The sequence below is a fragment of the Frieseomelitta varia genome, unplaced genomic scaffold (assembly GCF_011392965.1).
Source record: "Frieseomelitta varia isolate USP_RPSP 00005682 unplaced genomic scaffold, Fvar_1.2 scaffold_285, whole genome shotgun sequence".
NCBI classification, from domain to species: Eukaryota; Metazoa; Arthropoda; class Insecta; order Hymenoptera; family Apidae; genus Frieseomelitta; species Frieseomelitta varia.
Window position 1 is genome coordinate 1,137,484 of NW_025110018.1, and position 288,320 is coordinate 1,425,803.

Here is a 288,320-nt window from a genome sequence, read left to right on the forward strand (position 1 = left end):
CACAAATGAAAATACCACGGTCGAGAAAGCCAAATATTTTATTAGATTTATAGTTTTTCATTTTGGCGCTAACCAGATTGGACATAGTGGAGAGAAACTACTGTACATAAATTCTATCATTCTGAAATGAAAATTTTCATTTTCTCCAGAATATTCAGGATCTATATTTTAAATCACCATAATCGTCTCGTGGTTCTTTTTTTTTTCTATGGAGTAAGTTTTGCCATTCTAAAGTGTTGAATTACAACATGAGCCTTAATTAAAAGCAATAGCTATTACCTTTTTGCGGAATCAACCTAATGAGAACCAACGTTGTGTTCACGTAATATTTTAACTAATTTACTTAAATTAAATTCTATTTTTAATAGCGTGGCTGTAAAAGGAGATTCGAAGAAGCCATTTAATATTTCCTCATCTTTATTTAGATTTTGTAATTTTATGAAATTTAGAGAAATACATTTATGGTACTGCGATAAATTAGATGAAAATTATTCATTGAAATCTTATCAGTGATGTAAAGTTAAATATTTCGTCCAAAGAGTTCAATGCTTTTAAATGTTATTGAATTAATCACAATTTGAAAGAAATTGATTTTATCAATAGTTTTACGAGAAATAAATTTTTTAAATAAAAAAAAAAAAAAACTGGTTCATGATAGTTGGTACTTGTAAATCCTCCGACTGCATATTCATATACAACAGTATATAATATGATTATTTTATAACATTCAAATTCTTAGAAATATCGTAAATTGAACGCAGTCTTCGTTGAAACTTTTTATTTTTTAATTTATAATTAAATTGTGTTGGATGCAAGAAGAGTTTCAGTCAAAGGGAAAACACTGTTTGGAAGTTAAATATTTCTTACACGCAGTGAAGTTATTGCAAGGCTACTTACAATGTTAAAAAATTCAATATTCCTTCTCAATTTCATTAAGACATTTCGAATTACTGTACCACAAGATATTACAATAAAGTACTATAAATATATATAATATAATATGTATTTTATTCCATCACTCTCGCATCAAATGCGAGAGTTCCGTCGCACAAATAACCAATTCAAATAACAAACGATTGCAACAAACGCCGTGAGACTAAACTACTCTGCCCATCCATTGATTAAAGTTCCTCTCTCGCTGCTGAACAACGAAATTGTCGAACTTTTCAGACAGCTTGAGCAACTTGTAAAAAATTACAATGGCTGTTAAGGGAAACAGCGGCGAAGTGAAAAAAAAAAGAAGAAAAAGAAAAAGAAAAAGAGAACGTTTCAAGATTAAAGCAATTACCGCGACAAGATACGCGCCATTTTCGCGAAAACGGCCGGACTCGTATTAAACGAACACCGTCTTCCCCGCCGTGTTGGAGCAGCGTTGAATTATATAATCACCGAGATGCTAGCAGTTAAGAAGTGTAACGCGTTGCGCGAAATCTCGAGGGAGTCGTGGCGTTGACGATGGTGAAAAATGACCGAGTTGTCACGTGCAGCGCAATTTTTCCCTGGGCTTTAATGGGATATTCTAATGTGAAGTGCGTGTTTTTTTTTAACTTTGTTAGGGAAATTTTTTCAAAGAAACTGTTACACCTTTCGCAGCCAAGTTGATAAGGTTTATTTGTACGTATTTCAACGACGTTTCAAAATTTTTTGGGACAAAGAGAATTAAAATTAGTGGCACTGCATACTCTCAAACATAGTCGCTTTTAAAGTAAGTCGTCTCACGGTGTCCGATGATTCCGGCCATTCTGCTTGTCGGAAATAAAAAAAAACGTGAATGTTCCTTAATTAGTATGAGTTTGGCTACAGTAGGTACCAAAACAAAAGAAAAAGGTCGGCAATTAAAAAAGTGGCGATACTTTGAAGTTCGATTATCGATTTTTGCATGTTCTTGTTAAACTTCGAAAGCCTAGAAAAATATAAAAAATAAAATTTTTTGATCGATTCTGGTAGGGGCTATAGCCACACATGTACTAAATGCGTACTTAGAATTTTGAGTCAATTGGTCAAGTAGATTTTGAGATATCATGGACACCGTTCTGAAAAACATAGTTTCCAGAAAAATGCCTTTAAAGTTTAATACTGCAGTAACAATAATGCTGGTCGTCGCGTCCTTCAAACAACCATAACTTCGTTAATTTTAGGAGTTCACATGGTTACAGAGATTTATTTTTGAAAATATGTCCTTTAAGAATATGTAAAACAAAAAAATCGATTTTTTTCAAAAATTCACACTCGAACACCCTTTAACGCGACAAGACGAAAATGACGTGATAATAATTGGCGAAGCGATTGTAATTGTTATACGATTGCTTGAGAATGCAGTGGTATAGAGACTAGAGTATTTAAAAATGCGTATATAAGAATTACGAGATATTTGTTACAAATTTATATTTAATAGAAAATATAAAGCATGAACGGTAATTTCACCACCGTATCGCGTTGAAAGTTCAATTGTATCAAATGTGTATCTTTCAAATTTGTTTCAACCTTGATTATAGTGCAGTTCTGTAGCAGTGTTAATGAAATCTCAAAATATACACTCGTAGAAAAAATTCAAGCTTGATGGACAATAAATTAAATTTAAAAAAAACAAAAAATTTGTTATAAACTATCTGCATTTAAGGTTAAGAATGTTTCTAACAAAATCTGTGTAATTTATCTAAAACACACTCTCTGTTTAAAACTAAGTTCATTAGCAATTTCAGAAAAGATACTATATGTGCATACTTATCTAACACTCTCTGTTTAAAACTAAGTTCATTAGCAATTTCAGAAAAGATACTATGTGTGCCCAAAGATATTTTATAGCGATGTGAGAGAACAAATTTAATTAGCAATTGAATCGTTGAATCGTATGATACGTAAGATTAACTGTTTTACATCATACACGTTCCGTCAATATTTTATCTTCGATCAATTATCGATTGTCCACTCGTTACACGGGATCAGAGCTATCTGTGGAAGTCAATATTACAGCCAGCGCCAAGCAAAGAGAAGATTATTATACTATTGCGAGGTGAGTGCCTGAACAGGAACAGTTGATTTCACTGGGATGCAAGATTCAGTTCTCTTACAATCGCCAAAAATTTAAACCGATTATTCAGTCTTTCGCCAATAATAATGCATGTGAACTAACATGTCCAAATATGTCGTAGCTACCGTCGTGAAACCAATTTGTGAAAGCTGTTTATTAAGAATTAATCTGTCATCTTTCTTTTTGTCGCGTTCGATTAATTTAATTAATGTCAAATGACACGCTGCAATAATAAAACGAATAAGAAATTGCAGCCCACGTCGAGTCTTTAGCTAGAGTCTTGGGCTGCCTGACCGCTGTCTGTGTCCGACCGTAACTACTTGTCAGGCAATATCTGCCTCTGACTACTGTCGGATTACAGCTCCTTTCATATGCTTGAGTTTCTGCTTAAATATACATTATATACGCGCATTGTTATTCAAATTCGTAGGATTTCATCTGTTACGCTGTGTTATTCGAATCGCATCTACGAATCTACGAGAGCAAATTTCGGAATAATTAGAAAATGTGATGCACAAATTTGAGGATAGAATTATCATCATTCTGTCCTATTAAGTACAGTGGATTGAAATTGATTTCCTATAAAAGGGAGAACAATTTCTAATTTTTATTTCATTTTCAGTTTGAATTTCAATTTTGAGCTTACTTTGACGTATTATAGTATTATAATATTATAATATATTCAATATAATATTATAATATATTATATAGTATTATAATATTATAATATTATAATAATACGTATATATTATATTATTATAATAGTATAATAATAATACGTCATTTATATTATTATAATAGTATAATAATAATACGTCATATACTATTATAATATTATAGTGTTATAATATGACGTATTATATATTATATAATAGTATTAACGACTCGAGAATACGAATCATAGTACGATACAATTAAAAATGAAGATCAACTGTTAAATGCAAAAATATAGAAACTAGGAAGAGTAACATTTGAAGATTATGACAAATATATGTGTTTCTTTTTTTAATATTGAATACTGTAAATAAATACATATTTAGTATTAAAATAAATATATATTAAAAGTAATATATGCGAATGACTCAAGAATTATTTAATCGTGAAATGATTAAACCACTGTTTCATTTCACTTAAAATGACAGTTGGTTATTTATTACGTGGAACAAGATGGAAGATTATCTACTAGATACTATAATATATTTCCGACGTTCTCTATGCTTTTGCATCCTTCAATTTCTCACAAATGCATAGAAATCGCCGATCTAATTGTTCCTCGATAAACTCGAAAAAAATCTCAGCCACGAGACACTCGATGACACCAATTCGTTTTTCAGTACTTTCTACCGCTAATAGGAAGAAGAAACCGATGCAATTGCTGCCAGGGTGAGTCACGATCGATGGAATTTCGAGAAGGATAAACTTTCATCCCTCGAATGGAATTGATTGTGCAATTACTTATTTCGCTGTGCGCAGCGATGCGATCGATCAAAGGTAGGGTAAATGTCGCGTTTCCCGGTATAACCGGATGAATTACCATCGTTTGAGCTTTCTTGAAATTGCAATTCATTAATCGCCGATCTCCCCCCTCCTCCCTCTCCCCAGGATAAAAAGTACATCCATGTAAATTGAAACGGGTTGATTCGGCAGTAGCAATTAATCCTTCGTCGACGAAATAGTATTTAAGTGTGCGCTGCAGGCACACTTAAATACTCTTTCTTTTTGCCAATTTTTAAATGATTTTCCATATTCATTACATTTCCTATGCAGGTGTATACTTGAGTTATATGTGAAACATAATGCACGCACATTGCATAATAATATCTTTATTTTGATTCAGTATCTGGGATGGGATTATATTTATAATACAATCTAATTTGTAATATAATATAATAAAATATAATATAATATAATCTATAATATAATAAAATATAATATAATATAATCTATAATATAATATAATCTACAATATAATAAAATATAATATAATATAATCTAAAATAATAAATATAATATAATCTGTAATATAGATCCTCTAGATGTTATATTTGTAACTGGCATTTTTAAAAATAATACTGAAAAAAATTTTTTCTAGAAGTTTACAAAATACTGTAACAATACCTATTACTATAAACATACCTAAGAACTACGATATGATGATGCTGTCATGCTTATATTATAACGTTCCTTCCTTGGAAATATGGTTAATAAAAATAACGAGTTTGCCTGACTAAATGACTAACTATTATTATTATTATTATTATTATCATAGATACTTGTGCTTTTACGAATAATGATAATATAATAATATAATAATATAGTATACAATGTAATTACATGATGTAATTTATCACATAAATATATAATATAATATAATAATATGTATATAATATAATAATATACAATGTAATTACATTCAGTATATGATTATACACAGCAACCGAATTTCTAACGGAAGCTCCGTTTCTTCAATCGCGCCCCGCGTATACATGAATTTGCACAAACGTCTGCAAATGATGCTGGTTTTCGTTCTTAACAAAGACGCGTAAATTAACGAAAAACGCGGGGGAAACCGCTAATCTAATTGACCACTTTTCCCCAGCTGAGTTAAGGTGACGATCAAAGTTCCACCTCGCTAATCACGCCCGTGATTCAATCATCTTGGCAAAAACTAAATCCCAAGCGGAACGAGGGCCGCGCAGCGACGAGGGATTAAAGCGACTTCCTTTGACGAGGCGCCGCGCCGGCTAGAAAAACGGGAATCCGAAGCCGGAGCAATCCGAAGTGGTTTCCTTCAACTGATTTAACGAGGGAGGCCAAGTGCAACGCACCTGTAACGCGACTTCTTCGTGCCCTGTCGAACAATTACTCGACCAGTTACTCGGGAACTCGATCTGAGGAGGGATGAAGACTTTTATTTCTTCGATATCTTAGACACGTCCCTGTCAAACGCGGAATTTCTTGTGGAAATTCTCGACTTCTCTAGAAGACTACGAATTTATCTAATCGAGAACAATTAATGTCATCTGGACTTCTTAACAATTAAATAAAAACCTCGGTTTTTAAAAGGTTTCCACTTAGAAAATTTCTTTTCATTGGTAAATAAATTGGGATGTAACAGCGAGTGGTGTTTAAATTTTTTTACTTTTCAATTGCCGTGTGATTTATTGTTATGAGGAAAGTAATTAGTTGTGAATATTTTAATATTCTAATATTTCTAGTATTATCAGTATAATTCAGTTGTGAATATTTTAATATTCTAATATTTCTAGTATTATCAGTATAATTCAGTTGTGAATATTTTAATATTCTAATATTTCTAGTATTATCAGTATTATTTAGTTGTGAATATTTTAATATTTCAATATTTTAATATTTCTAGTATTATCAGTATTATTCAGTTGTGAATATTTTAATATTTTAATATTTCTAGTATTATCAGTATTATTCAGTTGTGAATATTTTAATATTTTTATATTTCTAGTATTATCATTATTTAGTTGTGAATATTTTAATATTTCTGGTATTATCAGTATTATTCAGTTGTGAATATTTTAATATTTTAATATTTCTAGTACTATCTAGTATTAACATAATATCTAATATTACAGGGTAAATAAAGGAATAGAATCTAAATTGCTTAAACTTTTTGACTTTTTAATTGTCGTGCGATTGCTTGCGTCACGAGGGATGTAATTAGTTGTGAGTACTTAAATATTTTAATGTTTCTGTGCAGATAAACAATGGAATCGAATCTAAACAGAAATTCGTTTTGTATGTTGTACGGATTTCTACATTAAATGTAAAGAAATTGGTAATCTAGTGATTAATATTTGAAGACTGCAGAATACAGTAAATGACACTTGCAGTTTTCCTTCTTCTAAAAAGTTTCTTTCAATTTTAAAATTCCACTAGCACTTGAGTTTGAGAGTGTTTGCCGAATTCATTCAGTTAGAAGAAATATAAAATTTTTAAATAAAATAAAAAAATGAATAAATATTAAATTGATACACAAAAACAGGATGATTAAATATCTATCAAGTAATATTATAGTATTTGACGGATTATTTTGCTTCCTCCATACCACATTATATTAATTTATTAAATAATTTACTTGTTATTAAACCACAATTAGTGTTATTACAAATATCACTATTAAACATCAATATTTATGAATCACCATTTAATATTAATTAATATCATCATAGTAAATATAATTAAATATTAGTATGTAGTAATGTAGTAACGTATTAAAATGTTGCATAGGTAATTCATATTTGCAGTAATTTAATAGTAATAAATTGGCGTGATACGATACGAGGGAAGCAAGCTGATAATCGAATATCCGTCGAACAGCTGGCTTCGACAAAAAAATTTACCCGATTCATTGCCGCTAAATAACAACGAACATTCCGTGCGCTTCAAGTTCCCGACAACGGGGTGATCAACATTAATTTTAATAGAAGCGGATATCAAAGCGAAAGGATTAAAATGATTTCGCCGCAAGATATTAATCTAGATTGCGTTTCAATCGAAAACACCAGGATTACCATTACCTTTACCACCGAGATTCCATTTTAAATTCAATCACGATCGAAGTTGCTCGCAATTGGAAAACATCGCTGTGGGGTTTCAGCGGAAGCAGTGCGAGCGTTAAAAAAAAAAAAAAAGAAAGAATAAAGAAGAAGAAAAAAATAATAAAGAGGAAAGGGGGAAGGATGGAAATAAAAACCATCAAATCTCGGTAATTTTCAATCATCGTGAAGCCTGTAATGCACACGGCCGTAAAAACGAATTCCTCGCGGAAAAACAACCGAATACGAGGAAGAATTATCTTCGTTCTCATTATTCCATGCATTATCGTTTCTCTTTCAGCTACCAGCGTTACATTGTTGTGCAAACGAGACGGCATAGACGATTTTTTCATAAGAGGCACCTTGAAAACGATATCAATCAAATTTCGACTCGTATAGATACGTCACTTTTGTTATATATATGTAATATAAATCGAAATGCTAATAAATAATTAAAAGTAGCATTTTCACCGACTCGAAAGGATAAACAGATCATGAGTCAGTCATCAGATAGAGACTGAATTACAGTTTGGAAAATTCAATTCTTTTGAACTGAAGAAGATGAAGATCAACGAACCGAAGGAACGTAAATTTTACAAACGACTGACAAATATTAATAGATATAAAATAGTCTAACACAACGTATTAGAATCACATCAAAATTATTACAATTGTAATTCAACTGATAATTATGTCACAGTTAATGCTTATTCAAAAAGAATCAAAAAGAAAATGGTAAACCAGGTATTTCCTACATCCCAATCGCACACCAAGACCTACTAGCTTCAACGACCAAAGCGGAAAGAGAAGAATGGAACAGAATTTGGACTACGACAAATAGAACCAAAAATACACGACATAACACACCTTTTTTCTATCAAAAAATACCAAACAACAATATAAGCAGAAAAGAAAGGATAGCTATGACTAGGCTTCGAATCGGACACTCCAAGATCACACACGAATACCTCCTAAGCAAAACAGAACCACCTTTCTGCAACACCTGCAACCAACAAATCACCACCCATCACTTGCTACATGAATGCAGAAAATACCAAAACATAAGAAGTAGATATGGATTAAACCAAAACACCGCTCTAATCTGCCAGAAATAACAAAAAAACATTATCAACTACCTAAAGGAAACCCAACTACTAGACCAGATATAATTTCAACACGTCGCTAAAGACCTCGTAGTCGATGCGATGCTAAACCCCCATATAAAAAAAAAAGAAAAAAGTATTTCCTACTCTTTTCTTTCCTTTTTTTTCTTTTTTTTTTAAATATTCTGTATATAAAGGGCAATTTTAAATATTTCTTCGTTGCACCATGTTCCCTCGTCTCTCCCCGGGGAATAAAATTTCATTCAGAAACGCGCGTGCACGTGTCGAATTTATATGCGCGCGCGCGCAGCGACATCGTTCAGTCTGCTATGTTTTACAATAGATACATCGCGCGATTACGCGTTTATACGATCTGTTACACGCGCAGCCGGCGGCGAAACTGCATTTCGCTAATTGCGCCCGTGATTTGATTGTCCGCCCGAAAAATGGATTCGGATAAACCTGCAGATTTATGTAACCGCGAGAAGCGCGGAAAGACCGCTGCCCGATCTGTTCGATGTCGTTTGTCACCGCTGTAAACAGGAAAGGATAACGATCGCAGCCAATGATGTTCCAAACGATCATGCGGGATTGATAAATCGAACAAAAAGATGATAAAACAGTGTACTATTGTGGATCAAAGTTTTCTTAGTTTTTAATTAATCCGTTTTACTCAATATCTAATCACTGTACCTTTTATACTTTATTTAATTTTTTTTTTATTTAATTATTTACAATAGAAGTATATTATATTATAAAAATTATAAAAATTATATATATTATATATATCATATTATTATATAATAGAAGTATGCCAGGTAAAACGTTTTGAAATCTCATTAACAGTATGATGAGACACAACTGTCACGATCGATCAAATTCAAAACCAATCTGAAAAACCTATGTATTTATCGTAAACATATATTTAATATTAAAATACCAATAACAAGTGTTAAAGACAATTTTATTGAATAACAAGACTTTAGTTCATAAACAATTCGCTGTTTAAACAATTTTGTGATATCTGCGAAATCTGACATATATCTGTATGAAATATGTTTTTAAATTTCTATAAGTATATATTTTTTTAGATTTGTTCCAAGTTGGGCCAATCATAATAGTTCATCCTTCCAAATTTCTCTAACAACATAATTGCAGCAAAAGTCGAACGACTTTTAATAAAAATTTGAAAGTGAAAACGACACCTAAACTTAATCTAAGCAAACAACAATCAAATTGATTCTAATATTCTTTCTCTTGCATAACATTTTCTTCACAAATAGAACAACAATTTTGCCTTCCAAAAATATTTAGCTTGAGAGTCAAGAAGCTAAGTAAGATCGGGGCGTGTTAATTAAATCAGACGCAGATCGAATGATCATGCGACACTGGCTCTCTCTTAATTACGCGCCTAATTCGATTGTCCCGGCGAGAAACGAATTCGAGAAAACCGATGTAAATAGGGTGTCCAAGACTTTGGAATAAATCTCGTAGCTTCGTGATTATTTTCACAATCTCGGTCTGACTAGATCCTAAATTAAAGAGTACCATTGAAGGTTTATTTATACCAGCAACAATCAATAACTAAATTAAATTTTAATATAATACGTATAATTATTTTGAAGCAGAAGTTTGAGAAAGAAATTTTCGTACTCTTTGATAAAATCTTAAAGTTAAGTCGGTCGAGATTGATTCAAAATGTGAAGAGGATAACGATTGAATCTTCGTGCATTTATAATTGTAATAATTACGCAACAATCACATTTATTATATAATTAGAATTATTATATATTATGAGAAAACAGTTCGAGAAAATTATTTGTAATTCGAAGTATATACAATAATATAACAATCGATTTGTAATTTGACAAAGAAGATGAGTTATTAATTTAAGAATAAAGAATATTACAAAATTCACACCTTGCCTCTTCATTTTGTTTTGTTTTGTTTTGCTTTTTAAGAATAGTGGATCAACCACATATATAAAACCAATATTTTTTCAGGTTTTTTGATTCTAATACGATTTTCGAGTTTTACATCCAGAAGAAGTGAAATTTCCTAAAATTTCGCTTTTTTTCCGCGATCGAGGAATCGAATTTCGAGATTCACTTGGCGATCGAAATGGAAGAGAATCCCTCTATTATCACCTCCTGTTGTTGACCATACGAAATCGATGGTTCGTTTCGTTGTTTCAACAGAGAATATTGAAAGAGAATCGCACATCCCGTACGATTCCTTCGTCGAATCAAAAAATTAGCCGTTTCTTCATCGAGGTCTCGAGTTTCTTCAGTTCTCTCCTGCGAAGAGAAAAATTAAATTCCTGTCCTGTTACACGAACGTCACCGTGCTTTATCCTCTCAAATAAAATCACCGACCCAGAACGATAAAGCACAGTAATTTGAAATTTCTTCGAGCGTTTCTCAGCTACTTCATGGGCCCGGCACGCTTTGTAACCGAGAGCCATGGAGAGAGCCTAGAGTGTTGGCGAAAAATTAAACGTTTCGATTCGACGATTATTACTTTTATTATTTTATCAAGTTGTAACGATGAAAATTATTTTCGTCTTTAAATGAAAGAAATTTCAAATGAATTTTAATTGCACTTCTCAATACACTTGGGTCGTCTGATCGGAACTTTCAATGCTTTCCATTTTTTCTTCAAATTTTAATAATTTCAATTGTTTATAGAAAGTATAGAAATATCCAAAGTGTAGTGCACATTTAATGGTGCGAATTGTTTACGTTGGTTTCATTTATTTAAATTATATTAGTATTTGAAATTGTATTTTGTCACAGCCTACTGATAAGAAAGTTCATTGATGTTTCATTTTCGATCTACTTTCAAATGGTCTGGGATTATACTACGGTACTTAAGAGAAGTTAAATTTCTTAGAATCTCTGTTGAAAAGGACCATTGATAAAAATTACGATTTCAAGCTAGAAAAAGTCAAAGGGAACCATCTTTCACAATAACGTCACACGAAGTAATTGCACTTCCTATTGATAACGCAGTACAGAATCAATCATTTATGTCTACGAGCGTAACGTGACTGGAACGTGGACTCTTATTCATTCAATTGCAAAGCTGAATAATCCTCGAACAGCCTGATCGAATCATGATGTATTGTCTGCTATTAATCAGAATTAATGACTAAACAGAAGGGTAGCAGAAACTGTTCAAAAGTATTTCAAATGATAAATTACAGTTGCAAATGTAATTGCCTGGCTTGATCATAATATCTTTACATGGGTTATAGTATGTAAAATAGAAGTATATATGATAAAATGGAAAATTTATCTTTGTGTGTAAAAGTAAAGCTCTGAAGCATTTACTAGACGAATATCTTTTTAAAATTCATAAGATTTATAAAATTCACAACATTTACAAAATTAATAAAATTCATAAAATTCGTAACACTTGTAAAATTTAAAAAAATTATATAATTAATTGTATGAACATTGACAGAATACTGTCAAATATACAAAGTTTACCGAACGTGACACTGAACCTAATGAAAAAAATATTCACTAGACGAATATCTTCAGAGATTCATAAAATTTATAAAATTCACAACATTTCCAAAATTAATAAAATTCATAAAATTCGTAACACTTGTAAAATTTAAAAAAATTATATAATTAGTTGTATGAACATTGACAGAATACTGTCAAATATACAAAGTTTACCGAACGTGACACTGAACCTGATGAAAAAAATATTTGCATCGCCTACAGATAGGTGCATAATTCATTGTAACAAACGTTATAAGTTAAAATTTCGTCTGGAACGAAAGGAAGAAGGAATATGCGCAAGTGTCAGGGACAGGGACAAAGAGAGCTCGACTCCTCGAATTAAAACGGACGTCTGCCTCTCGAGGAACAGAGGGCACGACTATCGAAATATTTTGATCGATAAACTGTCGATCGTATGGCGTTGGCGTGATAATGGCTTGTCACTCACACTCTGTCAATTTTCGTTACCAGCCTGAACATGCAAAGTTCAGTTCCTGCTGCGCTCAGTACTGTCACGAAGATTAGAATTTCGTGATTATACAGATTGAACTTGTCGCCGGGTGAACGGTGCCGTCGAGTAGTTCGTTAATTAAATTTTATGCCTGTTCCGCGGATAGCGTACGCTCGTATCGTCTCCTCCTTCGATCATTATTTCATCCGGTTCGTTTGCGCTAGAGTTCTAGGACAGCAAGACGAGGCCAGAGGTTGTCGAAGAAAACGATGAATTTTGTATCTCTGCAGCGAAGCTGTCATAAACAGCAGTATCTTTGTTGCTAATTACGATTCAGATAAGTATGTACATGTATAATACATTTGTAAGTGTTCTGACTGTTTGATGAATTGCTCTCATTTGCAACAGTTGACGTTAAATATTATTTTCGCGTTGTTAAATTTTCCACGAAACGCATGAAAATCTGCAGGGCAGATTTTATTTTACTATTTATCTATAAATAAATAATAATAAATAATTATTCATGATAATATAATAATTTATTTTTATAAATAAAAATTATTCATACATAAGTAAATAATAATTAATTATTAATTAAAATTATTTTTCTCTCACGTTTCTCGGCTCAAGTTTCTTCGTTGAATAATTTTTTCTAACGCTTTTAAACGAATGTTGTAGTCGAATATGAATGATTCTAAATTTTCATGAATCTCTGTTTTAAATCGTTGTGTGTTCTCTCATTGATGAAGCGCCACCACGTTCAATTCAATAAATCATTCTCGAAACAGATCTGGTGACACTGTCCATATTTTTTCTTGATTTCAATTCTCGTCATTAGTAATGCTGCGGTGGAAAATTCTGCCTGAATCGGCAAGACAGAATGGTAACGAGATCTTAAAGCCACAATTGTACGCAATATGCTGTGATACTAATTTATTTTTCCAAATGAAGCTACATACATGTCGGTGTTAAAGCCACGAGATACTGGATACTGAATATCGAGTGGTTCGCTTCAAGGCCCTCAGCGATCGATAGTGATTGGCCTAACGCGCCCGAGGAAGCGCCGCGTCGTCAAGATCATGCTACGTAGATGGAAAATTATAGTTTGCGAGAGCAACGGTCGAACCTGAGACCAGAGATGAAGCCAAGTCCGGAAGCTATGGCCCCTGTCATCGACGACATCCGTGTCATATGACTCGACACTGATGCTATTCGTGTCGCAGAAACTGATATCGGCGACCTGTAACACTCGACATGATCAACAATAGATTCATAAGACTCAATACTGATGACCGTCGTGAGAGTCAATGCTGACCATGTCAAGATGAGGGCACTTGGAAACGGGAATAACCAATAATTTCCGTACGATGGGATTAATGGTTGTGGGAAGTTCAATTGAATCGAATCGCACGTACGATGATCGGTTACAGATAATTATCCGACGAAATTACGCGCGTCGAGGATTACTCAAAATTAACAAAGTATCGTGAAGTATCGAGTTTGAACGTCTGCGCGGGAAATGTTAAATTTGCACGACAGATAGCTGAACCGCGGATGCTTATGGTATTTAAAGTTCACATCTTAACGAGCGTGTTGAAAAAAAAAAATACTTGGAAAAGAAATCAAATTGTTACGTTATCTTTTGGATATTTTATACGTTCATGTTCATTCATTTTCAAATAAATGCACGGAAATCCACTTGAAAATCAGAAATTTTGGCAAATTTACTATTTTTTAATTTATGTTTCGAATTTAAATTGTCTTTGAAAATTCCGCAAATTTTAATGATGTTTTTCTTTCTTTTCGGTTTCGAATGTGACGATAGCACTATATATATTGAATCTTTTCTGACTGTTAGATTTGCCATAATATTGTCGAGCTAACGTGAATACCAAATACGTACAGGACTTAGATACTAATAATTTCACGGTGTAATTCAAATGTGCAACACGTTGATGCAGAACGACAATAACGTATATTAAACCAATACTTAATACAGCTACTTATCCAAGAGTTAATGTAACAGTATCTTCTATAGAATATTATAAATACTGACGTTGCAAATAATTATATAGATATTATACATATTCCTAATTTCGTGTGGCCTCATTATTTTATTGTAATATAATTTAATGTAAACGATAGAAAAAGAAATCCTGAAAGAAGAATTAAATAACGAAATATCACAAATAATTAAGAGATATTTGAATTGAAAAGTAACATAAATACAAGTATAAAGAAATATAAATCCTCGTTCTCGTCTTTCATAATGAATCTTCTCGTCTAACATAACCATACATCGTAAAATAGTTATACTATGTCGAATGCCAAGAGTCTACCAAATACGACAAGCGTGTGTTGGTAACTCCAAGTATAAACTTATAATTGAATGATTCTTTGATGACGTTACCCTAATACGTATCTGACAGTAACACTATTATTCAGGGATCTGAAGCAGAAACCACGAATTTCAGTGGTTCAAGGTAGCTGCGTAGATGAAAGATAAAGCCACAGATTTTAATTGGCCCAAATCCCGATATTTCCTACGAAAATGATATTTTCTATTCTCTCATGGAAATTCCAATTAACAAAATATTCCACGTGCACGTGTGCTAAGTAATTTCTAGATTATTACAGGACCGTGGTCTATGGCTGTAAAGTAATTATGTTTGGTAACAAGGACACGGCCGCGTGTAACGCATCGAATTCGCAGGATCACGCGGACACCGTATATCCCGTGTAATTATTTCCAAGTTTATTACAGAGTTAGTATAAATCGGGATCTCCTGCAAACATATCGGGTGTCCAACAAGAAATCAAATGATGCGTCGTATTGGAAAGAAATTCGTTTAAATCGAAATCAAACCGGAATTATCTCTTGAAAGACATACGAGTTTCTGTGAAGAAAAGAACAATTTTCTCGAACAATTTTGTCGAAGATATCACGCGAATAAGTAAAAGAATTTTTGATCGAAGATTTAAGTAGTGAGAAAATTTTGAGAATTCGCTGAATATTTTATTTTTAAAATAAAATACAAAAGATCCTTTTGTCTGATGTACGTTTCTGATGTACGTTTAAAATGAAACATCACGTGTCATGTACTTAGGCAATGATTTCAACTACTTTACTTGTACACAAGCGAGTTCATACGAAAGAATATTAGTCGTAGATTCGTGATTTCTTTAAATAATTTATTCCAGTCAATTTTCTAAGAACTGAGAATATTTCTTACAACTGAGAACAAATTCCAAGAAACTAAGAACGTTTAAAAGAATCTCAACTATTATAATATATTGGTAATCCATTTGGTCAAAAACTTTTGCACGCTACTCCGCTAAGAAGTATTATATAAAATATAAAATATTAAGAAGTATTATATAAAATATAAAATTTGCACGCTAAGAAGTATTATATAAAATTATTTGTACAGTGTGCGATTTAATTTAAAGAACGAAATTCTTCAAACATTACTAAGGTACGGCATAGGCGAATAAACATCAGTAACAGAATTATAAAAAACACGACTCGATGATATACGAGATATAACTCAAGGAAACTAGTTGAAGCAATATACATATGCACATATACGTATATACATATGTGTACACGATGGAACAGGAAAATGAATAATGAACAAAGTTTTGTCCACTGTAAGGACGAGTGTAAGAGTTGTGGTTTCACCACCATATATCAAATGTAATTTCACGAAATTACACAGAAATTTATATTCGAAGTTACACAGCGAATACGAAAAACTACCACCATCAAATACGCATTCAAATACATCTTTAGATTTCGGAGATTCCTATGATCCGATCTGTTATTGATAAAGTTGTGAATGAAAGAAAAGGAAAAGACAACAAGTGAACTGACTACATTCAGGGATTTGTAAAATTGCATTAGTTGACACAGGAAAAGCCCATTACAAATTACTTTTCTACGTAAAAATATTCAATATACAATATTTCGTTGTCAAAACTTTTGGTCGAATGGTTATTAAATTAAAATAGCTAAAATAAATTAAATAACTGTTATTTGACTGGCTGTTATTCGTGAAAAATTCGTATTTTTGCGAATACAACAATAAGGTAAATAATGCTGCACATTCTACGCATTTTTATACCTCCAAATCTCCCACAAATGAAAAACAGAGATTTAACACTTCGTCGACTGGAAATTTTGCATCACGAAATCTGCATAGCATATAGATAATTTCGATTGTAATTTCGAGTTGGTTTCCGAGCCCTCTATATGTTATTAGTCCAATAATTGATGTCCGTAATGTCTCCGGACCCAAGTCCTGTGAACTCAGACGTAGATCTCGGAGACCTGGCACTTACAAGTGTTACATAGCTCCGTAGACACGTAGGATTTGTGTCTTGGGAACTTGGAACTAGTCCAGAAGGTTGAATTTCTCTGGAACCCAAAACTTGTAGCCCCGGAATCTCGATCTTAAAGGGACTGTACGATATTATGTCGTATTATTGTTTACAAGTGTCTCTATTACTGCGCGTTATTACTCGCCCATTACAGCTAACATTCGTCTACTTCGTATTATTCTTCTCGACTGAGTTTCTGTACAATAATATGCTTCTGTATGCATGATACACATGGAAAAATTTACACTTGTAAGTGTAAAATTTTTCACTCGTTGTTGACTCGCGTCGACAAGAAACGAGAAAGCGTGCAGAAAAGTGTAGAGGTTACAGGAGAAAATTAAAGCGCACAAACGAAAGGACAACAATTAAGTTTCAAAAGAGTTTGAAGAGTTGGTAAATGAAATTTAAGCTCGTCGCGTAAGCTGTTGGCCGAGTCGCAAGTTCTACATAGTTAATTACACGTATTTGCAGGTGTAAGATGGCAAACGGAATAGTTGAGCGCGTCCGCATAGTTTAATGTTCAAGTGCGTCAAAATTCAGGAGCTAACCGAGAATTGCTTGATGATACTTTTGAATGGAAGAAATAAATTGTCAATCAGTCTTCCGGTTTCTAGAGTACAAAAACATTCTACGCATCATTGTATCATTAGCTGTGACAAACAGATTTATTATAATCCTGAATAGCGATTCATTTGCACCATGCTGTTCCAAGAAATTTATCTTGTGAACTAGTCTGTCCTAATAATTAAATAATAAATAATTTAATAAATAACAAAACATAAAGAGCTAGTCAGAAAATTAGTCACCATGCTGTTGTAAGAAATCTACGTTGAAGGAGATTAGATTCGAAATTATTGGTGATACATCTCTGATAATTATTATTAGGTGGAGATGGATTTTGAACTTTGCGCAATTTTCTCTCAGAACGTAGAATCTTTCGTATTGGGAAAGTAAGGAAGAGGTGTGATGGACCAACTGCGTCATAGACGGGGTTTTCAATGTTTCATTTGCCAAGCGATATATTTGTGCTTACAGTTACGCATGAGTGATTCAACCAACGAACGTAACTAACCAATAAGAAATTGTCCCCTTGCTCACTGCTCCGTGATATTAAGAATCGATACAAATACACAGTTTCTTTTATTCGGAGCAAATTTACAGAATGCCTGTGTCTTTCCACCGAAATGAAACAGTTTTTCATTCTTTATACAAAAAAAAAAAAAAAAAAAAAAAAAAAACGGTACAAATTCTTCACTGTCTGTTATACTCAATTCTTATATTACCCAGTAATCTCAGTTGCGACTTGCTCACTCTAATTTATATTATTTCATTTAGTTTGCTAGTTTCATCGTCAATCATAAACGGTGTTGTAATTTCTAAGAGATTCCAGTTTGAATCGTTCGTCAGATAAAAATATATCTGCAGCACGATTCAATTATAAAATAATTTTCGAATTCTGCCCCGATCGATCCGAACTAAGGAGCAATAAATAATAGTTTAAGTCACTCTAACGAGATAGTTTGCCTATTAAAGTCCGTCTGGGAAAGTTCGTAATTTGGCGTAGATTAGAAATTCACGTTTCATTCGTGCACCTACGTACGAAGGCGACGAAGTTCTCGAAGTTTGCTGAGAAACTCTATAGCGATAGATGATTTCCGCTACTTTGTATAAAGATATGCAGAATGAATAATCCTCGTCCCCATACTTCAGAGAAAAATGAAATCGGATGAAAACGTGCGTTCTGCAAACGATATTTTCGTCGCCACTCGTTCCAACGTTCTTTAACGCGCTTAATCATCTTCAATTATAATTCTAATCCTATTAAATGCGCGAATGGAATGAAATTCGCCAGCCAGGTAGACGTTAGAACTGAAGCCAGAATTTATCCCAGACCGTGCACGGTAATGACGTCAAACTGAAAATTAGCTCCGGTGGAGATCTGGTTCGAAAATATCCGAAGAATTTTGCAAATATTAAATTTCCCTCCAAATTATAATAAATTGTAGAATATTTCGGAACACTCACTCGGATATTAAACTGCACAGTCTCTTACGAGACTCAGAAATATTAAATCGTACGTCGAATAATAAGTCGCTGGAATATTCGTGAGAATTGAGAATATCGTAAGAATTCATAGTGCAGATATTAAATTATCTTTCGGGTAATAAACCTCGGGAAATATATTTCGATAGATCGCAAATATTAAATTGTAGAATCATGTAGAAATGTGTAAAAATTGGATGTCATGAGAAATCCCGAGAGTGGATACATCGAAAATCCATTCGAAGAACGAACGTTCGCAGAAAAAAGAAAAAAATTCGTTGCGAAATTTTTCCCGTGTTAAAAATCTCGTGGAAAAACAACGCCGCTTTAATTTTCCACGGACTCGCATGTTCGCGAGTTATTGGATTCGTCAGTTAATTCCAGGTTTATTGTGCGGAATTAATCCGCCGATACAATCGCGTTCGATTACTGTTCGAATACTAGAATCTCTTAGAATTCATTACATCTATTGAATGTGAATATCATGTTCAGGAATGTTCATCTCGCGGAATGCTCGATGCTCGAAGGTGGATCGATATTCAGGTGTATGTATCGTATGTACAATATAGCCTGAAATGCGAATGGAAAGTGAATTCGGCTGGCACGGAGGCCCGGGATGCGTGGAATGCGCGTTTTAAAGTTGATGAGCATAGTTTTGATAGATCCATTAATAATTAAATAGTTGAAGTGGCGAACGATGTAAGTATCAAGAGAATAAAAAATGACTTTTCCAGCGTGAATGCGAGAGTCGACGTCGGGAAAAATTTTTCAAAAAAAGTTTCAGAGTGCGAGATAGAGGCGAATGAATTTATAATCGTTTTATTGCAAACTTTATTTCAGTTGTTCGAGCTATTCTGAGACAGAAATATAATTGCACGCGCTAAGAATAACCCAATAATTTACGAATTCTCGCGCAACTTTATGTTTCTGCTGTGTATGTAACTGAAGAAACGGAAATTGGCCAGAAATACCATAATGAGTTCTCTACATTCGACACTCTTTATATTTTGATGCTTTGTGTGTATTTTGTAGACTTTAGAAACGTTCATCCTCTCAAAAATGCATAAAAATTTACTGATTATAAATTACTAATCTGATAAGGAGAAGATTAATGAATGTTCCTCTATGTACGATTATTTCTGAAACGTTAAAGATGCAAACGATGATTAATTTAACAGAAATGTGTTTCCCTTCCGTGTTTCTTAATGAGAAACGACAAGAAACAACTTGAATTAATCTTGCTAATTGTTACTAAAACGTAGCAAGATGTAAGAGGAATTTTATGCTTAATTAGACTTTATATTACTTCCCTCTCTCTCTCTCTCTCTCTCTCTCTCTCTCTGGTATAATTGATTTTTACAACGCTAAATTAACTGAAGAAACGGAAATTGGCTAGAAATACCATAATGAGTTCTCTACATTCGACACTTTCTATCTTTTGACGCTTTGTGTGTGTATTTTGTAGACTTTAGAAACATTTATCCTTTCAAAAAATGAATAAAAATTAACAGTTCACTCCGTCAAACGGTAGTTTGTACATTTACTTTTATAATTACTGCTTCCAAGAAAAACGCAGTTATTATGTTCAACGTAATATTCAACGTTTCCTTCAGCAAGATTATTGAAATTGATTCATTCACCCGGTGGCATAGCGATCTGAGAAGCAAAAAGCATGTGACGGTACGTTCAATCACGAAATATCATCGAAATTATGCTGATACGCATTCTTTCGAGCGGGACACGCGTTATTCATTTGCTCGAAAATGAAATTATATTTAGAGCGAGACGTTCGTTGAGAGAGAACATTCGGTATGGTAATTTGGCTGGGATTAGAGCACTTCAGGATACATTCAGACGATTATCTGCGCGCCATCGTATACGCGTATGCATCGTAAATGGTCGGAAAATTGCTGCTCGCAGATAAGTTGGTTACTCGACTTGAAAGACGTGTTATTGCTAAGATGTACGTCGCTGATATGACAAGTACATGATTTCCTTCGTGTTTTACGCTTACAATTAGCATTTCCTCACTTGTTGATAATTAACTCCACTTGTGCAATACTGCGATCAAATGAAAGACGATGAAAGATGAATGTCTGTAGTTCGCATCGCAACTAATTCTTTGTGTTTGGAATTAAGTTTAGATAAGGTTTTGGCGTATTGCAAACACGAAGGAAAGGGAAATAATCATAATAATTTTACTAATATTAGCCATTTATATAATAATTTTAGCGAGAATATAAAATATTGAGATAGTTTATAGTTAAATTGTAAACTATATTTAGAGATGTGACATGTGTTTGATTTAAATTTTTATATATATTACAGAAAGCTATAATTATATTATAAAAGCAGATTACGGAAATGTACTTATATTGATTTCGTGTAAATTAAGCACTTTGAAATTCATCAGCACTGCTATATATATAAACTCTGATCATGTTCATATACGTGTAAGTATTAATCGGATATTACAGAACTTGAATATGAATCGAAGTTTTCATTTTATATTAATATTATAGTAATATTAAGAGTTGCATTTTTAACTTTATTTGAACGAAAAATTTTAAGTTACATACAAAATCGAAAAGGTCCTAATAAATTATTATTTAAAGATTTATTTCAACCTTTTAGTGATATATTAAAATTAATTTTTAAAGAATATTTTATTTAAGATTAATACACGGTTTAAGAACATTGATAATATATATATATAATATATTGATCATACAATATATATATCATATATTGTAAAATGTTTACACTTTCTGTCAGACAAACAGAAGATTTTCTTCAGCTTTGATAAATAAATGAACACTCAACTGTTACAAGAACATTACGTGAATAATTCTCAATAATTCTGGATCTACATCCTTAATTTCGTTAGAATATAGGGAATTAGAAGTTCCAAATTCTAGCTCACGCGTAATGTTACTAAAGCGCTTTGGTAATTATAGTTTCGGAGTGCTTAGCATAAATTTTCGTGCATTAATATTTACATTGACCAAGACGATGGGTCTGGAACTGAAAAGAAACTTAATTCTGGAAGATCAAGCTCAGATTATTATTAATTCAAAATCTATTGTTAAATATTGAAATATTAAATCAAATTTATATTTCAAATGGTACTTTCAAAAGTGAAATAATGAAAAATATAATAATATGAAATTTCTATATAATCTCTGTCGATCAGAATGCATTTACAAATTCCATTTGCAGGAATTATACTTTTATAAAAATCTGTGGATTTATACTTGTGGAAAAAAGAATTCTTGTATTTTTAAAGTTATTTCGAATTTCGAAGTGTTAATCTATTAATATCACATCTGCTATGAAATCCTTTTAAAATATTTGATCAAAGAGGCTAATGAATTTCTACGTTTTAGAAGCGTAATATGTAACTGTATGTTCAGGGATTAATAGCTTGCTTGCGTGTGTGAACAAAGAGGTAGATAGAATTAATACAGTAGACCTACATACTATTTATCCACTTGTGACATTAAATACTAAACATAAATCATTATTACATTAGATACAAATAATATTAAAATAGTTACAAAATATACAAAATATACAATATAACATCAAAGAAGCGTTGAAAAACTAGAGATAGAAGTTAATACTATTATACATGCAGTAGCTGACAAGAGAAAGTTTAAAAGACAAATGGCACGAGATAATCCATCACTAGATGGATCAATGACTATTATTCACATTGATAAAAAAATGTCTGTTTTAAGGATTAGTAATTCTCCATACGTATACATTGATAGCTAAAATTTTGGGTACACATTCTGTGTGTGAAATATATAGATTTTCTAACGTATATGCTGTTAATATCAATGTTGACAGGAGAAAGTTTAAAAGACAAATGGCACAGGATAATCGCCAGATGGATTGATGACTATTATTCACATTAATAAAAAATGTCTGTTTTAAAGATTACTAATTCTCCTTACGTATACATTGATAGCTAAGATTTTGGGTACACGTTCTGTGTGTGATAGATCTTCTAACGTATACGCTGTTAATATCAATGTTGATTTTCTTGATTAGAACATTTCGCGTATGAACGTTTGTCGTCGTATGTTTATACTCGAGAACTATTCAGAAATTAACGTAGTATTGTATCTTCACATAAACAAATATTAATTTTCTACTTTCCTCAATCGACTTTTATATATACTTTTATGTTACAATTTCAAATTGAATTTTATGCCAGATTAAGAACTGAGAATGAAAATGAAATCCATCTTCGAAACGAGCTCGCAATGAAACAGCGCGGATGAATCGTACCTACGATTTTCATCTCCTCTACTTGAAAAGCTCTCGAATCGATTCTTCGCAATCCGAACAAGGAAAAACTACGCGCATCAGGCGCTCCATTTCCGTTCAAATTGACAAACAGGCAAGCTCGATTCTGCCCTCGTGCCGGCTCGTCCGGATTTCCAGATTGCTGATTCACCCAGCTGGAAATTTACGACCGATCCAAATGTGTAGCTACGTTAACTTTATAATTCTATTCGTCGGATATATCGATTGCACGATTCGAGTGCCGACAGGGATGAGGCTGCTGCACGCACAGCACGACCTACGTTTGTAATTTCGCTTACGAATTAACGGTCCTCTCCATTTGCTTTTTTCTTTCTTTTCTCTTCTCGCATCGCGGAATTTTCAAAACGTGCGTTGCATGTGGGTCACGCGAAATGTCTGTTCAAAAAAAAAAAAAAAAATACTTCGTTTGGATTGATTCGACTGCCTCGACGAATGAAACGTTTCAGCATGTGTTCGATCGAAAAAAATTATTGTCTTTTAAATCTTTTCAATTGGAGAAGTTCGTTCCTTTTAACTGAAGAAATTACCCTTCTTTGAATATCTTCCTTTTAGTTAGTTAAATTACAGTTATGAACTAATTGTAATATGGATTTACACTATAGTCGAACTTGTAAATAAATTGTTCCCATGAAATTTTATGTATATTAAAAGTATATTTTAATATTAAAATTTAATGTTAAAGTTTCTTTAGAAATATCTTTAAAAATTCTGGCAATTTTCATTGACTCTTATGGTTGAGAAAGAACGAATTACGAGCAGTTTTAGAATTTCCAATTTCACTGAAACATGTAAATACGCTGGTACAAGCAATAAATTTGTTACTTCTCAGGATGCATGCAGCATAACAGCATGATATAAAGAGGATTATTGTTCGAATGGTTGCTCGTGCAGAGTGTAGACAGTTTTAACACGTGAATATTTATTACCTACTTCAGTGGCACCTTCATTGAATTATATGAGGAAATGCAGATGAGCAAAATCCAGATAACCATATTTTGCGATAATTAACATTTTATGAGAGAGAGAGAAAGAAAGAATTTGGATGACAAATGACAGAAAAACCAAGTATCAGATGGCAATGAAGATCGATTTATAAAATGTTCGTAGAGCTGAATAAAGATCATTATACTGCAGAAATAAATTATTCTTGTTTAAGTAATTAGTAAATTATTCTTTTTTGAAATCGTTATTCAATGGAACGGTCGGGTTCAATTTTTTTTATGAAGATAATCTGAAAAGAAACAAAATTTAAATAGGGAATTATTTTTATTAAATATTATAACGAATACTTGCATAAAATTATGATTATTGGTGTAAGTATTCAGACATAGAAACTTGAGAACACATTTTGAAGATCGTACGCTTCAAGAAAATACAACAAAGGGGAGTGAATATTTTTCGGCTTCCAAATAAAATTGCTACTTGAACGTCCATTTTACGAAGATCATAATCCGGATAAAGCTTTATTTTACTTTATACGATCAGTAGCTACATCGTGCATTCAGGATAAATTCAAGTGACAAAGGATTATATAGTATTTGGATCTCTGATGAAATTTCGGGACAACGTTCACCCAGCAGTTCCAGGCTTGCGGAAGTTGAACAACGAGTGGGCAGAATATTTTAGCATTAATTTCGACCAAGCTGGCCAGATCCTTAATGGGATCGTATCTCCAATCAACTGACACTAACGTCTAAATACCAAAAAGAAATTACTTCCCTCGTGATTTGTATTTCGTCACTGTTAAATCAAAAATTTTAATGCCGATGATTTCCAATCAGAATGTGTTTGTTTCAGGTAGTCGAAAGTGAAGTTGGTTTTACAATCTGGAGAAGAAATCTTATTTTCATATATTTGTTTGTCATAAGAAGAAGTAATGTTTGTAATTGTCATTCAATTTAATTATCAAAATTAACGTTGTTATAATTAATTTTAATTTATACAGCTGATCAAGAAATGAGTTCGAATATTCATAATATTTTTGTGAATATAATTTAAAGAAAATAGAATCTAGGTATTTTAAATATTAAAAGGAGCATTAGAATTGCATATTACGTGCATTATGTGCACTTTTGCGCCTCTATATTTTTCATAAAATCCCTACTGACGAGATTAGGTTCGTTTACAAGGCTCATAATTGGATTATTGATCCTCATTGACACTCAAATTTCTTTCAAATTTCTAATTCATTGTTTTAGTATGTAGGAGCACTTCTTTCGCGTATTAAACAACATTAAACAACAAGAAATCACCGCTCGTACGAAACCGTCGACTTTCGTTCTGAATTAACTGCATACACCCTGCACGATATTACGTCGAAGCGTCACGATCGCATATCGATGCACTTCACGGAGTGTCCCGTTGCATCTGACATTATTAGTACTGGGACCAAAGTGCTCTCTGTTCGATAAAACGCGTGTACGCGCGCACGTGAGATCGGATTAACCATCCAAGTGATATGGAGCCGACGATGGTCTTCTGTTCTATGATAATAGTTCGTTTCAACTGGCACAATGAGAATGTACAGAGGGCAGAAAAAGAGAGGAGCAGAGAGGAAGAGAGACGGACGAGTAAAAGAGAACTGAATCACAGATAATGGTCACGACCCACGACGCGGCCAGCACTTGTACATCCAACACTTGTTGCTGAGAATTTCAGTTGGATCGTCTCTAAAAAAAAATTGCCAAAGTTTCGCAGAGTTACCGACGATGATCAATCGGAAGTTTGTTGAAAAGGATACTGTTCCCTATGTGGTTTTGACACAATGGTGTTCACGTACGAGGTTTTTCAAAGGCGCGTTTTTTCGCTTTGGAGGAACGATGTTAATTGAATGGAAAATCAAATCAAACGTTACGCATAAATATGTATTTATTATTATACGTATTACTTGAACTGTATTTATTACCTAAACTAAGAGAATACTCCTGAAAACGAACAAATTCATTTTCCACGTAATTTCCTGAATTAAAATTCGATTTTCTCGAAAATTAAACTTTGGAGGGATAGAAAAATTTATTCTTTTACAAAGAATGATTTCCTGTTTGCTTGTACACAACTTTAGGCCTCCATATATCCCCCCATTTATATCACAGTAGCATGTCGAACGCAAAGTGCACGCACATTCGCGTTATAAAATGTTAAAAACTGCGTAATAATGTAATCGTTTACATTACGAGACTTCTCGAAAGATTTCGACGTAGCAAGCAACATTCATTGAAATGCAACAGTATCGGCCACCCTTTTCATGCTGGGAAATTACTTTCACCCTGAAATTATTCGGCCCGCGCTCCAGGCTATTCGTTTAAACTACAAGCGCTTCGGAAAAGTCGGCTACCACGTCTACGACTCGTTTTTGCGCTTATGGGGTGTTTCTGAATTTGTTGCCGACAATTTGGAGGCTAATTTCTGGCCAGATCGTTTGTTACCATAGACGGGGCTATGTAAGTACAATGAAACAGAAGGGAATTTGCGGATTTTCAACGACTCTGAATTAAACTACTCGGCGAGAAATTAAACCAGTATCTCTGGCTGGTTTAGTTTGTATTTCGAAAAAAAATTAGGAAAATAGAAGATAGGACGTAACATGAAGTGCAGACGCTTAATAATTTTGACCCTTCAGGACTTTTTGATATTTATTTCATTATCTTTGATGGAAAATAATGAATGCTAGATGAAAGTGTATCCATTGTTAGTCTGATTATCATGTGAAAAGTTTTGAAATATTCTCTCAATCCAGTATTTTGTTTTTAAAATAAAGACAAAAATATTGTTATATCTTTTATATTGTTCTCTTTTAATAATCCGCTCCTAAAACATTTTATTACCGTATGGATATTTTATGAACCTCATAAAATGAAATTTAATCTACTGTTAATTATAAACGATGTCGAAGTAGATTGTATAATATAAATCAGATATTTAATATTTCAAGAATTTACCAAAAATTTGAATAATACTCTTTTAAAATTCAAATGTACTGTAGAAAAGCGAACATTTATAGTCCGCAGATTACTGTCACTATTGATGTTATATTAACATTTGACAAAAAATCTTTTCAAATTATCTTCAAGATAATACACTCCCTCTTCTTCTTAATCGCAAATCATAGATCAAGTTTTATCATTTTTAGAAAAGATTGGTCTATTCTTTTAGCAAATGTAACATTTTCTTTTACTTTCACAAAAGGCGTGTATATTTTCTTAATAATTAACGAAAAGAACTTCTTCACAGCTCAAAAAAGATTCGTTCTTGGAACTATTAAGTATTAAAAAAAAAAAAAATGCACGTTGCGGCTAAAAAATCCTTCAACGTCGAAAATTTGCATTTTATCATTTGTATATCAAAGTACCATGCTTCGTGTATGCAATTTACATGTAGCAAGGGATCGAAATATTTCAAAGATTCGAAACGTTCGAACGGTTAGTCTGGTCACGATTTGTTGAATTACGAGAATTCGTTCTTCGGCACAACTTTCCCCATATTAAATTTCCTCGTCATTACCTCCATCTGCTAGTGATAAATCGGACCGTTAATAGTAATTTGAAGTCAAACGCATTGGCTGCAATCGGAGAAAAGTTTCATCGGTTGACCAGTGATTTAAATCTGTCTTCTAGTTTGTTTCGTGTCTCCAACTTTGCTTGAATAACTTTGCTTCTCAAAGTTATCCTTGCAAACTGAGTCGCAAAAACTGAACTTATTTTTCTGACAAAATGACTCTTTTCTTGCCTCTTTTCATTCCATTTTCTCGTGTTTAGGATTCAAATGTGCGTGTTAAATTACGAGAAAGAGCACGAAAGCATTCCTATCTTTGTAGTAATGGAAGTCTTTTCAAATTCATGTTAGTATTCATACGAGTTTTTTGAAATTTTTACTCCGTAAGTGCCATGAAACGACGTTTCATCCTCTGCCTGAAGCATTTAGTCGAAAGACATTGTCTGAAACTTTAGACAGCCGTGATTTTGATGATATACTACAGATTCTTTCTCTATTTTCACGTACAGTGCCATTTTTTAATAAATTTTTCTTTCAAAAATAGATTGTCCATTAGATATTATAGATATATTAATGGAAATATTATCCCGATAATCAAACTCAATATTGGGTTGTTAGTTGTTAGTCAAGCTTTATGTTTAGTATTATAATTTGTTATTAGAAACACAGAAGAATATATTTAGAAAAATGTATGATGATTTACGAAGATATTTAAATATTTGTCATGGAAAATATTTTATGAATTATTATAACAAGGTACATAATAAATTTTTATGAATTTATAAGATACATGATTATATTAATAAAATTTGAAATTAATTGGTATATGTATTTAGAAATTACAATTTATTTATTAATGAAACTGTCTTATAATTCTACACAACTATTTTCTTAGATTTATTTCAAATATTAAAAATATAATCATAATAAATATGTCTTATTGCAATGTTGATGAAGTTTCAAAATATGAAAAAAAAATATATATATATATAATGCATATAATTTTAAAAATTTTCTTTAAAAAAAATGCATATTATATTTCCAATAAAATTCCATGTTATTTTCTTTAAAAAAAACCCTATATATATTATACATGCCTCCATATTTTTCTTTTTTTTTTCATTAAAGCATTTCTTTGTCAGAGACTGAGTGTTGGTCCCCAAAGTCCATTATCTTCTTTTCCACTCTCTTATATTATTATGCCGAAAACTCACTTCTGCTATAAAAACGTAAGGGAGCATCAACGGAGCATCGGAAAAGCATACGATCGATGCGAAAGACTTGCAAGCTCTGTCCTTACCTACAAAGAAAACAGTTCCTTTTAATTAAAGTTTTGCAAGCTACAGATCATAATATTTTTCTACTTTGGAAATAAGAAATTGAAAATTAAAATATATATTTTTCGTTATTAATTAATTTTTATGAAATTAATTCAGTATTAATTTCATAAAAATTTAAACAAGTATACATGGCAATATAAATATGCTTGCAATCATTTTTTTAATATATTCTATATCAATGTTTTCTTTGTAGAAAAAATTTAATTCTTTCTGTGAAATTGAAACTAATAGATATAAATGAAACTTTTTTTTCAAAAATATATATGATTATTTTACATAATCTCAATTTAGCGATTTTGCAGTAAAAATTAAACTAGTTACTTTCTAGTAATGTTATTTGAAACTAATAGCGCGCGGTCACGTGACATATAGTCACGTGATCTAATACCACCGAATCTAGATGTGCATGAAGAGGTTAAGTATTTGAAATAACTTTCCTTAGGTTTCGTTTCAATTATTTGTATCATTAATCAATCGTATCAATGTTATCTAATCAATATGAAAATTCGATACATATCCAAAGTATATATTTATGAAGTAACTATCTTTTACTCACATTAGCTTTTTACACAGCGTCGAATTTCTTATGCAATTAGAATGCACGCGTACACGGCGTCTCTTCATTTAAGCCCCATTCGTATTCACTTACCGGCAAACTGGAGGTAAACATCAACTTCCAAACCGAGTTCGATAAATTTGCACATCAAACAGGAACCGCAGAAAGTTCCCACGCGAAACAGGAAAGGTTATTCACGTACGTACGGCCAGCGGATCAGGCGTTCCTCGTTCCACAATCCCGCGTTTTTATTTCCTTTTTGCTCTCGAATGTTCAGCACCGAACGCGGCGGTGTTCGAGAAGTTCGATCAAATTTAGCGGCGTGTGCGTGGCGCGAAAAATGCGTCCGCCGAACGGACGCACGCGGACGAGAAAACAACGGCGTAGGGCGTTACGATACGTTACGTCATGTCCCGGATGGTTTTCCGGATAGGGCAGTAATTTGGCGGCGCGGCGCAAGCGCCGCAAGGCGGGTCCAGGTCAACGGCAAGAACCCGGTCTAGTCGTACGACGAACGTCCAACCGACTTGTCAGCGTTCCGACGCTCCGCAAGCCCGCGAATACATTCGCTTCCCCCTCTCTCTCTCGCCAGTGCCAGCTAGGGAAGTTGAAGCAACAGGACGAAGCCCAAACGGAGACTGTCCGTACGAACTGTCCGCGCGAATCTTCTCCTTTCCGAATCTTGGTCGTGCAACCGTTATATTATCGATAACAAACGATACTTTACATCGTTCGGTACGAAGAAAACGGTGACAACTAGACGAAAGTGATTAAAGTTAAGAGACCAGAGGATAGGTTAGGGAATTCAACGACGGTAGGGTGACGAGTTTCGAGCTAGTAACTTTCGATTATCGATAGCTATCGATTTAGTGAATCGAGCGGGCGTCAGTTCCGTTGCAGTGTAACGGTCCGTTTCGGAGCATCGTGGACATTGTTGAAAGTTAAGAAGTAATTCGGTGTATAGTTGAGAAATAATATCGGTGCGACGCGTTAGAGGAACAACAATCGCGGAGTAATAACACGGGGTAGAAAAAAATCGTCGGTAACTTTCTGCCCTTGCGAGTTGTGAACAGAGAACAGCGAACAAAAGTAAGAAATCTTCGCAGAAATTTTCGACGCTAAGAATTCGCCGAACTGATAAACAAAAAGGTGTTTTTACTTTCTGTGCGTCTGTTCCCTCGTGTAAATGTTGTCGAACAACATCGTTGGAATGGGAAACTCGCGGAATTCGACATTCTCGTTCTGTTTGTCTCTCTGAATCTCGGCCCGCTGTCCGTCGTGAGTGCGACAAGGAAAGAGCGACGGGAGAAGCGCGAAACAGATACAGGTCGACGCACCTGTTTCGCTTTCGATCTCAAGTTCGACGCCAGTGCCTCGTCTTCTGGGCAGCTGGAACAGTGTCGTCGAAACGGTAATTAAACTGAAGTGATGTGAACACAGTTCCGGAGTGATATACTCGACGAAGTTTCCCCCGACAAGATAACCATGCAAGGATCGACGATCGATCGAGAGGCAAAGAAATCCAGCGGAAACTGTCGTCCTCCTGCTCGCTGTGCTTCGACGAGAACGTCGCGTGTTACACTTCGTATTGGTATGTGAATTCCACTGATCTTAACCTTAATGTTTCACGTATCATACGATCTTTAACCCTTTCGGGAATTATTATTTCTGCCAATGAAAATTAAACTCGCCTTTGTTATATATATATATATATAATCTTTGTCCTTTTCAATTTTCTATATTATTTCAATAAAATAAATCCGAAATAGATCTAAAGGGAAAGCTGCTAGCACCCTCTTTGCTCTTTTACAAAGGAATAATGCGAAAAGACGTAGATGTTCTGTTTTATGAAAATTTGTTCTCTCTCGTTCTTTTTTTTTTTTTTCAAATGTAAGTTGTGTCCTCGAAAGGGTTAAGGACGAACATAGTTAAGCTGAAATAGAATTGTGTTGGTTTGAAAGGTAAAAGGAAGATTGATGTGTATCGACTTCTCGTAGTTGTCGATGAATGCTCCATATACAGTGTGTTGAGAAAAAGTCGATCTATTGAAGTCGTTCGTTGTATAGAGGGAGAGCTTTAAATGAGTCTTTCGCGCCGATACGCGTCAATGTATGTATGTACATACGTACATACGTGTGTGTGCGTCACATCGGCGAAATTGGACTACATTTCTACGATAATCCTTTAGTCGACACTACTGTAGGGTCGAGACAGTTCCCAATGGCAACCTCGAAAGTGATGTCGAGGTCAGTAGCTCATTAGATGCACAGTATAGAATGTAGGATGCGATTATGCATTGAAGTGTTTGTTAAACTATAATACATTGACGTTACGGAGAGATATTTAGGGAATTCTTTCCATACATAGAGTGCTGTCTTAATTTTATTTATTTATTTCTAGTTTATTGTCTTCGCATAAAATTTATTCTTCGTTGCTTATTAATAAAGCGAGTTAATAAAAGTGTCGTTAACTTTTGCAACAGACTGGCATAATACTAGTTTTCATATCGTTGTAACAGACAATTATAGAGAAAATCAGAATTAACGTCACGGCGTTTAGTAGTTTAAAATTCAGCAGAGTTTAATTTCAGCATTTCACATGCAGTAATTTAAATTTAATATAAACATTTAATAGTCGGTGTATTAGGGTAATTTGATTAACATTACTAATTGTAAGCGTCTGCTGGAACGTAGTCTGGAAACTCAATTAAATCGAACTTCACTCGAGAAATAAGACGATCGATCAGCATCGACAGAGTTCTCGACACTACTAAGAAATATGATAGATCCTTTGATGTCATTATTTACCTGTAAAATTGTTTATTATTGGGAAAAAATACTTCAAGTAGAATTTACTCTCTCGAAGGAATAGAATATATTCTTGTATCTTCTGCATTTGAAATTGGTATCGTAGATGTCAATACTTGCACACTGTACAATAGTATGAGTGAACAGTGGAAGTAGTGTGAATCAATTGATAAATTTCGTTATTTTCTTACTTCATCTTGTGGATGTTCTATTTGAATAACCTTGGAAGTCCATGAATGAATTTATCAAGAAGTAGGTTACACGCCTAGTTAATCAATGATATGAGGTGCGATTAGAAAATCATCGGATTATTACTGTAACTTTATTCATAAAGTATTATTCTATGTTGTAATAATTGTATTTAAAGTAATTTCTTATGCAACATTTCCTCAATATTTTTAAAAACCAAGCTTTCATATTTTTTGCTAGTTTTTATATTTTTCTATTTAGAGAACAAGAATAAATTAGACAAATATGCTAGTTTATTGTTAGCAACAAATTAAAGAAAACATACATTATAGCGAGGAGTTATTGACTTGAAACAAGTAAGGAAAAAACGGTAATATTAATTTTGTCGTTATATAATAATTGAAATAGACTCGGCGACAATCAGTCTATTAAAAGTTTATGTATAAATACTTTTTCTCTTTCAACGAAATGAAATTTGAAAATCTTTGGAACATTTCCATCTAGACAAAATTTATATGAATCGTAAAATCTACTCCTCGAAACAGAGTAAACTCTACTTGAAGTATTTTTTTTTTTTTTTTTTTTTTGTTTTTTTCGGAGGATAGTTACGCGAATAGATTAAAATACGACACGTTGTACGCAACTGCAGCGCGTGTGGAAATATCTTCTGCGAAACAGTTTGAATTTAGATTAGCGATTTAATCATGCGAGGAACATGAATAGCGCGACTTTAACCCTTTCTGTGTACATGAGAGCTTTAAAACAAATGGAAATATCATGGTAATGTTCCGCTATCAATTATATCGCTGGTATAATCCGCACGCGACGGCTTCAAGGACTTTGAAAGCGTTCGCCGCCAATTCGTTGATTGTTCTTTACATTTTGTATTGACGAACAAAGTCCTTGAGGTTCTAACGCTCTTCACTTTTCCACGTTAGTATCGTTGGTATCGTTGTTGTTATCTAGATGAGAAATGGTAGATAGGATTGTTTTTACTGATCGTTAAACGTTGTTTTTTAGTATTTAATCATTTATTTCGTGGACAGTTTTCCAGGAGAAAGATTAATTTTCACAACAATTTTGGATTAAGATAGTTTAAAGTTACTTATCGGATAAATTGTTAAAAATAGGAAGAATCTATTAGTTTCTAAAATATATTTGATGAAATTTCGATGAAACTAAAGGCGATCTCATCGAGACAAGTAATATTTTTGTATAATTATATAGTTTGTTGGAGTAAATGATAATTCAATATCACGGCGAGCAATACTTTCAAAGTTAGAAAGAAGTTTTCAATTCCGAAATCAAACGAAAGAGCAGTTTTACCAACGTGGGGATTTGAAACTATCCTCCTGTAAGAAATAAAACATGCAGCTTACCGTCTTCCACCCCTGCATTTTTAATATCCAATCCATTTTCAAATTTCGAAAGGCATGAATTTTCGAATTTTCAAGTGAATGAAATAGCAGAAAGTATTTGTTTTTTTTTTAAATAAATATTTTTTAGAATTCTATTCTTGCCTTGTACAATATACATCCTTTTGAAGTCGGTAAAAGCTGCGAGTGTGAATAATTGACAAGCCAAGCCACGTCGAATGAAAGTCGGTAGGAAACAAACGTGGGAAAGGAAGGAGATTTTTCTTGCGAGGGTTGGGTTAATGCGATTTTATGAGCGATAAGGGATTATCTGGGCTGAAAGAACGAAAGGGACCGAATGAAATTAAAGCTGCTGCTTCTTTTTCCTTGCTTCGGATCGTAACTTTTTAAGACACCTCGACTCTTTTCAGAGATTTCCGCTTGTATCGCGCTGTCGTCTAATCACGCGATCACACCCACAGACTTACGCTTTCTCGCGATACTTTCCTAATTACAGAGATGTTCAATAGTTTTCTTCTTTTTCGGAGATAAATCACGAAATGATAATCGAATGAGTCGTGCACGATTCAAAGTTATTGGTATAAATTAAAAAAAAGAAAGAAAAAAGAAAATTGATTCAATGTACAAAAAGATGAGAAAATATTCAAAGTCGAATATGAATTATAACATTTAGGTTTCGTTTCTTTAACTCAGCTGCTAAAAATATAAAATTGCACATGTGAACTGACGTGAAATATTTCTTATATAGTTAGAAATATTTTATCATCGTGCAATTTAACTACTAGCCAGAAATTCGACTCAGCAATTCGACTTCGATTTTATTCTCCTTCAGAGATAAATTATAGAATAGTAATCGAACAAATCCACGATTCGTGAAGTTTCCTTTGAGAATTTTTCAACGTTTGCAGTACGACTCTGAAGTTGCCAGAAAACATCGCGGTTTTTATTTCTTTCCAAACCAAGTCGTTTCTTTCAGTATAATACATCGGCGACGCAATGTTGCAATTCCATTTGTCAAAATTATGTTCGGAAATATGAAAAAGTGTCCCCTTTTGGTCTGTAGCAGCGTATTACATTTGAAAAGAGAAATACTCGGAGCGCAATTCTGCCCGAGCATATTTCACTCGGCCATTTCTCTCATCGACGGGCACGCTTCCCCCTTTAAATATCATTTATCCCGCGATCTCTCGGCGAAACCTCGAAGAAAAAATAACTTTTTCCCTCCCATCTGTATCGCGGTAATCTTGCGCGTCTTCGCTTAACCGCCTGATGCGTCTAGTAACTGTTCTCATTTGTTTGTCCGGTTGTTTAATTTCACCGTGGGATGGAACACTTTCCAGGGTTGTGCGTTTGAAAAAGAAAGAAAATAAAAGGAAAGAAAGAAGAAAACGCGACACTGCATCGTCGAGCGTGAATTTAATACGCTTTAAGTACGAGGAAGCGGCATTTCGTGTTTTTTTTAACTGCGAAACAGCCGGAAAAATGGAGCGTAGATTCTCCGAGTCGGGGAGGACGAATTCGCGTGTCGGTGTTCGCGGTACAATAAACTTACCGCGGGCTTTTCGCCGGGGGAAAAGCGCATTTCACTCGCAACGCGAAAAGAATAATGGCCGAAACGGCGTGGTTAAAAGCGTGCCGCGTTTCTGACTTACGTAAATGCTTGCTTCGTTTATTTGAACATCCGCTAAGAGGGCGAGTTTTCGAGGATCTGGCGATTAATTTCTTCGCGCGATACGATGTATACTTTTCGTATACAAAATTGAAACGAGAAATGAGGATTTTTCATTATTGTAGCGATTTATTATTAGCGTCGAAAGAATGATAATTTATTAATAACTGAATTAAAGAACTGTAACCTTGGTAGGAAAATTTGTTTCACTCGCTAAATATTGTTCATGTTATATAATATAAATACATTCTATACAATTTTGTATTTTAAAATTTCTTATTTCAACGCGCGACAATTTGCAATTTCGTGGCCAGTGGTGGAATTTAATTATCTATTAGTTTGAACGATTGACTTGTCAATGAACCGATCAATCATTTTCATATTATTCTGCACATTTTTTAACAGCCTATCGTTCTCGATTGAAAGCAAGCATTGAAATTGTAAAGCGCGAAACACAATGTCCCATTTTTTTTTGATCGACAACACACCAGTGCCGCAAAGAGTGCGTATAGTCGTAAAACGATCTTTAGAATAAAATCATAAAATCTGCGTGATGTTTCATCGCGTAAAATGTGCACCGTTAAAAATAATTTTAATCGTAACGTTTCCATTAACTCCATTGATTCCTCCTGCTATGTTCGTGTTCACGCAGCGTTCACGTTCGTACATTTTTTTTTTTTTTTTAACAACACGTCAGCCTCGAGCACGGGAAATTGAAAAGTTCGAAACTTCCTTTCTCGATCAGAAAGAAATGCGCGTAAAGTGCATACGCGCATAAAATCATAAACATAAAAACGCTGCACGATATTATTCATACCATGGTGGTAGTTCATCGTGTGCGAAATATTGTCGCTGTAAATATCTATCGACAGCATGTTGGATGTCGACCTCCCCCCTATTAGTCACTAGCAAATGCACAACTGGCATTGCAACCACCTCCCTTTGGTTCACTCACACCGGGTACGCTACAGTCTTCCCATTCGTTTTGGTAACTGGTTTCTCTTTTAATATCGAGATATCGTGTTCCACTTCTTTTTTATTCTTTCCTCCTCTTTTTTTCTTCTAATCTCCAAAAACGCTTCCCGCTCGGCGTCGCTGCAGTTCGTACGTGCTCGCTGTTCGAATCGATTCCGAAATTGCGAAACTTGTGCTGATTGCGATGGGGGTTCTCTCTCTCTCTCTTTCTCGTTCTCTGCCTCTGTTGCTTCCTCATTTTTCTCATCGAAACTCTGCGTAATGCGTTTCCAAACGAGTGTTCATTCCAACGTGCTTACTGCGAGCTTTCTTGAGACTGTTGCATAGTTTGTTGCAAACTGGTCGAGAAAACGTGGAAAAACTTTATTTGCGCTGCGCGCGGAGGGTGGCGCCGGTTGTTTCAAAGATTTATACATGCACGAGGGTGCAGTAACGTTTAAGAAAAAAAATATGGAAAGAAGTATACGTATCCTTAGATATTAGGATAAAACAGATATATATATATAATGAAGTGAATATATTTAACTTTAACTTTAACTTTAATTGAGATCGTTGACTCATTTGGAATCACAGTGATTTAGGATTAAATTAGTTCATTTTGAAAGTTTTCATTTTCCTCAATTTTATGTTACTAATCTCTGTCATGAAGGGATACTCTGAATTTTAACGATCCAACGTAAATTATTATACTTATGATCCAAATGAAGTTGAATATTTAACGCGAAATAAAAAGTTTGTTTCATCAATGTTTAACGATAATTATTATTTATAATTATGTGTTAATACGACACAGTAAAATAAATGTAAAATTTTTCTCTTATTTTTAACGCATTATTCATTCCAAAAAAGAAATATTAACATTCTGTATGATTTATTGCTGTACAATGTCTGAACTATGAAATATTTAATGCTACTGTCAAACACGATATACGTATGCACGGTAATCTGTGCATTATTAAACATTATTCAATTATCTTCTTTTGCCATTGCCGGGCAGATTAAACGTCAATATGGCACAGCTGCATGTTAATCAACATTTAAATAGTATTGATTGTTCTTTTGGATTCGTTCTCTATTTCTCATCGGAATTGTAATACAATATTTTCATTTTGGGAATTTCAGTTTAACAGAAACGTATAATTTTTCACGTGTACACACTTTTCCTACTCTGTTTGCTTTATTATTTTTACAATTAAAACAAATAGTATACTAACACCATAGATCTGTTCAAAAAAAAAAAGAAAAAAAAAGAATACACCTTCAAAAGTTCGTTGAATTTTCAACAGAATGGATAAAAGATCGATTTCAATGTGAATTTTCGAAAGGTGTTTTCGCAAGTTAGTTGCACAGGAAATCGATCTCTCCAGTATTCACGTGTTCCGTAAATATTTTTACACGTTTAACGCTATTTCAAGGTGTACAGAATCTACCTTACGTAAAGTGGAAAGTAAATTTGTAGAATACGCTTTGCGGAAATAAAAGTACGATTCAGAATCAACAGTTCTTGCCATCTTGTTTTAGTTTTACAGCGATCCACGAACATATTGGATCGTTGTAAAACTAAATCTACTTACCATTAATTTCTTTCTCTTTTAATTCGTTTCCTACGGCATTTTCTTTTCGACAAAATTGAATTTAGAACATTTAGAAATTCCACGCCATTCGGATCATTTTTCGAGTATAAATTGTATATAACAATATCTGAGATACAATATCTGTTTTTTACAATTATAATTGTGTCCTATGTCGAACACAATGATAGTCGTGACCTCACGCTAAATTCACGTTGAAGAGCTAAGAACAATGGAAGTGCGGTAGCAAAAAGGTAGCATTCTTCTCTGATACAGTGCTTTTATCTACTGTAGAATCGGTAAAGATATTATTATTAAAAAAAAAAAAAGAAAAAATTACTCTCTCGTTACTAAGAAAGCTTTGTAATACTAAAAATTAATCATTTAAAACTTTAAAATCTTGGTACCTTACAATTTTTCTACGTCCCATCCACACAGCACTATGCGTGCATTCTGTTGTAAACTATTGATGCTCAGAAATATTTCCTGTTACAAGAATACTCATTATCGTTGGTACGAGAAGCTGGAACATCGACTCTTAGGTTACTAAGAGGATTAAAAAATACTTTTGTTACTAATCCTTTAAGGTTCACAGTTCGACTATATCTTTATTACACGTATAAAAAATACAAGTTCTTGTTTGGAAAGCGGTATTTCATATTACAAATTTAGTAAAACAGTATTCCTTTCTCACACAGTTTCGTAAAATTCTGCAAGCCCTTCGAGAGATCGATGGATCCTGCGGCCAATGCGTTATTCTTACAATGTTTCTTCGCAATATTATCGGAACAACGCACACCCACACGCGCGCCCAAGTCGCAAGACTTCTCCAAGACTGTTTGATATATCTTTTCTAAAAATTTCTTTACTTCTCTCCGCTCTCTCCTTTTCTCTGGTTGCATTCCATTTAGAATTCCAGTGGGTTTCTTGCGCAGTGTACTCGGCGTCCCGGATCGTACGGTTTCTCTAATTGTTTGATATATATCCTTGCGAAAAAAATTTCTTTACTTCGTGTTTCTCTGCTCTCTCTCTCTCTCTCTCTCTCTCTTTCCCCCGTTCCTTCTGGTTGCATTTCATTTAGAATTCCAGCGGGTTTCTCGCATTATCGCGTCGCTGCAAGCAGCACGTATTTCAAGTTTTATCCAAGGCAGTGGGTCTTGGTGGTGGTTGCGGCGTCACTTGTAACAGGTCCAGCCGACAGAGAATTTCTCACAATTCTTTTCTATCTCGTGTCCCATTAGCGTGATACATCCTTCCACTTCCGTCTGGCAATTATTCACCGTCGCGTTCCATCGCGTCGTTCTATCAGCCGTCGGCCGATTATTTCTTGAGCGCTATCAAGAAACGGCCCGACGAATTTCTTTTCTCCGGCAACGGGTTATCGTTACAGGGCGACGCGCGAATCTTATATTCTCAGGATTATCGCGACGCAGCCTGTCCCACTTTTCCGAGTGAGAGGAATTTCCGCTTTACGTTTCACGGGCCAAGGATGTATCTCTCGGTGTATCCTCCTTTCACAGCCTACTCGATATTCCCAGAAATATTCCCAGTTTATTCAACACGGTCGAGATCTGTCTATCCGTCTGGCGCGTTGGATGCTAACACCATTGATCCGGCAAGTATTCTTGCACGGAGCGGTTAGGAGAAATTGTCGAACGTTTGCTCATTGACATAATAAATAGTAATTTAATCGAGATAGATAGTACCACGGAGATAGTTGAATGACCAACCTCTTAATCTGTCTACGTTGCAATTATTTTCAATATTCTGTTAAGGCATTTCATCCTGATATTGGCTATTGCGTACGTAGAATAGAGAAAACAATATACAGTGTTGTTTCGTTCGACGAATTTTTATTCCTCACATCGAGATTGAAGACAAGAGACGTTCTATATAATTTCCTATAAAATCAATAAAAATTTAAATTATTAATAAAATATTTTTCTTACAAATTACCTTTGACATAAGACAGTGAGGAGTACGTCGTCATGTCCAACAGAATTATTTCTCTCAACGCAATAAACTTTTTCACTCCATGAAGTTTCGATTTTTCATTTCATCGAAACTTCTATCGAAAGGAATTCTGCAGGAGCGAATTTTCGACTCTTGCGCGATTGAGCACGAGACGATGGCAACGTCTGCCCGAATGAATGGCCCGAATGATCGAGATCAGAGTCCGAAAGAAGAGCTGCACGATGGTTACGATTCTTGCCTTTCGATCCGCAGATGCGTTCTTCGATTTCGAATGGTTCGTACGATTCGACGGCCCCGTGATTTATGACACGCCTGATACAAGGGATTCGCTGTTCCAGAATCACAGACATCGAGGTCGTACGGTTTTTGAAATGCTCGGGAACAGGTTGTCGACGTCTCCGATCATGAAGTTTAATAAACAATAATCTTTCCAGAGGTTCAGTGCATTTAGAGTCCCGAGGATGTTCTACGATCGGTTTGCTATGGCTCCGTGAATATAAAGTTTGAAACGCCGCGTCCTTTGACCGAATTTGGATAGATTCTTCGATTCTAACTTCTAAAAACATCGGTAGCTTCGCGAGCATTATTATTATTATTCATCTCCGGCTGTATTTCATGATTTTCACTCGTCGTTCGCAGGTTAACAACTAGATAAAATGCAATAAACACAATAGATACGTCTGGAACACATTTGGACGCGAGTAATACGAATAATACGGACAAGAAGTATCGTTTTCGAGTTTTATTTACTTGATAATTGCTCTCCTCTTTCTCTCTCTCTCTCTCTCTTCTTCCTCAGACGGTGGTGTGCAATTGTTCCACACGTGGTTGTGTCGCTTTGTGTTGAGTCTGCCTATCTGTTAATAAATATGGAGAGGAGATCCACCTTTTAATTAGCGCGTCCGCCGGATGAGATTTCATTATTCTTTCAGAATCGATCACGGATATTCGTTCGTCGTTCGTTGCTCACGTAGCCGTCGTTTGTTCTGCAATTATGCCCCCGGTCGACTGTTGCTCGTTAATACTGTGCAAAGCCGAAGCGTTCGATTGTTAGCTGTAAGATGCTCGTTCGTTCGTTCCCTCGAGTAATCGAGATACGTCGGCTTTAAATGAAGGACTATATCATTGTGTCGATTGGTTTAAAAAAAAAAAAAATTGAAAACTGTTCTCTACCTTTCTCTTTTCTCTTTTCTTTTCTTTTTTTTTTTTTTATTTTTAATACTAGAATTAGCGCGTAAGATTTACAATGGATTTATAGCGAAAATACGAACGATCTTTTTGTTATGTTTTTACTTTGTTCGCTTTTCTTTTTTATTTTTACTTTGTACCTGTTGTTTTATATCGAGACTATCTTAAAAATTAACGATCTTGCATTATAAATTATCTCCTGGATGATAAATTATCTCCTTTTCCAGATGTTTGAGAACTTGCGTCTTTTCCCGTTGTATTATAAATTTTTTCCTGTTCTTCGTACTTCAGCTTCTCCGACGTTTTGTATTTTAGTTGCAGATGGTTTTAGCGTTGAATGTTTTATCTGTGGAGTACTGTGCTAGGAGGATTATTTGAAATTTGAATAATTGACGAAGTCGCCAGAGCCAAGAATGACTTTCGTTTTGAAAGTTGGATAAAGATCGACGTGAAATTTTAAACTGTTCCCTTTTTTTTCTTCTGGAAATCATGTTGGCAGCCAGTGGCCAATTCGAAATTATTCATTCGTTAATATTATGAATAAAATTATTTTCAATGCAAGAAAGTTGTTTACAGAAAGAAATTTCCTTTTTCTCATGTTAAAACACGAAGCTTCCATTTTGATTTTGACTACGTTGAATTCGTGTTTTTTTTTTCCCCCCTCTCAAGATATTTTAACCATATCCAATTATGTACCATAATTGTCAATGAGAAGCAGGATTTCTCATTAAGAAAGACCATCTCTTATCATGGAATAAAATTTAAGATAAAAAATTAAACACAGTTGTCAGGACATTTCAATGAAGAAGAACTAAATTATTTGATGAGGATCGAGATTTTTAAAGTGTCCAACTTTTATGTGTCTGTTTCAACTGAAGTTATTATTATTTTTTTATTAACTTTTTTTCACTTTCGAGATTGATGGACATTTAGGTGTCAATAAATATTTACAAGAAAAAAGAAAACTGTCAAAATGAGAAAATTGATTTTTCTGTCGAATATCTGTCACTGTACGGAGAAACGTCGAACGCAAACGTGAATTCGCAGATGTTTCATTCGTCCAAAGTCTTTCAGGATTTTCTGTCAATGGAGAGCATTGAAACGAACCGTCCGCGTTACGCTCATTGGGATTCAATCCTACGTACTTTGGCACTCTCTTTGGTTCTGGCTAGTATTTCAAGTTTATCGAAGACCGCCTGTTAATCCAAGAGATCTCTACGACCGCGTTACGGGTCTAATTATTTAAAGCGCTCCCCCGGAATTTTCGAGCGAACGCGTTTGGAAATGCATGGGCTGACATTGCGAAGCTCGTGAGGCTCGCTGAAATCGCTTCAGTTAGAGAAATTGATGGTTTGCTTTCAATCAGAAAGATTAACGAGGAATCAAATATTTTTAATGAGGTCACAAAATGCTGTCACAGTTTTTAGTTATGATTTCTAACCTGTTAAGTAACCAATAACGCGACGTTTTATTCGCAATTCCTCCTTTCGATCAACTTATATTGTCAAATTCGAATTTGAGACTGTGAAAAGAAACTCCATGTAATACTAGATTGGTTAAAATAGCTTCTTTTTTTTGTAGAAATTTTGTAGATTCACAAAGCTGTGTTTTCGAAGATTTGAGTGATTCTTTTTTTTCGCGAAGAAATACAAACTCGTGGTTCTTAGAGACTAAGAAATTTTAATTTCTCTGTTACATAATTTTTTACTTCGTCAGCAGTGCCTACTTTTTAAATGCCTAATGATTGATTTTTAATTTCGAAACTTTTTTTAACCAATGCTAGAAGTAATTTTTCATTTTAAAATTTATTATTTAAAACTTCGCTGTTGCATAATTTTTTACTTCGTCAGCAGTACCTACTTTTTAAATGCCTAATGACTGATTTTTAATTTCAAAACCTTTTTAACCAATGCTAGGAGTAATTTTTCATTTCAAAATTTATTATTTAAAACTTCGAAACATTTTTTGCGACTTTGTGATTCATCATTGTGTGTCTACTGTTTCCTGGATTCTACAATTCCAAGGAAATTGATGCATTCGTAATATTACGACGTATAATGAAGTTCACGTGGCTGTAATATTTTTGAAACATTATTTAGTCGTATTGTTTAAGCGTAATGTAAATTTATGGAGAGCCGTCGTTTCAGTTGACAATATCGATTTGGTTGGTGTACAATTTGCGCACACGATCGAATCGCTCAATTTAATAATTCGTCGTTGCATTTCATCATTGCGTAATTTAATACCTTCAATGTGCCCGTGGTATGACGCGTATTGTCACTTGAATAGTATGCCTGAAGTGCCACAGAAGATATATATCGTTACTTCCGTAACACGTTGAACAAGTATTTGCGGATCGGTTTAACTAACACGTTGACAGATGACAAAGTGTAACTCGTTTTGCTGCAATGAACGTTCGTTTGCTTGAGAAATGAGCATGAGTTCTCCCATCATGAGTTCTCCAGAGTTCGAATCTCTCTCTTTTTCTGTTCACTGACGAATCGATTTGCTTATTCTCATCGACAAAATTTGAACGTTCAGAAAAATTTGATAGCCGACACTTTTACGCGTAACATCGACACTAGAAATAACTATAATTACTGGAATTACGTATAATGATATTTCAGACTTTCACCAATCCATCTAAAGTGATACAAACTAAACAATATTAGGTATTTTATATATTTTTGCAGATTACGCGAATAACGTATATTTTTACGCTTTTAATCTTGCAGACAAGAATCATTCAATCGAGATTGATTTACAAATAATAATGATACTAATTAATCGTTAATCGTTCTTTCCTTTCACGCAAGAAAATAATTATTTGAATAATTATTTGCTGAGGTTAAAGAAAATAATTGTTTGAATCAGAGAAACGTGTATCTCGTTGTTTTTCAATGCTCGTGTAATTTTGTACAGAGCTTTAAAGTACTGAGATCCGATCGCTGTAAAATGTAAATGTGAAAAATTCCGTTTAATCGAGCGAGCAACGACTTACTTTTGAAGATGCTATCGCGCAGCTGGCAATTCGACCAGAATCGCTCGGTTTGCGGTGGGATTGGGCGAATAATTTCATTACGCGAACGAAGAGCTTTCTCCGTTAGAAACTGCTTCAATCTTCAATTGTCGACTATCTTCTCCGTCTGATTATTTTAATCAGCGAACTGCGGATTTTTTCGGAAGTTTCAGAGCATAATATAATTGTATTGTACCAAATGTTCAAACTAGAGTACTTATCTTCAATTGTCGACTATCTTCTCCGTCTGATTATTTTAATCAGCGAACTGCGAATTTTTTCGGAAGTTTCAGAGCATAATATCATTGTATTGTACCAAATGTTCAAACTAGAGTACTTATCGCAATATTTGTTAAACGACATAAATTTAAATTTCTTATTGATATATATTTATCATATATATATTTTATATTATATTATATTTATAATATTATATATTATATTATATTTATAATATTATATATTATATATATTTATAAAATAATCTATTTATAAATATAATATAAATAGATTATTTTATAATATTATATTTATATTAAATATTATAATATTAAATAATATTTAATATTTAATATTACTATATAATTATAATATTATTATATAATATTTAATATTTAATATATTAAATATTAAATATTATAATATTATATTTATATTAAATTATATTATATTATATTCATAATATAAATATAATATAATTATATTATATTTAGATATCTTTTTGTAGTAGTTCTCATTTTCTAACTTGTAATAATTTTTCGAAAGGTAAATTTCTTTTATCATTTCGTATGATTGTTTATTAAAATAGAAAGTTGTTTTAATTATTACGTATAACGCTGGGTGGCAATTCTACGTATCTTAAATAATTAAACAACTGTCCACAATTGAAACCCTTCGAATAACATACGTAAAGTGACTGCGTTTCATAAAATATTCTGCAGGAATGCAATAAAAAGAATACTTCGTGCAAAATTTTACGAACATCAAAACGAGATACGCGAAACAATATAAATATCGAAATGGGGCGATTGCGAGAAGAGACGGTGAAATAATTAGGAAAAATCAACCGTTTGAAACGACGGAGGACGAATTGAAACGCGATAAATGTAAGGAGGGAAGTCAATATTATCACGATTGTACGTTTGATGCAAACGCGTCAAAGGAGTCGCAATAGGGTTGACGGAGGGATGTGCCTCTCCTAGTTAGTTGAAAACGCATTTCCGCCGCTAACGACTTTCTTTTAGAGCCTTTCAATCTCGCAAACCAATTTCCTGCACCACGCCAACTCCTGTTTCTAGCTATTTTTTTTTTTCTTCTTTTCCTTTCTTTCGCCCCCGCCATTTCCGCCGATTTTATTATTGTCAGCGGAATTCGGACAGCTGTCCTTCGCGAAAGAACGTCTCTTTCGCCGAGAACGAGACAGGAACATCGTTCCGTAAGAACGGAAGCCGTTTTTCGTGACTTTTAATTCTCGAGATTGTCTTTTCTTATCTCCGGCGTGGTGGGAATCATAGTTTGCGTCGCGAATTATTAAATTGCAACTTCTCTCGGCGAGTCTCTCCCGAGAGATTACTCCTGATTTTATTACGTAACGCCTTGGTGGACGAATTTACAATGTTATTGATTACGTGCGTTGGAATTTCGTCCTCTGGATAACAATTATTATTCATTCGGGTTGTTCGTTTGCAACGTTTCGTAACGAATTATTGTAAATGAATAATAAATAAATGATTCGAATCGTTGGTTATTCAAAATCATATTATACGTAAAATGTTTAAAAATGCACCATACGTTATGATATTTAGTCAACGAAACGTTCATTTAATTCACTGAAGTTTTCGAAATTGTATTGTTAAATTATAATGTTAAATTTAAATTTTTATAATTTTTATATAATATTTTTATTTTATTTAATTTTTATTTTATAATTTTTATGCAATTATATTTTTATAATTATGTTGTACCTTTTCTCTTGACTCTGTTCCATGATTCTCAATTGCTGCAAGTGTGTAATAATTTATTTTTCGTTTCCCCGCAACGTTTAACGAAATTCAACAGTAGTATTTCACTATACTGGTTAGAGGTAGGAATAACAATCTAGCTATTCATCCAGGCGTCGACTTTGTTTCAAGAGAATATAGACACGAGAGTTTAAATTCGAATTCATCCTGAATATCTCCTCACGCTTACTTTCGTTTCAAAGCTCACCGCTAATATCCAACTTCTGTCTCTTGGTTTTAATATCTTAATGTCGAAATAATGGAAACACGTAATTTGTTTATCACTTAAAAGATAATCTCTCTCTCTCTCTCTCTCTCTCTCTCTCTCTCTCGGCAAAAGCGTCAAAGCAAACATAAAATCAGCTAATCTCGCTATCATCCTTCAATATAATAAAAGATAATCGTCCTTCCAGCGAAAGCGTTGCAAAATAAAATTAGATGCTTTTGAAAATACGACGGGTGCATCTATGGATTAATCTTTGAATTTCAATCCGAATCCCAATTCATTCACCTTCATCCTCGTTATTTCGTTCCACAATTCGTAATTCCAGTTCTTTTCCTCGAACGCAAGCGGGAGAAAAGGTTTCACGTTTCGTTTCTCTCAAAGTACGAAGTTTTTTTAAACTATCAAATGGAAAGTACACTGATTGCGACCGATACAGCGTTCATATTTGTTTGGGTTTCGAAACGCGAGGAAAAGAACGTTTCTTTTAGCAACGGTGCTTTAATCAAGACCACTTGAAGGATTCTTGACGCTCGGAACACTCGAGCCAACACTTCTACGTGTACTGATCTCTCTCTCTCTCTCTCTCTCTCTCTCTCTCTCTCTCTCTCTCTCTCTCTCTCTCTCTCTCTCTCTGTCTCTTTTTGCATTCCAAGTAGATCTTCATCCCTAGCCGTGCAATTAATTATATCGCAGACGGTCGAGCTTTCCAACGTTTCTTTTACTCGGAAAAATTAATTAACGTTGAAACGACGAAATGTCGGATTAAACATTGACTGTGTTACGTTCGTCGATGTCACGAAGTGTTTTTGTATTTTATACTCTGCAGTTTACACTTTTGAATATGCGTATGTTGTTGCATATATTATTTGTATTTTTCCTTTGTCAGTGTCCGAGAGAAATAGTTATTCCGTATTTTGGGCAAAGTATGATACTTGGATATTTCTTCACTGTTAATTTAATCCTTTGTTTAATCTATTTATTCTTGAATTATTTCAAGTTATTTCAAAACAAATTCTCCTCGGAGTATCTCTCTATCTTTTCCTATTTTCTTTACTTTTTATTTTAGTATTCCAGTTACTCGTATAAAATATAAAATATTGATACAAATGATATGACATAAAATGATATAAACTCTATTATTGATATTATGTCATCAGTTCGATCGACGTATCAGCAGAGAAAATACAAGAAAAATCAGTAAAATCTGATTCGTAAAATCAGACACATTGACGAAACAGAAAATTTAAATTACTAAATTACAAAAGAACCTTATTCGTAGTATGATAAAGCTTCTCAAACGTAGTATGATAAAGCTTCCGTGTGTCATGGAAGAATTTACTCGGCGGAGGCGAAAGATCATTTGCATGTGTTTGATGAGACTTTAATGCGTCAAAGCCGCGTCGCATAATTGTAAAACGGATACGCGTTTCATTGCATTCTATCGGCTTCTAACGCGATCAGTGAATTTAGACGCATGGCATGCTTGCTACGCTCTCTCTCTCTCTCTCTCTCTCCTCTCTCTCTGTACCTTACAGTCGAGACATTAATTACTGTCGCCATCCGTAGCCTTAATCCTGGATCAGGTAATCCGTGGATTATGCGATACACTCCTATCTCGACTGTCCAAGCTACTGCGCATTCTCCTCGCTTGCCTGTTGTACGAAATTCAAACGGAGCTACTCGCTTAACGCTTGTGACCGCTCGACCATGGCAACCTCCGAGAGAATTGCTCGAGATTTGCCCCCTTCGAAAATTCCAAGCCCGGGGAACTCGTTGCCTTTGAATTTCCGGGGATTTCGCGAAGAATGGCGAAGAACGTTTCAAAAATTCTGGACGAGGATGAAGGCAGGACGTTCGACTAATCCTGGATTTGACGAAAGATTTCTCATTGTTTCTGAAAATGTGGAAGGGAAAATCGTTGCCGAGAGATTGGAAGAAAGAAGAACAAAATACACGTTTGTTTCGAAAATCCAGAGTGCCAAATTTCTCGGAAAGAAAATTAGAGAAACTGGCCTTTTAATTTGTCGAATCGAACGATTCCTCTTACAAATTCCGGCAGCAAAGATTAAAAGTAACTCAGACGTCGAATCCGACCTCGACCTTCCTCGACTATATTCCAGACAAGTTGCGACAAAACGTTAGATCTACTTCCAAAAGTAATTTGCCCACGAAAGTGAAAAGTGTGATATTCTGTGCGTCAAACCCTTGGAACGAAACCTCTCACGAGTTACGATGAACGTCGGGTTTTTCGTCGGGTGTGCCGAAGCAAAAATTTGCCGCGACACCGTTGAAAAAAATTCCTTCCAAAATTAAGACCTCGAACCGAACGGGCGGCGATAAAAATTGGCGAAACTTGGGACGAGCATTGGACCAGTTCCAAGGAGAATTTTTATTACAAGATAACTTCGTTATTCAAGGGATGGGGGAATCTTCGGAAGGGCGATGATAAAAACGAGGGGAACTTCGGTTGTGGGCGAGTTCGCCACGTTTTGTCGAAGCTAACCAGACTGGTACGAAACTCGCCGCGATCTTGCAAGAAGTGACGTCGATTTGTTGGAAGTTGGGTCGAATTTGTTCGAAACGTTCGCGTAAGACCCCATTCGCGTAAGGTTGTAAGTGGGTCAGACTCGGTTCAACTCGTTCAACTCGCTCCGACCTAGTCCTCGGCCTCGGACGAAGCCTGGCAAATCTAAATGGCAGAGCCACCGGCGTGGACTCCGCAATGGATCGCACAAAAGACGAAAAGACGGCGAAACGAGGCCGAGCTGGACTCGATCGAACTTCGCTTCCGCTCGCTTCGGAGCCAAAAAGAAACACGAGCACGTGCACGAGACTTGAGCGAGTCGATTCAGACAGCCGCTGTTTAGACTGGCCGTAATCAGCCTATCCTAGATTCAGCTAGGAAATCTACCCGGGCTCTGCGCTAATCTGTTCAAATCACGCCGCCGTCCTCTGAAGTCCGTCGGGAGTCTCTTGTAATTTCTGGCACCGATCAAGTTGGATTACAACGTGTCTCGCTGGGTTTTTAGCCTGTGAGTGTGGGCCCGTTTGAATTCGTGCAGAATATGTTCGCCGCTGTTGGATCCTACTTCGGATTCAATTACTCACGTTCGCTGGACCGACGAAGAATGCTTTCAACTGGTTCAAATTTTCAGTATAGGTTCTTTCGCGGTTTGACAGTTTTTGCAAATTGTAGAATCCAACACAGATTTTCAGTATGAAAATCAATCTTGAGCGAACCGAGTCATTTTTCGAGTGGCGTGATATCGTTTCTTACAATCGTAATTACAAAATTATTATCATAGAGATCCCAAGAGATGAAGACTCCCTGTTTGTTCATGTTTGAGCATGTTTAAGTCGCTGAATCTATTTCGAATCACTTGAATCGTTCTCACTCGTTCGTATAGAAAATGGTTTATTACAAAGATTTTAGGGAATTATAAAATTTAACATATGTTTGCAACGTATTTAGCGGTTTGACAGTTTTTGTCAATTGTAAAACTTAACGCAGATTCAGTATGAAAATCAATTCACTTTTGAGCCAATCGAATCATTTTTCTTCGTTCGAGTGGCGTGATATCTTTTGTTATAATCGTAATTACAATTATATTATTATAGAAATCCCTAGAGATCAAAATTCTCTGTTTGTCCGTGTTTGAGTATGTTTGAGTCGCTGAATCTATTTCGAATCACTTGAAATCTGGATTGAATCGTTCGTATAGGAAACAGTTTATCGCAAAGATTCTATGGAATTTTAAAATTTTAACATAAATTTGCCACATGCGAACTATTTAGTGCAAAAGTCAGTTTTTTTTAATCTATTTAAGTCAAAACTACATTTCAAATGCTCAGTATTCATTCTGTTACACGTAACTTTACAATGGTTCAAACAGAGGAGAGATGAAATATTATTCTATTTAAAGTTATAAAGTTATAAAGTGAGATGTTATTCTTCCTGATAGACACCATTTCACAGAAATTTCAATTCATTCCTCACTATAAAAAAATTAATTCTCTTCGTTTGTATCACTTTTGCTTTAAATGGCTCGTATATATATATATATATATATATATATATATTGCTTTTGATCTGAATCAAATGCAAAATGTAAAATATACAGGGAATTTTGCAAATGGTGGTACAGTATATCCTTGGTTATTAGAAAATCATGATTCATGACACGTACTGTTTGAATATAGTAAAGTCCCCTGTATCCGAATCGAATACTGTAATACTACTTTATTATGTGAATAGAGTACCAGATTGTTCGCTACGTGAGAAAGTGAAAAAACATTTAATAGTTAATTGTTAGTTTAACCAGCAGCTAAACGAAAAAGTGAAGTCTGTATAATGTATCGTTATACATAATGTTTTTGTTTTCATTACATGTAATTATTTGTAATTATTATATGTATTGATATTAACACGTTCTACATTGCAACTGATTACTATCAAAATCGAAGATCTTTCATCTTTTTATTATAAACCAATTCATTTGTTTTTCTTAATCATTCATAAAGTCAGACTCATTGGCAGTTTGTAGAGACAGAAAATTTAGTGCAAACGTGTGAAGGAATGCGTGAAAATTTCAGGCCGAACCGAGCAATTAATAACATCGAGTGCTATTTTGTAATTTCTGCTGCAGCGTCCTCGAGAAATTAGAACAGAGTGCTATTAATATTTGCCGCGTCAGGGGAATTTAAATTTTATCGCTGGAAAATTCCTTAACAATAATTACCACACGACATTATTATTATTACTCCGTTAATGAAACGTTAACTAAATATCATTGGTTAAAAAAAAAATTCCTTGTTCTCGCTATTTCTTACAGACGTGACAATTATTTCAGAAGGAAATTAGAACATCCTATGTAATCACTGTGCTGCGAATTTTGGTGTGAATTTATATTTTTCCGGATGCAATTGAATAAAAGAAAAATATGCTTGAAGGTGTGTAAATTTCGTTTCACCTGTGAAAAATCACAACGAAAACTCCATGTGGATACGTTTTCTATTTTTGTGTATTATTTCGTATATTCTTGCATCTCTAAATTTTACGTAAATTCTACGAAAATTCCACATTTTGGCGTGGATCACATATTCCGTGAGAAATAAGAGAGTATCTAATTCATTTCATTTTTCGTGGCAGTTGCTAACTCGCGCCACACATCGCCGGTATAAATTCACTCGGCACTTTCTAAAAATTTAGGAACAAAAAGAACAGTATACGCACGATGAACCGGTAACTTTGGGAATAGAGTTTAATTTCATTATAAACTTCGCTGGAAGTTCTATTAACTGTCCATTAAACAATGACATCGCGATTCGAATGCACTATGTTTCGAAATTATATCATACTGTATGAAACAAAGTTCCGTCCTTCGTCGTATCGTTTAATTTATAAATGTGACGTAGATTTTTGACGTTTCATGATCCTTCTATCTTTTCTCATTCTCAAAAAGAAAATGTGTAATTTAATTTATTGATATTAATTTATGTTAATTGATGTTTCGTTCATTTTAAAATTCCAAAACATTGCCACAGTTGATTTCATTTAAATATTATCACATTTATTATTCCATTCTACGAAAACTTTTTGAACAAAGTAGCAAATAATAAAATAATTTATTTTTGAAATATGTCATCACTTAATCTAATATTACTAAAATGTTTTTTTATTCCGTTTTGTTAATTAAATTTACTCGAATTTTCTATTTACTTGTATTCTTTCCAAAAAAATTTCACTGCTGAAAATATCAATTGTTACAAACAAAACAAAAAAAAAAAAAGAAAATCATATAAATAAAAAAGAAAGGTATGAGCAAATTACGTAGTAAAAATTTCATTTTCTCCTGATATAACTTTCTACTTTCAAAAATTTATACTTTATAATATTTTCTATTTTTTTTAAATCTACATGATATGTCGTTTTATGCAAAATTTATTTGCTTTCCCAAATTGTTCAGTGACGTTCAGAAATCGATGCAATGCATCACAAACGTAATAACACTAGATCTCTGTCACTGCAATATTTTTCAAATTACGTTAATAAATTGGATATTGGACATGAATGGTAGATGTCCTTTCCTATTTTATCAAGGAAACGAGAATATATAAGTGTGGTGGCGTATCGGCGAACTGATCCAATTCACCGTGCTCCATAATAGTCGAAAGAAATGAAAAGGCTTAGTTATCGATGCAGAATATCAAGCAAACTGGAGTAAGACTTGAGGAGCTTCTCACTGTAATAGCAACCTAGCCGTGCAATGCCGAGCCTAATCATTTCCATCTTTGTTCTATCTCTCGTGTATTTTCTTATCGATCATTCGATATGCATCGTACGTGTGTGTATATACAGCGTACGGTTCCGTGTAATGCAACTTAATGTCTTGAATACGAGTCAGCGTGCAATTCGAGATGCAACGTATGTAAAACGCATGGGTGAACTGAGTTGTAACGTGTAAAATTCGCTCGTGTCGCCTGCGAAATTTCTCACGCGTAAAAATTATAGAATTGTTCCATCGATTGTAATTTTATCGTCGTTCGACGATTGAACTCTTTTCGATTTTACTTCGATCGATTCGAATCTCGTCCGTGCAGGCACAATTTCATTTCGACGAATCTTTTTCACTCGTACTGCACATGCAGACCAGATATTTTTATATTTTCTAGACACGAGAAACAAACATCTGTAAATAACAAATTATTTTATATATAGTAATCTTTTTAATGGTGGAAATTTTCTTATCAGTTTTCAAGAGATTTTTCGTTTTTATAAATATATATATAAGTATAAAAAATATATATAAATATATATATTATAGTTTTATATATATAGCATATAATTATAAAATAAAATATATATGCATATAAATAATATAAAACATATATACATATATATAATATAACATATAATTATAAAATAAAATATATATAACATATATTTATAAAAACTATAATACATATATTATTTTTATAAATATATATAACAGTGCAAATATATATATTATAGTTTTTATAAATATATATAACAGTGCAATATATTATAGTTTTTATAAATATATATATATAACAGTGCAAAATTATTCTTCTATTTATTGTCACAGGCAGCGTTTGCTATCGTCAATTCTAGTTTATCTGAATGACCGTGGACATGAAACTCATTGAAAACATTTCTTTTCCAAAAATTTGATAAGAATTTATGAAAACTGCGGCCTTTAAAAATTATTACACACCGCAAAGAGTTCAATTCTAGTTAAAATCGAACATTACGAACCATTAAAAATCCAATATCATCATAAGAAAAAAAGAGACACACCTCGCATTAATCAAACGCGACGCGTTGCAAAAGCGGAGAAAAATTTCTCGCAAAAACATCGCCGCAAGGAAATGCGGAAATGATTTTTGATCGGCCGTGTGCACGGATGAGATGCGATTTTAGGTTAGATATATATTCTCTCAGTCGATTGGCCGCGATCATGTGACCCAAATCTATCCGCGGCGGATATCACGTATCCGATTTGTCGAAAAGGAAATGCTGGAAATATCCACGGCCGCGTATGGTTGTGCACACACGGCCGGTGTCGTCGTCGGAGAAGACGTGAGATCGGTTGTACAAACGTGCCAAAAATGGCGAAACTTTTTCGAACCGCGGATCCGTCTCGATCCGAGATTTACGAGCCTGCTCGATCCGGGAAGTTTTATCGAATCGGTTGTTTACGTCCAGCGTACGTACTGGTACACTCGCGTGTCAATGTGTAATAAGTTAAGTGAGCAAAGTCGCTGATTGAGATTGACGTTGCGTTTGTGCAAGTGTACGTTATTGTTCAGGCTAATATGCGAAATAAATTGCTTGGTTTTCAACTGGTTGTTAGTCGGGCATCCTCGAGTTTTCGCTCGCCTTTTTTTTGTTCAACATTCTGGAACGTTTCCTTCGATATTCTTCTTCATTCTTCACTTCTATGCAAGATCGATAAAGTAACAAACTGCAACTGGTTGCAGGTTTCTGTTAGATGGCCTATTTTTTTTTTTTTTTCGACTTGTTTCTCGAAAAGTAATTTCAATCGAATCATGGTTCGTCGGATTCGACACGTTTCGACCATTTGCGAGGCAAGACAGTTGCAATCAATCCTCTGTGGCAACCTTTTCTGAATTCTAAAAATGGCCACGCGATGTTCATACCAAAACTTTTGTGAATAAGTCAATCGACACGTTCAAATGTTCATGTTTAATGTTACTGTTAGTTGTTTCGATCGAAGATGAAAGTTGATCAGACAACAGATCGACGAAAGTCTAATCACCTTGCGTTCGATTAACCTCGTGCTCCGGATTGAGAGTTATTAACCGGAGAATGTTCAGGGAAATTCATTTTCTCCGAGTGTCACTCATTAATCGAATCGAGAGTGTTACAATTTTGTCACAGAGGGAATTTTTCTTTTTTTTTTTACTTTCGATTGTCAGCGAAAACCAATCCCTCTCCCACCCCATTGATAGTTCCCTAGCTTCGAAACATTCCATTTCGAAGCAATTTTCCGGCGGAATTTCGTTTTCCTAGGTTTGTAACTGCACTCTAGCGAAACGATAACGTGCACAGGCGAGGTGTACAATGGTAAAGCGATCGATAGCAGAGCGATCAAAAAACCGAAATCGGTAAGAGGGTCCGATTGATAGATCGCGCGATCGATCTCTCGCGTAGAAGCGCGAATTTCGTTGTTCGTTAATTGTAGTCGAGAGAAACCGAGTGAAACTTTGTGTATGAGCGCGGCACACGTTTCGCTGCTCAGTGAATTTATTATTTATTGCAATGGAATAAGTATGACTGTACTGAGAAATTATTGCAGCGGAATAGCAATTAACCTTTACTGATGTAGAAATGGTCAAACGATGTTGTGCAACTGTTTGCAATTACTTGTTAATGCCAGGTGTCGTTTGAAATTAAAAAAACACACGGAATAGTGCGGGCCATGATTATTCAATGAAAAATATTTAATAACATCGCGAAAGAGGGTACAAAGAGAGCGTGTGTGATATTCGTTCGTGATAATTATTATTTAATCTACGTACTTTTTGATTAACATCTTCTGGCTTACATTTGAAAGAACAAGATGCATTTATTTATAAATAAATACCGCGAGTTTAATTTCAAACGGATTTACACAGATTTTCAAGTTTTAAATTTTATAAATATTATTATAAATATTATTATTATTATATTATTATTAAATTTTATAAATATATCATTTGCTTAAATGTTACAATATTTTTTGATATCATTGCGGAGTTCTCTACGGACGTACGAAAACTCGCAGTACTAATTATCACTAAAATATTTAAGAGAGTGTAAATATTAAAATCACGCACACAGGCGCCTCAATAAACACGAATATGTCTGTGCAATACCCGAATAAATAGAACGATAACACTCGTTTAATAATCAATCGTAGTAAATTAATACATATTTTACGTGCAAATTAATTTCGTTAAAATACAAATTGTTTTATTATTATCAATAAATTACATTGATTAATATCCGCGCGTATCCGCGGATTTAACGGTTCGGCGAATGCTTCGCTATTACGCTCTCCTTTTCTACCTGAATACGTGAATTACGAAACATATTTAACGAATCGGGCAACTCGGCCGTGAAATCTCGGGATCGCCGAGAAACGAGATTATCAAGAAGTCTGATAATCTCCAATCTCTCGCGGGGACAGAACTATGGAATCTAGGTGATCTAGCGTGACTAGCGATTACCAAGGGCCGACTCAAACGAAATTAAACAGGAAGTAGGCAGAATGGCCTTTCTACTTTCATCAATTCTCGGCGCTCGAGTATTGATTGCACTCGAACGAGCTTGCGTTCCTTTTTGCAAGCAGTTCCCGACCTCTCCATTGATCCAACAACATTTACCGCCAAAGTTGCAAGGACCAGTTGAAAATTTAATGCCGGAAGGAAGCTCTGAAATTTTCGGGGGGAAACATTTTACACGTTTTACGCGTTCGACGCGCTGGTGTGAACTGGCGTGTGATTCGATCGTTTCGGCAGTGAAATTACATTCGCGAGATTGGCGAATTTTTATTGAATAATTCCGTTGTGCGTCGAGCAGCTTTGCCAGCTCCATTCGCACAAAGAACTTCTCGCAGCAACTTGAAAATCGATTCGAGTAGCTCCCGCGAGCTTATGAAGCACTCGATCTCCCGGAGATCGGGGGAGAGATTCCTTTGCTCGCAATTCTTTTCCAATTTCCCCGGATGGTGTAATGGTAATTGAGAAGTTCGAAAACAACGATCTTACATTCGTGGATGTACATCATCGGGTCTAAATCGCATTTACTACGAAAGTTTAGAAGCTGTTCGTGGTTTTCGAACGCCAAACAAAATCAGTTGAGGAAATTTTTGTTTATGTCATGGGTAGTAATTGTTTCTCATTACGCAAGGCAATTGCAGTGTCCATATTTTTCTCAGTACGTTGTACATTGTCAATTAAATTACCATGACAATTAGAGCAACATCCTACTAGGTTATCAGGCTAGGTTATCAGGCTACGTTTGAAATTTATTTAGATATATTTGTGTAGCTAATATTTATTTGAAAATAATATATGTTAATGATGATATATGTATAAGTAATGTCTTTCTTTTGCAAATTTAATAAACATTGTCATCTAGTGACGATAATTTAACTTATTATAGCATAACCTATATTCTAATGTATAACGTAACCTATAGTCTAGTTGATGTTTAATGCACTTGTTGTTAAACCATATTATAGATTAAAACTTCATCGACTCTTAAATGAAAGAAAACTTTATACAGTACCAAAAAACATTACTTATACATACTCTAATATCACTACAAATAAATATAATAATACTATATATACTAATATAGGTACTTATACATACCCTAATATAATATCATTACAAATAAATATAATAATATTTTAATAACACAGTAATATGCTCGATATCAGAAACCTGAAATTAAACTATATTACAAATACAGTACATTATAAAATTGTATAGTTCGTTAATATTAAAAATTTTCCACGCGATTCTCTGAATTCGCATCGTCTCGTCGCGTCCTGTGGATCTTCACTTCGAACGGACCTGCCTCCAATATTAAATTTCACCTGAAAATACAAAGTGCAAAGCCAACGGGATTCTAATAATCCCGCATCTGACGCGGAAAGTCATTTTTAGTCGCGAAGCGATTCCCCCGAAGTTTCCCAAATGCTTTCCAAGTCTCCGTGATTCGCGCGAACTTTTTTTGGGATCTCCCCTTTTTTGATGTTCGGCGATCGAATTTGCCGAAGAATCTGAAAAGAGACGAGGAGGAGGGGCGTGGAAACCCGTTTGAAATTCGTGCTCGGTTCGCGTCGAATTGAAAGCTCTTTTCGCCGAATCATCCCGGTATTGTTTCATTTTCCTTTATTCCCTGGTTATTCCCAGCCGCGCTTCGCGATTCATTCCGCGCCGCGGATGCTCCTGGATACAGCGTTATCGATCTTTTTTTCAACGGCGGTCGCGACAAAATCCGAGTTAACACAAGCAGAAAGTTCGTTGGAGCCTGGTGGAGAATTTACAGAGAAGAGTAATTCGATGCTCGTTTGTTTCTTTTTTTTCTTTCTTTCTTTCTTTCTTTCTTTCTGTGGAAAGAAATTTTACAACCATTTGGTAGTCGCGTGGTCGAGACGTCTCGTCACGCGAGATACTAGACTAGGGTCAACTGATGAGTATATATTTGGCGGGTCCTCGCGCGAATTTAGAATTTCTACAGAATTTTCTGAACAAAACGTGAGAAGAATGATTTTTCTGGAAGTAATTCAATTTGCCACGGTAGTATATTTCTAAAAAACCGTTCTTGTATTTCAGATATATCGTCATTGCAAAAAAAAAGAAAAAAAAATCGTTGGAAAAAATCGAGCGTCGATCAAGCCTTTCTTTGCTTCGTACTTCTATATAGGTTCCATGGAGAACGTTGAACGCTCTGCGGAATTAGTTGTCAAGTATCTGACACGTCGATTTGCAAGCGTGCATATCAATGACATTAAATTTCAATCAAGTCCAGCAATTTGCAAAGCCGCCAGTTCCGTGCCCTGTTCCATGTTTTCGCTATTTCTCACTCCGCGTCACCGTACTCCCTCTATCTCTCTCTCTCTCTCTCTCTCTCTCTCTTTAATTAACGATCAAACCAGCAACATGGTAATTACGTCGCGGTAATATTAACGATTTGCCTTACCACTTCCTCTCGCGTCGGTTTTCGCTGCCGTCGTTTCTCGTTGAAACGGGAATAACGAGCGAAGGAGTAAACAGGCAGGAATTAGAGACAAGATGAAACGCAAGTGATCAACAATACAGATGTATCGATAAAGGAGTAAATAAAATGGAACTCGAGCGCAGATTTGCATTGTCCAGAGACTAAAATAATAATAATAATAATGTATATCTTATCGATTAAAAAAATTAATGAAACAAGAACTGTCGAGCGCAGATTTGCTCTGTCTGTTAAAAATTATAACGAAGTCTCGTCTCTCGGATGTTTTTAACTTTTCATTCGTTTTAATTTTTACTTTGGATATTTTGCACACAAATTTCAAATTCTTCTACGTATCTTTCACGATTATTTTGTACAGTTTGTTTCACGCATTCTGTGCATCTCTGGTGTCTTTAAGTTTCTTATTGCTGATGCATCAGTCAATCTATTAACCAGTTGCGCTGGCAACTGATTGCGGACCATAACGAGTGGCCAAACTCGTATAGAATAATTCGTCGCTTTTTTTCTGAACTCGTCGGTATGATACCGGATATAAATTATTGAGATGTAACAAATTTATTATTTGTTTTGCCTATTTTGTTTTACTTAAATTATATATATATATATATATATATATATATATATATATATATATATATATATAAAACTGAGAAATAATTGCAATTTTGGAACAAATGATTCTTGACGTACGTGGCACGTCATTTCAGCGCAAGAGGTTAAAGACCCAACAATAATTTATCGAGACGTTACAAATCAACGTTACGAACAAAGTTTCAATTTCTTGAGATTTTGTAAAGTTATGTAATCTAAGAAAAAGATACCTAGATGATAAAAATACCTTGATATTAAGATGTAACCTTAATATTCATAACTTTGATATTAAGAAACGGAACTTGATTTTTATTACGATTACAAATATAATTTATATCATAAATTACAAGTTATACAAATTATTGATAATTACAAATTACGCTGCTAAATTGTACTGTACATTAACAATTATAAATTATAAACACGTTGACTCTCACTGCACGTCGACAGTCCTTGCGTTTCAATTAGGCTTTAGAAAATAGAAAAAAGAAACGGGCTTTTTCCACCGCAAGATCGACATAGAGACGACAACCGACCAAGTTAATTCCCCAGGACGAAGGATGCCGAGATATGACTTGAAGTTTGTCTTAGAAAAAATTCCATTGTCGATCGGATGATGCCGGGAGCGCGGGTTTCATCAGAGCCACGCTGAAAATGTCAGCCGACACCGCCAGCATCGTGGAAAAAGCAAAGGCTCAGGCTTTGTAAAAGACACGCGAACCCTTTTCTTCCTGTCGCGTTTACTCGCTGTTTAACCGCATCCCTGGATAAGTGGGACGAGCGAGGGACACTGGAATGACGTTCGGTTCATTATTAGGGTCGATGACGCATCAGAGGTGTTTGCCTCTCGGTTCTCGCAGATAATGTGATACGAAAAGTTGAAGGGCGAGAAATCGAGAGGAGAGAGAGAGAGAGAGACTTCGTGTGATCGCGAGATACCTCGCCTCGATAAGGATCACGTTGCTAAAGTGGAATTAAAATTTTTGTTCTCGATGGAGGACATTCTGTAGAAATGAAATTTGAAGAAAATTAAATGTTTTGTCTATTTAATATAGCCAATTAGGTGTAGAACTATTTTTCTTTATTTTTATTACTATTATTTTCTTTATTTTTATTACTATTATTTTCTTTATTTTTATTACTATTATTTTCTTTATTTTCTTCATTTTTATTACTATTATGTTCTTTATTTTCTTTATTTTTATTACTATTATTTTCTTTATTTTCTTCATTTTTGTTACTATTATTTTCTTTATTTTCTTTATTTTTATTACTATTATTTTCTTTACTATTATTGTTATTTTGTTATTTTTATCATTCTACATAGTCGCAGTAATTTTATTCATGCTTTTTGAAACAACGAACTGCGTTCATACAATTTAGGAATTATCTCGTTGATCAGTTCTCTTTCAAGTATAATTGTTACACTTATGTTTCAAAATCTAATGCAAAATTTTGTTATTCGAGAATTTGTTATTTTGGTTAATAGTCGTTGAAGAATGAACAGTATAATTCTTTCTCGTGTTGAGATCTTCCTCTATAAAGATCATTTTCGTCGTTTCTTTTTTAATGAAACGTTTCTATCTTCGTGAAGAATATTGACTATTGGAATATTTCGTGAAATAAATACATAACGATCACTGTCGATATCTAAAACCAATAAGCATTACATTACATCTGTGCTAAATATCGGACGTATTAATGCAAGAAACAAAAAGGCGAAATAGTACAATCATCGTACAATCTTTACAAAGTATGAAACATATTTTAAAATCAAGATTAAAGAAGCTCTTGAACTCTCGATTCAGAAATGTTTCCAATTCAGAAAGTTAAGTCTTCGTTCAGAAATACGCGTTGAAACGTATTTTAAAATCAGAATGAAAGATTCCAAGAAACTTTAAACACTTGACTTAATTAATGAAACTATAACAAATAATTACTTCCAAATTCCACGAAATTCCGTCTCTTTGAAACTTAGACGCACCGTGCGTGTATATTTCAAACACGATTCGTCGTCGAATGCGGATTTAATCAGGGAACGAAGTGAACAAGTGGGTATCGAAATGTAACGGTGGCTCTTTTTATAAAAATAGACGCGGAATGAAATATTCCAATATTCCAGCCACGATCGAGTGAAAAAGAAAAAAAAAAAAAACAGACAAAGATATGAATTCATCGAATTTTTATAATTTCTGACGACGTGTGCGCTGATATGAATAAAGAAGGAAAAATTCCAACGTAGAGAAAAGAAAAAAAAAAAGAGATGGAAAGGACCGAAGGAGAGTAACATCTAATGGAGGTATAATTTCCTTTTCATTCTCCTTTCATTTGCCGCTTCGAAGCCTCTCGAAGAATCACAGTCAACGATCTGCCGGATTATTTTGCTAATGTTAATGAATATTCAAACGTTTGACGTTTGAGTGAAAGACGAAGATGCGCTCTTTCTCTCCATGTCGATGAGAGGAAAAAAGAGGGGGAGGGGAGGGTGATATTTCCTATCTCTTCGTGGACGAACTCTATTCCAATAATTTCACGCCTTTCCTTGTTGAGCGATAATTTATTCGGCGGAATGAATTATCGCCGAATGAATTATCGATTGCTCATTTTCTTCTTCTCTTTTTTTTTTTTTTATTTTCGATATCGATTTTCCTGCCTCGAGTGTAAAATAATTTTGTAATACAAACGGGGGCGAGAACGTTTCCCATTCACGTTATCGTGAATTATCTTTCTGATATCTTAATTAAACTACTGATCGTGTTTGACGATTTCTTCGTGTACAAGCCGGAGGACAAACCGATTAACCCTTCGTTCGTGTATCTTTAAATTTCATTTCATTTCACATTGCAGCACTAACGAAATCTTAAAACGTTTTATACAATATCGGTAACGAATTTGTGTAAAGTTTCCATAATTGTGCTGGTGATTATTGAAAGTTACCTAAGTCCTGTATTTCTCGTTTCGAGATATTTAAAAGTTTGCAAATTAAAAAATAAAAAATTAAAAAATATTTTTATACCATGAAACAAAATATTTCAGGAAATATTTGTCTTGTAAGACAAAAATTTATTGTGCACATTATATAGAAATTATTTATTATTTATTAAATATTTCAATACTTTCACCTAAGTTCTATATTTCTCGTTTCGAGATATTTAAAAATTTGCAAATTAAAAAATAAAAAATTAAAAAATATTTTTATACTATGCAACAAAATATCACAGGAAATATTTGTTTTGTAAGACAAAAATTTATTATACACATTATATAGAAATTATTCATTATTTATTAAATATTTCAATACTTTCACCTAAGTTCTGTATTTCTCGTTTCGAGACATTTAAAAGTTTGCAAATTAAAAAATAAAAAATTAAAAAATATTTTTATACTATGAAACAAAATATCTCAGGAAATATTTGTCTTGTAAGACAAAAATTTATTATACACATTATATAGAAATTATTCATTATTTATTAAATATTTCAATATTTTCACGAACAATATACATGTTATTATTACATACTGATAGCGAACGTGTTAAAAATATTCATTGATCGTTTCAACATCCGTCACTGTATCCCGATCATTCATCTTCTTGTTCAAATACTTGGCACTTGATACTCATGGCAATTTTCTTTTCTCTTTTAACAATCAGCAGAGGTACTTTTAAATCTCGATAAATCCCTCAGCTCCGCGTCAGCGAGCATGTACGAGCGATTGATTTGCTTCACGCGGGCGTCGCGTCGCGATTGGTTATTCGATACATTGCGAATCGTCCATACGTCGACCAACACCATCGACGATAATGCATTCTCCGTCGCGCAAACACGTTGGAAAGCTGTCACGACTGTTGAGCGTTTTCTCGGCTGTAACGACCGGTGTCTCCTGAAAAGTAACGAACGACGAAGAGGAGGAGGAGGAGGAAAATCGCGGAATTAGGACGTGGGGGCAACAAGGTCGTATGGAATTTTTGATAGGGACTGGCTGCCCGTTCAACCGGGCCGAGATGAATCAGGGTTGGTAAATAAGTCACGACGCGCCCGGTTTTTCGGGCTGAAAATGATTTAAATCGGGAATGAGAGTGGAGATTGGTTTGACGATGATGGAATTTAAAAACGTGTAGAACAGAAACGCGTTAAAATTTGACAAGGTTCGAACCTCTGACGTATTAATCGTCCGAAATTGATGATAAATATTCGATGCTCTAATGCCTCTCGATGTTTAACCCTGTAATTAACGAGGCAATTAAAATTGAGCGGCAGACGAACGAAGATAGAAAAGAATTGGAAACTCTAAAAAAATTAGCGTCAAAATACAAATCGAGCTGTTCACTTCGTCGCGGCAATTTAAATTCAATCCCATTTTGTAATTACAAATATTAGATTGGCCGAAACGTGATTGCGTTTTTCTTTTCGTTGTTTTCTAAGATGGAAAAACATGTAGCACCAACTTCGTTTTAAACTAAAAATTCATTGTGCAATACCTGTGAGATAGTTAACAATTGTTCCCTTGGCGTCGATTTCAAACAATGCATGACACAAAATAGCATGAATTATATCAATATAAAAATGCATGATATAAAATAAAATATCTCTTTACTGTTTGCCATTTAAAATATTTCACCCAGCTCTGGTTGTCTCTCGATAAATCTTCGAACTCGGAAACGAATCGTACAGAAAAATTTTATTCCATATGCAGAGCAACAACCTCTTCCATTGATCGTTCTTTCCTGTCGCGTCTAGAATCAGCTGTGTTGGAATTCCGCGCGAAGGAATGGCACTTGTAGTTTTATTCCACGTTGCAACCGTGGTCAAAGATTACGTTACAATGTCTCTAGTCTGCTTCACGAAGAGGAGTGTTGTTTTTTGGCAAAGCAGCGTGGATGACCAGCTACTGGTATTTGCCAATTATTATGAACATGTTTGCACTTTAGGAGGACTATTACTGACTCAGAGTTAGCACTGAGCCAATATTGTCAGTCTCGGTGCAGGTTGGTTGGTCATCCAATACATCCCGATAAAACTCGATTTCATCGTAAGAAAAGAAAAAAAAAAAAAGAAAAACAAACAAACGAAACGTCGCGTGGAAAATTTTCACTCCTCTCTTCTGCTTTCCTTTTTTAAACGTAGAATCAGATTCGGCAAACACCTAATGTTGTATTAACGGTCTAAATTCACTCTCGAAAATTCCGTCCTCCCTCTTCAAACCGCGGCCCTCTCTCGGTCACAAGCCTGTTTGCTCTTAAGAATACTCGTCCCCTGAATACATACTTGGTGTTTCAACGGCGTGGCCACTCTAGGGCGACATGCACAGCCCTAGTCGAAGCTTCTCGTTATTTCGAGCCAGCCATCAAGGGCCGAGCAATCGGTCGCGACCATATGCACCGAGCTGTAAATTATTTATCCGTGCCGTCTCTCGCGAATAAACAACAATCGACGGGACTGCGCAACGCGCGATCGTTAATTACGCGAGCCGTGCTACATTATGAAGTATCATTGATGGCAGGGAACGAACGAGCGCTCGAGCTAACGAGAAGACGAGCCACGAGTTGTTGACTTTCGAGGTGGTTGATGAAACGGAGAAACGTTCTCGCCGGGCGAGAACTAACTGCGAAGGGTGAAGTTCCGCTTGTCGGTTATTACGGTGATCTAGGTACGTACGTACCTAGGCTGTGCCACATTTCAAATTTATAAATGCAATCGTCTTCGAAACGTGTTCGTTTAAAAAAATGTCTCGGACGTATTTTTTTTTTTTTTTTCTATTCCTTCGTTCCGAGAAGGCGGTCGTTTGGTACACTTTAGCGATAATTCGGTCGACTGACGTGAGAGAATTATATTATAATTATAATATTGAGGGAATAGTGGTGAGTTTCGTGTGTCCTAGACGCGTCTATCTAGAGACAAGTTAATCTTAAGTGTACCAAATTATTATTACCCTCTCAAAACAGAGAAAAATATGCATTTGAGACATTTTTTAAATGACGAATAGTTTCGGAGACAATTGCATTTATAGATTAATGTAAAATTTATTTATAGATTAATATAGATAGAAAATGGAACACCCTGTACGTACGTAGGTTTAAGCGCAATGTTTATTCGTTAATGTAAATCGAGTTTCCTTAATTTGTTTCCAAAAGGGCACGCGATAATGTAATAAAATTGACAAACGATTAAGACAATTAACGCGCAACGATATTTGGGTTTGCCGAAAATGGTAAAACCATCATGGCGGATTGTTCGAAACACGTGACGAAGAAACGAACGGGAGAGAAACGTTCGCTTCGCTGTGCGGTGATATTTTTATCAAAATGAACAACGTCCATCGGGGGACCTTTCGATTATTTTCGAGCCAATAAATTCCGATGCAGATAAAAATTGGACACCTCTCGGGCCCTCCGCGTCTACCTACCGATCTTCAACCTTACGTCTCGAAACCATAACTTCGGAATCCAGCGAACTTTTATCGCTGCGTGGCGACTTTCTCGAAAATTCTTGATCCGGCGGGCTCCTCTAACACGAAGAAAGTGCCGCGAATAACAAACGATCTCTCCCGCGGCTGGATTTACGACACGAGAGCGTAAAATCTGTTAATGGTCAGCTGATGTACACTCTCGTTCAAAGGTCTTTGGACGTTTGAAAAAATTGCATTTGCCGCTATTGGGCTGGGAATTTTAAATTTAAATTCATATACTAATGAATTACTAAATAACTATAGTAATAATCCCAGGACATTTGTTATTCTTTTTATACAGTCTGGATGTCTGACTGACATTAGACTGGGAACGTTGAATTCAAGTTTTGATCATTTTACTAATATATTTATAGTTTCACTTTGGACTTTAATAATATTTATTTTAAAATTTACTTAATTTATAATATTATTTTAATTTTATTGAATAAAATTAAAATAACATAAATTTAACTATTTTTAATTTAATTTAAATTATTAAACTATTCTTATTTAAATTATTAAATATTTAATTTTATTTGTAAAATAAATTTTAAAATAAATATTACAGAATAAAACTATTTTTATTTAATAATTTAAATTTATAATTTAACTATTTTTATCAACTATTTATTAACTTATTAATTTAATTATTTTTATTCTGTAATATTTATTTTAAAATTTATTTTACAAATTTCAGTGTAAATACTAGTGACATTAATAATATTAAGAAAATTATTATTAATATTTTAAATATCAATTAATCAATATTTAGTATTTATTAATATTAAAATATTATGATTAATCAATATTTAATATTTTAAATTATTAATAATTTATTATTAATATTGATACATCTATCGATGATCGCATTAATATTGATTCTATCCTCTATAAATACATAAATATACAATAATACGCTTTATTTTATTAATGTCAATTGTTATTATTATTTACTTTAGCGTTGTACGATAAAATGAACTATCGCAACATAGTTTGCCCGTAACATTTTTCTTCGATTTTGAAACAGGTACGACAAACGTCCAAAGATTTTTTGAATGACTTCCGTTCTCGCGAGTCTTCGCTCCTCTTTGTTCCAAATTGTACTTTCTCTACTCCTATGCAGAAGTCTTGAAAAAGATTTCGATCCGCGTGATTCAATTTCTGCAAATGTCCCGTTCTATACGTGTTTACGCGTTTCTCGACGTTACGGTAGATCGAGGACGAGAATAGGGGAAGAGTTCCTCAGAGTCCTGCTGAGTTGTAAAATGAAAAGTGGAGAAAACGAATCATCTGATCCTATTTTACGAATGTCGTTTCTCTGACTGATTTCACTGATGAAACTCGAGTCCTATTCTGTCCAATTTCAATTTCCTGGCATTCTCGAATTACCATTTTTTCGCTCTCAAAGTATAGTATTGGTAATCGCTTACGATAGTAATTATATACAGGATAAAAATCTAATTTGCGATAACGTGGAAATTATGAATCACGCGAGATTTTTTGATGGATAAGTTAATGAAATTGGAAGAAATTGAGTTCTAATACTGAATCAGTTGCAACAATAAAATAAAAAATGTGTAACTTTCTTAACATTATGACAGTCAGCCTAATGTAGCCTAGGTAAAATGACACTGCAACCATTCTGTAAAAACGATGTAATTCCCTGCTGCTGAAAATAAATTACTGAAGAAAAACGTAAATGAAATGTACATCATTGAAATAAATTATTGCCGTATTATGAAAATATATAACGATATAACATTGAATGATGTTAAATTAATACACTTAACGTACAATATACGTGAAAATACTAAAAATATCATATAAAAATAAAAGTAAAAATATAATATAATTATATCATCGATATCCCGATAAAGATTAATATTAATATTAATTCAGAGTAGCCCGCGTAACTCGTTGCAAAAAAGTTTCGTTTCAGTGATTTCGATCGAGCAAAAATTGCTCGAGCCTGTCTGCAATTATAATGACACGAACGCGAATAATTTATCCCCCCGGGACAATGAATACGTAAATGTACAATAAAAAACACAAACACAGTGTAATATAACGACGTCAGATACGTGATAAATAATCTTGGAATAATTCTGAATAAACGACGACGCCCCGGAGGGATATCAAGCTCGCTGGATTCGGAGACTGGCTGCTCCCCTTAGCACCTTTCGCACTTAAATTCGCCGGGATTCGTCGACTCATGACGTTTAATTTATTTATCGAAATAAGAGCAGAGCGAAGTTTAATACCTTTAAACCGATAGGCCTTCGACTTTGATGTATTGCAGTGGCGACGACGCGGCGTCGCTGATATTTTATGTATGACCCGGCCAGCCGTAGATGCGAGTCCGATAATACTTGAATTTCCGACAAACCATCAGAGCCTACCTTGACACACCTTCGATTTTAACACCGTCGTAATTCGAATTCCTTCGCTACCGATCGAAGGCTGGATTCCCCTCGGCGAACTTAATATTCGCTATTCATCGTGAATTGGAATTCACTTTGAACCGAAACGATCTTCTCTGTCTCTAACGGGGGCGATTCTTTCTCGTTAAATAAATTTTTGTTTTTTTGTTTCCCTTTTTTTTTTTTGATCGAATACATATAGAAGAATGTGACAGATCTTTAGTTGGAGAATATAATAGAATAACTAAATTATTCTCTGTGAAGGAAAAGGGTGTAAACTAGAGTAACACGGGGTTGAAGATCGATGAATTTAGAAAGTATTTTAACTTTGTGTTTTGTAGAACTCGTCGTGTGAAAATCGAGGAAGGCAACAAATCCTTTTGTCCCTGTCTTTCACAAAATTAAAATTAAGATTGAAATCTCTTTTAATTTAGTTCAGATCGTTACCAACATAGACAATTTTAAATCATTTCTCATTCGTCACTGTAGACGGAACAAATATTTGAATTGAAGAGATTTTTATTATAACGACAGAATGCATAAATTCTTTTATACTCCAGACGAAATGATAATTGCAGAATATTTACTAGATTCAACACATTTAATACATTTAATAATATTTTATATTATATTATATAAATTATATATTATATTATATTATATATGTATATTAAAATATTTAATAATATTTAATAATATTTTAAGCCTCCCTTAGTCTTTACAACGCCTTAGTCAACACATTTAATACATTTAATAATATTTTATATTATATTATATATGTATATTGTAATATGTTATAATATATAATATATAATATTTAATAATATTTTAAGCCTCCCTTAGTCTTTACAACGCCTTAGTCAACACATTTAATACATTTAATAATATTTTATATTGTATTATATTATATATGTATATTGTAATATGTTATAATATATAATATATAATATTTAATAATATTTTTGACTATCGATCAAAATCTTGGCTTTGGAATTTTAGTACCCTCAGAACCTTAGAACATTGAGGTTTCGTGTCTGCCTCACGATTTAGAAAATTTCGCGGCAAAAGCGAAACTCGCGTCTCGAGACATCTCGTGATCTGGATACACCATTGCTTAATGTTTAACGACCTTGGCAAGCACTTAGGCGTGATCACGTGTACTCTGGTCCCTGTGGATGTCCACTTGAGCGAAGCGAGCTTACAATCTAAGCAAGGCTTTGTAGAGCAGGTGTGCGACTGACAAGCTGGAGATTCATTTGATAAGATTCTAAGATTCTGCGAAGCTCTACTGTAATTCAATTTCGGCTCGTCTGTGTGCGTCGTCGTCTATTTTCGGGTGGTGTTATCCGATTGTCTGTCGTCTGTGAATTCTTTCGCTCAAGACCTAGCCTTTCTCTGGATATAACAGGAGAATATTAAATTATTTTCTTTCTCCACTTTCGGCAGCAGAGATAATTGTTGGACGCTAAAAGAAAAAAAAAAAAAAAAAAGAAAGAAAAAGAAACGCCAGACGTCGGTTCTTTATCAGCTTCTTCAGCTTCTACATATTTAATACTTTATTATTTTCAAAATTGTAGTGACAGCGAAGCAAGTTTCTAAAGTCAAGCATTAATCAGTCCGAACGAGTGATTTGCATTTGTATAAATTATTCAATCGTTTTGCCGAGTAAATTAATTGAATGTTAACTCTTCTCAGTGATAACGCGAAGAAATTTAATTTCTCCCTCGAGACGAGGCATTTCTCCGTGCGACGTATTTTTCACATTTTCGCTCGCAGAATTTGCAAAAAATTATGCCGGAGAGAAGGAAAGGATAGTTTAATACACGTTACATACATCTCGTCTGACAAAACGATTCGCTGGCGCTGAATTGTAGATACTCGCGGACTCCTGAAAGTTGCGGTACACGGATTATGATCGTAGTTAGCCTAAGTATGACGAGGGGACAGAGTGGCTAAGAGTGTGTACAGCTGCGAAAACGCAGTTAATTTGTGGGATCACGCTTTCTGGACGGTTTAACGCGGCCGTACATTTGCGACAAGGAAATTTGTTTACGTGTTTCCCTCGCGGTGGTGGACGTGGGCGACGTAAAGTCACGTTACGACTTCAAACCGCTCCCGCAGGAAGTTATTGCTGTTTATTAAATGACACGCCGCGGTATAATTCTTCCTACGAATAATTATTTCATTACTTGATAGATGCACGATAGGTGTACAGTCAGTCGTCGAATATTTGAAAAAGAACGAAGGGCTGTTCCGGACGTTTTACGACCCTTGCTTCGTTTGAAAGAACGTAGAAAGAAATTTCGATTTCGATGACAATCTGTATATATATCTAATTGTAAGTATAATATAGGAGGCGGGAATTTTTCGAACATTCTAACTTGACGAAATTTGCTTCGTCTACTCTAGTGTATTATAGTGTACTCTGCTTCGGATGTTTTTACACATTTTTTTTTTTTTGTGTGTTTTTGGATTATTGCAGAGTACGATAATGCAAAGGAATCAATATTGATTTTCCCGGATTCTCGTCCTTGCAAATAACTTTGTTTCAATATTTCTTACCTTCTTACTCGCTTTACGATATTCAATATAGAATTTTCTTGAATTATATACAATTGCAATTATATATGTAATAATTTATACAATTGTGTAATAATTGTATATAGAATATAATATGTGATATTTATATAAAATATAACTGTATATTATCCACAATATATATTATATACCCAACTATGTACAATTTCCTTTATTGCACAGGGATCTTGCTGAACAAAAAATATCAAACAGATTTCCACGGAAAACCAAAAAAATTCCTGTTTCGTTCATTCGCTCGTTGCCTTTATCAACACGAGCGTTCTCCGCGGTTCTAAAATTTTCATAAAATGCATTGTCGAATAGAAGTGGAGCGCGCAGATAATTTCTTTCACTTCTAGAAATGAAACTAACCTTCAAGAAAACCACGATATGACTACGCTGGTGATAAAAGCTTCCCTCTTTGCATTATCACTATAAAATTTTAGACTCTCTGAAAATCATGCAAATCGGACGCACGAAATCCCGGAAATAAAGAACGTGAATCAGAGAGAACGACTCTCTTTCTCCCTTCGCTCGAAACCAGACAAAAAGCGGTTAATTAAAAGTAAAAAAGATCATGATCCCACGTTCTTTCGTTTTCGGGGATAATTAGAATAATAAAGTAGAATTTTCTTGTGACCGGAAAGAAAATGTACGTCTGAAGGTTTAGGTTAGGTTTCAACAGCATTCAGTACGTAATTGAAACTTTCCATTTAATGGTAAATTAATTGTAATATTTTATTGATTGTAAAATAATTGGACATGGACGTGGTGTTTCTCAAACGTAAAGTTTCTCTGCAATGTAAATGTTGTTTTAATTTAATTAGTATTAGTTACTGTATGAACATTCGCGCGCACATATCTTTTTTTTTAAATTAGACTCCAAGTAAAATTGGCATTTTTTTTTTATCTTACAAGTATCAATAAACCACGTTAATATAAATTTTTTATAAAAAAAAATTCGAACATTATTGTTCAATATGATCATGTTACAGTCTATGAATACTTGTGATATTTATGGTACACGTTGTACAGTTGTTTGCACATCATACTTGCACACAATGTCGATTAATCAACGTAATTCTGAGTGATTAATGCAGATGACATGTAAACGTAGTAGATTCAATTGTCAGTCTTAAAATATCGCATGATATGATTCTAGTTTGTTTCAGGTTTTGCTTTCGTGTTGTAGATTAATTTTAGATCAATTCTCTGAATTTTTTGAAATTTCGTTTCTTGATTAAGAAAGACATAATTATAATTATAATTCCATATATTTATAACGACAATTATAATTGTACTTGTAATAATAGTACATAGTGGCGATTTTAATTAATAGTACATAGTTCGCGACAGATTCTTTTATCAATATGCATAATTCCGACAGACTTTAATAAATGATTTGACGCATAATATACTCAGAAAATTTTTCTACAATAAATGAGTACATATATTTACAGTACCAATATAATACGATATAATATAATTATAGTTATTAGCTATAATATTTATATTTATATATTATTGTTAATATATAATATTTAATATTTTATTTTTATTTTTATTTTAATATTTATTAATTGTAACATTTTTACTGACAATTATAATTATTTTTATCTACAATATACAGGATCTGTTCTGAAGATCCTTTCGTCAACTTTGACATTTAATAATCGCCTAATGAAATTTCAAACAGTTTCAGCTGACAGACATAATATATTCAGAATAGTTTCTTTTAACAAACAGGTGGATATATTTCAAGTATTACTTTCGTGAACTATTGTGGATATATAAAAATACATATAAAGTAAGCTCACTTATAGTAGACTACAGCCTATTCGTACATAATCTATAATAAAATAACCTTCATTATAGGTAAATTAATAATAACAATATTAATAACTTAAATTAATAATAATAAACTTTAATATAGGTAAATTAACAGTACAATAGATTATAAAATATTCAAAAACGGCACGTTCCTACGCAAACAACACCGTAACTGTCTCGTAAGTTCCGTGAAATTCCATCGTCAATGAATCGTACTGCGACGAACGTTTGTTACGATTGTTTCCTAACGTATGAAATAAAGCTCTCCTTTGTAGCGTTTCTCGTAGAACGGTAAACAATTTCAATGCAAAATGAAAAATTGAGGAAAAATTGAGGGAAGGGGGTTGCCAAACGGAGCATACCATAAAGTAGGATACCCTTTGTTGCATCGCGATGCACGGCGGGGAAAGAAAGAAAGAAAGAAAGAAAGAAAGAAAGAAAAAATAAATCGCGAAAAATTACAGGAAAAGTACGCGAACGATAGGAAACGTCAATTTTTCCGTTCGTTTGCTCGCGTTAATGACGGAAATGCCGCGGGTCCACGACAGTTTGAATGCATATTTTTCAGTCGAGTTATTAGAACATGAGAGATGGAATACGCCGTGGAAAATTTATTTCACTCTATACATACATACGTGTAACGTTTCCGGTAGAACAGGCATTCCGTCACGGTTTCATAGTAATTGTTATTGGCGAAGCCTTTTCCTTCGGAGTGAAAATTTGTTGCCTCTTGTTGTCTTTCGAACGAGGTCAACTATTTCCTTCGATTAAGCGTCAGTCGCAACGAAAGTGATTGATCAATTTGCTGGAATTTTCTCTTCATTTTGTATAACTGTGTACTCTGGCTAATATTTATCAGAAAGACGTGCAAGTGAAAAAAATTATTTCGTTTGTACAACGTTGGTCTTTAAGATGTTTTGTCATTATAAATGAATTTGTTGTAGTATACTGGAAGACTTGGATTTTCAAATGATAGTGAACAGTGAGATTCGAAGTTTTTCATCGTTTTTTATTCTTACATTTCAACTTCTATCATTGCCTTATTATTAATTAACTTTTGGAATTATCAAAGTGACTGGAGTTTACGTATTTTACGTATATAGTTTTTTATTAAAATGTACGAAAATAGGATAACATTTTTTGGAAAAATAGTTTTTGATATAGTAGAATAAAAACAGAAATGTTTTCTGTCGATAATTCTCTAAAATTCAGTGAGTCCTTGCAGGAGTCAATTATTATTACTCACTATTAATACTTTAATGCCGTGTATTTCTTCTTTTTTTTTCCAAAAATTTCGTGAATGAAAAATTTCGAACGTGCAGCGCGAAATAATATTGAAAAATAATCAGCGAACGTTATTTCAACAAACGTCAATAGACGTGTTCATTTCATTTCGAGGCGTACTGTCAATTAAAAGTTAAAAAGCTAAATAATTTGAAGTTCGCCCGTGAAACTTTTAATTAACGAAATTGAAAGTTAAAGTGAGTTTTCAGAATTGATCGAAAAATAAGCAATAAATCCGATATATTTTTGATCTAGGCTGTACCTGCAACGAAAAATACGCAATTTGAGTGACTAGAAACATTTGAGTGATGTCGCTAATAGTTAATCCTGTGTGGATTGGCTCGGTATTTTACGTTTCATATCGAACTGTATTTAGAGATTATTCTTCCGAACGAATTTCGAATTCGTTTTTTTTTTTTCAAGGCATTTTTATATCACGTAGCAAATGAAAAAGTGTTGTTTTTTTTTTTAATTCTAAAAATTTACACGTGTGTAAAAATACTGAAAAATTTTGTTTATGACTGAATTTATTACGGTCTTGAAGATAGAAATTTCCCACTCTGCGACTTTTTTCAAGTACGATTTTCTTTTCGTCATTTTATTGAACTTTGAACATCAGAAATCCTAACATTTCGTCGTCTAATCCTAACGTTGGTAGTTAAACAAAACGATATTTCGCATATATGTCTATATTTTTCATTAAGTCTTCATGAAATATTAAATAAATAACAAATAAATTTAAATAAATAATTGTTATTATCAGAATATTGATAGACAAAATAGTTTATCGAAGAATTTCGAATATTATTTTAATTAATAAGCGTAATTTTTAACCAATGAATTATAAAATTGATACTGTTTGTCAAAACCGATGCACTGTATTGCATAATTGTTATAAAATTGTCAAAAATTTAAGTGTGATAATTTAATGTTAGCAATAATTCAAAATAGCTGAGAATTTAGTTCAAAATTATTTTCAAGAATATTTATTAAAATATGAATCGTTCGTACCTAAAACCATGTGTCAATAATTAAGAAATTTTTATTTACCGCATATTTAAAAATCACGATAAATCCGCGAAAACGTGGAGCTCTTTCTGACATATATATATATATATATATATATATATATATATATATATGCAGTGAAACGATTTCGATTAGCTTCAACATTTCGGTATTGAAAGTTTGACAACACTGTAATGGGTTTCGTGTTCCTGGATCATTCACTACTTGACCAACCTGGATCGTTTTACTTGATGCAGTTCCCCAATTCACCGTTGTTTAAACGTTTCGCTAAAGAAACCAGTGATTCGGTTTTTAGTATGTCGGTAGTTTCAGGTCACGAAACCTCGTCGTAAGATGCTTGGTCTATTCATACATCTCGTCGAGGAGCCGGTTTTTGTCATTGTCGTCCGCCGGATATTTATTTTTCCCAACAGATTTGCCGTGTGTGCGCGCGGAATGCATCCGATGTCGATGCATCCATCCATTGACGGCGGGGATGGTTTTCGAAGTTTGCGGACCGTGGGAGTTTGCTTATGGCTTTTCGCCGTTCGTTTTAACCAGCGTGACGCGCGCAAATACAAATACTCTTGCGCGTTTGTTTAGAACCGTGGAAAAACCGTTTATTTAGAAAATGCCCCGCGCTGGAGAATCGACGAGCCGCGAGTTGAAAATTTCGCGAGCTGTGCTCGCGCGTGAGATTTGATAGATATTGTAGAAAAACATTTCTGCCGGATGTTAAATACACTCGCCCGTTCGCACGTGCACCTGTGTGTGTGTGTGTGTGCTGCCCAAAATGTTTCGCGACATTTTTAATAAAACTGTTCCCTCTTCTTCTTCTTCTTTTTTTTCGTTTCGTTTCGTTTTTTTTTTTTTTTTTTCATTTTACCGCGTAAAATCTTCGATTTCAGTTTGTTGCCGAATTCCGTATGAATTTTGATAGTGGCTAATAACAAGTAGTAATAATAGTAAATTGGTGATATTAGGTGATGGAACATTTAATGCAATTAAATGTATTCAGCAATAGGTCAATATTGCTTTGCACATAATACGTTAATTATGTTAATGTTAATAGTTAATATATCGATAGATAACGATAGATGTAAATGTACACGAGTATAAACGTAAAAACGTTCAACGTTGTATACTGAAACTATTTGAAGTTCTCATTCACTGTAATATTATTTACAACAAACCCAACGCAACAGAAGCAACATTTATCCCATTCTTTCAACAATTCTAACAACTGTGTTTATTAATAAAATAATATTAAAATAAAATTTATAAATCAGTTTAAATTATTTGTAACTATATTAATGAAATGTAGCAACGAATATATAATAAAACGATTAAATATCAAGTGATATGAAATAATGAAATACGAGAGTAAGAATGTGATACATACAATGTATACTTTCAAGTTACACGGTATTACAAAATATTATATACTAAATTATATGATATTCACGTAACGTAAATTTAAAAATATTTTATATTTTATATGTACAAACGTTATATTTCATTTATACTGCAATATATTCGTAACATATCTTATTCTATCAGTGAATTTCAAACTAACGAGTTTAACACGAGACGAGATAATCTTTCGCGATAGAGTATGTTGAATGCCATTTCGCATTTTCTTTCCATTTACATTCGTATCGATTCACGTAATAATTGTGCGGCAATATCTATTTGACGAAGTTTTAATAAACATGCGTGTAAACATTTCGGTTCGGCCGATTTTCCATCGGCTATAAATATAAATATATATATATATATATATATAAAATATGTATATATATATATATGTATTACAGAACAGAGGCTCGAATTTGATTCATTCAATCTGGAAGCGCGAAGTGAGCAATGAAATTGTCGGCTCGAATCGGCGGAACATATTGAAAAATGTTTTCTCACCGCTCTCGAAATGTTACAGATGCTTCAGCTTTTTCGTTTGGACCGCGCTAATGGCGTCTGTTTTTTGTCCTTTTTCTGTCTTTTTGTACGAATGAAATAGAGACGCGAGAAAGGAGATGTTTTTTGTTTTGTTTCTCTCGTTAGGATGGACAGAGTGTTTACACACGTACCGTTGTAAATTTCGAACTTTCGTCGAAGAGCTTTTAAGATAATCGATCTGTTAGAATATCGGTCACTCGATGGTTTGTGATTAGTAGATTTCTGTGCGTTCATGGGAAATTTAAAAATATGAAATTGCACTGAATGCATGTAATATAGAAAAATATACGTAAGATGTAGGCTAAAAGTTTCTTTCCATCTATTTTTTTTTAAATAAAACATCAGAATATAGGGTAAAACGTCAAAATATAAGGTAAAAAGTCATTTTATTACTTTTAAATTGAATTCAAGTTTCAAACATGATCTTTTTCATTCTGTTGTAAAAAATTATTTCTTTCGAAAAACAAAAATTCATACAATAAAGAAGTTACGAATTTATTTTAATTTATTTATTTTATTTAGTAAGAAATGATTTTGTATTATAAGATAAGATATCCAGAGTGTAATGTTTTTTATAATATACAATTTTCTATCCAGGTTCGGCTTCTTTTAATTATATCTCCAAAAATCATGATTTTACGTAAAAATCAGTCTATTTATGATGAATAATTTATAGAGAATACAAGAAGTACAACGTAGATTAATTTCCGTTGAATGATTGGTTTGAGTTGGACGAATGATAAAATCCAAAATCTGTCGCGGAACAGCAATTGTAAAACGTTGGATGGTTTTGGATATAACATGTATTGTGAACCAATTTATTGTTTTGAAACAAACTTGATGAAAGTCAGTAATCTTTGATTTTACATTTCAATTTCGTCGGGTCAACGATCCGGGACGAAAATATTCATACACTTACGGAAACTCTTTATGAATATCGATCCACGCCTCGTTCCAACTACCACACATTTTGAATGTAAATTAATTTTGAAATCAAATTGATATTCCGCTTCGTCCACCTTGTTCATCACGCTCGTTGCACCTGTCTGATTATTTTTTTATTTAAATTTGCTCTTCTATTACATTTGCATACATTAAATTTGTCTAAATGCCGCGAGTATTTTCAAGCTTCGTTGTGTTAAACGCCTTTTCTAAAAAGCCATTTTTAAAAATAAAAATATCTTAGCAAACGAGTGCAGAAAGAAGTAGGTATGCAAGAATTTACGTATTTCATTTTTTATTTTGCTTATGATCAACGACGTTATTACTTTTCGATTCGACGAAAATCAATTTCGACATATCTGACAGCGAGTCACGAAACAATCGGCATTAAAAAACGTCGAAAATGAAATTGTAAGATTGTGCAAACATTTCTATTTCTCAGCCTGTAAATAAAATTAGAAAGTATAATAAAATTGAAGTATCACTTGAATAATAAGCTAGATTTACAATAAAAATACGAATGTTTTCTTACTTTTGAAATACATACGCTCTTCTGATTCTGTGCGTTTTAATTTAATGATTTACAAATGAGCGGATATCTTTCGGTTGCATTCGATGTGTTACAAACGCACAAGGAACGTCCAAGGGAAAATATAAAAGTGCAGATGAATTTTTCATATCACAGACATGTTCCGTTATACAGTAGATCCCCTACTAGACAAAATCCAAGATATCGCTGAAAAATATATTACAGATCTTTTTCACATTTCATTCTACCAGCTATGACTCCTTAAAGAGGATATCTTTGAGGAAGAAAATGAAATTCTCAATTTACACACCTTCTTCTATTTCTAGACACGATACTCGATTATTCCGATAAATCTTTTCGACAAAAGTGTTCGCGTTTCTTGAAACAGCATTCGTTTTTTTGAATTGAGAATTATTATTTTTTACTTTGCTCGAATTTCGCGAAACCATTCTTTTGGAATTTTTGTACATATCTGGCGAGATCACGCAATACACGTAACAACTAGTATAATTAGTATAATTAACAGACGAAATAACTTTCCATCCAAGTTCTATTTTTTTTTTTTTTTTTAATTATCTTTACGAACGTTCTATTCGTGATCTAATGACAGTTGAACAGTTACTAACGCAGGAGTTTTTGTCTGAAATTTTGTCAAACCATATTTTTTTCCCCCTGAGAAAAACGCTGATTGAAATATATTCATTCAAAGCGTGTCGATGGATTAAAATTACGCAGGATATCTACTTTTTCCGCATTACTTTGCCCGTGTAATGAGAGTTTGACGTAAATGACGGTGCTGATATTTTCGAATATTTCGAACGAGATAGGCGAAACACTTCGCGTATTAACATTTCATTTAACAATAGAACCATGTCGATATTTTGATGAACCATTAGAGCATGGACATGGTGAATTGAGTGAACAAAGCGTACTTCGATCAGTCTCGATAGTATTTGGCGAACAATAGCGATGGCATGTTTAGTTAATTTAAAAAGATTACTAAAAGTTCTGCGTGTCAAACCTTACCACTACCTGTACGCGATGACGTGCTGTGTATATTTCTCAGAATTATTATGTGGATTGAAATCAGAAATATTAATAACTCGTAGTCACTTTTGAAATGGCAGAAGATTATCGAGATTTGAAAACAATTTCATATATTTAATTTGAAACGTTTCTGCTTCTAAAGTTCGTCAAGCTTCGTCTTCAAAGTTCCATCTCTCGATTCTAGAATTTTGTCCACGTGGTGAAAATGTGGAACGAAATTTGTTCGTTCAACGCTTCGTTTTCAAGAAAATAAACACTTCTAAGTAGTGTTACGTTAAAAATTGCCTGGGCGAAATTCTCGATAAATTTTCAAACTCGATTCACTCGTGAACGAAGCGCCTAATGCGAAAAAAATGTCACTTCTACGTTTCTCGACTCATTTTCACAGACAGAATAATCCTCTCTTAATTGTTCTTCTCGGTCAAGCTGAAGCACGCTTGAGCTAAATTTTCAAACTTAATTCTCTCTCTAACGACTTGAAAACTTTATACGAAAAAATTTCATTTGTTCTTTTCAACTTAGTTTCTTCATGTACAATCATCGCCTCTTCCAGGTTGTACTATCGATGCTCTCTGTATATTTAGTAAATAAGGATAAGGTATATTTTAGTAAATTTGTTACTAATATTTTAAGTATATTTTAATAAATTTATTACTAATATTTTAGGTATATTCTATTTACAATTTATTTTTAAATTTATTACTAATATTTTAGGTATTATTAATATTTTATTTATAATTTATAATATTTATAATTTATTTTTAAATTTATTACTAATATTTTAGGTATATTTTATTTATAATTTATAATATTTATAATTTATTTTTAAATTTATTTCTAATATTTTAGGTATATTCTATTTATAATTTATTTTTAAATTTATTACTAATATTTTAGGTATATTCTATTTATAATTTATTTTTAAATTTATTACTAATATTTTCGGTATATTTTATTTATAATTTAATGTTTATAATATTTATAATTTATTTTTAAATTTATTATTAATTTTTGGTATATTTTATTTATAATTTATTTTTAAATTTATTACTAATTACTAATTTATTTTTAAATTTATTACTAATTACTAATTTATTACTAATATTTATTACTAATATATTATCAATATATTACTAATATATTAATAATTTATTACTATTATTACTAATATATTACTATTTATTACTAATTTATTACTAATATTTTAGGTGTATTTTAGTAAACTTTCAGATACTTAGTAAATAATAAAGTTCGGAGTTGCGACAACAGGTTAGGTTTCAATCGAAATGATCCGTTCCACGGATCCACGAGTGCAGATCGTTCGTGTTGTCAGAGGAGTTTGACTATCGAAACAGAATCGTGTTTCCGTCTACAGAATCTCCTTTTATATCTAGACCGATTCAAACTACTCCTTTGTGGAGTTATATTCAAAGCTATCTCACATCGAAAGTTGTACAAACTTGTCCCACAGAGTGTTCGAGCTTGACAAACTGCTCGCTCCAGACTTAATACCAAGGACGACAAAGGGAAGTGTAATTTTCTATTAAGGGGTACATTAAGACCGTTTGTGAGGACTGACGATCGATATCGTCGAAAATTTTTCTGAAATCCTCGTCGCGAAGCTCGTCGATTCTATTTATTCTTTTATTCATTTATTTTTTGAAAAATCAACTATCGAGCCACCACGAGCCGATAAGTTTCAGTTTCATCAATCCAACGAGGATTCTTGAGCGAACGATCCGAAAGAAAAGATGGGGGACGAAGATTCTCTTGCTCTCAGTATTTGAAAACTTCACGAAATATAATTGAAAAGTGGATAGTAATTGAAAACAAGGGATTACAAATACAATGCAGATAGATTATGATTGATCCTTGAAGGGCATGTCAAGAAACGAAAATGTTTTCAATTCAATTTCGTCGGCTCGATCGAATTTATCAAGAAAATTCAATTTAATTTCAGCTAATTTCTGTTTAAGTTCTTTAATTAAGGAGTGACTTATCTATTTCTCCCGGGAAGAAATACGAATATTTCAATCACCGTATCGACACTCTGATCAAACGTTTACTTAAGAAATTCGCTGTCTCTTTGCGACACCGTCCAATGTGACATGATACTGCAGAGAGCAACACACAGTAGTAATAAATAATATACCGGAGGAATTTTTTCCCAGCGATATATCGGAGAAATTGGGCGATTTTCGGAGATAATTGTTCCAATGATTCCCGATAGCAAAATTTAGAGACGTTGGATTCGAACTGCGACGCACGTATAAAATGCGGTAAATATGAAATGCGGCGATCGTGACATTTGACTTTGTGCAAATGGGATTCGGATTATTTCGGTGATTATAGCACGGGTAATCGTGTTCGCGTAAAAGTGGTAATTCGATTGTTTGATACGTTAATAATGAGATAGAGTCGGGATTAGAGGGAGCCGTTCGATCCTATTTTCCTCTATCGGATTCCAATTAATCTCGCTGCCCGTTGATTCGTCCACCAATCGTTCCCGTTTCTAAATCAAATTAGAGAGGATACCGAGGCCGTGGCAGTGAGGTTTATGCGCCTGCGTTTTACAAAAATCAAGTGACATCCTTGAGCTGGCAGAGGTTCGAATCATTTCAGAAACTCTCGTTTCTCTGTTTTTTGTCCGGCAACGAATGAAGCCAAATTGGAAATCATGGGTTCCCGATATTAAATATTCGTTGTATTTCATGTTTCTCAACGTTGTACAATTCGTCGTAACGCGATATAACAATAGTTGTTCAATGTATTTAATACATTAATATTAATAGAATATAATGTAGCACGATGGGGATTTTATATTTATCCAAAACTGAAACCTTAATTTCACACTTGAATGCATAACGTTGTTGGGAATTCATCAACAATTTTATCAATCTGTTAAGTTTTGCAAACGTCTGGATTAAAGTGACGAGTTGTTAGCTATTAACGTTTTTTGGAAAAATGAAACTGTAATAAATGAGTGATATCGTAGATCAGGGACGCCAAATTTTCGAAAAACGTTGTGTGATCGACTTTAACTTAGAAATAGTATATTAACAAAAAAAAAAAGAAAAAAATGAAATTATTATTTACATCGTTATTGTTGTCATTATTGTAATTATTTTATTTATTATTTTCATCGTCATCTGTACACATGATCGTCGGTGATAAACATTCAACAACTCATGATACACATAATACAGTATAATATAATATAACTAACATTATTGAACAATACAAAAAATACAGATAGATATATAACATAACATTGCAATACCAGTATACAGAAATAAACTTTCAATTCTATTTTGAATCTTTCTATGGAAGCTTCGGTTCCAACAGTACCTAATCTAATAATTTCGTAAGATCGTGCATTCAAGGCAAGGGAGTTAAGTCGAAAGGTGGAAAACAATAACAGCTCGATCGAAACGCGAAAATGAAAGTAACCGCGATTGCTAATTATCGAGAGAGATAATAACATTTCGTTGAAAGCTGTTTAACTCGAAAGAGCTCGTGGAAGATCGATCGGCTGATCCCCGACCGACGCGACGAAATCGAGAAATCGAAAAACTCCTCCATGCTCTTCGACGTTGCCGAGGAATCTCTCGATCGACCGAGGCAGAGAGATTGCAATTAGTCCGATAATTACGGCACGTCGGGATGAAACGAAAGTTCCCTAGGAAAGGGAAGGAAGGGAGAGAGAGAGAGAGAGAGAGAGAGAGAGAGAGAGAGAGAGAGGGATAAAAACTAGAGTGAAAGTGCGAATGTCGAAGAGAAAAATCGTAGTGGCGTCGTATCGCGGCCAGGAAACACAATTACCAGCCGATATCCGAGAGATAGAAGTCAGGAATTAGCCTGATCGTGGCGTGTATTGAAAGCACGGCGGGAATGCGAGAGCTTCGTTGGTTGATGTAATCGACCGACACGAGAACAATCGTGAACACGATGCGCGATGTCCAACGTTGACGGTTTAGAATTTTTTGATCGTTCTCAAGGATTTGACAATGACGAGTTGGTGGTGATAATTGACACTGAAACTGGCTAGTATTATCATTTACGCTAGAACCAACACCGGGAATTAAAGTTTCCGTCAGAGATGTTAAAGTAGAGAAAGAAAATGATAGAAAATTGTACGAAGTACATAAGCTTTTGATTTACGAAAAATCATCATTTAAATCTCTGAAAATACGTCTGTAAAATATTCGACAAAAATTACAAATTGATCATTTTGACCATTTCGATAGTTCCAGTGTTAAGTAGGTTCAACGATGGCTTCACATTTACAAAGTATCCAATAAAAATTACAAATTGGTCATTTTGACCATTCTGGTAGTTCCAGTGTTAAATAGGTTCAACGATGGCTTCACATTTACAAAGTATCCAACAAAAATTACAAATTGGTCATTTTGACCATTTTGGTAGTTCCAGTGTTAAGTAGGTTCAACGATGGTTTCTATTTAAATGATGACTGTAAACAATCACGTGTGAATTCGTGAAATATGATTTTTCCCTTGCCTATATCTAGAATTACCATTTTCAATTCTGGCATTAACAGCAATCGCTGTAATCTGACGATAACAAACTGTTTGAAACTGTACGATAGTTCGTCCAGCTTTGCGATATCGTGTCCAACATGTTTTGTAAAATTTAAAATATTATTATGATTCACATGAAATATTGCAGGTATCAGTACCATTACTTATTACTCTCGTATAAAAGTTACTTGTGACATCTGCGTTATTATTATTTACATAAAACTATTACTAAACTGTTACATTATTATTAAAATAAAATTCACGAATAAAATTGTCTAAATAAATCGCTAAACCTTGGTTGCACAGAAGATGAGGGCCAATCTCATGAGTGTTGATTCGAAACGATAGCATTGGCGCATGTGTGAGTTTCACAATTGATTGTCAAGTTCGGTATCTTTCAGAAAGTTTGTGTTTTTGCTGCTCGTTTTTGTTCCTTCATTCGCGTACGCTTGAGCAAGTTTGGAGATTTTTCAACCAGCAACTCTCCGTCGCACGTTGTTGCTCGTTGTTCGTCCCTGGATAGAATTAGAACGCGCACGTTCGCGAATATTTCTCCCCCGTGTGGCCATTTCCTATCAGATCTCCTATCAAGTTGCGGCGACGACCACCGTTTACGCAAACACGTTGACCGTGGTTTCAGAGGAAAAATCGCAACGAGGGCAGCGCGTCCTTTTTTCTGAAACTTTATGAAGGCGTGGGCGCGATAAGCGGCGCGGTTACTCGGGATGGGTTCCGATAAAAATGCGAATGAATTTTCCAACACTTCTTTACCTTCTTTTTTACATCTTTCGTGTGTATGTGTGTGTGTGTGTGTACATATATATTGTAAATCGTAACGATATGAGAGTGTAGTTGCGAGCGTGGGTTTCGATGGGAATTGAATAGGATTTGTAAATGATTTCTCGGAAGAAGAACGTGAATATTTTGCACGGTGTACTTCGATTATTAGGTGAAGAGGAGTTGCTTGAGAAAATATAAAAAATTCCACGGAAATCATCGTTCATTATCGTTTATGCTTTCATGTATGCACGTGAATTCAATATAATAAATTGAAGTGGAACCAGCGTGTAATGACTCAGTCTTGAATTAATTATAATTAATTACTTTCATACTTTTTAGAATACGTGAGCGGGGAAGAATACTTAGTTTGTTTACATTTTTATAAAGTATAACGATACACAACCTTGTTAACTTGTATCATATTAGCTTATATAAGTGTTTTATACGGTCCCATTTATTCAAAACATATTTCAAATATAATAGAGATTAAATTAATTACATTGCGAAATATTTAATAACGAAACGTGCACAGATTAAGTTATTATTATTGGTGATTAAAAATTTAATATTTGAACAGTCGCGCATCTACTTCGAAAAAAAAAAAGAAAAAAAAGAAAAAGAAAGAAGGTTCGTTGTTCCAATTAGGTATATAACGAGAATGAATTTGAATCGTTGTTAATAGTATTCCCCAGAGTTCTAATCCCCTTAAGAATCATTTAGATGTACGTTACGGCCAATTATCCTTTTTTCCCCTTTTAGAAAGAAGTTAATCCGATTTAGGTTCTTCCCTTGCCGGCCAAGTGCACCGCATTTGTTACGATCAATCTTCATTAGCGTAGAAAACTTTAGACAAGATAAGACGCCGCCTCTTTCCGAGATATTATTGATTTATCACGATGCGGGAAAAGTTATAAGAATCATTATTCTCAATTCCGAGCAGTGTACAATTATCGCGCGAAGTGTTGTATTTAAGACGCAATGGAGATTTCTTCTTCTTCTGTGTGGTTCCTGTGATGTTTGTAGAAAAGAAGAATGATTAGTCAGAAGAAGATTAGTCAGAGATGTGGAGATTAAATACTTCTTTTAATTAATTTTAAAAGACAATTTACAAATCAGAATGTAATTCGAATGTTTGGAAACTTGGAAAATAGGGCGATTCGAAGTAAGAAGCATTGCAAGTTTGAAAATTCGAGGACGCGACGACTTGGAAATTTGGTGGATCAAGAGTTAATATGAATATTCGAAAATTCGGCAATTCGACAAACGAAGAATTTGGGACTAGAAAATTCGCGAATGAAGAATTTGAGATTCGAAGATTTAGAAAATTGATAAACACGGAAGCTTGAGTATTGAAAAATTAAACGAATATATATAAATACGCAAGACTGAATTTAATACATGAAAGATTGAAATACTTGATATTTGAAAATCTGTCAATTTGGAACTTTGAAAGTTCGACAATTTGTGAGTACGAAGATTCATCTATCGTTTCGTTACGATTAATTAACAAATTTATTGTAACACCGATTGTTGTTATTTGTTATTAATTGCTATTTGTTGATTAATCTTACCAACTTAACAGGGAAGGTTGAGTATAATGTTTAATATAACGACACGCTGTTGTCATATAAATTCTCATTAGACGCTCACTGGATACAAGTAGTCTGTGGTCTGTGGTAAAATGTTACCTACATGATGTAAAATTATGACGACAAATAAAAGCTAATGATTCTGTGCATTATCAGTGTATTCATCTTTAATGGTTTGCTTGAAAGTACATAAATGTATTATGTCGATTCAACGTGAACACAGATTGAAAATGATCACTGTCGTCGTGTTCCATTGCTGTTAATATGAAAATATATTTGATAAATTTTTTGAAACGTTAAATTGACTTTATAAAATGCTGTCGGCAATGTTATTTCATTTATCAACTTTGCCTGATTCGATATAAATAGTTTCAACTTTTTTTAGCCCTTTTAGCCTTAATGAAACGTTGAATTTTGTATATTCCGCGTCGCAACTGTCGAGAATCAAAATCAGGAATGTTTGACACGTTACTTATAAACTAATAACGCAGTGGAAACACACTCGTACCTTACGAACGACTAATTAAAAATTAAATTCTGCTCCATATCGTCGTTACTACAAATCAAAATGACATACGTATCAAAATTTCGTCTCAATCCTGGTGAAATTGAGCAATAAAATGTTAACAGTAATAAAGCGAACTATATTATATTACGACGATGTACAACGATATTATGCAGCAATAATCAATTCATTAATTTGTACAATTTGGACGACGTAACATTCACACATATTTTTTCGACACCAGCCAAGTCGAATTTACATTTACATTTAAATAAATGCCACGTTTATCGTTGACAAATTTTTCGAACCTTCCCTGCTACGAACCCGTTCAGTCATTGTTAACTGATCCGAGCAACGAGGCCAGCAATTTCACAACGTGACATTTTTCTTTTGGAAACGTCCCATCGTCCGACGTTTCCTCAAACAAACGGTCACCCGTTGTCGAGAATAACACTGTCGGCGTGCAGCTGCGTCAATCAATCACCTATCAATCGTGACAGCCAATTCACGTGTAAACTGCGTTTCGCATAATGCAACTAATTTACCATGAAACCGATTTCCGGGAGAACGCGGAACCGGATTTGTTTCGTCGAATGGTAACGCACGGTCTTGTCTTGAGTTAAGGGAGTATTCTAGTGTTTTCTTAACTTTGTTAGGGAATTTTTTTGCAAAGAAACTATTATACCTTTCGCTTTTTTTTGACAAGGTTTATTTGAACGTATTTCAACGACGTTTCAAAATTTTTTGGGACGAAAAGAATTAAAATTAGTGGCACTGCGTACTCTCAAACATAGGCGCTTTTAAAATAAGTCGTCTCATGGTGTCCGATGATTCCGGCCATTCTGCTTGTCGGAAATAAATGAACGTGAATGTTCCTTAATTAGTATGAGTTTGGCTACAGCAGGTACCAAAACAAAAGAAGAAAGTCGGTAATTAAAAAAGTGGAGATACTTTGAAGTTCGATTATCGATTCTTGCATGTTTTTGTTAAACTTCGGAAGCCTAGAAAAATATAAAAAATAAAATTTTTTGGTTGATTCTGGTAGGGGCTATAGTCACTAAGTGTACTAAATGCGTACTTAAAATTTTGAGCCAATTGGTCAAGTAGATTTTGAGATATCATGGACACCGTTCTGGAGAACATAGTTTCCAGAAGAATGCCTTTAATGTTTACTATTGCGGTAACAATGACGCTAGTCGTCGCATCCTTCAAGCAACCATAACCTCGTTAATTTTAGGAGTTCACATGTAAGGTTACAGAGATTTATTTTTGAAAATATGTCCTTTAAGAATATGTAAAACAAAAAAATCGATTTCTTTCAAAAGTTCACACTAGAATATTTCTTTAAATAATCGTAGAGTGGTTTATTTCTGTTCCGCGGGAATAAAGAGAAGAAAAACAATTTGGCTGATCTGTGACACAACTTCCGTACATTTATTAAAACCTCGCAACTATTTCGTCCGAAATTGAAACGAAAAGAATTCGTTCTCCGGGCCGTGTTCTTTCGTTTGGAATTCCGGCGAATTCCGTCGTTCTTCCCTCGTCTGCGATGATAGTACTACGCGGTGGTAGGCCAGACTAATTGGTTCCTGTTTAACAGTTTCGTGAGATTCGACGAGCGAGATAAATTGCAGGCCTGGCGAAGTCGTACCGCCTGCGATGGGAATCCTGTTCGAGCTAGGGCTAATTGAAAAAACGAATTACCCCGGGTGTCCCGCGAGGAATGCCTGCAATACGACTTCTCTTTGTTCCTGAAATTTTTAGTTTAATCGTCGGTGCACCGAACAACATTTTTATTTTCTCTCTCTTCCCTCCTGCTTTCATCCCTCCGGTGTTCGAAATTACCAAAAGTGTAAAAATTTAATAGCAAGCGAGGTGCATGTAACAAATTAAGAGCGTATATTTTTTGATATATTATTTTTATTTATATTAAATGTTATATATTAGTATATTATATTATTAATAAAGTTATATATATATTAATATATTATATATATTAATATATATAATTTATTATTATTATATATATAACTTTATAACTATATAATATATATTATTTATTATTATTATATATATAACTTTTATTATTTACTGTATAATATATATAATTTATTATTATATATATAACTTTATAACCATATAATATATATATTTATTATTATTATATATATATAACTTTTATTATTTACTGTATTATTAGTAGCATATATAGTAAATAAATCTGTTATTATAATGTGTATAGTAAATCTGTTATTTATTATTTACTATACTATTACATTTATTTAGTTTTGATATATTTATCAATCAGTAAACCAGTTATTTAATTATTGATTATAAAATTATTTGTACAATCGAAACACACGAAGGATTAATTATCTTTTTTTCTTTTTTTTTTTTTGATACTGATTTTTTCCCTGCAAAGTTATTTTTAGTTATTGTTATTTATTAATTCCGTTATTCATTTAAAGTCAATTATTCCTCGTACGGCATCGGAATCGATGAGAAATTCATTTCATGTTTTTCATTTTCGACGAGTTCATTTTGTTGAAAAATGTTTTTGCATCGTTTCGAAAGAGGATGAACAAAGTACTGTTTCTCCTGAAAATACTGCAAATTCAAAGGTCTTTACGAACACTGAATTATTTTCGTAATTAAATCCACCACGCTGAAACGATCCTTTAAAATTAATTGTACAATCTTTCCCCACCAAAATGACACTCGTTGACAGTTTAAAGCATCGAGAATTTATCGTCGAACATAGCCACATAGCTATGTATCGTAAATAATTCTGAATAAAAATTGATTCAAATATAAAACAAAGATTAAAACACTATTAAAATTACTATCTCGCTCGATAGTCAAACGACGAAATAACCCAGAGGGAAGATCATTTTCACGTTTCAAAAGAAACACCAACGTGCAATTAGTTCAAATTACATTCAGCTGTATGAGACAATCATTCCGCGCTTCGATCGTTTTTTGAAATATTGTTATTTAAATCAAAAACTAAAATCTGCAGTAACGTGAAACGTTCCAATCCATAGGAATTTCCGTACGGAACCGCGATTCGACAATTTCCTGTAACACACAGTTGAACGAAACACGCAGTTTATTTCATTAATCGATCAGAGCTGATACGAGTTCGGGGCTCGAGGAGCTCGAGTTGCTCGGTAAAATTCGCGTGAAATTGAAAGGTTTGAATTTCGCGTGTAATTCGAACGAATGAAGGGTGTACGTCGAGAATAGAATCGTCTTGAGACGATTCCCTGGGTTTGGAACGTCTTCGTCTTGGGTGGTTCTATGCGTTATACGAGCAAAGGCCAGTTTCGTTATTATAGAGGAATACCAGAACGCAATTACGCCGCAACGGCGCATGTACTCATCATCCAGCATTATGATCAATTCACATGATGCACGTAATGGGATCGTAGGTTGTAATGCGCAAGTACATAGATGGATACAATGTGCCAAACTCCCTTGGTTCATGGCGATGAACAATATCGTATTGTGTTGCGCGGCTCTAATTTCGAAAGAAATTGGTCCTCTATCCTATGGCTCCCTAATTGATATTCTATATTTAATTAATACTGAAGATTGAAGTCAAATGCGTCGAAATTTCTTGCCGCAAGTTTGAAGAAAAAAAAAAAAAAAAAAATAAAGAATGTAAATGTTTCGTGGCGAAATTCGATTTTTCTATGTATAGTATTAGGTCAAATGACGAAATATTAGCATCATCGTTTTTTGAAATAAGACAGTAGGTTAAATGACAGAATCAAAGTGGAAATAGTAAGAAATAGAGTAGAATTTTATGTAAAATAATGGAGCAATCTCTTTTTTAACATGATGTTTATATTTATATAATAAGTCTGGGCTAAGAAAATTGACAGTTTACTTAATTATTTATTTCAGTGTTTAAAAATATTACAAATTGTTGAATTCAATTCTTTTTTTATTCTTTTAGAACACGTCGTTTTTGCAATAATAGAGAAACAATGTACAGTTTTATATATAATAAGAGAGCAATCACTTTTCTGATATTTAATATGATATTCAATGATGTTGATATTTATGTCAAAGTTAAGAAAATTATCAGTTTAGTTAAATATTTACTTATTTACTTTATATATATATATATATATAAAAGTAATAAATAAGTATTTATAATTATAATTGTATATAAATTAATTTACCTCAATATTTAAAAATACCACATTTTGTTGAATCACTTAACTTTTTTGGTACAAGCAATCCTGTAGTATAATATAGTCGTATCAGTTTTGTGGTTCGAGTCGTTCAAGTCTCACGTCCTCATCGTTATAAAAAAAATTATACCCACATTCATAAATGAAGCGTTGATTTATTGCAAAGTTAAAAGTATAACCTCTTGTATGTTTCGCCAATATTGTTCTGTTTGAATCTTGGGTCTTACGCGTTTGAATAAATTCTCATTCCGGTTACGAAGACCGCGTCAGATACAATTTAGTACAAGGGAATACATTCATACATTCTCGCTCGGGTGTTGTTAGAAATTTTCGGATAACAGAGACTCGAATATGAGTGGTTTTACTGGAACAATTAATTAGGCACGTGTTTAATCGTCTTTAGCGAATTGCTGTAACCGCTTTCCTCAAGAAGCTATTGTTCATTCAATCTTCGTAATTATAGCAAATACACTATTTAATAGGATATTTAATGATACAAGTACAAAATAATAATTTATAATAATTAAAGAAACTTTTCTACAGTTTCTACAGTTTAATTTATTTATTTTCTCGCGTAGTACAATTAAATGAATGTATCGAACACGTGAGAATCCGCGTCGCGCGCAGTATATCAGATTCATGATCGTGTTTCAAATTTTTAATAACAATTTGTATTTCGTCAATTTGTATTTGCATTGTGTATTATTATTTTTTTTTTTTAATCAATTTCTGTATTTTTACATCATATTTTGCGTTTTATCAATAACATTTTTTTGTTTTTTTTAATCAACATTTTATCATACAACTTGTATTTCGTCAATATTCGTATTACACGTATCATTGTTTCTTTTCATCAGTTTTTCGTGTTTCACGTCATATTATTCATCTGTTATTCGTATTTTACATGTACACATATTACACGTTTGCGCAACAATTTCCCAAAGACATCAGCCACGTCACATAAACTCTCGTTCGCGAGTTTATAATAGGATCTGTCGTCAAAGAGATCTAGAAATTATTACCACCTAGACGATCTTATTCTCTCGTTACGAAACGTGTAACGCCGTCGTGAAATATATGCTTCAATTAACAATTCCGTAATCGGATCTTTCTTCGTTTCCACCCCGAATTAAGAAAATGTCTTACTTTCATTTCTGTAAATCCTCCTCCTTTTTCTTTCTCTCTGTCTCTCGCTGATTTCCCATCGTTTCGCGACTGCGAATATCACAACTCCCCCGAAAAATCGGCGAAGCGAGCCGATATTTTTGTTTCGCGTTTCCGTCATCCATCGTCTTGACTCCAATTCCCCGATTCCCCGAATTTTTCACGCCCGAGGAACGCGCTGAGATCGTTAAATCTCTCTTGGCCCGGCCGAGTTTCTTCTTCTCTTCGTCCGGAATACGTCGCGTTAATCCCTCGCCAACGAAGTGATCCAGCGATCGTCGAGCTCGAACGAGAGACGTATGTACGTGCACGGTGGTAGAAACTTCTCGCTCGGCGAGAAATCTCGAGGAATTTAGAAAATTGAGAAACTTGGGCGATGTGCGAGCTTCGTCCGAGATAATAACTGAACGCGGAGAAACGATAACGCGTGGATTCCGCTGGCAGCTAATTTGCGGACCGTAACGAGTGACCAAGCCGTATACACAGTAATTCGTCGCTTTATTTTTGAACGTTCGTCGGTACGATATCACTGGATAGAAATTATCGAGAGGTAACAATAAATTTATTATTCGTTTTATGCCTGATTTACACGCAAGTATACTTAAAACCGAGGAAATGTTGCAATTTGGGATAAAAGAAATTCTCCAGCGCAAGAGATTTAAATCGGACCGTAATGAGAATTTATCTACCTCTTCCCACCTATTTTCATTTTTTCTTTTTTTTTTTTTTTCTTTTTTTTTTTTAACAAAACATCGAAATATAAGAGAAGAACTTTATCAATTTTAAGCCGAATTAAATTTCAGTAGGAAGTGACTTTTAGCCCAGCCTTAGTACTCCCTGTTCTCGAACTCTCCCTTTGTTCCTCAAGTTCTTCAAAGTACGCGCACGAAATTCAGTCGTTCCTTTCTTCTTCGAGGAAGGAAACTCGAAACGCGACGGAGTCGATTGCTGCGCGACGATGACGGTGCAGTTCCGCGAAAGAAAATTATGCGAACCAGGGAAGCGGGGAAAAAAATTTGCAGAAAAGTGATAAATCACCGGGGCTGATTGTGCATTTCGCTGAAAGGAGGGATTCTCGCAGGCAACATGCAAGAAACGCGTTCCCTCCGCGTTGTTATTCCGGTCTCGCGGTCCAATTGGATTTTTCGAGGATGGACTTCCCTTTTAGACCAGGACGGACATGTACAAGGAGAAAGGGCTTTCTATGGACAGACGTAACTTCGCTTCCCGTTGGATACTGTGTAATACATTGTGGGTGGATGTTCGAGCGAATTACCGAGCAAAGGGACATGTTCCCGCTCATTTTGGAAACGTAAAGCGATTCCAAAGAATGGGGAGAGAACAAGGCGATACTTTTATCTTTGTTTCTCTCGTGGGAATTTTGCAAAGTAAAAATGTTTTTAGCGTCTTTACGATCATAGTTTGTGTCGAATATTTAATATTTAATAGTAACAATATATTATTAAACTTAAAATTATTTAATATTTAATGATAGCAGTATATTATTAAAATGATTCAAAATGGGAGGAGTATGAAAATATTATTTATTATGAAAATATTATATTTAAATATCGAGAGTGAGGTTAAGGGAATTTTGCAAAGTAAAAATGTTTTTAGCGTCTTTACGATCATAGTTTGTGTCGAATATTTAATATTTAATAGTAACAATATATTATTAAACTTAAAATTATTTAATATTTAATGATAGCAGTATATTATTAAAATGATTCAAAATGGGAGGAGTATGAAAATATTATTTATTATGAAAATATTATATTTAAATATCGAGAGTGAGGTTGAGGGAATTTTGCAAAGTAAAAATGTTTTTAGCGTCTTTACGATCATAGTTTGTGTCGAATATTTAATATTTAATAGTAACAATATATTATTAAACTTAAAATTATTTAATATTTAATGATAGCAGTATATTATTAAAATGATTCAAAATGGGAGGAGTATGAAAATATTATTTATTATGAAAATATTATATTTAAATATCGAGAGTGAGGTTAAGGGAATTTTGCAAAGTAAAAATGTTTTTAGTGTCTTTACGATCATAGTTTGTGTCGAATATTTAATATTTAATAGTAACAATATATTATTAAACGTAAAATTATTTAATATTTAATGGTGACGATTATTAAAATGATTCAAAATGGGAGGAGTATGAAAATATTATATTTAAATATCGAGACTGAGGTTAAGCGAATTTTGCAAAGTGAAAACGTTTTTAACGCCTTTATTGAAATAATAGTTTGCGTCGAATATTTAATATTTGACATTTAACGATGTATTATTAAACGAATATTATTAATTTACAAACTGGAGAAATGTTAGACAATTGATCAATCTTTTAGGTATTTTAGTAACTATACATTTTCAGTTACATTTGCTCCTTCTCGAAGTTTTTGATTTAAAACTAATTGTCGCTAATTATTTAAATTTGATATTAACAATTGTTACAAACTAACCGATAGTTCGATATTTCTCTATCGATTGTTCGACTTTCAAATTACAAAATGTTACAAAGCAACTTCAATTCCAGCGAAACTATCCGATTGTCGGCGAGTAAATTAATAGTATTGCTTTAGTTTCTCTCTTTAAGAAGCTTGAAGTGCAACGGCATGAAATTGGAGAATTAGTGAAAAGATCTCTGAAACAAGAATTGCACGATACAAAACGTACAGATAAAAAAAAAGAAATTGTAGAAAGTTAGCAACTCCGGTCACACATTCTGCTTTCTTTACGAAGATAGTAACGACCGATACGAACTTTTTACTCGAACACCTTCGTCGCCGTGCTCAAACTTCCGCGCGATATATTTTTCTAAACTTGGGAAACATCGTTGCCCTTTATGGATTCCATAATACGTTTTTGTCTCCGTATAAGATATTAATATGAGGGATTTTTTGGTGCTGCCAGATGAAATGCGAGCGATTGTTTTCAAATCCTTGTATTTTGTATTTCTGAACTTTGTTTTATATATAATAATATTCAGATGAAGAGATGAATTTTTATTGTATTTGCTTTTCTTGCTAAAATTTTATTTAACGTTTCCTCGGATCTTATTCAAGAAAGAGTTTCGTTTAATATCTAGTAAATAAAATCCATTCTCGTCTTTTAAAAGATCTTTTAATATTATTTTTTATTATTATTAAATTTTATTATTATTATTAATTATATATGTTATTAATATTATAAGTATTATTTTTATTATTATTATTATTAAAAGATCTTTTAATATCTATTTTTCAAACATTATTTTTGTCTAAATCTGGTTAGATCTGTAAACTTTCTTTTTATTAAAGTATTAGAATTTTCTTATGTTTTAACACCTTTTATTTACTGAAATGAATTTTATATTCTTTTATCGGAAAAAGAATTTCTCAGTCCAAGAATAATTATTTATTGAGAAAAGAATTTTATTTAGAATATCAATAAACAGAATCTACATTGAATTCCTTCATTCATTTCTTCATCCTATTTTTATCTGAATTAAAGACAAATTGAAATGAAGCATAAATATCGTACATAGTTTTTTTTTTTTTTTTTTTTTTTTTTTTTTTTTTTTTTTTTTTTTTTTTTTTTTNTTTTTTAGGATAAAGATTTAAAGGAAAATTTGTATTAACTAGAAATTTAATATTGCTACACTACCCGGAGTGAAACTTCATTCCGCGTAACAAACGAGCTCGAATATTTTCGAACAATTTTTTTTCTTCTTTTTTTTTTTGGTCTTTTTTACATATCAGAAATTCGTGCGCGTTTTCAATTTGTAATACAAAACAAAATTTATCGTCCACGTACTATAGATGAAAAGTCCAACCAATTAAAAAACCAATCAACTTTTTTCCTCGGGAACCTGTTGAAATTCTTTGTCAAATTAGAACTTACTGTTGCTTCACATCCTACCTAAAGGATTACACTATAATTGAATTTTTCACGGGATGTCACGTCCCGGGCACGGATTAAAAAATCAATTGTAATCAACTCGAGCAACTCCAGTGCCCAGAAGTAGTCCAATAAACTTTCTTTTAGAAATGCATGGAGCCCACCGGGTGAAAAGCGTATAAGATTTCAGTTATTCACGAAGACATTACACGTAACTCTGCAAGCCCATTTGAAAAATTTATGTCCGCGTACTCTGTACTACTGAAATCGTGTAACAATTCAAGTACTGAAGTCAAGTACGGAATGACGAATTTTGAATGACGAACAATTTTCGTTGCACGAATTCATCGATATTATTGACGACGTTTAAACGACGAATAATTGTCTTATTTAATAATCAAGCATAGATAATTATTCAATAATCAATAACATAAAAGAAGTGAAACTGTGTTAATCTGTTCTAATGATAACAGAAATATGTTCGACAAATATTTCTTAGATTTATTCCATTGTGTACGATTTTATTGTGTGCAGTAAGTTCCTTTTTCGAGTAAATTTCTTTTCTTATTTCGATCTTGAAGTACTCTAAACTGTTCTAAGACGCTTTTGTAATTTTATCATTCTGTAAGAAAAATATTTTATATACGTTACAAAATATAATATTTGAGATAGAATATAAGAATGTATTAATACGCAAACTTTTACGAAATATAAATAACATGTTATTCTATTAGAATATAGAATATATTTATAATATATAGTTATATATATTAAATATTTATATAGTTATAATATTGTATTTATACATTTATATAATATTATTAGTATATAGTTATATAGTATATACATATATTTACATATTTATATAATATATAATTATAAGGATATATTAAATATTTATATTGATGATCGATTAAATTTACGAATTTAATTGCTTTCTATCGAATAATTTCATATTGTCTGTATTGTAGGTAATAAATTTCTAAATATATTATTCTATATTTGTAAAAAAATATTTTATTATATAAGCAAGTATATTCATTATATGTAAGTATTTTCATTTATAATGTTTTATATTGTATTGCGTTATTATATTCAGCGTAAAATGTAGCTCAGTTCAATTATTTCAACCACGTTGAACTGCCGTGAGCATGATTCTTGACACTCTCTTTCTCTCTCGAGATGACCCTTTCAAGGCAGTCAGTCCGTTTTCCGCCCTCTTAGACAGATACGTCTGCACCCTTGTCTGAATCTGCGAATGTTGCCACTGTCAAGCAGTCACCTAGATTTACCTACACTGGCTGCGTAGTCAGGTTAAATTCCGACGACGTCGTGTTCACGGGAAATTAAGAACGAAGCTCGTCTCGCGTTTTTTTTTTTTTTTTTTGTTGTTTCCATTAACGCTTTTATTATAACGAAAAAGAAACGAGAGCGGCGATTAGTCGTCGAAGAGTGTTTATTTAAATTTTTATTGGATGTCTCCATTTTTTCTTCGTAGAAAGTTCTTTGAATATCTCCCGGTATCTATAACACAGTTTTTTATTTATTACATTTATTTATATTTATTTATATTTATTTATTACATTTATTTATATTTATTTATATTTATTTATTACATTTATTTATATTTATTTATATTTATTTATGACATTTATTTATATTTATTTATATTTATTTATTACATTTATTTATATTTATTTATATTTATTTATTACATTTGTTTATATTTATTTATATTTATTTATTACATTTATTTATATTAATTGTTTTTTCATGAATCGTGATTCAAAGGATGCAACATTGTTCAGAATTTGGGTATATCGTTGCAACCAAAGTTGTTAATTTAATTAGGAGGATTCTGAAATGATTTTTTTTTTTCTTTTTCTTTGTCACTCAAGTTCAATTTCAAATGCATCCATTTGAAAAATTTGCTAATTTGTAAGCTCGTAACGTTTGCAATGTTGCACGTGTATTCGGAATGAGATTGTCCATTATTCGACGCGACGTTGCGCTCCATTTATGATCGAAGTCGATCCCGTTTCGAAGAATCAACAACGTGTCATCAATTTGCAGAGATTAGCAATTCGTGAGATCATTTTACAGTGCTGTGTATTTTTCTCCGTATATCTCGTGATACATTATGTTCATATTATTTTCTTAAGAAATGAAAGTGATCTTCAACTTTTTAAATGGGATGCTTTCTTTTTATATTACAAGAAATTATTTTTTATTATATTTTTTATATTTTATATAATACGTAATAACGCATTAACTTAGCAGTTAATATATTTGTAAAAACGCTCCAAAAAAAAATTCAGAACAAAAAACAGTTATAACTAGAATGTTTACTGAAATTTTCACGAACATTGCTATAGAAATCAAATCTGGAAAAAGTTTTATTAACTACATTTATTATCTATATGTTCTACTTTGAACATTTTTGTACATGACAAGCATACGTTCACACGTTCATACAACTCTCAATTTTCCCCAAATGTATAAAGTTATTGAACTCGAGCTGTTTATTTAATTCGAACACTCGTAACGTCATAGAAATAACGACACGCTTAATTTCTACGACGAAGCATTTTCATAACGGGAAAACGATTTTCTGATAAGAGGAAATAAAAAGAACGGAGAGAGAGAGAGAGAGACAAGGAAAATTAGTTTGAATCAAAGGCATTCGTTCGTTTCAACTTTTGTTCACGCTCACTATCCGGTTGATGAGTGGGCGGTGGCAAGTGAGGAGGGGAAAAAAAATACAGGTTAAATTTACATGAAAATTTCTACCCGACGTCGGAGTTGTTATCGCGCGTGTCTTCGTTCGACAACGAGCGTTTTTAATTAATTCGTCGCTTCTGCGCGGCGAATGAAATTAATTTCACGTTCAAACAGCGAACGGGAAAATTTATGGCTGTGAAATGTATTTCGTCCAGTCACGGAACGAATCACCGTATCGACTGTTTTCAGTAAACCGGTGCCCCGACCCGTACGGATGAAACAGTCTCGTTTGTCCGTTTGCCTTCGATTGACGATCATCGATACTGTTGAACGACACAATCCCACGATCGGTTGGTAGATATTCTCTCGTATTAGGGAGGGAATTCTCTCAAGCCTCGCGTACACCTCGTGTAATTTGAAGATTATACATCATAGAATTGATAATTCTCACGAAAGTGTTTGAACGTTTTTCAATATATTCCGTGCGTCTTGTATGAAACATTAACACTGAATGAGATAGGATTTTCGTGATTATATTGTTATTATAATCAAGTTTAAAACAAATTTAAATATATGTAGAGAAATTACAGAATATTATAATACGAATATGTATATATATATATATATATGAATAAATATTACTATAGAAATTGCAGAATATTTATTGTAAAATATATATATATATATATATATATATATATATATTTTACAGACATCTGAATAAATATTACTATAGAAATTGCAGAATATATTGTATATATATATATATATTTTACAGGCATTATAATATATATATATATTTTTTGCAGACAACTGAATATATATATTTATATTTATTTATTTATTTATTTATTTTACAGACATCCGAATAAATATTACTATAGAAATTGCAGAATATTTATTGTAAATATATATATATATATTTTTTACAGACATTATGAAACTATTTAAAGAAACAATTACATGTTATATTTATATTAATAAGCCTCCATATTATATCAGTGACATAATTCAATGCGTATTTTACTAAATATATATATATTTAATATATATTATATATATTATATTTATTTGATAAATACACGTTGACTTTAAATATCAATGTAATTATGACGGTGTTGGTGAAATTTAAAAATGTTTCATACGATGTACACACATACACCTATAGTACACACAGTTAATTACAATGTTTAGTTTACGAATAACTTCAAATAATCTAATCTGATCTAATCTGTAAACATGCCAATTCCATCTCTCACCAACTAGACTATTTAGTCTACCGCAGTTAAACAATTGACACCGTTTAAAATTTTAAATTTTCTCTAAAAATCAAGCCCAATAATATGAATAACATGAATTTCATTTGTAGTTGTATAGCATTTCGAATATTGTGGATACCTACCATTCTTGATTTGCATCTTAATTTACGAATGTACATAATGTCAAACTGAACTAAATTACAACACTTGTATTACCAATTGTCATTTGTAACAGTGTATTGCAAAACTATCTGTTGCAAAGCTAAGAGAGCTCTACCAATTACACTTATCGATCGATATTAATTTTTTATCACCACTCGGTGAATAGAAACAGCCAATTTTCTACAAAATAAAAAAAACTCTCGAAACAAATACATATGAAAACACGTGACGCGTAATATTTTCTATCGAGAAACGCAGTGGAAAGAATATAGTGTCTGTAATAGTCGGTCGATTGCGAGTGGGAACAATTCGCCAAAAATCCAGCAAAAAGGACATTTGAACGATAAATTGGAATTGACTGGCTATCGACGTCAGGAGTTTATCCGGTGAAATTGAACGTGCAAGACTTGCCAATCGTTGAAATCCCGCAGGTTCGCGCATAATCAAGCGCGGAAAAACAGAAAGCGCCAGGTCACATTTAACGAAGATTCGATTATAAATTACGATGGCAATTCGGCTTTAGCCCTGTATCAAAGCGAACTTCGCGAACCATCGTGAAGCGCGTGTCCAACGAGATTATTCGCTTCTGATTATATTCCACGGGTATCGAGTTTTCGAATTCACGTCGGCCATATTGACGCCCGAAATTTCACCTGAACACGGAGATGCTTCATAATCGAATTTACGAAATTATTCCGACGACAAGATAAAATCAGCGAGAAATTTATTCTTTAAAATTTTGTTGAGCGAATGTGTTCCCTTTTTTTCTTTTTTTTTTAAATTTTTATGACGAATGAACGCAAAACAGTGAATAATGGATGTTTTTGCAAATGTTTCATATAATTTTTGTAATGATCTTTTTTTGATAACGAGTAGATATAAGGGGTAATAGTTTAGTGAAATATTTTATTCAAAAATAATTTATTTTATTGTTATATTTTATTACTATTATATTTTTATTTTATTTTACTTTATACCATAACATTTTATTTTGTACTTGTAAAAGGATCCCTTGAAAATTTTTCCAAAAGCGGAGACCATTTTATGTTGAAATTGATAATTGCCGAATTTCGAATTTGCATTTATAATTACTGAATCGTTGCATTTATAAAAATTTAGAAAAACTCATCGTTTGAGGTGCAATCGATTTTCTGAAACAGCGTCATCTTTTCTTGTTGCAGACACAATTTCTACCTGAAAGACCGATGTAACTGCAAAATAGGAACTCTCCCGAAGACGACGTAAAACGTTTCAGAGCCACGATCCATCGAATTCGACCAAAGGCGAAGAGATAAAGTCACCGCAATAGTGCAAAGTGTCGTTCGAAATGCGGAAATTAATGTCGTTGTTTCTGTAAACGCCGCGTTCGATTTTTCTCTTTTTTCTTTTCCTCTTTGAACCGCGAAGATTATTGTTTGGAATATCGGTCGTGACGAGCCGAAGGGATCCGATGCTCGTGTGATATTCATGCGGATCGATCGAGGCCTGCATTATCATGTAAAACGACGGTCGGACATGTAAATTTGGCGAGCCGGCGAGCCGAACGAAGGAGAACGTTCCGCGCGATTGGCCCTTATCATGGAGCAGAAGCGAACAAGCACGATCGATTAGACGCGGGATCCTCGCGTTCAAGGGGTTTCGACAACGCCGAAAAATGTCAATCGACTGTCACGAGTTATGGGTAAGTAAGAGATTGATGTGTCACAGCGTTTTTTGTTTTTTTTTTTTAAATACGCGCGAGTAGAAAACCACGGGTTTCGTTGTTGATCAATATCCCACTAATAAATCGAAGACAGTTGCAAGTTACTTGTAGAGTATTTTCTAAGACAGACTAATTTTTGTCGGGTATAGTAAAAGCTCGATGGAATAATGGGAAATACCTGGCGCGTTCTTGGACGCTACTGGAACTACCGACAAAAAAATATATAGTATAATATTTGTAGCAAATTGAAATGCAAAGTGCAAGAAAACGTTAATGATAAAATAGAGAACACAAGCTTTTATTAATATATTTTATTAAAAAAATCAAAATCTCGAGTATTTAAAGATACACTGTTATAAATGGATCAAGTTTCCATAGAGATTAGTCATTTCGAATACTTTGGTAGTTCTAGTGTTTTTAAAGCAGAGGTGGCTAACTGGCGGCCCTTGCCCCCACTCTCCTAATCGCTAAGCGCTATCCCCTCCACAATACTCGCATAGGTATATAAATGTTTTCTCTCCCGTAGCTGCTAAAATCAAAGCAAAAAAGGGGATAGAGTGAACAAATTAGGAGTTAATTTTCACGGTAAATTGTGCGATGGATAAAAGCTCGCCGTCCTGAATTTAAAGAATTTCTGTGGAAAATACTGGACGTCGAGTTTTCGAGGAGGAAACTGTTATTATTTGTTTAAATTTGCAATGTCCTCTCGCACGCAGAGAAGCAGAAATATGTTCCTTTATTATATTATTATCCTTTTTTTTCGAGTAGAAGGTATATTATTATCGGACTGGTCGAAAAGTAATTGTGTTTCTTCTTCGAATATGGACGAACATACGTACGTGTAACTAATTTTATTTTAAATCACAAGTTTATCGTGCAATCTGATACTCTAATTGTTCAAGTTACACCCAAGGTCACGTTATTAATTCGACTACGATGAATATAGATGAATAGAAATATAAATATGTGTAAAACGTAACAATTTAGGACGGTAGGCTCCGAAGTTTTAAAAAAAGAAATACAAAATGCAAAACAAAATCGAGCACACTAAATTCTAGCACAAACCGTTGCAATATTATTTTAGATGCTTCGATTTGAACATCAAACTCTCTCTTTATTCACCCTCCGTCGTATTTATTTTTCGCCAAACGGAAACGAACTTTTGTTTTGCCGAAACTCGCTGACAGAAATGTTCTTTTGTTTTCCAAAATCGTTGCACCGCTATTAATACATTCAGCCTCGTCGCTTCGCCATTAACTCCGTTTAGAGTTTAATCTCGCACATCCCGGCGCCTGTTCTCGCTCATTGTCGGTTTACTGCGATTACTGTCGCATAATTGTTACGGGTAGAAACACGTTGTCGGACGGAATACGTCCAGGCAACAGCGAGTCACGTAACTGGTACCGCTTGTAGCTTCCTCCGTTCGGATCGAAGGGAAACGGTTGGCTCGATGGGGCGAGTTCGGCCACGGGCGATCACTTAGGCTATTTATTTATAGCGTGCTGCGAGCGTTATAAAACATGGATGAAGGTTCGGAGGTGAATTTACCCAGTGAAGGGTTAGATAAACGGCGTCTGGCGACGCGATCGAGAGGGTCGTTTGAAAACGTGCATTATCGCTCGAAAAGTCTCGGGCTATCCCTCTTTACTCTCCAATTTATCCAGGATTCGTCGTGAATTTCAACTTGCGTCTGTGGTGCTTTACGGTCGTGTAAAATAGAAGATTGCCACCGTGTGCATTCCCGTTCGAACAAGAGTTGAAAGAGCTACGGGACGTTTGTTTCCTGCAGTGAAACTTTTACTAACTAACATCTACAAAAAGAAAAAAAAAAAAAAGAAGAAGAAGAAGAAAAAAATTCCCAGCAGATACCAACGAGATGCAATTCTCGAAATGAGAAGGAAGTTCGCGTGAACTACCGAATCGTCCCCAGAGAGAGAGACAGACAGAGAGAGAGAGAGAGAGAGAGAGAGAGAGAGAGAGAAAGCAGCGCGACAGGAAAGTTTCAGCTTTAAAAAAAAAAAAAGAAAGAGAAAGAGAAAGAGAACACTCGGTTAAAGCGTTGCACGGGGCGGCGTGGTTCCACGAATGGAATCGTCACGAACGCGCGCGGTGGCTCGAGGTGTCGCGCGAAGTTTATGCCGGTTGGCCGACGATTGCAACGAAGCTCGAACTTAAGGGCAGTAAAATCGCTAATTAACGTTGCCGAGTCACGGAACCACGGGACCACGCGCGGTATTACGATCGCTCGCGGCACGTAATACCGCGCGCGAACGCCGCGTGTACGCGAGTTGCCAAGCGAGTTTGAGAGCGTTTGCTTGCCGTTTTCTTTGTTGAGCTGTCGCGGTAGCGTTCCTATCATAGCGGCCGGCATATTTCGATCCGCGGCCGCGGCTAAATTCCCCGAATCGCAATTCGAACGGCTGTTACAAGCCGGCCGCAAATTTCCGTCTGTATCCGCGCGAGCCGCGATATTTCGGTCGATAATGAATTCACGGCGGATCTCGAAATCTGTTTCCACCCGTTCCGGTCGCCAACGAGTGAATTTTTCACTGTTTCTGTTTCTTTCTTTTTGCGTACGTGCTTGCACGTCGTGGACCGATGAAAGAGATTAATATCGTTGGGTGTTATTTACGAATGGTGAAAGATTTGGTTACTATGGATAGTGACAAAAAAAAAAAAAAGAAAAAATTGTGTATCCTGAACGCAAGAATAACGCGTAGAATGCTTTTTATACAGATTCGATTAATTTCTCTCTCTTTCTCTGAAATTCATAAAGAGGGATGAATAATTTGAAAATAGTAGTATCCAATTTAAAAATCCGATAATGTACAAAATACACGGAATATATTTATTTATTTGTTGCTATAATATCCAAGTGGGTGAAATATTTGAGTTATATTTCTTCGACTTTCAACTAATATCCTTTGGCCACTAGAGATTGTAATAATTTAAGAATAAATTATTTACAAATTTTTATAAATTTATTCGTTCTATTTACCTTATACTTAATTATTAATGTGTGCTTTATGTAAATTTGAAGTGTTCCTTAACCTTAGGAACCGCTTTTTTACTCGTGACAGAGTTAGTACGAAGACTGCTTCCACTTGCTCTCAGTCTTTTCGTTGACCTGTACTACTAGTTTTCCACAGTACCACTAGTTTTCTTTCTCTATTTTCACCTGTTCTGCAGCGCTAGAGGAAAAACGTGACAAATCGTATTTTCCATCTCGTACAAGAACTTTCAGGGCTAGTTTTAACTTTCTTCTACAAGGACACAAACACTAATTCTCATTCTGAAGAAGGAAAAGTAAGGTTGAGTTGTGGATTTCGTGCATACATAAAAATTATTGCATTGTATGTATGACTGACACTTGTTTTACGTTCTTCATGTCAAATTTTACTTTTAACTAGACTTCCTGGAACTTACTAATTTACTTTTAAGCAAAACTTATTAATCTCTACGCGTTTTTTATTAATTTTGTCAATTTCTTCTTGACCCTTTCTCTGCACAAGTTCATGTAAATTAATTGTCCTTTAATTCTTTTGAATTTTCTTCCAATATCCACCATCTAATCATAAAAAAATCCATTTATTATATCAATTTAAAGTTACATTAATTTTCTAATAATCTGTTTATTATTAATTTAAAAACACTTGTACTTAACTTACTCTTATTGTTAATCTTCTCTTCTTGAGCACAATTTTTCCTCAGCTTCTTAAATTTTTCTTTCTGAAATCAAAGTATCCTTCTTAATTCGCGAATTAATTATTTTTCTATTTAAACGACTGAATTAGCTCCCTTTTCCTTAATTTAGTCTTTCGTGAAATTGATTATTATTAATTTATTATTAATTTAAAAACATAACATTGTACCTAACTTACTCTCATTGTTAATCTTCCTTCTTGAGCACAATTTTTCCTCAGCTTCTTAAATTTTTCGTTCTAGAAACAAAGTATCCTTCTTAATTCGCGAATTAATTATTTTTCTATTTAAACGACTGAATTAGCTCCCTTTTCCTTAATTTAGTCCTTCGTGAAATTGATTATCCAGCAGAACCACTTGGCAACACGAATTCGTGCGAGTTAATTCCGTCGTTATCCGACCGGAAACCAGCCACGAAACTCTCTTAAAGATCCTCTTTCCCCGGTTTCGCCGTGGAAAAGGAACGGGAATTGCTAACTACGAGTCTTCACGAGTCTTCGCAGCACAGCCACGAACAACAGATACGTCGAGGGGCTAAGTGCGACCGCGATGCGAAAGATCGTGCTGGATCGATCCGTTGAATGCACAATTCCGCGCTCATGTATCGAATCCACAGTTCTCCTGCTTTCAGACGTCTGGGAATCATTTTCAAAGATCGTTCATATGAAAATACCTTCCACATGAAAATTCACTCCGTTCACCGAGGAGCTGGATTCACGAGACTGGTTTTTAACCGGTTCATTTTGGCGGGTCGTTCGATAGGTTTTTTTACGGCCAGGAGAAGGCGAGGCGATCATCGCTTTATCATCGTTGCAAGAACGTTCCACTCGTGTGGAGGATTTTATAGAAGCTCGTAAATTCCGACGGCGATGGTAGCTTTACAGTTTGTAAATGTTAAAGCGCAGAAAATGGAGTGGACTTAGGCTCGCTTGCGTCGCGATTAATTACACCGTGAGAACAATTAAGCAGGAATTTGTTTCTGACCCCACGGCTCTCGATATTTCAGACATATTTTCGCACGTTGCGCAGGAATTCCCTCTAATTTCAAATCGTCGAATGCGTGAAAACCCTTAATGCGATGTATTAATTATCAGTTCGTTTAATTTCAACAATTATATATGTTCTTCTAGCGTCAAATATGTCATTCTAGCGCAATGTTCCGTGTGCGTGAAACTCAGAAAAAATTCGATATTGATTCTTTCTTGTTTAACATTCCTTGAATGGATTGTTCGTTCGTCAATCAAGTGTTTTCTCAATTTTTTAAAAATATATTTAGCGCTTTTGTAAAGATGAAACACCATTCATCTTCAACGCTACGATTTCCAGTCTGTCTCGGGAAATTCTGTAGTTTTTTTTTCTTTGTATTTTTAAAATTTTCTCGCAAGCTCGACGAATTTTTTTCACTTCAAACTTGCCAAATTTTACACACTCTGTTTCCTTAATTTTCCACACTTTCTGTTCTCGTATCTTCAGTTTTTCTGAACTTTATAAACAAAATTATGAAACCATGGAATAGAAAATGAATCTTCCACAATTTCACCCGATTTCACCAATTCTTTTACACAACGTGAAGTATCTTCTCAAGAACAAATTGTCAAGCAGATTGAGAGTGTCTATTTTGAATTTTTACGAATTACGAGTTTCACCAAGTTTTACTCTTCCTCTCACGCTCGAATGATATTTGACTGGGAAATATCTACGAATAAAAGACAAATGTTTTCAATCGTTCTTTCTCCCCCCCCCCCTCCTCCCCTTCGAGAACGTTTTGATTAAACGAACGTTGCTGGGAAGTAATCACGAAATTTGACACGTACATACGACCCGAATAGAACATTCAGCAAGTTAGAAAATATGGAATATTTATTTGAAACGTTTAGCCAGCGACAGGCGTTGCGGTTGCACGGTGCACGAAAATGAATAAGCACGAACAGCCATTATTCATTCCACGTGCGCCTACTGTAAAGCGATATTTTACGGGACTACGCCGTGATGAAAATGTATGGAGTATAAAAAAAAGAGAGAGAGAGAGAAACAGAAAGTAAGCGAAACAAAACGAAGAAATGTAAAACAATTAATCTTGCTGCTTGCAAGGTGGGCGGGGAGGGTGAGATTCATTTCAAACGATAGATACGTCACGTCGAGTTTCTGGCTTTTCTCTTCGAAAGAATTTTTAGCACGCAAGGAGATTTCTAAATTCTTCGGGACGTATTTTCACAGATGTGACAGATCGATGCAGGTTTTCTCGTCGGAAGAAAAAAATAAATAAATTGCGGACTTGAGAGCGGCACTCTTTTTAAATACGTTTGTACTTCGGTCTGTTGGATACGAGCATGTGGTTTTTGTGTATTGCATAGTGGTTTGGAAAGTGACTCTGTAACGAAACTTAAAACCTACCTCGCTCCTGTGGGTTGTTCTTTTAATGAAAATGTAATTCGTGTAGCTGAGATAACTAGAGGGCGATAAAGAAATAATTTTTTTCTATTAATAATTAATATATAAAATTTAAAGATAAGAGTATTGATTACGTGTGAAAATTTTATATTTAATAATATAAAATAATTTTTTTTATATTGATAATTATTACATTAATATATAAAATTTGAAGATAAAAATATTAAGTACGTATAAAAGTTTTCTATTTAATAATATAAAATAATTTTTTCATATTAATAATTAATGTATAAAATTTAAAAATAAAAGTATTGATTACGTATAAAAATTTTATATCTAATATATAAAATAATTTTATATATACATATGAAAGTATGAAAGATATAAGAAATAAGAATTAGAGACTGAAAATGTAAAAAACTAAACTATAAGTACGAGAATTAATAACTCTATAGTGGATATTTTATTTTTTTATGGACATAAACACTAGAACTATCGGCGACTAACAATAAAGGACACAAACTTCTGTTCATGTGTTTCACAAAAGTCATTCAAATCTCTAAAAATGCAACGCTGTAAATCTGGAAAAAATTATAATCATAAATAAAAAATTATAATAAATTATAAATTACATAAATATTAACTACTAATTCATTTTGATTCCTTCAGTAGTTTCAGTGTGAACATATAATGAATGTTCATTCTCTATTACGTACATGATAACTACATTCGTCAAACATAATTCTATTTTATAAAGTTCAATTCGATTTCGACATTTGTCTTTGGACATTTTACAAAAGATCTTCGCCGTAATTGCGACTTTTGATCGTTCCTATAACACGTTTACGGTCTCGATACATTTACAGTTTGCAGTTCTTGTATTTTAATTTTAATTTTACGACGCGAATAATAATATTCCCTTTCACTTTCAATCCGCATACAAGCACGAAAAGCAACGACCCTGAAAAGGAAACTTTCTGTTACAACAACCGTTGAACGTAACACGCTCTATTCTTTAAAGTGTTTCAAAGTATAACAAACGCATATTCGAGCGCCAATAAGGGGTATTATCGACAGAATTACGCTTCGATATTCCACTCCTTATTCACTTTCCATGGCATCGTTCTGCTGCGTATTTACAAAGAACACACAACAGGGGAGGAGAAACGTGTAAAACGAATCATCATTTGTTCGACGCATATTAAAAGTACACACTGGAGAAATCCACGCACGTTCCATAATATCGTGATTATTTGAAAGAGCTCGCTTTCCAACGAATCACGAAACTCGCGATATCGTTGGTGAAATGAAAAAAAAGGAAGAGAGTTGTTGCAATTTTGTTGCTTTTGTTTGCTGTTCTTGTCATTAATGGGATTTGAATTATTTTAAAACTACCAGGTATTTAAATGTTTTAATCTGTTCGTTTATTTATTGCATTTTTCGTCCACACCACGGTGTGGTCAACTTATGAAAGCGACATAAAAATTCAGATATTATTTTCCACTGTTGAAATGAATTGTTACTTTATTGCCAGTGGAGAGTGGAATTTTAATTTGTCGAAATTTATTTTAAAAACTTCTAAATGCTTAAACGTTTAAGTCGATCCGTTTATTTGTCAACTTTCACCCACAATGGTGGTTAACTTGCAATTTGAAAATCCAGATATTATTTTCCATTGTTGGAGGGAATTGTTACAATTTGTTTGTTAATTTGCTTTTCGCCGTTTGTATTATTAACAGAGTTTTAATTTATTCATTGAATTATTTCAAAACTTGTAGATGTTTGAATCTATCTGTTTATTTATTGCAGTTCCATCACTTTTATCCACAATGTGATTAACTTGCATTATAGACATCAAGATATTTTTCAGATAAATTTATCTATTGATTTCTTGCATTGTCATTTCCTCTTTTCTCAGAATGTGCTTAAGAGGATGTTTAAGAGATTAAGCAATATTTGACAACAGCAATAAATAAATAGATTATGCACTTAAAAATTACTTAATCGATTACTAACAAAAATTAGTTAATAGATTACATACGTGCATGATATTCCTATTTTAAATTTCTATTTTCCAACAGCGAAAATGAAAGAAAATTAGGAAAGAAAAAATAAAAAATTAAATTTAATCTAATTAAATGAATTATCAATTTCTGTCATATTAAAAGGTCGATGTTCGAATTTGTTCGTCGCTAAGTAAGTAAATAGTTTAAAAAAATTATATTGAGCAATATGTCAATTTAGATCACTTTAACATCACATTGCATTATTTTATTTATTTATTATCGATCATCTTTTCCAACATTTATATCCATTTCTATTCTCTTCTGTGGTTCGCAGTATATTTCATACAAGTTACAGCAAGTTTCCTTAATATGTAGGTAATATAAAATAAAATTTAATAGATAATATTGACTCGTCAAAATTTGATCTGAGTAAATAATATTGCATACTTGTCAAGATAAACAATCTGATATATGTCGTTCATCGTACACAGAGCTGGGGAGTAAATATGAAATAGTAAATAGAATGTAAATGTTTTAATTTCCTCATGTGTGTAGTTACATATGGATATAGTATTGTACAATAAGTATTTCATTAAAATATAGGAAAATAATATTTCATCAAATAGGAATAGTATTTAGAATAATAGTATTGCAACTAATAGTATATAATTCTAAGTACTATTCTGTGAAATATTACTATTTGATGAAATATTATTTTTCTATATTTTAATGAAATACTTATTGTACAATACTATATATATATATATATATATATTTATATTTATATAGTATTGTGCAATAAGTATTTATATTATATATATAATAGAGAATAATAGTATATATATAATTCTAAGCACTCTAGTATTCTAAATATTATTCTGTGAAATATTACTACTTGATGAAATATTATTTTCCTATATTTTAATGAAATACTTATTGCACAATACTATATATATATATATATATATATATATATATATATATATATATATATATATATATACACGTAGCACGTTTATATCTTATACATTGGTATACACGTATTTCGTTTATATTTTCATCACACCTTGGACGCACCATACTACTCGTTCTCCTTTATCTCGTTCATCTTCTGTTTTCCCTAACTGCCAATTAAGCATTGCCAATGAAATTTTATTAAATTAAGCATAAATTTAAGCATTAAATGAAATAGTATTTCCAAATAGTATTTATTTACGCAAATATTTCAGTGTTTACTATTTTATATCAAATTATTTCAAATTTTCTCCAGCCCTGATTGTACGTCGCTTGCAGATTGCACATTTTATTTCGAATTCATCTCGAATCCGAAATATGGAACGAGCTGTGTGCCTAAGTTACTGCGAACTAACGGGATGCAAGAACATCCTGAACAAGCTTCGGCTGTTAGTCACTGCAGTTTAACGTGTATGATTAAACTTTAGGCAAACTTCCAACTCCGGCTCCGATACGGTACAAGTTAGCCTACGCTAAAAGAGACATCGAGCAATCTTCTGTCACGAATTTACTATGAAAAAAAAATACTTGATATCTCTTGCTATGTAATTTACCTCAGACCACTGTCAGACGATTAGTCCTTCCCTTTGTGGACATAAATGGATGGAATAGAATTAGAAAGCGCGAGGATACATAAAACGAAATCGAGTCAAATCTCTCTTGGTCGTTGAAACCGAAATGAAGTTTTAAAAAACGTGAGCGTACATCAATGAATAAGTTACGGGTTTTTTTTTTTATCTTTGAAAATATAGTTTGAAAAGTTGAATCTTCGTAAAATTGCTTTTGGATGTTTCGTGCATATTTTCGTATTATGCTATTTGTATTTTTCTGTATATGTATAATTGTATAATTGTATTATTTATATTTTTCTAGATTGTGTTATCATTGTATTATTATTGTATTATTTGTATTTTTCTAGATTTGTATAATCTGTATTTTTTTTTCTTTTTCTTTTGTATTATCTTATTATGCAATTTTACAAACCCCTAAAAATCCGCGATCTAAACCACGAATGTGTAAGATAGAGAGATGATTGTTAAGTACGATAGTGTTTTACAATTTTTCAGTTTAGTTAAGTTCCTTTTTTGTACTATTACGATGCCGTATTTTTTTTTATTCTCTTCAAAGATTGTTACAGCGTGTAGTTTGAAGCCTTTTTCATTATTTCTTCGAAATTCTCTGCAATTTCATCTGCTAATTTTATGGGATGCGCCAGTAATCGCGATGAGTTAAATCGAGCGAACGAGAAGGATATTTAGGAAACATTTCACGCAATACCGGCATTGTTTTCTCGCCGCGTGCAGAGTTATATCATCTCGTTGGAATTATACAGTGTTACAATCAATTCCCTTGTTAACAAAATCGGCACTGTTTTCTGTTAAAACCTTTGTAACATTGGTCGAAATAATCGACAGTTCGATTCAATTTTGTTTAAGAATTCTGTTTATTGTTCTAGTCTAAAAGTGTCTTATATAAGGCGCCAAGGTATGTAGAAAGTTTGAATGAAAACGCCACTGTAAGTTTATTCTAACTCTTCTATTTTAATCTCGTGTCATCTTTATTTTAATTCAAGTTCGATCTAACTTAGGTGCTATAAATTTCTCGAAAATACTAAACAATTAATTTGTTTCTCTTGCAATTTTTATATACAAGATGTTTGTAAATTAATAATAACGTGTTGTAATTTGTAATTAAAAATTTTCATCGAAATTAAATTTTCCTCATAATATAGTAATTTCAGGATCGTAAATATTGCAGAATAATTTATCTGCAATGAATTTATCATTAATTTTTTACAGAATCCTTTAATATTCCACGGATATGGAAACTCTGTACTTTCGAAATTGAGTTACGCTCGTGTAATTTACAAGATAGTTGCGTCAATTTCGAAAATACAACGAGCTGAATAAAAAATTTGCCAAATTATTCTGAAAATATTCGCGGGAATATTGCAGGAGGGTTGACAGGTCAGAGTCGACAAATTCATACTGTCTAAATTATAATTTCCAATTATTACAGAGACAGCAAATTATTACGAGTAACGTAAATCATTGTAATATCGACTTACGCGAGAATTTCGAACAAGAAATAAATATTTCGTTTGCGGAGCCCTTTCGATATTTGCAATGAGAGAAAAGTATGTCGCGGAGGAACATTCGAAGATTAGAAAGATAATTAGTAAACCTTCAGATCCTTGGTTGAAGTTTCATTGACAAACGAAACCAATTAAACGCGCGCGAGATGAAAAATTCTCGTTCTGAATAAACCGGAAGCTACGATGACGCAGCTGCGATTGATAGCTCGCACAACCTGATTCTCTTTAACTAGCACTTCGATATTTTTCTACGTGCTTTGTCGTTGCACAATTAAAGAAACAGATCGTTCACTTTGTTCCAAGATGTTTTTACAGCAGAAAGTAAAGTGAAATTGTAATTGTCGTGGTATGTAGAAACGTTGAAAAGTTTTCTTTGTCGCTGAATCTGTGATGTTGTTCCTCGTCAATTTCATTGGACTTTGAATATCATGTGAACATGTTGTTACGTAATTGTTACGATTTGTTTGAACAAGCTTGGCATTCAAAGTTTCGACGAAATGCCGAGAGAAAGATCGCACGTTCAATCTTCGTAGACTCAGCCGCGGGGAAACAATTTTTCCACGTTCCTGGAATACTGTGGCAATGTTTGTAATATTTTTCGAGAAGACAGATGTTTTCACTCGCGATGTAGAAGCAGTTTAAAAAACAAAATTCTTCGATAGTGGATAAAATGCTTCGAAGCTGCAGAAAGATCCCAAGTTTGTCGCACGATTTTTCACCAAATTTATTTACAAATTCTACTTGCACATATTTGCAAAATTCGAACATCTTCTGTCCAAGTTGCAATATCGCTGCGCTACACGCGAGATTCCATTGCCAAGAGATTCGTCCGCGTCTGTGAGGGCAGAACAGAAGAGAGCGCAGACAGAAAAATGTCGACTTCACAGACAGAAATGCGCGAACGGAGGAAACGGTTGCGTTCTGTTCCTTTGTTTCCTAGCTGGCAGATTATTTCGGCGATATTCTGGTCCGATCGATGGGAGAGCACGCGAAAGCTGCATTACGTGCCACCATTCGAATAAGAGGAACTCGTGTTACGGCGACACGCTAAGCAGTTCTAACGAACGTTCAACCTTTCCTGGCTCCTGCGTGTCCATCAGACCGAGAGACAGAGAGAGAGAGAGAGAGACAGAGAACCGAACATTCCGAGGGCACGGAAATTAGTTCGCCGTCGAACGGCGTTCTACGTTGTAAATTATGGCCGAGCTTCGGTCAACGTCAGATACAGATATCAGTAACTAGAATCTGGACGTTTGTGCATTTTTTGAAAAATTTCCACTCGCGTAGCCATCCGCGCGATTCTCTCACAAACTGTTCGCTACGGGAGAGAAATGTGTTTCGAATGAAACTAGGCGAGAGGGACATCTTGTGGGGGCGCCACAAGTCTTGTCTATGGCAGTCGCGCTTCCGAGATTTCAAGACGACCTTTTTGTCTTTTTTTTTTTTTAAATGGAACATTCTCGCAATAGAGCGATCAAAAAATATATTTTCATCGACGATTATGATTATGATCTAAATTAAAAGACAATTTCCGTTGTTAATAACCGAATAAATATTTCTTCCCATTGTTAATGATGCTTGTTGACAACCAGAGAAATATTTTCATTGTGTCAGTGATAATTCACAAAAACAAAATTAATTTCTTTTTATTTCATCTTTTTCTATCTTTCTTTGTGGAAAGTAGTGAGTTTCAGCCTAATTCGCACGCACGATAATCATAAATAAATAAACAAAGTTTCCAAATAATCGTAATATATTGTCTTATTTTAGGCATGCTTCGTTGTTTCCTCGTTTTCTAATCTTTCTCTGTTTCAACTTTCACCCTCTCAAGAAAAGCTCTCCCCCTAAAAAAGATCACTGTTCCGCGTTTCGATCATTTAGTAAGTAGTATCATTAGTAGTTAATTATTTAGTTATTATTAATTATATGTATATTATTATTATTATTTAATAATTATATTATTTATATTATTATTATTTAATAAGTATTATTTAGTATCATTTAGTTAGTAGTATAGATTATTATCATTATTATCATTATCATTATTATTATTATTATCATCATTATCATTATTATTATTATTATTATTATTATTATTATTATTATTATTATTATTATTATTATTATTATTATTATTTAGTTAGTAGTATATATTATTTATTATTATTATTATTTAATAATTATATTATTTATATTATTATTATTTAATAAGTATTAATTATTTAGTATCATTTAGTTAGTAGTATATATTATTATTATTATTATTATTTAATAATTATGTTATTTATATTATTATTACTTAATAATTATTATTTAATAAGTATTAATTATATATAGTATCATTTATATATATAGTATCATTAGTAAGTATCATTCTCTTTCTTTCTTTTTTTTTTGTCTTACCATCTTTTCCTGCCACTCTTCTTCTCTTGTTTTTTTTGAAACAAATTTCCATCGAGCAATATTCAAGCTCAGATCGAGTTGATTTGAAAAACGAGCGTGACCCCCCTAGAATCGTGCGTGAACGTTGGCTCGCGGCGAGATGTTGGTCTGTCGACTGAAATCAAGCTCGACGGAATTACGACTGGAAATCAGATCACAAACGGCGGAATCTCGTTTCACGTCGCGTAATCGCGCTTCATAATCGTTTTGTGCATTAGCTGTTGTAATTAGATGTTAAAACGGGCTCGGGCGGTACGGCAACGTTACGTTTGAACGACGAATTAACCGTGGAACGTGAAACCTCTGGAGCACCGGCGTTAATCGATGACGGTGACGCAGGGATCGTTTAAAATGTGTCGTTTCGTAACACGTCGATGCGAATAACATGTAACACTCGCGTGAAAAGTGCTTTCTTCACTCTCGATTTTCCCCTTTTTTTTTCGTTCCTTTTTTCCCTTCTCTCTTCTCTCGAGCTCTCGACGCGCGCCTCATGTTCGAACGATTTTCACAGGAAAATTCGCACGCCGCGGAATGTTGTTACACAACGATAAAGCTTGATCAAGGTTTTTCGTATCTCGGCTGCCGCGATCGTTGGAGGGGACGCTTTGATCCCTCGGTTCGTTCGTTTGCAAGTGTAATGGGTGAAGTTAAGATCGCTCGTTAATGGCACTGTCGTTGAAGAGACGTTGCCTCTCAGCTTCGCGCCGAGATTATTGAAAAGATCCGACGATGCTTCCGAGCGTGTTGAACGAACTTGTTATCCCCAACGATTTGATCCTGATTCATCGCGGAGAATATTGTTTCATCCGCGAACGAAAGGGATTTGGGCACAGAAATACAAGAATAGAATCTGCGGAGTTGTTTAAGATGTAATTAAACATGAAAATTACAATACAACGTCAGCGAATAATTTAGTAACCTCTATGCAGACGCACGTTTAGAAAATTTCGTTGTCACAGAAAGCGATCGAATGAATTTATTTCCGTCTCGTAAATGAGATATAATTCTCGTTTGTCGAAAATTACCATTTCAACACTGAAGGAACTACCAAAGTGATTGAAATGACCAATGCATTTTTCAACGATTTAAATGATTTTTCGTAAAATGTGTAAAAAGCTCACTGTCTATCATAAAAATTTTTCTATCACTTCTTTTTCTCTTTTATTTCAACACCTTTGCACGAAATTTACTTCAATCGTTGGCAATAGTTTAACGTTAAGAGGGAAGAAATCCACTTTTCTTTCGCGTTGAGGTTCGCCTTCAGGAAACGCGAAAGAAGAAATTTGTATGGCCAAGCAGCCGTTCGTCAAACGTGATCACACTAGCTAGCCAAATTACACACCGAAACAATAGCGCGGCAGCAACAAAAGAATCCACCGTCGGAAGATTTAACCGTGTGCCGTGAATTAGATCAGAATTTAACAAGCTTCTGAAATGGTAATTGTATTTCGCCCATTGTTCCGTGAAAATGTACAACGTCTTTGTTTTCTACGCACGTCAACGTGCATTAATCAACGAGGCAACGTTGTAATAATAGTATAAGAAATGTGTTATCGATTGAGCGTGTGTGAAACAGGTCAGTGGTGGATAATTGAGAGGCTTGGGAGAAAGAAAAAGAAACAGATCGACAAAATCTTCATTTCGTTACTCAGGCAGAGTTACGCTCCGATGTGAAAAGGTTTTGTTCGTCTGAGTCTAAATACTCGTGAAATAAATCGAAAACCTCGTACTATTTGAAAGAACAAATTAATGAGAAAGAATTGTGTTTTTTTTTTTTTCAATGACGTCAATACACATTTAATTAATTAAGTGTCTTTGGAGAAAAATCTTCATTTTGAAGAGTCTGGCAGTTACATTTCGATATAAAAGGTTTGGGTTAGGTTTGAGTTAGGTTACTCGTGAAAAAAATTTAAAGCCCTCTTATTGTTAGTATTTAAAAGAATTAATGAGAAATGAATTATGTTTATTTCAATGATATACATAAACATATGTTTCTCATGATTGAAAAATACTAATTTTTATTATATATTAATAGCATTATCGTATTAGTATGTACATTTATATTTTACGAATTTTATGGTGTGATATCGTCTGAGATAATTGCTCGAGCAAAATAACTTGAAACGCAGATAACAAGAATCGGAAACGAATTAAATAATTAAAATTAATTTTCCACTTTAATCTTTTTCAGTCAAATCGTTACAAAATAGAGTTACTCGCTAGTTCGAAAATTACACAACATTCCGACATCAGTAAAGCAAACATTCGAAGTGAAAAAAATTACCTAAAGTACAACAAACACGGTTCCCAAAATGTTCTCATCGTCGTAGAAACAGCAACAGTTTGAAACCAAAGAACTTTACTCTCTCACTACGATCGCTACGTTCAATGTCATTCGCTCGCAAGAAAAAAAAAGAAAAAAAAAAAGAAAGAAAGAAAGGAAACACAAACGAACGTTATTAATTTTCACACTTTCTCAAAGAGTCCCAACCTCTCGAATTCAGGTCAGATTCTTCGACGTCTCCTAACAAGAAATTTTCTCCCCCTTCCCGGCAACTTCCGCGATAACGTCAGATAACAAACAGTCGAAGCCCAAAACCTAATCAATGCCCGGTAGGAAACACACGGCAGTATATTCCTGTATCGCGCGAGTTTCGTCTGGTTCCCGGTTCTCGATGCACGTCCCTTCCATTTGCCGTAAGTGGCGGCGTATGCCGCCATTACGGGATCCGGTGTCGGAGGCATCCTTTAAATTGAAGATAAATTTCAGCTCGGTCGGAGGCGCGATCGAACTTAACTATCGGGATTGTTGCCAAATTAATGAGGCCAATGCAGGGTAACGGCTATCGATGCCAGAGTGGATCCCCCATTTTGGATCCAGGCTTTCGATTTCGGGCAACATAACCCAAACCTAAACCGTGGCGTGGTTGAACGCCATCTCGCGTTTCACTGTAATGGATAACCGGTTAAAAAGGATTTAGCCGGAACGATTACGTGACGTTTGCGTAGCTTAACGAGGGTAGCTGAAGAAGAGAGAGAATAGAGAGCGGCAGCTGGAGAGAGTCCTGCTGGATTTATCTCTCGCTCGTGGAATATTTTACTGGGTAATTTGAACGGCTAGAGGCGGCGGGAAGACGTTTGCCTGACGAAAACGCGGTTATGGCAGTTGGTCTGTGATAAGCCTCGAATATATTATCACCTGACCGTCTTAGGATAGCTCGCCCGTAGAATGCCCAGTTCCAAGAAATCTAAAGACGTAAATCAATGGAAGGAGTTAGTAAAAGTGTAACTTTCGTTCGGTGTTAGACGTTCGTAATTGTACAGTTAAATATGAAAATAAAAAATTGGAGATTGTAAATAAATGTTACACAGAACAGGCAGAAGCGACTTTTCTCGTTGAATGTTTTGCAAATGCAAACGTACCTGTTTGCTTGATATAATTATTACGATATTGACACCAGGACAATGAATTTTATGTCTATAAAATTTCATCTTTGAAACATGTGCGAACATACAAGCTCGTGCAATTTATTTTATTATTAATAAAATTATTACAGGATAAATATATTTCTATAACAATATATAATAATTTATATATTGCAAAGTTTTCCCATTTCTTTCGCTTTAACGTTTCTGATGGAAATTTTACGCTTTAGTTCGAGTCTTAAATGAGCTGTCCCATCGATCGAAAGTTTCGACGATGTAAAATATATTTATATAGACGTTTAACCGAAAATAACGTATCTTGGCTAGTTTCTGAGCCCTCCATATGATACTCTGCTAAATAATACCGACACTATAGTGTGGCAATCATAGGAAAATCCCTCGAGTCTCTCTCTCTCTCGGGTCATGATCGTCTAGGATCTCGGACCTCAAGTGCGGTTCCTGGCGAACGTGCTATATATTTCGTATCTTCTGGCGTGTATTTGCATTCCGTTTCCTGGATTCCATTTCGTGGCACGACGTACATTTCATTGAAGTTATTACGATTAAATCGCTGGGAACTAATAACCGTAGTTTCTGCCGGTGAAATTCAATATTGTAAGTGTACGTTCATATAGTTCGAAGTTATATATATATATATATTTACATTGCTTCAGCGGTTGAAGTAACCAAACAGTCGGGAGTGTGGACACGACGAAGTTCCTCCGGGCAAACGTCGTTGCTTTCTTTGTTGTTTCTCTTGTTCCTCCGGCGTTTTGTATAAAAATACAAATTTAAGAATCTGCAGTTGAATTCGGTGAATCAGAAGCATCGAGGAAAGCTGCCCCATCGTTTGGAAAAATGAAGGAACACGTTTCTAACGTTTCGTTCTGCCACTTGCGATTATTTATGTTTATACCGAATTAATTGACGATCTCAAAAAGTCGAGTGCTATCGTCGTATATCTAGATTAGTGGAATTAAAAAATTGACGAAGAGTGTAGCTTGGCTTTGTTACGCTTTAATTAAGCTTCGTTTAGAATTATGTCACTGTGTGCAATCTATATAGTTCGAGATTGAAATCTACGTCGACATTATTTCACATTTGTACTACTGAATTTTGGCCCCGATACTTATAATAATCAGAAAAATAATAAAATATAAGTACAAAAGAATGTTCTTCGAAACATCTAGTGAGTGAAATAAGTCTCCACGCAAATTCGATTTTTATAAATAATACGTTCGCAAAATTATAAATTTTTCATCAAGAATATGTCCAATTGTTGAATTTTGTGCATCGTATTACACCTGATTAACTTTCGTTGGAAGCTTTATTAAAAATTAAATCATTTTATCTGCAAGATTTGAACTGTGTCGAAATTATTTCACGCTTGTACTACTTAATTTCTTAACATGGAAATTTTGCCACGTATTACTCGTGAAAGTGTAATTTAAAAAAAAAAAAAAAGGAAGAATCTTTGATTGAATAATTCCAGCGACAATCAATCGAGTGATTTATTAGTTTCGTGTCTCTGCTCAATTTATATTTCGCGCATAATGTATTTGCAAGACCGGAAGCGTCTTAACGATGGCAGCGATGAAGCAATTAAAACCTTAATTACCCGAACTCGAGAATTAATTGCGTTCGCATTGCCCCTCTAATTTTCCTGTTTGTACTATTTTCTCAAATCGAATAAAGAGGGGTGTAAAAAAAAGGCAGAGCACCTAACCGTTTGAAATTGATCAAAAGATTTCGTTTGGAATCTCAGTATATTCATTTCGAATACTTGAAATAAATAAAAGATGGATTTTGGACATTTCGTGGACTTTGAATAACTATTTAGTTACAATTGGATCGTTTCTAGAATATTAACAGTCTTAAATGATTATATAAACTATGTACAATTATTATAAATACACTAGGACGAATGAGATTTATTCTAATTGTAATATCGTAGGTATAACACATTTTATACACTTTAATCGATATACAGTAATTCTATAGTAAACTATTCTTCTGATATCTTCTTCAAAATTTGTGTTTAAATCAATGAATAAATGCTAAACACAAAAAAAATCAGTGCTTATAAAATTCTCGAATGTATATAGATCTTCGTGACTGACTATATATTTGATCATTTCCGTTTCTTTATCTATTACATGATATATATTTCAAATAAAATCTTTTAATTCAATTTTGTCCTCCGATATTATCTCCAATTGTTATATATAATACCAGTAATAGATTATCAATATCTTACAATTATACAAATGAAACGATTACAACAGAGTTATTTAATAAGTTCAGCAACGAGCTCATTCCTTTTCCTCGATTTTCCAGTTTAACAGAGCATTCGATGTTATTTTGCTTTCAGCAGAGTAATATAAAAAAAGAAAATGTGAAGGAGTTAATTCGAATTTGACGTTTCTCTGTTAGTATTCTGAAATTATAAAGATAAACAAACAGCACAAACCAAATGCCCAAGCATTTACGGTACCGCTCTTTTTATTCGTCGTGTAATTTATTTCGCATCGTTTCACTCAATCGTATCTAAAATTAATACCGTACAAATTATTACCTATTAGTTACACTATTATATATGTATGAACAGCGCTGAATCACGCTGTGCATAATTATTCAACAGTTAAATAATTAATTGCACGAAAATCGCACAATAATTTAAAATATTCATCGCGAATTGTTATCAATTATTATTGTACACGGCAAATGTTCATACTCATACTCCAACTATACTTAATAACCATAACGGTGCACTATAACGTCAGTCGATAATACCAAACGATTTCCAACACTGGTACACGATTCCAACGATGTCCAAAGGAAGCTACAACAATCCGATACAATATAATTTTCGAAATACTTCTCGCAATACAGAAATTTCCTTTCAGCAACAGTCTTACTAATCTTCCATCATGCTTCGTACATTGTAACACGGAATAACTAGTCGTACTGAACACGGTAACATCGTCGCGAAATCCCTCGTCCGTGGTTGCGACGCGGTTAAACCCTGCTCGCCAAAACGCACCCACGGCAGTCGTTCGGAATTCCAGTGCCAGTCTGCAACCCAATTCCAATAACTCGTCTCATCCACAAGAACAGCGGCACACCGGGGTGACCTGACACCTCTGCACCCTCGTGCTCGTGCAGCAAACAGCACTATACACACCTCTACACCTACTCGATCTTTGCGGCCGATCGCGTAACCGCCATTTGAAATACTGATTTCAGATGTGGGAGAGCTGGATCGTGCGAGGCTAAGGCTAACGTAGGGGGTGGCAGCGGGAGGTCGTGGAATCGGTCGGAGATTCCCATGCACGGCCAGAGACTGCCTGGAATCCCATGGTCGAGAGGAGAGAAGGAGCATGACGTAGCCGTGGACAAGGGGGGCGCTTCGGATGCTCCAGACTGCCGATTAGGCTCGTATGGAGGGGAAGGACGCAATCACCACGGAAGGCACCCTGCTTCTCAACCTGACCACTATTGCCACACGAGACGCCGACGGCTCCCTCCGTGGATTCCCCGGCAAAAATTCGCCATACACGGTCACGCAGGTAGGACGGTGGTCCTGGTCCTTTTGAAAATGAAAAGCAATCGATTTCACACGTGCTTACTACACTCGGAATATATAATATTGTTATCGTTAACGGCATTCGTTAGATGTTTTCGGTGGACTGCGAAACGCTCCACATCGTGTGATTTGTTTTTCGGAATTTTTCTAGAATTTCTCATTAACGCGAAAGCACTATTCTTTCGGTTATTTATTCGGGTTCCATTTATTATTCGTGAAGATTTGTCCTTCGATCGACACCTTACTTTTGTGATTGTTTTGAAGATTGTTGATGGGATTGTATTGCAATATGGAGAATTTAGTCGTAGGTTAGATTTTATTGATATTGGTTAGATATTATTGAGAATTTAGTCGTAGAATTTAGATTTAGGTTTAAGTTGAGTTAGGTTTAGCTTTAAGTTAGATTTAGTTAGGCTTCGATTAGTTTTAGTTATTTCAGTTTAGAATTAGGCGTTGATTGGTTTTGGTTACTTTTGAATTAGGTTTTGATTAGTTTTGGTTAGGCTTTGGTTCGTTTCAGTTAGATTTTGGTTAGTTTCATTTGGTTTTAGTGATTCTAGCTTGCAGTTTGCAAATGCCGCGTCGATCTTTGGCAATTGACGGTGTCAAAATAAAAGAAATGATAATCCGATGTTAAAAGTTTTGTGCTTGTGTGAGCAATAAAGCCCAAGAAGTTGAGAAAAGCTTACATCACGTTTGGGGGAAAGCGAAAGTATAAAAAGACAGAGGAGGAGTCGGAAACGTCAGAGAAAGAAAGGAAATTTTCGTGAGTCGTCATTGAAATATCATTGCATAGTTAAAAGTCGCGAATTACTGAGTTGTCAGGCATAGTTATACATTTCACTTCGATGAATCAAACACTGTTAATTCATTCACAATACATCTTCTTGTCCAACATATACATTTTCCCACGATACGCATAGGCAAACTACTTTTGCGCCACTTGGCATTCTCAGTTTCTTCTATCGCAAATCTATTTCAGAGAAAATTGTTTTTAAATTTAACACTGCAGACTCGTGAATGACAACAAGCCACCAAACTGAGTTCCATTCGAAGCAATTCGAATATTATATTATCGTCTGCAACAACGAATTAGGAGAATTTCGTTGCATCGTTTCGAATGTTTGGCGATCAAAGCGAACTCAACAATCAGAAACAATCGGAGCATGCCCTTTTTTTCCCTGCGTTTGATAAACTGGATTAGGGGGCAGCTTAATTAATGGAGCACTTTGTCGGACGATCGCGTTTGCGTTTCGTGTTAGGCGGTTTGACGAGGACGCTTGTGAAATTTATGGGGTTGATTTCGGCGGAGCTTCGGGTTCCAGGAAATGGAGTGAAACGTACGTACGTTCAGGTACGATATGAACGTTCCGGCCGAGCGTAGTTCTATCTTCATTATGCCGCGTTGGAGATTTCACCGCGTTGGATTTGCATGTTGGAACGTTCTTCGTTTCTGGAGAAGCGCTAATGCGAAATTCGAAGACAAGGAGAATTGATACTCTAACTCTGTGAGACGATAAACTCTTCGAATTGATCGTAATGGAAATCTTTCGTCTTCTGTTTCGAACTATTTTTTGAACGTTTATTAAACATTATATACATAGATTTTTGTGAATTTCAATAATTTGTTGAACGCATTTTGCAATTGTTAATACCTGATAAGGTACAAGTACTGTCGATGATTGTAATTATTAAATTTATTTGTTGCTGTCGATATAGCACCCTATATTATATTATTATATATTGATTACAATAGGTTATAATAATTTACAATATTGAAATTAGCCGCGGAGGTATTTCAAATTTTAACTCACTTTGATTACAACGCCGAAGCAACGAAATTCATTCATACGCTTCTTTAACTCTGCCATTCGAGATAAATAATAAATAACTTTATATGCATTGTACACACAGTTGTTCGTTATGTGTTTTGTTAACGCCGCGATGTATAATATAACTATATTTCTTCAAAGTTTAAGCATTCTTAAAAATATATTTTGCAAACAATCATACAACATTATTAATTCTAAATACAACATTCAATGGGATTAATTCTTTAACAAGCATTTCTCACTTTATACCAATATTTCACTAAAAATATTCTCACATCAATGCAATCATAATCGTGTCTCATTGCATCATTAATTTCAAAATGTTTCACGGAGAAAGCGCACAATATATTCGCAAAGACCTCCTTAAACAAACATTCTCGAATACACTTTCGAACACGCTCGAGCACAATCACTGTATCACTTTGGCAGTGAGATTTTCTCTTCGTCGACTTTTCCCCAAATTTTCTCCAATCGTACTATCCGAAGAACTCGGCTAAATGCTCCTGTGTAACTGTGTGAACCGAAATTATCACCGTGAGATGGCGAGATTACACGGAAATCCACTCAAGTTTCTCGCGCCTTTGACAACGCGGATCGATATCGAGGGAGGATCATCAGGCCGAAGATTAACACGAACACCATGAATAATCATGCCGGCTATGTTTGCAATAAAACGAGGCCTGGAAATGTCGCACGTTGAAGTTCTTGCGGTTGCGGAAGTTTGAGGATAGCTACGCGGTTAACGATAAGTATCCTGTAGCTATAATTAGTTTAGTTCGTGTGGACGTCGGGGGGAGGGGGAGGGATGATGAGTCTTTTATTAGCAAGTCTGGATAAACTTTCAAACGGCTGCGTAAATAATTTATTCTTGTTTCGTCGACGTCGGTAAATTAAGTAGTAGCGAGTCGGTATAAAGCGACACAGGGTTGATTATCCGTCCTCTGACGGAGTTCCCGGTGAAAATGCACCATGGGTGAAAGTGTTTCAACGTTGTTTCAACCAAGTTGATAGAGTTCGAGTTCTTTTTTTTTTTTTTGGATAATTATTTTGCCACGCAGAATTTTCAGACGCTTATTTTTGTTTTAATCTTCTATGTCTGGTGTATTTCATTTTATTTAGTTTTATTTTATTTTATTTTACTCTGTTTTACTTTGTTTTACTTTGTTTTACTCTGTTTTACTCTATTTTACTCTGTTTTACTCTGTTTTACTCTGTATTACTCTGTATTACTCTGTATTGCTCTGTATTACTCTGTATTACTCTTTATTACTCTCTATTACTCTGTATTACTCTTTATTACTCTCTATTACTCTGTATTACTCTCTATTATACTGTATTACTCTGTTTTACTCTCTATTACACTGTATTACTCTGTTTTACTCTGTTTTACTCTGTATTACTCTGTATTACTCTGTATTACTCTGTATTACTCTGTATTACTCTCTATTACTCTCTATTACTCTGTATTACTCTGTTTTACTCTGTATTACTCTGTATTACTCTATATTGCTCTGTATTACTCTGTATTACTCTGTATTACTCTATATTGCTCTGTATTACTCTGTATTACTCTTTATTACTCTCTATTACTCTGTATTACTCTCTGTTACTCTGTATTACTCTCTATTACTCTCTATTACTCTGTTTTACTCTGTCTTACTCTGTTTTACTCTGTTTTACTCTGTATTACTCAGTTTTACTCTGTATTACTCTGTTTTATTCTGTTTTACTCTGTTTTACTCTGTTTTACTTTGTTTTACTTTGTTTTACTTTGTTTTACTTTGTTTTACTTTGTTTTGTTTTATTTTGTTTTATTTTATTTTATTTTATTTTGTAGGAAATGTAGCGAAAATATAACACAAACTTCCGTGTGGAAAAGAAACTAAAGTCTTTATTTAATGAAATATTAATAATCAAGTATATGCGATACAAAATGAGGTAGTCACGCAGCAAAGACTGGCAAAGAACTAAACTTTCTGTTCGGCATGGTCCTGTCCGTAACTGTAGAGAATAGTGAGTAGAGGATAGAAAACAGATGTTAACTTTGCCCCTCATAAAGCCATTTTCCAGCCTTACACTGCTGGATGGTCGAGTCGTTGTATTCCAACATATTTTATTTTATTTTATTTTATTTTATTTTATTTTATTTTATTTTATTTCTGGTGTAGTGTATTTCATTCTATTTACTCTTTACTTTTGTAGAATTTTATTTGTTTCCTTTCTTTGGTTTCGTGCAAAAATGGTATAAGAAGATAAAAGAGATGTAACATCGTTGCATTCTATTATCTAGAAATTAATATTTTCGACTCGTACTACCTTCGTACCTTGATAGCGTTTAAAAGTACTGCTTGCGTCGATTCAATCGAATTTGATATAACCAGAGTATGGATGTTTGTGCATTTAGAAGAAAAATTTAGAAAAAATAATGATACAGCGTTCAGTGTAATATATTATGGATGAAATGAAACCGTCAAATCGTAGAAATTTCTACTTGTCACTCAAGTTCTACAAATTCGATCGATTTCGCAAGATATTCTTCTTTTATCCTTCGGACTCAATTAATTCAATTACTCGTCAGAATTAATCAAAAGTAATTTAATTGGATTTATCAAAGCGTGTGTCTCGAACGTTTAACTTCGTTCTCACTAAAAATGAAATTTCGCAGGGAATAGAATTTCATTCTACGTTTCTCGTTTTCATTTCCACGGCTGCGTGTTTGTTCGACGCTTCTTTCGTTGTGAAAATAATGAAAAATCAGGATTCCTCTGTCCCGGCCAAAGAAAAAGCGAGCACGAAAGTACTATAGAAATTAACAAACTTCTCGGCTTATCAACGTTCGAGGAGATCATCTTTCGTTTCGTTCGGTTCGCAATATCGTTGCACGCGCGTCCCTTATTACAAAATTCTTCGTGTTCAAAGAAACGAGTTCGAATATCCGGCGATACAATCAGTCTCGATTTATCGAATTGCCTGTAAATAACTGCTGCCTTTGCGCTCGCCAGAGGCGTGCAATACCGAGCGATACACAAAAGAACAAAAGGTTCATTCTTGGACCTTAACTGAGGAGAGAAATCTCAAGGCGCTGGATGTTTCTACTAGGAAACGAATATTTCTATCTACCTTCAGTTTAGTTGGTTTCATTTCCCAGAATCGTATATTTCTTTCGATTTTCCGTAAACAACTTCTTACGATTTCTCTTTCTCTCTCTCTATCCTTCTTTCTTTTTATTGATTTAACTTCACCATAGTGCAAGAACTTAAAAATAGATTTCTTGCGAAGCAGAAGTATAAGTAGCTGTATAATAGTACACGAATTTTCATTTTGAACAATAATTGTCAGTCGAGATTTATTTCTTTTTTTTTTTGTCATGTTACAATGAGTGTTACAGTTTTGATCTTTTATTGCGTCATAGCCTGTATAAAAATACGTTGCCGAATAATTAACTAAATTGAATCGAATTCGATGTTGGAAATTTACTCTCTATTTGCTGATTAATATTTCGTCTCCTTTTGATCTGTCAAAACATTTATCACAGTTGAATAGAAAACATGAATTTTGTTCATTGAATATATATTAAAAAAACGGTAAATAAAATATTGCAAAGTTTGAAACGGCAAAAGAAATTCAGATAATAGTGTCAAATTCGTGTTGATTTTATGTACTTTAAATGTGCAAATCGTATGTGTGACATATTTCATACAAAATGCAATTATACAAAAAAGTAGTGTAACTTAATCGTTCCAACATACATCCAGAATTTGATTTAATTACGTCCTAAAGTTGATTTAAACAAATGAACAAATTGACATTGCAAATTCGCATTGGAAAAAAAAATGGCTCGTTATTTTTCAGTCGAGCTTTTATCATCCACATCATCGGTAGTTTATTTCGTTACAGTGTTAAACAAGAATGTTAGAAATTTTTTCAAAGACTCGTTAGAGAAAGTCTAATGACGTGGAAATTCTTTCACATGGCCGAGATAGGCGTTCATCTTGTCCAACAAAAAGAGTTGCACATTTCTTTTTCATTGCATCCTTTTGGAAGTTGAACATGCTCAAAGTTTCACTGAACAAATAACGATATCATAAAAGAGTAAAAACAGTGAAGAGATTAAGGATAATTTGGACACAAGCCATGGAGCTTGCCGTTTTTATAAGTGAAATGCGTCGACGATTACGAAGGAAATGGGGAAAGTAAATTGGCACGAAACATGTCGGACGAAAAAATTGGAAACTGTATGCGAAAATTTGAGGTCGATCGATCGATCTCAATTTTTTTTTTAGAAATTTTTTTTTAGAAACGTACAGGAGAAACGTAATACTATTCAATCATTAGTGTGTTAATTTCGAAACCAAAGATTAATTTATTAATTCAATTCTTTAATTTGTTAATTTGAAATATGAGGAGGTTGAGAAGGTTTCATAATATAGATATTTTTCTTTCTTTGTTATTCATTTACAAGTCGTTCCCATTCTCTATGTACTGAACCTCGCCTATTCTTACGTTTCTGCAGAAACATTATGCACAATGTCTCGCGTGGACGTTCAAACAAGTTCAAACAGAGAAGTTTCCGCTCGAACTCGGAGCCTTTCGCTCGCGTGAAAAATTCAAAAGCAAATGATAAATAAAACAGAAATTCCAACAGCGTTTTGAACCGCTTCGAATTTTGTTTATACTTCGATGCACTTTTCAGCGAACAGAAGTCTTTGAAAAATTCCGAAAACAATTCGCACGCGATTTCCACACTTTCTAGGTTTGAACAGTCACATGTTTTATATATATTTATATATATTATATAATTATATATTAAGTGTATAACTTATATATTAAATATATTATTATACCAAACGTACAAAATGAGACACTTGAGATGATTAAACAATTCTGTTGAAGTTTACAGAGCAAAACATCTTGTAAATTAAAAATGAGAAAAATAATTCAAGTCTTTTTGACTTTTGGCATTATTTAAATGTCTATAGTGATGCAGAAGTACCTAGGTGTATATCATGTATATTGAATTTCGTTAAATTTGAAACCAATCTGAAGATAAATACAGAAATTACGAAATATTTATTGCAATTTAATCAGAATGTGTCTGATTCAGAATTCGTATATCAAGTATACGTAACAAACATAAAGATTTACTAACACAATGAATAATAACGATAATCAGTGGTTTAAATATTTTCACGACTCTGCCTTGTACCAAACACCTTGCAACTTTTACATACACATTCATTCATACGCAGATTTGACCACCATAATCGTGATAATAAAGACAAATTGCAAGATGTTTTAACGAAAACGTCAAAATGTCCTGTACAATTCATACAGTTAAAAAATAATTGCGAATATATTTTCACAGAAAAAAAGACATTTCAACTTCCAGAGTGATTCAGAATGAAACGAGAAACATTCGCAGTACAATCTTCGACGCTTCGAATCGTTCTTTTTTTCCAATTTAACGAATTGATTGCGTGTGTCGAGAGATTAACAGAGGGTGAAAGGGGGTGTGACGTTTATCGACGTCATTAACGCAGTGATTAAACCGTGATTAAGCCACCGCTCTCTCCGTTTGTTGCTCGCAGATGTTATACATAATCTGATCGCACGTTATCCGAAATTATCGAACGAAATGAGAAGAGAGAGAAAAAAAAAAAAAAAGAAATCAGAACGAGCGACACGCGACGAGCACGATGAAACAGCTGGTTCGAGGTTCAACTTTGAATTATTGTACGCCCGCGTGGAAAATTTAATGGCGATCGTTCGAATCCGCGCGCACGTGCCGATATTTATATATATCGCGTATCGAGTTTTTCCTCTTGAATTCGTGGGTAAATTGCTCGCGCGTACGCGAAAGCGTATCCTCTTCATTTCGATGGAATGATTCGGTGAAATTATTATCGAGACACTCGGGCGAGAGCGTGTCGGCTCGAAAAATCCCGCGTGTTTCATGTCTGTTTTTCCAGATACCTGTGCAAGTCTCTCCTTTCGTTGAGACTGGAGAACGCTTGTTTAATTGTTGTAATTATTCGTTGTGAATATTAACGGCGCGTGTTTGTTCATCGTCGAATAACACACTTCGAATATTTTTGCGAATGGATCGGTAAATCGAGTGCGTTTTAACACGATGAAGGATGGACGATGTGTAGAGTAAGCGTTTCGATGAGCGTTATAAATTGCGAGTTTCGTTTCAGATTGTAAATATCATATGCTGGCTTTTATTATTGCTTCTGCGATGATAATATCAATCCTGGCTAAATCATAAATCGTTCCCATTTGAAATTGACATCTTTAAAACAGGGCTTCTCAAAGTGAGGGGCTACGACATCGTGTCACGTAACTAAATTTGGAGGCCACGAAAATTTTAACAAAACTGAAAGATCGGTATGAATATCTGGCTTTGTCTTTAGTATATTTGCTACCAATGAATTCAGTCAAATGAATTTCCTTCGTGATCCATTATCGTAGCAAATATTTCAATTCGTATTCCTACTTTATACATCCAGAGTCGCGGCATCATATGAGGATCACGCAACTAAATTTAAAGGTCACGGAAATTTTAGCAAAACTAAATGATTGGTATGAAATATTCGTCTTTGATACGTGATAAATTTATATATTGCCACGTGTACCAAAGAATAAATTTTCTTCGTGACTTAAACCTCTTGCGCTGGAATGACGGTGCCACGCGCGTCGAGAATCTTTTGTCCCGAAATTGCAATATTTTCTCAGTTTTAAGTATATTTAAGTAAAACAACATAGGCAAAACAAATAATAAATTTATTACTTCTCAATAATTTCTATCCAGTGATGTCGTAGTACCGACGAGTTCAAAAAGAAAGCGTCGAATTATTGTATACAGTTTGGTCACTCGTTATGGTCCGCAATCGGTTGCCAGCGCAATTGGTTAACCTCTTGCGCTGGAATGACGGTGCCACGCGCGTCGAGAATATTTTTACCCCAAGTTGCAACATTTTCCCAATTCCAAGTATATTTAAATGTGACCGTGGCAAAACAAATGATAAATTTATTACTTCTTCACTTCTATTTCTATCAAATAACACAATACCGACGAGTTCAAAGGAAACAGATAGCGACGAATTAACGTATACGGTTCGGTCACTCGTTACGGTCCGCGAACCAATTGCCAGCGCAAGGGCGGTTAATATCATTTCATTCAGATTCCTCGTTTCTATATACCCAGTGTTATATACGCGAGAATATTTGGCTGAAGGCAGAGAAAAAAAAAAAAAACCTTTCAAAGCAGAAAAGTTTGAGAAGCCCTTTGAAGTTTAAAAAAAAGATACGACTTGTCTTTACAGCTGAAGGATTTCGTTTGTCCACAGGCAATACTAATCGCGTTGGTGCTCGGCAGCATCATTGTCGGGACTGTGATCGGGAACATTCTGGTCTGCGTAGCCGTGTTCCTCGTTAGGAAGCTGCGAAGGCCCTGCAACTATCTGCTGGTTAGCCTCGCAGTTAGCGATCTGTGCGTCGCTCTTCTGGTAATGCCGATGGCGTTGCTCTACGAGATCTCTGGTAATTGGTCCTTCGGTGCAATTATGTGCGACCTTTGGGTTAGCTTCGACGTGCTTAGCTGCACGGCCAGCATCCTGAATCTCTGTATGATCTCCGTGGACCGGTGAGTAGCCTCCCTCCGTGACCAGAAATTTCCAGCGAAAATCGGGTTTTCCGACGACGATCGAGATCTGAATCTCGTTTGAGTGAAACTGAATTATCCAATTACCGTGCGATTCGATCGAATTTCGCGCCGATTGTTGCTACTGATTCGCGATAAATGAAATAGCACGCGGATGCAATACAATGAAAGTGTTAACAGTGTCGTTGTGTTAGTCGGTGTCCGCTAGCATCTAGTTTGAGTATATAATCGATGCAATTAAATATCTGTTTATTCGATGTATGAACATGTAATATAATTACAATATGTATTAAACAGTATCATGCCATGAATTATAGGTAACTACACGTACTGTTTAATAAGTGTTTGATCAATTAAATTTATTTATTCGGGCATAATGTATAATTATAAATGTAACTTCGCGAAAATGTGAAGCGCAATTACATGGAAATGTTGTTCGATCAACTCTCGAATGTAATAGCATCGTTGGAGATGATTGTAGTAATTTACGTTGGATAACTAAAATTTTGGATATTCAATTCACGTTTCGCATTCTCTCTGATAAATTCAAAATTTCCGTTGTATTAATCTGAAATTAAAAGTTTCATCCACGGTGTAAAATATGGTGTAAACTACAAATGTGAAATTCGTCGACAAACAATGGAGAATCTGATGAAAACTTGTCAAGGAGTTTTGATTATTTTCACTCGATTATATAATGCTTCATTTATCTTTAACAACAATAATACTTAATTAATCTTTATCTGTGCGTGTTATTTCAATCTCTGTCGTAAATGCATTCCACCGTAATTAGGTTCGCAATTTAACATTAACAAAGTGAAATCTCGGAGCAAGTGAGCGAGTGAGTAAATGAAATTTGAAATTGCAGGTGGAAGCATATTTTAAAGTAAAATTTCGGAGCCGACTATTTCGCGGGGATTATCATACGATGATTCAATATACGTAGTCCGATCAAAGAGAGATCGTATTTATATTTCATTTGACGACGAAACATTTATCAACGGTGAATTTAAAGGATGAGAACTTCCGTGCTATCAGCAATGCAGATCGAAATGAGAGAATGCTCAGTCTTCTCATTTCGCAGTGAACGCAGGCAGATACGATTTCTATAGTATTGTGTTTCAGTGTCTCTAATCCCATTGTTTCCTTCAACTTCTTCGTGCACAATGCAAAAATAGACGCGACACGAATTTGTTACATAACTCTCACCTCCCGTTGCATTATCCCTATTGAAATCTGAATAACAATGATTGTTAAAAGTTGTGCTACAATTACATTTATTTTCTCCTATTCGGAGCTTCGTCGATCGATTATTTCATTCATGGTATTAATGGTATTGTCGACGTTCAATATCTTAAAGTAGAACGTCAAAAGTACAGGTCAGAGAATATAATGGAATATTAATACCGTAAATGGAAAGATCTCGATCGGCTCGTATTCCCTTGGACAATATGAATTCGTAGTTAATTTCTTATTCACTTTCTTGTTAAGGTCAATTGGCAGTAGTTGCTATTTGCGCAGATTTGTATTTTTGAAAATATAATACATGTGAAAAAAGTAGAATTGCTTTCATTTGTTAAATATCGTTTTTTAGTTTCAAAGCCTATTGAGGCATCAAGAAATTTTCATTTTTATTTAGCAATCTTAGCTTGCATATCTTTTTATTCAATACGTTGATTTTATTTTCGTTGGAACTGTTCAAAAATAATATTCGTGATAGCCATTTAGTCTGCGTATTATGAAATGAAATCTTCCAACGCTCACTGTCGCAATTTCTCTTTAAAAATAAATTTATCAAAACGTATTGATATATTATATAAAGTAAATAATTATATTTGTATAATTATATACTAACAAATTGTAAAATTATATATTATACATAATACATAATAAATTATAAAATTATAAATTATACATGATAAATTATAAAAATAAATACAGTAATTATATATTAAATTATATGTAATAAATTATAAAAATAAATACAGTAATTATATATTAAATTATGAAAATAAATACAGTAATTATGTACTAAATTATACATAATAAATTATAAAAATAAATACAATAAAAATTAAAATTATATATTATATATTAAAATTATGTAGTTTAATATATAATTTTCATGTATAATATATAATTTTAATTTTTATTGTATTAGTTACTGTATTTATTTTTATAATTTATTATGTATAATTTAGTATACAATTACTGCATTTATTTTTATAATTTATTATATATATAATTTAATATATAATTACTGTATTTATTTTTATAATTTATTATGCATAATTTATAATTTTATAATTACGTATAATATGTATTCACGGTAATCGCACAAACACGTTATACAACATACACTACGGTAGATACAACAACAGAAAAAAGAAAACAGCAAAACCACTCGACCATAATGCTTCTGGCTACAAACGAAAGTAGGGTACGACTTCTGATTCCAAGAATTTACGCACACGTTCGTCGAACGAGTAACACAGGGAGTAATCTAACAACCTCGTGACATGTATTTTCTTTACACTTTGCACGAGTCAACGTCCTTGTCGCAAGGTGTGTGTAATTCGAAGAAAACACATGGCGAAGAGAGAGTAAGAGCAAAATAAAGAGCGGAACGGCTCAGGGACATGTCGAGGCTCGTTGTATTTACCCCTCGGACTTGGTCGAGTGAGGACGCGACGCGATCAGACGCAGAAATTTCTCGTACACTTTGTTTCAATCTATCCAAATTCTCGCGAAATTTATTCGATTATTTGCAAGGTACGATATGCTTTTGCGTAACGTGTTTAAGCGTCGTTAGCAACGCGAGAATTTAATAAAAAAAGGTCAGAGGACTTTGATCCACTTACTCGTGTACTTGAACGTGATGTCAACTAGGTAAAGTTATTACAGAATTTACCTCGCTCTTTCCTAGATTTATAAAAGTCACCCATATCTATAGTCTAGCGACGCAAGAATTTAATAAGAAAAGAAAAAAATTTAAAAGTACCACCGTAAAATTCTGATGCTTAAGCTTAATTAACATTAAATTGTCATGAAATTTATCTTCTAGTTTGAAATATACAATAAAATTGTCCGAACTGTCCGAAAATTGTCCGACGACCAATAGCTAGAAATTTAACAAAACAAGTCACAAACCTTAACCAATCATAAAATCTTGTTCTAAACTTAAATACGTAAAAATTCGTTTCCCTTTCCTTTAATATAATACATCGAAATTACCCAGTTTATAGGATTTAAATAGTCGCAGGTAACTTAATTCCGAGCATAAAAGATTGAAGAGTATCTCAACCCTTGACTGGTTAATCTTCGTTCATTGGACTCCATCATAAAATAAATTACTCGGCTTTGGAATTTTATACTTTTCAATTTTATTTCTATTATTTTATTACCTATCACTGAGATGAATAAAATCCGGATAAAATCCTAAAGATATCGTAAATTAATATGGCGTCGTAATAGATGTTAGCGATACATTAGAATATAATAGCTGAGAGTAAGGCTTTCTGTTTTGACTGTTGCAGGTTCTGTGCCATAACCAAACCGCTGAAGTACGGGGTGAAAAGGACACCGCGACGTATGATCGTTTACGTGAGTCTCGTTTGGTTGGGAGCGGCTTGCATCAGTCTGCCACCGTTGTTGATCATGGGCAACGAGCATACTTACTCCGAGACCGGTCCGTCTCACTGCGTCGTCTGCCAGAATTTCTTCTATCAGATCTACGCCACACTCGGAAGCTTCTACATACCTCTGTTCGTGATGATTCAAGTATGTATCTCATTTTACCTTGTCTCTGCACCAAACATTCTTGCGACAGTTTCACTCGTTCATTATTGAGCTCGACAAGCCGATTTCCCGTCGTCGTACAAAAAATCGCCTAAGTACGTGTCGATTCGTTTCGTTAAGTATCTCATTATGTTAATACACACGCGTTATATATATTTAAAGTCGTGTATTAAAAATTCCAGCTATGTTTTATACACGGCGTGAACGTGTACCACGGAAATTATTGTTAAATATACTCGAAAGTATAGTTCTTTCTCACCTTCTTTGGGAAGAATTCCACTTTTTCTTTCCTCTCAAAGTAAAACGTTTAAATCGCTGAGTATCAAAAAGTCGTATCGCTGCAGTTTCAAATTTCCAATGAATATAGAAATGTAATATCAAATGTAAATATGATTTAATAATATGTAATTAAATGCAAGTTGTGCGAGTAATAAAAAAAAAAAATTACACAATGATCAAACACAATGTTAAGTCATACGTAACATTCGTAGAATTTAATTTCGTTTCGTATCAATTTTCCATAGTCCATTTCTTGGTACGCAACCTTTTTTAATTTCCGACCGATCGTTTCACGTTCACGTCGTTTCAGAACTGAAATCAAGAATCAAGAGTCTTCTCTTCTCCTCGATTTTTACAAAATCGTTGAAAATCTGATGCCTCGTCGCGTTATTAACGTTAATAACGAGAGAAAGGAACTCGATGAAAAATTCCTTCTCGCCGTTCCATTTGTTTCGTTGATCCAATATTATCATTCTATGGTGAACTCTGTTCGACTAAAGGGAAATCAATTACTCTCAACCTTCTACGGGTTAATTAAACCGATTGTGAGATTGCAGTTAAGGAACGAAGAAATTCCAATGTGTATATATACTGCAAAAACAACCGTCACACAGTAGTAGTCGTTTCGATTAATTCGACGAAACATCGCGATTACGATAAACGCTCGAGAAAATGTTAAGGGGCTTGTGAATTTATTGTGTATTGGGTAGCTGTAACAGAAAGCCATTCGGTGAAGTTTCTTTGCGATAAGATAAAAGAAAACATTCTAGTCGAATTGATTATAACCTTAGAATTAATGAAACTGTAGTTGCAAACGCGGTTCCATGTTTAATAAAATTTTATATAAATTATATAAAATATGAAATATATAAAATATGAAACATATACAATATATATTATATAAAATATATAAAATATGAAAATAAAAATATATATTATATATTACATATATATATATATTATATAAAAATAATATTTATATTAATAAAATATATATTATATATATTATATAAAATATATAAAATATGTTTAATTATACATGTCGATTCTAACGATTAAATATAAAAATGTTAAATATATAATATATAATATATTATAATATATTAATATACAAATTGATTAAATTATGAAACCATGGCATATTTATTATAATCGAAGGTAATACGCGTTACACGTTACAATAAAATGAAATAAAGTAACGAAAAAGACTAAAATGAAGTAATTTATTTATAAAGTACTTTATAAAGTACTGCGATGAAATCTCCAATAAAAGTTTCTTTTTTTTTCCTCTGTAATGACGAAGGACAGTTCACGAAGTTTCGATAGTTTCCCAACAGAGAGTGAGAGGGTTGATTTATGAACAGCTGGTTCGATTTAGAGTTAACGCAAGTTAAAAATTATAACCATCACTACCGATACTCCGTAGACAGTCCACTTTCTAATATATTAATCAAGCATCGTTAGATCATGATAAATAATTTCGTAGTCAGGTGATATATTGTTAAATTCCAATGACCCTCTAATCACTATACACCACCGCGGCGTCTCAATGAATTTAAGATATTGTATTTAAGGTTGTACGATGTATTAGGTTGCTTCGACGCGAGAATATATTCGAGCCTTACTGTAATTAATTAATATTAATTGCTGTTTCATTGGTGGTGGTGTATTTATTAAATTATTACCTCGAGGACACGATGGGATAAAGTTTAGTAGGCGAGTTAAATTGTCAGTAAATTACTCTCTTAATGTCCCGAAGCACTCCAGCATTCTCGAAGAATAATTGATATTAGAACCAAGTCTCGGGCCAAGAATCGAAATATACTTTTAAATTCGAATTTAAGGACGAACTTCGCAGATCTCTTCGGACAGATTCATTCTGAACTTGGTAGTTGAAAGCACTTTAAAACCGACTGTCACGAATTTCCTTGGTCGCAGTTTTCCAAAGCTTAAATATCAACATCTTAGACATTTAATAAATGGATCTTTTTCGTAACAAATAAAACACGAGGGAACACAGGAGCTGCGCTATTGTCTTTTTCGTGCAACAAATTTTAGAAAATTGAAGTTAACACTAGAACTAGCGGACTGAAGCATAAAACTTCCATCAGAGACATTAAATTAGCTTGCATAAATTTTCATTTATACATTTTACGAAAAATCATTTATATCTCTGAAAATGTACTGTCTTGTATCTGCAAAATTTCCAACAAAAATTATAAATTTGCTATGTCCATTAGATCAATAAGATTTCGAAAAGAATTTAACTTTTACAAAGAACGTCGAGCTGCACTAACCGTCTGAGATTAATAACCATTTCCAAATTATCGAATTATTCAATAGGCACGTACTTATTTCCATAATGGACTTGCTAGAACAAAATTATCGTCAAAGCAGATTGCACTTACAAAAATACAAAAAAAGAAAAAACATAGAATCACAAAAATATATGCGAGTCCATTCCATAGGATAAAATCATCGAGTCCGGGCCAACGAAAATAAAATAAAATAAAATGGTCGTCACGCTGGCCGCGAATGATTAATTGATCGATCGATCGAAAGATATACGATTCCTTTCTCGAAAAACAGCCTCCGAAACTCTTTCATTTACGAAGAAAAAAAGAAGAAAAAAAAATATTGCGTCCCTCTTTGAAAACCGAACAACTCTCGTTAACAAAGTTTCCCACGTTTTGCGAAAACAAACGGAGATATTTAACGGTGGTAATAGTCCGGTAGCCTGTGCGGTACAGAGACAAAGCGGTCGGACGAGTTTCTATTAAAGGGAACAGAAAATCGTTAATGTCGCGATTTTTCGCCGTAAGGGGTATTGACTTTTCGACGTGGGGTTTCGTTGCCACAATTGATTGGAGGGTTGCCGTGCGGCGAACGCAAATCCCATGGAAATAATTGGTGGGAAACATTGGTTGTAACAAGCACGCGGAAAATAAACGATCGTGCATACTTTCGCGGTCGTGGTGTTGTCGAGCGTTAACGCGAATTGACATAATAACAGTTAAATAATTGCCGAGTCGGTCGTGGCCGGTCAGCCGCACATGCGACAGTTTTATTGCCATCCGCCTCTTTAATTAATGCAACGTAAAGTGTAACGCCAACGGTGTGTGTTTCCCTGTGTGGAATAAAACCGACGTTTTTAATTATTTAAGCGCAATAACAGCCCGTTAGCGCAGTTACGGTGCGGTGCAAAACGATCAATTAACGTTACGTGTTTAGCACAGTGTTTAAACGTACGGTTGATCACGAAGGTATTTGAACATCTGCATGTATTATGCGAATGAAATTTATCATACGAACATTATATATATGTGTGTGTGTGTATATATATATATATATATATTTATATACATGCATACATATATATCTTTTTTGAATATATTGTATGAATTATATCAGATCAGATGATATATGGATTTTATATATTTTATATATTATATTTTATATATTATATGTTATATTTTATATATTATATTTTATATTTTATATTATATATATTATATTTTATATTTTATATATTATATTTTATATTATCTATATTATATTTTATATTTTATATATTATAAATTTTATATGTAGGTATACATATATATGTATTGCAATTTCGAACTTGACCAACGTGATCAGAATGACAAGTTGTATCTTTATAATACATGATTATTTATTTCATTTATTCTTTTCATCTCATATTTATTTGATCCTTTATATACTTGTGATATATATGAAAATTGGTACCTTTAACGATATAATAATTCACGTAATATATAATTAATACTATTATTTAATTAAACATATATAATTAATTGATTTAAATAATACAACACTATATACTATATAGAACAATATATATTATGATATGTTATTTGTAATTACAACAGATTATATGTATTATATATGTTATTATATATATATATGGGATCAATTTGAACTACATGTATAAATTATTACGAATATATACATACATGTATCAGGTTCTGTGATAATCACATTGCAAAATGTAGAAAAAATTAGAAATAATTTTAGATTACGATACTCATGTAGGACATTGTGTTCGCATATTTTACAAGAGATTTTCGCCCGAGCCTGCGAAAAAATTCTCCTCGAAAAGTAACGGAGACGCTCGTTTTCACCCGGTATTGAAAACGTTGCGCGAGAATTCATTATTAATCCAACACTGGTATCTCAACTATCCAAAAAATCCGGCAATAGGAATTTTCATCGTGCTTCGCATTCATTCGCGACAGACGGTTCTGACATGCATATATGTACATGTACGTATGTATTGTAGAAATTAATGTATAAATAATATTTATTTAATAACAATGCTGGTGGTTAAACAATGGATAATTAAACAAAGTAATGAACATAGATTAGCAACTAATATACGCGGTCACAACTGAATCGACGCTTTCTCACAATTCAAATCGTCTCTGTTTTTGACTCTCTCCTTTTTCAAAAAGAGAAACACCTCACCTTCCGCTTTTCCCACCGCGTTCATACTTTTTTACTTTTCTTTCCTACGATCAGCAAGTGTTACAGACCGTCTAGCATAATTAAACGCAACTAAAGATAAAAACTAGGTTATTATTATGACTTGACAACGACCTACGATAATGACCTACAATACTATATATATAGAAATAACTTTAGATTGCGATTGAATATAAATTTGACAGACGTGTGTAGGCTATTAATAATTTTTTTCTGAGTACATAAGTCTCTTTGTATAATTATAATAACAAGAACACATAATAATATATATATATATATATATATATATATATATATTATACAAAATCTATTTTTATAAATATAGAATATATATTATATATTAAAAATATATTTTTATAAATATATGTTGTTATAAAATAATTATTATGATATGCATTTATATATAAACATAGGTATATATTATTATAAAATAATTATTATATATATATGCATTTATATATAAACATAGATACATATTATTATAAAATAATTATTATATACACATATATGCATTTATATATAAATATATACATATATTATAAAATAACTATATATTTATTATATTTAGTTTATTTTTATTATATAAAATAGTTATATATATGTGCATTATTTATATATAAATATCTTTTTTTTCCAGGTGTATTACAAAATATTCTGCGCTGCGCGCAGGATAGTGCTCGAGGAACGAAGAGCGCAGAGCCACTTGGAGGCGCACTGCTATCTCGACATAGAGCCGACGGTTCAGCAGCATCAGCCGGCAGCCGTGAATCGTCAATTAAATTCCGACGTGCAGGGTGGCCATGGGAGTCCGCCTGCGAAGCAGCATCGAAGTTCCAGCGCCTCGACTACTGTAAGTACACAGACGAATTCGATACTAGTCGATAGATCGCACATAGGTACAATCTTGATTCGATTCGCGGTCTCGTTGAACACGAGGCCTTGGTTAACTCAGTCATCTCCTCAGCCATCGAAAACTAAACCGTGGATGATGAACTTAGCTAAACCATAAGTTCATCGTAACGTTTACGCGCCAATCGTTTCACTTGCAATAGAAAGGGTCACGTTCGACGAGAGGATTTTTCAGGCGGCATTTAATCTGTGTTGATCGAGAGGAGACGAATGTCTACATTATACAATATGTATGATATTATTGCTGTTAAATTACGCCAGAGTAGAAATTTACTATATAGATCGCTGTTGAAAAATACAAGTCGTACTCGATATTAAAGATATTCGTAATATCCAGTTCGATTGGATAGCATTTTCGCGTATTTGATCTGTTAATCGATTAACACGAAGGGAAATGAATCTTGTTAGGTTTTTCAAATATTTATTATATAATTATGTATATAAGGTATAATCTATTATATAATTATGTATATAATGTATAATTTATTATTTAATTATGTATATAATATATAATATATCTATTATATAATTATGTATATATACAATATCTATTATATAGTTATATACATAATATACAATATCTATTATATAATATAGAATAAATCTATTATATAATATAGGTATTATTATTGCTGTGTGTTAAATTACGTCAAAGTAGAAATTTGCTATAAATCACTGTTGAAAAATATAAATCGTACTCGATATTAAAGATACTCGTAATACAAGTTTCGATCGGAGAGCATTTTCTTTCGTATTTAATCTATTAATCGAGCAATTAATGCAAAAGGAAATGAATCATGTTTCTTTCTTCAACTGATCTGTTATATAATATAGGTATTATTATTGCGTTAACATAGGAGAAACTCACTGTTGAAAAATATAAATCATACTCGATATTAGACATGATAATTGTTTAGTCTGACAGAATGTTCATTTGCTCTTTCTCGTATCAATTTTCCAATTCCATAAATTATTTCCAAGTAATTTGCGAATGAAGAAATTTCTATGGGGTTTTCTATTTCCATTTAGGAGTCTTTCAGTCCCTGAGCCTGGTATAGTGAAACGAGACAGTCGTTGAGAAGTATACTCGAACAGTGAGAGAAATATTTTGATCGATTTCGTTTATCAATATCTGACGTGTATCCCTAATTTTCTTTGCTGTAATAATCGGTATAGCGTTGGCAATCTCGCGAACATCAGAGACGTTGAAAGCTGACGTTCCCAATGAAATGGAAGTGAGTGTTTCTCTTTACGCCGCGGGAATTGAATAGGAACGACAAAGAACGTGTTTTCTTTTTGCCTATTTTATCTAGGTTGCAATACCTTCACTGTCCATCCGCTTTAAACGATCTTCACTCACACGTTCCGCGGAACGATAAAACACTCATTGTCAGTCAAACTGTCCATCCTTCTCTATTGTGCACACACACTGTGCATCATTTTTTTTTTTTCCTTTCTCTTTCATCATATTCGCTGCCTTTAGTTTTAGACAGACGTGATATACACGGCGGTGTAGATCATTTTTTTTTTAAATATTCGTCGAACGGAAATTAAACACAACCTGTGAAAATGAATTAGACAGGCACGATTTAAATTCACATGAAATATTAAATTTATAATGTGAAATGTTTCGTGTAAGAAATAAAGCCACGTGTCGTCTTATTACGCGAACGTAAAAATCATAGCGGTGGAGAGAGGTTCTGTTGTATGAATTTCAATTATATAAACTAGCCGAACTCCGGCAAGTTCGCGTGAATGCAGTTCTATTGTACGTATACAGACATAACGCAAAGTAATTCGCTAAAGTATTCGAACACTCACCATGGAAGAATTTTACGTAAATATGTGTATATATATATATATATATATATATATATATATATATATATATATATATATGTTGATAAAATTTGAAATCATGTCGCAAACATATATACGTATATCCAGTAAAAAATTAGAGTACATATGTAGGAAATATTTTAGAATTGTAAGTTAATAAATATTATACAAGTATTTAGTATGTTGTACAAGTATTATATATTAGTAAATGCTGATTAAAAATGGTCCCAATAAATATTGTGATTTATTGATACAGCATATTGCGACAATTTAAATACTTTTAAAACGAGCTTACAATTTTCAAACTTGTCCAAAATAATCATAATATTATGTATTTCATTGTTCAAAATGATAACATACTCAAAATAATTCATAACATTCAATTCCCACAATATATTTGTCTCGTTCAATTCAATTCATATATAATATAAAAATTATATTATATAAATTATAGTATAAAAATTATATTATTAAAGTATAATTTAAAATAAAGTATATTATATAAATTATAATATAAAAATTATATTATAAAAATTATATTATATAAATTGTAATATAAAAATTATATTATATAAATCATAGTATAAAAATTATAATTTATAAATTATAATATAAAAATTATATTATATAAATTATAATATAAAAATTATATTATATAAATTATAATATAAAAATTATATTATATAAATTATATTATGTATGAATTTAAATATATATATATATATATATATATACACACATGTGACAAATTTGTAAAAAATTCTCGCTAGTGTTTGAACACTTTCACGAACAAGATTCCTCGGCAAATTTCGAAAATACCAGCGCGTGATGAACGGGAAAATGCTACGTTTCGAGAAACGTTCCATATTCCAGTAATTCACATCCGCTCCTCGGTCGTTCGACTCGCGATTCCAGAAAATGTTGCGCTTGCTGTAACCATTTTCTTCGCCGAAATATCAAGAAATGTCGATAGTTAGCCTCCTTGTGCTTTCCTTTCCCACGTACCGTGAATTCACAATTTCATTGCCATCGGCGAGGGGAGGAGAGGGTAATGATCGCGCGGTCATCGGGATGCACGCGAGCGTGATAACCACCTCGGCAATTTCACCGCGTTTTCGGCGCATTTCCGTGATATCGCGCGTGTCGGGGAAACAAAAGGTTCTCGAGTCTGCAGCGGAGGGAAAAAATTTCGTCTGAAAGCAAAACATCGCGTCGATAAACTGTCTGAATATAAATAAATGCAAATAAATTTAAATATAAATGAGTCTATATTTCATACAATAAGTAAAACATAATTAAGTGCATATATAACAACACGATGCTCGTTCTTCGATGATTCGCAACTCTAGAAAAAGACACGCGCATGAGATCCTGCCATTTTCTCTTTCTTCCCTTTGACAAAATGGCAGTCGTAATCGCGACATCAGCGCCTCCAATGATTCATGAACATAACTTTTCACTGTTTCATGGTGTTTCGCTGTTTAACGAATGATTTGCGATCTCGCAAATAAATTATACAAATGATAATTTTATATGTATATATAATATATAATTAATTATATAATACTATTAATAGTATTATATATATTATATATATAATAGTATTAATTATATACTATTAACTATTAATAGTATTAGTTATATACTATTAATAATATTATAATTAATATTAATATTAATATATTATATAATAATATAGTATTAATTATTAATAGTATTATATAGTATTACATAGTATTATGTATATATATAGTATAGTATAGTATAGCATATATATATATATACATAAAATAAATTTTAATAAAAATATAAAATATATATATAGTATCATGTTTTCGTGCGTTGCTCCAGTTTTTAATATTCTCCGACGCTATAGAATTGCAGTTGGATCGGAAATAAACGATAGAATACAACAAAATTATAAATATTATAAATATATATATATATATATAAATAATATTATAAAAATATTATAAATATATATATATATAAATTATAAATATTATAAATATTAATTATAAAAAAAAAGCACACGATGTCCGCGAAAAGCATATATGCACACAGTATCTACGTCAGATTTGTTATAGCATTTGCATACTACATTCTTACCAACAATCGTAAAATTTTATAGAAAGCATCGCTACAAGCCATAACTTGCACAACTTATTATCGTCGTACGTGCCGTGAGCTAATTCAAGCAATTGTTGAAGTTCGGATTGCAGAATTTCAGGAAAAGTTCTTTACTTAATTCTTCCTAGTTACGTGCTGATGTTTCTAATTACGTCTAGCGTAGCGCGTACGGTTCCATTCCGTTTATCTCGAATTCGTGTTCTCCTCAAGTTTACGAAAACAATGAATAATTCGCCTTTATCCTTAAAATTCGATTAACGGCAATAAATAAATTTAAGTTCTTTGTTAGATAATAAAGAAACAAGGACTGTAACTAGGTTCTACGTTTAATACTTTTATTTTTCTCGTTAAAAGCTAGTGAAATTCGTTCGTAGAGACTGAACGATTAGCATTTTTCATTTTCGTTTCATTTGTTGTTAGTATTTTTTTCGAAATTACATTATGTCTATTATGTGTATGATGAAAATAATTTTGTATTCTTACATTCGTAATTAGTCGAGTTTGTTATCAATATTATCATCATCTCGTGATCTCATTATCAATTATTCGAATTACTGGAGTATACTCAATGTTTCGATATTTGAAGAACGAGTAATGTTCAGAATTTTACATAGTAGGCGAATTTACGTAGTGTAGTCGCGATGTGACGAGTTTCGCCAAGTTTAGACGATTAAAATTCAGTCAAGGCTAAGTATTACAAATTGTGCCCCAACTTTCTTGCCCACGTGCCACGAATGCTACGTCATATCAAAGATAAACGGTAACTACTGTACTTGAACATAAGATTGTATCAACCGGATGACTACAACATTGCTGTAACATTGTACGAACGTATAACGAAGACGTGTGATTGTTAGGTTTAATTTTCAATGGGTTTGCAGACTTACGGATACTCTGAATATGAAATTGCAAATGTAAATTCTCTGTTTCCAACGTATGATCGATGCAAACATTTTGATTTTTATCACCAACATTGCATTCGAGTTGAAAAAACATTTGTAAAGAAGAAATTTATAATACTGACATATTTTGGAATTAATATTGAAGCCCATGTCAAATTTCGAATATTTCAAATGGAGGAAGAAGAGTTATGGACATATAATTGATTTGTTGTTTAAAACACTGATAGTGTTTCTTACGCCAGATTAAAAGAAACGAAAATACGACCTTAAAAAAAATCTATGTACCATTACAATATCTGTTAATTAAAGAAAATAAAATTTATTATAATTATATAATATTATATTTAATTATGTAATTATAATTATAATAACAAGAACACATTTTCTACACTTTCATTGGACATTTGACAATTGTAAGATAAATTTCATGATTTCTTCTGTCAATTTATTCGTGTTCCTTTAATTTTATAAACAGGTACGAGAAATATTTCTTCAGAGTGTTTAGTCAATAAATAAATTCATGCTCATAAAATGTTTCGATAGTCGAGATTTGACAGACGTGTGTAGGCTATTAATAATTTTTTTCTGAGTACATAAGTCTCTTATCCTAGACATCTGAAAGTTTTTCATTAACAATGTCGCAAGAATTACAGACAGCTAGATATTGATCACTCGGTAAATAATAATTTGCCAATCTTCGACTAGCAATGAGGCAACCCTGAAATCTCTGTAGAATACAAGGTTGCATCAGATTATAAGGTTGCAAGGCTATAAGATCAGAGAGCTATAGAACGATAAAAATTACAAGGTTACAACGTTGTGAGATTGTACAATGGCAAGACCATAAGATGATAGATATAATAAATTGATAAACAATAATCGCCGTCCGCTGACAGACGTGGCCTTGGAAATTCTCAGGCAACTATAATACTAGAGAATTGTCGGATTATATGATTATAACTTTATAAGATCACACGAGGCATATACACGTGTGCATTTGTCACTCGTGTATCATAGAAACATAAGTTTCAGATAAAAGAACGTGTATCGTAAAATATAGTCAAACTTAAACTGTTCCGCAAAGAAATTCTATTAATTTTTCTAAAATTCTCTAGGCAAAATGAATCTAATTCATGTTACACGCTCAGAAATCTTGGGACAATTGTTACATTTGTGTAATAAAAATGATAATAAACGAAAATTATAAATTATATCCAATAAACGCAAAACATGATTTATACAATAAATACGCTGTTAATATTATTATATTGTATTATAATAATATTAATTTATTTCATCACAAAGTATGAATATTAAAAATAAAAATGTCCTAAGACTTTTGAGCGGGGCTGTGGCGCACGTAAAAATCATGTTTCGCAGAAAAGGACGTGTATCGTAAAATATGGCCAGAGCTTAAAATGACCCGAAGCTTTTTCCATCCGTTAAAAGATTCTGTTAAAAATATTGTTATGAAATTTTCAAGGTGTAACTCGTGCAAATAAACTTGATGCTTCTGAGGTATCTCTGAAAATACCACCGGTGGATATTCCCGGTTACTCGAGATAAAATTATCGCCTCACTCTGCATAACATCGTAGACATAGTTAGAGCAACGAAGTTACACAACTGCAAAATTATTTCCTGTATCGTCATCGGATAGCAGTCAAGTGCACACGAGATTTCCTGACAAGTGACTTCAAAAGTGAAAAGTAAAAGACGATGTTTGTTTCTTAATACATGTTGACGGTGTTTCGTGACTACACTAATTGTCATAATCGTCGTTTTTACGTGAGAAGAAGTTTTTGCTATTTGACAATGGAACAACAACCGCGGTTCGATCAAAATATTTTACGTATGAATCATAATTTGAATGATGATAATTAAAGTAAGCAGCCTCGTGCAATTACGTTCCTGTTTAAATCAGTATCCTGAATTAATTCCCTGTACTTTTTGAAATATCAAAAGAAACTCTGACATCTAAAATCGTCTGAACTAAACGATAAAAATTCTATAAGTCGCGTTAACGAGTCTGGTTGTTCCAGCGTTGAATATTTAATGTTTGTTTCTCGATTGAAATTAAAGGACGAAAGAACCGTTCGTTAGTTGAAGATATTTTATAATATTTTAAGACGACAGTAAAATCAAAACAGCAAATAAAGAAATTTCTGCTTTGAGAAAAAGGTAGACTAAATACTTGAAAAAGGGTTAGAATAAATTGCTAATGCCGCATTGTGGAAAATTAATAATTTCATTTCGAGATAGAATATTTGTAATTGTGGGGGACAGAAACAAATTAAAAATCTTATCTCAACATATCGTTAAAATGGAATAATAACAGATCAGTAAGACAATAAGCAAAGAAGCAAGCGAGAGTTGTTGTCAGACTTGTACTTGTTAGAAATGACTGACGACAGCGAATGTATAAAGGAAACGCAAGGATAACAAATACAAAAGAGAGAGGAAGCTCAAAAAGTAAAGTACTCTCGACGATCTTTGAGAGGATAAACAATTATTGTGCACTATTGATTTTCCCCCTTCATTATATAAGTGAATACTACGTAGGAAAGATCCTTCTGACTTTAGAGATGCTAGTCGAAGAAAAGTGCTTTATTATAAAGTTGAAGTCGAAACAACTCGCGTTCTCAGAATCGATATTTTCGAAATAAATGGTAGCAGAGGATACAAATTACGTCGAAATAATTCGCATGAGGAAAAAGTGTGTCAAATTTTTCACTTGTTCCACTAACAGCAACTATAATAACATTTTCTTTCAATTAACTATTCTTTGATAAATAAATTAGCTTCCTAAGATTTTTTGCTTAATATGATAATTCCCCTTGAACCGAAGAGATTTACGAAGTTAATGAAAGCTTCGATCGTTAAGTCGAATTAATCCCTAATTTATGACGTATTATTCTTCTTATATGTACATATAAATCGTGATATATACAGACGGTGTTTTAATTTTTTTTTTTTATATTGCAACGTAGATTAATAAGGTAATATAAATTCTTTTCAATTCAACAATGTTAAAGACTAAAACTAGACTGTGGATATTTATGTGTTAATTTATTCTTGGAAGTATAATAACGTCCATGTACATTTATTCGTTTTAAATATATTATATTGTATTATATATTCGTTTATTAAATATATTATATTGTATTATATATTCATTTTAATTATATTTCGAATATAATTATATCAATGATAACAACGTGCAAAAATATACAAATTAATTCACAATTCGATTTCTTCGTGTGCGAAAATAATTAACGAAAAATAATTTTGATTCGTGGCTGTAATTTTCATTCCTAGAATATAAAGTTTCATCTCGGACGAGCGAAAGCTACTGAAACAAGGAAAATTTGCAGTGGAACTATAATAAAAATGGAAAAATAACCGCGGTACAATCGTATCAACAATTTCGCTCCTTATTTTTGTTCTCAAGGCGAAGCCAGGAGCAATTTTTCTCAGTATCTCACTTTCAATTCACTTCTCAAGCAGCTTTGTATCTCCCATTCAATTGTTGGTCTCGTAAGGATAAGAATCAGAGATAAAATACAATTGCACGGCTCGTAATGAAATCTTCACTGTTATTGCTCTGCACGTGGACCTTGACTCCTTATCGAGAATCTAAATGCAGGGTTCTTAGCTACAATTGTCGCCCTGTACGTAAAGTGGAGACGAAATATCGAAAGATGTTACAGTAAAACGAAAGAAAAAGAAAAAGAGAGAGAGAGAGAGAGTGTGTGTGTGTTTCAACGATATTATTTTATTCGATATTGATTTTCATTTTATTCGATATTTATGAAATCTTCCTTCGAAAAAGCAGAGACAGTGTCACGGAAATCTGAGTTTCCTCGCTCTGATATCTGAAATTCTGTCTCTGCTTGAAAAAAAAAGATAATATTTAATATTTAAAGTAATATTTCGACTAATATCTAATATTTAACTAATAATAATATTTAAACTAATATTTCGAGAGCTTTTACTTTGATTGCGCGATTTTTGGCAGGTTTCTCGCCAAATTTCGTTTATTATTGAAATTTGTGAAATTCCGTCCGAAGGTTCTTCTGCTAGGTTTTTTCTTTTTGCGTTCCGAACTTAATTTCTGCGCACTGGATTTTCTGTTACGTCTATTTCTAACTCTCTCGCTCCTCCAGCTAAAACAGATTTTATATTTTTTGTAGAATACAAATATTTTTTATTACCTGGACGACAGAAATGTTTCAGAGTAATGTCGATCATTCTAAATGTTCGTCAGAAAGTATCATTTTTTCGCTAATCATTTTCAATTAGCATATTGAAGTGTGTGGTAAATTGTCCGAAAATTTTAACATCGTACTGAGGTTAAATTCTCATGATTACATTAGCAAAGATATTTAATAAATTTTTGTTTCGTAAATATTGAAAGAAAAACAACAAATTAGCTATTACATTATAAGACTCAATATTCAATAAGACTTCTCTTCATACTACGTTTCTTACTAAATGTGTGTTTACAATAAATATCTCAGATTAGTTTCACTATTAGAAAATGCAATAGTTATTTCTCCATTATAGTGTTGATGAAATTCAAAACTTTCAGTAGTAGTGTAATTCGTAACTTCAAGAAAATGTAAAAATAAATGGGCTAACTTGTACCTTCGAAAACTGAGAAAATAAAACGTAACGTAATTATTGGACTTCAGTTTAGAACATTCTCGTAAAAAAAAAAAAAACAAACAGAAAATTGTATTTTTCACGAAGAAACTCGCCGTCGTGCGAAAATTAGGATATGCAAAGTGGGATAAGGAGGAGGATAGTTGCACACGGATGCCTTGTGGTTCGTTACTGTTGAATTCTTCTCGATGGCGCAGGCCATTGAAAATTCCTTTTTCGCAACGTCCAGAAAAATGTGGAAAATTCGCGCGGGGATGTCGGAACAGCTGTGACACTGACACGCGCTTTTACCGGTAAATCGGTTTCAAAAGAGAGAGAAAGAGAAAAAAAGAGAGGAGAGAAAAGCGAGCGATCTCTCAGTTTCGTCGCGGTTGAAAGTCCCCGGTGTCGAAAACAATTCGGATTTTTTTAATTGTCAGAAGGCCTGTTTCTGCCGCGTCACACGTTCCGAAAAAAATTTATTTCTATCGAGTTATATCTCGAGCAAGAGAAGTTTCATAATTGTCACCTGTCTGCTTGTGATTATTTGCACACTGTTCTCGGCGTGTGAGTATTCTATGTGTACCAGTAGCTCTGCGAACCAAAAAGTAATTAAACCAAAATTTAACTCAAAGTTAACTTACGTTGACATTGAAAGATCATCGAGTGAAATCTGAATAGAAATTCGTTGCGAATTTTTGTTATTGTCAACTTTCTGCGCGAACGTGTAATAAAATTAATGGTCCTAAAGATAGGTAAATATAAACAATATCCCCGCGTATATAAGAAATTCTGTACAAAAGAAGACATACATATTGTCACAATTATTTTCTAAATGTGATTTTATGTTATCTACACTATAACTAATAGTTCTCAGTTAAAATATAGTGTTCTTCATTCATAAATTTATTTTATAAATTAACATTTTATATATTATATATTAGTATATTAGTATATATATTTATACATTAGTATATTTTATAGTTCTCAGTTAAAATATAGTGTTCTTCATTCATAAATTTATTTTATAAATTAACATTTTATATATTATATATTATATATTAGTATATTATAGTATATTTTATATATTATATATATAAAAATAAATGTCAAATAAAAATATTTTATATATTGTATATTATATTTTATTTATAGATTTATTTTATAAATTAATTTATACGTATTTCGGAGTTTTAAGAAAGTGTATTATAAATAAATGAGAAATGTGTAATTAGATGCAAAAGTTTGTTCGATCGGAAAGTACAACGAAAACATTCATCACAGACGTTTTGAAATTTAATTCGTTCAGAATACTGGAACGTCCATTTCAAATAAGAATTAGAATGATACTTGCATTAAATGCGAGTATTTGCTTCATCCTCGCTTCGTTTCACATTTTATTATTATTATTTCTTTGTGCTTGTATCTCTTGTTAGATCCCGCGTGTTCTTTCAATTTTAGCCCAAGAAACGTTTAAAAGCAAACGTTTTTCCTGCGATCTTCGATCGACGAACAAGATCGAAGGAAAGAGAGACACGCACGTGTTCTGCAAAAGTGTCCTCCGTGCAAACGTCGGTGAAGAGGAACTCGATATTCGCCCACGAAACGTGGTATTTTTCCACGATCGTTTCAAAACGAAGACGATGGCGACCGGTTGTACAAACCGGGGAGGGAAAGACCGTTCGCCACGACCGTTTTAAAAATAGAATCTTCTCTCGTCGTCTCGAGGACGACGATAAATCTGCCGTTCTTTAACGAAAATTTCAAACTTAACGACCAGAACGAGATCTCATTCAGACGTGCACGTGAAATCCTTCCTCCTCCTCCCACCAGTCGTTTTATTGCTTCCGCGAACGTTCCATAATTCCTGTTTCTCAGGAAGAACCACCCCGTTGTCAGATTTCCGTAATAAACGATTTTCCTCTTGTAAGGTGACTGCGAAACACCAGGGTCTCTCTCTCTCTCTCTCTCTCTCTCTCTCTCTCTCTCTCTCTCTCTCTCTCTGTTGAAACTCACGGAATCGAAACGCGATCTCCGACGTGCAAGGGGTGGAAAAAGTGGCGAGGCAAGAAAGAACGCAATGGGAAGGAGAAGTTGATCGATTAAGTCGGCCAAACGGTTTTCCATCATTCTTACATTGCATATCATCGTGTTCCATAACCTCGCGGATGGCATAAATTCGCCATTTACAAGCGGTTTTCCCTTTTTTCCCTTTTTTTTTTTTTCATCCAGTGGCGGAATCGTTTGAATTAATGAAACGTCTCCCTTTTCTCGTCTTACCGCGCGTCTGATTTATCGCGTACAGTTTCTACTTATGCTCTCACGTGTATCTGACGGGTTAATCTTACGTATTTATGTTTTTTTGAACGTTGTTTTCTTTTCTTTTCTTTTTTTTTTTAGTCGACAGCTTTGGCTACTCTGACCAAGAGTTGAATTTCTCGTCGTTTATTTGAATAGGTGGCATACAAGTCGTGTCTGATTTATTACGTACAGTTTCTACTTACAACTATTCGTATGTACTTGATAGTTGTTCTTGCGTGTCTCTTTCTTTTGGACGTTAGTTTTTGATTGAGAATGATTGCTCCGAAAAAGTTAAACGTTCTTCGTTTGTTCAAATGGGTGGTGCGCAACTTGCGCCTGATTTATTGCCTGTAATTTCTACTTGCATCTGCGTGCAACCTAAAGGTCGATCTTTTGAAAGTTTTTCTTTATTTGAGAATAGTTAGATTGGATTAATATCTCATTAAGTGCAGCACTGTAGCACTATCCTGATTTATTGCGCATTATTATATCTAGTTATCTGCGTTCACGTGTTTCTTTGTTTTAAACAAATTTTTTTTGGTCTGAAAGAGTTAAGTTGGAGTAATTTCTGTCGTTTCTCTGAATGGGTTATGAACAACGTGTTTGATTTATTACGTGAAATTTCTATCTACATACGTGCTTACCAGAAAGTTCCTTCACGTTTGAATATATTTTTTTTTGTTGTTTGTTGAAAATTGTAGTTGCTTTCAATTAAATTAAATTAAATCGAGTCTCGTAATGCAGAATTTTTTAATTGATCTCGATCTATGAACATTAACATTTAGTGCTACCGTCCAATAACAATATCCTCTCATTAATTTTCACCTAATATCTTCATTTGAAGATTGTCATATCATATTGTATTGTCGTATCATATAATATCGTTTATTCAACGATTACTCATTTCTTTCCACTCTTAAATGGTACAGCTGTGATAACGCTATGGAACATCATTCGTCAAGCAAAACGAAAATTCTTTTCTTTACGCGGAATTTCAAGGTGTGAAAAATTTCAAACAAATCATATTCTCTATCTTTTCATCCCATCGACATCGAACACGACACACCCTGTCGACTACCGATCGATTTAACAAGCTCGCTCCGTCACGGTCCCTGCGCCACGCGCTAATTCGGCTTTCAAATGGCAAATCCGCTCGTACGTTTCGGCTGGTATTTCAAGGACGGCCATGAACATGTCACCAGAGTATCCGCTGCTATACCACGGGTGATGCATTACCATATATCAAAGATACGGTTGAGTAAGGCTACTTGGATTTCCGCCAGCGTGTCTCAACAGATGCGTGAGAAAAGCCTCATGCATCTTTCATCGAGCCCCTCTATGATCGTTCGCCAACAACCATGATACATACGTACGATTCGTACGATTTCAGCCGATAGTTCGCTTCGACATTGTCGCGATGCGAATCATTGGTCGGTGTCCAGCGGGAAAGAGCTTATCACGTCGTTTACGTTCCCTTTTCCCACCTCTCAGCGTCGTGGTGCCTCTGTTAGGCGAACGAGCAGTAACCATCTTCCTCTCCGCGGGCTGATTTATGACGGTCGTATCGGTACGTGCTCGGTAACCTGAAAATCGGCAAGGCTTGGTTTTCGATGATCGCGCGGTTTTGCCACCGGGGTAATTTATGATTTATCATCGATGAACAGAACTTGTAAAAGGTTCGCCTGGTGATGTGAAAGTTGAAAGAAGCAGTCGTTGCGGATCGAGATTACCCTCTTGCTCTGCGATTTACTTTTAGATTTTCTCAGGTGAGAATTGTAGAATAGCGTGTTGTGTAATTTGTAGAATATTTTATTTTTAATTGCAACGTTGTATAACGCGTATAACGTTGTACCGATCGATCTTCAATTTAATGAACGTGATGTATTTGTTTGCATTTTCAATCTTTTCTCTTCTATTTATTTAAAATCGTGGTGACAAGAAGACCAAGGATTCGTCCAATAGCCATCATTCACACATCCATTGTTTTACATTTGTTCTGTAATTTTGTCAAGTTTCAAAAGACTGAAGATCGAATTAGAATCGAGCGTTCAACCAAGTTGAACGTTTCATGTCACGCACGTGTTTCAAAGGCTCGAAATCTAACTAACGCAGAGAATGAAGAAGCAATTAAACCACAGATATAAATATGTAACATTTTCTCAATATATAGTAAATATATAGTAAATTTATACAGAGAATGAAGAAACAATTAAACCACAGATATAAATATGTAACATTTTCTCAATATATAGTAAATATATAGTAAATTTATACGACACGAATTGAAAGTGTCAGTAAAATTTGTCAAACTGTGGGGGAAAGAAAGTTCCTTCACTTTTATCTTCTCTTTATATTTTCTCTTCAGTTCTACAACGATCGTTTCACGTGGTTCGACATTGATTTGTCTAAATCACGTGCGCGGTGTATTTATCTGTCGATCAACAGTGATTGAAAGATCCGTTCATCCGAATGTCTATTGTTGCCCGGGAATGAGATTACAGTGCATCTCGTTGTTACTTCGCGAATAACAATGCTCGAAGATGCTATTTAGGTTTCAGCGTTGATCTGAATTCGTCTCAGTTATTCCGTGATAACGCGGACTAGCCGCAGTAACACGAGTTTCCAAATTCAATACAAATGGACGCAGTTAACATTAATCGAGCAGCATGACTCATCTGCGATTTTCGCAAAGATTAGAAATTTCGGTGAAATCATGAATCATGGAATATTGCAGGAAAAGCAGCAATTTAGAAATTCAACCGATTCGAGAAAGAACATTAAAAACTATTTAATTTCTGTCGTCTGTTATAAAAAAATGCATTAATAATAGCCAAGCGTGCTAATTTTCATCGAGTTTCAATAACAATTAAATTATTGTTTGTTTCTTATAAAATATCATCGCTCATTTCTTCCCTCAAACTGTTTCACATTAATACTATTTTTTAATTGTCAAGCCATGGGTAATGTTGTCTTTTGATACTCTACAAAATCGTATTTTATAGTTAATTATAAAACTTATTTTTACACGATATTATAAACTATTAAAATATCAAAAATATTAAAAATATTTATACAATATTTTTATACAATATTACATTTACAAGAGTTAATACAGCTTTAGTGTATAATATAATTTAACAATGAATTTTAGTGTATAATATAATTTTACTAGAATGTAGGTTATGTCACTAGATGGCAATGTTTATTAAATAATAAACTCTTAATAAAATCAGAGAATCAACAATAGGCTTGGTATATTTTTCCATAGTACAATTACGCAATAAAATTCAGCACGACAACTGTCCTTGACATAGAAATCTTCTCTCACGGTGTGAAATGTTACCTCTGATCGAATGAAAGATTCTTTTTCTCTCTTCTCAGACACAGATATTGCTTTTTAATACAATAAAAGAGAGATTTTCGCGACCGATGATTTACACAGCGCGTGAGATGTGTCAAATAAAGATGTGACTGCAGTCCGATGAAGAGAATGTCGAGTGGATTTGACAGATCGGAACGGACCGATATGTTTCCCCGGGGCATGTGAAATACGACAGGGTTTCGTGAAGAAAACTCTTGGCTAGCGCCAAGAGAAATTCTCCTTATAATAGTATTGGTATGGAGAAAATTTCGCCACAATAAGGCCGTATGTTATAAAGCATATTTTTCTTTGATATTACGTCACGACAGACCCTATATTTTACTTAGACGAGTAGCATACCTACTCGATGTACCACTTTAAATCACCATCTTTCAATTCGAATGTATTTTCTTTCTTTTCTTCCGTTTGCGATTGTGATGATTTATTACTTTACTCGATATTAATATTACTTTACTTACTGATAAAGATTACTTTAGTTTGCGATTTTTCATCATCGAATTGAAATTTGTTATCGTTAATCTCAGTCGGCGGAGAAATCAAGTAAATTATTGTTAAGTTGTAATTTGTTATTGAGAGTGAAATTTGAAAAGAAAACGAAATTTTGTGAAATTTAAGAATTTAGGAAATTTAATTAGAAATTTGAACAGCGCATTTACAATCTCATCGAATTTCAACGATTTATTTAAACTGCCCCCCCCCACTTAGATTTTAAAATTATCAACAGAAAAGAAAAAGAATCTAAGACAAATTCAAAAGAGACTCGCCTGATTCGTTTTCCTGTCGCTATTTTCTCTATAAAATCTATCGAAATTAAGAAAGTCGTTTAACAAGAGTTTGAAAAAGAAATTCGCTGACTATTTCTTCTGTCGTCCGTTTGAATTTGAAAATTTCAGAAAATTTCCGAGGAAAATCGAGGTATTTACAACGTTATGACAAACTGTTGTTCGGCCCTTGTTCCCATCGAGGGTGAACGGCGTACAAGAAACCGCGATACTTTCCCCCATCGATCAAGCGTATGATCAAACATGCATAAACTTTCAAACAGCATCGCCTAGATACACGGCCACCTACTCTTTCCAGCTGCCACATTTCGCCGCGTCGTAAATCACCCGAACGCGAAGAAAAATCTCAATATGTATTCCCCGCGATGTATCATAAACTCCAAGTGCTAACCGCGCGCCTCTCCCCATCTCGCGCGGCGAGTTTTCTCTTTTTTAATAAATAATAAATTTAATAAATTTAATAAATATTTAATTTATAAAGCGAAGCTCGATGTAGCGGAACGATGTTGTTTTGCTACGAGCACAGAAACGTCTGCAAATGAAGGAAGTAAAGAAGGTGGAAGTAAAGATGAAAATACAACGTGAGAAAAAAGATTGTATTACAATTGGTGTGGTTTTTGGAAAGAAAATAACCTGACCTAAACCTTGAAAAAAAAACCCTGAAATTTACTGCAAGTCTAATGTTTGAATATTTGGTTCTCAAACGTGCAACTCCAGTGTTTGAATATTAGGTTTGCATACGTGCAAGTCCAGTGTTTGAATGTTAGGTTTTCATACAGTCACGTGCAAGTCCAGTGTTTGAATATTAGGTTTTCATACGTTTCTTTGAATTGAACATAGGGGGGGGGGGGAATTTGGGAAATTCGTGTGTTATTAAAGAAAGAAGTGGACACGGAGAATTTGAAAGAATCCTCCTAATTTTCAAGATGCAACAGTTAAAGAAATTTAGAGACTTTGTGTCAAAAGAATTCTTCAGTAATTCTTAAACATTCCACTTGACACTAGAGCGATTAAAATGACCAATTTGAGACACCAAAGTGATTAAAATTGACTAATTTATAATTTCCTATGGAAATTTTATATATTTACAGCAATGTATTTTTAGATACATCGAGCGACTTTTAGTAATATATATAGTAACAGACTTTTGTTGCATTATCAACTTCATCTCGTACCTTACACTTCACTTTCTTTCCTACAAATATTACACTTTATTCTAATGTTGAAAGAATCTCGAGCCAGAAGATAAGAATAGAATTACACGATTGGAAAGTGATAGAATCGCAGAATCAAAAATAATAGGGTAAGGTTCCAAGAACTCTGTTGAAACACGTCGAAGAGACAAAGGAAATTTCGGTACAAAAGAACGAGAGCGAGAGAAAGGGAATCTGGAATCGTTAAATCACTGTTGCGCTTGATACGTGTCTGAAGCTCTCGGATTTATGTCCAGGAACAAACAAGCTATGCGACTGTACGCTACCGTTACGATTTCACACGGTGGCGAACGTCGAACAATTCGACGCTTTTATACGTCTAATGATATATTACCCACGAGCGTGCGATTCCCATTATTGGAAATGTATAACTTGTTGCAGACGAGCGGTACAGGATCGTCGCGATTTTCACGGCCGGTGACGTTGCGCGATTCATTGCTGAAAATTTCGCGTTTTACAGCGGACAAACACGCAAACTGCCGACTGGAATATCATATCAGCGATGTCGAGAATATCTCCGTGTTGTTGGCGTGGAAGTTCTGTCTTTTTTTTTTTTTTTTTTTGTTCTTTTCTCGTTGTGAAAAAGCTTAACGTATGACACGTCACGTGACAACGAGATGCCAAATTCTTGTAACAGTATTGTAATTATAGTAATAATTATTGTTGCTACGATAGTTGATATTATAATTACGATTGATTAGGTAATTATAATTATAATAGTAATATTGTTATTGTTGTTTAAAGGAAGAATTGAAGGATATTACAGTATTAAAATACAAATAAAATATATGTATATTACATATATTATTATAGTATATTATATATTGTATATTGTATATATGCATGTAATACATACATATATGCATATTTTATTAAAATACAAATAAAATATGTATATATTACATGTATTATTATAGTATATTATATATTGTATATATGCATGTAATACATACATATATGCATATTTTATTAAAATACAAATAAAATATGTATATATTACATATATTATTATAGTATATTATATATTGTATATTGTATATATGTATGTATTACATGCATATACATTAAAATACAAATAAAATATATATATTACATATATTATTATAGTATATTATATATTGTATATTGTATATATGTATGTTTTACATGCATACATTATGAAAATACAAATAAAATAATAATAATAATTTGTAGCAACGTACACGTTTGCAGAACGCTGCTTTAATAAAAATAACACGTAAAGTATTACTTGTAATTTTTATTACTTTTATTATAACAAGAGTAATAAAATTTAATCAATAAAAATTAATTAGTAATAAAAATGAAAGTAATAAAAATTGCAAGTGACAACCGTTCCTCCTATGCACGTCGCGACAGAAAAATTGCAAATTTTCAGTTTCTCCAAAACTTTCATCAATCTCCCCATTTTACATTGCGCTTAGAAACACACTCTTCAGGCAAAATTGACAACAATTCTGTTAGCAACTCTGTCCCTGCTAACAATATCACTGTAGAATAGAAAATTGGCCAACAAATGACAATTACACGGCCGTGATCCAATCGTGTTACATCTCGCGCACACGGTGGTTTCCCAAAACGGTCGCCGCTTTTAATTGGTTTATTTCCCGAGCTGGCTCGTTCACTTTTATCGACGACAGCCATAAGCGGAGATGCAAAGCATCGGAGAGACCGAAACCGGGTTCCGTGTAATTGCACCTTGTTTATCAGGGAGACGAACAGCCTTGCCGGGAACACAGCCCCGGTCGGTCTCTCTCGATGCTTTCGAAGATAACAGCGGCTTGTTTTCATTCACGCTGCCCTTTGTCTTCTGTTTTCCGGTTTAAAACGCGCGTGCTCCGGCTCTTCCGCGGGAATTCGCGAAACGGGTTAGGTTAAGCCCGGATTAACGCAGCAGAGAATGAAAACTGTGTGGATTTTGCGTTATGAACGCAAACGACGGGTTTTATTGATGTTTGTACGTCAATGGAGATTGTTGATTGACACGTTGCATTAATTCTACTGAATTAAGTGTTTCTTGATATGTGTTTATTCAGTTAATTATTTTCTAATGTACGTTTGCACATACGTTTGACACATGATATATGTATACTGTAATATGTTTTGTATTTTATAATATTATGTATTTTTTTTTTTTTTTTTTTTGTATTAGCTTGTTGGTGAAAATATAGATTCCATTCGTTTATTAAAATTGCAAAAAAGAAAAAGAGAATAATGTTAATTTTGGAATATATACAGAATTAATACAAATTTAGTACAAACGTTTGTATTAATGCAAATTGTACAAACGTTCTTGCGATTTTGAACTTCTAAATATTTAATTCGCCGCTTTCTAAAGAGCACCATGCGATGCAATTTGTATTTTCACCAACATGAGTATTATAATATTACATTTCGTGCTTCAGAATATTAAGAGTCACTCTATATATCACGTATCAATTTTCTGTATTTCAAATATTTACTCGCACGCGATATTAAATTTTCGTCACTTACTTCATTTATTGCTTTCTATGCCAAAAAACTTAAAAATTAAATGAACAGTGTCGTCATGGGTATTTTAACGCATTAGAAAATGATTAATTCAGTGACGCTACTATAATATACCGCCCGAATATTAACTTTCTTTAATTTACAAAAATTGATAAAAATATAGATAATATATTATATATATAATATACTGTAATATATATTATATAGTATATTATATACTATAATATATTATATAGATAATGTGCTATATTATATAGTATATTATAATATATAGATAATATAGTATATAGATAAGATACTATATAAATATAAATAGTATATTATATTAACATATTAATATCAAAAAATAAAACCAGATCAGCTACAGTGTCTGATCTATAACGTGCAATTCTACTTGTACATTCTCGTAGCGCAGTAAGCTATTGACATATGTATGTGAAAATTGACGACACATCTTGAAATATCGAAAAATATCGAAAACACCGTGCGAAAATATTTCTCGAAAGTTTACAATTTGATTTCCTGACAATCTTTTTCTCTTTCTCTGTTTGAATGAAAAGCAACCTGACTATCAAAACGATGGAATTCTTCCAAATTCGTTTAAAAGAGAAGACGACGAGGTTTGCCATAACGTCATTAAAAAATAGCTGTTTCTTTTTTTTATTTATCGGTGAAAGGTATCGACAATAGTCGCCGGATGACTGACAAACTATATTTTCGTCGAAATGAAGAACTTTCGGTCGTCGATGGAAACGTTAGAAACTATCAAGTTTCGTATTATATTTTAATAAACAGTGGTCGTTGCAATTCTGTTTTTCTCTCTTTCGTTCTTTACTTTATGAAAATCTAGTATACGTATCTTCTCGCGTGTCACTTTGTAGATATAGAATGCTCGTGCATTTTTTTTTTTTTTTATTTCTTTTTCTCATTTTTGTTGTCCGAACAGATGTTTCGTTTCGGCTCGTTTCGTTTTTAACGAAATTCCTTTTTAGTGAATGTGAAGATCGACAGATCAAATCCTGTGTAGGAATTAATAGCGAGGTAAATATTTTCGGATAACGAAACGATCGTGTTTTGTAATGAAAAAGAAGTGAAGATGAGGAAGGAAACAACAATACGAAATAATGGATCGTTTGTACTGTAATTCATTGTATTTACTTTCAAAACGATGCGGGAAGGGTGAATGAGCACACGTCGAGTAAATCGTTTGCGAATGTTCTTTTATCGTGCGAGTTAATTCGTTGGAAACGAAAAGCAAAATTCACACGGTGGGATACGAAAATGTTTCGAGAAATTATTTGGAGATGCGAATGTCAAATGCAAAATAGAATTATCACAGTATTGTCGTAAACTATTATTAAAACTATCGTAAATAACGAAATAATTTTTTTCTTTTCAAGTGAACCAACGTGAGATTATCTCGAAATAAAATAGTGTAGTATTATTTGAGTGAATTATTCTTGAAATGTTTCACTCGAATAATACTCGAAGTGACATTAAAGTTAATGGAAACTATGTCTTCTATCGTGTTTTCTTCAAACATAAACGAAAGTACACCTTCCATGATTTATAAATATTCAATAATAATATTACAAGTAATACAAATAAATAATAAATAAATGTAGATTCGCTAAAATTTCGTTTAAAATTCTGTCCGGGCAGAATGTAGCAATGAAACAACAATGGAGCTACTTCAAAATCGCAGCTACTTCGTGAATTTCCGCAAACTTTTCTTCTATCTTTCTTCCTTTGTGAGAGCAGGCCGGCTTGAGACTGGTGAAACTTCGCGGATTGCCTTTGAAATATCTCCGATAATTTTCTTACCGCGATGCATTCCTCGAATCGAACTTGGACAGAAATATATACGTCCGTGGTATTTCGAAAGCTGACTTTGGTCCATTTCATTCGATGCAGACAGCACAAAGGCAAACAGTTTGAAATTATCCGCTGCTTTAGAAACAGACTTCGAGTGAACCGTTTCCGTTTCTGGAGAAAAAAAAAAATCTAACCAATAACATCTGATTCTGAATAAGACAATATATATATATATATATATATATTACACGGTGTGTTTTATCGTCCGTTTTCGTTGCCCTCGATATTTCCAAGCTGCTCTTTTGCCAAGGCTGTTGTCCAAGTTTGAAATTGCAATTTCCACCGCGGTGAAAACAGAAATTCGGAGCTCTGCGAGATGAACGCGAAACGCGGGGAACGACAGGCGCGCAGCGAAATCCCTGCAGTCCAGAAAATGTCCTCAGCCAGACTGACAGCCTGCACGTTTGAACAGAACTGGCTGCTTCTTTTTTTTTTTTTTTTTTTCTTCTTTTGCCGTTTCGAAATAAATTTGCAGATTTTAGAAAAACAAACGAGGACGAGACACATGCACGACATTTCGCGATATTTTGCAACGGGAGCGCTGTTAAATAAGTGGCGCTCTGCGAAAGCATCGGGCGATCGAAAACATTTCATTTTTATGAATCAGCGCGAAAAACATCGAATCCACGTTGAAAACGAGAGATATCCTTCGTGTTGTTCGTAACCTTTGAAATTCCTTAATTTTTATAAATATTTTTTGATATTGTCGATATTTTATTGATATTATATAAGATAATATTGTGATATTATTATAATAAAAATATGTTACAATATTATTATAATAAAACTACTATAAATATTGAATAATATTATAACATAAAATTATAATATTATAGTAAAAATATTTTTAATATTATATAATATTATAATATAAAATTATAATATAATATATAGTATTATAATATTATAATAAAAATATTATAAATATTATATAATATTATAATATAATTTTATATTATAATATATAGTATTATAATATTATAGTAAAAATATTATAAATATTATAATATTATATATAATATATAATATGTAATAATATTATAAATACTACATAAAATATTATCGAAATCTTTAAAAATCCTCCGCGACACCTTCAGAGTCATCGAAATTTTATAAAATCTCGAAAAGCTCCGGATCGGTTGAATTTTTTTAAAATCTGCAAAGCTTGGAAATTGCTCCGAATGATGAAACCTCCCTAAAATCATTGAGAATCCTGTGTCTAGAATTCTATAAATAACTTTGTGAAATCTCCATTTGTCGTATCTCGTCTTTCTTCTTTTTTTCGGCTCGGTATCGCATTTTGGAAGCTTGTATTCCGCGCGTTCGCGGGATTTCCTCCCAGCCCGACGTTATCGGCAGGTCTTTGACAGGCGACTTACTTCTCTGCTCCAAAGTATTTCGTTCCCAAAGTTAGCGTCCACGGGGAGGGGAAACAATTTGCATAATAGTTCAAATTTGAAGCTTTGCGCAACGCTGGCGCAACAACCAATTAAAGGAGAGCTTTAAAATAGCTTAGCGGGGAAAGTTGCTGGGCGCTTGTACCTTCAGGTTCAGATCGATACTCTCTAAACTCTCTGGCCGATAGTTGTACACGGAATAATTCACAATCTGCGCCTTCAGCTTCGAGCCATCATTGTCACAAAAATTCGTCGATTTATTCGACATTTTCTTGTAACTTTGTTTGATCTTGGAATCCCAAACAATTATAGACATAATTTATTGTATCAAGTTCGTCGTGGCTAGGAGGATAATTAAATTTCATTCTTACAGCAGTGTGATATCTTTTGAAAAATAATTGCAGTAATTTGTTGTTTGAATTAAATAAAAATTTCCAGAAGTACGTGCGTACAATTCAAGTTGTCACTCTATGCGCGAAGGATCAGTGATTATAAATTTATTATCAAATATCGTGTGCAGGTATATTGACGCGGAAGTGAAAAATTGAAAAGTTTTGTAATTACCTTAGGAACGTTTGTAATACCTTAAGAACGGAAATTTCAGAATTTTGGAATTCAAACTTTTTAGGACGGAAGTAGAATTTAAAATTCTAACAGGATTTTCGTTGCGTAGGGAATATGTAAATACAGAATTTCCCATTTTCGACTCAACAACTCGCCAAATTAAATATTAATTACCTGTATTATCGCTATGAATAATACGCGAAATTATTTAACGGTGATCTAATGTTTCGCGATGAATAATTTTCGCTCGACGATTTGCGCTGTTAAATAACAAATATCTTATGAATAATTCCATCAGATGAATGCGTCATTGACACGACACGAAACGCGCATGGTAACGCCGATATTGTTTTTTTTTTTTTTTTCAGAAATGCTAATTTTCGTCGACTCGTTCGTTAATGAAGTCGTTATCATGTCCATTTATTCGTGTCATAAACAGACAAAAATGGATAATAAAAATTCAAATGCAAAAAGAATAACCTCGAGAAGGCGAAGGAAAAAGAAACAGAAAGATATGATTATGATTTTTGATAAAAAGAAAAAAATAACTTTTCTCGCTAACTTAGAGAAATATAATTAATTTCGAGTAAAAAAATTTCAAGTCGCCGGAAATCCTAAATGTTCTAAACATGTTTTCTTTTTATCTACAAAAGCTCTTTTTTTTTTTTTTTTTTTTTTTTTGAACTAAATTCCCAACAATTGTTTTTAAAATTCCGACCGAGTCGAAGCACCGAAGATTTTCGAAGGTGTCGCCGTACGACACTTATTTTGTAATTCAAACGTCTCTCGACGAATGCCGGACTGCAAACGAAGCAGCCGAGAAGTTGAGTTTCTCCTTGTTTCTTCTCGTAACAACGAAATTTTTTTAGTTCTAGAGTCGCATCAACTACGAGGTCTTTAGCGACGTGCTGGAATTTTCTCTTCATATCTGGTCTGGTGGTTATATTTCCTTTAGGTAGTTGATAACGTTCTTTCTGTGGTTTCTGGCAGGTTAGAGCGGTGTTTTGGTTCAATCCGTATTTACTTCTTAGGTTTCGGTATTTTCTGCAGTCATGTAGCAGATGTTGGGTGGTGGAACGGAAATTTTATTTGCCGCTTCCTTCTGCCAGAACGCGTCGTCCGCCAAGGAAATACTTCGACCGCCAAAACTCTCGAACCGAACAACTGTTCCGTGTCTGTCGGCGCGTGAGTCGTGAAACTGGTATATAAAATTATAAAATAATATAATATAAAATTATAATATATATATAATAATGATATAATATATATAATATATATAATAATAATATAATATATATTATATAGCCATAGCGTCTTTTTTTTCCGGCGGAAGTTGGAAGAAAATATTGAAAGAAACGATTCGAAGGTAGTTTTCACCCTTTCGGTAACGATGATTACCGATAAAAAGAGAAAACGTACGAATAAATTTAAATATTTTTCTCGGGAAACTACGTTCATGTCGAATTTCGTTAAAATCGTGATTGACACCTTCCATATTTTTTTACGAGCGCAACGACGCGTTTTTTATTTAAAAAAAAAAAGACGTACGTGCACTTCTTTTTATACAGATTAAATTATCTCCTCGTGCCTGAATGAAAGAAAAGTGTTGAGACGATAAGATTGAAAGTTGAATAATTTAAGAAGCGATTTTGATACTAATTTAACCTGAGGAAGAGAGGAACTTATTCGAAGTTAAGGTAGAATAAATTGTCATCTTTGGCGTTTCCAGCTGAGATCGATCAGGAATCACAGTATCACAGTATCATTTCCACGCGGTCGGAAAGTCGAGGACAAACAGAAGGAAATTTGAAAGACGCGAGATAATCCGTCATTATACAAAATTGAATGATATTTAACTAGATTGCAATAGATGAGAGATAGTCTACTCTAAATGTTACTCTAATCCACGTAAATCAGTGTCACACAATTTTCAGCTGTACTCTTTACTCTTGTATCAATTCTCGTCGCGAATATCTTTTCAATTTTTCAAATTTCGCGTGAAGTGCGGAAAAACGAAAAAAAAAAAAAAAAAGAGAAAAAAACACGTGTCATACATTTTTATGTGCAGTTCGATAACTATTAAAAACCTTCGTACACGCGAGAAAGGTAAAAAAAAAAAAAAAACTCGTCAATTTTCGACGCGTAATGTTCGAGCGCGTAGATCGAAGGGGGATAATTCAATCTACGCGGGAAACGAGTGCGAGGCGTTTCTATCTCCAAAGTAAAAAAAGGAAAAAAAAGAAAAATTCTATTTTACATTTTCAACGAGCGCAAACATTTTCAAAGACACGGAGAGGTGAGTAGTCGCAGAGGGGGCAGAGGGAAATGATAAACAGAAAAGAAAAATAGCGAGAATGAAAATTGCCGCGGCAATTCGACTCTTTTCACCCGGACTCGTAGCTGTTACTTCTCTTTTTATCGCCTTTTCGCCAAATACACGCGTGATTGCGTGACTCGGCCTGTGTTGAACGTCCGGCACTTCGGCCAGTTTCCGGCCGAATGTGTTTGTACATCGGGCTTGTGTGCCGAATCAAACGGGAGGGAAATGGGCAAGTTTCAACGCGGGGGAGTTGGAATTAACGGGGTCGTCAAGCTTTTCGGAAAATTCCGATGAAACACGGCGCAATAATTTCTGTCGCGTTCCATTGTGTTGACCCGTTGACGGTTCACTGGCCGGAAGAAATAATTTGTCACGGAACAGAGACGAACGATTGCCTGACTATCCGTGATTTTTACTACTGCGTTGCACACGGACACGCGACAGTTTCCTATTTTTCATCTGCTTATTGCCGCGTTGGTAATGATCTCGAGAGAGAGAGAGAGAGAGAGAGAGAGAGAGAGAGAGAGACAATGTTTTTCTAGGTGATTCTGTTTTTTTTTTTCTTCTTTAATTTTTTCTCGATATTTAAATTCTTGTAATTTTCAGTAACCGTAAAGTAATCAACTTGGGCTTGAAACTGTTGTCCATTTTCATGAAATAAAATTTCGAAATAAAATGAAGCTCGTCTCATTCAGTTTTACATTGTAGCAGATGACAAAGTGAGGACGCTTTTCTTCTCTAAACTGTTGTAGTAGTATGGAAAAATTTTCTTCACGACTGGATTCGAAGATAGATTAAAACCTCACCTTTGTAACGATCCTCTATAACTTGACGTGTGATTCTTTCGCGACATTGTCGAACTTTGAAAATTGAATTAAATTAAACGAAACGAAAATTCAAGAAATCGTAACATTCACAATCGAGTAATATTTGTTTTCGCCTGATATTTCAGTGTTCAATAAATTTGGACGAGGATACTATATCGTACAGTGAGTTTTAAACGTTTTCGCCTGATATTTCAGTGTTCAATAATTTGGACGAGGATACTATATCGTACAGTGAGTTTTAAACGTTAGGCTTCAACCTTCAAATTCATTGAATTAAATAAAAAATGATTGTTCAATTCTTCTACGTGCTATGACAATTTATAGCATAATATCTTCGAGAAGAAACGTGTCTTTACTTTTACATATTGTGAAAACATCTCAAAATAAAATTAATGATGTATTTCAAAGGCAAAGTCATCATATAACAGTTTGAATATCGACGATTTCTCGAACACCGGAAATTCTGTGTCTGAAACACTTTCACGACCGATTGTTCGTCCACGCTCTTAATAAATAATATTAAAACGCTTTTTATCTCTTCAGTATTCAGTGTTTGTCGTAGATAACGACACTTGTTAACATTCTTTGTCGAACAAAACGAGGTCCGCCAACTGAGAAATTTTATTCTACATTTGTCACTTTTGTTTCCACAAGCGGCGCAATAACTTTCTCGTTTAGTTGACAATTTTTCAAGCCCGACTTTCCGGAGAACCATAGTTATTCACGTTCGAAAAGTTTTATAGTCGCCAACAAAAGATCTATCTTCTTCCGGATAAGACGAGCGTTTCATTTGAATTTGTTCAGTTTCTCTCTAAGGGAAATTTTTCTTAGAGAGAGAAAGAGAGAGAGAGAGAGAAAACTGTATATATTCCTCGGGACAAAAGCAGAGGATGAAAGAGAATCAGAATTTCTAGTAGCTTGCAACCTGTTATAGTGAAATTCAAACGAGCATTCACTGATTCATCTGCGAGTCAGATTAATTTGTCTCTCTGGAAGAACTTTGTCTTGCGAAAATGTTCGAGGCGAAGTTTCTCTTGAGCTATTAAGGACCTAAGAAATAATTTATCGTGGCATAAACGCTTTCAATTTCTCGAGATTTTCATGAAATTAGGCAGTGGAGGACGACGAAATAGTTATCAGTAGTATTGGATTGTTGACGATTATAATAATGTTACGTCAATGAAATTCGTCGTATGTATAAATAGCAAAGAATGATAAATAGTAAGTTGTTATAAATAGTAAAAATAATCTACCGATAACATTAAAATCAGTTGAAAATTCAAAATTCAATTCTAAACAACTGTCACAGTTGAATAGTATCTTTGGCTCATAGATGATTACATCATTTATATATTTACATTAAAATTTTTGTATTAATTTGTATAGACAAGTTTCAAAGTTTCAAAATTGAATCATTCTAAATTAATTAATTGTCATTGTCTTATATGATACCGAATTACAGTTTCAGTGAATTTCCAGAGTTTCTTTTCATAGTGATATTGAAAGATACAAAGCTGAAAAATATGTAATAAATAAAAAGCGAAAAGTCAGTGTAGTGGTAATATCGAAAAATAGAATTTTATAGTATATTGAACAAAAAAGAAATTAACGCAACTTTTTCAATCCTTGGTGAGTTAATTTCTTTTGGTCGTGGTATTAAAAAATAGTTACGTAGTTGAAAAATATGCAACAAATATTTAAAAATAGCGAAGAGATAGTATAGTTGTAATATCAAAAAATAGAATTTTATAATATATATATTGATTACATTATATTAAATATATATAATATACATATATATTGATTACAAAATTATAATATATAATTTTATAATATATACGTGCAATAAATATAGCCAAAAAAAGGTATAGTTGTAATATCAAAAAACAGAATTTTATAATATATATATATTGATGGCAAACATTATATTAATTATATATAATATACATATATATTGATTACAAAATTATAATATATAATTTTATAATATTTATATATGCAATAAATACTTAAAAATAGCCAAAAAAAAGTATAGTTGTAATATCAAAAAACAGAATTTTATAATATATATATATATATTGATGGCAAACATTATATTAATTATATATAATATACATGTATCTTGATTACAAAATTATAGTATACATATATATTTATATATATATAATTATAGTATAATATATACTATACTATATATATATTATATATATAATTTATTTATATTTATTATATATAATAAATTATATTATAATATTATATTTATTTATATTTATTATATTATATATATATATATATATATATATATATATATATATTAACAGTAGCAAATGAAACGCAACGTCAATCCTTGACAAATGAATTTCTTTCTAACATTAATATTTCTCAGTAACGTACAAAATTAAAGTACAATTACGAAACTAATTATAAAAGTCGTTATCTTCACAAACATATTGCGAATCTCGTAACGTAAATTCGTCCGAAATATAGGGGAACGGAACGTCAGCCCTTGATCTGGTTAACTCGTGTTCTTCTTCTCTTTATACCTCTTTATATCTCTTTATAAACCCGAGGAATTTTCGACGAATACGTCATCGTTAGTCAAGATCCTCAGTACCGCGTATTACACCGCGTGTATTGCTAGCGCCCCACAGGTAGCAGTTATTCGATATCGTCAATAAATCAGTGCTGGAAATCGAAGCCAAATCTGACGCTAACAAGCATCACCGGACCGGTCTTCTCATTATCACGGCCATCAATTATCAACTTTGCAATCGGCGGAGGAGAGGGGGGGGGGGGAGGATGGCAACTGGAACATGCATGTCTCTGACTCCGACAGGAATTTTCGGCAACGATATTGACTTTTCGTTGGACACGTCGACTCCGATAAGCCACCGATACACACCGGTGATTAGCGCATCGCTTATGATAGGAATTCAATGATCGTTGACAATCAAGCCCTGTTAATAATATTCGATGAACCGTTCGAATCGATCCAGCCTATCCACAGGTATTAAAAGAAGAATATTATTTTATCACAGTGTGAAAGCGACACGACGTATTCACTGATAGTGAATGAACAGATATGAGAAATCACGTCAAGTGATGACCATCGATTCACGCTATTGCAAGCAAAATAACACAGAGTGTTACAATACTATTACTATAATACTACTAACACGTTGTCAATTATAATACTAATCCACCAATCCGACAGTTTCGAGTTCTTACTTTCTCCCCAGAAGTATCTGAAATTTGCGCATACCTCGCGCGGTCTTTCGTGTCTCTCGACTATAACCGTTCGAATAATTCGACGAAGGAAAGAAGAAAATTCCTAGATTGATACACGACCGGCGATTAATAACCAGTCGTAATAAAAATTTGCTCTCGCCTCGTTAATAGCTGTGGGGAGAGAAGGGATGGAGTCAAAAGAACACAGCGCCAGACAAGCGTTCTCCATCCCCTTCGATATATCGCGACATTACGCGCGCGACGCGTGTCGTAATTCACGCGATACAGCGTGTTAATCAAACTTATCAGCCTCTGATGAAGCTGTCGTAGCTGTCGTAAACCGCGCTGCGTTGTTGAACCTCCGTTCGCCAAGGATCGACGCACCGCCCGAAACTAGTCGACCGGATCGGAAAATTGATTCGCTCGAATTTCGGTGCCGAAACTGGGTGAATTTCGACGAAACGTCGTCGCGAGGCGAAGTTTTTTTCGAGCAAGAGGAACGCTCGTCGATCGCGAGAGGCGTTGAAGGGAGGCTGAGCGAGCGACAGCTGCGAGCGTGTTTGCACAGGGGATGAAAGCGTTATTGAAGGCAGACAGTGCGTAGTGGGATCGAAGTTGGAGAGAATAAACGAGTGGGGGCGAAAGTTTTAGGAGTGTGTTTCAAGGGCTTAGCGCGAAGCTCTGAGAGGGTGTGGGAAAACGCTTCTCCCCTCTCCTCTTTCTCGATTTCGATTCACAGTGCGATTTCTCTGCGATCGTGAGATCTCCAGCGCGTGCTGCGCTTGCTCTCGCGGTGATTTATGGCAACTTCAGCGTATATTGTTTCGTTGACTAAAAATACAAAATACTCGCGCGAGGAATGTTTCGTGAGGTCTATCAATCTGTGAGAAACCATAAAATCTCCACAATGAACAAAGAATTGGAATCGTTTCGATTCCATTCCGATTGCAAATTGTAGCCGTCAGTCGCAAATTGTAATTCGCATGGACGATTACATAATTTCGAAATGGATTACAGAATTAAAATCGTGTTGTATTATACAGATTGTAAGTATGAAAATTCCGTTTCTCTTTAATTAAATTTGGAAATCAGATATCTTCGTTCATAAACGTTAAAGTACTTAGTACTTGAAAAAAAGAAATAAGAATTCAGATAAACTCGATACGTGTTCAGTGAATTGATAGGAATTTAATAAAACCTGTGAGAATTATGTTTTTCACTATATACTCGCAGTCTATATTAAGTTTGATATCGATGTTAAGCACATGCTTTTTTTTATCGGACGACGTAGCTCGGATAACCGAGCCATTCCGATAATGGAAGTTCACTAGCTATACCTTCAGCCTTTTCTTATTAGCAGGAGAGATATTCTGCTGTATTACATTTTTCATTTGGTTTACATTTTCGTTGTTCAATCAAACGGAATTTTACGCAAGTTTATTATTATACTCTAACTCTTCTAAATAGCTTCCATCAATTCTGTACATTATACGTACAGAATTGATGGAAACTATTTTTAAAAATTGGTTGCGACTGATAATAAAAAAAAAATCTTCTTTCATAAATATCTTCAACTTCTGACTGACGTCGTTGAACAGTAATAGTTCAGAGTTGAATTGTTTAATTTTGAAAGTCTTAATTTAACTATTAATTCCTGTCGCGAAGGATGTAAATTTCAGTCGATACCATTGGATTATTAGGAACAATAAAAATTTGGGGTTCATTTAACTTTGGAATTGAATTAACTTTGTTTCGTTGATTTTCGTTGTTAATTTTTGTCAGGGAATATGATAGATATCAGTGATATTTGGCATAAATTTCAAATATAAATTATACTACGTACTACGTTACAAATAAATCATCGCAATATACATCTACTCGTAGAGAATATTTGTATTTAATATATCATATATCGGAATTCTTCGAGTTAAATGGCCAAAGTTTACTGTCTGGATAGTTTCGAGAGTAGATATACACGAGTCATAATAATCAAACGCCTAAAGCTGTTTTCACCATCACGGGCGATATCGCTCTTCAACAGCCGAGGGCGTCAACCAATCATATTCTCAACGAACTTGCAAAACATCTATCTCTACAAAACATCTATCTAGCAATCAAATTCGACGAATTTTTCGTGCCGCACATTTCGATTTGCGTGAAAAAATTCCATCTACGTGATTTTATCTCCGAGCGGAATATTTTTCCTCTCTCCTGTAAACTCGTTTCCTCTTTGTTTTTTTTTTTTTCTTTTTTTCTATAAAATTAAAAATCGAACAAATCAACCTTTATATTGAACCTTTTAATTTTGACGTTATATCTTTTGTTGCTTCAAGTTACAACCTTGTTGTTGTAATTCTAAAACTTCCACCATTATTTTTCATTTGATTGTTACAAGTCCAGTGAAAATCAGTGAAAACAAAATAGAGAGATCGTGACTTTTATATGACTGTTTGATTTCGAGAAAAGGAAAACATTATTTCGCAAATTTTCCGCCTTTTTCGTAACGCAAACGTTATTAAACTTCATCGTGAACAGTTTCAACGTCAGATCTACTCTACACTCGGCAACATTTTTCAGGAAATCCGTTCGCCGCAAATTTTACCCTTTTTCCGAGCAGAAACAAGCGTTCGTGTTTAACCGAAATTTTCCCCCGTTTCTGAGAAAATAAATTTGCGCAAAAAAAAGAAAAAAAAAAAAGAAAGAAAAAATGTTGCGCGAAATGCAAGTCCCAGCGAATGCATCCGTGTTTTTTGCGAACGGAGAAGATAATAGCCAGAAAATTACGGCCGTTTCGCTGGCTAATTGAAAATTTCAACGTTCCCATGTTGTTCGATACCTGCGTGGAAATTTCTGCAATTTTTCTCGCACAACGCGCGACCATATCCCACTATTTCCCAAAATTCCCCGAAAACTGCAACAAAGACTTGTACAAGAGTGTGACCCAAAGAATAAAAAAGACAGTCAATGTTTAATCTTCGCGTTTGTGCCGCTACAATCATTGTCAGGAACCACTCTTTCGATAATTTCTTACATTGATTTGAAAATAATGAATTTTTTTTATAATGCAAACGTCAAGACTCTATTTTATTCCGTTTGAATGTACAATCCTCGCAAACAAGTATTCAAGAAAATTGATTAAGTTAATTTTTAAATTTGTTATTTACTTGGAAATTTATTAAGTTAATTTTTAGATTTGTTATTTACTTGGAAATTTATTAAGTTAATTTTTAGATTTGTTATTTACTTGGAAATTTATTAGATTAATTTTTAAATTTGTTATTTACTTGGAAATTTATTAAGTTAATTTTCAAATTTGTTATTTACTTGGAAATTTATTAAGTTAATTTTCAAATTTGTTATTCACTTGGAAATTTATTAAATCAATTTTTAAATTTATTATTTACTTGGAGAAAATAGGAAATACTACTAAAAAATACGGTTTCTTTAATATTCTGTTTAAACAAGAAAGTTTTTCTTGTACATTATTAAATTTGTTGTTTAGAAAACAACACTAATTTCGTCAATTAACACGAAAACGGTATCGTCGATCATTTCCGAGATATCTAACAAAATATCGTTTCGTATCCTCAAGTTTGAAGGTAGTTCTCACCCCTTCAACGTCGACGATCGCCGACAGAAAAAAATACGAGTCAAATATTTTTTCTCAAAAACTACATTTGTACCAAATTTCATCGACAATTGGTGATTCACGCTCCGCGTTGATTATGTGATCATTATGTTCTCTTGTTAGTCGTACGGAAACCTCCAAGCTGATCATTTCCCTCTGACCAATCGATAATTACAACTTAGAGACTCGTAGAGATATTTATAACTCAGAGACTGGTAGAGGCATTTGTAACTCAGAGACTCGTAGTCTAATAGCAAAGCAGAGACACGCACTCTATAGCATACTAAACTAATAGCTCGTCGAAATTATCGCGCATTAATTTTTTGGGGAATTGGACGAGTACTCTTGACACTTGCGGTCATTGCGGCGAGTCGACTTCGTCATTCGCAACGAAAACAACGACGCGTCCAAAAAATTTGATTAATTAACACGGAACGCGTGTCAAAGCCTGGTGGCTAGTTATGCAACTATTTGCCTCGGCGCCGATAGAGGAAGAGTACGCTTGTTGCCGAAGACGAGCAAAATCTTGTCGCTCGAGGGCGTGGAACGTGATCGTTAGGAATTTCCTCGCGTGTTTGTGCAAGATTATTGGGGAATTTGTATCGTTTAGCTTGAATTTTATTGGCAGTTGTTTTTTTTCACTCTCTCTCTCTCTCTTTCTCTTTTGAGTACATAGGGGAATGTTTAATAAGAAAATAGCGGTTTCTTTATCTTCAGTTAATGATGCTGTATTTAGTATTTAGAAACAAAATTTTCTGACACCTACAAGAGCAGTTTTATTGAATTTTAATTCTCCACTTGTTATTTATTATTTTATTATATTATTATATGATTTTATTATTTTATTATTTTATTATTTTATTTTATTATTTTATTATTAAAATTGTACCATTGAATAAATGAGTATAAAATAGTAAGTGCTCGTCACGCACGATAATTCTATCTCTCTCTCTCTCTCTTTCTCTCTCAGTAGCTATAAATAATAAAATATCATAGAAAATCATAGTAGTTAACACTTGTAATTAAATTTCGTTCGACCACAAAAAAAACAACGTATGTAAAACGTGCATAATTGAAAATTTCGAGTTCAACAATCGTACAAATAGAATAATATTAGGATTAGAAATTCTAATCTAAAAAAATGTAGTCGAAGAAGCTAGTTTAAAAAATAGTAGCATATTAAATCCAATTACTCAAATATTTCGATGCGTCTGTCAAGAAATATTCGAGCTTCCTTTTTATTGTTAGGAAGCAATATATTTTCCGAAAGAAAGATGAAATTAATTGAAAAAGAAAAATAATAATTGTTACAGGGGCGGGACTGTGAATTTTAAGCGCGGTGAAAATTTTTCATACTCTCTCCGAAGATCGGGAAATTTTGATAAAATGCGAACAAAAAGCGGGGACTTGTTTATCTCGAATGAGAATCGACGAGAGTTCGGTTGACAGGGTCGCGAGGATGTGTATAAAAACCAGATACTTGTTTTACGATTCACGCCAGCGTGGCGAGAAATGGAAGTAACTTCCGGCGACGGGAAATGAGCACCGTTGCGGCTGGCTGAAATTTATGTCGCCCCTTGAAACTCATTATGCCGTCCCGTCTATGTATATGTGTGTGTGTATGTGTGTGTGTGGTCGTGCGAATGAAATAAAAAAATAAAAAGAAGAAAAAAAGCAGAGACAGGAAGATTTACTAACAGCTACTTGATTTACACGGTGTCGTGCAATTAATATCGTGAAAGTACTACGGAACAGATTCGATATTCCGGGTGTTTCTCGCGTCGTAAATCTCGATTTTTAAAAGTTTAATACGGAGTATAGAATAGGTACACGTAACCGTGTGATTTGATATTGAACCACTGGCGAAGGAACAAATTTTACTTAAACGAAATTAGACGAATGTTGAGAAAAAAGTTGGATTTCTTCAGAAATTTATATGTAGAAAATTTATTTGCACGTATAATTTATTTGTGTAATTGTTGTTGTATGTTTCAAATGTTTAATTTATTTAAGATGGAATTTAAAACAATATATATAATTGTATAATTATAATTTATATAATATTTAATATGATATATATAATTTATATATACATAAAATAAATATAAATAATAATATTATATATATATAATACAGTATATACGATATATATACAGTAAAACAGTATTGTGACAGTCATTTAAAATCGAAATTATTTCAATATATATCATTATAATATACATAATTATCTAAAAATACGAGAAACGAGATTTTATTCGCAGAACAAACTGCAGGCATTCGTGCATCTCGGAATTTAATTGAAAAATCAAGCGATCCTTTCTGTCAAAATATGTTACATCGCAATTTCATTTCAACCTCTGGCATACCAAACATTCAAACGGACAGATTGAATGTTTCGTAAAGTATTTAAACCGCGCAGTATTTAAACGCAATAAGGGCGAATCGAGACGTCGGGATCAGAGAGAAAAAGGGTTTGAGGAATGAATTGAATAGATTAATTGGCAGAGCAATTGTTTGACAAACGAAAGATTCCCGAGCTTCGAGTTCAACAGCCCGTATGAATAGCCAATTTTTCCTCGTCGTTTGCCAAATCGCTGTAATTATTGATCAACTTTCATATCGTTCGCTTGAATCGTCGTTTATCTGCTTGGACGGGTCCCTTCATAAAGATTAAAGTATATTAAAATAATTCAGAAATACAATCGTTTATAAACACAATCGAATATTATGCGTATTGTACGAAACATTGATATTTTATTAACAACATTAGTGTGGTCTGACTGTACATCTTGTAAATATTGTAAAAGAATATTTGAACAGTCAATCATCCATTAAAATAATCTTTAATATTTCACTGTAAGTTGAGTCATTTTTATTACTTATTACATGCATAAAATATTACAGCTGATTGTTGTATACTAATTTTTTACTATATGCAACATGGTAAAAAATTTCTGTTATTTTTATACATACATGTTCAGATTGATTTTTCGAATTTTCCTAATATAATCTTCCTAATAATAGTAGTCGTGTGATGTTAATAAAATTCAAAATACTTTATGGATACAAAGGTTCTTCTGTGTAGAAATTTGTAAATTAGAAACACAGAAACACAAGAACATTTTGTAAATGTTAGAAATTTAAATCAGTACTTCGAAATCGGTAATTTCTGTATTCAAATTTCTCTGTATTCAATTTTCGCGCGATTATTAATTTCAATTTTACACGCTTACGCAAGGAAAAGATTCTCTCGATACAATAATGAATTGCTTTGCGTAAAACTAAAATAAAATAATATAGTATATAATAATAATATAGTAGAAAAATACTATATGCAATATTTCAAGATCTTCATGAAATTCGATTCTTCATTTTCAGCGAAAAAATGAGAGGTTTAACGAAAATTTGCGATGAAATACTTAACGTAAGAACGTAAAAACAGAGACGGTAGATGTTAGAATTTGTGTCTTTTGATGTCCTTGATTTCGTATAAATTTCAAAACACTCCACCCGGTATAAAGGAGAAATTCAGCTCGTTTCGTATCGATCTAAAAGAGATGTAAGGTAAAAAGTGTCAGCTATTCGTTTCACTGGCGTGCAGTTTGGTCGATAAAACATTTCGATGGCTACCGGAAGTTGGAAATGGACGTTCGATCGTAACCAGATCTTTTAATATCGCGGTATCAAACACGGTCGACAATACTATTCGGCGCTATATGCATTTGAACTCAGTTTTTTCTTTTTTTCTTTTTTTTTTTTATTACGATCGCTATCTACGGAATGAAAAATCATACTACGACGTATTGTTATTGGTAACTGCAATTCATATCAGCATCGACGTCACAGAACGCAGGAAGCTACGTTTGTCATAAATTTTCGCTGTTTAAAAAAACAAATCATAATTTATAATTAAAAGATCGTTTATAATTTGTAGAGAATTTATAATTCTGTATATGTGTGATATGTGTAATTAATGCTCATAACTATATGATTCCTGTAACACATTTTTTTCATTCTTGCATAAAGTACAGTAATTTTTGTTAATATTTCGAGGATCGTGTTGTTCGAGAGTATTTCTATTTTATTGTAAAGTTAGTAAAAATATAAGTTTAATTTACTCTAGTGTATTGTTAGAGATAGAATTGAATTGGACAATTTTATTTAAGTACGCTTACGTTATTGCAAGAAAATTATATTCCGTATCCAGGAGAAATTTGTTTCAACCTTCCGCCGTTTGATCAAAATTTTAGTGAAAATTGGAGAATTGGAAATATCTTGAAATTGAATATATCTTAAGATCAAAATAACACAGTGGACATACATAAAAATTACATACATATAAAATTAATAAAATTACATATATATAAATAATTACATATCATTATATATATAAATACAAAATTACATATATGAAATAACATAATGGAAATGTATTTTTTAATTTTGTTATATATATTTTATATTATATTCATTATTTTATTTTGTTATACATATTTTATATTATATTTATTATTTTATTTTATTATATATATTTTATATTATATTCATTATTTTATTTTATTATATATATTTTATATTATATTCGTTATTTTATTTTATTATATTTTATAGCACTTTTTATTATACATATATATATATATATTTTTTTTTGGACAGAGTTACACACAACATGCTCGGCAAATTAACAAAAAAAAAAAAAAAAACAATAGACACTTTCAACACAGGAAACAATTAGCACAGATTGCAACTTGCTACAAAATCAGTTGATGACGACGCTAACGTAGACAACGTTAACCGCGTTAACCGAAATGCTGAGAACAGAGAAACAGAGCAAGAAAATTACTGAATTACAGCGTTTCGGCACGTCTATGGTTAAACCTTGCTGCGTGATAGTCTTCGCCGTGTTGAGCATTTGCCAAGCTGTATGCACGAATCAATGAAACACCAATCGGAATGCAATTACCGCGTTCGCTGTTGTGCACGTAGCGCAACACGCTGTGGCGTGTAACACGTTTTTACAAACACGTGCACAACATCCCGCGTAGCAGACGCTGATTTTAAACAGAACGTGCGCGAAACATTAATTTTCTTCCAACTTTGTAACCGCGTAAAAGTTGGAATACAAAGCGCGCTGTTCAAACTGGACCACGCTCGGACGAAAAATGGCACTGTTTAACTTGGGTTTACGATTCCATTTTGTCGAAAGGCGAGGAAGGAAAGTCTAATAATTTTTGAATAGCTGACTCCGTGTGGATTTTTGTACATTCGTGGGGGTGTTTGCAGACAGAAATAAATGGCGATGTATAAACAAATGTACAGTGTGCAGTGATTTATTTTGAAAATGGTCCAGGTCCGTTTATCTTTAAATCAAGATTTTCAACAGTTTGCGTTTTAATAAATTTAAAAATATTGGTGGCGTGACGTTTTTGTTTCTCTAAGGGTGTATAATTTACCAATCTGATTAGTACGATAGACATTGTTTAGAAAATAACACGTTTCTGAGGGCTATGAGCTACTACTTTAATAATAAAAACATATGGCTCTTGTCTCATAAAATTTTACTTCATATCTTAAAACGGGATTTAAGCCAATTTTAAAATAAAAATTTTTGTCATTCGTTTGACCGGCTAATTTCTAATTGAACAGCTAATTCTTTTTGTACAAAATCTTGGCGATTTTAAATATATTAGTTACAATTTGTTTAAAAATGAAAAAAATAACGAGATAGTGTAAATATTAAAAACAGCCAGCTTGATTTCAACTAAACATTTCCAACAATATATATAGAATTATCGCACGCATAGATCGTTCGGGGAAGTTGCGCCACGTCTCGAGATATCCTTTCCGAAAACGAAACTTCGATTTATTCCACAGACGTAGCTGGTGAAATCGTTCGCTCTTTCAATCCACGTCCAGGGAAGTTTCTTTCTGGGGAATTCAGCGTCTGATATCATCGGGAGATTTCCGCGAAGTTGGCCATTGTTGTGCAACTGTTCGTTCGTGAAGATACTCGCGATTGATAATCATTCAAAATCTTAAAATTAAGAAAATACGTCCAGCAGTTTCAAACGATAATTGTCCTTTTTTCTTTTCAGTTATCCTGCGCCATTCGAAATTTTTAAATAAATAAATTGCTGGATGGATGAAAGTTTAAAATATAATACTTAACTAAAATATACTACTAAAATATAACTAAAATATAATACTTAAGGATAAGGCAAAAGGCACGAGAATGAAATTCGTGATTTTACAAAATGAGGTTAAATTCGCGAATAATGAATTATTATTAATTTCGACGATTGTCGTTCATTGTGTTAATCATGTTTATTCCATTTTACAATTTTAAACTTTCTTTTTTAATCATGTATTTATTATATATTTAGTTTAATAAATGATATATATTTTTCTTAATATAATACGAATGTGATTATTATAAATATATATCATTTGTTAAATCATAACGTATAATCGTCACTGTATAACTCCATTTTACATTATGATATTTACAAAAAAAAAAGAAACAATCTTCCATATCATTTATGAGAATGAAACTTTCTGAAAAAAAAAAAAAAAAATGAACATTAGAAGCATGAGAAGACAATTCCTTTTGAAGCGCTAAATGGTTCACTCCGTATCGACACAAAAAAGGGAAACGCCTATTATACGTACAAGGCATTATCGCGAACAGATTGAAAAATCGAACGTAACCGAAGGTGTATCCCGCAGAGAGGCAGAGGAAATGAAATTTCTTGCAGCACTCTGCCGTGTCGTTCCGTGTTATTATGGAAATTCACCGGGGCATGTTGCACAGTTTAATTAATCCGGATCGTTGCAGTCGGCTCGTTTAAATTTAAGTCAAACCGTTTAACAAGTTTCCCGAGCCGGTTAAAAAGAGACGGGGCGAAATAAATGCGCGATCGTTGGCGAACGGTTTATCGAAGAAAGAGCGGGCGATTTCTCCGAATAAAACTTTAACCCCTTCTCGACTGCGCTGAACTCAACGTTCCCTTTCGCTTGGTCGTACTTTCTCACGCGTGATGGCGTGATTTTGAATGTTGCAAGCGTAGTTTCAATATTTAACATTTACGCCGAGTGACATTAATATTACAAGTATACTCTGATATTTAATATTACGAGTGTAACTCCATTTGTTTGTGTCGTTTGCTGCGGATGTTCCATTTGAAATTTTTGTACGAGTTGATAATTGTGGGGAAAGTTGATGATTTGTTTTGGGAGGTTAATAATTTTTTTATGAAAATTAATAATTTATATATATATATAGTGTAGAGAAGCTTCGTATATTTTTCTTGGATGGGTAGAAACCCACATCTTTCAAATTCACTCGGGCAAATACAAAAATAAAAATTAATTTCCTGATAAATTTAAATATATATAATTATATATAACTTTTCATTATGAATATTAATATTTTATCAAATACAATATTAATATTTTAAATTTAAATATATATATTTATATATTTATATTTATATATATTTATATATTTATATTTATGTATATTTATATAATTATATTTATATATATATATATATCTTTTCATTATAAATATTAATATTTTATCAAATACGACAAATTAAGTTCGAAAAGTGGCAAATGCAAGAGAGTTTCTGGAATTATTAAGAAAACTATATCGATCAATATTTATTGTCGTTTCATTGATAACACACAGAAAATTTATCAAGCAACAAAGATTTAACGAAGCGTAGAAATCTGTCGACTCGATATTCCAGCAGTACATGTTCCAAGGGTATCCTAATTGGCCATGAAAGTACTTTTGTATCTTCACTGTGATTTAATTGGAAATCGGGGTGAAATTCGATGGCAAGGATTCAGTAATCGTTGACGGGAACGATGACGTCTAGCTTCTTCGGATTAACTTGATGAGGGGAAAAGTTCGTCAAACTCGGGATTCACCGAACGAAAATATGAAGTTATAGCCTTGAGTTGAAGTTTATTGATCAACTGTTGGTACCGATCAAGTTGGCAGAAAAGAAACTGCCAGTCTTACTTAAGGAAGCCATAACCTCGTAATTGCGGAAATAATTCCGTGGTTGCGCTGAGATTTATCGTTCGATAGTTGGCATTGATTTTGTTACGGTCTTAGTTTGCAATAATTGAATTATAGTTAAGTATCGCGAGCTCGCTTGTGTCGTTACTTTGGTAGCTAGTAGTAAATTATCGTGGTCAATAATAGCAAAGTGAATTTATGGTAATTGTTATATATTGGTAAGATGGTGTTCTTATTGTTGTAACGTATAGTCGATCAATTTCTCTATCATTATGGCCAAAGTTTTGGACGTACAGTGCTTGTATATCTATTTTATATATTATACTTTTTGGCTCTATTGTATAATATATTCAGAATTATTTAAAAAGCATTGTTACACATTTAACGTTCGATTGTTAGATTTTGTTCTAATTTCAATCTTCGTTGAATGATCAAGTGACATCCCTCTTACACAGGGTGGGTCAAAAATAAATCCGCAAAGAAATATTACATATTTTTTTCAATTATTATTTTCTGGCGGTCATTGTTCGAAAGGGATAATTTTTAAGACACAATGGAAAAATTATGAATTTAATTTAAAATTAATAAAATTGGTTTCTTCTTTTATTTGTTTATGTTTCATTAAAAAAAGAATAATAAGTGGGAAGAAACATGCTGTACTTTCTCGATTAATCGATGGATCCAGAATCTTTTTGCAATCAATAATTTTCAAAGAAACTGGTAATAACATTCTGCGATTTTCTTTATTCTTTTTACGTCGCTTTGCAACATTGTGTCGGTATTATGTCAGCGCATATTCCTTCTGTTTCGATATGGCACTTATGGTATGGCAATTCCATCTGCTGCATATGTATATATATATATATATATATATATATATATATATATATATATATGGGATGTTACAATTTAAATGTTACTGTAAAGTAGATTAACACTTAATATACATGCTTATTTATAGTATATAACTTCATTCGCGAGCATTTTGTAATTGCAACAAGCACTGGTACTCTTCTCTTAGTTAGAGAATTAAACAAATAAATATAGTAATTATTTACTAACGTGCTTCGATTGTGATTGTAAAAATTGTTCAACCTTTTCTATTTGAATTATTTAATCTCTTGTTAAATTCAGTGATTTACATGGGTACACTATCTATATAGTGTTGGTTTCAAAAATCGAAGGAATTCTTGTAGTTGGAGGTGGGAAATAAATGAACGAATACTTATCTAAATCGAATACATACCAACGAATATATCCTATATATTTTTGTATTTTATACTTCATGCTTATGTTATACATATTTTGTACAAAATTAAGAGCTTCGTTTTAGTTACCTTTATTATGAATATACATGAAAATTACATCTTTGTGTATTATTATTGTGGGATGGGCAAATTTTGGGAAAGGGCCCAGAACTCTCTTCAGTGCCCGATTGCAGATGTCTCAAGTAGTGTAGCATAAACAGTAGAGAAAGTTAGGCCTGGGGCTTGAGATTGTTTATGGCTAGCCCTCCAGGCCTAGCGTTTAAGACACTAAAGATATGGATGCGTTTATGTGTATGTGTGTCTGAATGACGAATTTTTGTGCAGATGAGGAAGGCAGTGAGTGTCGAGACATCAGAAAGAGCAGAGTGAGTGTCGAGATGTCAGAGAGAGCAGAGTGAGCGAGCCGTAAAAGAGAGAAGAGAGTGAATTGAGAGTTGCGAGTCTAGCCAGTTTAGCAATTAAGAAAATAGCGTAAAACGTCACTTTATAATCATCGTTAAGCAAATTTTCTTTTATTTAACCTTAAACAACTATCCTTTAACAAAATTCCTACAAATTGGGATCTCAAGCCAGGATTCCTACATATATATATCGTTTATTCTGCAGATATTCGCGCAAAATTGCTTCCTACAGGTACACGAGAGTACACGTTGCAAATCTACTTACAAATTGTCGAAATCCACACTGTGTAAAGATTCTCATCTCGTCGGTGTTGCGCGAGTAAATTCTGATTCTCTTACGTGAAGCTCTTTTACTTACGAGGCAGATTAATCGAAACAACGCTCGTTTCCGTTGATCCGTGGCCGCGAATGCAATTAGAGCGTCACGTCGTTTTGATAGAGATCGGCCGTAAATGGCGATCACGATTTGATCGTTGATAGGTTGCTATGAAATCAGGGACGAAGATGCCGCGGATGGGACAGAGCCCAGGCTTTTCTCTGTATGGACAGCGAGCGTGCACGCGATCGAAGAAAAAAAAAGGAAAAAAAGAAAACAAAAGAGAGAAGAAATTCGTGAAAATGAAATATCGAGAAAGCGAGCTGACAGAAGGAGAGCCGCGAGGGGGATGATCGATGCTCGTTAGCACGAGGGTGGCTGAATCCTTCACGCGCAATTATGAACGACGCTGCACGAACTCGTCGAGAAATTGAACTTCTTCGTCTTAAGAGCAAAATTTTGTCAGGGCGTTGCACGATGATGAAACGAGCCTTGAACATGCCCGGTTGTGTAACTTTTCGTACCAGGGGGCAGAGGGTTGATTTAACAATGAAAAAGCAGGTCGGAAATATTTTCTCGTTTAAGAGATGAGAATTAATTAACCCTTTGCTGCCCGGTAAATACAAGCCCAGCTTTTCTTTAATTTATATTGTAATTAATAGTGGTAATAATTATATTTACGTGTCGATGATTGTATATTGTTAATTATTATACTTGTATGTATATTAATTATTATACTTATATATTAATGTATATTAATTATTATACTTGTATATTAATTATGCATTAATGTATATTATATATTAATGTATATTAATTATTATACTTGTATATTAATTATGTATTAATGTATATTAATTATTATACTATTTGCAGTATTATCGGGTACTTTTACATTGGATTTCTTATTAGGTGTTCATGACAAAATTCTTATGAGTAAATAATCTGTTGCCGCATGAACGCTTTAAGAAACATTTATCGTTATTAATGAACAAATATAATAGTAAAATAGTGAAACAATGATAAAAGTTTCCAGTTTGGTTTTAAATCGAAAGCAAGTTTTTGAAGATCTTCTGGCTTCAAGAAGCATCTCTCTTAATTTCTCGAGCGAATACAGCTTGTCATTTCGCTGACGAAATTCAACTCCATCGAATAGAAACATATGATCGTCAAAATAGTATTTGACGTAGAAAAGTGAGACAAAAACAAAATTTCTTCGTTTCCAAGAGTGAAGATTGATCGAGTGCACGTCCGCTAAATTAACTTCTAACGAGTGTGCTGCATCATTTCTTTTGGATCTTCCTCTCGTCAGTCAGTCGAAAATTTAGAGCAGTAAAAACGTAAGACTGCTGTCGGTGTGTGTTGCACGTGTTACAAATTAGGGTATTTGTCTTGTTCAAGAGATCCGGATGCGTTACCTTGAAATTGCTATGACCAATTCGGATGCGAGATGCTGCCACTCGGCCCTGTCTTGATAAGTTATCGTCGCGAGAATTGTTCCACAACGAAAATTGTAGCGATACAATGGCCGAGAGATATGGGACTAAAAGGAACTAAAATTAAGGGACTAAGACATTTTGCAGTGAACGTTTTTTAAAATCTTTTCACATTCGTGTCAGTACACGTTTTGCACACTTTTAGGAAATTTTTATGTATATACTATGTGTATTCTGTAAAACATTTTCAGATGTAATGAGACTCAGCTATTATAATATATACTAATATAATATTATGATTATATTGAATATAATATTCAATATATTATATTAAATATAAGTATACTAATATAATATAATTATATGAATATAATATTCAATATATTATATTAAATATAATATAATATATACTAATATAATATTATAATTATTGATCAAATATAGAATAAATTTCAAGGTAAATACATATATGGAAATTAGAAGATATTTAATACAAACATATATTTCGCCTCAAAATCATAAAGATGCACAATATTCAATGAAATCATTTTTAACACTAACTGTGTGCATATAATAATTGTTTATTCATACTAGCTTGGAGAACATATTGCAAACGTCTATATTTTCAGATTAGTTTCAAATTTCATCAATCGCAACAGTTACCAATCTCTCGTTGGTGATAATCCAAAATGTTTTTATATAATAGAAATAATAGAACATTTTTCTATATATACTTACGTGTATGTAAATACTTTCACGAGTCAGTGGATATAAATATTAAATATGTAATAAATATAAATATTAAATCTTATATTTATTCACAATACGGTGCATTTCACTCTATTCATTTATTAATTTGTATCAGCAGCCTACAGATATATCAATTTCGAGGAACAGTCAGTTGCTGACAGAAGTTTAAACCGTGACGAGAAGTAGTTGGAAAGGTTTTCGTTGTTTGCGAGCTGGTACGAACTATCGTGAAAATTTGACGCGTATCTAGTGCAGTTCTCTTATTGCAACAATAGCGTATAACGTGTATGTATGTATGTATATATATATGTATATATATAAAGTGTAAAGTTTCGAAGTTGAATGCCCTAGTCTCGCGACAAGTCGCGATCCGTAGAAGGAACAATATCGCGATCGCTTTCGCACGGTTTTACTACTTTGTGCTAAATTTGACAATAAATTTCGCCCTTCGGCCTATAAAATTTACGACACTGTCAAACTTAATCCGTGGACGTAAATCAGCAGATTTTTAATACCTCCGGCAGAAAATAGTTCTTGTTCGTTCGGGGCGAACAATTCAGGATCGGTTGCAAGATATTTCTATGTGAGAAGAAATTAACGTTTCGCTTTCGTACGCGCTTTTGCACGAAAATTAAATTTTATAATTATTGCAATTAAATTATTGTTAATACTGCAGGCGTTTTATTGCGTAAAGTATCATTTTACTTCTCTTGTCTCAAAGTAAATATAATAATGTCGCTTTTGTGCTAGATGATTATTAAATAATATATTCAATAGACTATATTTTTGTCGTCGCTTTCAATTCACTTCAATTAAAAGTATTTCACTCGACGGGATCCGAAATTATTATTGGACGGTTCAAAATCAAATCTTAAATAATAAGTTTCATATAAGATAGTACGAGGCGAATAATATAGAACGAAAGTGCGACATGAAATAAATACAATATCGAACATGATAGCCAAAGTTCGAAGACATATTAGAAATTGAAACGAAACACAATACGTTGATTGAAAAATTATTTAATGAAATCTTTTCTTCCTTCTTCTTTTTTTTTTTTTTTTTTTTAATTTAATTCACAGTATCCTGACTCGATTACATCGCGCACCTTCCCTTTGAAAACCCGGCAGTAATTAAATTCACCGGCAATTTCGCGGAAACGCAAACTTTTAAATTAAGGTACACGATGACGGTGGATACCGTTTTAATTTCATAATTTTCGAAGGATTAGCGCCTCCGGTACGTGAGCCTCCTTCATAATGGCATCCGCAGTGTCGTGGTTCTTAAATACCACCTAGGGACACAAGAATTCTCTTATTGCGTGAATTAAACTGCATGGAACTGCAATGGAACTTTTCGTTCAACTATCGGTGAATTTTATTGTCATGCGAACAATTTGAAATAAACTTCATTATGTGTGATTTACTATTCGTTTAGAATGGTAAAATAATATATTTACTACGTATTTGTTGCGTAGAATCTATTAATATTATATATTTTCAATTAATTAATACATATCGAATAACACAATAATATATCAATTAGTCGAGTATATTGAACATTAATATATATAACGTATTAAAATATATACTTAAATTAACAAGTAATATCAATCAATTCAATAATTAATATAACAAACCCAATTATTTAATGTATTTTATTACCAATGTAATATTAGTAATTTTTCATATTCTTTTTATAATATAGGTGTACTTTATATTTGACAAAAGCCATAAAAATATGTTTCTTTTTTTAATGGTTTAAAATTGAACGGAATTTCATTCAAGTTAGTGAATATTTTCCGAGAAAATTGTCAATAATCTGATAAAACGAACAGAAAATTTAAAACATGTCATATAAAAACGTATTTAGTATATTTCGCAGCGGATTTAAATAAACAAATAGGTGCGTAATAAATATATTACGCTGCAAATAAATGAACTAGTATCATTCACATATCGTTCGACGTTAAATCTGTCGTACTTTTTCCTTTCTTTAGCGGATATCAAGGGATTATTTTCATTAAAATTCATTACTTACGTGGATATAGTCCACGCTGGATCGGATTTTAATTCTTTCTCAATATACGATGACTCTGTAATAAAGAAGTTCAAATCTACTTCATTGGCTTCGAATTTTTTTCGAAACACGCGAAACCTTTAAATTCTACAATTTTTACCTTCCTCCACACACACGAAAACCGGCCACGCTTGTAACTTTTTTTTATCTCGAAATGTATTCAACTCATTTCTTCAGATTGAGCTCATTTATTGCGAGTAGAAGATAGACACAATCCTCTTTAATTCACAGCGGCAATAGCCAATGAAATATTCGTCGAAGCCGGAATCAATAATAAATAGAAATTGTGAAAACTCCAATCAGCGACAAGTGAAATTTTCATTTCGTTGCTCAATCGAACAGAGCACTCAAAATTTCGACTATTCGGAATATTCTCCCTCTTGCCCCTCCGCAATTAAACGAGACGCAATATTTTACAAAACGGGAAGCGATAAAACTCCAAATTTTTCCTTCATTTGGTAATAACAGTGTAAAAAACAGTAAAAAAATTCTCCAATGCTAAACGAAAATAAAATTTTCGAAAAATTCCAATTCAGCTGCAAATAAAATTTTTATTCTTTAATACTCAAAACGCGAACTGTTCTCTGGCAATTGAACGAGACACCGTACATTTCTAGACGAGAAATTGCAAAAATCTCGATCATCTTCCATTTGTATAGCTATCTCTAATTGTAATAAAAAAATTCTCTCCAACTGAATTAATTGAGATTAGAAACTAGATTAGTTGCAAAATTTTTAATTAGATTAAATTAAATTGAATTAAAACTGAGCAGAAGTTTCCTAAAATTCTGAAATCGGCAACAAATAAAACTTTTTTCTAATTATAATAAAAAAAATTCTCTCCGACGTTTGAACAATTAGAAACTAGATCCACTGAAAATTAGAAATTAAATCAAATTAAATTAAATAGGAAATTAAAATTTCCTAAAATTCTGAAATCAGCAACAAATAAGTCTTTTTTCTAATTATGATAAAAAAATTCTCTCCGACGTTTAAAACATTAACAACTAGATCAACTGAAGATTAGAAATTAAATTAAATTAAATTGAATAGGAAATTAAAGTTTCCTAAAATTCTGAAATCAGCAACAAATAAAACTTTTTTCTAATTATAATAAAAAAAATTCTCTCCAACGTTTAAAAAATTAGAAACTAGATCAGCTGAAAATTAGAAATTAAATTAAATTAAATGGGAAATTAAAGTTTCCTAAAATTCTGAAATCAGCAGCAAATAAAAATTTTCCTCTCATCGTCCGGTCGAAACAGGATGCTCGAAATTCAAACCGTTTCCCAAGTGTTTTCTCAACAATTAAACGGGATCGGATATTTCTCAAGGGGGTGAGAAATGGCGAAAGCTTGCTCCTTCCTTACACATTTCGTCCTAAAGCCTCTCTATCCAAGATTGACCTCCATTCGAAGCCAGACGTTTCCGGTGTTTTATTAAGAGAAAGAGAAGTGGACAAAACGAACGAGTGGGCTCCATAGATCGGGAGAGCAGTTCTTTCGCTATTCGTGCAGCCGGAGCCATTTCGGCCAACTTTGAGCGTATCCTATTTATGATTCAAGTAACACGTACCCGCGAGGCTGCTGCAAAATTCAAATTCGAACACACTGCATCCGGAACGCGTTCTTATTTCATGAATTTCTCAGCGAATAAAACGATGGAAGATCGAATAAGGAATGAGCCTGCGTGATATATAGAAAAGCGTTTACACCTTGGTCGTTGGGATCAAAAAATGGGATCGTGTATTTCTCGGAAATTGGTTTTGATGCGCGTGTATATTTCTGCGTACGATCGTAGAAGTCTGGTAGATTATTGCTGATTTTTTAACGAGTTCTAATGTTGAAAATAACATTCTAATAATAATATATACATAATATCACATACGAATCATTACGCTTCAGTTAATCATCTTTCTGTCTAAAAGTCATGCATTAAATGAAAATTATACATGAAATCTTAATGTTATTGTCAAATAAAATTAAATAATTAAATTATTAATTGTTTCATTTCGTTTAATAATTTAAATAAAATTCTCCATTAGATAAAAGTCAACACAGATTCGTCTGCAATTTAAAATAGAACTCCACCATTTTGACGAATTTTCTGGTTTATTGTTTAATAAAATTCGACTCGTTTTCGTGTTCTATTATCAATTACTTATTATAATTCTTGCACCGGCCAATCGGAAAGATTTCTTTCCTGTAAAAGTTTTCTAGACAATAAACCTAAGAAACGAATATCATTTGTTTTTCTCTTTTCTTTCAAAATTTATACAATGAATTGATCAGTGAATATGTCAATGCTCACAAAATGTTTGATACCTTCACTTTTCTTTAAATATTTGAAATTTAGTAAATTTTCACGATTTTTTGGCTGGTATAAAAATATCAGCAACGGTGGTTAGATCGACTACGTGTGTACGTATTGGGATTTGTGAAATATTCATTGAAAAAAAAAAGAAGTGACAAAGTTCTGCGGCTTTTTTTTTTTCTTTTTGAATGTAGCCTGCGTTACTGGATGAGTTACGAGGTAATAAAAATCCGAAGGAACGCACAGATAAAAGTGGTGCCTATAATGTGGGAATTGGTACACCGTTGTTCGCAGTGATAAATGTGTTGTCAAAATATTTTATGTTCGATAACGTTCGATTCTGCATAAATCGTCTGTAACACTTTTATTTTTTACATATTTTCTTTCTTGTTTCTTTTTTTTTTGTCGGAATTCGTGATTCGTTGTCACACCAGTGATAAAGTTATGAATTCATATAAAAAAAGAAATACTGGATTTTACTTTATTAGATCGATGGAACTTTTGTTGAAATTATTCTGGATGATTGATTCGTTTTGTTCATATTCGAAATATTAATATTATATTGACATATCGAGATGAGATTGATACTTAATTAAATAATGGTATAATATTAATATTTTCAAGATCAACAAAATCCGCGGTCTGTCTCAATTAATTCGAAAAGAAGAATCAATCAATCTTCTGGTATAATCAACGATGATGAATATTCCAATATTTCCTATAAATTGCTATAAATTCATCGCGGAGAAAAAGAAAATGGAAAGAAAACGAAAGTGTGGGAAATTGAAGAAAAAAGAAAAAGGACAAAACCGCAAAGATATTAATCAAACATAAATTAATTCATCGTAACGTCATACTATTTTACATGTAATTCTAACGAATTTATTAACCTAATTGGTTAATGACATAATTGAACATTACTCCAAAACAAAATTCGTTTTAAAAAAATTTCGAAGAAACTTTTCACTTCGTTACTATTGAAGCACACACATACATACGTGACCAAAATTTTTCCACTGTGTCCAACGAATGCACGAACAAACGAATAAATTTCGCCGGGGTGTTCTAGATGATCTTCCCCAGCATGCGAAAGTTTTCTCCGCGCATGTAAGAAGAGTCGATCGGTAAGATCGGTCGTGCAATTAATTGAAGAGCCAGGAAATTTACAATCTAATTTCCATTTCAAATTAGTTCCCTTTTCACTCCCCGAGGAATCCAAAGATCGCCAAGAAGAAAATTCAACGCGAGGGAAGGCGAACAACGCTAAAATTACTTAGTCTTCGGATTTTCTGAAATTTCTTTGCCTCGATATTGTAATTTTATGCTTGGCAACGATTTTGACTCTCTCTCTCTCTCTCTCTCTCTCGCGAGAATCAGGTTCGAGGATGGAACAAACGAAAAGACATTTTTCTGCTGGTCTGTTCTTATTTCTGCTCAAGGTCATTCGTAATTTTCAATGTTTGCGTGTTTTTAATAAAACTGAAGTGCCCGAATTACAAATTTCATTAACTATAAATAAATATAATTCAACAGTTAATCGAATTTAACGAACTGCGTTCAGATTCTTCCATTCTACAATAATTCTCGTTGAAAACTGAGAATTTTTATTCAATTGGTTCGAAGGTATACTTCACGCTTATACACTGCGTAATATTTAATATTTTGTCATTATTTAATTTCATTACTATTACTCAACGCTTCGTACGTTCTTTTGTACTAAATTTATCGTTGTTCGAATTTCTCAATTGTGCTGAAAACACTGTAAGACATTGAAAATTATGGTGGTCAAAGGTGGTTCGTAGTTTGAAATCGTTTGGAACGTTTCCACCAAATTCGGGGGGGGGGGGGGGGTAAAATTTGCGATACAACGCGTAATCAGAGAGATCGCGGACAATGCGCGAAACACGCGATTTTGGAAATTAATTCGCGATTCGATTCGGGGAAACGAGGCTATTGGCCGTGGAATTTATGGGAACGAGGCTGTGGGAAAATTTATTGTGTAAAGCGGCGTTTTCAAGTCGGTAAACAGGGCACCGGCATTCAAATGGTTTCTTGCGAAGAGGAAATTTCATTACGCGGCTTTTAAAACAGCCGCGTAAAATATTTACACTGCTATAAAACACTCGGCGCGCTTACATTCTCGTACTTTATTTTCAAACTGCTTTAATCGACGCTAAAATGTTTTTAATATTTCACTCATTTCTCGCTAATCCTTTTTTCTCCTTTCTCTCTCTCTCTCTCTCTCTCTTTCTCTTTTTTTAATATTTTCTAATATTTTTTACTTGCAACCTAATGTTCCTTTATTATGCTCTTTTTATTTCCGCGTTTCCTTTTCTCGCAATTTACTCTCTTTGATCTCTGTACTCTGTGACTTCGTATTATTTGAGTAATAGATCTGGCATCGTATGTGTGGCATCACACCTCTGCATTATCTGCCAATCTACTGTCACTTCGTAGGTGACAGCAATCCCGAGAGCCACCACTGGATGCCACCCCACTAACTGAGGTCGTAATCCAACCTCCGGAGGTGGTACGTACATGCAACAATGCTTCTAGAATTTCCAAAGAAGCTCATCTGAGGGATCGTTGCATTCAAGAGGAATAGCCTCCTCTCCGTTGAATTTCTTTCTCGAACTCGCTTTCTGAGCATACTGTTAGCTGATATACAAATCGAACGACAATGATAGTTGCCGGAATTACTTCGAAATGTAAATTGTAAATTTAATAGAGAGAGAGAAAGAGAGAGAGAAAAGTGGAGAAAACAAAGAAACAGAATATTAGAATAGTCTTCTTTCTCCCTCGAGAAATCGCAATAATTCTCAGCCAAACGAAAGTTGCTAATTTCGTAGAAAATATTAAGATTCATTTATGACGATAAATTGTACTCGTGGGTCTTGTATTTAAATGCTGATAGACTTCGGGTTCTTCATTTATTTTTAATTGATTTGATGGTAAAAAATTTGCAAGGGTATCTACGATTCTACTTTTGACTCGTCGAAATGTGGATTATTCATTTCTGACAATCTGAAATGCAAAAATTTTCAACCACACTCTTCTCGGAAAGAAGGGCCTTGGATGTGAAGTGACAAAAATGTACCACCTCCCGAGAGAGACTTATTTTTGCATTTTCCCTTCGTGATTGTACTACTCTGTTAATGCAACAAATGGAAGAGTAGAAAATGAAAATGACACAACAAATTTGAAATAATTATATCGATCGAAGATTAATCGTACTCGTCACTTGTTTTAAATTTACTTTCTATAATTTCCAATATTCTAATTTTACTTTCTATAATTTCTAATATTCTAATTTTACTTTCTATAATTTCTAATATTCTAATTTTACTTTCCACACTTTCTAATATTCTAATTTTACTTTCCACACTTTCTAATATTCTAATTTTACTTTCTACAATTTCTAATATTCTAATTTTACTTTCCACAATTTCTAATATTCTAATTTTACTTTCCACAATTTCTAATATTCTAATTTTACTTTTTACAAATTCTAATATTCTAATTTTACTTTCTACAATTTCTAATATTCTAATTCTACTTTCTATAATTTCTAATATTCAAATTTTTATTATAAATATTGTTAGTTAATTACGATGCACTGCGTATGTGATTTTACCTAATTCTGATCCAGTTTGATTATATGTCAATCTTGCCTTCACCTTGACTTTGACGCACGAATAAATTGCAATTTTACAGCCAACCTACTCAGATCAGAACTTTCAAACGCGAATATTACTTTCTGTAATTTATATTAAATTTCAATTCTTATCGCGAGCACTTGCGTTAATCGCAATCGTATGGCGATTAAGTATGTCATCTATCTACGCGCACACCTGTCAAACAGAAAGGAAATTAGACGACGGAACGTTGGTTCGCGGCTTTCGTTTCAACGCCGCGTTGTTCGATTCGTCGTTTCGACAATGGTTCTAAATGGATCTCTTCTCTGACACGACGTTTCCGTCCGTGCGAAGATAAATCATCGTGATCGCGTTGAAGCGAGTCACGCCTCGAGAGAGAGAGAGAGAGAGCAACGCTATTCTCCGATCGGTAACTGAAAAATTCAATTAAGGATCAAAGAAACAAGCACTCGAGTCGATGGAGGTGCTTCGACGAGTATAATCACTTGACACTTAACTGCGAAATATCCTATGGCGAATTGTGACGAATGATGTGGAAAAGAAACGAACTCGCGGAGAAAGGCTCCGTCAAGCCGTGAAAACGCCGAGAGGTTAAAGTGGCCGGCGAAAAATGGCGGAATTATTGCCCCTGGTATGTTCCAGATACCTCCCTCCCCACCCACGTTGGAATGTCGTTTCCAAGCAATTATTTTATGCCCCTGTTGCTGCGGTCGTTGTGAAAATCGAGGAGCCAACGAAATTGCATGAAATGGAATTGGTCGCGATTATTTTTTGAAAGTCTCTCTGCCTTTAATTTCAGTTTAACTCGTGGACTGACAATCGCGGATTAAAACCGATCGTTTTCACGTAATTGAGGTATTCGGTAGAATGTGTCACGTGGTGATCTTTCAAAAATTCACAGCCAAAGGGGTGATTTGATTCCGTTATCGAGATGAAGAGCTTCGGTGAGTAGAAATCTGTTTCGCAGATATATAACATATATTTATTTTATAATTGTGCAGTAGTTCAATAAAATAAATATATAAATATGTAACATATTTATTTTATAGTTGTACAGTAATTCAGTAAAATAAATATGTAACATATTTCTTTTATAATTGTACAGTAATTCAGTAAAATAAATATGTAGCATATTTCTTTTATAATTGTACAGTAAATCAGTAAAATAAATATATAACATATTATAATTGTACAGTAATTCAGTAAAATAAATATGTAACATATTTATTTTATAATTATACAGTAAATCAGTAAAATAAATATGTAATATATCATAATTGTACAGTAATTCAGTAAAATAAATATGTAACATGTTTATTTTATAATTGTACAGTAATTCAGTAAAATAAATATGTAACATATTTATTTTATAATTGTACAGTAAATCAGTAAAATAAATATATAACATATTATAATTCTACAGTAATTCAGTAAAATAAATATGTAACATATTTATTTTATAATTGTACAGTAATTCAGTAAAATAAATATGTAACATATTTATTTTATAATTGTACTTCAGTAAAATAAATATGTAACATATTTATTTTATAATTGTACAGTAATTCAGTAAAATAAATATATAAATAGTAAAGTAAATATATAACGTATTTATTTTACAATTGTGCAGTAATTCTCTTTCTGTACTCACCATCATTCGAAGGTTAATACGTACGTATAGTTTAATCAAAACCAAAGTGTTCAAGCACTTTTAAATAACGTTATTGAAACTAAGAAAAAAAAAAGAGAGGAACATCTCTTGCAATACGAAGATGAAATGTGGCAGAATGTAATCTTGAGAACGTATAATGCTGAAAAGGTTCCGGATATAAGTCAAGCGAAGGAAAAAAGAATGAAAACGAAAAGAAAGAGTGGAGTGCCAATAAAGCACTCATAACAATCAGTACGAAGAAACGAAGATGAGAAATGATAAAAGTTCTGCAAGTAGGATCGTCGTTCTTGTGATATTTCCTGTTATCGAACCTAGGCCGACTTTCCCTCCTTCTGTCTGGCTTAACCTAACCTCGTTATTGTTTCCTCCACCTCTGAGGGATAGAGAGGCAAGACAAAGAACGAATGTACAAGGCGAGAGAACTCGTGGGGAAATTTCCGCTTGAAACGAGTAAATTGCCGTTCATTTTATCCTGAATTGCGATCGTTTGAATGAAATTTTGTTTGCGTTTCATTTGCAAGTTTCGTGCATATTTTTTTTTTCGGCGCAATTAGTCACGACGCGTTTAGTAAAATGGTCGAATCGTTGGAAGAACTTTTAGCTTTCGATACATTTTGGCCATCGTGTAACACAGTTTTCGTATAATTAATTAATTGATATATAATTACAATATTATATATCATATTGATTATATAATGTATTGTATTAATTGTCATAATTATATACAGTAATTATAATATATATAAATAATAACTAATACGATATTGTTAATAAATATGATCGTCTTCTATCAACTGGGAGTTAATCAAGTATCATAAAAACATTTATTGCTAGCAGTTGTCATAATTAAGGAAAAGAAGAAAGACAATGAATTCTGTCGAAACTAAATGAATACTTTATTCATAATGTGATCTTTTATGCATTCTTATTTCTCAGAACAATGCAAGTAAAGAAGCTTATTTTGCAAAAATAAGAAGCTTATGCGAAAATATAAGAACTTATATTTATGCTTAAAAAGTATATATATACATATATATATTTATACTTAAAAATTATATATATATATATATATATATATATATATATACATTTTAAAAAGTGTATATATACTTAAAAAAGTATTTCTTATATTTTATATAAGTTTTTTAAGTATAAATATATATATATAGTATATAAGTTTTAAATATAAATATATATATATAAGTTTTATAAGTATAAATATATATATATATATATATATATATTTATACTTAAAAAATTTATATAAAATATAAGAAATACTTCGAACTCCTCAGCAACGGTATAAATAATATAACAAACATTTTAGTTGGACGATGAATCCGACAGATAAATGAATTAAATTAAATTAAAAGGAATAAATTGGTTCACTTGAAGCATCGACGACAGACGCGTTAAAGCGTAAATGGCTGACAAACGAAAACGGACGCAACAGAAATAATATGGCCACTCGAATATGAACAAGCATAACGTAGAAAATGTGCAGAAGTAACGGCGTGCCGATGGAGATACGGTGCTCGTGCTTCGAAGATACTCGATATCGGCGAACACAGGGCAAAACGTAGACAAAGGGAAAAGTGTCCCGGCGCGATACGAGTTAGCAGTTGCGCCGGAAACGGGGGTGCAAAGCTTTGTAGAATTGCGCTCTCTCGCGAGAACAATTCATATTATAGCTTCTCCTTGCATCCTCCATGCTGCATTGTGTATCGCGCGATAGTTGGATCACTTAATATCCGAGAGACTCGTCGCCGTTATTCGAGAGAACTCTGCCTCTGGCGCAGTCGTTTGTTGAAAGTCCAGCGAATCTTTCCCATTCGTCGAATTGCTAGATCACTGTCACGAATACCTGAGTGGTCTGGGCTTTCTGTGAGTCGACATTCTTATTTTCCATAGCAAGTATTTATTCGAATTATTCTACGGTGTTGAGAATGTGCCGAATGATTATTGAAATAGAATCGTTCTCAATTTTCGAGACATCTCTCGCGCGTTTTCAATAAGATCATCGTTTATGGAAAAAACGGACAGATGTCGTTCTTTGGTTAATAATAATTTCTAAACGTAGCTGCTTTTCAAACATGACGAGATTGTTGCGGTTAAACACGGTTGTAACTGAAATTCAAACAACAATGTGTATGTTAGTTACAATGATTTCGATTGTGGCACGAATGGCCATTACTGACGATGAAAAAAGTTTCTTGACTATCGTAGTTCGATATTCTTTGTATACAAAACAGAAGAAAAAGGTTTCAAACGATTTTATAGATCAATTTTGTAATTACCATAAAATTCTAAACTATGTTGAAAGAAATATTTCTAATGTTAGAATTTTCGGTAGAAATGTAATACTACTGAGAATTATAATTTGACATAAAATGTATTCTGACGAGAATATATATACTTTAATATGCTCACGATACACAAATGTATAGTAGACTTCTTTCATCAGATTTTTCATTGCTATTTTGTTTATCTTTGCTGACGAACAAACGCAAGAAACATCTGTGCAAATTGATCCAATAAAAAGGCTAGTCCATCATAAAGTGTCTCGAAATCCCCGTTTCTCTTTAAACATTTAAAATCCACGGAGATACGTAAGTAAGCAACTGACTGTAAAACGTTTCCAGTAAATCTTTCTGCACGTCGCTTACATCCATAGACACTGCATTACGCGATTATACACCGCGAGACTGGAGGAACGTCGATATTAAACATTATGGAATTCCTGTGGAAATAACCGATGCTCCTTTTCCTTTGTACGTTCGGTGAATCGATATCTCGCGAGAAGATACACGCGAGCGAACAATACGGATATACGAACGTTTCATCTCATAAAAAAGAACACAAGACTCGTTGCAGATATTTGTATTTTCGAAAATATGAGAAGAGCCGATGGTCGAGATGAGTCGAAAATTTCGAGATTCCCGAAAATTTCGAAAACCCGGCTACCATTTCTCGAATTACTATGCTGTATAGCAGCCTACGAAATATGTAAATACACAGTACAATTTCTTCTGCCAGTGAAATTATTGGAAATCACGGATTCTAAGAATCGTGTGACCTGATGTAAACGAACGTATGACTGCGTGTTTCGTACTTGGATATTATGTACGCCGTTGAGCAGTATCGCTGAGAAACTCGGAGAGCTCGGACGTATGTTTCAAAATCTGTGTGAATTTAATAAAGATTAAAAATCTTTAGAAAAAGACTGTCGAGTGATAGTGAGAGTAAAGTTGTGGTGGCAGGAATTAGTGCGGAAGATATCGTGCAAAGGAAGAAGATAAAGAGAAGCTCTGTTTGGGAAACACTTTCAAGAAAAAGACGATACAAAGGCGGAACGCACACATTGTCACCATGAATTTTAAATTGTAAGTATGCAAATACTACTGATTTATTACGCCATTTGGAAACATGTGCATCCAAACATAAGTACATGTACTAGAAAAAGAAACTGAATCGATATAAAATTTGTCGCGTGTACAAAATGATACGCGAAAGATTGTTAAACCAAAAGATATAACAGAAGGAATTGCTCGAATGATGGTTCTAGATCAGCGACCTTTCGATATAGTTGAAGGCTTTAACCAAATTATTTAAACTTGTCTCCAATCCTTTCCCGAATCCCGATAAATTCGAGAATGTCGAAATTTTCGAGTACCCGTCCCGATCCCGAAAAAATTTTGTTTTCTTGACCCGACCCGATATTTCTGGCTCTCGAACAGTGCTCTGATATGTTCACGTTTTTCGTCAATTCGCGTAATTTAACGGAGTATCTCTGGTTAGACAATTACATGCAATGAAAGACAAAAGTATTTGTAAGTATTGGAAAGTAAAAATGAGAAGAGAAATATTTTCTGTATTATTTAAATATATAATTGTATATTGCACACAGACACTCTAATACACAGGCATTGAAATAAATATTAATTAAATTACTTTCCAACTGGTAATGAGATAAAGTTCATTTATTCGTCGTTGTATTGCTCGTTATTCATACTGTGCTATTAATATCCATGATTGTAATTAATATTTCGTGGATTTCGATTTTTGACATAATGTAGTTCAACTATTGTCAGTGAATGTCAATGAAATCTGGCTTTTTAATAATATTTCTTTCATTTGTGTAATATTTCTCTCGTGATAATAATACTTTCCTCGTTTTACACTTAATTTTTAAGTTTTCGCTTGAAAATATTTCTCTTTTCACTTCCACGATAAATCAACTGAACTTTTTTACCTCTACAAGGATACTTTTGTTTCTCGTTATGCGATAATAACAGAATTTCCACTTTGTTCGTGCACCTGGCGATTCAAATACACAGTGAAAAACAATCAAAGAGAAAGAAATAGTAGATTCACCCTATATTTCAACCGACAGAGATTCATAATGAACGAACTTTCATAATTTTTCTTGCCTGATTAATTACAACTTGGAATTATTGTTCTTTAGAACTGCAAGATTAAACGATAAGTAGGATAAACTCCTTGATAATAATAGTAAAGAAACATGCATACAGCTTTCGACCAAGTTCGCAACTTCTTCGAATCTTGATGAACTCGCACGTGGTTTGCGTATTGATTTGAACTCGAAGGAATACCGCGACTAAGACACACTGCAACCAACAAATATTTGCTTAGCTCGCGATTCGCTAAACACAATACAATTGGCACAGACTTGCTTAGCTCGCGGTTTACACGTTTCGAATTTAATCTACAGCGTGAAGAAAAATTTAGCCAACGAATCGTCTCGAGTACAAGCTTAATTATTAATTCCCTTTCGTCTCGTGCAATCTCAACTTCACGACCATTAGTTTATATTTTTACACGCGACAGGAAAAATTATATTGAGCAACAATCGATGCAATTAACAATGTACGAGAATACAATAACAATTATACCAATTTATGTGTGAATTTTCTTTTTTCAGCGAGGGAAATGATATCTATTTTTCACTGACAAATCGAAATCTGTTAGGAGATTTGTCGTTACAATAAATATTTCCGTTGAGTCTCATTTTCCTTCGGTGTTTCAATTTTCAAATAATTATTTCGTTCCACCCACGCTATCAAATTTTCAAACAACGTTGAAAATGTATTAAAAGTCCACGGTCTACTAAGAAACTAGGGGTGAAAAATAATAGCAACAGTTAATCTCACCTGGAGACTGCGAGAAAGTGGCTCGATTACTTCAATCGGATAGCAATCATCTTGCCGTAAGCCACAAAATTGCCAGGTAAGAGGATATTGCAGCAAAGGATCGCGCGAGCCAATAAACGAGAGAGAGAGAAAAAAAAAAAGAAAAAGATAAAAAGGAGGAACGACACGGATTTATTTTTCTTTTTTTCTACGAGCTTTCTTTCTGCGCCCGTTGGAAATACCCCGCGTAAAACGCGTGCCGTGAATCAGAAGAGCAATAAAGACGGCGTAACAGGTAGATTTAAAGCGTGTGCAGTAGAAACAAGGCAAGATCGTCGAAAAATTTCAAACCGAAACATTCTCTTTATCCCTGTTGCGAAGATCCCGATGTTCTCGAACTTAACGCATAATTTCGTATAACTTCATATTTATTTATTTATGTAAATTCGATAAATTTATGATCTTACTGTTATATATTTGATTGATAATATTTTACAACCGGATAAAATTATCAATCAAATATATAACAGTAAGATTATAAATTTATATATAAAATAAAGATTATATATATATATATTATTGATAAAATATTATTAATCAAATATATAACAGTAAAATTATAAATTTATCAATAATATATATATAAAATATAGATAAAATAAAATATAGATAAAGTATATATATATATATATCAAATATATAACAATAAGATTATAAATTTATATATAAAATAGAGATTATAAATATATATATATATAAAATGTGTATATACATATATATTATATTTTATTAATAACATATATATTATTTTATCAAATAATATATATTTTATATATATTATATATTTGATCGATAGTAGTATTTATCATCGAAAGATAGAATAGACAGGATTTGCCTGTGAAATGAGAAAATAATCGGTGGTTTTTTTCGTCACCAATCGGATTCTACCAAGTAAAATAAAATTTATTATGATGTTGTCAAGCAGTATATCTTCAGACTCGCAGGGGAGTTGGTCCTAGGATTTTGTAAAGACCTCTTGGGGAGCAGACTTGTCTGCGAAAGGTATGACCAGTACGGTCTTTATCACTGGAAGTGAATGACGCACGAAGCCCTCATGGTGGACAAAAATGGCAGAAATTCAGAAGAAAAAACGAAGAAAAAGAACAACGTATGTAGAGCGAGAAAAGGAAAATGAATGAAAATGAACAAAAATTATTTCGTTAAATGGAATGTACAGTTACTGGGAAATATTCATATGTATCGATCCGTACGCAGAAGTTAGAATACACTCTTTTCAATTTTTATTAAACGGATGAAGATAATTTTCTGGATTCTTGGAATTTGGCAGTGTTTCAACAAATACCGCTTAAAATATCCTTTATTTTTCTTTCTAATAAGTAATAACTAAGTGTAGTCGTTTGGTATAAAAATTTCACTTAGAATTATATAATAATTTCATTTGATAAAACTATATTAAAGTAAAATGTCATTTATTTTTCTTTGGAATCTTGATTAAAATCGGAATGTGAGTCACTGTACATCCATTTTTTCACTAGAATAGAGAGACAAAAGCAATAAATAATAATAAATATAGTGCGATAGTAGTAAAATAATAAGGAAAATAAAGGTGTTGAAAAGAAATTGAGGGAAAAAGAGAAATGGAACGAGTAACACGAGGGAAAAAGAAAGGGGTGGAAAATCGCAGGTAGCAGCGGAGGTAATTATGGTAGCTAGCGTCATAGTTGTCGTACTTTGTCGACCGGTGGAAAACGACGAAAAGCAACTGGGAAAAGGATTCAAAGGTATTCTGTTGTGGTTAACGACGTACAATTTGAAATAATACGCGTTCGTTACGAAGAAGACAACATTTCATAATTGCAAAAAGGAACGAATAAATCTACCGAGAGCGACTAAATTTATTATTTAGAGAAACTCCTTTTCTCCCTTATTTTAAAGTTATAACCAGCGTCTTGGGTTTACGCGTCTATTAACGTTTATTAATCTTGCACTTTTAATTTGACAAGCAAGAAGGATTTACGGTGTTTTCAAGGAGATGAAAAATCACGTTAACTTTTGCCAACTAATTGAACCAACAGAAACAGATAGTAAAAATTTTTTACTAACACTATTTTAGCAACTTTAAAAGTGAAATACACGCGGATCGAAAGCGACTAAAAGAAGAGTGTAAAATATAAATTGTGTGACGTTTTTCAAAAAATATATGCTAGTTTCTGAATGTGAATGTCGATTAAACTTTCAGAGATAGCGAGAGAGAGAGAGAAAGAGATCAGCTTGTCCGAGACAGTCACGGAATATTTGTAAATTTAAATCGGAACGAACGGTCGTGCGAAAGTTTTACAAACTGCATCCGACGTTGCAAAAAGACAGGAACGCTCGCCGTGCCTGTCCGTTTCTTGCCGGTGTTGTTGCATAAATGAAATTTAAACAAAGGGAAAGAAATATCTCTCGTTTAATTTGAGAAGAAAAGAAAGCGGAGCCCAACCCGGAAAGCCAAAGCGTTGCATGTTGGCTGAATGTGAAATAAAAATTAATCCGGGCAAACCAGAATGTACGAACACGCGCGTGCATCTTCGTTTATGCCTGGCGACGTTAATCACGGTCGAGCAAACGATAAATAGAACGCGAACGATAAACGAAATCCTCGATTCCTCGCGGTTATCGCAAATACTCATTTGCGAGGTTTATTATTTAAACCTGGCAAACGAATGAAACAACAAACGCGGTAAATCATTGAACTCGTTCTACCATGATCCGCGGGCTTGGTTTGAATATTAATAAATATTACAGTGTAATATCACAGTGTTTCGTTAATAAATTTTTGGACCAAGTGTGCATGAAGGATAAATTATACGCGAGAGATTTTTGTTTCGTGTGAAACTCCGGATTCTCCTCGGAATTTTTCAAGGTTGTCTCGAGCTTTGCCAAACTGACGCAGTGACAAATCGATGAACTGGGATTTTGATACCGGTATATACAGTTGACAATGCCCAAATCATAATTTCCCTGGAGGAATCATATTTTTACAGTGTGCCTCCGATATTACAAATTTCCTTTGAACGTTGAATATTGTAAATATCAAGCGAAATGAATAAAATGCTAAATAAATGCATCGATGAATGCGGTACAAATATTCAACATTAAATAACGCACGAGTACAACGATGAATGCAATAAATATAAAATAAAGACGAAATAAGGTTAAAAAGCAATAATGTTTCCCGTGAGCAACTGCTTCGGGAAAGAATTAAAATTCATTTCGTTGATTAACATTACATATTACACGTGTATCAATATATCTCGAACAGCGTTAACGAAGCTGTACAATTTTTCTCGAAAAATTCACGTTACACATCGGAGGCTGACTCGAAACTGACTTTTATCACTGAGATCACCTTCATCCATCCTTTTCAGCAGCGCAGTTGTACAATTATAAAATAAGTACAAACGTGTCAATAAAATATCCGTGAACGATGTAGCGTAATACATTTTCTCTCCGATTATCGTGCATTGAAATTAAAAAAAAAAAAAAGAAAAAAATTAAAATTACAATAGAAAAGAAAGTGTGTTGTTAACATCCCAATTCCACACCAAGACCTACTAGCTTCAACGACAATAAACGGAAAAAGAAGAATGGAACAGAATTTGGACTACGACAAATAGAACCAAAATACACGACATAGCACACCATTTCTACCAAAAAATACCAAACAACAATATAAGGAGAAAAGATAGCTATGACTAGGCTTCGAATCGGAGATCACACACGAATACCTCCTAAGCAAAACAGAATCACCTTTCTGCAACACCTGCAACCAACAAATCACCACCCAGCACTTGCTACATGAATGCAGAAAATATCAAAACATAAGAAGTAAATACGGCTCTAACCTGCCAGAAATAACAAAGAAAACGTTATCAACTACCTAAAGGAGACCCAATTACTAGACCAGTTATAATGAGGCAATTTCAACACGTCGCTAAAGACCTCGTAGTCGATGCGACGCTGAACCGCCATTTAAAAAAAAAAAAAAAGTGTGTTGTTGAGTGAAATCTAACTGTACGAAGCTCGTTCCTTGTCCCGAAGGTTAATTAAAATAAAAACATATTTACCGACGTCGTGAATAAAATACGTACGAGCGAAACGATTGGGATCGGCCGTGACTTTCCCTCCCACGGCCGAGGACACACAATTTCGCGTGACAATCAGCGCGTTAACACGCTCACCTTCATCCCACAAATAGATCAGGAAATTGATCGTGCTTGACAGTGGAAAACCAATATCGGTTTCCTTTATTACGGTTTCAATTTGATACGGTGACACTTCATGAATATATTACCACGTCATCTCTCGCCGTTTGTAAGAAACCGGATGTCGCGGTATACTTGCGATTGTTCCTCCATTTCTTTTTGTTCTTAACCAACCAACTCGCCGCTAATTTGCGATAGTGTTCGTTCGTTCGTTGTTACACGAACGACCTGCAGTGACTCCCATTTAAAAATTGAAGAATTAAGAAATGAAATTGATCGACCTTACTTGACTTTATTTGTTTCAACTTTGTTTTACATACGCTTGGAAATATCCTGTTTCATGCATCTAATATTTTATACGTGTATATGAAATGTGTTTTACATTTGCACTTGAATGATCCTGTTTTTCAGTTTCTTCATTCCTGCCAAGAAGCTCTTGTTTTCACTTCTTTCTTGAATTTCTCAGCAATTATTTGGTCGTGCATGGTCGTTACTGCAGTAGTAGATATTAGCATTAAAGTTGTAGCATAATTTTGCCAAAAAGGAAACTGCACAACAATAAACTCGGGCTCGTTTCAGAGCCACTGTTTTTCAAAGTGCATCGTTCATTTTATCTTCCAAGATACTTTTGCATTAAAGTGGCAAACGGCAAAGTGAAGACACTTCTCTCCTCGATGATGCTATAAATTGTCCTTGCACGTAAAAGCATCGAGAAATTTTGAATCTAAAATTTGAAGATCGAAACCTCCCCTTTTCAACAATCACGCTGTACGACTTTTTCTCGACTTTGAATATTAACACTAGAACTACCCGCAGCTGTCAAAATGACCAATTTATAATTTTCTACAGTAATTTTGCGGATTTACAATGTCAGATGTTTTTAAAAATTCCAATGAAAGTTGTAAAATATCTGAATGAAAGTTCGTGTTCATTATGTGTATTAAAAATCGTTTCCTATTCCTTCCATTCTAATTTCTTTGACTCAGTTTTTGTACTTTAGCCCTCGGTAGTTCTAGTGTTAAGCGAAAGTGTTACTTCTTGAATTTTCATCGTCTGATTGTAATATTTAAAGCTCAATGAAAGAACGAAAACATTCTCTTACGGATATTTTATCACGGACAAAGTCTCTCTCTCTCTCTTTCTCTCATGATTCGGCCGTACGCACAATTTTATAGGAGATATATGAAACGAAATCCATTTGCAGCTATTGGGGGATCGTGTTTACGCGTCGGTTAAAGGGAAACAATGACAGGGATAGGAGAATTGCAGCAAAAATGCGCGGTATTTCGGGAAACGAATGTCGAAACTGTCGAAAGTACATGTGTACGTGTATGTGGAAATGGTTCTCGCTTAAAAATTGAAAAAACACACACACACACATGCACACACAGGACGCTTGTGCAAATAAATCAATGCTTGTTTGGTGATTACAGGTCGATGTAACCTTTGGATTTGCAAAGCTGCGAGACTGACGAAAACATCAATGTACAAACATTTGCGATTAATTATATAACCCACCGTTTTATCTTGAATAATCGCGAACTGAAATAGACGGTGTTATTTATAATAATAAAATTCCGACGAGACTGTTAAACGTACGTTATCGGTACATATTGTCAGAATGGAAAATTTCGTTGTTAATTCATTATTAAAAATTTTATTATCGTTTTTACGATTGTAGTTTCGTAATTTTGCCTGTGCATTTTCAGAACAAGTGACGCGATCATTTTAAGAACAGATGAATCGGTATTTCGCCGAACAATGAGGCACGATTAATTCGCGTGAAAATTCGCGTTGAAAAACATATGATTTATGTGGTTTAAAATCATCAATCCCTGATGTTACCTGGCTTAATCAATCTCTGGCCCATCGTTCATTCACGTCAGCATGAATAATCGATGGATGACATAAATGTTGATTGAATACGATGAATTTTCCGAAAATGTCTATTATTAGATTCATACGAAACGTCGTGCCTCCATGGTTGAAGTTGCTTAAGATATTTAAGAGTTATAATATACCGTGACAAGAAAGGGGGAAATTCTCCAGTGATCCTTTTCAATTGAGTATTAAAAAGTACTATGAGGAAACTTGTAACTTCGTTATTTGACGCAGAGCGTGTCATCGCAGACAGTTGCGAAACTTCTGCCTCAAGCTCGGAAAATACATCGTTAAAACCGCTGGGAGGAGCTGACGTAGATCTTGGAATGATGTTACGTTGATTTATAAACTTCAGGATCGATTGTCTGGCGTTGAAGAGCGGAAAGAAATATTGTAAATAATTTGTGACAAATGCAGCGAAGAATCTTTTAATTCTAAACAGATTCAAATCACTTTTCTGTGCGAGAATAAAATTTTAACGAGCCACAGAAATATATATATTATTAATCTTGAATTGAACAGAAATCACGCCGATTCAATTACTGTGATTAAACATCTAGAAATCTAGTGTCAAAGTAAAGAAATATACGAAGATAACAGGAGCAGAAAATCACATCGAAATTACCTCGCTGTCAAATTTCAAGTTTCGCTCGAGATATAAAATTAAAAGAAGATTGCACGAGCTCGGTGCAATTCAAGAACTCTCGTCCAGCGAATATAAACTCCGCTTCTTCGAGGTGCAGGAGGAACTTCCTGCGAATGGACGATACAACACGTTGGATAACAACCTTCGAGCGGACACGCGTGTACGAAGCGTAATATCACAAACTGCCTATCGCGTCGAGCTGAATGGCGTCGAGCTGAATTTCATTTATCAAACCTCGTCTTTCTGTCGGAAGATCGATGAGGATCGTCCTCGTCTACGGTGAATCCGTGAAAACGCAGCAGCAGCAGCAGCAGCAGCAGCAGCAGCAGCCGCGGGCTGTCGTGGATTCAGCGGCAGAAGAGGATTCTCGAGAGCCGGACGAGGAGAAGAGAGGCCGGGAAAAAAGAAGAAGAAGAAGAAGAAAGCCGGCGAAGAGGATCCATTAGAATGGAAATGGAGCGTGCGTTATGCGCGTTAAGGGGATTTATGGGGTGTCGCGTGTGCCGATTCGACGGTGTTGGAACCTGTGAACCGAAGCGGTGAAAGGAAACGGGTCAGAGATGGGATTCCTTTGCCCCTGTGAAAACGCGCAGTTTTGCGCGCGTCTTTCGCGGGAAAGGATTTGCGCGTCACTTTGTAAAATATAGCCGAATCTAATCTAAAACGAGAAACCTAGCCTGAACCCTGATCTTGACGAACTCTGTTGTAGAGCGATTATTGTGTGAATTGATTGAAATTTGACGAAAAGGTTTCTTTCTATCGAGGACTGTTGGATGAGAATAAGTAAGTATGAATATCGAAGAGTTACAAGCACGTCGAGTAGGTTGATTAAAGTCATTTTCGAACTTTTAACTTTAGAAAACGATACAAATGAAAAGGGAAACGAGAAATTAAAATTCGTTCGATTGGTCAAAATTAAAATCTCTATCGTAATGCAGGAATTGTTTACTGCTTATAGTAATTAACGTGTAAAAATTTCCCCTAAACGTTGAAGACCACAGAAGGAATATCGAGGATTCTCATGTTAAATTTAGAGTAGAATAAATCGATACAAATATCGAGAAATTACAAATGAATTAATGAAATTAATTGGTTGCTTTTAATGCAAGTTAATTGTCAATCAAAATCGCTCAAAATCATTTTCGAACTTCAATTTTCATGCAAAAGTGAGCGCAAGTGAAAAGAGGAACGAAAAATTAAATGTCAAATTAATTCATACCCGATATTATTATTTGCTGTTGTAATAATTAATGTGCAAAAATTTCCCCTAAATGTTGAACGAGTTTCTTTGCATCGAGGATGGTAAATTTAGAGTGAAATAAATCGATACGAACATCGAGAAATTACAATTAACCTAATAAAATTAATTAATTGCCAGGTAAATTAATTAAAATCGTTCAAAATCATTTCCGAGCTTCAATTTCCACGCAAATGAACCTGAAAAGGGGAAACGAGAAATTGAAAGTCAAATTAATTCGTACTCGACAGTTATTCCATGTTTCAAGTCATAGTAATTAACGTGTAAAAGTTTCCTCTAAACGCTCGAGCGAGTTATTCGACCGATCGTAAAAATACGAAATACCCACGGAAAAACGAGTTTCTTTGTATCGTGGATGCCGGGTCTCATGTTAAATTCAAAGGGGCTCGCACACTCGTCCCAAGTCGAAATCGCGTATGCACGATCCATTTGCCATTCCCACGGGAATTCTGGCTTACCACTGTACCCAAGTGCGGAAGATCCTCGCGAGGGAAAGAAAGAGAAGAAAAAAACGGGAGAAGGCGAGAGAAAAAGGTTCTCTAAGCGTTCCTAACTACGTGCAATAGGATTTACGATAAAATGCAAGTTCGGAAGTGCCTTCGCGCTGTAGATTTCCACGCGCGGATATATCCGCGAGACGAATATATAAATTCTGCGACAGTGAAACACTGCCGTTTCTGATTCTCGAGCAGGTTCGAGGAAACTTTTTGAACTTGAAGCCTCGTGGAACTTTTATCTCTTTGGTCTTGAACTTCCGGGCACCTTGGCGTGGAACTTCAAACGCAGACAAAAGCGCAAGAGTTCCTCTTTTGTTGCTCTTTCCCTTCGAATAAAATTAAAACGAGCTACGCGTTTCACTGATTTAAAGCTTCCCCGAGCTCGAGGTATTTTCTAAAGTATTTTCGTGCTTTCGTGTGTTTTCTGATAATTTCGTAATTCTCGAGGTTTAGAGAAGAAACACAGAGGTCGAAAATTACGAAAGGTACAATGGAATGAGAATTTTGAAAGAAAGCTGTTTCGTTATGTATGTAAAGACAAGACGCGGCGCCATTAGGAACATTTTACATCCTGTTCAAATACGCGGCAGAGTCGCAAAGAGAAACCCGTCTCGTTAATTGTTAAAATCTAATTAACGAGAATTACTTATGTAGGATTTCTTCCTCGTAGCGCTGCTCCTCCGTGTATTCAAAGGGGACGTAAAATATTTCTAATGATTTGTAGACGATTCGTTCATTTCTGGCGTTGGCTCGACACGAGTCAATACGTTTCTGCGTATTTGCTTGTAATTTTCCCAATTTCGATACTCTGCCATTAAATGTAAATTAATATTAAATTACAATGTTTCTTTGACTCTCGAATTTTTATATTTATCGCACGATACAATACTTTGTTATCATCCTCCATTGTATTTTAATACAAAATGCCGCCCAAAACCGCGATCGAAATTATTTCAAACGCTATACGACGAATGAAGGCTCCGTTCTCGGTTCTTAATCGGCGTTCTTCAACAGTGACGATATGAAAACGTCGTTAGAATCCATCTCTCTGTCTCTCTCTCTCTCTGTCTCTCTTCGCGACGGTGTCTATTTTGATGGGCTCGTAGCTTTTGTTTCCTCTGAAATCGTGACTCGATTATCGATTTTCCGTTTGTCATATCGACGGCGTCGATTTTCGTCCGGATTTTCTTGCTTCATTTCGCCCAAAACACTGTAAATCTCCTCGTTGTCTTCTTCTCTCTCTCCCGGTCCGTGGAAGACGCGAGCTTTTAGCTGACGATTGAGAGAAAAAGACAAAGAGAGATAGAGAGGGAATCAGCGAAACTCGGTATGAAAGACGCAACTCGAGAGGCTGGAAGGTTATTAGTTAGCTAGTTGAACGTCGTCGCTTGCGGCGCAGCGACACTTCGATTAAACTGTTTAATTAAATAGACTGTAAGTTTATAGTTTGATTAAATAGATTATGAACCAAGGTAATTTGCAACAGATGATGATAATTGCTGTTTCAGTTGAAATCGTTTTTCAATGTCATTGGACAAATATTGAAATAAAATTCCTAGTAATATTCTTAACAATATTCTTCGTCTATGTTATAATATTAACAATGTCGATAATATTATTTACGATATGAAGGAATTTTAATAATATTATTAACAGTGCGAAGAAAATTGATTCGAAGTGTACCCAGTTTGCGAATATTGAAGGCTACTTCGATAATATTAATCCTTTGCCCTCGACGAAAACTTTCTTTCCTCGAAAGAGGGTTAAAATTCTCGAAAGTTTCATGGTATTACGAAACAACGGCAGACGAACGTCAAATATAACAATTTGCGTTTTATTCCCATTCGAAGACGTGATTGATCCGCCAATGACGATTAATGATGAAGATTAATCGCGACTTGGTAACGTAATTCCACGGGAAGCTTCTCTCGTTCTTCCTCGCGAAGAAATGGACAAATTTCAATTCGCCACCGGTCTGAAAGTCGTTGAATACGTCAACTCAACGCTGCCGTAACTTCGCTCTTTCCTCGATCGCGTTAACCGACAAAACACCCCTAACTGGCGCGCCGTTATTCGCCGTTTAACAAGCCCGGGGCTCACTCTCTCTCGCCGTTTTCTCGCAGTCGACGCGAGGCAAACGAGCGTTGTTCATTGGCGCGCAATATCGTTAAAAACACCGGTAGAAAACAAAACGAGACGGGACGAAGGAAACGAGCGGAAAAACGCTGTTCGAAAGTGCATCGACGTTTTTTTTTATAAATATATATATATATATATATATACACAGGGTGTTTCGTAACTTGTGGGACCCACTTCGGCAGCTGATTGTACGCTTAAAAATAATGAAAAAGAAAGTCATATAAATATATGTCCTATCTGTCTTCGTTTATGAAATACAATGAATTTTCTGTTTTAATTACTTTTACAAAAGATGCTCGAAATGACCACGTTGCATTTGAAGACAAGCCTGCACGCGTCTTGTCATTCATCTGGTTACTCTCTCTATCATTTCCTGGTGTTTCTCGAATTTGTCGGAAGCCTTGCTCTATTCTAATTCGTAGTATTTCAGCATTTTCAATCGATGTTGCGTATACAATAGATTTTAAATGTCCCCACAGATGAAAATCTAATGGATTCAAATCCAGAGAACGAGCAGGCCATGCAACAGGACCTCCACGACCAATCCATTTATTTGCAAAGTGTTGATTTAAATATTGCCTAGCCACTCTGCTGAAATGCGGCGGAGCACCATCATGCATAAACCGCATACGAAGTCTAACATCGACTGGAACTTCCTCTAATATTTCGTGTAAANGTTTAAACTAAACTGGTGTTGATGTCTTGAATGCACAATAACATGTGGGTTTTCTTCATCCCAATTATGATTATTATGAAAATTGAATATACCATCCGTGGTAAAACTAGCTTACTAGAGTTTGCTCTGTTTATAAAATTCATTATATCTTATAAACGAGGACAGATAGGACATATATTTGTATGACTTTTTTTTTCATTATTTTTAGCCGTACAATCAGGTCCCGAAGTGGGTCTCACAAGTTCCGAAACACCATATATATGTCTGCTCTCCTCGCCGATGTCTATATCTTGGCACGGGTCCATTACCATTTCCGTTTCTTTTACGCAGTATCTCGGAGATCGGCGAGTTGCGCATCCCTCCTCAGGATGGGAGAACTTTTGAAAAACGCGTTCTCATGCTGACGTTGCAGAGTTTACGGTATAATACGTATCGCAAGGCGTTACGTGGGAAAATAAAAACTCCCTTTGGCCACGGAAGCATCCCCTCGCTAGTCCCTACGAGTCATTCTCGACCTTGAAAATTATACGGTATACGTTTTGGGGGAGCGCTGTATAAATTGGGATTATTAGCAAAGTATTTTAGTATCTGAATATTTATGTTAATGTTATTTTAATGTTTGAATATCTTTCGTTGGAAAAAAGGGGGAATATCAATTTCAACAGTTTTTCGCATGCTACGTCGTGTATATATATATATATATAAAATTCGGAAAATTTTAATTCTGAGTTCTACATGTTATTAAAATATATATATGTGTGTATATTTTAATAATATGTAGAATTCAGAATTAAAATTTTCCGAATTTTGCATTTATTGAGAATAGACGATATGAGAAAACACGATGTTGCGACGTCATATATTGAAACCTAAATTTTCGTTTTCCAAGGAATACTAAAACACTCTCTTTTTCCCGTGGATCTTTCATTTAAATTCAAAGTGCGGCGGAAAATCAAGCGTTAGATTTTGGTTGATGAAAGTTAAAACGAGCGTTCTGAACGGATGTAGCATCCTCCAATTTTTTTTTAATAATAAAAACTACATTTTCAATTTAGCTACATTCTTTATTTTCAGAAATATACATTTACTGCAATTTTGAGTGTAGAATGTTTGTTTAATACTTGTTATTCTTCTTCAACCTACAATTAACAATTAATCTAAAAGTTCCAAACGAAGATTTAACATCAAACTGCAAGAATTTTATTAAACTCTATCTCCTGGTTAATTTATTTCAGTCTACTTGCCAATTTATCAATTTAATTCGTCTCGGTTATATTTTTTAATTAATTCATTGACACATTTTTCAACCGTCTTTTATTTTCTGTTTGACGAATAATATTATATATATTATATTTTCTAATTAATTCATTGACACATCTTTCATCGTCTTTTATTTCTTCTTATTTTCTGTTTAACGAAATCAACCAGAAAAATCTGTTAATAAATAATAACAGATTGGTGAAAACGTCCGGTATTATGAAATTCGTCGCTCGCAATTAATGCGGGATTGAGATTGAAACAAATCGTGGGAAGCGATAAAATTGAAGAACTCTCTAATTTCCAGGCTCTAATTGCGTGCAAATTGATTTAAACCTAGTTGCGCAGCCAGTTGTAGCCGCGCTCGCGAATATTTTCGTGCATCAGTCTCGAGATTTCACTTCCTGCCTCCAGTAATGACTCACGCGCGAAACATTAAATCCAACGAAGCGATTATCGATGTAATTTCCCATTATTTGGAAATTAATGACAATTGAAAGTGTATTAAGCGTGAACGTGTTAACGAAATTTCTTTTCTCTCTCTCTCTCTCTCTCTCTCTCTCTTCTTTTCTTTCGATTTTTATAGGCAGGAAAATTCGTAATTTTCGTCATTTTACGGGGAAAAATAAGTCGAGAAGAAAGAATAAATTTCATTCTAGAAAAGAAAAAACAATTTTTTTTTAGAAAAGATTAAGAACAAAGAAACAATTTTTTCTAGAAAAAAATTAAGAATAAAGGAAGAATAAATTTCAGTCTAGAAAAGAAAAAAACAATTTTTTCTAGAAAAGAAAAACAATTTTTCTCGATGCATGTACATACTGATTAATTCAAACGTGCAATACTTGAGTTTGGCCAATTTTAAAGTGGACAACAGTAACTAATTGATAGAAGGTTATTGTACGCGCGAGAAGAAATAAAAGATGTAAAATAAAATTCAATGGAGACACCATCTTAATTTTTCTTGCCTTGGAAAATTTGTTCGCCAAAAACCATTTTGTTTGTTAATTGAACGACTCAAAAATCAAATCACAGCAGCAGATGCGATATTTAAAGATTTAATAACTAAAAAAAATGATACCAAGGTCTCGGTCAGTACAGATTTACAGATGGAATTTATAGAAATAATATCTGTTTTCGATAAGAAGAAGACTAGTATTCCATCAGTTATTGCATCGCCATGAAAGCGATTGGGAAGAGGTGTAAGATATACTCGAGCACTTCGCATCGTTATGGAGGTTCCCTTCGTCCTTGTTCTTCACTCGAGTTGATCCCTTTCGAGAGTTTCCCGTTCCCATACTAAATCACTTTCGCGCAGGGAGGAACACCGTGTGGGTTAATATTTTTCTTTAACGGTGCTGGAAACGATGGTAAACACAGACGTGCACTTTAGGTTAGGTGGAGCGCGAGCGAAGTCGTAAAGCCAACAAATGTGGCGGTCCGTTTTAGAAGATTACTACTTCGCTTCTTTTCTTTCTTTCCTTTTTTTCTCCCTTTTTCCTCTCGACAATGCACGGTCGTTACATCGCGCGAGTTTGCCGTTAATTTTCAGAGCTTTTGATCCCCAGAGCGATCTACGTCCCTTCGATTCGCGATATTTTCTGTGATAAATCCTCACGATACAGCCGAAGCTTGAAACTTTCACCGCCCAGCATTCAATTTTTATTCAAGTTTGACGTTTAATTTTTAAAACAGTGCCGATACGTCGTGTCGTCAACTAATTATGTTGTGGTATTAAAAATGGATGAAAGGAATTTTTGAGAAGATTTCTGACTCCTCGATTTTTCAAAGTTTCGTACTTTTTCATATCGTAGTCTTCTTATAATATTCTAGTTAGTTTTTATGTAGTCTTTTTATAATATTTATAGTCTCGTGTAATTTATTATAATTTAAGTAGTATTTTTTGTAATGTTCTAGTTATCTAAAATCACTGTGTAATGTTATTTATGCAATATTAATATTTAATATTATTATTTATTGTTATTATTACAATTACATCTATTTAGTACGTTAGTATATTCAACTACAAGGTAAAATTATAGTTGGGGGTGTGCGAGAACCTGAAAATATCGGGAACCCGATGGTTGGGACGAGTCGGCTCGGGTTTCCGAAAATTTCGAGATTCCCGAAGAAATCGGGTTTCCCGATAAAGTCGAGATTCCCGAAAATTTCGAGAACCCGGCTACCATTTCTCAAACCACTATGCTGTATAGCAGTCTACGAAATATGTAAATACACAGTACAATTTCTTCTGCCAGTGAAATTATTGGAAACACGGATTCTAAGAATCGTGTGACCTGATGTAAACGAACGTATGACTGCGTGTTTCGTACTTGGATATTATGTACGCCGTTGAGCACTATCGCTGAGAAACTCGGAGAGCTCGGACGTATGTTTCAAAATCTGTGTGAATTTAATAAAGATTAAAAATCTTTAAAAAAAGACTGTCGAGTGATAGTGAGAGTAAAGTTGTGGTGGCAGGAATTAGTGCGGAAGATATCGTGCAAAGGAAGAAGATAAAGAGAAGCTCTGTTTGGGAAACACTTTCAAGAAAAAGACGATACAAAGGCGGAACGCACACATTGTCACCATGAATTTTAAATTGTAAGTATGCAAATTACTACTGGTTTATTACGCCATTCGAAGCATATGCATCCAAACATAAGTACATGTACTAGAAAAAGAAACTGAATCGATATAAAATTTGTCGCGTGTACAAAATGATACGCGAAAGATTGTTAAACCAAAAGATATAACAGAAGGAATTGCTCGAATGATGGTTCTAGATCAGCGACCTTTCGATATAGTTGAAGGCTTTAACCAATTATTTAAACTTGTCTCCAATCCTTTCCCAAATTCCAACTCTTTCGAGAATCTCGAAATTTTCGGGTACCCGTCCCGATATTTAGTAGAAGAACCAAGGAAAAATAAGGCACGATTTGGTTCGAAGCTAGTATATAGAAGACCCGGTGGTTGTTTTATTCCCCTTTCTTTTTTCAAAGTATATTGGGTATCAGGATACCCTGGAAACTGTGCTCGTATTTCATCTCTAAAATTTCATGCCATTCATCCCTAAAACTCATATTTCACCAAGTGCTGTTGCTCAGGAGAAGTTTCCTGTTATTATATTAAATATCGTTGTAATCTTTTGAAACAGCACACGGTTATTATTATAACTAACTCTGAACACTAAACTACGCGATTTGTTTCGAAAGTTAATTGAATGTTAATTTACAGTGACATAATTCTTTTTAACTAGTGATGAAGAATTAATACCAATTACAAAACTTTTATTGAATTCCACAATGAATCAACTTGAAACGATGAATTCTGTGCGAGACAATTTCAAACGTGCTATATAAATTATTAACAGATTCAGTAGACAGGTATATTGATGAAAAGGAAATACTAATATTTATATATGCGTTATAAAAATATAATATTATTTATATATACGTTATATAATATTTATATTATATTTAAATATATTATAATATAAATTACTCACTTTTTCTTCTTCGATATCTCACACTTTTCAGACTATAAAAATTGAACAACTTTACTGTACAATTACTTTATTTTCTATTTTACGAGGCATTATTTACTGAGCCAATAAAAATAAACCTTGGACGAGAAAATTCACGCGCGTAGAATATCCTCGTGTCGATTTATTCACGCCTTATTAATTAAACAGATTCAAATGCACTCGATCAATTTTCAAACTCAATTTTCCCGAATATTCTATTCTTTCCTTCGATTCATTTTTTCACGTCAGAAATCGGTTGCGCCATCCTGTATCTACCCAATCATCCCTTCGGGTGAACGAGGAAGAAACCGTCGTTCCGAAAGTGTTTAAAACGAAAGATGGTACCGTGAAGAAGCTCTGCTCCAATCATCGCTCCGTGATACAAAGTTCCACGACTTCAATGACTCTTGGGATTTTCATTTCGCCTCGGACGTTTTGTTCGAACCCCGAGATGGGGGCAAGTTCCTCGGCATCGAGCATCGCAGCCGTCACAATTATTATCGTTTCGCCTCGCAACCCTCGTCGTCCCTTCGCGCGAATCGCTTTCCTCCCGTGCCGGGTAACATGCCGGCAAGAAAAGGCCACGCAAGGAAAGCTATCTCGCAGAGAAACGCTTCCTCGAAGCTGCTTCTCGAGCAACGAGAGTTTTCTTTGATTCCGTGGAGAGGTACTTGGCGACCGGGCGTTGCCTGATCGGTAATTACGGGAACTCGATTTCCAGCTCTTTGTCAGCTGGGTCTCGACACTAACTTCCCCGTCGTCGGACTTGGTGAGAGTTCCTCAAATTTTTAAAAGACCAGAGCAACGCTCGAGCATTCTATTGAGATTTTATCAGGTTGGTTAGAGTCGAAAGTAATAATTGGTTGTAATGTTTTATTTTATCGTAATCGATAATTTTTAATTTTTAATTATTTTTTCTCTTTTTTTTTTTGGTAATAATTTTGGTTGAAATTCTATGGAATTCTATGATAATTATATAATTCTGTAGACTAGTCAAAACGAGTAATTTATCATATTTCTTCTAGTCGAAAATTATAATTGGTTGTAATTTTTATTTTATCGTAATCGATAATTTTTAATTTTATTATTTTTTCTCTTTTTCTTTTTGGTAACAATTCAATTGAAATTCTATGGAATTCTATGATAATTATATAATTCTGTAGTCAAAATGTGTAATTTATCATATTTCTTACGATTTTTATATTAGTTTATATAAGTTTATATTAGTTAGCCTGAATAATTTGCAATGTTTCGTACAAAGTTTACAAAGTAATCAACATAAATATTTTGTAATTGTTCGTGGAAATTTTGTAAATTTGCACCAGTGTGTCTTTAAAGACTTGAATGACTTTTCTGAATTGTTGTATCATAAATTTTCCCTCTATTCTTCTGTATTTTAATTTCTATAATACTTTAATCGTTGGATCCAGTTATAATTCTCAACTTCAATTAAATCCTCGGAATTAAGTGCTTACGTGTCTCTCGTTTATTTTTAACTCGAAACTTTCAGTTCTTTGCGTAATTGATACAGAAAGAAAGACAGTTGTCATTTATACTTTTCGCCAAATAAATAAATTTCTGCAGGTGTACGCAAATATTATCATAAGAACGGCAACGAAATTACAACAATTCGAACTCGTTTCCCCCTGAAATCGATTGATTTTTGCAGTAAACGAGCGACGTTCGTTATCGATCTGTAACGTTAATTAAACATATACGTAAATTTCGCACAATTCAAATACTGTCGACTCTTCAAACTCCAATTATAATTCCATAACTTCTCGATTTCAATTAAACTCTCGAAACTATTTACGCCGGTTCACTCTAAACTAAATACGTACGACGCGACGTTCGACACAGCCGAAAATTTAAACGCTCCGCAATTACACGCGTCATTGCAAATCTGATTGTTTAGCCGCGAGGCGAAAAGCAGATGTCGGACTTTAAATTCGAAAAGAGTGGAAACACTCGGTCGGGATGAGTTCCTCGTGTTTCTCAAAAAACTGACGTGTCACGTATCGTGTGTGTCGAAACGAGACAGTCTTCGAAGCAGGAAAGTGCTTCTTCGCGTCGGCGAATACGAAATCCCGCGTGGGTCGGGTCGATACTCGATTCGAAATGAAGACGAAGCTATGAAACGGAGACGGCTCCCTAATCTTCCGCCTTTTACTAAACGCTCGACGAGTCTGCGAATTAATTTTCTTTTTTTTTTTTTTTTTTTGTTCTGTTCTACGCAGATTTTTATTCGAAATCTTGATGATCTTTGGCGTTGAAAGATTGGAGCCACTGAACTGCACGGGAAACTAATCTCTGCGAAGCTGAAATTCTGCGTGAAAATATTTGATCGATGGGGGTAAAAATTGAAAGGTTAATAAAGCAGAAACAGGTTAAATTTATGGGGAATTTTTAAAAGATTTCGTGCAAAAGACGCAGGAAACGGAATTTTTGAAATGTTTGATCGATAAAATTTCCGTGGGAGTTTAAAATATTTGAACGACTGATTTAAAATATTTGCAACACTTGATCGATCGAGTAAAAATTTAATTTTCCGCGAGTTTTTAAAAATTAAATAGAGAGTGCAAAAATAGCAATTTTTGTGAAACTTTGAAACACTTGATCGATCGAACAATAGCTAGTTTCAGTGGGATGTTAAAAATTAGACGAAAAAAGCAATTTTCGTGAAAATTCTTGATAACTAAAATTAGAATAATTAAAATTGATTGCACGAAGTTTGATTAAGGAGATTTCCAAAACTATCTATCCATAATTGTCCCACTGAAAATAGAAATCAGGCGTACATCTCCTCAGGATGAAGTGCAACTCTGAAATTACAACGAGACGACGAGAATAACTGCAGGGGAATAAAAATAACCGAGTATGCAAAATGTATCGAGAAATTGGCTAGATGTATAAATAGCACGCTACTTCCTGCATTTTGCATCGGGAAGACATAAGAATGAAATGTCGTAAGAAATACGGCGTACAACCTGACAGTAGAATTGTTTTACCGACATGCATTGTTAAAGCAACGCTGTCTCTGCGACAAGAGACCTAAATAAAGTAAAAGGTCACTTTGTATGCTTAATATCGATGTTTTAAAATACGAATACTACTGACTAAGTGTTCAGATAAACGATAATTATAAAATATAATATAATATAATATAATGTAAACATAAACGAATAATAAAATCGGTAAGAAATCGATGAAATTGAATATACTTTCAGCTGTCAAAATAAAGAGAGATCGTTTCGATTCTAATGATCAATAATGATGAAAAGATTGAAACTTATTAAATTGTTCTTTCAAGTATTATTCCAAGGTTTCATATACAGGGTGTACAATAAAAGGGTGTGTCTAAAAATACGTAGCTACATATTTATTTTGTACGTACAATATTTGTTTATAACCGTGTAACAAGACAAAATTTGTATAACATTTTTTTTATATTAATTAAAATAATGTGTGTATTCTATCAAAATACATTTAACACGTACATTTATAAAATATAACGTAAACATAAACGAATAATAAAATCGATAAGAAATCGATAAAATTGAATATACTTTCACCTATCAAAATAAAGAGAGATCGTTTCGAATCTAATGATCAATAATGATGAAAAGATTGAAACTTATTAAATTGTTCTTTCAAGTATTCTTCCAAGGTTTCATATACAGGGTGTACAATAAAAGGGTGTGTCTAAAAATACGTAGCTACATATTCATTTTGTACGTACAATATTTGTTTATAACCGTGTAACAAGACAAAATTTATATTAATTAAAATAATGTGTTAATATTCTATCAAAATACATTTAACACGTACATTTATAAAATATATCTCGCAACAAAAAGTGAAAGATAGGAAGAGGTTGAATACGCCAATATTGCGAGTGAAATTACTTTCTTGAACTCGGCTCTGTGTACATCCGCCGAATTTTACAAAACGATTCAACGGACGCAGAATTCAAAAATTCCCCGCAATTTCCAAAATTTTCCATTCAGCTGAAGATTAAAAGTCAAAAGCCGCTTGAAAATTGAAAGAAAAGAGTGATAAAAGAGAGAGACAGCTTGTTCGAAGTTCTGGCATGAAACGTAGATAGGCTCGAGAACAAATATCCAATCCGTATGGATCGCTCGCGGGCCGGAACGTTCCGCGAAAATTTACATAGCGCTCTTCCACGCGCCAGTGCCCCATCCGGATGCAAAGAAACCTAATACCACCGAATATACCCTGTAATCTTCTTTGAGTTACAATTCCACGTTTCTAAACGACGTCGTTCCATAAAGTTTCTACCTCCGGTCTGCCGCAACTACCATTAATTCTGCCGGTCAACCGACTAGCTTCGATTACTTCCACCGTGGCGGACTCTACAGATGTTGAAACCGCAGCCACGCCGATCTACCCTGCGCGATTTTGTTTATCCGATTGTTCCGTTGAAAGTCCGGCCCGCGGTCGCGTTCACTTATCTTTGGCCCGTTGCCAATATCCTGGCCGAGGTTTCGCGCCGGTGGAAAATGCGATCCTCCCCTGCCAATCGTTTCATGGAAATCACGATCCTGGCTCTTTCTCTGTCACTGGAAGAGTCAGAGATTGATGTTCCCCCTGTGGTCTGACCGAAGCTACGTTTCATTCTTGAAAATCTTAAATCTTAAATACTTGTCCTTGAGACATATTTTGTGAGTTTCTGGAATATACTGCGAGGAGCATAATTGTAGTGATAATCGAAGAGAGTTGATAATAATAATGATGATAATAATAATTATTATTATATTAATACAATTGCTATTATATAGCAATATGCAATTGCAATATACAATTTGCTATTCTTCTCCCTGATTTTAATTTTCTGGTAATAAAAGTGTCCTCACTTCATCTTTGAAAAAAAAAAAAACAAATAAAAACTCAGAATTGTCTTTACACTTTAAAAGTTATAATCGTTACAAACATCATCTTTCATATAATACGAAGCTATATCAATTGAGATTGTCAACTCTCTTTATTATTATTACAATTATTATTATTAATATTATTGTTAATATAATAATAATAATATTAATAATAATAATAATTGTAATAATAATAAAGAGAGTTGACAATTTCAATTGATATAGCTTCGTATTATATGAAAGATGATGTTTAGACAGTCCTGAGTTTTTTTCTTTTTTTTCAAAGATGAAGTGAGTACACTTTTATCCCCAGAAAATTAAAATCAGGGAGAAGAATAGCAAATTGCGATCGAATGAAATCAATAAAAAAGTGGTTTCGTGCAATTGAAGTTCTCGACTTTGCAGAACAGATGTATATTTATACAACTTCCGCTGAAATAATAACAAACAGTCCTTGGTTTAATTGATAATAAAAGAATTTGCGGGAAACAATATTAATACGTAATTATATAGAAAGTTGTAACGAGTGCTATATTTGTTTGGAAACCAAAGGATCTGCAAACTGTTTGTACATTAACAATTGTGTTATAAAATACACTCGCAACTTGGGAATGATACCGAACATTAAAATATAACGAAATATAATTGAGAACGAAAATTACAGATTGAAAATGAAATCGATGTTGCAAATTGAAATAAGATTATAAAGTGAAGATATAAAAATGTAATTACAATTGTGAATGAAAGTGAAACTTGAGGAATATAAGATATACGCGTGTATCAAATATCGTAAAAATTCATAAACAGGTGCAAACGAATGAAATGAACGTTCTGAGTTATGCATGTCGGCAACCCGATGTAAATAAAAATTCCCCTACCTTGGTGAAGATCGTTCATCTGTCTGAATCTAAATTGCAAACGTTCGAACGTCGTCGAACTTTCGCGACCGATCGGAACTCCGCATAATCCTTCCCCGATTTGGCGGCAACTTTTCAAAGATGCGACGCGCGTATCCAAACGACTCCGATACAAAAATCGCTGCTATTAATATTCATCGTGGCAAATCCGAAAGCAATTCGCACGGTCGTGCCGCGGCAAATATACCGGTCACTGCTTTAAGCAGCGAGGAGCAATAAATCATTTACACGGGACGCAACTTCTTCCAGCGGCCTTTCGTTGTGCGTCCATCCACACCGAGGACACTGAAAATCAATCTTTGTTCTGCAAACGATACTTTCGAACGATAGTTTCGACGATCGACGAGCAGTGCATCACCAAAATGATCAAAAGAGTAATTTCGGCGTTGTCATTTTTACAATTTAAATGTTATTGTAAAGTAGATCAACACTTATGGTATATAACTTCATTCGCGAGCATTTTGTAATTGCAACAAGCACTGGTACTCTTCTCTTAGTTAGAGAATTAAACAAATAAATATAGTAACTATTTACTAACGTGCTTCGATTGTGATTGCAAAAATTGTTCAACCTTTTCTATTTGAATTATTTAATCTCTTGTTAAATTCAGTGATTTACATGGGTACACTATTTGGTTTCAAAAATCGAAGGAATTCTTGTAGTTGGAGGTGGGAAATAAATGAACGAATACTTATCTAATTAGAATACATACCAACGAATATGTCCTATATATTTTTGTATATTATACTTCATGCTTATGTTATATATATTTTGTACAAAATTAAGAGCTTCGTTTTAGTTACCTTTATTATGAATATACATGAAAATTACATCTTTGTGTATTATTATTGTGGGATGGGCAAATTTTGGGAAAGGGCCCAGAACTCTCTTCAGTGCCCGATTGCAGATGTCTCAAGTAGTGTAGCATAAACAGTAGAGAAAGTTAGGCCTGGGACTTGAGATTGTTTATGGCTAGCCCTCGGCCAGGCCTAGCGTTTAAGACACTAAAGATATGAATGCGTTTGTGTGTATGTGTGTCTGAATGACGAATTTTTGTGCAGATGAGGAAGGCAGTGAGTGTCGAGACGTCAGAAAGAGCAGAGTGAGTGTCGAGATGTCAGAGAGAGCAGAATGAGCGAGCCGTGAAAGAGAGAAAAGAGTGAATTAAGAGTTGCAAGTCTAGCCAGTTTAGCAATTAAGAAAATAGTGTAAAACGTCACTTTATAATCATCGTTAAGCAAATTTTCTTTTATTTAACCTGAAATAAACAACTATCCTTTAACAAAATTCCTACAAATTGGGATCTCAAGTCGGGATTCCTACATTATGTATCTTTATGTATTATGTATCTTCATATTTTTATTTTTGCGTATCCCGCAGACTATGAAATCCCTCATAAACGAATGCGGGAACGATACGATTTCAAATCCGCCAAAAATTGCATCCATCATACCGATGCTTTTCAATCAATTAAGCGCACAATAATTCAGGACGGAAGATGGATCGCGTCGCGATGAATTGTTTGCCACCGATGCGATTGAACGAATGCAGAGATAGAAAGTGAAGCGAGAAAACAAAACAAAAATAAAAGATAGAGAGAGAGAGAGAGAGAGAGAGAAAGAGAGAGAGAGAGAGAGAGAAGCAACGAATGAGTCGGACGTGGGGAAGAAAATCGTCGATTCATTAACGTAATTAAACGCTCGCGTCGATATGCTCCGAAAATAAATCCGTTTCGAATTTAGTTTACGCCGCATCTCGCGGCTCGCCAGTCGCGCTGCTCACTTTTCGGGATGGCAGATAATACGGGAATCCCCGAGCATGTGCTGAAACCTAGTCGATTGAAAATAAATCTATCCATCCGCCGCGTGTGATTTATTTCCGCTTGCCTGCCGTTCTGTTAGAAACGTGCAGATAAATTCGTAAAACATTCCCGAATTATCGATCGTCCCTTTTTCTTTTATTTAATTATTCTTCTCTTGTTCGAGGAAACACGTCAAGGATCTTTGTCTTCTTTCTTTCTTGTTGGAGAGATGCAATTTGCATTTCTCGTAATTTTATTTATTAGTTTTCGTTAAATGTAAATCTCGTGGATGAACGTAGATATCAAACGTAATTTGGAGGAAGTTAATATCAAATATAGAAAGTTAAATCAATTATTAAATATCAAAATGATCTACGCGAGCAAGCAACTATAAAAATGTAAAAATTTTGCTGCACGTAGTTAAATATGTTGTCAAGAAAGGAAATAATATAATAATAACATGATAATATAATATAATAATAATAATAATATAAAGTCTGGTAATAATATCAAAAAATTATAACAACAGATATAATATTCAGTAACGTAAAATACATAAAATACACATATTCCGATTTAATTTAGTTATTCGATACTCAGCAGTTTAGTATTTCTCTTTCAAACAGAAAATTAAATATTTCGTCGCGTTGGCAATGAAAATTCAAAACGATCTCGTACGTGCAAGAACCAACGTCTGTTACTATGAAAATAATTCGAACTCTGTTATCTTTAACAGTCCATTTCGAATTTTTTTCACACTTTTTTCTCCTCACTCCCCATTTGCACGAAAAAGGTCGATTGCATTTGTCACGAGTAGAGTGCTTGAAACCTGATTTCTTCGAGTTTAAAATAACCCGTTTATTTTCACGTACTGCAACAAAAAAAAAAAAGGACGAGAAGAGACACAACGAAAAGCGAAAAAGAGAGAGAGAGAGAGAGAGAGAGAGAAGTCGAAAAAATCAAGCCGGAAACACGTCGAATAAACGAATCGTGAATTACGTTGTGAAGTCACCCCTTCGGAACGTTTCGCCGCTAATTTGCATTTTCGTTCATAAACTGCCCGCCTAAACAACCAGCTTCGTTCTGTTAAAAAAAAAAAAAAAAAACACGTGACATCTTCTGCGAGATTCCTCCTTCGGGACGAACGTTCGAAATAATGAAAAATAGTGAATTATCGCGACGCGGAGGAAGCGATGAGGGGCTTTGATTGATCGATGGTTGCACGAAAGTCGACTGTGCAAATATTAGCTTAAATTTCATCGTGAAATCTATCAAAAAGAAAAAAAAAACACACGAGCAGGTAAATTTATCTTGAAAACTAAAGGGAAGTTACAGAGGGATATTTAAATCAGTTGTTAGGCGTACGCTGTGTAAACACGTACGCCTATATTTTTCCTGTATCAAAAGGACTTACGAATAAAAGTTATCGAAAGAGAGATACGATTCGTTGTATGTGACATAAGGCGACTTGTCACATCAATCAATACCACTCTCGCGTGTTTTATTTTAAAATAATTGCAACGTTAAGTTTTTTGCCACACGTCTTCTATGGATTCTGCCTTTATATAAACATATTTTTTGCGTTTTATAAATTTATTAAGAGACGATGTTATTAACGCAACGTTCTCGCAGCTTTCTTATTTTTATCGACGTAGCGAGAACTAATAAGCGACGTGTTATTGAGATTTTTTAATGAAGTATCGAACATTTCAGAAAAATTTTTATCCCGCAAAGGAAGCAGCTAATTGTAGGAAATCCTTTTAATTTTTAATTATAAAGAATTCTCGATAATTTTATAACCGTTTTACAATATTCTTACAAATTTACCGCCAATTTTGTAGAATTTCAATATTTTACTATCGATATATTTCAGGGAATTATGATGTAGAGAACAACCTCTATTTCATAAAATCTTTCAGTGCGAAATTTCAAATGTTTTAATAATTAACCGCATAAAATTATTGTAATTTCGATGTTGCCAGTATGTTTCAAAAAATTCTGATCTACGAAAAATACTTTTATTTCCGAAAATTGAAAATTCGTAGTATGTTAATAGTTAATAATTCACAGCAAGCAGTTGTTATATTTTTGATGTTTTAATTTTCAGTGTTTTTCTCTCAATACATTCCAAAACATTTTGAATTATTAAAAATGTGTTAATTACACCGATAATTAAGAAGATTTATTCCGCGACGCCCATGTTTAAAAATTCATGTAAATATAACTCGTGTTTGAATATCTTCCTGACCTACCGCAAAATCCTTACCATTTCAACAATTTACCGCGAACGTTCGTAACGTTTCGACATTTTATTCTCGATGAATTTCTAGAAGATCCTCCAAAAGAATTTTCATTTCACGAAACTTGCAATTAAATATAACCGCGTAGCGTCGTAATACTTACCACAAAGTTCTTATCTATCTGTTTCAACGATTCAACACCAACGTTCGCAGTACCTCGACATTTTGCTTCCGACATTTTACACCGTTCTAATCCCGATATTTTCCAAAAAAAAAAAAAAAAAGAAAAATTCGATTACAAAGAACCTACGCCTTGCAGACTGAATTTGCTCTTTTTTTTTTTCTTTTTGCTTTGTTTCTACCCGAGACCGAAATGCCACGGAGAAACTTCAATTCGTCGGCGAGGTACGATTAAAAAAGAAAAAAAAAAATCGGAATTCGATGGAAAATCAATGGATAATCGCTTCCAACGGGGGATTTTTGTAGTGTTGCCAGCGTGTCAGGGAATGGTGCAATAACACACCGTGGGTGGGAACGATTTTCGATTTTAACTGGAACAGTCTCGGCCATCGGTGTTAGGAAAAGGAACCGCCAGCCACGGAGAAAATCTATTGTTGACCCTTTTTTTTCTTGGATCTCTGGCACGATTGCTTCGATAGATTTGTAGAATAATGGCAAAGCGTGGAAATTCAATTGTACTCGCGATTCTGTCGAGTCACAGAGATGGTTGACTATACGTTCTAGGTTCAATATGTCTTTCTAATTATCCATTGGCCTGATGAAGAATTTCACAGTTCCTTAAGGGAGGAATGTGCCTTTAACTTGACATGACTTAATTCTCTTAATTTATTTAATTCAGTTTTATTTATACGGTTACAAAAATGTGCAGAAAATTAGGACCACTTGCAATCTTCAATATCGCATGTATTTGTAGTAAAATTTAAAAATCCCAATACAATTTGATAATGATTTTTATTGCCTGTTTAAGTACACGACGTACGTATTATGTTCGAGTATAATTAGATGTTGATTTTTTTAATTAATTTGAGCTTCCACTCTTTGCTTTGAAACAACTCTGTTTTATCTTTTTTTTATTTTTGACTTAAATCTATTGTAAATGGCGTTCAATTATTTATCACTTATAACTGATATTCTAACATATGTACGTATTATACATAACGAAATGTAGTGAAATGAATGTATAATAATGCATAAATTACTAATAAACGTGTGTATAGAACCCAATAATACAATTTAATAAATTTGATCATTAATGTATTCAGTATAAATTATAATTATATTCGGTATAAGTTATAATTGCGAGTGGCTCTAATCTTTTGGCCAAAAACTATACTTCCTAAAGTTTCGAAACACTCTTGACCAAACGTTTCAGAAATAATAAAATATAAATTCAAACAAATAATAGTAATAAATTTAATACAAAGTTATATAATATGAAATGAAATATGAAATTAGTATTTTAGTAATTTAAATGGTTGCAGACAATGTTTAAAAGAGAGGTTCATGAACGTTTTTAATTACAATAATTAACGGCTTTAAATGAAAAATTGCTTCTTTTAATTACATAATTCTTCGCTGGTAAAAATTCTCTGATTAAACGAAATCGATAAAAATTTACTCGAAGCTGTAAAACTAGTTGCGAGCAATTAAAATTCTTCGTTTCTTGTTTTCTTTTTTTTTATTGGCGTTCGCAGAATATTGCTCCTTTAACGTAGAATAAGAAAGAGAGAAAGATTTCGGTTTGCAAATTCTTTTGAATTTAAAAAACGAGAAACGTGCTTTGACGTTGCAAACTCTCAGAACGGGAAGTTAATTAATCCTCCCACCCCTTCCCCCTCCCCCCTGAGTTAAATTTAATTTTTACAAATTAAAATGCTTGTTACTTTAATTATCTTCTTTCTCAAGATCAAACAACAAAAATGATAAATTCTACATTTTTAGTTCTACATTTTTCACTCCGTAGCATTACGTGTGTCGTTTAAAAATTTTCTGATTACGACAGTCATTTTATTTCTAATCTAAAAGCCGCCAAGTGGCAGTTCGATGATACGTCCGTCATTCTGAATCGAGGGGCGAGTTATAACGAAAAAAATCGTGCGTTTCAACGGTTAAAAATATTTCATTGTTCACCGAACGCGCGGGAAATCGATACGGATTTTTTAAACGCGGTTGGCAGTTTCTCCTTTCGCCGCGCCGATGTAAACCGAACCTAAACAACCGCTCGTTGATTAAACTTTAACAAAATACGATACGCTTTGGGAACAACGAGCCGGCACCGGTGCAACGAGATTTATTTCGAAACGTGAAACACGATTTGAAACGCTGCCTTTTTAATGTTCATCGACAACGTTGTGCAAGCAACGACGTGAATAAATATGGCCGCCATATTGAATGAAATCGTCGGTCAGTCGTTAGAAAACTGTATTCCACCAGTGAAAATCGATCGAATCCCATCAGCGTGATACTTCGTCATTGTCGGCGGTCTTAATTAATCGAAAAATAATTAATGACACGTGAGTAGTGGGGAGATGTTGGACGAGTCATTTTTAGTTTAGTCGAAAGAAGTTTAACGAATAAAGAGGAGGAGAGGGGGGGTGAAAAAATTATCGGTGATGGAGCTGCGCGGCATTATTGAACCCTTGGGAAGATACACGATCGTTAATCTCGTTTCTTTTGTCATTTTTATTGCGACGTCGGGCGTCATTAACGGCCGCAATTTCGATTAATTTACCTCGGCACGCGCGCGAAATAAATCGAGCTTCCGGGGCATGTCCGTTTCTCCGATTAATCTATCTATCACTACGGGGCGCTAAAAGTAAAATCATTGAAGAGAATTTATGCTCCCACGGGGCGAAAATATTCGAGATTCATCATTTTATACAATTTAAAAATCGTGTCTCGACTGTATCGTTACAATTGCCTCTTTACACTGGTGTCAGAAAATGACACTTGGTCATAAATTACGTCATTCATCATGGTAGAGTAGATGTATAATATCATGTCAAAAAATGTTGAAGATCGTATTACCGATTCAATTCAGTTTTGCGGTGAATAAAAATATTTACGCGATGACTTAATTCGTTAAACGCAGATAATATCGCAAGGAAATGGCAGATACAGCTAAAATTTATATTCGTGTCGAATGTAGTAGCTAATTAAACGATTCAACCGCGGAAAAATTGTAAATCGTCGTATCATTACCAGCCCCTTGTTTTCGCAACAAAGCGAAACACCGAGCCGTGAACGTGTATATTCTCGTTTCACCTTTCATTCTCCGAGCGCGGATACCGCGCGATTTACCGCGAGAAATTATATTTCACGGTTCCAGCACACAAATCGCGAGGCCATTAAAGAGATTACGGGTCGCGCGACGATTTCACCGTCTCTCCCGCCGTTCTTTCTTTTTTCTTTTCTTCTTCTTCTTCTTCTTCTTCTTCTTACTTTTATATTTCGCTGTTCTTCGCTGCTCCCCCCCCCTCCCCCCTTCTTGGCTTACTTTCACCCTCACGTCACGCGAGTTTTCACCCGAGCTTTATCGCGCCGCGCGATGCTTGTCGCGGTTTCAACGCGATCGTAATTAATTTGTTGCCACCTCCGGCCAACCAGCGCTTAACCAATGGAATTAGACTGCTGGAATGTAATTTCGTTGATCGGGCATCTAAGAGCAAACAAAATTAATCAGCCTTGTAAAGCCGAAACAACGAAAGCTCGGGAGAGATACGAGCATTCTATAGCGGATGCCTCGGATTGTTTCGCTTACTTTTCGGCGAGCGCGGCGACCACGATATCGTAATTACGCTCGCGTTTCGTCGCGGTGTATTGAATCGTTTTGGGTGAAGTGGACGAGTTCTTAGTGAAACTTCTATTATTATTATTATTATTATTATTATTATTTAAGGTGGTTACATTTAGTTATTATTTATTATTATTTATTTAAGATTGTTACATTAACAGAGTCATTGTCATCAGAAAGTAGTAAGTTTCGCTTATTTTTGGGCGAGCGCAGCAACCATGATGCATTCGTGTTTCGTCGCGCTGTATTGAATCGTTTTGGACGAGTTCTTAGTGAAATTTCTATTATTATTATTATTATTATTATTTAAGGTAGTTATATTTATTTATTATAGGTTTTTTTTATTTATTATTATTCATTTAAGGTAGTTACATTAACAGAGTCATTGTCATCAGAAAGTAGTAAGTTTCGCTTATTTTTGGGCGAGCGCAGCAACCATGATGCATTCGTGTTTCGTCGCAGTGTATCGAATCATTTTGGACGAGTTCTTAGTGAAATTTCTATTATTATTATTTAAAGTGGTTACATTTATTTATTATAGGTTTTTTTATTTATTATTTATTTATTATAGATATTTTATTTATTATTTATTTATTATAGATCGTTTATTTATTATTTATTATTTATTTATTCTAGATTTTTTAAATTTATTATTATTTATTGAAGGTAGTTACATTGACAGAGTCATTATCACCAGAAAGTACACGATCACAAGTATTATAAACAATCGACTGAATTTGTATCTGTTTAAAAACCGATCGATTGTAATTGCAACGATCGTTTGTTGAAACAGCGCTGAAAAGTTGAAAACCACGTGAAAAAATTTCGCGCGATTCAGCAGAATCATTGGTGGAAATAAGAACATTGGAGAAAATAAGAACATTGGAGAAAATAAGAACACTGGAGAAAATAAGAACATTGGAGGAAGTTTAGCTGGCTATTATTAAATAAACAGCTACGACGTGAAAACACAACGGTTTAATCTCCACTGGTGGAAATGCTCGCGTGCCGTGCTTGAAAAAGGAAAAACCGGCCGGTCGGTTACGCCGCTGTGTGTATATACATATGTACGTGTGTTCAGCTGCTACTGTCCGGAAAATAGGGTGCCGTATAATAGGGAACATTTGCTTCCTAGTAGCCATTGTAGCAGCAATTGAGTAGCTCGCTGTGATTTTCCTGCGCCGTCTGCGCGATTCACAGGTTTCAAGCAAACCGGAAGAGCGCAAGTTTCCGAGGGGATGAAAATAAATGGAGAATGTTTACGACTCGTCGAGTTTGTTAGGGCCACCTCGAATCCAAACGTGCGCTAATAACAAACAGAGGGGGAGGAGAAGCTTCGATACGAAAGTTACAATTGACTCGATTTTATTAACCTGTTGTTCTAAAAATTTCTGTAATCTAAATAATAACAAGTCTCTGCAATCGTGTGATAAAATATATAGCAACATAATATGCAAGTACATGATATGAATGTAAAAATTAATGAAACGAACGACAATAATAAATTTCTACAATCTTGAATGTGATAGATAAGTGATACATGTACTTTTATATTGATCATGTTACTATTGCCAGCGTATTTACTATTGTGGAGAAAAAAATGACTTACGCTGTATTTCATATTCTTCTTCGTTCTTTGATTCAACCTTCATATTTGTATCTCAAATAGAAATACTTGTATACTTGTATACTTGTGTTCTCTTCCATTCGCGTCCCAAATATAATAGAAATTGATTCTCTATTTCGATTCTACGAAATTCATCTCGTAATAAAATATCTCATCTTCTAAACTAGATAAAATGATCAATCGACGATAAGTATAACATAACTAATGACTTGAGCAATCCTCTTCTTCACAAACCAAACAGAACTTCTTCTCCAAGGCCAGGTCGAAAATCTAACAAAATAGAATCAAACGATCGTGAGATCAAATTTCCACTTTCCCCTCTCGTCCAATTCATTCTTGCATTATTATAACCGCAGTTATAATTTCTTGATCAAATTTCCAGTCAACAGGATTGTTTAGTTATTACGTCGTTGCGGTTATGACTGAAAAAGTATCGAATGAAAGTGGTGATATTTGATGATGGCTTTTAACGAAAACTTTTAAATCCTCTACATTCTGTTCACTCTGGTCCGTGTTCTTCTTCATTCTTTTGTTTGACTTCTACTAAGCGCCTCGCTTCTATTTATCTCTTTCTGGTTCCTTAATCTTCTCTTATAATAAATCTTCTTGCATAAGACTTGCAATAACCTCGCCTTATAACAAAACTTCCACAGTAAAATACTTTGTGATAAAACTTTAACATCATCTCAAAAAATTATTAAATTCCATAATCCAACAAGCAAATTTCTCTCACGATCGAGCAAAGATCTATCAAAATAGAAGCAAATAGTCTCCGTTATTCTAAGTCCATCCTTGATTTTAATTCATGAATTAATTCAAGATGCATGCTAATTGCTAGTCACACGATCGCAGTTTGCCGTTTTTCACAACAAAACTTTCACAGAAACTTCAACATCATCTCAAAAAAAAAATAAAAAAATAAAAAGAATTATCAAATTCCATAATCCAACAAGCAAATTTTTCCCACGATCGAGCAAAGATCTATCAAAATAGAAGCAAGTAGCTTCCGTTATTCTAAGTCCATCCTTGATCTTAATTCAAGAATTAATTCAAGATGCATGCTAATTGCTAGTCACACGATCGCAGTTCGCCATTTTTCACAACGAAACTTTCACAGAAACTTCAACATCGTCTCAAAAAAAAAAATAAATAAAAAGAATTATCAAATTCCATAATCCAACAAACAAATTTTTCCCACGATCGAGCAAAGATCTATCAAAATAGAAGCAAGTAGCTTCCGTTATTCTAAGTCCATCCTTGATCTTAATTCAAGAATTAATTCAAGATGCATGCTAATTGCTAGTCGCACGATCGCAGTTCGCCATTTTTCACAACAAAACTTTCACAGAAACTTCAACATCATCTCAAAAAAAAAAAAATAAAAAGAATTATCAAATTCCATAATCGAACAAGCAAATTTCTCCCACGATCGAGCAAAGATCTATCAAAATAGAAGCACAAGTAGCCTCCGTTATTCTAAGTCCATCCTTGATCTTAATTCAAGATGCATGCTAATTGCTAGTAATCGCACGATCGCAGTTCGAGCGCCATTTTTCACACAGCATCGTCGCTCTACCGTGAGGCGATATCGGCTCTCGAAATGACGCGAGTAATTAAGCGGGCCGGATCGATTTGTCGCGACACTCGCGGCGAAGTATCGCGCGCGATATCGAAAAATTGATTACTGCTATCGGGAAAGAGGGGGTGGAGAGGGGACGCGTATATACACGGACGGTGGAGAAACGCGAAACGATTTTAATTACGTTGGAAGCGCGTTCCAGGCCGCTGACGAACGTTGAACCAGCCGCTTCCGGATAACGGGCCGACGATCAAATGAAATTCCTCGAGCCGCACAAAGGAATCAACTAGAGTATCCGCGCGCGAGATAACGAGGTTGCAAACGCGGAGAAGAAGATTCGCGATGTTTGTAATTCCGATTACGGATCGCGAAACGCCCAGCGTCGCGCGGATCGTTCGTGTTAAAAATGGAGAAAAACAGGAGTCGAAATGAAAATTCCTACGTAAGATTCAGACATACATACGTAAATATCGATCATTTCTGTAGGATGTAATGTATATGAAGTCGAATGAATTTATTCTTGAAAGTATGAACTGCTCGGAATGTGACATTTGAACATCTCAGATGGTGGTGTTTTATTGTTCGTGTTGTGTATCATGACGAATAAAAAATAAATAGCAAATTGAAGAGATTGCAACTTAGTCCAGTATCGAAATGAGCTACTGAATTCTAACTGAATTCCGTTTAACGACGCAACAGCCAACTCGATTTAACTGTTTCGATTTATTACAGCTTCTCAGAAATTACATCAGATCATTTTTATTTCGAAAGAATATGACGCGAAATAACCGATAAGCTCATTGTTTTTAAACTTCTTGGCTTGGACCATTTTCACAACTACCAGCACGTATGGCAAAAATTGCCGATGATTTAAACCGAGCCGCGAAGATACGTCAGGAAAGTCAGGATACTTTTTCCTCCGAAAGTGGATCTTTAACGATAAACAAAAATACACTCGAATGAAAAAATTCCGTTTCATTTTTATTTCTTCACACAGAATCATCCTCTGCTCCACTTCGCACATGATACAGAAACACTTCACGTTTATCTTCGTACAGACAACAGTTCGATTTATTTAACGATTTGGAGAACGTTGACACACGCTCCGTACCGACTTTGGTTCGAAGTGAAACGACCTCTGTTCCGGTCTGGTACTTTCGTAACGAAGTCGCGACGCGACGAAAAATTATGCGAACGTGAGCCGAAACTGGAATCATTGCCTTTAGATTTGTATGGTCGAAGGGAAGATATATATTCGCCGAGCGAATTTTCTTTTCCGTGGCAACCAGTCGACGATAAAAATCGACGCAAACTGATCGAGGACAGACAAAAGTGGAACTTATACTTAACCCGAGTCTCTGTTCCGAGTCATGCCGGTCAGGATCTGCAGAGATTCACGCGTGAATCAAGTGAAAAAGAAAAAGATGGAAAAATAACCGCGAGAAATGGATTGTGAATTTGGATTTCTTCCACTACGGTGAAGAAAGATTCTTGAAATTGTAGCGCGGTTCGTGAAAACGTTCGAGTATATCGTAGAAAAATTTTATGTAAGCGTCGTGCGCGTTTTATAAAATTCTCGACGTTCCAATGAGTTCATTAATTTATATATTTATTAAACTCAGTATACTTACATGATCCCTGTTAGTAAAATTAAGTATCTCTGATTTATACACTTTTAGATTTGTTTTGAATTTATATACCAATATGATCACATCGCAGTGTCGGCGAAATTTCAAAATGTTTTACACGACATTAATTATCACAATTTTATTGTATGCAAAGTTGAAAGAATCTTCAGCTATACTGCAGGATATGTCAGAGGATATCTGCAGGAATAACGTTAGAAACTTATTAGAAACTAAAATTACATTATTTAAAAAATTTTAAAAATATGTACATGTATTTTTTATATTAATTCCAGAATTTATTCAATATATTTTATATACATAAATATTTTATATACATATACACAAGCGGAAATTTTCAGACTTTACGCTCCGATCGAGGATGCAAAGGTTATACCTTTGTTCTCACATTTTGTTTCTTTTCTGTTCGCGATGGTTCGTTTGTTATTAAAAACTCGCGCATTTTCGGAAGATAAATGGTTTCAAACGTTGACTAGCCAGCTTTCGCAAACGGGCCATTCCCAAACGCTCCATTTTCAGCTGCATTTATCGCGACACGGTTTAAATCTTCGGTTTAATGCAAACGATAAATCGAGCCGGCCGCTCGTCTATCAAATTTCATACTCTCCAACACCGACCTAACTGCCGTCCGATTTCACGATTAACTTAATATCTGCGATCGTCGTCAACAGCAACGATACCATTAACGCCAACATAAAATTCAATCATTACTGAAATGTCAAAATTCTCTCCTTCGCGCCTCTTCTCTTCCAAAAACCTGACAATTATCCCATTTATTACTTCATCAATGACGTAAAATTTAAACTGTTTGCGCGTAAACACTGAATTTATTACTTTACATTGCAATTTACAATATTACGAACAGCTTAAGATTTATAATATGTAATTAATTGAAGGAATTGATTTGTTAGATTTATAACATTCTCGATAACTTAAATTTATATGTAGCAACAACTGTCTGTCTGTAATGACTCTTGGAACGTTTTAAAATAACAAGTTCCTCAAAATGAAAGTCTATCTTGTAAAATACAATACCAGAAACATTTCGTTAACGTGTAAATATCAGATCAAAATTTAGAGAGAATTTTCACTCTGTTTAAGAACTTTTGCCAGCCACTGTGTCAATGAATAGTATAGTATAGTAACATTTAATGATGGCAATTAATATAAATTTTCAAGCCGCTTGAAACTGTAATTTCTGTATTCTAAATAAATATCTGAGTTCTACATTTTGCAATTCGTATTTGCACGTCTCTTACCTTGTTCTAACTTTACATGTTACGAATGTATACTCTACTCTTGATCTTCCTCTTCATGATAACAACAGAAAATTCTGCAAAATTCCATGGTATACTGGTATGACGACGAATTGTCACGTTTGTATAGATGTCGATAATGTTAAAATTTCCATTGAGCAGACGATGCAAATTTAAAACAATTGGTCATTGATCGTTGAATTGCACTGAATGCAGATACTCCGCAAAGTCGTGTTTTATTGAAGAAAACTTGAAAATTTATATCGTCGGAACGTAAACAGAGATTTATTTCATCCGCTCCGATATTGTAATCAGTGTTGTATTGTTACATTTCGCATTTTCAAATTTCCCATAAATGCATAAACGTTATCAATTAATTATCAACGAGAGAGTACGCAGTAAAGTATTTCTCGCAAAAACACAAACACGCTGATTATAGATTTTTGTACATAAACGAAATAATATGTTTTATTTCAACCAAAAATTCCCGCGATATATTTATCATCAGTGTATTAATTATCAATAAAAAGAAATACGTAACGAAGAGTAAATGTATTGATATATAAACTTTTGAAAACGTAGAAATACCTATTATATTTATTAACTAATTTCTTTTATAATATTTTATAATTTTATATAATACCTATTATATACCTATTATATTTATTAAATATTATAATACCTATTATATTTAAATAATGTAATATAAAATACCTATACATTTATTAACTAGTTTCTTTTATAATATTTTATTTTAGAAGGTTTATATACGCGATAAATAATAACTAACTAGGCTACCATAATTACGTTTTAAGTCTAGAAGATTAATCTTATCAGTTTCATAAATTTTATTCGATTCACTTAGCTTCTACTCCATTTTTCATGTTCCAAAGAAAACTTGAAACGTACGATTTGATTGCGAGGCTCGTAATCAAAATTATGTCACTGATAATTATCGAGCACGTCGATGAAAACGTGTATTTCTTGAATTAAACGGTTGCCGCGCTTACATCGGTGGATATTAATATCGAATTTGCCGACCGTATGAGTAATATACGGCGTACATGCTAAACAAACATGATGAAACTCATAGCACGAAGTCGTTCGTATTTCGTAGCAGTGAAACATATGAAAGCCGCGCGCTTGTAAGTAACAAACTCTCAACTAAATTTATGAATTCTCGTTTCTCGTCTGAATGCCAATTGTGTTATTTCGCAAACACTTTCTATAATTGTTGTCGAAATGTTTCTTTAATTTCGATTTAATTGTAGTTCGCCTGTTTTCGCGTGAAAGCGATTGAAAAAAAAAGAACAATGAAATAAAAAGGGCATAACGTAGTGAAATATAATATGAAGGTGTAATAAATTATAAAATAAAAAAATAAGAAATAAAATTTCAGTCACGATTGACGACAGCCAAATGTAACTACAAATTAGAGATCTAACTGTAATTCTTATTCGACTATAATTTTTTTTTTTTTTTGTATTTAAATAACCCTGTTGGCTCTATCTAAGGATTAATTGACCACGAAGTGAAATAAAATAAATGTTATTGTTCGAGCAAAACTATGATAAATTAAATTCAATGGTTCCATATATAGTGGCACATTATATTTATTATCAGCATTTCGTTCTTATTTGTCACAATTCCTACAATTCATTCGTATAAATACCGACGTATGTTTGTAACAGTAACTACGAAGGATCAAAGATTACTCGTTTCACGACCAAATTACATGTTATAACCTGAAGATCGTCAAATAACTGGCAAAGAGAAAACGAGAAATTCCCTTTTATAGTTACTCTCGTTGGAGCAGTCGTAAGGAAAACCACATAAACTTTATTGCGAAGCTTCGAAGTTTATGTGAACGTAGAAGAAACCTCTCTCTGAACGAACGAGAGTTTAATAAACAGCGATTGAGGATGACATTTTCCAAGAAAATCGTCTGTTTCGAAAATAAAAAACGCAAGATAAAATTCGTAAATTTTACGTAAAACCAGTTCTCTGTAAAATAAATTGTATAAAACACTCGTTCAACTCCTTGCCTTAAAATATCGACTCATGCTAGTAGCGCGAGTCATGATCTCAGTTTGAAAAAAGAGAAATTAGTGCAATTCAAATTAGAATTAAAATAAAATTAAATTATATTCCCTATTAGAAGATACAAATCACATACGTCCAATATGACGTTGCAACTACGATAATTAGTTAAAATTAAATTACATGAAACACTGGTTCAACCCCTTGCCTTAAAATATCGACTCATGTTAATGGCGCGAGTCATGGCCTCAGTTTGAAAAAAAAGAAATTAGTGAAATTCAAATTAGAATTAGAATAAAATTAAATTATATTCCCTATTAGAAGATACAAATCACATACGTCCAATATCGACTCATGTTAATGGCGCGAGTCATGGCCTCAGTTTGAAAAAAAAGAAATTAGTGCAATTCAAATTAGAATTAGAATAAAATTAAATTATATTCCCTATTAGAAGGTACAAATCACATACATCCAATATGACGTTGCAACTACGATAATTAGTTAAAATTAAATTACATGAAACACTGGTTCAACCCCTTGCCTTAAAATATCGACTCATGTTAATGGCGCGAGTCATGGCCTCAGTTTGAAAAAAAAGAAATTGGTGAAATTCAAATTAGAATTAGAATAAAATTAAATTATATTCCCTGTTAGAAGGTACAAATCACATACGTCTAATATGACGTTGCAATCGCAATGATTAATTAACTAAATTATAGTGATAATCTTTGCAATGAAATTATAACAATTGATTAGACCTAATTCCTAGAAGAAGTTTGGGAAGAAAATCCAAGTTTGGGGGAGGGGAAAGACGAGCTTCATTTCCGAGTGAAGCCAATGGATTTTAATTGCACCTTGTGCGCGTAAATGATCCTTACAACTGGAGTAGAACCAGGTACGAGAGTTAAATGGCAGTAAATCGGTGAAAGTTTCATTAGGTACACGCACGATGCGGGGGCAGCCGGCTATTGTAGTGGAAATTATAGTGCATAATTGAACGATCTATCGCACGCGATTAAGCTAATAAAATATTTAGCGCGCGAACAAACGTAGATCGGGCCCCCTGAAGTAATTACAGCGTGATTATTGGCGAGAGCCCGGTGTCAATTTGATTACATTTGCGGTCCTGGGTAATTCGATGATTTCGCGCCGGGGTAAACGAAGTCGTTCGCTTAACGCGATCATTCGCTGCCGCCTCGAAATTCATTAAAGCTTCGAACGTGAAAATATTCAATACCCAAATCTTTATTCGTGATATTGAACAATTAGAGGAATTGGAAGATCGATTGTTCGATTCTTTTATTTCTTTTTTCCTGGATTATTCGCAATTTTTTAAATTTAATATATTTCCGTTGCACGACGTCACGTTTGTTTATTCTGTACGATGAATTCTTATATTAGGTCGTCCCAGAGAATGAGCACTTTGTTTCTTGACAGATTAGAATGGTTACAATATTTGTGAACAATGAAATTGAGTACCTTCGTGTAGAACGACGTTGATCAGTTTGGCCTCTAAGGACTTTATTCTAAAACCTTCATTGTAAATTCATTCATTAAAACTGTGTTTGCACATTGTTTATTCATTCGTTATAAAGCACCACATAGGTACACATTCTTGACATGAAATTTATAAAACAGGAACATACTGGTTGTAAATTTACATTTTATACATTGCACGCGTGTGTAAATTTGTAAAAAAGGAAAAAAAGGAATTGTAAAGAAAAGGGAAAGGGGAGAGCTGATTGTATTTCCTCCTTATTCTAATAAAAGCTACTCGTTATGTCACTCACAGTATTAACGCTAGAAATAGTGGTCAAATTTTTGTTAGAAAATTTTACATATGCGAAACGGTATATTTTCAGGGATCTAAATAATTTTTCGTAAAAATAAAAAATAAAAATGTATTTGTAAATTTTTCTTTTTTTTTTTAACTCGAATGTCTCCGATTGATGAAAATTCCATGCTTTCGTTGTCTACCTAGTTCTGGTATTATAACGTTCTTTACAGGGCACACGTTATAGGACGTCATTAATATTTTTTCCGAGAAAGTTACGTACGTTGAGAATTCAATAATTTCGCTGCTACCCTAACGCTTTTCATTTCCATCAGACTGTCTCGACGATTTCTATACGCAAACGTCTAATCGAAACCGGCGACGTGTTTAAATTACCTCAGCCCCTTTTTTAATAACCGTGCAGAGGATTCTCCCCGCGCGTGGGTGATGCACTCGGTCGAAAGACGAGCAAAAATCGTTGCGCTATCCAGCAACGGGGGGGATAATGCCTCCCCCCCCTCCGGCCGCGTGGCGGAAGTTAATCGAGCAACGGTCGCCTCTGCTGTAGCTGGAATGAAAGGTCATTAAGAGGAAACGGCCGGCAAGGAAAAACGAACACGACGAGCTACCTTTTATTGCCTCCCATGCGGGGTCATTCTCCACCAGCGGATTCTCCTCCCTCTACGTCCTACTCTCTTTCACCCTTTCGTCCAACTCCATGCGTACGCACACGCACACACACTTTATCATTCATCACTCACAATCAGTCATTGAAATTCGTACTAATTTTTCTCTCTTCTTTTCTAAAGTTACTCTGCATAAGTGTTTGGACATAAGTGTTTCTATGTCATTGCGATGAGAAATAATTAAAATGAATCTCTTTTTTTAATGATATATATTATAGTTATATTTTATAGCTAATTTATATAGTTTATAGTTTCATTTTAATATATATTTATGTTATATTTAAATGTAACATACAGTTTATTTAAATATGACATATAGTTTTACTTTGATATATATTCATGTTATATTTAAATGTAACATACAGTTTTATTTTAATATATATTTATGTTATATTTAAATATGACATATAGTTTTACTTTGATATATATTCATGTTATATTTAAATGTAACATACAGTTTTATTTTAATAAATATTCATGTTATATTTAAATGTAACATATAGTTTTACTTTAATATATATTCATGTTATATTTAATTGTAACATATAGTTTTACTTTAATATATATTTATGTTATATTTAAATGTAACATATAGTTTTACTTTAACATATATATTCATGTTATATTTGAATATAACATACAGTTTTATTTTAATATATATTTATGTTATATTTAAGTATAACATATAGTTTTACTTTAATACATATTCATGTTATATTTAAATATTTAATATATTAGGCTAAAGCGAGTTTGAGTATACTCGTTGTTGAAATTTTAGAACGATTGAAATTTACATATTGGAAAAATGAATTAAAAATAAACATGAAACAACGAAAATAAAAATGCAGAAAATTGGCAGGTCTCAGAAACATTAAACTTTTAATTGGAATTGCACTAAGTGGCCAATTATTTGCTCGCCATAGCGTACGTACCTTGTTTCCTCTTTGCTACTTTAAGGTTCTATCGTTTTCGGGCTTCCGCAGATTTCCTTTTTTTTTTTTTCTTCACCCTTTTTTATCATAATTTATTTCTTTCTGTTTGTTTCCTCTTTTCGTTCTCCCCATCAATTCTTTCGACACTCAATCGATTTTCCATTTCATTTCTCTCCATTCTTTCTCTCCCACTAATTCCCAATTTTTTTCTTTTTCTATTTTCCTTCACGTCTCGCCTCGCCCTTTTCTTTCTCTTCTAATTTCCTCCTTTCCTCGCTTTCTCCATTAAATATTATAACAAGCACACCGCTTGTTGACCAATTTCGTTTTTACACATTTCTACACAGTTATTTTCCATTTTGATTTCGCGTTGTTGAATTGCTCGTAAGTGCATGAAACTCTGCAGTCTGACGATAAAATATTAAAAACAAAAAAAGGATATAACGAAGCGATATTTGCCACAATAGCAATATTCCATCGAGAGGAGATTCTGAAAAATATGATTTCGTGCGAAAGTCCACAGCCATCATTGCCCCGTCATTTTCTTGCCCGTTTTTACAGCCGAAAGAACGTCCATTAAGCGTTGACGCCGGAGTGTTCATAAATCAGTGGGACAGCTATAGTATGTACGTACGTATAATGGCCGCGTGGCACGACGGCACAGTCGATATTTCGACTATCAAACGGCAAAATTCTCCGGTGAAAGGAAATTAAACATTCGCGATCGATATCGAATGGTGGATATAGCGCCAATGGATTTGTCTCTTGCTCGTCAGGCAGTATCGAATCGCGAGTGAATTAGACGTTCTGTTCGGCGCTGAAACATCAAAATATAAAACACGTAATGTACGAATAAAAATTCTTCTGTGACAAATGTTCAAACATTCTTCTAGGAATTTTTCTCAACCGTGTCAGATTTTATTTTATTTTTTTTTTTTTTTTTGGCAATATCAGACTTTCAAAATTAATTCATAATCAGTTGAACAGAAATCACCAGCAACAGGATAACGTAAAAATAAATGAGGGAAAAGAAGTTCTTAGTAAAAATCTCGGAAAAATTCTCGTGAACTCATTGTAGCAGTCGAGATAATACCAACGTAAAATCCAAATTTCTATTTTCGAAAGAATCTAAACAACGAGGCACGGAAGTAGTTTCATTTTTTTGCGAGAAAAATCACTTTATTTCCCAGGAAATTAGAGATCCTCGGTTGAAATTTCTCGTTGATTTATTTTCGACACGAAGGTAGTGTTACTCGCACGTGCGTTCGCCCGGAATTTTATCGAGTATCGCCAGGGAAATTTTAATAAATAAATATTTCGTTTTCATCTCGAATTCATTTCCACATGTGGCACGACGACTCTGAAATTTTTTACACGGCTAATTGATTTTGTTTTTCCGACTAGTGATTTCGGCGCTCAATAATGACTTTTCGATAATAATTGTACAATTAATATCCGCGCTTTACGGAACCCGCGCGCAGGAGTGAAAAAATTCGATCGTCCGCAAGAATTGCGATTTCATCAACGTGTCGTTGAAAATTGGCTCCGGAATATAAATTTTTTTATTTAATATTTTATTTCTCTCTCTCTCTCTCTCTCTGCCGCGCGTGCGACGTAATTTAAATTTCGGTCCAAGGAATTTTTCCTCTCTTTCCTTTAACAAAAAATTTTCACAAAAATTTCGCGAATAAGTCGCGCATGAATTATTATTAAATTTATGCAATTGCGAAATGTGAATTTTTTTTTTTTTTTTTTGAAACACACGTTTATGATATATGTTTCTTGTCTCACGCCTCCTATGTTATAATTAGACTAACGCAAATTTATGAGCGCTATATGTTGCATGTTTTGCAGAGAACGTTTCGAAATTTTCACCAACGTTATGACAAGGGATCACGGTCGCACTAATTTGAAAGTGTACGTGAAAATTGCAAAATATTTATTTCGAACTTTGTATCTAGCAAAAGATTGAAACACATATTTGTTAATAAAATTAGTGTACTATTAACACGCTAGTTGTGAAACTTTCAGTTGTTATCAAAATTGCTATTCAAATGGAGGCTAAATTCCACATTACAAATATATTTGCTAATGAAACCTTCGAAACGAGAGATTAGAAACTCCGTGCGGATTTTAAAAGAAATGTCGCCGGCAAAGTAAATGAAAGAGATTCGCTCGTTAAAATTTAAATGTCCGAGTTCTAGTTAAAATTCAACTGAGACTTCCCTAAAATAATAGAAGCTAAATTGAATCCAACCACAGAGAGATATTAAATTCGTTCAGTTTAAAAATAGAATATATAAATGGCGCATTGATAACGAAGAAATTCGAATTATTAGACACACAGAACGTATAAAATTAACATATAAAATTGCTGTATTTACGAAAAAAAAAATTAAATTTTAAAATGTGTAACTTACAGAGTGTGATAATAATAAAGCCGAACGGTCTCCGAAGAATTGAAATTGTGATCGAAAATACCCACTCGAGAAAATTCCATGATCCTCCGTGGATATTTCCCGACAATTTCTTTGCAACGTTCATTCGCTAACATCGAACGATACAACACGATGAACTATTAAAAATAGTCAAAATTTCACTCGGATTAACAATAAATTGAGTGATTCACATTTTTGAATGACGAAATTTTCATTTGAAAAAATACCTATTTTATTTATAAATAGTCATTGATCGCAATAGTTTGTCTCTTCAATAGACTTTCATTCCCAAAGAAAATCGCAAAGATTCAAACGTCTGTAGAAACATTTTTTCCTAGCTAACTTTCTTTCATTGCCAAAGAAAATCGCAAAGATTCAAACGTCTGTAGAAACATCTTTTCGTAGCTAAATTTACGATGATCTGGAGTCTGAAAGATTGAAGTCTCCCCTTCGCAAACATCCTTCGAAACTTTCGCACGACTTTCCCTCCACCATTTTGAACATTAGAGGGCAAGCGATTGAAAATTCAAGAAATCTCAACTCTAATTTCGTCGTCTAACGCTAATGTTCCAAGTTCCGTAAAACGGCGAGAAAGAATCGTACGGTAAGTTCTAACGGGTGGTTCTCAAAGAGAAAGTTTCAATCTCCCAAACTATGGTAAATTTAGCCAGGCAAACTTTTTTTCAGAGACGTTTGAACATTTACGATTTTCGAGAATAAAGGCTGCCTTTTAGCTTTCCCGGCCGCAGGTGACGTAAAACGTATCTTCGAAAAGAGCAAACTCTGAACGATGGAAGCAGTTACAAGTGGATATTGTCGTATAATTTTCTCTCGCGAGGCAACAACAGTTTAAGAAGTATCGCCATTGATTCAGTCAGATTACAATAAAACCATCACGAATGGGGGAAAATCATTCTCGGACAGAGAATTTCCAATTGAAATGCACGCAATAGCATCTGCAACGTAACGAAGCATCTAAATTCCATTGAATCGCGTCCACCGTCGAAAACTTCGCTTCACTCCGAACGTTTCTGTCCCTCCTTTCATCCAAGTTCTCCCCGATTCGCCCACGCACGGATACGATTTCCAGCCGAAGATAGTTAGTTGAGATTAAAAGTCGCTAATTACACGAGAAACGAGCCTCCGGTGCATTAGCCGAGCAAGTTCCGAATTTTAAATGCTCTTACGAATTTCCGCTACGGTATTCGCCCGGCGGGGAGGAGGAGGATCGCTTTGATCGGCGTGCAGGAAACCAAACGAACTTTTAACGACGTTCCATTAACGAATTCCCTCTTCCGCCAAACGTTTCTCGCAAACGCCAATGAATGAACTCACGTTTCGTGCAAGTATGATACGCAACTATGAAATAATAAATCGCCCGGGGAGTATGAGAAAACTTCGTTGGACGAGAATGAAGCACGAGCGTGCTTGTTGAGTCAAAAATGTTCGTCGTTGCTCCGCCATCTTTCCCATTTCCATTTCAACGTCGCGCGTGCAATGCTTCTTTTTATTTATGTTCTTTTGTTATATGTTCTTCTTTTATTATATATATTATATATAATATTATGATATATATATATATTCTTTATGATAATATATTATATATATTATATATAATATTATGATATATATATTCTTTTATAATATTATTATTATTCTTATATAATATTAATATTAATTATTATAATTATTATAATATTAATATTATTCTTATATAATATAATATTAATATTATTAATATTATAATATTAATATTATTCTTATATAATATTATGATATATATATTCTTTTCACATATATTCTTTTTATTTATTGTAATTGTCGTAACAGACATAAATATAGACGATATGTTACGTTAGATGAATTAACAATAAATTGACTTTTTGAAACGAACACGTAACTGCCATCCGCAATTTAATGAAGATTTTTATCTACGAACAAATTTGTAACTACTCCATCCATTTCCATCCATTTCTGTCTATTAAATATTCGAAATATCCCGAGCGGAAATTCCGAACTATCGAAACGCTCTAAATTATAATTAATTAGGTCAATTATGATAAATAACTACTACGAATTACGTAAATCTGCCGGTTCTCTAATTTGCCGTGCGAAATTCATTGAATCACAGCTTCTCCAAACTGTTCCAACTATGCATATTTGAGCACACTGTATCCGCAAATGTGTGCCGGCAATGCCTGCGACACTATAATCCGGCGAACTTCATCCTGCTCGATTTTGCTGGATTTTGACGAAGTAAAAATTAATCTCATTCTGAATGAGATATTTCACGTTGCTCGAAATTACGAAATTCATTGAATTTTTGCATATACATTATATAATCAATTACGTAGGTAATCCCGTTTTCAGATATCTGAAATTTATCTCGTAAAATTTTGGCATTACACACGTTTGTATAAACATTTTATGAATTTATTGTACATACTGCGGTGGATCTTTGGACATTTTATTAAAACTGTAATGAGTCACGACTGTGTTAACTTTGGAACAATATTAAAATAAGCATAGAAATTACAAGATTACATATGTTTCAGGAATATAAACAGTCGATTGTTAATTTTTGTGAGAATAAAATTCAATCAAGAAGAATCTAATTAAAAAAAAAAATCTGCTTCCGGCAAGCAAAATTTCAATGCACATTTTATTCCGATTTTCAAGGATGTCCGACCGCGCTTCCGATGCCCGATTCTAGAAATCACGATCGTCGAATACGAGAGGAAACGCCGATGCTATCGTCTCGCGTGCACAGTGACGAGAATGTCGCCCGCCGATGATGGATCATCGAATTGGAAAAATGAAATTCACTTTGACACGCAGTTTCATATCAGATTTCGGATCGCGTGGACGGTTGTTCAATCCTTGTCAGTATTGTCGCGGTGCTAAATTTATTTTCACTTTGTGACGCAGAGATCAGTTAATTATTCGTTGATTTTGTATTTAACTTAATATTGTTTTCGTGTTCGATGAATTAATTGTGGAACGAAATTTTGTTTCTCGTGAACGACAATTTGAATGACGCGTTGTAATAAATATATCGGAAATATGAAAAATATTGTATCTTGAAATTACGATGCTTAATAGAACTTTCTAATACCTCGAGATACTATCTTTTAATTGATACTTCGAATTATGGCTTACGGTAATTAATAATTTGACCATTTTTAAATTTCTGTTGTTTTACATAGTCCTCGTTGATTTAAGGCAACAATAAATTTTTATATATTTTCTACAAGCTGAAACTACACTTGCACAGTTACCTTTTTAACTCGTAACTTTGTTGATATACTAAATATTAATTTACAAGTCCGTGACATACACGTTCAATTCGATAAATAATTTCCGGTGTATGTATGACAATATCGTTCACATTTTCTGATTTTAATTCCTATCACTAGTAGCGCTGTGATCAAAAACCTGCTTAAGTCGATATAGTAGAATGTGACACGAAAATGGTAATCGTATCTTGTTTCAAGAATTCTTACGTTACAAAATGTAAAAAAATATGTACATTAATATCAGCAAGGTTTATTTCATTTCCAATGTTAATAAAAAAAAGAAACGACATTCGAGTTGATAATCTTGGACATTTCAACCTCGAGTATTTTTCTGTTAGCTTTCAAAGAAACGTTTAACAGCGTACGTATGTTTTTCCCGAGAATTCTGTCGCTTCCAATCTCTCCTCCCCCGCGACGTTATCAGCTGAAAGGGGACAGAAAGCGAAAGAAAACTGGCGTGCACGCATGCAAAGGGACAAATCAAATTCCCTGCGAAGCGTTTCGTAGAGTGAACTTCGCTGACGAGGCGAACAACTGAACGTAAATGAGGTGCGCATTGTTGCATAATTCATGCCTGTGTAAAAAGGAACGAGTTGGATTGTGGGCAAACAAGTGGAAAAAAAAACATCCATGTTCCTCGGTTGAACGTTGCCCAACGATTTAACCTGCACTCTCGATGCATATTTACAAATGCCATTTTTCTCTTTCTCTCCCGATCTAAATACAAATGTACATGCTTCGTCCATTGCTGTTTCGTAAAAGATTGATTAAAAAAAAAAAGAAAATCCTGTTATTCTAGATCGAACGTTTATCTCGTTGTCGTTACATCGATTCATCATCTTCCTTTCTTTAGATATTTCCAGTCGCTTCTCTTGCAATATTTTACTTGCAACAGACTGGAAGATTGTATGAAACATTGGAACCAAATATTTAAAAACTTATATATATATATTATATATATTAAGAGACTTATAAAATTATAATTATAAAATAAAAAATTATATTCTAAGAATACATAGGATATAATATAGTAAATGTAAGTGAATTATAATGTATAATAGTAAATTTTCTGGTATGATTCTGATTCAATTATCGTACGAAAGATTGAGATTTGAGAGAAAATAAAAAAGAGAGAGAGAGAGTTGCTTGGCATATTACGAAGGAACAGGAAATATACAATAGCTATCTTGACAAGATCTAGACTCGATTGGTGTTGCATATATAAGTTATACAACGCGGCAATGGTTCGCGGGGAAACGACGAACCTTCATGGAAAAATCGATACGTTTATAGAGGGAAACGCAGCGAGACATAAAACAAGCGAAAGGGGGAATAGTGAAAAGAAAATCAAGAAAAATAAGAGACGCGGAATGATATATGGTCCCTGCACGTCTGCTATTTTCTTGAGGAGAACGGGAATCGACGGGACGAGATCCATTTTCAAGTCAAGAAAAAAAATGATGGCAGTTGATCGATGTGAATTTTTTTATTTCTTTTACTTTTTATTTTTTAATTGAACAGCGTCGAGAATCGGGATCGAAAATTTCGATATCATTCGTCTCGCAATTCTATTCTCATCCGTTTATTCTTAATACTGCTGCGATTAATTACTATTAATCACTGTTTACAATCTTGCGATTATTTTTGCAATTTATTTTTACGGCTTATCTTTGCAGTTTTAATTGTACAATTACTTTTGGAATTTATTTTTGCAACTTATCTTTACTTGAAACTATAACTTTGTGCTATGAATATTCTATGAAGTTCAAAGACGAACGTGTTTTTATTTATTTCTTTATAATAATTTTATGTAGCTTAATTTATACGTAGCTTTATGTTTGATAATTCTATTTTTGTAATAACAATTAATCGTGCAGTTCGTATTTCATTTGTTGAAAAACACCCTAGCACTGTCGATCCTTGTTCAAACTTTTCGAAACTTGCGACGTTAATAACTAAAACCATTGGTATTCCGTAAACTGCGAACGAGAAACTAATAAAAACAAAAAAAAAACACACACACACACACACAAAACTGTGAACAATATTCCAGAAACGAGAATATGTAAAAGCATATGGGAATAAAGAAAATACGTCGCGTGATCGACAGACGAAACACATGGGATTTATAAAATTGGATTGCATGCGAAATGCAGAAGTACGTACACAAAAGATAAAATCGCGATGGGAATTATGAGAGACCACACTGCCAATATTTACAGACGAGAAAAAGTTAAATATCATGTAGTAATCGTACGAAAAGAATTCCACGTTTCTCTTTAGATCTCGAGTAGTATCGATGGATTATAAATGCCTGTGATAACTTATGTTAGATTATTAAAATCTCGAATATTTAGCTTTACGAAAAATTTTGTAAATCCCCGCGATCTCCACTGTCCAATGAGATTAAAATATTAGCGAAGTATTCAAGTGTATTCAAAATTAATTTAATTCAAAATTAAAGAAAAAGAAAGTTAAATTTAAACGAACAGTCAAGAAATCTCAATTTCAATTGTACGAGTTAATACTAGAATATTAACGTTTCATCAAAAGTCAGACGAAATTTCGATTTGATGAATCTGAATTGAAAATCTCAATTGAATCTTTCCTCCAGTCTCCGTCTGGCGAAATGAGTAACTAAATGAGAAATAAAGCTAAATGTGTGAAATGTTTTCTGACATTTAGTTAGTGTACGTAAATTGCTGAACAAAATCGAACGGGGGATCAAAGTTTCTTTGTCGAAATTTCTTTTGCCCCCCAATGTTTAAAGTTAGAAAATATTTAAATGTTACAATCTCGAGAATCGTCCACCGTCATTGGTTCGTCGTTTCTCCCTCGAGCGACGCTAGCACTTCCCTTCGAAAGTTTTCAATGTCCAGGAGTAGCAAAATCAAGAGCTCGAACGAGCAAACTGTCTCGATGTCGCTGTTTAAGACGAAATTTAATCAACGTTTGTGCACACCGACATCAATTTGCTCGCTGGCTAGACTGGCAAGTGGTCAAACTCGCCTAACGGTTATGCTTTCGGAACAGTCGACAGTTCGACATTTAAATATTTTCTAACTTTAAACATCGGGGGGCAAAAGAAATTTGACAAAGAAACTTCGAAAGTATGAGAACGTGATTACTTCTGTCGTAGAACGTGTTAAAATATGACAAGAAAAAAACTCGTGTAACTTATAATTACTGGAACGAGGTATAGGAAAATTGCTCGATGTAATTAACGTGCGATATCGATGGCATGAATTAATTCCTCGGGGAAGATGCGCGACACGTTTTGTATCGCTCATGTGAATTTATATTACATTTTTCAATGTGCACTGAATAAAATGAAAAAAAATATATATATATAATAAAATTTGGAAATAAAATGGGGAAACAAATGTTTGGCCATACGAAAGATTTGCATAAAATACTTTTTTAGAGAACGTGGACTTTTTTGATGGGGTTTCCAATTTTTTTTTTAAATTTTTGAAGGTCTAAACTACAATATTATTGTTATACACTATAATATTTATTTATAATAATAATTGTAATATTTATTATTATTATTATGAATTATGATGTATAATATGGTTATATATAAATGGTTATTTAAATTAGTTATATTAGATAGTAATGGTAATTATGTAGCTTTAATAATAATTTTTATAACCTTAAATGATCACACGTGGATTTCGTTCATATACAATTACGAAATTAATAATATTGAAATAATTTTTGATAGAGGTTACACAGAGTTTAATAAATGCCTCTCTGAAGGGTTAATTTCAACTTATAAAATGAATCGATACGATGAAAAATGCTCGATGTTTTAAACTGTTATTACTTTGTTAAAAGAAGTCACATAATCTTCTTGCTTTTATTTCAAAGCACAAAGTGTCTTGACAGCTTTGACTTTATTCTCTTTCAAAAGTTAGAGATTCATCATTTTTTAAACAATACTGTCAAAAATTGTCAATTTTTACTTTATTTAGAATTAACTGGACCAATCTATGATAATAAATTTTTCTATGCTTATGCAAAACAAGAAATGCAGATAAAAAAAAAATTGCTTCAAATCACAAGTGACATAATTGTATCACAGTGTGACATATTACAACACGTGACATAATAATACAATTATTTTATTACATATTAACTATATTACATTATCACACACACGACAGAATTTGAATTGTATTATTCTCATTTTTAGGCCACGAAGTAATTCGCGAACATGAGTGAATTTTCTCTTTTCCAAAGCGAAAAATTTAACAATTCGCGAAATGAAAAACAAAAAAAAGTTAGCGTCGAGCGAACGTTTCGTTGAAATCCTTCATAACCGTGGTTTCGTATGCGACCTTTGCGTGTCATCCGCGTATGCGTGTCTCGCGCGAATGAAATTCAACGCCGAACAATCGAGCTCGCGTTATATAAGAATGCACGTGATGCGAGAATACTTGGAAAACGTTGTTTGACGAGAGGATTACATGCAAATCCGGCTGCGTAAACGGTTAATTAGCGTTTTCCACGAAAGGTAAGCAGCGACAGCTGCAATAATCGGTCACAGCAGCGAAAGGTTAAAGATGATTTGCATCGAAATGAACGTCGTAATTCGTAACATTTTCTTGCTCACCGTGGCCGTTGCCCTCGCAGTTGCAAACGCAAACTCCGCGGTGGAAATCAAATGGAATTCGAATTAAAGATGTGAATGGAATGTTCCCGCCGCAGGTCGGAAATGGTGAAATATTCAGAACGCACAGTTGAACGAAACTGTTGATATAAATCACGATCCCGCACGATTTATTTATTATTATATTTCTCGTTGTTGTTAGACTCGCGTGTGATAAACGTACGACGACTCACGAAAGTGTCTGAACATTTATGCATACGTGTGTGCATGTGCTGCGCGAAACATTTTGAAATTAACATTAACATGGTATCGAGACGTAATTCATTACGTTCGTGATGGTAAAATTTAAAAGCAATCTGGAAATGTAAATGGTAAAAGTTATAGAGATATATATTTGTTTCAAACGTGTATATATAAAATATATTGATACACGGAATGAATAGCCATTTAATCTTAATAACTGCGTGATAATCGAGCTGTAGCGCTACGAAAACGGCAAAATGCTTTGCATAAGGCGCGTAATACATTTATAAAAAGTTTCTACAAGTATTGAAGAATACTTTTGTGAACGACACAAAATGCTACAGACAGAATTATGAAATACGTTTGCTTCGCTTCATAAACACCTAGTTATGCGATACTGGCTTACATAACGACCATAATATGACAAGTGTAAAATTCTACACAGATGCGTCAGCGACTAAATTCAATGAGATGAAAGTTCGTTAATCTTGAGATAAGAATAACAGACGAAATCATTTGTCATCCAAAACTTTACAACGTGACAAAAGTGTATAAAATATTCGGTATCCTTCTATGTTTCATTTCTTTTCGGTAGCTTTAATAATTTACTTTACACTCCCGTGACGAGTCAGCGATCACATCAGAGGACGAACCTTTGAATCTCTCGAAATTTCTTTCAACCAGCTCTTCTCAAGCCTCCGAACTTGGATTTCACCGAGAAACGAAGAATAAGTAGCGCAATCGCGTCAGTGTCAATCAAATCGACTCGAAATCCCCTGGCGGATAAGCCAGCCGAGAGAGAAGAAAAATTCGCAGGACTATCTTTCGAAGGACGACGAATTTATCCGCGGTCTGTGTCAAATTGTCACTACTGTCGTTTCCTCGCAACGCTTCGAGCCGTCCTCGCTGCGAATCCCAACGCTGCGATTAATTTCCACCCGTCTCCTGTCAATTTTTCCTCGCGTCGTAACTTCTGATTTTCGGTTCTGTGTAACCTGGACGCTATGACCCGGCTGAGAGCATCAGCTCTATGTACGAGATCGCATTTTGTCGTCCCGTCGATCGGAAATATTTGGTTTGTCAAAAAATAACTGTGTGTATGTGTGTGTGCAAATGAATGGCGAATTTTTCATGAGAAACAAAAACTTTATCAAACAATATATCGACCATTTTGCCATCTCCCGGACAACTTCACGGACGATTCCGTATTCAAAAAAGTTCTCATCTTTTAAAAAACTAAAAAAACAATACATAAAAAACTAAAAAAACAAAAATAAAAAAACTGTATGCATGTATATCTACGAAAATTAAGAAGGCTATTCTATCATTGGTTTCCCTGTTCATTTACTTTTATCACTTAAATACTCGATATTTCGAATAATGCATAAAACAGGATACTTATCTTTATTGAAATATCATTTATTGTTGTAGTATTGTATTGTATTATATTATATTATATATTATATTATTATGTTATATTGTATTTATATTATAGTATTATACTGTATTGTATTTTTAAAGACGACAGGTACGTAAAATTGCTTCAAGGAGATAGAAAATTTAGGAAACTGTGGCTTTCTAAATTCGTAAATAACGATTACATAAAATAATTTATTTTATAATACTGTATAATAATATTATTATTATTATAGTATAATATATAATATTATAATAATTATATAATATTATTATACTATTATAATAATATAATATATTATTATTATTATAGTATAATATATAATATATAATATTTGCAGTATATTTTATAATTACTATTATTACTATACTATTATAATAATATTATAATAATATAATATATTATTATTATAGTATAATATATAATATATAATATTTGCAATATATTTTATATAATATTACATTATATATATATAAATACATTATTATATAATAATATATCTTATAATAATGCAAATAATTTATAAGTACAACTTAACGTATAATTTGTATAATAGAAAAAACATCGAATTTATTACACTGAGTCCGCTACAAGGAAATTTCGCGATCCGCGTCTAAAGATTCATTATTCACTATTCAACATTCGAAATGGAATCAAGCCCAAAATCAAATAATCAAAGTCCACTGTAAAATCCACTGTTCGATGGGTTTTCGTGATCTGCATCTAGAATTCGAGGTTTCATCATTCATCATGATACATCGCCGTCGTGTCGCTTCGCTATGACCATAATTAGAAGCCACGACAGATCCTCTTTTTTCCTTGCGTTTCCGATTGAACGATCAGAGAACGAAACCGAGAAAGACATTAATCTAAGACAGGCTCTCCCACGGATCGGAAGAAGATTAAACGATATTGCTGATACTCGCGTGACACGCAACACGCGTTGAAATATTATGGTAGATGTCGAAGGGAGGAGCTTGCGGTTTGGGGTCGTTATGTAAGTGTGAAGCGTCAAGGTTGAGAGGGAGAACGGCTGGTTTGGTTGATTAGGTGATTTGTGGTGTTTGATTGATAATTCGTTGTTCTTCTACGCAGCTGAAAGATACGTGTATACACGCGATTGTTATGAACGCGATGTCGGAACGAAACGTGTGATTTATCGTGGCAATATATAGGTACTTTCAGCTTGATTAAAAATAGGACTTTCGACTGAAATAGGGCTTTCGACTCTCGTTTGTATCTCTTTTTCGTTCTCAATTTCATTCTGCTCGCTTTTCACCTTGACGTGCTGCTATATTTTGTATCGGTACGCCATTACGGCTGGAATTAAGTTATTAAAGTTTCCAGCGATTAAGATAAAGAGGCGCGATCGATCCTAATTTCTCTCTCATAGGCAAGGGGGATTACACTTAAAGAAAGTTCGGCTGCCGAGTAGAAAATTGCGCGGCAATGTACAGAAATCCCATTTCGCAATCATAATTTTCATAATTACTGTTGCAGTCAACGATTATTATTATTAACAGAATTATGAAAATAATTTATTTTAATTGACGTGACAATTTATTAATTAATGATCAAAATATGCATAATGTAATTTAAATTTTAATCATAATTAGCGAAGAAAATAATGCTTGCAGATACTTAAATTATGAAGCAAATAGAAAATTATACGATATATATATATAAAACATATAGAAATTCTAACAATATTATATTTTTCGTAATTATTATTTACTATGTTTCGGTATGGTTCTTTCAGATATTTGAAATAGAAACTTTTTTCGTTATTTCTTTCAATTAGTTTTAACAATTTCAACGTTGGCAAGGTATTCTATTGTCCATCTTCTTTTGTCATCAGAATTCAAATTGCATTTCGGGGGAAATTTTTTAATTATATTTCGCCACCGGTTATTATTACATGGAAATTCTTCAAAGCAATGTCGTTATTATTTCATCCCGGCAGGTGCTGTGAAATTTTCGTTCCCTCGTTGTGTTTGCACATAATAAACAGAATATTATTAAAACACTAATTTGCGGTACTGAAATTCACGATACAATGATCGCGCGATGTTGAACTTGTAAATCTTGCAGTCTATCGTGCAGCAGCGTCTTTCCTCTTTAATTTACATTTTCTCTTGATGATGCATGTATTATTTCCACTCGGGATTTTTTCGCATGGTGTCGGCGTTTTCTAATTAAATGGAAATTTGTTTTAATAATTTTCCATCTACCTGTTTCACTCGATGAATATTATCGTTAAAAGCTAAAAGTCTTAAATTACTGCGTTTTGCATTACTGCGTATGTGGAGAATTTGAAGATGCACGTAATAAATACTCGTTGGAATATTTATCAAATAAATAGTTCTCCATAACAGTTCCATCTTCCAAATTACTTTTGTAAAAGTATGCATTCGTATAAATTTAATAGAAGGAGTTCTCTGCCAGAATTTCATTTTTCTAAATTATATTTACACACACACACACACACACACATATATATATATATATATAAAGAGTATTTGAAGAAAACAAAATTAAAAAATTTTATTTTTGATCGAAAGATGTTCTACGTGTCAATGAGAATATCGTGATACGCAATTAAAGTCTAATACTATCAATACTACTAAAATATGATGTTTCATATCTGAAAAATTTGACGCTTATATAATTCTAGAAATACTCTAGAAATATCCTCCAAATGTAAATTCACATAAATACTGGTCTTCAGTATCAAAACTCTGATGTAAATCGTTGTAATTCAAATGATAGTAATTGAAACACGTCGATTCGTACGATTGTGTTACTTTCTGGACAGAAATTAATATCAATTTAATCTAATACCAATATATATTAAATTAATATTAATTTGGATTATATTATATTATATTAATATTAATTTGGATTATATCATATTATATTATATTATATTATATTATATTATGTTATGTTATGTTATGTTATGTTATATTATATTATATTATATTATATTATATTATATTATATTATATTATATTATATTATATTATGTTATATTATATTATATTATATTATATTATATTATATATGAAATTAAAGAGAAGACGCTCGTTTTTTAACACTTTTACAGTTACCGTCGCACGTATAGATACTTGATTTTGGTTGGTCAACAAATATTAATACAACAATAATGTTATAATATAATAAATAATAATAATATGATTAATATAATATAATAATATAATAATATAATAATAATACAATTAATATTAAGTAAACAAGTGAAAATATCTATTATTTATTTATCTATTACTATGAATATCTATTATTTTCTAAAACAACTATGTGAGAATAAACGTTCTATAAATCATTATATATGATAATTAAAATAAATAGATTCGTACAATTAGTGGCGTCTGTCCAAACAGAAACTAATATTAATATTGACAAGATCACTCGTATTTTCAGTTATGAATTTGATTATTGTAGCGTTGAAATGATAAAATTGTACGATACTTTATAAAATCTCTGCAATGATGTATATAACAAATAGTAAATACTTCTTACTGGTACATTTCAAATATCGAAAAACTGTTGACGCTGGATCTACCGAAATGATCAAAATGACCAATTCATAATTTTAGGTAGATACGAAACAATGTGTTGTCTAAAGATTCAAATTTTAAACATTTTTCGTGAAACGTGTAAAAGGTGTTGCAAAGTATTTTCTATCTTCTTTCTCTCTTATCTTTACTTTAACGTCTCTGATGGAAAATTGCACGCTACGATCGCCGGTAGAGTTTCAGCGTTAACGCGAGATCGAAATGACTTGTCTTGCAATCATTACTCACTGACGAAATTAACTCATGAAACACGATAAATCACGCTAATTTGCATTTAACGACAGTGCTGCTGCTGTTTAGTAGATTATAATAATTCTTACAAGATTAGAATAACTTTAGAAATTCTGTAAATTACAATAATTTTGAAAAAAAAAGGGTTTTGTGACATTCCCTGTTTCTTCCAATTATTTTCTTACAATTGTCGAAAGAATATTTTCGTCGAAATTAAACCCTCGTACGGTTTCTTGGTCATTTCTGATCAAAATCGATTGTGTATTTTCGTGAGAACATTTAGTTTTTGAAAACCGTCTTGCGTGAAATTGACACGGGCACACTTCTCTTTTTTTTTTATCTCTGAACAAACATCGTGTAAAAATTTCCCTGTAACAATTATAATGATAATAATAGTGACATTTATTATTATTACCACATCCTGTGCTAATAGTTAAGTATAATAAGGGGTTTTTTTCTACCATACACCTCGCTCGTGTCCTGTACAGCGACCGGAGTAACGGTGAACGGTGGTTGAAAACGTAGAAAGAGCCGCGACGTCGTTCGAAATCTATTTTCATTGCCGATACGATCGATACGGGCGACAGTTATCGGGGAAGGGTTGTCGAACAGGAGAAAGAGCCGGGCGGGAAATTAATCGATGACAAAGGGGGCAGCCATTTTTCCGTGAAGGAAAAATGAAGTGGAAAGGTAAACAGGGCGATCGAAGCCCGTGAAATAACAAACCGGGCTAAACCGGACGAAAAATCCACGACGAATCGCTGCTGCACTACCCTCGCCAGTATAATCAAGCTCTCGCGCGCGTTCGCGGGAATTGCAACGATGGCTTCTAGCCGTGCTTGCACGTTTCATATTTTACCGTGTGTACGCAAGTCCATCCATCGCGAGAGCAAATAGCGAGGGCTAGCTACGAAGTGGAAGAAAAAGCCAAGGGGTGGTGGACGACGATGGGGATGGCGATGGGGAAGGAAAAGCCTGGAACCTCCTGCGGTGGGTTCTGCTGGAGGGCAAACTCTCGTCACGGTGCATTAACCGGGCATTTACGTGCACGTAAGCCGTGTACCGTGCGGATGCGCGCCGACAAATCGCCGCCGCAGTCGCAGTCGTTTTTACGTTCGACGTTATCCGTCTCTCTACCTCGACGCCACTTCCGTTCTTTTCTCTTCTCTTCTCTTCTCTTTTCTTCTCTTTTCTGTTCTGTTCTCTCCTCCTCGCAGCGAGGATTTTGAATCGGAGCGGCGACAACCGAAATGCCGCCGAATCGAACGTCGATGACAGTCGCGTCTTCAACTTTCGCCGTTTCAGAGCGAAGACAAATATTCAACGGATGAACCGTGAAATTTGACAATTGATCATTTTGTATTTTTCTTTTTTTTTTTTTTTTTTTTTTTTTTTTTGCCATTTCGAAAGTTTCCTTGCAAAATCGTAACTTTCTGACGGAGATGACTCTTTCTCGATGGCTATTGTACTTTACCAGGGACCATTGGCCATTTTGTATTTTCTTTTCTTTTTCTTTCTTCTTTTTGCCATTTCGAGAGTTTCCTTGCAAAATCGTAACTTTCTGACGGAGATGACTCTTTCTCGATGGCTATTGTACTTTACAAGGATTTTGTACTTTATCTTTTTGTACTTTGTCTTTTTATTATACTTGGCTTGCATCACTTTTTATACACACCTTGAATATACAAATCCTGAACGTATTCGCAATATTCGTAGACGTGTATAACGCGTGTATAACACCATAAACGCAGTTGTTGATTGAAAAAAAGGACGAAAATATATCGTTCCCCTTCGATAATGTAAACTGGAATTTCTCCTCGTGAAATAGATCCAAGAACAAGATCCTTGGAGCAAGATCTTGAATACATTTTACTTGAAACGAAAAATAACAATTCGAGATACACACGACTTACTTTGATTAATTCGTCATTTTCATTTCAGAAATCCACCGTGAAAAAGAATTTAACTTCACGTTGTGCGAGATTCGAGCAGATCATTTTCAAATAATTTCCTATTACGTGAAATCTATATCCGTGACGCGACTGACAGCATTAATACGCGAAAATTTATTCAAACATCAAATAGGAGGTAGAAAACAAAAAATTGTTTCGTTTGGCAGGCAAATAACGAAATAATCAAAAGAAAAATCACCTTCGTGCCCAAATAAACCGAAGCATAGCTATTTCCAATAATATCAACAAAACAATATGTACTGTCATTCGGTTCATTATTTTTGAAATGTATTATTCGAATCATATATATTCCCAAACGATATTTTCATTGAGGGATCATCGATATCATCTTTGGCGTTATTATTAGACAGCCGACTTTTGTGCAATTTCGTATTTTTGCGAATAAGAAAAACTAGAGAAACTAGGTAGAAATTTATTTCCTATTATCGTTAAACATTTTAATAAATACTATATTACGTATAATATACGTATGCGTACGTATATTATTTATTATTAATAAATATATATTATATACATTATAATATATATTATATTATTTATATATTTATATATTTATAAATATGTATATTATTACAATTTTATATTATTTATAAGTGCAATAATAAATAATATAATAAATATAATATATACAATAAATATAATGAAATAATAATATTAATGATATTAATAATACGTATATTATTTATTATTGCACTTATAATATAAATAATATGTATGTCTAAAGAGAATATATTATTTATAAATGCAATAATAAATAATATAATAAATATAATATAATATATAATATATATAATAAATATAATATAATATGTAATATATATAATAAATATTACATAATATATAATATATATAATAAATATAATATAATATGTAATATATATAATAAATATAATATAATATATAATATATATAATAAATATAATAAGATATCACTAATATTAATGATATTAATAATACGTATATTATTTATTATTGCACTTATAATACAAATAATATGTATGTCTAAAGAAAATAATTTAAATAAAAATAAAATTTTGTACAGTTTATCAAAAAAAAACGACATTATTTGCAGATTTATATATTGTATCATGATACTGTATACTATACGAATTCTCTGGATTTTTGAATCTTTAAAATTCCCCAGAAAAACGCGAAAATCCGCAATCCGGGTTATTATTTAACAGTAAAGGCTAATCGGCGTGCTTTCAGGTATACACTATTGGAATATCCGCGACGAAACGTGCCCTCGATCCTATTATCTCCTCGAGCGACCCATACACACACGTGACCGACCCAACTCCACATAAGTTACACCGTACACACGTGACACACAGGAGCGCCACGCCGCTATATATAGGGAATTGATATCGCGAAGCGTAAGCTTTATTTTTAATGTCGCTCATTCGGTTTATTGCTTGACCCAATTAATTCCGGCGTACGGAATTTATCGACAAAACGTCAGTCGCGCAATTTGAAATCTCATTTCAGATTTATAACGCTGGCCGGGGCGAACATTTACAACTAAATTCACCGAGCATGCGTCCGCGGCGACGAAAATCGTGTTCGATTGAACAAAATCGTTTCACTCTCGCTCGGGAGAGACCCGAGCTAGACAAAAAGAAAAGAGAAAGAAAAATAAAAGGGAGAGACCTGCGACCGGCTGGTATTATTCAGCAGCCCTTGGAAATCGTTTGCCAATCGGTGTCGTCGCCGATAATTTTAAAGCCGCCGTCGCTCTCTCCTCTCCTCGTCGCGATAATGACGAGAGATGGTGCCCGCGTGATAACCTCGTCGCGACGTCGCTAACGATTCCCTTCCTCTCCCCAGTCCGACGAAAAGAACCGACGACGAAACATACCGAGAAGACAGAGAAATACCGATAACGAGGAAATCTCGAGATAGTAAGAAAGAAAGAAAGAAAGAAACGGGTGAGGAGGGAGGGAGAAGCGCGAAATGAAAGGGAGTTCGTCTCGAGGTCTCGAGTCTTCGGGGGCGAAACGTGGCGCAACGACCCCCGCCCTCGCTGGCAATTTGGCTCTTGGCGACGCTCGTACTTATGACGGTATTATTTAGGAGCAAATTGTGCCGTATCTCCTCCCCCACGCTAAGTACGGAGACAGAGAATGAATGATGTCACGAAAAAAAATTGCAGAGAAAACTGTGCGACGCTGCGGAGAGAGAAATGCATGCCGCGTGTGCCTTCGTTTCTCAAGATACCGCAATTTAAAATTCTTAATAAGAAGAATTCTTATTAACAGCGTTCTCGCTTCCTTTCTCGCCGTGTGAATTTCTTTCATCTCGGGCGCGCGATACTATTTGTTTCTCTCCGCCACGTGTTACTTTTTTTTCGCCAAGGTAGAGAAATGCGTAAATGCAACTCTGGTAGTTTCATTTCGCGCGAGAGCGAGTGTATAAGCAGATTGATGAAAATAGGAAGTAAACGGGGATCGCGAGTATATTGCACTTTCGGAAAAGCGTACTATTTTCTTTTTTTTTTTTTCTGTATTCCTCGATTAACGTATAAATTCGAATTTTTTTCTATTTTTGAAATTTTCTCTTGCAGCAACAGATTCAACGGGTCAGATTAGGTTCCCGATATATATAAAATAGACCAGTGTTCTTTTTTTTTTCTTTTTTTTTTCAATTTCTGGGAGCGCACGAGGCTTGAATATCTTTTATTTGGAATGAAATGAAATAAAAATAGAATAATATAATGATATTATGTATATGTACTATTATTTACTATTAAATAATATAATAGTAATGAATATATATAATATATATAATAACGAATAAAACGAGAACACTATTGGAATCATTAATAAAATAATAATAAAATATAAACTACTTCCAATAAACGATAATTGTGTCAAATAACATCCAACTAAATGAGATAATAAAATACCATTTAATTTGATCTCCACGTTGTTTCTGAAGATATGAGTTTGAAAATTTCATCAAAGAAAATTATTCAGTATATAAAGGTTCGCCAAAAGAAAAGGAAAAGGAAAATATATAACCTATGTAATGTCGAGAAATTATTAGTCTAAAAGATATTATTTAACTTTAATTTTATAAAATTCACGAACGAGAGACAAGGATATTCCTCTTTCGTGTGACAAGTTGACACTCTAGTAAAAATCATTAAAAGGGGATAATTAGAATAATTATAACTTTAGATATTTTAGTTTTCATGAACGTAATTAAATTGCTTCTTCTACGTGGTATATTGCAAATTATTAGAGACACAAAACACGTTGAAAGTCGTGGTTTAATTTTTCTCTGTAGCCAGACTACGTTTTTTTTTTTTTTTTTTTTCTTTTACGTACGACGTGAGCTAGCGGATCGAAATTAGTTATAGCGCAGACATTAGTTATGTCGCCTTTGTGCTCGCGGAACTGTAGTCGAACTGTACCCTGTTCTTAATACCGGCAACGATTGTAATTATCCGTAGAAGGAAACTACGAATCTGCAGGCTAATTCGATGCGTTCGCCCCGATAGTCGATGAACCGATTAACTGAATTATCGGGGGCCCATTAACCGGGGAAGCGTCCGACTTTCCCCTAATGCACTTACATTGAAAACGTGCTTTACATTCGGGACCTGTGAATTCCTTTCGCGCGATTCCCATAAATTTATTCGACTACGCCTCCTACCTAGTCCGTCCTATGGTGAAGATTACCATCGGCAATGGAATTACCCGCACCCACCGAAAGAGCTTTTCACCAACCGGATGCAAATATGAATAAGAGCGCGTCGTCTGGGTCTTTTCCAACTTTTTCCTTCCGAACTGTTCTCGCTCGTAACAAAAAAACTGTGGATGCGGCGCGCCGACAACACGGTTACATGGCTGCACGCGGTATATAAGTAACAGAAAAAAAAAAAAAAATGATCGCGATACACATCGGATGGTAAATCACTTAACTTGATGATCGCACTTGACAGACAAGATTCACACCGGGAGAGAATTAAAAGAGTCAAACACTAGAGGTTTATTGTATTTAAAATGAGAGGGACGATGCATCGCGGACGTAGAGGAGCTGGAGCTTTGAAACGAGCCTAAGTTTGTTGTTGTATTTTTCGATATTTAAAGTACAATATATTTAAATATTTAATTTTACAATATATAATATATAAAGTAAAATATTTAAAGTAGAATATATTTAAATATTTAATTTTACAATATATAATATACAAAATGAAATATTTAAGTTGCAGTATATTTAAATATTTAATTTTACAATATATAATATACAAAGTAAAATATTTAAGTTGCAGTATATTTAAATATTTAATTTTACAATATATAATATACAAAGTAAAATATTTAAGTTGCAGTATATTTAAATATTTAATTTTACAATATATAATATACAAAGTAAAATATTTAAATTGCAGTATATTTAAATACTTAATTTTACAATATATAATATACAAAGTAAAATATTTAAATTGCAGTATATTTAAATATTTAATTTTACAATATATAATATACAAAGTAAAATATTTAAATTGCAATATATTTAAATATTTAATTGTACAATATATAATATACAAAGTAAAATATTTAAATTGCAATATATTTAAATATTTAATTGTACAATATATAATATACAAAGTAAAATATTTAAATTGCAATATATTTAAATATTTAATTGTACAATATATAATATACAAAGTAAAATATTTAAATTGCAATATATTTAAATATTTAATTGTACAATATATAATATACAAAGTAAAATATTTAAAGTACAATATATTTAAATATTTAATTTTACAATATATAATATACAAAATGAAATATTTAAGTTGCAATATATTGAAATATTTAATTATACAATATATAATATACAAAGTAAAATATTTAAATTGCAATATATTTAAATATTTAATTTTACAATATATAATGTACAAAGTAAAATATTTAAATTGCAATATATTTAAATATTTAATTTTACAATATATAATATATAAAATAAAATATTTAAACTACAATATATTTAAATATTTAATTTTTATTGCAATTTCCGTGATTTCCCTTTCACAAAAAATATATTTAACTATTTCATGTATATTTCCAAATATTAGTGGGAATCATTTAACTTATTTCGCGAATTTCTGAATCATCGATGTTTTTTTTTTCTTTTTCTTTTTTTTTTCCATGTGAGAAGCAAAACGTTCATTTAGAAACTCGTTTCTCCGCTGCCGATTCGGCCGACCGATCGATTGTTGCCACGCTCGCTAATGTCCGACGCGAAGTTTGCACATCCCATTCTCGTGATAGCCGGCGAACCGTAAAATTGGCAATCGATATTAGTCGGATATAAACGTAATGGGACATCTACGCCCTCCACGAATCATCGAATCTGTCGGCGGACAGGGTAATTAAGTTGCCGAGTAATTGGCGAGCGCCGTTTGAACGGCGGGATTTTCAGAATGCGGCAGACCGTGGACCTCGTCGAGCGGCGGTGCCAACGATTCTGTTAGCTTTTAGTCGCGTCCCGCCGTTTCCCAAGTACCCGACACTTTTGTTTCGGATGAGATTAACGCGGGGAGCGCCGCGTTGAATCGCGAAACGTACCCTTCCTTCCCCTCTCGCGAGTTTCACCCGTGCAGCGTACGAATCCGGTTTTCAATCCGTGTAATTTACGGCACTGTGCCGTGTTTCTCTGTCCCTATGCGAGTTCGTGCGCATTTGAATATAAGTGATTGGACACGTGGTCGCAATTCCATCAAAAGGTCGATATTTTTATTTGCTTCGTTTTTATACACATAGCTGCGATCGACGAACGATCTTGGCGTAAAACACGACAAATGTGTGACGTCTGTTTCTCATTTTGATTTGTAGAATGTAAATCTTGATATTCTATAAATCAAAATATAATATAACATAATAAAATATAATATATATATATACATAAAATAATAGTTATATATAATATATATACAATAAAATATATATAAATATTAAGTAAATAATTGACTGCTTGTCCATCTTTACCATTAATTTACAAAAACTTTAAAATTATGGAATTTTATAGTACGTATCCAATCACTTTTACCATTCACTATTATTTTACATAACATTATTATTTACCATTAGTAATGTCGAACATAATGAATTTACATTTTTACTATTAAAGAAAATAAGTTGTCTTATCATAATTACTATAATGAAGCTATTTAAACTGTATTCTTAATTTGTTACAAAGCATTATATGAAAGTGCAAGTTTTAAAAAACTTGTCAACCAGGTGACAAAAATAAGAATGTATTAAAGCTAATAGTTTCTTTTATAGAAAATAAAAAGATACAAGATACATAGTTCCGTTCAAAAAGATTAAATTGACTTGGATTAAAACGTCTTCACCTACAAATTAACCCAAACCTAACCCAAACCTAACCCAAACCTAACCCCTAGTTTCTTTTATAGAAAATAAAAAGATACAAGATACATAGTTCCGTTCAAAAAGATTAAGTTGGCTTGGATTAAGACGTCTTCACCTACAAACAAACCCAAACCTAACCCCTAGTTTCTTTTATAGAAAATAAAAAGATACAAGATACATAGTTCCGTTCAAAAAGATTAAGTTGGCTTGGATTAAGACGTCTTCACCTACAAACAAACCCAAACCTAACCCCTAGTTTCTTTTATAGAAAATAAAAAGATACAAGATACATAGTTCCGTTCAAAAAGATTAAGTTGGCTTGGATTAAGACGTCTTCACCTACAAACAAACCCAAACCTAATCCAAACCTAACCCAAACTTAACCCAAACCTAACCTAAACCTAACCCCTAGTTTCTTTTATAGAAAATAAAAAGATACAAGATACATAGTTCCGTTCAAAAAGATTAAATCGACTTGAATTAAAACGTCTTCACCTACAAGCAAACCCAAACCTAACCCAAACCTAACCCAAACTTAACCCAAACCTAACCCAAACCTAACCCCTAATTTCTTTTATAGAAAATAAAAAGATACAAGATACATAATTCCGTTCAAAAAGATTAAATCGACTTGAATTAAAACGTCTTCACCTACAAACTAACCCAAACCTAATCCAAACCTAACCCCCCGCCCCTCGACACGTGCAGAAGGTTCGTCTGAAACGAACAACGAAGAAGATAATTTCATTCAGTGGATTTAAGAGAAAAGAGAGACAAGTTTCGTTTCATAGATCCTTACCATTTGCCCCATTAAAATGATAGTGTAATTAAGACGCGCCTCGATGCACGTTTCACGTCTACTTTTAATACCGCCGGGACCTCCGTTCGAAAACACTTTGGAAATTCTGGCGCCAGGCGGAAATTACGGTTTTGTCTCCTCCTTTTTGGCTGTTGCGTATAATCCCATTTGGGGCTGTTAGCGGGAAAGATGGCCTTGTCACGGCTGAGGAGGCAACTTTTTAACGAATAGTTTCGTTTCGGGATCATCCAGCCGGGAGTTTCGCGCTCACCTCACGGACGACCCTCGGCGGTGGCTTTATGAAGCGCTCGGATTTCCCCCGGGAGCCGATGTAACGATACCGACTTGTACATCGTTGCCACGAGCTTTTCGAATTACGCCACTTGCCGCGACACGGCTTGAAAAACAGAAGAGAGGGTGGAGGAGGATTAATTTCTTCTCGTGAAAAAGAGCGCGAAAGAGAGCGAGAGAGAGCAGACTCGCTGGATAACAACGTTAATTGAACCTGCGGCGTCACGGTGAAGTTTCACCACCGCGGAATCACGGGGCAAGATAAATTTTTTAATAAAATTAACAGTTGCAAAGAAAGTATTTCGCCGGCCAAAGAGGGGGGAGGAGGGACAAATTAATCCTCGGCGGCATTCTCGAGGGTCGCCGACGAACTTTCGAAATTCACTTAAGCCCAGGAATGATTTTTTAATAGAAAGCTTCGTTTCATTTAGCCGCGCGCAGACACAAACTTTACTTCTCGCCGATAATTCCCTCCCTTCGTCTTCTACATTTTTCCCCCCTCCTCTTCTTCTTCTTCTTCTTCTTTTTTTTTTCTTTCCTTTTTTCACTTCCTCCCCCTTTCTCTTCCCTTGTCTTAATCGAGAACGCGATGGAACTTTCATCGGGCAAGTACGGCACCGGTGGTAACGATATTCGCCTAGTTCGCGATTTCTATTTCGCTGCGACGAAGTGGAGAACCGTTCTTTTACTTTCCTCCCTCCCTTTTGTGCCTCCTCGTCCACCCGACGGGGAGTCCCTGATAAAAAGGGTCGTTGCCGTGAAACTCGGGACAATCTATTCGTTTTATCGACGCAAATATGCTCGAGGTTCGCAGCCGGGGCTAACAGTTGCCGAGCTGCTGCCCCCCCTTTTCCCTCGGGGATTACTAGCTCTCGGCAGCAACAGGAAAAACGCCAATTCCCGACTGCACCGGTCGTATACATATAGCACGTACGTGGCGCACATTTTCTGCATGCTCGCATCGGTAAATGTACTACCCGGCTCTTTTTTAATACCAAGTCCAAGTACGTATTTCTTCGTCGTTGATCCCCGACGCTTCTCTGGACCCGGTCTCTTGAAACGCCGAGCGTCCAACGTGCAACGAGACAGATTTTTATTTAATTTCGCTTCGTTCGTTAGTATAATATAAATGGGAGAGGGCAGGATCTCTGTAATCATGAAAGATACGCGGGTATCGGACGAGAGGACGTTCGTAATTAACAGAGTATGACGAATATTATTAGCACTTTCAGTCAGAAAGTAGCCAAAGTGGTCAACACGACCAATTTACACAATTTTTTCTTCGAAATTTTGTAAATGAGAACGTTTCGTGTTTAGATTAGGTTGGAAGTTTAAATGATTTTTCGTGAAATCTACTTTTTCATTTTAATTTCGCTGATGGAAATTTTTACGCCTCAATCGCCGGTGGTTCTAGTATTAACGAGTAAATTATTCATTCTATTTTCCTACAAATATATATATATACATATATATATGTTACTGGAACGTTCGATTAAAAATCATAAAAATTCATGTATTCTTAACAGAGCACATGAAATATTACTATGTCTTCGTGGAAGATCTGTGTCAGTGAATAATTCGTTCTATTTTTCTGCGAATACATATCATTCAATGTTCAAAAATTTACTAGAGAAAGTCTTGGAACTTTTGATTTGATTTAATATTATCATTAATCTGTAAACAATCAAATTACAAAAAAAATAAAAACAATAAAAATTCAAATACAAGTACAAATGAAACAGAATGTTATACAATGTTGCACAATGAAATGAAATATTAAAACTGTAGGACACTAAAGACATTATGGAATATTAAAAATCCAAGTCCTTACAGTCATCTGTTACGCCACTTAAGTGTTTTTTAATTTTAATACCTTTCGTTCCATCGACGGGGTAAAGTACCACGAAATTTTTCCCCTCGGGTTCTCGCTTCAACGAGCCGAGGAAATTCGTCGGTGAGGGACAGGATGAAAATGATCTGAAATAACGCGTTGTTGGAGTTTCGTTGAAATGCCCGGAATGGGGCGAACTACCGAAACTACTATCGACTGCAGAAATTCGAGGCATTCCGGAAGTCGGTAAAACCGTCAAGACGTTTCGTCGACTTTCACATATTTGTCGAGAACTTGAAACTGGAAAAAGATCGGTGGAGTAGATACGATACAATGACTGCCGTTCGGGCTCGCGAAACTAACGAGTTACGAAGATCGTACAATGCTGTGAAAAATCCCAGTTCGATGGGGGAGGAAATGAAGTGGGAGAGAAAGAGAGAGAGAGAGAGAGAGAGAGAATGTGTGTGTGTGTGTGTGTGTGTGTGTGTGTGTGTGTGTGTAAATTAAACAAATCCAAAGCTGAACAAAATTTGGAGAAAAAATATTTTATAAATATTATATTATTTACTACTTTATATCATTTATCTGTAATATTTTATATTATATTATATTATATTATATATTTATATTATATTATATAATATTATATAATATAATATATTATATATATTTTATATTTATATATATATATATATATATTATTAATCTAGAATATTTCATAAGTATTATATTACAATATTTATTTAAATTATTTTATATTAAATTATTTTATATATTATATTTTACAAATATTATATTGCAATATTTATTTAAATTATTTTCTATCATTTATCTATAATAATTCATAAATATTATGTTATAATAGTTATTTAAATTATTTTATATTATTTATCTATAATATTTTATAAATATTACATTATTTACTATTTTAAATTATTTTATATCATTCATCATTTAAAAGAGAATAACATTTTGCAAGAAATGTGTGTGTGAAATTGACACGAGGAACGGATGAGAGTTAAAATATCATTTATCAGAAGCTCATCAAACTTGTACGGAAGAACATGCACAAACAAAACCGGGAAGTGATTCCTCGGTGGAAAATTAAGAGAAACGTTTCTCGATTTGTGACTTCGTTTTCGAGAAAATCGAGTTTAAAGATTCACCAGGGTAGACTTGAGATTAATTAATCTCCAGACACGACAGAATTGAGTAATTAAAGGAAGGCTATTTTACGCGCAGAAGTAGTAAGTAAAAAATGTTTAAATAAGAGAGTAAAATCTTTGTGCGAGATGTTCTCGCTTTCGAGAGAATCGGGTTGGAAAATTTATCGGGGGCAATTTCTAACGAGACGCATTCAAAGTCCTAGTCCCTTGAAAATGAACCTCTGATTGTAAGTGAAGAAAAAAATTTTATTCTACGTATTTCGAAATTTTTATTCTACGTGCTTTTTTCTCCTGAAAATTTTTTTTCCACGTAAATTCTCAGAACGTATTCAGACATTCAAAGGTTTTTTCGAAATCGAGGCTTCACACAAAGAAATTTTATCCAAATGTTTCTTACATCTCTACTTGCACAAACCTGTAACTTCGAAATTCCAAGATATAAATAATGATTATATGTTACAATAAAACGTAACGCGAGCCAGTGAAATTTTCGACGGTCGATCGCGGTCGAAGTATGTATAGAGTTTGGGAATCGACTAGCAAATCTAAAGTAAACTCCCGGGACCCCGAGTCGTTCCTCCAGTTTCTAAGCAAGGAAAGCAACTGGGACACGACTCAGCTAGCGAGAAGATAAGCAGACGATCTTGGGACGATCTATCGTCGTTCATCCGAGGGGCAAGCCAAGGGGAAATGTTATATCTTCGTAATTTCTGAAAGAAAATCCACCTACTAGATCCTCTCGCTGATAGTCTCGTGCTAAAAGTCACTTGAAATAACATACTCGCTCGAAAACGAACTGCGCCAGCGATCGGAGCGAGGTCGAACTTGGACGATAACGATTAACGACGCCGATTCTGATTAACGACGATGAATTTGCCGATTAAACTATCGATCGAGAGGCAAGTCTAACTCCGCTGGATATTTCGACCGAGAAATCTTCCAACTCGTCTGACAACTACGTACGTATATCGAGCAAAGAATCTAATATCTGACGGTGGAAGAGTGGAGAGACTTGGCTCGAAATTCCGATTTCCCAGGAACAGACGAATTAATTTTGCTAGATCGACTCGATATTTCGGGCGAGCCACTTTTGTTATCAGAGCTGCTCATTATTAAAACTTCGCGCGCTTTTATTGGAAATTTTAAAATGCAGAACGTGAAACGCGCGTAGAAGCAATATGCAAAATATCGGAAGCTTCGTGCTTTATATATATATGTATATATTTTTATGTAAAACGATACTGCGTTTCGAGGTTCGACGTTTTTTAATCGCATTCGTCAAAATATAAATTTGCACAAGAATCTACAGAAACGCATCCTGTTAGATGTTCCATCAGAAATGTACTGAATGTTTTAAATTGTATCATACAATGTGACATGAAAATCTGAAAATTTGACAATTCGAAAATAGAAAATTTGCAAAACTTGGACGATTATTAAAATGAACAACTCCCCTCAAAACGCCCCAGGGTGAAATGATCCCAAAACAAAACCAGTGAATAAATTTCAATTTAAAATAAACTTTAGAATAGATTTCAATTTAAAAAAAAAAAGAAAGCACCAAGAATTAACCGTTTAAATATCAAATTATGTAAAGTCTGAACAATACAACGTTCAACAATACAACAAATTAATAATACATTCGCGTTTAAACGTACACCTCTCGATATGTTTGCTCGACATATTACCCAATAAGTAAACCAAATTATTTTATCATCGACACTCACACAGATTAATCTCTACATATTAATTTCCACGTATAGCACGTACGAGAGGCAAATCAGTGTAAGTCACTTTCAATTGAAAGTAATTTACGCCGCACGAAACGTGTTTTTTCTCTCCGCAAACCTTCAGCCGACGAAACAGATTAATTATAATATCGTATATATATCGTATATAACAACGTTGCACTACAGTGACTACGCTGTACTATCTAACTGACACTTTTAACAATAAAAGGACATTTATTTTTAGTAATTGGGGGTTCGAGGTCTCCGTAAAACGAGTGACATTGATGTGAAAATCGTCGATCCCACTGTATTCTCCATTTGAAAGAGAAAGAGAGAGTACGCCTCAAAGGAACATTTGCATCTCCGAATTAAATCACGCTCGAGTCGAAGAGGGAAATTACCTGCAACTGTTTTTTTTTACAATTTCGGCACTCTGGGTCCTGAAGCAGTTTTCATTAAATCGCGGTTCGTTAAGTGCGCGTTTTAGAACGCGATGGCGGGCGAGTCGAAACGAAGGGGAGGGGAGAGAAACGAATAAACAAATAAAGAAATGGAAAATAGTAAGGAAAACGCGGGGGCGCAACGTCTAACTTCCTCCCGGCGAGCATTGCGCGATATTTACTGGGTTTTCTTTTGTTGTTTCGCCGGCACCGACCGCAAAGTTTCATCCCTTTTCCTTTCTCTCATTGACTGTAATGTACCGCGTGAAAGAGGCTAACGCGTCCCGCCTACGAAAAGGGGGAAGTTCTTATCGCGGTATTGTTGCTCTTTCGTTCTTGTTTCGCAAAAGACCAAAAGCGTCCGCCTACGAAATTAAATTAGCTCCTTCTGTTTCCTGGATCTGGCTTGACCGCTTCTCTCCGCAACCCTTCTCTCCTTAAAAGTAATTCAATTCCTTCCTTATGCCCCGCGCGACCATCGCCCTATTCCAACATTTTCCCTCGTTTTGCCCCTCGTTTAACCAAAAACCGACCAGATTAGGCTCGTTTCTTCCTCCTGCTGTTACAGTTCAAAATCTACTCTTGATTAACCTTTTTTTTTTCACCAAATGCGGACAACTTTATGCTTGGACCGTCAAATTTGACTAGTATAGTATTATTTCTTTGCGCCTCGATAAGATTGAACATTATAATTTTTATTTTATTATCGTTTGATATAGTTTAATGTTGAATGTAAGTATATAATAATTGAAAGGAGGAGCATACAATGGCCACAGAAAGTATTCGCACACCATTATATTTATTACATTATAGTATATTGAATACTATATTATTTTACTATATTCGATACTGTACTAATATAGCATATAGTATAGTATAGTATAGTATTGAATATTATTATACTATAGTATATCGATTTTATTGAATGTATGATATAGTATATAATAATTTAAAGAAGGAACACACAATGGCTGCAGAAAGTATTATTTCTTTACGTCCCGATATTTTCTAAATTGAACATTATTATTTTTATTTTATTATCATTTGATATCGTTTAATATTGAATGTATGACATAAGTATGTAATAATTGGAAGGAGGAGCATACAATGGCTACAGAAAGTATTTGCACACCATTATATTTATTACATTATAGTATATTGAATACTATATTATATTACTATATTCGATACTGTACTAATATAGCATATAGTATAGTATTGAATATTATTGTACTATAGTATATCGATTTTACTGAATGTATGATATAGTATATAATAATTTAAACAAGGAACACACAATGGCTGCAGAAAGTATTAACTGCTTTATTTACTACAATATATATAGTAGTATAATATACTATAGTAGTGCAGCACACTGTATAAATAGTATACCATACTCTGTATAATAGTATAACATACTCTGTATATAGCATAGTACAGTAATATAGTAGTAATATTATGTTGTTACCTACATTAAGTTTATAGGTAATTAATATTATTATATACAGTCAGCCGTTTATATATAATAAAACAATCATGAAGTTTGTTACGGGGATACTGTACTAATATAGCATATAGTATAGTGTAGTATAGTATAGTATAGTATTGAATATTATTATACTATAGTATATCGATTTTATTGAATGTATGATATAATATATAATAATTTAAAGAAGAAACACACAATGGCTGCAGAAATTATTTGCTGCTTTATATTTATTATATTATATATAGTAGTATAATATACTATATATACATAGTAGTGCAGTATACTGTATAATATACTGTATATATAGCATAGTATAATAATATAGTAGTAATATTATGTTGTTACCTACATTAAGTTTGTAGGTAATTAATATTATTATATACAGTCAGCCGTGAAAATCTATATATAATAAAACAATCATGAAGTTTGTTACTCAGTATCCCATTACTATGGATACATTAATCATGCTTTCGTTGTTATTATTATGATTATTGCTATTGTAATTACAATCAGAATATCGATTTACCATTCATATAATAATTCTACAGAATTCCTAATCTCATCTGTAAACAGTCCACATTTAACCAAACTGAACTAAATTAATTAAGATTCGGTCTTCCTTTATTTTAATTATCTGAAACTTGACAAACGGACGACATAAACTTCTGCGACTGACTGTATTTGTAATTGCATTCGTACAAACTATTTAATCTCATATTCCTAAAGCTATGATGTCATATCCAATAAAAAAAAGAATCCGATATCTGGAAATATTATTATTTATTTTATTCGGTATTTGTTGTTAGATATATTTATTTTACAACTGTAGGATCATTCTATGCTCAAGCGATTGCAACCGTCCAAACCTTATTCCCCTCGATCTCACTCGACTGCAAAACACGCGAGAAACATTCGAAACCGTTTCTCCCTTTTTCTTTCCCCTATTCTTCCGAGCAACAGACATATTCCCCTAAAATTATTGCCGCTGATGCTCGATAATACCAAGCATCTCCACGCTCGTTGTTGTTCTAATACAACGAATGCTACGTTCATTAAGAATGAACAATCGTTTAGTCGATCACCTTCTTTAGAGGTAAGGCAAAATTACAGCTCGCATGGTTTCGAGTTTAAAAAAAAAAAAAAAAAAAAAAAAAAAAACCCCGGGGGGGGTCTTTCCTTTTTTTTTTTTTTTTTTTTTTTTTTTGCACAAAGCAACGAAAAATTAACATATACATGTAAGCACAAAGCAATTGTCAGTCAACGCGTATTACGCTCTTATTATTATTATGCCCTACTATCGTGCGTGAAATCGTGTTTATAACCTTGCTGCACGCTCTTTTCAGTAGCAAAGGATATTATAGAATATTATATTGACGATCGTTCAACTCGGCTGTATTAATAACTGTCAGTCGATAACATGAAAATAGCCAACTAAATAAATTTTCGCGTTTCGGCGTAAAGAGAGACGAGATTTCCACGTATCCAGTTTTCAGTTTATTATTACGGCTGCTCGTCTCGTTTATGAAAGGAAAATCGACATTGTAAAAAAAAAAAAAAAAGAAAGAAAAAGGAAAGAATGTAACAATGATGATGATGATAATGTGGAACAACGTGCAGATATTGAACAGAAAATATTATAAAGAATTCACGTTTTTCTCTGATGCAAAATGTATCAGAACTTTCCCAACAATCCCACGCTGGAAAGTTCTGATCCCAGGCAGATACGAATTTATTGCAGAATAATTTGTAACTCTTTGACGCTCGGTAATTACAATTCCATTGTCGCGAAAGAATCGAAGATGGGGGAATTATGACGAAAATATTCTTCCCTTTTTCACCCATTTCTCGATTTATTGTTTTCTCTTGCAAAAGTAACTAATTACTGCATCTCGCTGTAGATTGTAATTAAACGCTTAGCGAAACAACGGATTGCCAGTAACGTTAAGTTGATATTATTTTCTCAAGTAAATTAATTCCCGAGTAACTGGAGAGACATTGCTTTGGAGAGGTGTTGTCATTGTTTAAAGTATTTTTATTTTTCAAGAGAGAAGAATTGCAAACGACCAATGGAACAAATTGATTTAGTGTAATAATATTCTCGAATAACCGGGGAATGTTATTTTCGTGTCTAAAACTCGAGTAGTTTTTTTACCATTTTCTTTTTTTTTTTTTTTTTTTTTTTTTTGTATCAATACGACGCAGTGGCAAAAATCCGGACAAATTGGAAGCTACCGGGACGTATAGTTCGTTAACACAAGCGTACTCGTGTAATTTCACTCGGATCCCTCAAACTCAATAGTCGATGAATACTAAACACACTCAATTAAAACTCCCCCGAGAAACTTTCGAAATTGACTAAAAGTGACTCACCCTCAACGTCGTCGCTTGCCGAGTTTCCGGAATTAAAGAGGTCATCTGAAACAGAAGTTCATCAACATTAGCCGAAGAAAATGGCATCCATGGTACACGTCGCAGCATTGCGGAGAAAAACGACCGAAAAACCGTGATTGCCGTGATAAAAATATTGCAGTGACAGTCGTTGGCCGACGATGAAAATCTATTTCGTATTTAATCCACGTTTGAATATTCGATATTTAATTACATTTAATTAACAAAGTGATCCATTTAATTCGGTTTAAAGTTACGAAAAATATGTTTCTCTTGAAAAGCATATTTTTTTTGAACTGTGTCACTATAATATATATATAATTATATCATATCATTGTACAGGTATAATATAATCCATACTTAAATATCGAATATTCAATTATATTTCATTAACAAAGCAATCCATCTAATTCTATTATTATACACGTATAATATAAACGACCCTGTATATTATAAAACCGTTGTACAAGGAAAAACAGAGACAGTGTTTTTCTATTCATGTTGTCCTCGTATTTCATGCATAAATTTTATAAAATTGAAGGTATAAAATATCTATCTCGAAAACTAATAATTTTTCGGTATACGTAGATTAATGCTTTTTTTATAGAAAATGTCGAGCTGGATTAAACGGATCGAAAAATACATATCGTATGGCCTCTCTGCACGTTCGTCTACAAAACAAAAGAACCTGGAGTGTGATTTGCTCAAAAATCTATTCATTTCTTGTTCAAACTATTTCTTTACATTTATGTATCATATATCACACTGTATCATATAGGACAGTATCGAACGTGTATTAAGGCAAGATACACGTGTACACGTGTACATGTGAAACGTGCATTCAGGAATTGAAGATCCGTGTTCTTAATACGCTTGTGCACGTGCCACGTGAATCGATAAACGTCCCGACACGTGCATTATAGAGACGAAGCAATGCGTATAGTATAATTATAATATAATAGTATGTAATAGTATACATAATAGTATAATTATAATATAATAGTATGTAATAGTATACATAATAGTATAATTATAATATAATAGTATGTAATAGTATATATAATAGTATAATTATAATATAATAGTATGTAATAGTATATATAATAGTATAATTATAATATAATAGTATATATAATAGTATAATTATAATATAATTTAGTCATATTAAAATTATAAAATATATATATAATATATAAATATATTATAATATAATTATAATAAATAATATATTATATTAGATATAATATTATATTATAATCGGGGTCGATTTAACTTTTAACAATTAGATATACTCAAGATGTGTTCAAAATCGATTTTATACTGCGAATCTGAAGTTTTTATACTACAAATCAATTTTAATTAAAATTAGATTAGAATATAATTGTAATATAATAGAATTTTAATATTTTTATAATTTTATTATAATATAATATAATATATATTATATTATATATTATACATAATATATAATATATAATATATATTATACTGTATATTATATTGTAATAAAAATATTAAAATTATCACAATATAGTATAATATAAATTGGTATAAAATTTAGATTTATAGTCAATATTGAATATTTCTTAACTATATCCGAATTAAATCGATTCCTATAATTTGTAGTATGTATAATTCTATTATATCACAATTATATTATAATCTAATTTTAATTAAAATTATTATTATTATAATTTATAGTATAAAAACTTCAGATTCGCAGTGTAAAATCGATTTTGAACACATCTTGAGTATATCTAATTGTTAAAAGTTAAATCGACCCCGACGATTAATTGGTAGAAAATTAGACAAAGAATACAATAAATAAAAATAGAAAAAATTCAATTTGAAAATATTTCAATGATAATTCTCAACGATTCGAAGTTTTCTCAATCGTGTGTGCCAACGTTCTACATCATTAATCCTAAACGTACGACTTGAAAAGAGAATCGTGCATTTATGGATTAAAGGCGAAGCGTTTAACCGGGAAAAATGTAGTCCACGCGTTTTTTTTTTCACAAAGGATGCGTCCTCGTAATAATACGTCAATTACGCGCTCGGAATTAGCCAAGTTTAAAAGCGCACTTGACGAATTTTCAATCTCGATCTCCTCGAAAACGGAGGGCTTAGTGAAGAAAATTCTACTATTCTTTCCTTTTTTTTTTTTTTTTTTTTTTTGGCTTATTTCTGCATGCAGAATCGCTGTAAACTACGTACAGTCTCGACACAGATCAATTAAATCGTTATTTCCACACTTCGTAATCTGTTTTATTAGATTTGCCGTGGCGGAACGACGGTGCGCCGTTGTGTAAACAGGTAAGAAGATTAAACGGACGATCCTTCTTTTCCTTTCGTTTCAAAATAATCTCTCCGAAGTAACCGAATTATTTATCGATTCCGGAGGGTACACAAAATCAAGGCGCTGTTATCGCTTACATCGCCTCATGTTAGAAACACAGCGAAGCACCGTTTGTGTGCAAACCTGTCGCAAAACAAATCAGTTCGTGTAACTGAGGTTCGTGTAACAAGAGCTCGTTAATTCTGCTCGTTATTCGTGAGCTCGCGTACAGTACAAATATTTATCTCTGTCGTACTTATTTATTCATTTATTTATTTATTTATTGTTGTTATAGTTCATCTACTTATTCATATTTGAACTACTTTACAATTCGTTGATTCGTACCTGTGTAAATGATTGAAGCAGTCCTTTAATTTTACTTTTATCACGCCTGTTTATCTATTTATTATATAATAATATATATATAAGTATAATAAGTATAAATAAGAAAAACAAATAATTACTTTGTAATTGCAACATTTAACCACTGTGATTTTTCGTTCGTCTGATACAAGTTCACGTTCGGGCAAGTGGATTTAATAGAAAACTTAAAATAAGTGGATTCTCTAATTTTTTTTTCTTTTTCATCGTAAATTAGAAATAGATTGCAGATCTCACGCGTTACGTATTAAAAGTTGCGCGTAAGATTAAAAGTTGCGCGCGTGTAAATATATATATACACACAATATAAAATATCGAAAGTACAATATTTGTTACAATATCTGGCGAACGAACGGAAAAACAAGTTTCTATTTAGATGAAAATTTAAAAAATTCATGAAAGTCTGACGGGAGGAGGGGAGGGGAGGCATCGAAACTTTAGCGCACTGTCGAGCAACAATTTTCAAACTCGCGAATGCGAAACGGGACTTCGCTAATACGAAATTAATAACAACAACTTTCGAAAAACGTTTAAAATCTGTTAAAACGTTTACGTATACCGTGACGCGCGGCGATGCATTATTGGCGATCCGCACACACGGGCACACAATGCACACGAACGTTCACTATTCAAGGTATGATAAACCTGTGTACACGGCGAGATTACGCGTTTACTCGTACTTAAGCAACGCGATATTTCACCCGACACTGGGTGACATTTATTATGCAAATACTCGATTGGATTACCGAGAGACTAATGTGACAGGTAAATTTCGCTCGCCATCGACGTGGATCCTAAACAAACGCAAAGTTTCGATCCGGAAGTTCATCTTCCACGGACAACCATCGTGGTATTTACTATTAATATTTGCAGACACGTAACTGCACTTTCCGGCTGATCAATCATACGTTTAGCCGGCCTCGCGGAAATTTGCAATTCGCGGAATGTTCGTTTACTTTTTTTTTTTTTTTAAGAAATATAACCGCGGAAAAAAAAATTCGAGCCTTCACGATACGTGTGTGTATATTACACGTGTATGCACACGATGCTTTCATCGAATTTTATTTGCCGATGGGAGCGACGTAGCACAACGTAGATGTTGTGTTTTACAAAAAATATCTCCGGTGACTGGTTATTAATATTCGGGCACTACTCGGTGTTACAGAAATTATTGCTTTGCGTGCTTGTTGTCGAATTAATTGTCCTGTTTTTTTTTTTTTTTTTCTTTTCTTTTAATGCGTCAAAGCAATGTGAAAAAAAGTGATACAGCAAAATTCCAAAAAGTGATAGTAAGTTTGGAATTTTTATGAAAATCTGAGCGCGAACGAGCCAGCCGTTATATTCATTTTTGTATGTTTTTAAATATGTATTGTACACATGAAATATACATTTGTATTTAATATATATACGATATTATCTTATATATTATATATACGACATAATAATTATATATTATAATTATTAATATATACGTGATATACATATGAATAAATGCATTTTATACATATCGACCATTAATTATTTTAATTTTTATTAACTATTATATCAAACATTATATAATTATACAAAATTAACATAACTTGCTCGTCAACTCAACTCCACACCGGTTTTAAACCTCGACATTTTCACATTATCACCGCCTTTCGCGAATTAACGAAATTTTCTTCAAATCGTATTCAGACGATTGAAAACAATGAATTCGACGAGGCTGTTAGTTGCACAATGTCTGGGAACAACGATGAAGAATTACTGCATATACACGTTATTACGTAACCAAATTTCAATGTTCCATTTCAATGGGCGACTTCTCGCCAATCGGATTCATCCTTGCCTCAATACGGATATTCTATTCCGAGATATCTTTTGTGCCACAGTTTGTAGCTGCGGCGAACTCGTAGCTGACCACATCTTCGAAACGGATTAAATTGAATTTCCCGATCAATAAACCGTTCCGTGTAATGACCCAATTATGAAGTTATTGCTCGTTCAAGTGCGCCAAAGAAGCGCGCCCCCTTTCATCAATTTTCCGTAATCTTACCGTTAACATTCGCTCTAATTTCCCTTCTCTTCGTTTCTTTGAATTGAAAAGAAAAGGGCGCGACCATTGCCGAGGGGAACCAGCCCGCGAATTATTATTTTCGCGGTCACACACGCAGCTGAGAAACGAGAGGGGGGGAAGCAATCGAATTTAGACAATCTATCGATTAGCTTTAACAGTTGATTTCCACAGAGGAATTCCACCGCTGGGATGCTGGATTCGAATGTAGTACGGGAAACGAAACCAAAGCAATCGACTAATAATAAACTGAAACTAAGTTCGTCGCGACGTCGATTTAAGGCTATCATCCAGTTAACTGTATTATACACACACAGGTCTCTCCCCTCTATCGAGTGCCGAACGTTTTCCAAATGATCGCAACCGTAAAGTACGTATCAAAGGAATTTGAATCGTGAGTTAATCTTAACCTTATCACGGGCGAACAATTTAATTCGTCGTTCAATTACACGAATACCGCGATTCAATCTCGTAATGACGTAATCTCTGCAATGAGGTTACAACGTGTACAACTAATAGACACGAATGAAATAGTGAATATCGTATCTTTGTGTTATGAATAATTAATATTGTACTTAAGTTGAAATTTTCGAAAAAACGATCGAGATACGTACCGTGAGTCTAACAAGCAAGGATTGACAGAGTTTAATACTCAATAATTGGGAGCTGTTAAAATTTGAAAAGTTATCGAAGCTTGCGCGCAAGTTGTTCGTTGGGACCGAATATTCATCAATTTTAAAATGCAGGAAATCAATGACGGAGGAACATTCGTCAGTCGTAACTATCCAAATGTGACAGAGACATTAAGCTTTCAATGGAATTGCACTGCGTGTCCAATTATATAAACGTATAAACATGGCAGTGCATTTATATAACTGCTGTATACTTTAAAGTATTCACTTTTTTACAAAACTGAATTTTATTTTATGTTTTATTTTAATAAAAGTAATAGAAAGTATATCAATAATCATTAGTCGAAGAAGAAAAGTCACTCGTGCAGAAAAGATGGGAAATCGGTATTATAGTAATAATAAAACAGGATAGCCGAAAATTTATATATGAATAATAATACTCGTAATTTGAATATGGAAGAATGACAAAATATCGTTCTGTCAATGATTTAATTTCAAATAATAACAACAATAATATTCATTTCTTGAATTAAAGTAACTACAAGAGGGAATTAAAACTATCGATGAGAGAATTAAAAAGAATCAACGTGTTTACAGATTGTACGATAAAGTTAATTACATTATAAAGGATATATCTTTCGAGAATTCCAAGTAAAATGTTAAAGCTTCGCAAATTCGAGACTGTCAGAGCAGTCGACATAATTATCCATTGTTTCGAAACTGAAACAGCAAGTCCGGCGGGTTCTGAACGTGCTTAAAATTAGATCGCAAAGTACGCCTGACCTTCGAAATAGGCTTAACAAACGAGGCGTAAAAATTTCTATCCTTTTCCCCGCGAAAACGAAGGACTCCGAGTATATGAAACGACGATACTCGGCATGCCAGTTTACAAATAACAATGTTTAAATTTTCGGACCCTCTTGCGGACCATAACGAGAGACCGAACCGTACACGATAATTCGTCGCTCTCTTTTCTTGAAACTCTGATTTCGAAACTTAGACATTAGAAATCACTGAGAAGTGATAAATTTATCATTTGTTTTGCCTGGGTTATATTTCAATATAAGTTAAACTTAAAACGGAGGAAATGTTTGTCAATTTTTCAAAAAAAAAAAACTGCCTGCATGGCACGTCATTCCAGCGCAAAAGAGGTCTAAAGTTTAAAGAGTTTTTATAGTTTTCTCGCGATGAAGTCGAGCCATTTTGGAGAATTTGAAACGTTGCTATCGTTATGATGTATATATATATATATATATACATGTCTGTATAGTACATGAGAAAAGGCTAATCGGGACCTTGAAGTTGAAAGTTATTGCCGAGAGGAACAAACTGGTGCGAAGGAAGGGGGCAGAAGTTTCGGCCGTTTGCTTTCTTTGTTCCTTTCTTCGACGGATTTTGACTTGGACTTGGACTTGTCTCTTCGAAATTTTCGTCGTGTACTTAACCCCGCAAAAGAACAATCCGTCTGGTTTCTATCGTTCGTAGGTACGTACACGATTAAACTTCAACCGGCGGAATCGAATTTAACTTTCTGCACCGTTGCAGGTAACTACTTTTGTTACTCGCTCGCTAACAACTTCGTTACACGCCCGACGCCGAAGTGTGCCGGAATAGACTGCCGAAAGTTCGGCTGAATGAAAAGACGAGTTAACTATCGATTCTATATTGCAATGATTCTCCGGGACCCTGTAAGCCGTAATTACCGCAAAACTTATTTCGCTCGGTAGTAAGTATTGGTAACAGGGTGGATCGACGAAGGATATTCAAGGATCTTTTCCCCAGAATAGAAAATTCGTTACCTATCGCGTTCGTCGAGCACGCACAAAAGAATTTTGCGTGTTCAATTACACCCACCCCTGTCTTCTTCATAATCTATTTACCACCCGGCGGTAATGATCGCAGTGTCGAACGTCGTACGTGTTTGTTTGATAATTTTTTTTTTATAAATTTTATTATATTCTTTTTTATTATATATTTTTTTAATTTTATTAGATTTTTTTTATTATATTATATTATTTTTTTATATATAAAAGTTTGTTACATCATAAAAGATTATTTTTTTATTAAGTTTAATATGTTAAAATAATATTCATACAAATTAAAGTTTATTATATTATAAAAGATTATTTTTTATTAAGTTTATTATATTAAAATTATATATATATATATATATATATATATATATATATATATATGAATTAAAGTTTATTATATTATAAAAGATTATTTTTTATCAAGTTTGTTATATTGAAATAATATATATATAAATTAAAGTTCATTATATTATAAAAGATTATTTTTTATCAAGTTTGTTATATTGAAATAATATATATATAAATTAAAGTTTATTATATTATAAAAGATTATTTTTTTATTAAGTTTATTATATTAAAATAATATATATATGAATTAAAGTTTATTATATTATAAAAGATTATTTTTTTATCAAGTTTATTATATTGAAATAATATATATATAAATTAAAGTTTATTATATTATAAAAGATTATTTTTTTATTAAGTTTGTTATATTAGAATAATATATATATAAATTAAAGTCTACTATATTATAAAAGATTATTTTCTTATATTATAAAAAGTGAATATCGTATATCAAATATGATGTAATATCTTTATTTCGTCTGTGTCTTTCTATCCTTTATATATTGTTTATAAAGTAGTTTTAATATCTACGTATTTTAGTGTATAATTATCTTTCTCGACCCTGTGTGTGTCTACATCTTAATATCCATGTCTTTTAGTATTTTTATAATTATCTTTACCCTGTATGTCTTCCTATCTTTTAGTGTGGTATTATATAAATTATATACACCTTTTTATTTGTTACATTTATATGACATAATGGTTTTATCTTGTTTTTCTCTTTCAGTATAGTCTTTTGTGTCTTGTCTATGTCTACAATATTTATAAGTAGTATTTAGTATACTTTCAGTATAGTCTTTTAGTTCAGAGGATCTTCAAGTGTCATAAGTGATCGATTTTTTAGTTTGATAGTTAATAACCGTCATTATTTTTATACTCAAGCATTCGATGTTCAGATTAAAATACACGTTTCGTCCCGTATTTGAAAAAGAAATAAACGTGAAAGAAGGAAGAAATGAAGATACGTTCCTTGCTTCAGACTAAATTCAATAATAAAGAAAATATAGAAACGAAACAAAAAAATATCAAGAATCTGATAGACTTGCGCCAAGCGTTGTCCAATAATTATTTATGCACGACATCGTGCATGTAAAATCCTTGAAACACATTTATTAAAAATTACAAGGATTTCGAGTTCGTTGAATTTGTTTACCACGCGTGTGCACGTCAGTTTGTAGTATCATTTGCTGTACGTATCGGGGTTGCAGGCGTTATTTTATTTCGGTGGTTTTAAATCAGAAACAAAGGAAGCGAAAAAAAAGAGCGAGAGTTACATCACGGGACGTAGCCCTGCCACGCGTTGTGTCTTTTTCTCATTAACACCGGCCGTTATATCCCTCTTCTTCACCTTCGTGACCTTTCGTTTCTCTTACAAGTCGCCATTGTTCCTTCTTTTGCTGCTATTTATGTTTTCTTTTCATTAACGGGCAACTGCCGCAGTTTCGTTATTTCAACTCTGCTCTCCTTTCACGTACTTCATCCACTTTAACGATTCTCATTTTCTTTCGCCCGCGAACGCTTTATCGCCGGGATGAAACAAAACCAGCGAAGAGAAAAAAAGAGAAAAGAAAAGGGGGAGGAGTGAAGAGAAGAAAAATAAAAATAAAAAAAGAAAAAGAAGGAAGGAAAGGAAGAGAAAACGAGAGAGAGAGAAGGATAAAAACCAGCGGTCTACTTCGCTTCTACATACGTGTGTGTACGTGGCCAATTAAATAATCCGCGGTGCGATAAAAACTGGCGACGGTGTGTTATTTTATAAAGTCACAGACAGCACGGTCAACAACCAACGACAATACCGACAAAATTGACAATGTCGCTTCGAGAAAGAAAGGGACACCGGGCGGATACGCGCCGCGGATTTGTTTGTCAATCCCTATTTACCCTTTTCAATATCCTCGCGAAATCCAAGCAGAGCGTCGTGTAGCTGTGTACCATTGCGCACGCAAGATTGTTTACGCCGCGTTCTAAACTCCGAATCTTTTTGCACCGTCGCGAAATATCGATCCGCCGTCGTCTAAATGGAAAACACTTACATGATTACGTTAAACGGTATATCATCGTATTTGTCATCGGGTTTACTCTGCTCGACAGTGGACAATTTTGTGCATAGAAGTTAGATTCGACTGGTGCATTTCCTTACTTCGGCGCGCGACAATTCAACGGGAGACATATTATCTGCACGGCATTTATGAAAATATTCAGACACGATAATTAATTATACTCGCGTCATTTAGTCGTACGATTGTAAAAATATATAATTTTCAGAAATCGTACGATTGTAAAAATATACAATTTTTAGAAATCGTACGACTGTAAAAAATATATAATTTTTAGAAATCGTACGACTGTAAAAAATATATAATTTTCAGAAATCGTACAACTGTAAAAAATATATAATTTTTAGAAATCGTACGACTGTAAAAATATATAATTTTCAGAAATCGTACGACTGTAAAAATATACAATTTTTAGAAATCGTACGACTGTAAAAAATATATAATTTTTAGAAATCGTACGACTGTAAAAATATATAATTTTCAGAAATCGTACGACTGTAAAAATATACAATTTTTAGAAATCGTACGA

At 33.6% G+C, this 288,320-nt stretch overlaps 2 protein-coding genes across 2 annotated transcripts in view; one reads left to right on the forward strand and one right to left on the reverse strand.

The window, feature by feature from the left end:
* Nucleotides 1-30,330: 30,330 nt before the first annotated feature.
* On the forward strand, nt 30,331-185,108 carry LOC122529408 (5-hydroxytryptamine receptor 1-like). Its single transcript, XM_043655518.1, has 7 exons — nt 30,331-31,404; nt 101,702-102,201; nt 122,545-122,867; nt 132,066-132,361; nt 135,916-136,159; nt 141,597-141,809; nt 185,030-185,108. Exons 3-7 carry the CDS (start codon nt 122,739-122,741, stop codon nt 185,072-185,074), a joined length of 927 nt encoding a protein of 308 aa, XP_043511453.1. The 5' UTR covers nt 30,331-31,404; nt 101,702-102,201; nt 122,545-122,738; the 3' UTR covers nt 185,075-185,108.
* A 92,467-nt stretch (nt 185,109-277,575) lies between these two features.
* The window catches only part of LOC122529423 (insulin-like growth factor-binding protein 7), a 63,599-nt gene continuing 52,854 nt past the window's right edge, over nt 277,576-288,320 (reverse strand). The window contains exon 5 of the mRNA XM_043655560.1: nt 277,576-278,192. Within this exon, the coding sequence (XP_043511495.1) occupies nt 278,101-278,192 (92 nt within the window). The 3' untranslated portion in view covers nt 277,576-278,100. The remainder of the gene's footprint in view (nt 278,193-288,320) is intronic.

What these genes read in the sequence shown, in the direction of transcription:
- LOC122529408 (XM_043655518.1), top strand. Translation starts at nt 122,739, where the DNA reads ATGGAGGGGAAGGACGCAATCACCACGGAAGGCACCCTGCTTCTCAAC. An exon ending in CGCCATACACGGTCACGCAG is followed by an intron (nt 122,868 to 132,065) that starts GTAGGACGGTGG and finishes GTTTGTCCACAG; the next exon opens with GCAATACTAATCGCGTTGGT. An exon ending in TGTATGATCTCCGTGGACCG is followed by an intron (nt 132,362 to 135,915) that starts GTGAGTAGCCTC and finishes TGACTGTTGCAG; the next exon opens with GTTCTGTGCCATAACCAAAC.